This window comes from Heptranchias perlo, chromosome 29 (genome assembly GCF_035084215.1).
Source record: "Heptranchias perlo isolate sHepPer1 chromosome 29, sHepPer1.hap1, whole genome shotgun sequence".
In the NCBI taxonomy this organism is placed as follows: Eukaryota; Metazoa; Chordata; class Chondrichthyes; order Hexanchiformes; family Hexanchidae; genus Heptranchias; species Heptranchias perlo.
The window spans coordinates 16994085-17282442 of NC_090353.1; the positions used below are offsets into that span (position 1 = coordinate 16994085).

Here is a 288358-nt window from a genome sequence, read left to right on the forward strand (position 1 = left end):
TGCGCGCCAAAATTTAAAAATCGCGCTTTCGGTTGCTCCGCTGCCCGAGGGGCGTGGCCACACGATTGACGGTTAACTGCTACCACGCGGGCCAATCCGCGCCGCTGGCGGGCAACAAATTAGGCGCTGGCCCCCGCGTGAAGCACGCTGGGGGTTGTAGTCTGCCTGGTCTGGGCCTCATTGCCGCAAAATATAAACTTCAACTGCCAAAGAAATTTGAAATAACTCAATGTACCAAGGCATCGAAGCGCGTCTTGCTCCGAGGAGACCGGTTATTCATGTCCTGAGAAACGTTCAAAAAGGCGGGATTAATAGGACTACAGTTCCCGGCATGCAGTGTCTTTTTCCTCGTCGAGGTCCACATGATAGCGGCGCCATTTTCTAGTCCATTGAATAAAAGGGGATTGGCAGCGCGGCTACTAGCTGATCTGTACGGGCCTGAATTATTATTAAAAAAAAAGTTAATTATCGGCAATTTGTAGGGGAGAAAAAAAAAGTTTGTTGCCATGGCAGCTACTCCGGCTCAGAAGCAGACCCGAGCCAGTGCGGCCCAAACGCCTCTGAGTCCGACCCGGATCACCCGGCTTCAAGAGAAAGAAGATCTGAAGCACCTCAACGACCGCCTGGCCGTCTACATCGACAAGGTGCGCTCTCTGGAGTGCGAGAATAGCGTCCTGCAGCTCAAGATCTCCGAGAAGGAAGAAGTAACGACCCGTGAGCTGACCGGCATCAAGTCTATTTACGAGACGGAACTGGCGGATACTAGGAGGCTGCTGGACGAGACGGCCCGGGAAAAGGCGAAGCTGCAGATCGACCTGGGCAAGAGCAAGACGGAGCTGGACGAGCTCAGCAAAAAGTAAAGTAGTATTTGCAGTACAAACCTTACCCGGAGCTTGTCTAATTATCTGATGTAGTAATGTAAAAATTGTGTCCCTTTCCACGTGTTTCCCTTGCACCGTTTGTGAGGCTGAGTTGTCATTCTACATAAATTGTAACTGCTTTATGGGGGAGGGGTAATTGATGAGTCTTTGTACTTGTAAAAGCTATTTAATGTGTATATATAAGATACAATTGATTAGGAATTCCCTTGCTATTATCAGTTTGCAACTTATTTATTTAAAGATTTTTGAGAATCAGCTGTTAGAAAAGTATTTACCGTTAGCATTGATAGTTTGTATTTGAAATCCCTCTTTTCCTATAAACAACAACAACAACTTGGATTTATATAGCGCCTTAACGTCCCACGGCGCTTCACAGGAGTGTTATCAAACAAAATTTGACACATTCTACATTACAAGTCTATTCCTTTTCCCCCCGTCCTGATTTGTACTGTAATCACCAGTTAGCTCTGTGATTGGTTTACCAGTTACCTATGTAAATTGTTACAAACAATATTTGGCTTGAGTTTTATGAATTGCGTGAGTTGTGGGTAATACTTTGGTATTCTATCTTTTCAAAATCAAAACATAGTTGCTATTGACCAAGAATTTGCATTTGTTGAAGTGAATGACAAATGTTACTCATTGCCCTGAGCAGTGTATTTGCACTTTTGTTTTGTGTAACTTCATTGTTCTGTCAAGAATTTAATATTTAAGATGTGTTATGTCACAGCATTTTGTGAATGAGTTGAAAAACTGAACTAAGTTTCAGCTTTTAACCTGATGCAACCCTAACAGAAGTTAATTTAAATAAATAAGGTCATTAGAAATTTATTTGCATGCCAGAAATTCGAGACAATATTAGTGGTTTTTAAAATAAAGATTTACTAAAGTTGGTCTGCAGCACGACCTAAGCATTCTGGAATGGAAAATGAGTGAGTGGTGTACAGTAGCGTGTCAGGATAAATGTGCGGGAGAAATGATAGATTGCAGTGCTCTGGTGTACCAGTGGCTACAGCAGCGTGTATAAATTGTAAAAGCAAAATACTACAGATGCTGGAAATCTGAAATAAAAACATAAAATGCTGGAAACTTCTCTCCACAGATGCTGCCTGCCCTGAGTGTTTGTATAAGTTTTAGGCTTGTTCCAACACTTTAACTAGTGGGGTGGGGGGTTGTTTGGGAACAGGGTGTCTGGCCAACATTTTGTTCAGTTGTAGTTATTTCTAAGACCTCCATAGAGTGGGGAAGTAATAATCAGTGCTTGCATGCCTTTTTTTCCAACGCTGCTCATGTTTTGTTGTCAACAGTAATCTCTGTGCAAATTTGAAACCACTTGAGTGTAATCTTTGCTCAGTAAACTTTCTAGCACTTAGAATTTGGTGGCGAAGCGTACAGCATCACACGTTGTACTCAATCCCACACAATGGGAACATAGCCAGTTATTTCTGGAATGTAATAGTAATGCTGTAAAATATTTGCAGAATACTGTATTTCTCCTTTTAGGATGCAGACTAAACTATTTAAACAGATTTTTAATGCATATTACTACTAGAGGATTCAGCATTTTTGTATCTTTCCCTTCCTCACCTACTTAGAACCCTGAAGCAGATTCCTAAAGTGCTGGTCACTGCTTTTGTGGTGCAATTTTCTTCAAGCCATGATCAGTTGATTAAGAGTTAAGCAAGTTAAAGTGAGAATTCTTGAGACTTTTTTTTGCTTTATTTGAAGGTGGTAATTGGGACTACAGCGCAGGAACACTCTTCAGTCAAAAGTCCATTCTTTGCCAAACCTGGGCAATGGACATCGGCAGGTTGTGGGTGGTGGGCAAAGGTTGATACCGTAGATAGAAAGAAGACAAAATTATGATACTTTGTCAATGAAAACCACGTGAGTTGTTCTGGCTGGGGATTTTTTTCCCTTATGCAATCAGTTGCCTTTTTGATATCCAATTTCCTTTATTTGCATTTCTCATGCTAAAATATAAATATTAGGGGTTGGAAGAGAACCGATCTATCCCCATGCATCTTTTGTGTTGTGTGTACACAATTTCTCCTATTAATGTCTGAAGGTAGTTACTGATAAAGAAAATTTTGATAATTGGGGAATTTTCCTGTTAAGATTTATTCATAAACCTCATTCAATTTTAGTTCCTGCTTTAATGCGCTCTAAGTGGCACTGCAGAATTATAGCATCTAGGATTCATGTTCATTTACTTAACAGTGAGTTCCTGATTTGAAATGTGTAGATGGCAGGTCTTTCCCTACATGAGAAGGAAAAGTTTGTGCACCTACTTGTGTCTGGTTAAGCAATGAACTCTGGAAACACTTTCTCCAGCAGTGAGATTGGGTGTGAAATGGACTGTAAAGTCAATGCCCCAGCCTGATGACGAGAATGCTTCTGAGCACTTGAATCATGAATGGCATGCCCCTCACCCAGCTGATTTCCCTTTTTAAGGATGGATAGAATTGTCTGCGATTCTGTTTTTGGTCCTGCCTCCTAGGGAGGTGGTGGGCTTGAGGCCTGGTGTTTAGAATTAGAAGAACCCACTTGGGCTGCTCTTCTCTAATATTTGGATTCAGAGCAGCCCTGGCCCTCTTGGACAGTAAGATGCTGGAAGCCTACAGACAAAAATGTAAATGCATTATCAAAAATTCTACTAAAAACAGCTTAAAATAGAACATGATTGATGTGGTTTAGTGGGAATGATTATAGACTCAAAACCTAATGAATGTGCAGGTGTCGTAGGCAATGGGAGAGCTGTAAGACTGACTTGTGTGGTTCATATTTATGTTGTGTATTTTTATAGATGGTAATATTTTCAAATATTCGCTTGGTTCTGCTTCATGATTTCCACTGGCAACCTGAAGATAATGAATCACACTGAGATGGGTTTTTGGGGTGTGGGGAAAAACCAGAGAGCCATCAAACATGCAGTATTGTCTTTGCAAATTATGCAACAAAAAGGTTAAACCATAGTCAAATCTGATTCTGTATGTTCAGAGATAATCAATACCTGCTGCTGCTTATTTGTTTTTCCTTCTACATGGAGATGCCAAGGCTAATCACGTCTCTGGCCATCCTGGTTGCAATTCTGGGATCTTTTATATTTGCTTTTGTAATTTCAGTGGCAGGGGAGTGAACCAGTTCCCTGCGCCTGCATTGCTAAAGCTGTGTTTCCTTTTGTCTTAATAGCAAAGTTACAAGTTGCATGAAAATGTGCGTCTGTTGTTAGAATAAGGCAGATGGTTTTATTAATGTAAATATAGGAGCTACTGGGCAGACATGGCTCCTGTGATCTGATCTGAACTGAAAAAGCACCAAATCTAAATGCTTAAATCCTATCTGTAGTGAATGAAAGCATTCACTACAGATGGGAACCTTCCTTGCTTGGCAATGTACTGCACTGTATGGTACAGATCCTATTGAACCAGCCCAGTAGCTCTTGGCATCTTTTTAATATCCTGATGTATAGCTCCCTGCCGTGCAGAAGTAAAGTTTTGAGTAAAGATGATGCAAGCAGGCAGTGTGTGCTTGAATTGCTAGTGCAGTAGTTTCATAACTGCTGGTACATAACTACTGTACTCAAGTGAGGAGGCTTGAGGGACGTTCTGTATGGATGGTTGTAATTGGCTGCTGTTGGAAGCATAAATGTTCAATTTTGAACTGCTTAAAAACACCTTTGTTATTAGGTGGTATGAACAAGCTGCTTCATCTGGTATTCCAACTAAATCGCCCTAATCAACATCCTTGAATGGCTTATGTCATTTGGGTGCTGGGTGATTTGAAATTGTCAAGATTTTGATTTCAATTTTTGTTAAGTATGGATTTCAAGGGATATAGAGCAAAGATAGGTAACTGGAGTTGAAGTACAGATCAGCTGATTGAATGGCCCACTTCTTTCCTATGAGAGTGGAGTTGCCAACGTCCAGTAGCTGTACTTTTAATGCACTGACAATTATTGGGTTACTACCATAGTCCCTCTATTGAAGGTCCATAAACGATATAATCACTAAGATAAGTGAAATTTTATTTCGTAATATCCATTGAATAAAATTTTATAGAATCCAGGCTTGCTCATCACCCTCGCGTCCCACGGTTAAGCTTGGTGCTTTGTGTGGTATCTGCCCTCAAAATGCCGTAGTGAAAATTACATCGCCATTTTATCTGGTTCAGTTGGCGATGCACGCACGTCTGTTCTCTGTCTGAATAATACGATTCCGATTTGAACAGTATAGGAATAGCAATCCCATTTATTGAGAGATCTGGTAATATCGTTTACTTGAGCCAGGTTCAATCAAAACTACTTGATTTCTGTTGATTCTTTTGCCACAGATCTGGGCGACTACCATTTTTATATATATATATATAAAGTAAACCCATCACTTGATTTGACACGCCCCTCCCCCACTCCCAAAGGAGCAGTGCTGGCAGTGATCTTAATGTACATGTATTATCGACGCCCTAATCCTCTTTGTGCTCCAGACCTAACGCTGAATAACGAATGATGACGCCCAATGTTTCCGCGCTGGATAGAACAATAAATATGGAGAGGAATGAAACGAGAATTTCAGGGAACATATTCGAGTTCACCTACTGAACAGTCTGCAAATTGACTGAGATTGATCGAGTTAGCGAGCTAAATTCACAAGGACGTTGATGGGGCTTGAGCATAAGTGTAGATCTTTGCTAGTTTTATGTACGGATACTGCGATGTCCTTAAAAATTTCCGCTGCACTTATCGGACCCAGTTTAATATTTTTGAAACGTTGGTTACCGTGTATACAAGACTCAGATGGGTAGGGTAGACAGAAAATTAAAAGAATAAATTTGCAGTATCTTCCTGCTTAAAACATTCATTTTACAATTCGAAAATAGCCTCAAATGTGGATTAAAATCCATTCCCTTTTGAACGATGAGATTACTATAACTTTAATGTCTTCAGTCTGCTTCAATGCAACGACTTGACTGGTTTGTGTTCGTGGTTATGTTGTTGGGCAGATCACGCTATTACAGGAAACGCAGTGAAACTGAGCTCATTCTTGCGTTTCCGGCTTTTTTTTTGGATCATATTCGGGAGGGAAAGGGGTGTCTTCGTTACAGAACTTTAGCTTTTTAAATCGTTACTCTGCATGCGTATTTGCCGTGACTAGCTTTTTAAAAAAATGTCGGATCATAGCTGAGCCTAGTGCTTTTCTAGCTACTTAATTTGAATTGGAATCCGAAGCACGTTTACTTCGTTCAACAACCATGTACAAAAATTTGGAATTTTTTTTACGGGCTTTAGGGACTAGCCAATGAGGAGCTGCATTGGGTTTCCTGCCGTTATTTGCCTTTCTGGTAAGGGGGGTGGGTCCTGTTCTTAACGCATTGCTGGGACTGGACGGTTTGAATGCGAAGGGCGGCTGCAGGCTGATTCAAATCCTATCTTGTTTAGATTGGTGTCCAATTTCCTTAAGTTCCAACAACATAAATATGGTCACGATTCAGTTGCAAAATTAGTGCAGTAGAGTGGGTCTGCCCTAACGATGCTTTGGGTTTTCTGAAATCCAAGCAGACTGTTGCTTTCAAAGGGGAAAATGGAATAAAAACGGACAATACTGGAAAAACACAGCAGATCACTTCGCATCTGTTAAAAATGCAAGTCGCGATGTAGTTGTTGATAGTGGTTCTGCAGGCAAAGCAGAGGTAATTCTTTGGATGTCAGCTCAGATCTTGCACAATGCCTAGCACTAACTATCCCTGTATCTCCAAAATCACAACCCCTAAGTTTATACAATAGTTGTCCTACAACTACTTCATGGCTCTATTACTGACCCATGGCATAGCTTTCAGTCAACAGTACAACTACACCACTCATGCTGGCCATTAATAGTATACAAACGATTGGGGGTACATGGGCACTGTTGGGAAAACTTGTCGTTGGCAAAAGGTGAGTAATGTGAACTTTGGGCAGGAAGTTGGTAATTGAAACGTCTTTTCAAAGTTAACATCAGAAATAAAACCGAAAATGTTGGAAACACTCAGCAGGTCGGGCAGCATCTGTAAAGGAAGGAAAAAGGTTAGGTAAATATTTCAGGTTTATCATAACTATGCAGTTTGTCACTACTGGTGAGCTTCCTACTGCATGTAAAGGTAGGACCACCCTAACTGTTGTGGCATTGCCAGGTTCTTGTGAAGCTGACTTTCCCCTTTAGACTATTCAGTGCTAGATTGATGTAGACCAGAGCCTACCTTCTCTGCAGCCACTTCCCTTCACAGCTTGGAAGTCCTAGGCATACAATAGAAGGACTTCCTCCAGCCTATCTTGCAATCAGGTGCTGGATTTCACACACTGGCTGGAGGAGGCCTCTTCATTGCATGCCGAGGAGTTAATCATGAAGGAGAACTGTTTGGATACGTATTTTGTCTGTTACAAGTTTAACCTATGTTGGGACGCTGTTAGCAAAGAAAAATGAGAGCAAAGTGCCCATGACCCCGAATTACTACTTTGAGAGAGTGACTTTTGGTACGCAAAGGAGGGAATTAAAAAGGTGGATGGGTGTTCTATTCTTTAATGTTCAAGTCTTGCACATAACCAACACTAATTTCCCCCCTTTCCTCATTCCCGTAAAACCGATCAAAGAAACCACACACAATGCTGTGGTCCTGTTTTGTTTCCTGTTGGTTTGTTCTTTTGTTTAAAATGGATTCCTGGAAATTTGTCTCTGTTTTGGATGGGGGGGGGTGTTGGTAGGAGGTTAAAAGTATAATCTTCCTTTGTTAAATCTTTGCTTCATGTGATTTTTGTGAATTTTTATTGTACAAACAGATGTTATAAAGTGTGAAACCACTGTTAAACCAGACAAGCACTTGTCAGACATTGCTGTTACGAATCATTTGTAACCAAGGACTTGTTCAGTTTTAATAGAATCATAGAAAGGTTACAGCACAGAAGCGCGACTCTATGCAAGAGCAATCCAGGCTTCGTCGAAGGTGGTGGTTGCCTAAAAGGAGTTGAGGAGTGATCTGAGGACACTCCTGCAGTCTGTTTTCTGAGCTTGGGCAATGGGGAGAAAAATAACAATTCAACTTTCACAATGCAGTTACGGTACAATGGTGGATTCTGATGTTGAAATCCAAATTCTAGGATCCCAAATCATTTATGTGACAAAATAGATTTTTTGTGTGTGCGCGTTAAATGAGTACGGCTGCTGTTCATAGCAGATAGAACATCATAAATCACTTAAATCTGTGCACCCACTGAATTAACAAAGCTTTAAAGTGTTCATCCCAGATTGGCTGCCAGAAACCCTACATCCTTCAAGATTTGCTAAGCGATGTAAAGTTGGTTTTGTTTCAGACTCCGATCTAAGTGGGGAATTCAGTGGCTAAGCTTAAATTATTAATTGTGAATTTGGGATCCTAGCTTGGCTCAGTGATAGCACTTTCACCTCCTTGAATAAGAAGGTTGTGTATTCAAGCCCCACTACAGGGTTTAAGCACATAATCTAAGCTGATCACTGAAGTACAATGGGGGTTCTGCATTGTCTGATGTGCCATCAGATGAACGGATACCGCGCAACAATCGCCAGACAGGGGGGTTCCCTCCCAGTCGGGGAACACTTCAGCAGTCAAGGACATTCAGCCACCGGTCTTCGAGTAAGCCTTCTCCAAGGCGGCCTTCGAGACACACGACAACGCAAAATCGTCGAGCAGAAATTGATAGCCAAGTTCCGCACCCATGAGGACGGCCTCAACCAGGATCTTGGGTTCATGTCACGCTACATGTAACCCCACCAGCGAAAAAAGAGTTATCTGTTTTTAATACAACTGGTCATTCTCTCTCTTTCTCTTCCTTTCGGATGTCTCTGTGTCTCTGTCTCTGTCTTCGGACCGTTTGTATATTCAGTAGTCCTGTATGTACTGTCTCTCTGTCTGATTGCCTTGACAACGGGCAGTTGGAAAGATTATCTGTAATCACCAGGCATTGTTCTCTGACTATATATGCGGTAACCTTCAAGGAATCACACACTCACCTGACGAAGGAGAAAGCCTCCGAAAGCTTGTGATTTTCAAATAAAACTGTTGGACTATGGTGTTGTAAGATTCCTTACATTTGTCCACCCCAGTCCATCACCGGCATATCCACATCATCTTTCAGATCAGCTCGGATGTTGAACTTTTGCTAATTTGAGTGGATGTTAAAGATTCCCTGCCACTATTTGAAGAGCTGAGTCCTGGCCAACAGTTTTCTTTCACAACTTCATTGTTTTTGTGGGACCTCTACTTAACAAAAATGGTGACTACACTTTTAAAAGTATTGTGGTTGAGCAGTGCTTTGGGACATGAAACGCTGCTATATAAATGCAAATAGAATGGGTATGCTGGTGTTTCTGGTGTGATGGGGGAATGGAGTGGGTTGGTGCTTAGGGTATAGATGTCTCCCCATCCCCGGTTGGAAGACTGTTGCCGATGTGTCAACGTGCACATTTTTTCTTCCAGGCTTCTGGGTCGCTAATCCTTTGCATGTTTTTATGCTCCCCAGTCTACTTGTCTGTTCCCTTTTAGCTCATCACACTTTTTGTCTCGTATAGATCTTTATTTCTTTGATTCCTCTTATACGCAGGAGACAAAAAGGAGGCATAATATCATTTAGCCATTTTCTAACCATAGCAATTTACCAAGTCATTCTATTTCTTGTGTGTGGTTTTGTTTTTCTCCTCGTCCCCATTTCCTTTGCTGTTTTGTAGTATCTTTTGAGTTCTGAGAAAGGGTCTGTACCTGAAACTTCACCTGATCTGTGTTCTCTGGACAGAAGCCGCCGGACCTGAGTGTGTCTAGAGCTTTTTTTTGACTTTCAGCATCTCCAGTATTTTTTGTGTTCATAAATGCAATTTTTTTTTTGCTCTCTTTCGTTCATGGTGCCAATGCATGGTTGTAGCTGTACTTGAGATTGAATGTGGAGTGGCTTTTACCTGGTAACAACTGAGTACTGCTCTGTAATCTATTTTATCTAACAGCAGACGTTATTAAAACTATGTGGTAGAAGGCCAAAAAAAACTCCTTTCCCTTCCTCCCAATATTGCTAATTCCTTTTTAAATCTAATATTTTGTTGAAAGTAGGTTCACTGTGGCAATTTTTTTTTTCCATGGATAACCAGAGGACTGATCAGAAAGCAATTCTAGTCTTGGCTTGCGGTATATGCACTTTGTGGCTGTTACTGATATCTAGTGGTCCCTATAATATACACACCTAAGATCCTTTTCTGCAAGTTATAGAAACATTGCAATCTGGATATTAAAAGCCAGGCTTCAGTACCTTGCTTGTAATAAAAGCTGTCTTTGTTTTCCAAACTCTTATACGTTTTTACAAAACTGCATTTTACTGTAGCTTCTAATACTTCAGGCATGACACTTTTAATCTAATTTCTGGACAAGGGTATGTAATCAAGGAAGTGGTAATTACTTTTGTGAATGAGCTAGTATTGCAAGATCCTACTTCAGGAAATGTTGCTCGTATGATCGCTTATGGAAGAAACCAGTATAACATCAGGTTCATCCTATTTTTTAAAGTTTCAAAATTCATACTTTCCCTTCACACTTGCCATATCTGCACCAATTTGTGAATTTCTAAGGTGAATGATTTTTTTAAATTACACTGTATTCTTGTCCTTTCTATAGAGAGGATAAAATATTCCTTTAAATATGAGTAGAAGTGACTGGCGTTCTTAAATTAATGGTTAATTAAAGACTGCATGTAGTAGTTGCTGGTTGGGAATTTGTTGCAAGCCCCATTGAAGGTGAGTAAGAGGGGGCTATTATGTCTGAGAAGAAATGAATGTTCTGGCAATCTTTGGTCATGTAGTTGCTTTGCAACTTGCTAAAGTGTAGTTATTATAATTTCCTCTGAATTTGCTTAAATCATGTTTACATAAATATGGATTTGACTGTATTTGAATCTTTCTTTAAAGCTTGGATGTGAGGCTGTTTATTGCTCGTCATCAAAGCCATTGTCATCCAGATTGAGGCAATGAAACACTTGATTACTATTTAGATTATTAAAACTTGCTTGTTTTGCTTTTGCAGTTACAAGAAGAAAGATAACGACTTGATATCAGCTCAGGCTCGGTTGAAAGATTTTGAACTGACCTATCATAAAAATGAAGCTGCACTTAACACTGCTCTCAGTGAAAACCGCCTTATGGAAGCAGAGATGGCTGACCTGCGTTCACAGCTTGCTAAGGTAAAGCACTTGAGTCACCTGGGCTTATCTGGAGAGGAGAAACTGGCTGAAGAGGGATACTCTTCTGTTCGGAAGTGCTAAGTATATCATGGAGTGGGAGATAGAATCTGAATTCTGCGGACTTTTCTGTTGCACCTTTCAGCTGTTGATCAGCTGTTCTATTTTTTTGGATGTTTAACTTTAACATTCTTTGTAAATAGTATGATGCTACTAAGAAAAGATGGGAGTGATTGTCAGCTATTTAAAGTGCGGCATGAGATTATCTCTTCATTTGCTAACCCATCTGATTAATGCTTGGTATTTATCCTGTTAGATGTTTGGTAGAGGATTTTATGGACTGTTAGTGTTGTAAGGAGTCTAAGGATTGTTTCTCTAATTTTCTCTTTACCTGGTCCTCCTGAAAGTAATGACACATATGGAGTACCTCACCCAGGTGACCATTCTTCATGTGCAAGCCTATAATGTCAGTGAACTATTTAATTGTGGAGGAAAAAAATACATCTGAACCCAATCCAATTCTCATCTTGCGTCGACTTTCCAGTAAGGTTCCCTAGATAGTGTTTGAGAGGGTGCTCTGGCAGTAGAATTTAAAATTTTGTAGGCTTCTTGTTCCTAACCCAGGAACACTGAGGTCAGTTGTAGAACACTCCTTCTGCCCTATCTGAAATGGCTAACTCTACACAAAAGGATCACACTAGGGACGACTTATGTGTAGTACTTGAGAGAGCTGTGGATTTTTGAGTCTTTAACAACTGAACAAAAGTTAATTTTTGTAACTAATTTTAGGCTGAAAGTTCCCTGGCTGCCGCCAAAAAGCAGTTAGAAGAGGAGACGCTGATGCGAGTTGACCTGGAGAATCAGTGTCAAAGCTTAAAAGAGGAACTGGCGTTCAGGAAAAGTGTATTTGAAGAGGTATGATTGTTTGGAACTAACTCTTTAGATGTTGACTATTTCTTGGAATTTTCAAAGATATCCTTTTGAAATAATACATTCTGTAAATACAATTTAAGATTGGCATAGAATATTAACACTGTAGACTAATTATCCCTTTCTGGAGTAGGGGGCTATTCTCTCTACATCAGGAGGAATTTCCCCATCCTATCTCTAGATGAGAATTCTACCCATGAATTCTCCAGGACACTGGAAATTTTAATACCTCTTGTTGCAAATTTGGAAGCTTAAATCCTTCCTCACTTGTTTAATCTCCATACTAAGATTTGCTATGCCCTCAACATGCAGTTGCTTTGGTCATTGAATGCCTATCCTAGCTTGGTATGGTATGTAGAAGAAAGTTGAAAAATAATTAAAATACTGAAATGTTACAACTGGTCAATGAAGCTCACACTGTAACAGTATGCATATTGTATAATGTCCTTTAAAACAAAAATCCCAATTGAATTCTTGTATTCTGTAATAGCCCTTCATTTCAAGGTACTGTACAAATTAATACAAACCCAAATATGATAGTGGCATCCTTTTTAATGTAGGAAGTGCGTGAGACTAAGAAGAAACAAGAACGACGCATAGTCGAGGTGGACACTGGGCGAAGGGTTGACTACGAATCCAAACTGGCGCAGGCCCTGCAGGACCTGCGAAAGCAACATGAGGAGCAAGTGAAACAGTACAAGGATGACTTGGAGCTAACATTCCAAGCCAAGGTAACTGAACTTATTCACCCAAACACACTTGTGAATGTTAGTCATTTCTAACTTGGTTCTTCGATTTATTGTACATACTTTTAACTTCTTTTTGTAGTTGGAAAATGCTAAGATAGCATCCGATAGAAATGACAAAGCTATTGGCACAGCACGAGAGGAGCTGCAGGAGGCATACCTTAGGATTGAGAGTCTCAACTACCAACTTGGAACCCTACAGAAGCAGGTAAATATTTAGCCACTTGTTAGTATATATTTTTGAGGGGGTAAAAGAGAATAGAATGATGTTTGTTCTTGAATTGTGGGCAACGCTGGCACAGCCGCATTTATTGCCCTAAGCAGTTGGTGGCCTCTTCGGAGCATTGAGTCAACCAGGTAGTGTAGGATTAGAGTCCTGTGTAAGCCAGCCTGGGTAGGGTGACCGGTTCTCTTTCTTGAAGGATATTAGTGAACCAATTGTTTTTTTTAATGTTGGCTTTTGTGGGCCGCCATCAGAAAAATTACCCAATTTATTGGATTTGTGGTGGGATTTGAGCCTATGGGTTGCTAGTCCAGTATCATAACCACTACCATACCTGTATATGATTTGGGGGGGGAAAAAATCATCTGGGTTTTTTTAATAGCAAATGGGCATTATATTGATCAACCTTTAATAGATAATGTACAGGCTAGGATATAGTGATAGCAGGAGGGGAATCCGACTGTGTTTGCATTTAGTTGTTGATATTGACAGCCAGACACTTGCACAAGGACGAAGGGTTTTGATGGAAAGAGGAGCTTAATGGGCCTAAACTCCTGTTTGCCTCATCAAGCCCCATGCTTGCAACAAAGTCCAATTTTAAGTGTCACAAATTCTACCCATTTTATTTAATCTCCCTCTACTAGTGAATAATTGCAGGTAGAACGGAGACAATAAAACCTGAAATTCTGCAACATCTAGCTTTGGCAAATACAAAGCATTGAACTGAAGCCGTGGCAGTTTCAGCATTGTGGCAAATGTGATTTTGAATGTGTATAAAATATTTTAGCATGATCAATAAAATCTGATATTGCAAGAATTTAACATGAAAACTTTAAGCCTGGTTTAAAGTATGTAACCGATTGTGTCTTTATCTCCATAGTGCACTGTGTTGCCCTATGGCCAATTTTCACACACTAATTCACTTTCAAACCAAAATCAAATCCTGTTGAAATTGTTTCTATGAAGGCCAGTGACTAGTGCAGATGTAGTAGTTATTCTGTGCCAGCAACATCCCATAAACAGCTGCTGTTTTTAGGAGGCATTGGCTGATGTGTGAGTGTTGGATATTGAGAGAAGACTTTTTACATGTTTTTTTTTAAAAAAAGGTGATGTAAATTATTCTGGTGTCATCGTTTTGTTAACTTCTTAACCTTCCTTATAGGCTGCTGCTTCTGAGGCTCGAGTTAGGGAGTTGGAAGAGATGCTCGCAAATGATCGTGATAAATATCGTAAGATGCTGGAGGCAAGAGACCGGGAAATGGCCGAGCTGAGGGATCGCATGGAGATGCAGTTGCAGGAATATGAAGACCTCCTTGATGTCAAACTGGCCCTTGACATGGAAATTCAAGCCTACCGCAAACTCCTGGAAAGCGAGGAAGATAGGTACCTGTAGCTGAAAATCTTTTCGTAATGCATCTTAAAGTGCTATTGTCTAAAGGTTGCATATTATTGATCTGATTGGATTCTGGATGTCCAGAATGTTTTCTCTTCTTGCAGAGACCTTTTTAAAGTTGTACCATATTTACTCTTGGGTGTAGATTTTTTTTGTTTAAAAAGTAAAGTAAGTCATACAATTTGTCTGTCAATAACTAGACAGTTAGGACTGATGACCTGAAATGGAGTCAACCAGAGTATATGAACAAATGGTGTGAATATTTTACATGACAATAGTCTTAATTTATTTGCAGTAAAATACTGCAAACTGAATTTCATGTGCCTTGATGGGCTATTCAACTGTAACCGTATCAGCTGAGTTTGGCCTGGTCCTTATCCCAAACCTAGACAAGCAGTAGTGATTGGCTTTTGAGCAGCAGGGAGTACCTTGGAAGCATTACTTTTTGTTAAACAGCAACTACTTGCAAGATGTGACTTGGTGATGGGCTATACCACCAGTCTAGAGTTTTGGACATGCAGTGGGATGTATAGCTAGGGCTTGGTAAGGAACAAGGTGTCACCGCCCATGGCCAAATTTTTCAAAGCCAGGGTGTCAATACAGCCATCCATAATAAGATCAAGGCTTTGTGAGTGGAATGCACATTCTGGAGGGAACTGTTGAGAGGGGTATTGATCGTTGATCTGCCAAAAATCCTAGACCCAGCAATGAGTGGGTGAGGAGGTTGGTCCCCAGTGGGCAACCCCAGAAGATCGGCGAGAGAGAGAGAGGTGGAAATGAGTTAGGGTTGCTACTTGTAATGAGTGTTGAATGCCTCAATGACCTCTTTGAGAAATGCTGAGGCATAGAGGGTGGCAATTGGCTTATTCAAGGGGGATTTGAGCTTCTTTTAAAACTGCATATAATACTGCTCCTCAAAAAAATACACCCTTGATCTCTCTGTCCTTGCACACTACCATCTAATCTCCAACCTCTGTCCTCTTTTAGTCCTTGAAAATGTTGTCCGCTCCAAAATCTGCACCCACCTTTCTCCTGTTTGAACCTCTCCAATTAGGTTTCTACCCCTGCCACAATACTGAAACGGCTCTAATCAAAGCCAGAAATGACATCCTGTCTGTGATGCATTATCCTTCCCCATCAGTCACACATATGCCATGCGACTGTTAATGTGGTGCACTATCCTTCTACACCCTTCTAGACCTCTGTAGCCATTGACACGGTCGACCACACGTCCTTCTCCAATGCCTCGCTTCCAATGTCCACCTCAGTGGGACGGCCCTTGCTTGATTCCAATCTTACCTATCCTACCAGCCAGCGCATCTCCAGCAATTTGGCTTTACTTTCTTCCCCCTAGTTACCTTTTGGAGTCTCCCAAGAATCTATCTTTGGCCCCCTCCTGTTGACTCTTGGCAACATCATCCAAAGACATGGGGACAGATTCTATATGTATGCTGATGACACCCAGTTCTACCTCTCCACCACCTCTCTTCAACCCCTCCACTACCTCAGTGCTGTCAGACTGCTTGTCTGATATCAAGTCCTGGGTGGAGCCACACTTTTCCTCATTAAGCATTAGGAAAACCAAAGCCATCATCTTTGGCCCTTGTGGAATCTATCCCCCCTCCCGTTATCCTATCCCCCTGTCTTTGGTTTAACCATACTGTTTGCAACCTTGGCATCATATTTGACCTTAAGTTGAATTTTTCCAGCCCCATATCCTCTCCATCACTAAGACCGCCTACTTCTACTTCCGTAATTTCCCCTGTCTCTGCCCCTGCCCGGGCCCGTCAGCTGATTAGGCCCTGATCCATGCCTTTGTTGCCTCCAGCCCTGACTCTTCCAATTTTCCCCTGGCCGGCCTCCCATCCTCCCAAAATCAGCTCATCCAAAAGTTTGCTGCTTTTATCCTATCCTGCACCAAGTTCCACTCGCTCATCACCCTTGTGCTTGCTGACATTGGCCCCTGGTCCCCACAACGCTTCAAATTTAAAATTCTCATCCTTGGTGTTCAGATCCCTTCATGGCCTCACCCTTCCCCATCTCTAATCTTCTCCAGCCCTACAACCTTCAGGGAACAGTGTTCCTCTGACACTGGCCTCTTGTGCATCCTGAAATCCCTTTGCCCCACTATTGGCTGCCATGCATTCAGCTGTCTAGCCCCGAATGTCTGGAATGCCCTCCCTTCACCTCTGCTTCTGCATTCCCTATCCTTAAATCCACTTCTTTGACCAAGCTTTTAGTCACCCCTCCTTATATCCTCCTATGGCTAGGTGTCTGTGTTTATACAGCACTGTCAACATAAGTTGTTGCTGCTGTGGCAGGAGAGTAAGGAGGCAGAGGCGAAGTAGTGGTGGGTTGCAGTATCTATTAGAGAGGGCAAAGTGCCTGAGGTGAGAAATAAAAGGTGCTGTAGTCAACTGTTGGAAAGAAGAGCGAAAGGCCCCAAGAGGAGGAAAAAGGGAGATACAAGTAATGGGATCAGACCTGTAATATCATCCATCTGAGGAAGATAAATGCAACTAAAACATTTTTGTTTCCAGGTTGAAGTTGTCTCCAAGTCCCTCTTCTCGGGTTACAGTATCCCGTGCTACATCCAGCAGTGCTGTTCACACATCTCGTGCTAAGCGAAAGCGTGTAGAAATGGAAGAGCCCAGAGAAAGCAGCAGTCATATACAGCAAACCCACTCTAGCAGTGGATTGGTCAGCATTGAGCCAACCGATCTTGAGGGAAAATTTGTTTGCCTCCAGAACAATTCTGAGAAGGTGAGAATCTTGAAAACGTTGTGTGGATGTATATATTCAATTTGTCTTCTGGTTGTGATTCAGCATGTTAGTGTCAAAATACCAATTCGTTATGATAGACACGCAATTGAGTACGGCAGCAGTTGGACTCTCATTTTCTGGATACTGCGAAGGGCACTTTGGTTCCAAATATTTCCCTTTTTTTAAGTTAAGACTTTGTGTCAGGAGGTTTGGCATTTGTAAGGTGAATTGGGGACTTGGGAGCTGACCTTTTGTCTTGCTGTGAGCTAATGTTCTTCATTTTTAGTAGTTGTTATGTCATCTTGTGCCCCTTCAATGTTCTCTAAGACGGAGAATGCTGGTGATTAATGTCTGCATCCAGCACTCTATTGGATATACCATAGCCAGCAGAATTGGTTGACTTGCTAGTGGAAATTTAAAAAAATATAACCATGGGGCAAACTATGCTGTTGGCTCTCTTGGCAGGAGCACTCTGGCCTAACTAAATGCTGCTTTCTTCCTGCAGTCAGAAGGGATGGCTGATATTGCAAGTACCAACTGAGTGACAGTGGCACTGCTTGGAGTGGGAAGCTGTTGGGCCAGCTCGCCCCCATGTGTGAGCCGGAAGCACCATCTATTTTTATTCCTCAATCAGCTTTTTGTTCATGCTGCTCTCCTCAGTCGTTTATGGCTGTAATGAGATTGAGATCCAAAAGTGCAATAAAGGTGGAAAGTTGGGCAAAACTTTAAAAAAAAAAAAAAATGTACGTGTAATTTAATCAAATATGGCCCACAGATAGTGGCTTGCTTGCTAGTTGAACACTGATGCAGTCTGCTGCTTCAATTAGACATTCCTGCCCCACTGAGCCGATGATTTCTTCAGTATCTCATGATGTCAGAGATTACAGGCAAGCAACTAATCTCTGGGAGTTCTGTTAGGCAATGCTTGTTCTTCTAATGACTAGTTCAAAACTGAAGGCCTGGAAGCAGGTTTCCTGCTGTCTTGACTGGAAAGAGAATGGCGAACGGTAATGGGGAACTTTACGCAAAAACTAGTAATTAAACATTCTTTAGTTGCAAAGAACAGTTGGCTTTCTTTTTGTCTGTCTAGAACCTGAGACTTGATTTAACCCATTGCCCCCACCACCCAAGCTGCATGCTGTGATTCGATTCTGTTCCACAAGCGATGGTAGCCCTGTACTACTCTTTCCAGTTACTGTTCCTTTGTGCATGAACTGAGTGTTGACAGGCTATTCTATCATCATGAGGCATCATAGCCAAGCCTGACTCTGTCCTTAGCTTGCATCCATACGTGTGCTTTTTCCCAAGAGAATCAGCTGATTAGTAAGCAGAAGTTCTGTGCTGCTGCTTTCTGTTCCACCTCGCTGCACCCTAAATCATATCCTGTGGGTACACTTCACTCCCTTCTGCCCTTTTTTCCCTTTCTCCATACGATGTGTCAGATGAGAGCCAATTTGGTATAGACCAGAGATAATCTGATCTTCTTTGTGGTTCTGTGTCACTGGTGTATTTACCATCTGAGCAGGCACCCTTTTAAAAGGTCTTGGAGATCCTATCACTCTGGCTAAGTAGAATGATTGATTCACTGCACTTTTTCTTACAGGATCAGCCACTTGGAGGCTGGAGACTGAAGAGGCAAATTGGAGATGGGGAGGAAATAATCTACAAGTTCACTCCTAAATACACTCTGAAGGCTGGGCAGGAAGTCAAAGTGAGTTACGTATAATGCAATATAAATTCTACTTTCTAAGTACAGTGATGTTGACCTCCTTTGCAATTGTATTATTATTGATCTAAAATGTGTGGGTGTGGTGTGAATCACAGCTGAATTTTGTACTGTGGGCTGCTAGGAGAAAACTTTATTCCCAGCACTTTGAGAATGTAAGTGCGATCACCCTCTTTCTGTGAACTTAGATTATTTAAAAAGAGCATCTTTTGAACCTCTGAGCATTTCTTAAACCTAGCTTGACCCTCGACTGGAGTTTGTCAACATGCTGTTTAAACGAAGTGAGATAGCTTTGCCAAGGGGGTTTTGCAACACTGTTCGGAGTTAGATCAGGACTTACTCTGGAGTTGCGATGTCATTTCTGTGTTGCTCCGGAGTGGTGATAACTGCAGCAGTGCTAAAATGCACCCTTTAAATTGTTTCTACTGTGTAGTTGAATATTGGGGTTGATGAAAAGCAACCGAAGTTGAGGCTACCACACTAGAGCAGTAGAGGGGTGGAGGCATTGTCACCCAGCTGCACTTGCATACTTTCCAGCAACTGCAGCAGAGTGGAGTTTGGGAGTGACTTGCTTGCTCAACTGAAAATCTTGCTGTTTGGGGAGATAGTGGGATGAAAGTATCACCAATAACTGGCCGGTTTAACTTTTTGGGTGCTTTTCAGTACAAAAGGAAAGTTGCAACACTGTTTCTGTTGAATGCTCTAAATGAAGGCTTGGCTTGTTTCAGGAGGATGAGATTAAATCACTATCTTAAACCAGTGCAGAAGTTCTGTCCTTAAATTATTAAACTTGGTGGGGGGAAGGTTATTTTGCTCTGAATTTTTTTTGTTTTGTTTGTCTAGATCTGGAGTGCAGATGCTGGTAAAGCCCATAGTCCCCCTACTGACCTTCTGTGGAAGAATCAGAGCTGGGGCACAGGCGATGAGATTAAGACTGTCCTCGTCAACTCTGATGGAGAGGTATGGTTTATCTGCACTTTTTCTATTGGTTGTGCATTCTGAAATGGTGAAATTTCACATGGCTAAATTTTCCCCTATTGCAGGAAAGTTGTGTTCTTGAGGAATCTGCAGTATGAAGTAAATATCTAGTTTGACCCAGAACTGAGCTTTAGACCATATCCACTGCATTGCAAAGATCACTTGCTCATTCACTTCCATCTCTGCAATGCCCCCTTCCACCCTTATGCTGCTGATACCTTTATATACATGCATTTGTTCCCTATTGACTCAACTACACCAACATTTTCCTTGCTGGCCTTCCATCTACCACCCTCCGTAAATTTGTAACTGACCCAAAACTCGGCTGTGCTTATCATGTTCTACTTGTCTATCACCTCAGTTGTCGCTGACCTGACTTGCATTGACTTCCCATCCCCTTTAAAAACCACCTCATCTTGAAATCTCTCCATGGCCTCGATCTACCCAATCTGTGGCAATCTATTCTAGTCCTATATCCTTCCACACCCCCTCAAAAAAAAACTCTGACTCCTCCAGGCTCTTGTGCACCCTCCGCACCACCATTTTGCGGCAGTGTGTTCATGTGCCTGGGTCCTGCTCTCTGCAATTCCCTTAATCAACTCTCTCTGCATCTGTGTGTGTCTGTCTAAATTTTTGGTTGCCTTTCCTAATCTCACTTTAGGCACGTGGAAAATGGATGCTGAGCCAATCTGTGAAGGCATTATATAAATGGAAGCTACAACACAGGACTAATGCATGCTAAACAGCAGAAGCAACATGCTATGGAATTGCTTAGCTCTGTCTACAACCAATAGATCATATCAAAGCTTTGCAGTCCTGCCACATCCAGTCGTGAATGGTGGTGGACAATTAAACAACTAACGGGAGGAGGAGGCTCTGTAAACATCCCCATCCTCAATGATTACAGAGCCCAGCACGTGAGTGCAAAAGACAAGGCTGAAACGTTTGCAATCATCTTCAGCCAGAAGTGCCGAGTAGATGATCCATCTCTGCCTCCTCCCGATATCCCCACCATCACAGAAGCCAGTCTTCAGCCAATTCGATTCACTCCATGTGATATCAAGAAACGGCTGAGTGCACTGGATACAACAAAGGCTATGGGCCCCGATAACATCCCGGCTGTAGTGCTGAAGACTTGTGCTCCAGAACTAGCCGCGCCTCTAGCCAAACTGTTCCAGTACAGCTACAACACTGGCACATACCTGACAATGTGGAAAATTGCCCAGGTATGTCCTGTCCACAAAAAGCAGGACAAATCCAATCTGGCCAATTACCGCCCCATCAGTCTACTCTCAATCATCAGCAAAGTGATGGAAGGTGGTGTTGACACCTTCCATCACTTTGGCACTTACTCACCAATAACCTCACCGATGCTCAGTTTGGGTTCCGCCAGGACCACTGCTCCAGACCTCATTACAGTCTTGGTCCAAAAATGGACAAAAGAGCTGAATTCCAGAGGTGAGGTGAGAGTGACTGCCCTTGACATCAAGGCAGCATTTGACCGAGTGTGGCACCAAGGAGCCATAGTAAAATTGAAGTTAATGGGAATCAGGCGGAAAACTCTCCTGTGGCTGGAGTCATACCTAGCACAAAGGAAGATGGTAGTGGTTGTTGGAGGCCAGTCATCTCAGCCCCAGGACATTGCTGCATGAGTTCCTCAGGGCGGTGTCCTAGGCCCAACCATCTTCAGTTGCTTCATCAATGACCTTCCCTCCATCATAAGGACAGAAATGGGGATGTTTGCTGATGATTGCACAGTGTTCAGTTCTACTCGCAACCCCTCGGATAATGAAGCAGTCCAAGCCCGCTTGCAGTAAGCCCTGAACAACATCCAAGCTTGGGCTAATAAGTGGCAATTAACGTTCGTGCCAGGCAATGACCATCTCCAACAAGAGAGCGTCTAACCACTTCCCCATGACGTTCAATTACATTACCACTGCCAAATCCCCCACCATCAACATCCTGGGGGTCACCATTGACCAGAAACTTAACTGGACCAGCCACATAAATATTGTGGCTACAAGAGCAGGTGGCGAGTGACTCACCTCCTGACTCCCCAAAGCCTTTCCTCCATCTACAAGGCACAAGTCAGGAGTGTGATGGAATACTCTCCACTTGCCTGGATGTGTGCAGCTCCAACAACACTCAAGAAGCTCGACACCACCCAGGACAAAGCTTGATTGGTACCCCATCCACCACCCTAAACATTCACTTCCTTTACTACAGAATGCACTGCAGCAACTCGCCAAGGCTTCTTCGACAGCACCTCCTAAATCCGTGCCTTCTACCACCTAGAAGGACAAGGGCAGCAGGCACATGGGAACAACACCTGCACATTCCCTCCAAGTCACACACCATCCAGACTTGGAAATATATTGCCGGTCCTTCATTGTCACTGGGTCAAAATCCTGGAACTCCCTTCCTAACAGCACTGTGGGAGAACCTTCACCACACGGACTGCAGTGGTTCAAGACGTTGGCTCACCACCACCTTCTCGAGGGCAATTAGGGATGGGAAATATATGCTGGCCTTGCCAGCAACGCCCACATCCCATGAACAAATGTTTTTTTAAAATGGAAGTTCTAATGCTGGTGAATTTGACTGATTAGTCCTTGGCTCCATTGATCTCTTAGAATATGTGCAGCGTGTTTACACACAATTGCAAACTGTGTTGGGCAGGAATTTCATAGCACTCCAGTTTCTGTTGCCGATACAAATGGGACATTAGCAACCCTTTTGAAGCAAGCAGCTCTTTGTGTGTGGCAGTGTGCACAGTAAATCTGAACTACGTGTTATGACTAAAGACACAGAAAATGAAAACTCTTTAAGCAGACATAAAACCTTAATAGCTTAATGTAATCTATTTTCCCCTTAATGGTTTTTTTTCGGTGGGAAGCAATGATGGAGGAGGATGACTTGTGTTGTAAATTGGTTAGCTGTTACCCACCCATGTGATGACATTCATCAAGTGCCACCTTTTTATCCCTTACTGGCTTCCTTTTGAAAACTGCTAAGGGAACTATATATGTGCTCTAAAAATATTAACTTGCAATCCGACTAGTGCAAGTATAGGTTTTAAGCATATTTCATGAGTTCCTGTTTAATTTTCAAATTAATATTCTCCTTTCATATGAATACATCTGTTTGTTGAGTACCCACACTAATCCAGGAACTTATGACTATGTTCAGGGACTGTCGGTAAACTTTTGCACTAATTTGTCTTTCTTCAAGAAGGGACAGATTTGACCAGTTCCTGAGGAAGGATGGTATTGGGATGAATATAGGGTGGGGGCATTCATTTTATATTTGTTTAATGATGCTGCGTGGCTGCTCATGGAGTTTGCTTGATTGCCTTATGGACTCCAGGAGAAATTTCCCAGAGTTTTTCCTGAAATTGGTGCCATTGTTTTTTGTCTACTCCAGGAATACTGATGGCTTGGGATAGTTGTGCATCCGTTTTTTAAAAAAAATCATTCTTGGGATATGGGTGTCACTAGCAAGACCAGGATGTATTGCCCATCCCTAGTTGCCTTTGGGAAAGTGGTGGTGAGCATTCTTCTTGAACCGCTGCAGTCCGTGTGGTGTAGGTACATCCACAATGCTCTTGGGTAGGGAACAGTGACAATGAAAAACCGCTAATACATGTCCAAGTCAGGATGGTGTGTGACTTGGAGGTGATGGTGTTCCCAGGCACCTGCTGCCCTTGTCCTTCTAGGTGGTGGAGGTCAAGGGTTTGGGAGGTGCTGTTGAAGAAGCCTTAGCTAGTTGCTGCTGTGCATCCTATAGGTAGGATACTGTGCAGCCACGGTGTGCAAGTGATGGATGGGCTGCTGATCAAGCAGATTGCTTTGACCTGGATGGCGAAGCTTTGTGGAGTCAGGAAGTGAACCACTCGCCACAGAATATCTAGCCTCTGGCCTGCTCTAGAAGCCATGGCATTTATGCGACCGGTCCAGTTGAGTTTTTGATCAATGATAACTCCCAGGATGTTGGGGGATTCGGCAATGGTAATGCCTGGCACTTGTGAGGCGCGAATGTTAGTTGCCGCTTATCAGCCCAAGCCTGGATGTTGTCCGGGTCTTGCTGCGGGCATGGCCTGCTTCATTATCTGAGCAATTGTGAATGGAGCTGAATGCTGCAATCATCAGCGAACAGCCCCCCTTATGATTAAGGGAAGATCATTGAAGAAGCAGCTGAAGAGAGTTGGTCCTAGGATGCTGCCCTAAGGATCTCCTGCAGTGATGTCCTGGGGATGCACTGTCGATTGAACCATCTGGATCTGATGGGGTCCCTCCATCTGTGTTTTTTTCCCTTTTTTGTATGTTCATATGAACTGGATGATGCAGCAATGGACAGCTTGAGTTGAGTTCATTATTTCTGATCTGTTGCAGATATTTACAAATAGTTTTTAAAATATTCTTGACAATTGAAAAACAAAATATGAATGTAATGAGGCATCCCAAATGTTTGTAACACTGTAAATATGTCTGCTTTTGCCACATTATATATTTGTGTTTATCTCTCATCCCTTTCAGAATATTGGCTGTGGTCAACTACATTGTATTGCTGATTTTTGGTTCAATTCGTACACAACTACAAAACATTTTAGTTTTGTAATTCCATCTAGTCCCTCTGAGTACTGTTTGCTTTGTCAGAGTGGAGGTTACTGGGCTTGCACCCTCTCTACTGGAGAGCAGGGGCAGTGAGTCCAGTTGGACTCTGTTAATTCCCTTGTGAACTCTTGGTCAGTTTATGGGCAGCATAGATACTCATTCAGCAGCAGGTTATTTGCCCGTGGTGCAGCTGGCAGTCAATTATGGAAACAGTTTTTAATATAGATACTATTTACACAATCAACAGAATTATTCCAAAATGCACCCATGTTGGGTTATTGTATATTAGAATTAATCCAGAAGTCATTTTTAAGTTACTCTGTTTATTTTTTAGAAAAGCACTTTAGTAACCAACTTGCTTTTCTTTCCTATACAGGAAGTTGCAGTAAGAAGTCTCCGAAAAACTTACTATGAAGATGTGGAGGAAGAGGCTGAATTTGGAGAGGAAGATCTTTTCCACCAACAGGTAAAGTATAAATTGTTATATTGTATTGATATTTTGAATCTGAAAATCTTTTCTATAGCCAGAAATATTTCTGAATAGTACTTAACCCCAGGTTTGTCCCTATTCCTTGTCCTTGTCCAAATCAATAGATGCTGATTAACATGGGTTTTTTGTTTCCTGGTTCTGCATGCAGAACTTTATTCCCACAAGTATCTCAGCTGACGTTAGCTATCTCATCACAGGCCAGGGATCAAATTTTGAACCCCCTTGTCTTTATGGCAATACTACACAGTTGTATTTTACTCACTGGGCGATGGAGTGGGAGGGGGGGTTTTAAATATGAATTTAGTTTATAACTGAATAAAATGACGTGGAGCAATTTTTTTCATTGGAAACTTGTTTTATTTCAGGGTGACCCGAGGACCACTTCCCGTCAATGTGCAGTCATGTGATCATCTTCAAAAATGTCCTATTTTTGAAAAAATAGTCTGAGTTCTTTACTTTATCCAGAGCCACTGAGAAATATTTTTGTACACAATGTGTTTTTCTTTTAACATTTGAGACCATTCTGTTTTAGTATTTTTAAGACCATTGTTTTATTTTGTAAAACCTGAGTTCTGAAGGGGTATTTTTTTAAGGTCTTATTTTGACAGAACACTTCAATGTGACATTAGAAGGAGAGGTTATCAAAAAATTTTACATGGGATGGGGGGGTGGGAGGGAGGGAGAAGATGATGTTTTTATAGTCATACGGCCTCCTTGTGATGAATTTGGGTATTGATTGGGATTTGGGTTCAATACATCCAGGGTTTAGCTGTAGCACTGCATCACTGGCTGTATTAATCAGAATTTGGTTATTCTGCAGTTTTTCAAACCCAAAGGGTTGTTGTAAAAACTCCACCAAATTGGTGTAAACCTAGTAACCTTGTACCCAAACAGAATTAGCGTTGTTAGGAGTAAGAAACTCCTTCAAAACTGCAGATGGAGTATCCTGTACTCCAATGCAGAAGTCTCAGGTGTTTTACAGAAATCATGCTATAAAGATTTCTACTGTGATCCCGCCCACAAATACTGTTTATTTGGCTATTCTGTACCAAAACTGTTGTACGTGATCTGTAAGAATTTGTAATATGGAATGGAAACTGACTGCAATGCCTGAATGACCATTGATCTGGAAATGGGAGCCCAAATTTATTTTAATTGGAATGAATTATGCGATCATGTGCATTTATTAAATGGAAACATAAACATTGCATGAAAAACAGCAGAATACACCAAACTTTTAATTTTTAATCAATCATCTTGTTAAGTGCTGCATGTAATGTTCTGCTGCATTGCTCTCATTTCACAGCAAAGCCTGAACCTTATAGTTAGTGTTGTCAAAATTCCATTGTTTAAGGTGGTGCCTGACCATTTGGATCCCTAGTTTCTGATGCCGTTGGGTAATTTACTGGCTGGTGTATTAATATTTGGATGGTGGCTTATGGAAGTTTGATTTTTGTTAATTGCTGATGGCTGTTTAGTACTTAACTGACAGCGATTGTAGTAGAAGCTAGTTTCTTGTAGTGGCTTATTAGATTGACCTTCAGATAAAGACAAGGGTTGGAAAAATGTTTCACAACACTGGGACAGATGTTAAAATGTTTCATTTGACAGGATAGTTGCTTACAGTTTACCCAGCAGTTGCAGAAACCTTAATTTGCAAACTCAAATGTTTTAACAAATCCTGTAGCCAGTACATAACAAATGATCCAGGCAGAATATAATAACAATCATAAAAATTTTGGCAGTAGCTAAGGTAAGCCAACATAAGATACTGCAAAACTAAAATAAGATTCTGCATAAAATAAGTAACACAATCTTTTTCAAAGCTTTTTGATAATGTAGTCAGGATTTGTGAAGAGCATTCTATTCTTCGTAATAACTGAGGTTTTCAAAAACAGTACAGCTACTTATGAAATCTTAAGCAATAAAACTGTGGCAAAGAGGAGATCTGCAGCTAAACTGAATATTCCATCTTGCATCACTGTCCCAAGAGTTCTAAATTGGTTAAGTATTTTGGGGGTTAAAGAAATCATGTTAATTGTAATTTAAAGGCTGACAGATTTGATGTACTGTACCTGTACATTGTAGCATATAGGGGAAAAAAGTCCTGGTCACACTAATGTTGGTTTTTCCCACCCTACCTTGTGATTTATGTATACATATATATGGTTTAAATAACAAATTTTATGCTTATCGCTCATTAAAACTTTGAAATTATGTTTCTCAGATGATTTTTTTTTAGTGGGCTGAATACAAATCAGAAATGTTGAGATTAAAAGGTGGGAGTTCCTTTTGAATCCATGAATTGAATAGTTCTAGTTTAAAATATTAGTAGTTCAGCCTTTTCATAGATTTACGGTGGTCTTGGTGAATTAGAATGATAGATTGTGAAATGTGGAATTAAGTGCCCTCACGTAGAAGTTGCTGAGGTTTATGACCTGGGAAACAGAATTTTAAAAAATTTACTTATGCTTTTATATTAAACTTATTTGAACCATAATGGATGGTCTTAAAAAAAAAATCATGTGCACACTGACTGTGTTAAATGATAATGTCTAATTTACTGGTTAAAATCATGATATGCATTGCTGTGATTTTTTTTTTGTAACCTTTTTAAAAGGTTGAATGGCAAGGTTTCTGGTGTTTCCCTTGTAAAATCAAACACTTCTTTCCACTGATTAAAAAGAAACCCACAAAGCACATGTGGAATTCAGTTTCTGTCGTCTTTGAGATTTTTCATTAACTAAGATAACCAGATATAGCAGATCCGCACGCTCTCCATTCTCTCCCGTGTTCGTTCTCTCTTTCTCCCTTTTTTCTTTCTTTCCCCTCCCGTGCACTTTTCTCTCTTTCTCCTCCCCCCAGTTTTGCTCTCTATATATATATATATATATATATATATATATATAATCTCTATATCGCTCTTCCCCCTCCCTCCCACGCGTATTTTTCTCTCTCCCCGCCCTCCTGTGTGTGTCTCTTTTTCCTCCCCCCCCCCCCCCCCCCCCCAAGCTGTGTGTGTGTCTCTCTCTCTCTCGCACTCTACTATACTATACCAGTGATACTAATTTCATTTTTATTTTAAACCTGTAGTCAACCTTTTTTAAAATGCATAGTTCAACTGAATTATAAACTACAAAGTTACTAATGTGTTAATTTTTGAGCAGCGAAAGAAAATGTGAACAGAGCCATTTCTGTGTCCTTTTCACTCAAGGTAAATGCACCGTGACCAGATTGTCTAGCTGAAGATGCAGTACTTTGTTGTGGAATAGGGTTAGTTTACTTTATAGTTTCTTGACCTACTGCAGCACCGTCAGCAATATCAGGACCTGTTGCTGTTTCTGTAAATGGGCATTAATGCATAAACTGCCCCGAATGAGGTGTTGTCCCAAAGAAAGCGCTGCTGTGCCTAGTATAAAATCTACCATAAATATCAAAACAAAGTGGAACTTTAACCTGCCCTTGTAGCATAAATAATTATGCTACAAAGTACCTGGATTTGCATTAGATTCTTTTATTGATTTTTGAGCTAGAGAATGTTGACAGTCTTCACACCCCAATAAACTAGACTTTATCACTTAAAGGTGTTTTGTTAGATGGAGATTACATGCCAAAATACAAAAGTTCTGTCTGTAATTTGTAAACATACATTTTATAACTGGAAATTTTTTATGAACATTCAATAAAGGTGGTTTTACATATTATGAAAGTGATGGGTTTTTTTTAAAAGCATGGTATTTTTGTCTTGTATGAACTTCAGAAAGCAAGATGTGATGGTCTGGAACAGACCTCTTCAGGAGGCAGCATGGTTGGTTGTGGGAACATTTTGCAGAAGCTATTTTAAGTTTTTTTTTTAAAAATCGACACTTTATCCAAAATCCTTCAAAATTTTCAAATCTTGCTTTGCTGTGAACTAAAAGGACATCACTTGAAGTGTTTGTGATGGTACAGTTGTCAGCTGTGGCTCAGTGGTAGCTGTCTTGGAGTCAGAAGGTCATCTGTTCAAGCCCCACTCCAGAGACTTGAGTGCATAATTATTTCAGTGCCATACTGTCAGCAATGCTGCCTTTCTGATGAGGCGTTAAACTGAGGCCTTGTCTGCCTGCTCGGGTGTGCATAAAAGATCCTATGGTCGTCTTTTTATTTTGGGTGTTGCCGTGTGCAAATTCAAACAGGTGTTCTCCCAGCATCCTGGCCAACATTTGTTGCTCAACCAACACTATAAAACATTTTATGTGGTCATCTATTTGTGTGAATGTTGCTGTGTGCTGTGACTGCATTTAGAAGTAATCCATTGACCAGTGCTTTTGGAGTGGCCTGAGCATGTGAAAGGTGCAAAAACATGTAAAATAAACCTTGAATTGTATTTAGTAAGTTTAAAGATTTTTTTTTTGCATTGAGGGCTTCTTCCAAGCCCTCCTGAGATTTGTCTCCTCATACCACAGATGACATCAGAAGGTTCTGCATCGACCAGGTTTATTTGTTTGGACTGGAGGTTGAGAGGTGCCTCAATGAAGTTGTTGGTATGATTTTTTTTTAAAAAGTATTTTGACTTGGAAGAATCAGTGACTCAGAAATGGAATAATATACTGAGAATGTGAAACACAGAAATTCAGTTTGTCTACTTGACCCTTTTTGGGGAAGGGGATCCTGTCTTGTGTTTGACTTGCTTGGTAGCACTTTGGTGGCTTGAGTGGGATGTTTGGGTTGAAAACTCCGTTCTGGGATTTGAGCACGTAGGTTAGGCTGATAGTGCAGTACAGAGTGCTTCCATTGTTAAAGTGCCATCCTTCAGAGGGCACATTAAACAGATGCCCCTTCTGTGTATTTCAGTGGTTCAAGTAGACATTAAAGATCCCATGGTATTATTTGAGTAGGAGCCTGGTGCTCTGACCTGTTGGCCAATTTTAACCAACAAAAGTAATTTGTTATGCATGAAATGCTCTTGAGGCATTTTTTTGAAAGATCTGATCAGGTCTTTTTCACAGTTATATTTGGGTTACTGTGCTGTTGTTCAGCATCACTGGCAACTCCTGTACGCAGACCTCATGCCCCCTACAATTGAGACTTTTCCATCCCTTATTTAGCTAAATGGTGACTTGACCCAAGGATTGTAACAGAACCCGTGTTCTTAGTGAATGTATCACATGCTGCATGTGATTCCACTTTCTTTTGAAAGATGGACTGGATATACACTTAACAATTGAGACGTAGGCTTTGGGCCTGAAGTTTTCTTTTGCAGAATTATGCAGAAATTACAGCACAGAAGCAGACCTTTTAGGCACAACTAGTCCATATTGGTGTTTATCCTAATCCCTGTTCCCATATCCCTTTATTTCCCTTTGCTTCAACCTCCTATCTGTCTGCCTCTTCATAAAATAACTACTTGCTTTCCCAACAGAAGTCTACTTACTATAAACTCTTATCTAGTCTAACTCCCTGGCAAGAGGTGTTGACTTTACTGCCCATCAATTTCGTATGTTCAGAAGTCTAGCTCACACCAAAAACTCAAGTCAGGCCGAATCTTGCGGTGTGGGCCCTTCATCAGGACTGGGAAGAGTTTGTACCTGAAATGCCCCTCTGTGTTCTCCACAGATGCTGCCTGAGTGTGCAATATTTTCTGCTTTTGTTTCAGATTTCCAGCATCTGCAGTATTTTTCTTTCTTGTTCAGGTCTAGATATTGACTGATTGTAAGAGCTTCTACAAGAATATAAAAAGGAAGAGAGTAGCAAAAGTGAACGTTGGTCCCTTTGAGGCTGAGACAGGAGAAATTATAATGAAGAATAAGGAAATGGCAGAGATGTTAACCAAATATTTTATATCTGCCTTCACAGTAGAAGACATAGAGCATACCAGAAATAGTGGGGAACCAAAGGTAAAATGGGAGTGATGAACTTGAAGTAATTAATATTAGTAGAGGAAAAAAGTACTGGAGAAACTAATGGGACTAAAAGTTGATAAATCCCCTGGACCTGATGGCCTATGTCCTAGGTTTCTGAGGTGGCTGCAGAGATGGTGGATGCATTGGTTGTGATCGTCCAAAATTCCCTAGATTCCAGAACCGTCCTAGTGGATTGGAAAGTAGAAAATGCTATTCAAGAAAGGAGGGAGAGAGAAAACGAGCAACTACAGGCCAGTTTGCCTGACATCAGTCGTCTGGAAAATGCTGGAATCAATTATTAAGGATATGACAACAGGGCACTTAGAAAATCATATGATTAGGCAGAGTCAACATGCTTTATGAAAGGGAAATTGTGTTTGACAAATCTATTAAGTTTTTTGAGGATGTAAGTAGCAGGGTAGATGAAGGGCACAAAACAAATCTTTGGATTTTCAAAAAGCTTTTGATAAAGTGCTATATGAAAGGTTACACTGGATGTGGGGTTGGGGGTAACATTAGCATGGATAGAGGATTGGTTAACGGACAGAAAACAGTAGGGATAAACGGGTCATTTTCAGGTTGGCAGGCTGTAACTGGTGGAGTGCCACAAGGATCAGTGCTTGGACCTCAGCTATTTACAATCTATATTAATGGCTCAGATGAAGGGACCGCGTGTAATGTATTCAAGTTTGTTGATACAAAGCTAGGTGGAAAAGTAAGCTGTGAGGAGGACACGAGTCTGCAAAGGGATATGGACAGGTTAAGTGATTAAGAAGGTGGCAGATGGAGTATAATGTGGGGAAATATGAGGTTATTCAATTTGGTAGGAAGAATAGAAAAACAGAACATTTTTTTAAATGGTGAGATTATTATATGTTCAGAGAGATTTGGTTGTCCTTGCACAAGAAACACAAAGTTAGCATGCAGGTACAACAAGCAATTAGGAAGGCAAATGGTGTGTTGGCCTTTATTGCAAGGGGGTTGGAACATGAGAGTAAGGAGGACTTGCTGCAATTGTACAGGGAGTTGGTGAGACCTCACCTGGAGTACTGTGTACAGTTTTGGTCTCCTTATCTAAAGAAAGATATACTTGCCTTAGAGACGGTGCAACGAATGTTCACTTGATTTGATTCCTGGGATGAGAGGGTTATCCTATGAGGAGAGGTTGAGTAGAATGGGCCTATGCTGTCTGGAGTTTAGAAGAATGAGAGGTGATCTCATTGAAACATACAAGATTCTGAGGGGGCTTGACAGGATAGATGCTGAGAGCTTGTTTCCACTGGCTGGAGAGTCTCAGAGCTAGGGGGCATAGTCGCAGGATAAGGGGTCGGCCATTTAAGACTCAGATGAAGAGAAATTTCTTCACTGAGTGTTGTGAATCTGGAATTCTCTACGCCAGAGGGCCCTCGATGCTGAGTTGTTGGATAGATTTCTGGAATATGGGGATTGGGCGGGAATGTGGAGTTGAGGTTGAAGATCAGCCATGATCTTATTGAATGGCGGAGCAGACTTGAGAGGCAGAATGGCCTACTCCTGCTCCTATTTATGTTCTTATGGAGTCCTTTAGTGGGGAATGGAACCTTGTAGCCTTTTGGTGTGGGCAAATAGCCAGAATGATGCGTCAAGCAGCAGGGTGTCTCAAAGTGTCTCTGAGAAACAAACAAGGTTCGTAATCCTTGATTCCTCCATTTGATTTATCAGTGATAACTGGAACTGAATATCTAGCATCTAACCTGTATTAACGGGACAACACTTTTGTGATGCATATTAATTGATCTTTGCGGTAATGTGTATTTTCTATGCAATGCAAAGGTAGCTCACAGAAAACCACAATTAACCCATTGTAAGCTTTTTCTAGGAATAGAACTGATAAATTAGGGAGGAAAAAGGACATAAAAAGTACATTTTTCTCACTCACCTGACAGCTGCACTTTTCCTGCATGGCTCATTAAATAATGAAGAGGGTGAGTGCTGGCTGAATTTTTTTCCTCCTAACCTAGGGGCACTGAAACCAGTTGTAGTGTCCCTGTTCACTGAGATCAGCGACCTCAGCGCAGACTTGGCTTGTATGTCTCTTCGATATCATTAAGTGGAGCACTAATTTGTAGACTGCAAGGCCTACTGCCAGTTCTTTTCACAATGTAGTCCTTTGTAGCTGTCCTGTGTTTATTTTTGCTTTGGGACTGATATTAACATTTAGCATATAATTGTGGCCGAGGATGGTTAGTAGATGAAAATATTGGGAGTTGAAAATTCAGTAGGTTGGGAGAGGGTAGGGTAGTGGTGAAAACAACCTTTGGTGAGTGGAATGGCTTGTGTCCTTGTATCAAATATTTAATTGTTTCATTTGAGATAAAATGTAAAACAACTACAACTAACTGCAAATGACCAATTAAATGCATCTTGTAGCTGTGGCAGACACCACTGGGAGACCTCGTTACATGATTAAGCAATAAGTGCAGGAATCTGAGTTTACAAGGAATTCAACAGTTCCCATATGCTAAATAAACACAAAGGTCACAGCCATGCTCAGTGCTGGAGTATTTGATTTTTTGGGTAAGCTTGGGATTAGCAACCTGACTGCAATAATACATGTTAAGAGATTACAAATTAAACTTAATGTAGCTCATTTAAAATCAGGTATGAGGTATTATAGGTTGGGGACGGGGAGGGAGAAAATTAATGTTTTGTAATGCTTATAACACTTGGTGCCCAAAATAAAATTAAAAAAATAAAATTTAGCTTATTGGTCCTGGGTGAGAAGGGGATGTGACTTCTGTTTGTATCTTGCACAACTATCTTTATTTTCCCTCTTGAAGTACCGGGTGCAGTTCTATTGCAACTTCGCTGTTCTTTGAACATATGTCTCTTGCGATTTATATACAGGGCTATGTAGAAAATATGTACTCCTGCATGTCACAATCACTGCCTGCTTTTATTATCTTCCATTATCTTCTATAACTATTATTGCTGAAATAAAACATTCTTTAATCTGATCATCCAAATAAATAATAGTTTACAACTTGATTTTATTAGTTTCCTTCAATTGGACTAACTTGTTTCAGCCAGTGATGGTTCGCTTCTTAACCAACTGCTAACCTAATTACTCCAATCGGGTATTCAACATCCGTCTTAACTGAACAGGAATCACATGACATTGGAAGGGACGACAGAGCTCACTGGATAAACTCAGTTGAGTGGCTGAGCCATTCAGAACAGGAAGGTTCCTGAGTCCATCATTGGGCTGTACTGAGTTCGCTTGATCTCGGCAAGTAGGGAAATGGCAGTCATTGCGACTGAAAAAAGCAAATTTGAGGGCGAGGAGGAAAAGACTTGAAGGCAAGGTTGAATAGAACGGTTTTTAGGAGGTATTTGAAAGCTTGACTGGGGATGGTGATCAGGTGGTTTTGGGAGAGATCGGGGGCAGTGGTTGAAGGATCAGCCTTTGATGGGGTTCAGAAGGCTATGGAGAACAAATGGGAGTTTAGAAGTCAGATGAGTGGCGAAGATTGTCTAAACAAGGTGGATTGAGGATAAGCATCTTCAAGTTAATTCATGGGGCATATGGAAGTTGGAATGGATAATGGGAACTAGTATAGAAGAAGGCATAGCTGTGGGCGACCAGTGTATGGGAGAGGGCACAGGCTCTGAAGTTCTAGGTTCTAAAGTTTGTAAGGGTGGAGACTAGGGTGAGGAAGAGTTTGAAAAGTAAAAGTGATAAATGTAGTTGAGAGCAGCAAGAGAGGGGAAGACCCAGGGGAAATCTACAATACAAATAGTACCAACAGTTGTTCAAGAACAAGTGAAAGGGAAAAGCGTAGAGCAGCGGAAAGAAAGTGTACTTTAGGCACGACAGATAAAATAAAAACTAGAAGGCGTAAGGCGATTAACCCAGCATCAAAGCTGTGGCAGGGGGTTGGGAACCTGAGCAGGGAGACAGAGGAAAGCGTGTCAGGAAGGGACAGAAGGTATGGAGTAAAAGGTAAAGTGTTAAAAAAGGAAAAAGCAGGAACTAAGTGTCACAAAACATATTTGAAAGTTCTTTATCTGAATGCACGTAGCATTCGTAACAAAATGGACGAGTTAACGGCACAAATAACTACGTATGGGTATGATCTTGAGGCCATTACAGAAACATGGCTGCAGGGTGACAACGACTGGGAATTAAATATGCCAGGGTATTTAACAATCAGGAAGGACAGGCAGGAAGGAAGGGGAGGTGGGATGGCTATGTTAATAAAGGAAGGAATCACTGTAATACTGAGAAATGATATTGGGACAAAGGATCAGGATAATGAAACAGTTTGGGTAGAGATAAGGAATAATAAGGGGAAAAAACACTAGTGGGCGTAGTATATAGGCCTCCTAATAGTTGCAACTCTGCTGGAAGAAGTATTAATCAGGAAATAGTCAGGGCATGTAATAAGGGAACAGCTATAATTATGGGGGATTTTAACTATCATATTAACTGGACAAATCAAATTGGGCAGGGCATCCTTGAGGAAGAGTTTATTGAGTGTATTAGGGATGGATTTCTTGAGCAGTATGTAACTGATCCTACAAGGGGGCAAGCAACCTTGGACCTGGTCCTGTGTAATGAGCCAGGATTAATTAATAATGTCCTAGTTAAGGATCCCCTTGGAATGAGTGACCATAACATGGTTACATTCCATATCCAATTAGAGGGCGAGAAGGTTGGTTCTCAAACAAGCGTACTGAGCTTGAATAAAGGAGACGATGATGGTATGAGAGCGGAATTGATTAAAGTGGACTGGGAAAATAGATTAAAGGGTAAGACGGTACATGAGCAGTGGTGTTCATTTAAGGAGTTATTTTACAACTTTCAAAAAATATATATTCCACTGAGGAAAAAAGGGTGTAAAAGAAATGACAGCCATCCGTGGCTAAGTAAAGAAATTAAGGATAATGTCTGACTAAAAACAAGGACATATAAGGTAGCCAAACTTAGTGGGAGGATAGAAGATTGGGAAGTCTTCAAAAGACAGCAAAAAGTAACGAAAGGATTGATTAAGAAAGGGAAGATAGATTATGAAAATAAATTAGCAAAAAATACAAAAACAGATAGCAAGAGTTTCTATAGTTATATAAAAAGAAAAAGGGTGGCTAAGGCAAACGTAGGTCCCTTAGAGGATGAGACCGGGAAATTAATGGTGGGAAACATGGAGATGGCAAAAATGCTGAACAAATATTTTGTTTCAGTCTTTACGGTAGAGGACACTAAGAATATCCCAACACTAGACAAATAGGGGGCTCTAGGGGGGAGGAGCTAAACACGATTAAAATTACTAAGGAATTGGTACTCAGTAAATTAATGGGACTCAAGGCGGATAAATCCCCTGGACCTGATGGCTTCCATCCTAGGGTCTTGAGGGAAGTGGCAGTAGGGATTGTGGATGCTTTGGTAATAATTTTCCAAAATTCTCTGGACTCGGCAAAGGTCCCGGCAGATTGGAAAACTGCTAATGTAACACCCTTATTTAAAAAGGGTAGTAGGCAGAAGGCTGGAAATTGTAGGCCAGTTAGCCTAACATCTGTGGTGGGTAAAATTTTGGAGTCTATTATTAAGGAGACAGTAGCGGAACATTTAGATAAACATAATTTAATAGGACAAAGTCAGCATGGCTTTATGAAGGGGAAGTCATATCTGACAAATTTGCTTGAGTTCTTTGAGGACATAACGTACAGGGTGGATAAAGGGGAACCAGTGGACGTAGTGTATTTAGACTTCCAGAAGGCATTCGACAAGGTGCCACATAAAAGATTATTGCTCAAGATAAAGAATCACTGGATTGGGGGTAATATTCTGGCATGGGTGGAGGATTGGTTATCTAACAGGAAGCAGAGAGTTGGGCTAAATGGTTCAATCTCGGACTGGCAACCAGTAGCCAGTGGTGTTCCGCAGGGGTCGGTGCTGGGTCCCCAACTCTTTACAATCTATATTAACGATTTGGAGGAGGGGACCGAGTGTAACATATCAAAGTTTGCAGATGATACAAAGATGGGAGGGAAAGTGGAGAGTGAGGAGGACATAAAAAACCTACAAGGGGATATAGACAGGCTGGGTGAGTGGGTGGAGATTTGGCAGATGCAATACAATATTGGAAAATGTGAGGTTATGCACTTTGGCAGGAAAAATCAGAGAGCAAGTTATTATCTTAATGGCGAGAAACTGGAAAGTACTGCAGTACAAAGGGATCTGGGGGTCTTAGTGCAAGAAAATCAAAAAGTTAGTATGCAGGTGCAGCAGGTGATCAAGAAGGCCAACGGAATGTTGGCTTTTATTGCTAGGGGGATAGAATATAAAAACAGGGAGGTATTGCTGCAGTTATATAAGGTATTGGTGAGACCGCACCTGGAATACTGTATACAGTTTTGGTGTCCATACTTAAGAAAAGACATACTTGCTCTCGAGGCAGTACAAAGAAGGTTCACTCGGTTAATCCCGGGGATGAGGGGGCGGACATATGAGGAGAGGTTGAGTAGATTGGGACTCTACTCATTGGAGTTCAGAAGAATGAGAGGCGATTTTATTGAAACATATAAGATTGTGAAGAGGCTTGATCGGGTGGATGCGGTAAGGATGTTCCCAAGGATGGGTGAAACTAGAACTAGGGGGCATAATTTTAGAATAAGGGGCTGCTCTTTCAAAACTGAGATGAGGAGAAACTTCTTCACTCAGAGGGTAGTAGGTCTGTGGAATTTGCTGCCCCAGGAAGCTGTGGAAGCTACATCATTAAATAAATTTAAAACTGAAATAGACAGTTTCCTAGAAGTAAAGGGGATTAGGGGTTACGGGGAGCGGGCAGGAAATTGGACATGAATTTAGATTTGAGGTTAGGATCAGATCAGCCATGATCTTATTGAATGGCGGAGCAGGCTCGAAGGGCCGATTGGCCTACTCCTGCTCCTATTTCTTATGTTCTTATATGTATGGATAAACGTTTCAGTGATCAGGGAGAAGTAGGGACTTGGGTGAGCAATATTGCAGAGGTGGAAGAAAGCATTTTTTGTGAAAGGATTTTTGGTAGAAAGCTCAATCATTGGGCTGTGCTGAGAAGTTTAACAGAGAGAAGCTGCAGAACGTAGAGGAGTTGATAGTGGAGTCCAGGGATGAGCCAAGACGAGTGGAGGGAAAAAGGGTAGAGGGCAAGGCAGCTGTGCATATGGTCTTGATTTTGGATGTGGAGAAATAAATTAGTTTCCACCACTTAGTGTCAGAGGTGAGGATTGAGTACGCGAGAACCAGTGAAGATGGTTGTTCTTGCTCTCCAGGAGAAATGATGCTGCAAGGTTGTGTGAAGAATTTTCAATATTGGTTTTTAAATTTACCCCTCATTAGTTTGAAGCTGTGCCCCCTTGTCCTGTTATGGAACTAAAATAATTGTTAAAGTCAGTAATTGCAGAAACTAAAGAACGTAGCAGCAGATTGGTAAGGAATATCACAAGCAATTCTTTCAGCCAGCAAATACCATTGTGTAATGTCTCAAATATGCAGATCTCGGTACTGTTTACATCGAACAAGGCACTTGCCTAACGCCAGGTTTACATTGCAAGCATCTGCTTCTCCGTAAAGTTTTACAGCAGGACCAGATTCCTCTTGTAATCCTGGTCACCATTACATAACATTTCTGTCTAATATAATTTGTTACATATTAACATATGTTTCTGTTTATACTTTTCACAGCATCGATAATTTTTGTTTTCCATATGTGGGAGGGGGGAAATTGATGGCCATTTCTTATGCTGCAGAGCCAACCATTTTCAAAATAGTTCACTCTTCATTCGACTGCAAAATATTTCTGTGTTTGAACTATATAGTTACTTGAGATTTTATTTGTAGTTTTTAAGAAAAAAAACTAATCGTGCATAAACTGGAAAATTCATGGTGGTTACGGCTGCTTTTGAGCCAGCAGCCAGTTTATGCACACTTCCTGCAGACTGTGGAATAGATTTGGTTGAGCTAGTCAAACAAATATTTAAATTGTTACCAGATTTTATGAAGGCAATTGCCATGAATGTTAGGATGTTTAAACGGTGAATGCAAGTCCAGGGAGGGTTCTGTTGACCCTCTGAGATGGGTGAGACCACACTTGAAACAGATGTATTGGAATAGATTCAAACATTGTTGGCCTGAGATGTTTTAGGAACCTATTAGAGTTGTGTTTAGGTTCCTTGTGCTTTCTACCCCCCCCACCACCCCGCCAACCATCAACAAATTCCTTTATAGAGCTCCTCCCATGCAGGAGGAGCTAAGCCACGCAGCCAAGGAAGGTCTTTGACTTGTTCCCTGGTTTGTGCCAAGTTCACTGATTTCAGCCAGGACAGCAGTAGGTGTTCTACAATTATCCCCAACGCTCCCGAACAGGGGAAAGAAAATTCACAGTTTCCTTGCTGGAAAGTGCATTTGAGGTCATTGGATAAGGATAGGATAGGATTTGGTGATGATGTTGCCTTCAGTACACTAGCCTGCTCACGCTGTCAAAACACGAGTACCAGTAGGTGTCAAAATCTTTGAGGGGGGACAGGGCCGTGGCAAGATTGGCAAAACAAAAAATTCCTATACGGCTGTGGCTTTTTCTCCATCTACAAGCCCCATCCATCTGGCTTCACGTTCTTATCATTCCCCCTCCCAAAACCACACATTAGCAACTTGGCTTTTATCTTGCGATCTCAACATGGCTTATCTCCTATTCCTACAGCTCCTCCATGTTCGAACAGCTCACATTCTACTACCCCACTATCGTCTAATGCCGCATAAAGCAACTTCCTCACCAAAATGTCCTCCTCCCTTTCCGATCTCAGCATCTGAATTGAGCAACTCCTACTCAGTGAACTTAATCCCCAACTCCAATGCCTTCCTCACCCTGCTTGTCTCCCTCAACCGAATACCCCACTCACATATGTTGCGTCCTCACTGTCACATCACATGTAGCCTCGATCCCTCTAGGGTCTCTTATCACTGACTGGACTCTCTCCACCCACTTCATCTCCATTCATCTATTTCTCTGCCTACCTCACATTCCTTCAGTTTCTGGCTCCAGAAAAAAATACTCCCAACTCACTTACAAGTGCCCTCTGTAATTTCAATATCTCATTCCTCTGGCTTGTAACCTGTGATAGTATCAACACCTCGGTCAATCTCCTATAACTGTCTCACCTCTACCTTTTAATGTTGTCGTTTTCCCCAATCCCAGTGTCCCACTCCACCCTCAAAGCCATAGGCTTACAACTTGAACACCTTTGGCAATCGACAAGCCTGGTTGTCTCTTGAACTCCAGACAATTCCAAACTTTTCTTCACAAGCTGCTGCCTCATATTTCATCCTCAGATTCAAAATGCAAGGAACTCAGACTTTTTAATCCAAAAATTGAGGTGGTGTGCATTGCTGCTACAGTCTCCACCTCTCAGCACTCATTTCTTCCAATTAAGTCTTCTATTTCCCACTCATCTTGAGCACAAAGCCTACTACCTACTCATCCCAGCTTCACCTCTCCAATCCAACATTGTTGATGTGAATCCATTAAGTGGGTAATCACATCTGCAGCCCCTCTATTTCTCTCCAACTATCTTTGACCCTCTCTTTTAAAGTCCTGCACTGTATAGTTTGCCTTGTTTGAGACCCTCCAATCTGGTTTCCACCCACAGTACTCAATTGATCAAAGTAACGATATCCTGTGCGACAATGATCATAGGTCTCTTATCTCGCTTCCTTCTCCTTGACTGGTCCATCACCTCACTGTTCTTTTCTAATGACTGCTCTCTTCTTATTTTGTTGGTGCAACAACTTTTCTTCTGTTCACATGGTTGCCTCTGGTATACCGCAAGGCTCCAGCTTTGGTCCCCTCCTTACCACCATTTAAATGCTATCCATTTGCAATTTCATCCTGAAACAAAGGGTCTGCTTCCACCTGTATGGTGACAACACCCAACTCTATTTCTTTGCCTCCATTAAGCAGTTTGCTTGAGCTCTACTTGTCTGTCCAACATCAACCTGCATAAGCTTAAATTTTATTCAGTTTGTCAGCAAAACCAAAGGCTTCCTTTTTGACTCCTGCATCCCTCTCACCTTGATTCCATTAAACTCGCCAGCTGCTACCTCAAGATGAGTCAGATTAATTTGTTCATTGTTGAGCTCAGCTTTCTCTCCCAAATCCCAGTCTGTCATTGAGACTGCTTTCTTCCTGCCACAGTACCTTCCATAATCTTAGCCTGTGCCTTCAGCGCCTTGACTGCCCACTTTCCTAGCTGACTTTTACTCTCCATAAGTTACAACTCATCCTCAAAACATCACAATCTAGATCCCTGTCCTAATCAAGCCCCATAGGATCAAAACCTAGCAAGTGCCTTCAAAATATTCATCTAGTACAAATTGTTCTATGGCCTCAACTCACCCTTCCTTGGCACTCTATTTCAGCCTTGTATCCTCACACACCCTGTACTCTAACTCTTCCTTGTACCCCTACTCTTTGCTGGTGGCTTTTCCATCAGCCACTAAACTCCTAACCTTTAGAATTCCCTGCTTCATTGGGTCACCTCCCTCTGCTTTTTTAAAAAAAAAATCCCCACATTTTAAGTACACTTTTTTTTTTAAAAAGGCAATTTTTCCTTGGGCTTTGTTGTAGGTTTTCTTCCCTTTTATTTAAGGGGAACAGAAACAATGTGGAAGATTAGACAACTATAGAAAGCAGGCATCTAGAACGAATTAAAATCCCATATCCCCTGCAACAAAGTAACCTACTTGTTTTAAATAATCTCAATTTGAAGAAAGTTTCATTCACTTACAGGATTCAAACCAAAGGGCAGAATCCATGAACCTAAATGTGGCAAATGGAAAGCCAGAAATTTCAGAACAGCAGATGTTGGAACCTGATCCCTCATCAGGCTGTTTTGCTGCATCAGTTTATGTATTGTTCTATGTCACCACCTCACACTGAACAGCCTGAAAAATCAATTGTTGTGTCCATAGTGACAGCAAGTTCACAGTAGGCTATGTACAGACATGCTGCAGATTTCTACATCTACAGCACTTTGCTGTGCAAAAAGTGTCTGTCTCTTGTATTTGCATACCAAAGTCACTGCATCTCAAAGTAATTTACCATATGGAAAGTGCTTTGAGGTAGTAGCGATAAAAATGCTTTTTAAATGCAATTCTTCTGACCAGAAGTTCAAAGGTGAATTGGGGTTAAGCCTTTTGCTTGAGAGAACTTCAACACAGTTTTTAGCAGTGAGCACACAATCCCAGTAGCATCCATAACAAATGGGCTATAACAGTTGTGCCATTAAGTGTTCATTTTTTAAAATTTAGTCTGTTAAAGTGGCACATCACCAGCAACAGAAGGACTCACACAGAAAAAGAGGTTTGGCAACATGTTTATCCACCATACATAATAACCATGCACAATCAAGTGACAATACATATTTACAAAATGGATTGCACTTAATGGAATACAGGAGCCATCAGTGACAAGGAAGTAACAGACAACATGCTCCAAATTATTTTAACGGAGCCATTGTGTCAGTCACAGGCAAAACATCAATTTTTTTTTGCAGGTGGGGTGAAGAGAAGGAATTGGGATGGATATCAATACATTTCTTGATTAACAATCCAGTGATGCCTTCAAACAGCTGTTTGGAAACACCACCGACCATTTTAAACAGTAAGCAATAGGTAGTCCCTTTGTGAAACTCTCCAGTCCAGAGACAGGCAATGAGATTCCAAACCTAAGCGGTTGGCTTGGGTTTGCTGTGCTCGTTCCAGTTTTTTTTTGAAGACAGAATCTGAATAAAGCTATCTGTAAGAAAAATGCACATGATTTAAAAAATCTGCCTGAATCCAACTGGAAAACTGCCCTTTCTTCCTGACGAGGTACGTATTCTCTTTCAACCACAATGTCAACAGTTTTTTTCCCCCCCCAATGACCAGGTAAACTGAAGGTGGTATCGCTGACTCAAATTTTTAGTGTGGATATTTACATGCTTCAGGAATGTGTCAGCTTTTAATGCACTAAGCTACTAACTAGTCAATGCAAAGCAGCACTGCAGGTTCTGTATCTACATTAATATGCAGCAAATAGGCTACAATTAAATAGTTTATAATTAATAGATCTCTATCAGTAGCTGGAAGGAAAGGGAAAAATATGGTTTTCCTTTGAAAAGACTCCAAAGCGCAAGATATAAATACTTTTATATGACAGGATATAAAGGCCTCAGTAGCATTATAAAAGGGAAATGTTCCACAGTTCATGTCAGGATCTTGATCTTTTCAGACAGGAACCCTCTGACAGAAGCATAAATATGCACATAAGCTCAAACTCACTGTTGAAAGATGTAGAAGGGGTATGTGTTTCTTTGTCTTTTAAAAAAAAGTTATGTACATAAAATATTGCTTGACTCAAGTCTTGAATGTGTTCATAATTACAGGCAAAGGAGGAAGAGGAGAGACGCACATGCAACGTAGTCACATTAAAAGGGATATCCCATATGCAAAAAGGAATGTCAGCTCTACTGTTACAAGTCATTAGAAAGGATTTCATTAATCACAAGACACTGGACAGAAGCATTCACAACACACTACAATGCACAGGCAAGAGTAGGGATTAGAGTAGCAGCTGAAGCAGGTCACATATTCTGGCAACACTGCAGTTTATTCGATTTCTGCCCGTCAGTCGTTGGGGGTACACTGATGTCTACCACATTGTTGCCAGGTGATTCGTCGTGAGCTGATCGATCAGAAATCTGCTTCTGCGAAACTATGCGGTAAATTTCTGGTGGAGAGAAAGAGGTTCATTTTATAGCCCAGGATATTAAAGTTTCCACTCCATAATTATAAACAAAAATGAAGTCCATATTTTTTCAGCCACATGCTGCTCAGTACCTCAAGCTCTTTAAAACAATTTTTTTTTTTAAAAACTGGAATTGAAAGAATGCATAAATGCTGTTAATTGACCCCAAGAATCCTCATCCCAGTCAGTGGGGAGGGCAGTGTCTGGCAGCACTTCTCAACAAGACCAGTTAAGGCATCATGTGAGAACCCATGGATACAAACCCACCAACTGCACACAGTGATAGTATGTTGGAATTTCCAAATGTTGAGCCAAAAGAGATAATGTTGCAATTTTTATTCTATGGTTCAGAACTGAGAGCTGAGGCATATTGTTGGGGCAGAGCAGAGAGAGCTTCACTTTTGCATCTCGCTGTGCTGCACCTGACCTGAAATTGCTTGATACTGACACTGGGATGGAAAGAGTTCCATTCTCCACACCTTCCCTCACATTGATGAGCACAGGAAACAAGGAAGGAACTTGCATTTATATAGCAACTTTCACAATCTCAGAACGTCCCAAAGCACTTCACAGTTTTACTGAAGTGTAATCACTGTAGTACTATTGGGAAACGCAGCAGCGTCTCACAAACAGCAATGAGATAAATGACCAGATAATCTGTTTTTCATTATGTTGGTTGAGGGATAAATAATTAAAAAGATAGTTCTATAATTAAGGGGTTAATTTTATTTTGAGTGGCTCTCTAAGCATGGAGGTCGAAGAGCTTCAGTTTGGGCTAGTTCAACGTGAGCTGACAGAAATGTGTACTGAGCAAGGTCATGGAGGAGGTACATATCTAAATGGTACTGCTGAGAGCTGCAGTCCAGTTCCAGGCACTACAGTCAGTAGTATCTCCCTGTGCAAGTATATTGTATTACCTGTAAGAATATTTTTAAATGCTTCCTCTACATTCGTTGAATCCAGGGCAGATGTTTCAATAAATGAAAGATTGTTCTTTTCTGAAAGAATGAGAAAGAGAGACTTCATGTTCCACATGATAAAAGGCACAGCACAATTAAAGTGACAACGTACTGTTTCCAGCCAGCTACTTATAAGTTTCATGTGATTTTGGTGTGTATAATCACAATCCATTTCAAACACTAGGAATCAGCAAGCAGCCCCTCCCCTTCTAGCAGAAAGTTAAAGATAAAATAGTCTGAAAAGCTGATGTGCACCACCTCGGGTAGTTAACTGCAATAGGTGAATGGTATTGTTACAGTCGAGTCCCAGAGCTGATGACACTCAATTGTGACAGCAACTCACTGACTTGTTTATCCGAAATAAAACTGCTACAATAAAACAATCACTCACACATTTTCTTCCTCCTCTTCTGAAGGCATTAACTTTTGCTGGGCACAGCTCTTTATTTAACTGGCCATTCACAAGGAAAACTGAATAGCAGCAACAGCATATTATTCCTCCAAGGGGACGGATGGACGCACGCTAGTTATCAAGAGCAAGAACCCTGGATGATTTGTTCCCATTCACTGTATTACCACAGGTACACATTGGTGATGGGAAAATAAATATTCTCAAAGCATAAATTCAAATCCTGTTAAAGAATGATACAGACCACATCCAACACAATATTTTTTTAAAATAAAGAAACGGGATAGATTTGTCCATTTCTGTAGCACTTGATTTGGTTGAAATCAAAGAAGATCCAATGTCTGTAGTAACGTCTATTAATAGTACCTCAGAAGCTCTTGGGAGAACGTTAGTGCATTTATGTAACATGATACATTAACACAATGAAATATGAAGATATGATTCAGTAGCCAGTGTCAGACAGAGTGTGTGGAGTATATACTGAACAAGTATCAGAGATTTCATCAGGGATCACGAGTTGGGTGTGCATATACTGGTATTCTTCTTTATTATACTGTGCACTATATTTATGTATTGTTACACTATCAAATAAATGATAAAACATTAATGGATTAGCATTATAAATTGAACTGTATTTTTACTTTAAAAGCACACACGTTGGTTAGCTAGATAATGTGTGAGGGTTCAGTAGGGTCTTGACTGTTAAGATGCCTTTCTGCTATTCAAGAAAGGAGGGAGAGAGAGAAAACAGGGAACTATAAGCCAGTTAGCCTGACATCAATAGTAGAGAAAATGCAAGAACCTATTATTAAGGATGTAGTAACAGGGCACTTAGAAAATCATATGATTAGGTAGAGTCAACACGGTCTTATGAAAGGGAAATCATTTTTGACAAATCTATTGGAGCTTTTTGAGGGTGTAACTAGCAGGGTAGATAAGGGGGAACCTGTGGATGTAGTATATTTGAATTTTCAAAATGCATTCGATAAAGGTTCCACACAAGAGGTTGTTACACAAGATTAGGGCTCATGGGATCGGGGTAATATATTAGCACGGATTGAGGATTGGTTAATGGACAGAAAACAGAAGTGGGAATAAACAGGTCATTTTCGGGTTGGCAGGTTGTAACTAGTGGGGTGCCACAAGGATCAGTGCTTGGGCCTCAGCTGTTTACAATATATATCAATGACATAGATGAGGAGACAGAATTTAATGTATCCAAGTTTGCTGATAATACAAAGCTAGGTGGGAAAGTAAGCTGTGAGGAGGATGCAAAGAGGCGGCAAAGGATATAGACAGGTTAAGTGAGTGGGCGAGAAGGTGGCAGATGGAGTACAATGTGGGGAAATGTGAAATTATCTACTTTGGTAGGAAGAATAGAAAAGCAGAATTTTTTTTTAAAAAGGTGAGACACCAAGAAAGGTTGGTATTCAGAGGGATTTGGGTGTCCTTATACACAAATCACAAAGTTAACATGCAGATACAGTTAATGCTTAGAGGGGTAGATGCTGAGAGGCTGTTTCTCCTGGTTGGAGAGTCTAGAACCAGGGGTCATGGTCTCAAGATAAGGGGTCGGCCATTTAGGACTGAGATGAGGAGGAATTTCTTCACTCAGAGTTGTGAATCTTTGGAATTTTCTACCCAGAGGGCTGTGGATGCTCATTGAGTATATTCAAGATTGAAATCGATAGATTTTTGGACACTAAGGGAATCAAGGGATATGGGATAGGGCAAGAAAGTGGAGTTGAGGTAGAAGATCAGCCATGATCTGATTGAATGGCGAAGCAGGTTCAAGGGTCCATGTGGCCTACTCCTGCTTCTATTTCTTAAGTTCTTTCCTGAAAACAAATTCACACTGGGATACAATTCCACGGACAATAATGATCGGTACATCAACCAAGTGTCTACTCTTCATGTGAACCTGGGAAGTGGGTGAAATGACCCCAGGTGTTATCACAGCCCCGACTAGCTCTTCTCAATCACTGTCTATACACTCATTTCAGCAGGAGTCACTGGACAGCAATCAAGACTGCAGATTCTACACTTTTAACCTCTGGGTCAATCATGGCACCCTTTTCCAATGCTACCCTGCTGTAATTAGCTAACAATGATCCCATTAGATCTACCATGACTCTATTTGTATAAAGGTCACAGGTTTTTATTCAAAATAAACATTTAAAACACTATATAGCTAGCTGTCTAGATGTTAACATGGTATATTACACCTACCAGCAAAGGCCCGCGCCTCATCCGTTGGCACAGCTCTCAGATGACGGAGGTCACTCTTGTTCCCGACCAGCATGATGACGATGTTGTTGTCAGCGTGGTCACGCAGCTCCTTCAACCACCGCTCGACATTCTCGTACGTTAGATGTTTGGCAATATCGTACACAAGTAGAGCACCTACAGCCCCACGGTAGTACCTGAGAACACACACAATCCAGATTGGACCAGTCCTCATACCAGCTCACCTGCTGTAGGCTGAATCCCCACCATCCTCTTCTGTGGAAGGTGAAGATGAAACATAAGGACACTGGCTGGAGTACTAGCCAGCATCCTCTATCTTACCCAAGTAGGAGCTTGGAAAGCTGTTGCTGACGAGCTGTTCAATGGGGAGGTGGAAAGAGGAGTGAGATACTGTTGTATAGAGTTTTGGTGAACAATGTAGGAGGCCAAAACCAGTAAGGTCAATGTGGGAACGGGTGTTTAAGTGGCAAGCCAGAGGAGACACAGTCATCTTTCTCCTTACCACACCACAGCCCTCCGCTCTGAACAGTGACTAACAATTTCACACCTTGTTATCACCCCCATTTAGTTGTCCATTTCTCCTTTTCAACTTTCACTACATTCCCTTTTAAAACTGTTTAAATCTTTTTCACCACCTTTTTTCCCCTCTAGTGCCCTTCACTCCCAGACAGATGATTTTTGTGCATCAAGTACTTTTGCACTTCTTTCCAGCTTTCAAAATAACCCATTCATTGGCTATAAAACCATATAATTAACTTTTCATGATGGTCAGTATACCAGGCTTTGTTCAGTATTGTTCAGTTCTGACAAAGAGTCAATACCCAAAACTTTAATCTGTCCTTCCCCTAAAATGCCCATGTGTTATTTTCTAGTTTTATTTTTACAAATTAATTACATTTAGACACAAAATACTTACGCTGAAGTGATGGCGCGGTATCGCTCCTGTCCCGCTGTGTCCCAGATCTGTGCTTTAATTGTCTTTCCATCTACCTGGATACTCCTGGTGGCAAACTCAACTCCAATGGTGCTCTTACTCTCCAAATTAAACTCATTGCGTGTGAACCTCGACAGGAGATTGCTCTTTCCAACCCCGGAGTCCCCAATCAGCACAACTGGAAGAGACAAACCACAATTTACATATTTCTGTATTGAACATCCACAATTATAACAGTTTGAAAAAAGACCAGTTGCCTAACTGCAGAAGGACCTGCTGTTAGCAAAAAGCATCAACCAGGGTACAACTATCTAAAACACAGGGTTCATTTGTATTTCCTCCCTGCTGAGGTGTTATGTGCGAAGTCACCAAGTATAGTAAGGTTAGAGATCTATACATCTGACTTGCTGTTTGCATCTCTGCTCACTTACCATTTGCTTGGAATCCCCCTGGAGGGTTGAATCTGCCAATCACACTTCAGTAAGCTGTGGAAGGGAATCCTTTCATTGCTACAAGGACAACACAGATGCTTATGAGTTGAGCTGTTGCACTTCTCCAGTTGAGAAGGCATTAAAGGAAAGTTTGATGAAGTTTTAAATGGGGCTGACACTCATCGTACATTTTATATAAACTGTGGTTTTAGGACAGGAAGTGAACAGATTTATTACCATTCAGGTCCTAATACAGTGATAAATTGAAAGATAAAATGCTTTTAGATAGCTACTTTCAATCATTACATATACAGTATTTTAAGGCTTGTATTCCATTTTCTGAGATGAAATAGGATCTCAAAAACAAATTTTTTTTTTTTTTAAAGTGACAAAACAGCCTATTATCCAGTATAAATGACAGAGCAAATTGTATATATAACATTTGCATTTGTACTGCACCTTATTAGGTCAAATGTCTCAAAGGGCGAGAGTATTTTTTTTGAATGCACAGCAACCATTCTACACCAGCAACCTTCCATAAATGGTAATATGATGAATATCCAGTTAATCTGTGTCTTGGTGACTAACTCAACTGAAGGTGAAACTAAATAGATCTCCAAGCCCTTCACCTGTGTCACTGAGCCTATTTTCTACACAGGAAAAAAGGTTAATTTCTCCATGCAAAATGGTTAAGCACGGTTTAACAGGCAGGAATTGTATCTGCAACATTAGATGGCTGAAAGACCCAAGAGGCACAAAAAACAGATTTGAATGATAAACAAGGGGTGAAATTAAGGACGGATACCCTGAAAAGTACATGAAACTATTAGAGGCACTCAGCCTTCCCAAAGCCTTGTGCCTTTTCCTCTTTGTTCATGCATGACAATAAGCATCCACTACAAAGCAGTTGGAAGAGAAGCGATTTTGAATGAAGCTTTCTGGCCCACTCATCTGGCATATCGATGATTCAATGCTCATTTTAAAGTCATGATGTGGAGATGCCGGTGATGGACTGGGGTGGACAAATGTAAGGAATCTTACAACACCAGGTTATAGTCCAACAAATTTATTTTAAAATCACAAGCTTTCGGAGATTATCCCCTTCGTCAGGTGAATGAAATCATTCACCTGACGAAGGGGATAATCTCCAAAAGCTTGTGATTTTAAAATAAATTTGTTGGACTATAACCTGGTGTTGTAAGATTCCTTACATTTTAAAGTCAGTGGCTGAGGTGCATTTTGTTTAAAAAAATGTTTGATGACTTGAGTGAGTTATACTGCGGAGGTTGAATTATGCCATTTATTTGACCTCTGACTTGTGTAAAAGTCAATATAGGGTGGTTTCACCTCTGTTTGAAGCCCAGGTCAATTTATATAATTTGTACTTGCACAATTTCATTAGAAGATTGGAATATATTGCACACACACAAACCACTTAGACAAAACACAAGTTATTCCGAGAAGGATACTTTGGGATTAGCAGAGGTTACATGAATTGCACCCTCCGCAGTGGATCTGCAATGTTCATGAGTAGCTGAGCCATGTATGAAGGTCCCAGGTTCAGTCTCCAGTTTGTGTTAGTTGATGTCAGCCAAGGCAGGGTGGGATTACTATAACTGGCCTCAGTGCTCCTCGCTTAGGAAGTGGGAGAAAAAAATGGCCTGGATTTCAACCCTTGATCACTATCCAGAGACCCCTGCTAGAAATCAGTATGTGGGATCATCACATGAAGATGGATCAGATTCAGCCATGATCATATCCTCCCAGTACTGTAAATGTTCTAAATCATAATGCTCAAACTAATCAACTGGAAACTTAAAAAAATTAAACCTCTTCTGCAACCTTTTTCAGTAATTTCATACAAGAGTTTGCATAATAGATGACTTTTTAAGCCATGATTAGCAGACAATCTAACCTTTGAGTTTTAACACTTTTATGACTTTAGTCCATAACTGTAGTCTGGATAATCTTTAAACAAAAAAAGCTCAATTCACGGAGCAGGTTTTTAATGATTGTTCCGTCCACTGGCTGATAAGCTGTGTATAAATATGTCTGTTCAAAGTACATTTGCCGTTATTATAGCACTATTTTAATATGTAAATGTGCAAACTTCATACATTTTACTTTTATTTATTATACTAACCACTACATATCCTAAGGCAGTTTTAATGTAACACACTGTGGAGGAAACAATAGCATATGCAGGCGTGAAAGACTAGAATGGAGAGAAAATTAGTTACATTTTCCTGGTACATTTCTCAATATGGACTGCTTGGGAGGGAAAAAATTTCAAGGCCTTCACTTGGGGGATATTCTGTAAATTTAATCTAAATTAGATTTTGCCTCCAACCTGTGATACTTAAATCAGTTGTGTGTGTGGTGTGCGTGAAGAATGCAGAGCAACACTGGATGGCGGTAGCGTGGCCTTCAGTAGGTGGGGTGGGAAGAGAGCAGGGCAGGAGGAGGAAAGGGTCATGTAGTAATAATGCAGTATAAATGTTGGAAAACTCTATCCATGCTATAGTTACTAGTCTGATGAGGCCACAATTAGTTTCCTCCTTTCTCTCTGGATCTAAGAAATTTTTCTACATTTCAAAGTCAGATTAGATGTCAGTGTTCAAAGGAGTTTAAGTACAGATTAGTCAAAATTCATGGCATATTATAAACCAGATTTCTGTGAATTACTGGTTTTATCACAGCACAAGAATTGTACAATTACAAACATGCAAACTCATTTTTAAACCTAAACGTAGTTGTTTTTAAAGCTTTATTTTTATCATGTAAACAAGAAGAATTCTGCTAGTACTGACAAGTTGAAGCAGAATTGAAGGAGACAAAAGATTTTAACTCTGGTAAATAAAATTGTTAAAATTTCATCTAATCATACTGCTGTCAAGTGGTTCTGGAACTACATTAAAAATCCACTTACAGCACAGTGTACGGTGCTGAACAGAGATTCCAATGACTTCCTGATCTTAGTTACACTCAGGAGACACAGCAACTAAAGGGGATCTGCTACCCTACAGCAGATAAAGTCCTACAACCTCTTCCCCCTCCCCACATCTGTGTTGAATTCAAAGCTCTTGCACCAGCTCCTACTCTTAACTCATTCTTTCCCAGAATCTCAAACTTGTGGAACTCGTCATCTCCCTCAGCCATCCCTTCAATTTTTCATGTTGATGTTGCAAAATATAAAACTTGTAACCTCATGGAGTTAAAATTGGTCCTTATTTTATTAATACTATGGTCAGTACTCCTCCAAACCTTCCTCTCTTGTTCCTCAACTACAAATATGCTGTGCAACTTCTTACTTCACTCAATCTTCCCTTCCTCTTACAGTCTACAGACTTTAAAAACCCAAGGGATATGCCTGCAGGATGGCATTCAAAGGGGATTGCCTGTCCTCTTGGGGGTAGAGGAGCACAAGGTGCAGGAAGAGCTTTAAAACCAAAATAAAGCCAGTTAAAAATGGAGATCAATGGGAAACTTAAAATGTTTTTAAAAAATGACTTGTTCTAGGCTCTTCCTGAATTTATGATGTAAACTACTTTGTTATCCAATTACTGACAAAAGTTACACACAACAGTGGCCGACATCTAAATCACAAAAGTACTGCAAGTATTTGACTAGGACAAAGTGTTAGCTGCAGTTTGTAAAATCAAGTTGCTAGGGATGGGAAGAGTGAAAACAAAATTGGGCAAATATTTGACAGACAACTATATTACTCTTCAGTGGGAAAAAAACCTCCACCTCATTCTATCATTAGTGTCACGTCACTACTCAACCTACAAATGCCCAGCAACAGGTTAGACCTCAGCTGTGGTTGGCAGATTCCAGTGTGTGGACTTTAAACTGATAGCACAGGGTTACAAAGTCAGCATCACAATCACAAAGCTACCAAGGACCACTGCTCATTAATTGGGAACCCAAACTATCAACCACAGGCATGCTAGGAATTCCAGATTGCTTTATCTGAAGAGAATATTACAAAGTTGCACTGCTGCCAGGCACGGCTCATGTAGAAACAGAGGCCATTACTCAGTGGTCTTTAAGACACTCATATCAATGATAATGATGAGATTAATATCCTGCACTGTTCACTATTACAACAACCTTACTTCATATCTTTGACTATGGATAGCTGAAAGCCTTGAATATAATTATAACTATTTAAAAATCTTAGATCTGCAAACTTCCTGTTTAAAAAACCTTATTTCTTGTTAACTTTTCCCATTATACTTATTATAAATTCCTATGTCTTTTTATAATAGAAATTGGCCATGTAAACTTGTGACTCTGTAATCACACATTCCTTACAGTGGAGGTGCTGCAATGCCAACACAGCAGGAGGTTAGACTTAGTGTGACAAGTTTACATAGGTAATTTCCATTATAAATATGGAAATGGAAATTTGTAAATTTAAATATAAAGATTAAGGACGGAACGTATGACTTTAAAATTGGAACTGAATTACACCTGCAAACCCTGGTCCATCATCCCATCCCTTTAACCCTGCTTCACCTGAAGACTACATTTTACCTTGACTTCACATGTGCATCATAGGAGATCAATTAGTAATATTAAAAGTCTTACATCTGGTGGGAGGGTGAAATTACACCCCGACAAATTTACTTGTTCTCCAGGATACCAAGAGAATGCCCCTTCTTCGAATAGTGCCACGTTGAACAGGCAGACAGGGCCTCAGTGTAACATCTCACCTGGAAGACAGCACCTTAGACAATTCAGCATTCCCTCAGCACTTGACTGAGGTATCAGCTTAGATTACGTGCTTATGTCTGGGAATGGGGCTTGAACCAGTGACCTTCATACTTGAGTGCTACCACTGAGCCAAACTGAGTTTTGAGAACAACTCAGTGGCCAGACAGGAATGTGGAAAAAAGCTGAGAATGCAGGAAGAGAAGTTGTGCAAATTAAGATGAATAAGCAAGATGTTTCAAAAAGGTGGACAAGTTCTACACAGTACGGGACATTGGCTACTGGCATACAGTGTTTTTCAAGCAAGATGTATTCTACTTTATATCTATAAACTTTAATACTAGGCATTGTTTTAAAAAAACCTTATATCTGCTCACACTTGTCAACTTTCCCATTATAAATTCCTAGGTCCTCACTTATAACAGAAACTGCCTGTGAACTTGTCACACTGTAATTACACCCTCATGCCATTGGTAGAATAGTGCTTCAGTTTTGCATTTCCCAGCATCTTAGACTGCACTGCAGAGAAACTCCTATGTTCCAAACAACTCTGCTTCCCAAATTGCCATAAATTATGCTGTTATAAACAATATTAAATTATATAAAAATAAGGACAGACTAAATTATATTTGTGTGCCCTTGACCAGCTAGTCCTTGCCTGCTAACCCCAGTTCACCTGAAGTCTACATTTGGTCTTGATGCCTCATGGACATTGACATATGAATGGAGCAATTATGCTTTTAAACTAGAATAGATAAATGCAACCATCTTCTATATTTCCACTGGCAAATCTTGGTAATAGTCAGTTTGATTTCTAGAGCTACATAAAATGAAAGCATCTCACGCGAAACTCGCACAACCAGCACAGGAGACCAGTATAGATGCATTGCAACCCCAAAACATAGCTATGAATCGGTTACAGGTGTAGTTGCTACTCTGGTAAGCTAGCAGAAGGCCTGAATTAGCAGCTCCTAGCTTCAACTCACTGAGTCCAGTCTGGGTCTAACCAGTTAACAAGATACATAGTCAAATAGTGATAGCTAAAGCATCCCACACTCAAAATTGGTACAAATACAACAACTCACATTTATATAGCACATTTAACATAGAAAGACATCCCAAGGTGCTTCATAGAGACATATTCAGACAAAAACGAATGCCAGGCCAAATAAATAATTGAAGGGAACATCCAAGTGCAGGAAAGCTTTTTCCTACAACAGCTAAAAAGGGTGGGTGAAAAGCCTAATTGCATGTAAATTGTGACAGATTGAAAAAAACAGCATTGAACTTATTCTACATTAGATCTGAATGCTTAATTGGATGAAAATGTTGCAAAAGTTTAATTCCCCAATGAGTATTTTTCAACTTGATAAGTATCACCATTTCTTTCCCACTAAAGAGCATTAATGCTTATGCTGAAGACAGGGGACTGCAGACATATGAACACAATGAGCCTGTTTTTTTGATGATGGTGGGGGAGGGGGGGGGGGGGAGAAAGAGAGAGAGAAGCAGAATTGTGGGGAAAAGACAGCAAGAAACAGATCAGCCACAATATGGAAGACAACTGATGTCATTAGGCATATTTGGTGCATTGGTGCCAATATGCTAGCAAAAAATGTTGCCTTGGGCCAATGAGATTTAGTGTGCCAATACAATTCATATTATACTCATCACCTCAACCAGTTAATGATAGCCCTCCAACCACCAGTAGCGTTATAATGCTCCTTTCAGATACAACCCATGTCTAGAAATAAAAAATATTTGTACTGATTATTTTTCGCAGTTCACATACCCATTCTACTTTTCTAAAATTCCACTGACAACACATCACATATGCAATACTGTGGAAAAAAAGCTTAATTCAAACATTAAAAGGATAAGCAAAGCAATTAAGACAACAAAGTTCATACGCATTATGCAGGGGAAGATGCATGAAACTACTTCCAGATAAACACTAAAAAAAATGCATACTCTGCACCCACAGGATATCGCGCTTCAATTGGCAAAAAATTATATTACAAATATGTAGAAAAATAAGCCAAAGGAAGTTTTACTGTGCAATTAAATAGTATTAGCTGGATTCGACCTGCGTGTTATAAATGGGTCGGTCGCCTAGCTAATAGATGGGGGCTTATTATTATTATTACAGACTACAGCTTTTAGGTGTTTGCTCTCCAGGTTGCAGCTCACGCCACTTGTGCCTGCTTGCTCACTCACTCACTCCACGCTTTCTGGTAGCAAGTTAACAAACCGCCGGTAAGAAAAAGAGAACTTACCTGGCCCGCAGCGAGGAAGTTTTTTTTTGTACCCTCTTTGACCAGGTTGAAGACACAAAGCCTGAGGCCTACAACTACCGTAATTATTTGTGTGAAAGAGGAAAAATATATTTTAAACTCCACTACCCATGGCAATTCACTTACCTTTGAAGAGGTAATCATATTCATCATCCCTGGTTCCCATTTTATCGTCGATGTAGGCGGCTTCCACCGAAGCAAAAACCTGCAACAACCGCAAAAACACCTCTTCCTTTTTTCGGCCCAGGCACAAGCCCAACCCCTACCGGACGACCGCCCACCGTCTCTCTTACTGACTGACAGCTTGATTAACCAATAAGAGACTGGGATAGGTACAACAGACCATAGAAACTCTATCACTATGGCGACAAGACCCACCCTCCCGCACTGCGCTGCCTGACTGGGTGAAGTCATCCTGTCCGGACGCCATCCCGCCTTTCGCTGAATACTGTTTACTGATTGTTTACAAAAACTATCAATCAAAATAAACGCCCGTCGCTGATTGCGTAATTTACTTGTCATTCAAAGTTATCATCCGTACACCCCTTTTCCGGCGCGGACTTTTTTTATTATTAAGGAGGAGGCTTGTACGTCTCGAGCGGTCGTGTTGTTGGAGAGATGGGCCGAATGAAACGCTGAACCAAGCCCCGGGGATCGTCCACCCAGTCATTCCGAGAGCGATAACTCTGAGGTAAAGAAAGACGAATCGAGCGAGTTTTTTTTTTAAATTATAAAATGTACAGCGACTCCCCCTCTCCTCACACGGTTTTGTGCGTCATAATCCTGGTTATGGGAGCCTCTGTTGGTTTATTTTGTGGCTAAAATGTCTCCTCAAATGATAATTTAAACAGGCCCCGGAGTGAACTGTCACTCGGTCTGCAGCTGCGTGGAGTGTAAACATCAGCCTGACATTTCTGCAGGGACCCCGTGGCCCTGCTGTCACAGCTCGGAGGGAATTGGGCAAATCCTTCAATTCTTCGGATAACTCTCATAACCCCCCCCCCCCTCCGATTAATCTAACCAACACCTGAGTGATTTATTGCTGTTTTGGGGCAATTGTGTGTGTGTGTGCGTGTTTGTTGTGTGTGTCCCTGGAATAATATTGTTCCAGGTGAGTTGTCAAATGGTTCTGATAGCTTTGGTCCGCGATCAAGCTTGTTGGCGGTGACGACCAAATGGTATTGACGTGGTTCATTTTGGCTAAGTGAACCTAGACTAGTATCTCATGTTGGAAAGTCTTCCAATGGTGAGCTGTGATATCACTGTGACATAATCTTTGACTGTACTATTTTGCATTGAGCACAGCAGTGGTGGTTGACCACTTCTGAGTTTAGATCTTCTGTCACCTCTTGTATTATTCATATCTGAACAGTCTCCTGTTCCCATAGGATCTTAACTTGGACAGGTACAGAATAGGAAGCATATTACAGAAGGAGTTGTTTCACTTCATTGCTTGTAGCTGGTTTTTCAAGCCAGCCTTGCTGGTGGAACTATAAATTCTAATTATAAAGCTGTCTGTATCTAGTAATATATTGTTGAAGTTTAGCTGAGGCTATTGACTGCTGCATTATCATTGAGATACTTAACCCATTAAGTATGGGTTATCTGGATTATTTTCTGACCAGTAGGCAAAGGAATGATTTTAATCTGTCAGAAGTTGGAAATTGCACATACATTATAACGTAATGTTCCATGATCTGTTGTTTCTCAAAATACTGTATGCGTAAAAGTATGTCAATAAAAATGTGTCCAATTAAAGAGGCATTGTAAGTTACTGCAGTCTTTGTTTTTCTTTTCCTTTTGAGACTACCATACCCATGTTCTAGGTTCCGTACTCTCATTAGTGTCCTGTTGCACAGTCTCCTTGCTCTGGGCAGGAAGGATGGTTTGAATTGTGGACTTCTCCCGGGTCTCTGGGAATACAGCTATGTAATTGGATGATGCGTTGGCATTGGTACTGGCAGTTTTTATTTATAAGTTTTCTTTAGATAAAGAATGTGGCTATTGTGAAAGTGTTGTGGAGAACTGATGAAATTTACTGAAAGCTAATGAATACTTGAATGGCCAAAGGACTTGAACCTTGTGTCTGGCTGCTCTACATTCAGTCTTGCATCTACTGGATTGTTTCTTTAAATTCTACAGAAGAGATTTATTTTAATTTTTTTCTCTTCTCCCCTCCCCTCCCCCATCCCCCCCAAAAATCCTGCTGGCTACTAGTGGTTAATTGGATCCTTTTTGACTCACAGTAGGTAATATGAAACAATTATTCTGATCTTGGCTACATAAACATAAATGTAAATCTTTTGGAAGACTGTTGTATAATTGGCATAAATCTAGGTTCATAAAGTGCCATTTAATAGGCTTGGAGAAAACTGTAAAATATACATTGCCTTTTTTATACCAGCAAATAATTTGTATTAGTTTCTAAAAACAAAATAAGGAGAAGTAAATAAGGTGAAAGTGGTTTCACTGGCAAGAGTGTTGGTAACCAGAGGTCACAGATTTAAGATCATTGGCAAAAGAACCAGTGGAGAGATGAGAATTTTTTTTTGCACAGCGTGTTATGATCTGGAATCTGCCTGAAAAGTGTGGTGGAAGCAGATTCAGTAGTAACTTTCAAAAGGGAATTTGATATATACTTGAAAAAGGAAAATTTGTAGTGCTTTGGGGAAAGAACAGGTGAGTGGGACTAAATGGATAGCTCTTTCAAAGAATAGGCACAGGCACAATGGGCCAAATGGCCTAAGAACATAAGAAATGTAAGAAATAGGAGTAGGCCATATAGCCCCTCGAGCCTGCTCTGCCATTCTATAAGATAATAGCTGATCTTCGACCTCAACTCTACTTTCCCGCCCAATCCCCATATCCCTTGATTCCTCTAGAGTCCAAAAATCTATTGATCTCAGCCTTGAATATACTCAACGACTGAGCATCCACATTTCCTCTGGGATAGAGCATTCCAAAGATTCACAACCCTCTGATTGTAGAAATTCCTCCTTACCTCAGTCATAAATGGTCGACCCCTTATCCTGAGACTATGCCCCTAGTTCTAGACTCTCCAGCCAGGGGAAACAGCCTCTCAGCATCTACCGTGTCAAGCCTTCTCAGAATTTTATGTTTCAATGAGATCACCTCTCATTCTTCTAAACTCCAGAGAGTATAGGCCCATTCTACTTAACCTCTCCTCATAGGATAACCCTCTCATCCCAGGAATCAATCTAGCAAACCTTCATTGCACCGCCTCTGAGGCCTCTTGGGTAAGGAGACCAAAACAGTACACAGTACTCCAGGTGTGGTCTCACTAAGGCCCTATATAATTGTAGCAATAGTTCCTTACTCTTGTACTCCAACCCCCTTACAATAAAGGCCAACATACCATTTGCCTTCCTAATTGCTTACTCTACCTGCATGTTAACTTTCTGTGTTTCGTGTATGAGGACACCCAAATCTCTCTGAACATCAACATTTACTAGTTTCTCACCATTTAAAAATATTCTGTTTTTCTATTCTTCCTACCAAAATGAATAACCTCACATTTCCCCACATTATACTCCATCTGCCATCTTTTTGCCCACTCACTTAACCTGACTATATCCCTTTGCAGACTTTTTGTGTTCGCCTCACAGCTTACTTTCCCAAGGCCTCCTTGTGTGCTGTATGTTTCTATGATAAAATAAGGACATTTTTGGACTGGTAAACTTCATAACTATGCTGTTCAAAATTTACTTCATTTTCAACGAGCAAGTTTTAAAAAAAAACTGTTCTATTTATTATTTACAAACTGTGGCAAGAGAAAATGTAATGGATGACTTTTCAGACTACATTTCTGCCAGGAACTCTAGTTTATTTATAATTGAAAAATGTGATAATCAAAAACTTGAGTGTGTGTACGTACACTTATGTGTGCGTGCGTGTGTGAGAGATGCCTTTTTTTGCCAAATCTGAGATCTGTTGTGTAATTTTTTCGTCAAATTAATATTATTTTTCTAAAATTGCTAAGTTTAAGAACTGAAACAGTGTTTAATATACTTTTTATGGGACTAACTTGTAGTACAAACACATCTGTAAGATTGATGAATAGTATGTGGGAATAACTGTTCGGCTCTCATTGGAACATTTTTGGTTGCCAAGTAACTGCTGTTTTATGGAAAAATAGAATAGACAAATATGTTCACGTGTGTAGGATACTGGCCCAGTTTCCAGATGTAAAACTTCTGTGCAGAGTATGGAATTTGTTTAATGACCAGAACACATTATCTAGAGAATACGCAATGGGAACAGTGGATAATAAATTTACCTACCATGAGTGAGGAAGAGTTGTAACTCATAAATCTCAATCTCTCTCTCTCTCTCTCTCTCTCTCTCTCTCTCTTTTTGTCCAATCACATGTGCTCTATTATTCATAATTTGTATGTCTTTTTTAAAATTAACTTTTTAATCAAGATTCTTATCATTCTTTAACACTCCCTATGAAATTGTGGTAGCCTTTCCCCAGATGTGACTTGCATGAAAAAGTATTAACCTTGTAACCTGCTACCAATGGACTACTGTGTATTAAAATGGACTTTCAGCTGGATAAGTTAAATTCACACAGCCATTTTGGCTTCAGGAGCTATTTTCTGAAGTGAACCATGGCATAACTCTATGTAAATAAGTTGTGTTGCCAAATTTTGTGTTGGCTGCAGGATGGAAGGAAATGGCGAGTTTCCTGCTTTAGTTCGCTATAATGTGGTTTAAATCGATTTCTTAATGTAATAGTGTCTGAGTAGTAGTTATGATCATAATGAAATGGAATTTTTAGTTAAACGTTATCAGAATTCATTAAACCTTTTTATTTGAAGTAAGATGTGTAAAGGCAATGTACTACCTCCTCAGCAACTTGAACAGCCAAAGGAGCATATCAAATCCTAATATTTTCCTAATTACTATAAGTAAAAATTTCAGCTTCAACTAAGTTGGTTAATACCTTCCATTATTGTTTTCCTTCCCTTCTAAATCTAACTGTAAAAATGACATCTATGTGTATATGTAGGACAGAGTGCTAGAAATGCACAGCAAGACTGATCAGTACCTAAAAGAAAAGTTAAATATTTGGTTGTGTAACTTGAAAGTCCCATATTCATCTAAGAGGCCAGACATCTCAACCAAGTTTTCTTTCCATAAGATTAGAGAGTGGTTTTTTGCTTACTCACCTCCCAAAAACTTCATGGGGAGTAAATTTTATGTACTAACAGTTAGCAGGAAGCATTAGTCACCTACTCAGAACTCAAATTAATCCAAAATGTTAACTTCTTCTCTTTCATATGCTAATGGATGTACTGTGTATTTCCAGAACTTTGTTTTTAACTTCAAGTGTCGATTTTAAAACAAAATCTGAAAGATAGATTGTAATTTAAAAAAACTAATGTAACAAAATTCCAGTGTTTATGTAAAATTTCCAGCATTCTGGAAGCCATATAGATAGTTAGGGCTCCCATATCTTCCCCCGCTCCCCCCCCGCCCCCCAATCACACTCAAATGTGAAGATAACTACAATTATAGATGACTTCTAGCATTAATAAGAGATCATCCATTCTCTTCAAAGAGTACTGCAGATGCAGTGTGGTTAATGCTGTCTGCAAACTTTGGTACATGCAATCTTTTTGTCCCATTTAAGCTTTCGGGAGATGAAAAAGCAAAGAACCACTTTGTAACCTTTTTGGGGGGAGGGGAGGGAGAATTGACTGATGGAGGACCCCTTAGATGAATGAATTTGTTGTTAGCAAAAATATAGGACTTTTAAGTATTTTCCTGGAGACTAAGCTATAATTGAAAATTGCTATTGTAAGCAGAATTGGAGGGCAAGTCAACTCAAGATGCAACACCTGACTTAGAGTGACACTAAGAGAGACCCAGAAACAGGATGTCTGTATTGTTAGTGATTTAGCTGAAAAATAGTGCATAATTTCTCAAATCCAATCATGCTATCCTACATCTTCTACCTCCTCCCTGATTCCTCACTTTGTTGACTCATCACATAGTCATCTTTCTAACCCATTCTTTACCCAGCATCTTAGAACAACAAACCTCCTTGTCTCCCTCAATCTTTTTTCCTGTATTCTACTGATTTTTTAAAACCAGGTGTCAAATAGTTACTACTTCATCTTTTCTATTTTTCAACCTTGGTACAATGTACCTTGACCCTTCACCTATTTCTCAATTTTTGAAAAAGGGGGAAGCAAACAAGGGAGTAGACTGGAAAATCTAACCTGCTTGTGGGGAGGGTGTCACATTAAAAAGTAGGAAGTAAGAAATACTTGTTTAAGGGAAAGAAAAGCTCCATTGTTCAGCAGTGGTACCCATATTTTATTACATTTCTATGTCTTTTTACATATTGGTGTTAACACTGGAAAGTTAGCATTAGATGTGTGGAAATTTTTTGGGGGATGAAGTCAATAATGTCTTTCAAAACCATTTGCATTTGTATGTAGGAAATAACTTTCTCTATGTGGGTGCTGCTTTGATGAATATGAGAAAGCTCATATAAAGCTAAAAAATACTGTTGTCGATATTGGAAGACAAACACTTACTGCATTCATAAAGATTCCTCTGCTATTTTAATGGAGATGTTAGTTTATTTTAAATGGATTAACAGAGGAATGTTACAAACATTTAAAGTGTTTATCTACTAATATCACTGATACTAATTTCAAGCCGATAGTCTCTCTCTTTCACCCCCACCAACATTTTATATATATCATAATTCATTTTACCTGCTCACAATTTCTTGTGCTGGGAGAACACTTTAGCTTTGTCTCCTTTCATTTTTGCAAGGAATTTCTTCCCTTTCCACTCCGTCCAAATATTTCAGAACATTACTGTTCCCACAGCCGATGGAGATTTACTGTTTAAAATGTAATTTGCTACTGGTGGGGGGAGGCGGCTCCTGAAATATCCTATATCTAGTTTCTCAAAAATGCTGTAGACGTGCATGGTCTGAATCTACTAATGTGACTTTTGGAGTATTTGTGTGCATTCTAATCTGTAGTAATCTAAAGTCCGTTCATTTTAGTAGGAAATTTTAATGAAACTAAACCTGAACAACTGAAATATGTCACAAATGATGAACTTCAAACAATTATAACTTCACAATCGATCATCTGTTTTGGAGTGTTTCAAAGAGTATTGGTATGTGAAATAATTTGAAGAAATATTACTGAATATTTTTAAACTGTAGTTGCTCCAGCAATTGGACTTAATTGTAATTCACTTGCTGTTGGTACAGTCACAGATTTGAATTCCACTAGGCAGTGGCGTCGTTAACAGAACTATGCAATATGCATGAATTTTTCAGATGGTCACTCCTGCCAAAACCCTTATCTGTGCCCTTATTATCTTGAGACTTGACTCCTCAAATGTTCTGTTTTCTGGGCTCCACAGCATACAACTTATGCAGATGCTATGGCCCAATTCTTCACTTGCACCAAAGTCCTATATTCTCCTCATCTCCGTCCTTGCTGAGCTCCACTATCTCCCCATGTTTCAGTGAATTGATTTCAAGATCTTCATCCTAATTTAAAATAACCCTCCTAGCTTTGCCCCACCCTACCTCAACAATATTCACTAGCTGTACAAATCTATCTGCAGTTCTGTTCCTTTGACACTAGGCTATTCTTTGCCCCATCCTACCTCAGTGACCTCCTCCAACCATGCACTTCCATTTCTTCAACACCCCGTTCCTGCTCCACAGTCAATGACAGCTCTTTCAACCATTATGTCTTGCACCCTGGAATTCCCTTCCAAATCCCTCTGCCTAGCCATCTCTCTCCCTGCTTTCAAAAGCCTCTTTAAAACTTTTATTTTCAACCTATGCTTTGGATACATGCACCCATAACCTTTCTCCCTCATGCTTGGTGTCCATTTGTTTCCTCTACCCTGTAAAGCATCTCTCTCTGAGAAGAGGTCTAAAATTTAAGTTGTTCTCTAGTAGATCCCACCTGAGGGAGGGGGAAGGAAAGAATGATCCCTCACTACAGTATTATACACTGTGTATATCTGTCAGTTTGATTACACAGCATCATTGATTTTAGCATGTAGGTAAAATCAGCATTCTCCTGCATCCAGAATGAGTGTGAAGCGTTGGACATGTTGGACAGTTGACAGTTAATAACCACAATGAACTATAATAACCACAATGAACTATAATAACCATAACTGGTTGATGGACCAGCAGGTTGCCTGGTACACAAGGAAAGATGAAACATGGAACATGAACAAAGGATTCTATTCCACTACAGATGTCATTGTACCAACTGTAATGCAAGGGAGTGCTGCCTAGAGCGGACATCAACCATGAGTGATTAATGTAGAAACTATAGTCCATAGTATAGCCAGAATACAGGATGCTTTGAACATGGTGTCCTTGATAAGGTCCGGAAACAGTTAACAAGGGAGGTAGTAGAGTTGGAAATCTGAAGGTCTGTCTATCTATGAAAATGTTACAGTATGTTGCTTTTGTAGTAAACGTGTATAAAAAGGGGTACAGTTACAAGGCTAAGTCAAGTAGCTGGAAAAAGAGAAACCCTATGCTGCCCTAATACTATATAGATGGATCACCCGTGCTGTACAATAAAGTCTGTTCCTTACACTCAACTGTCTCGTGCTTACTCAAAGTGTCGCTGTGAACCACAGAAGGAGTGAGGTTGACTAACATGAAGTTATGAAGTGAAACTAAAAATAGGGTAAACTGGTAATCAAGGTGGCAGACAAAGAATGTTGTAGAATAAAAACACTTGGAAATGTACAGCAGAGCCATCAGCTTCTGGAAAGATAGGTTAAGAATTCAGGTATAGATTCTTCATTAGGACTGGGTCTATTATGAAGCTTATGCGTAATATACATATTTATTAATGTATACTGGAGTACCACTTTTTCATGCATCCCCTCTTTTCAACCCTTAACCATCCATGGGTTTCAGTCGTCTCCTCTTTGAAAACCATTCTAATGTTCTGATTATGTATTTTAAAAAAATTATGACTGCCTGTGTGTATAGGAAAATATGTACTGGATATTGTACAAGTAGAATTCTATCTGTCTCCCAGAATTTGCGATGTGAACTATTCTGATGCAATAATTTCCTGTTGTAATAGTACCAACTTTTTCCTATCATTGTAAAGACAGTGGGAATGATGCCACTACTTCTAAACAGAGGAAAAGTAAACTATTCAGATGTGGGTTTTTCTGATAAAGTGAAACGGATAAATTAGAACATCGCATTAGAGCTCAAGTAGATTTGATTCACACGTATGGTTTTGAAAAAGAAAGGAGAACTTGCATTTATATAGTGCCGTTATCACTTCTCAGACATGTCCTAAAGTGCTTCACATAGAATGTATTATTGTGCAGTTACTCTTAATATGCAGCCATTTTGCGCACAGTAAGTTCACACAAACAGCAGTGAGATGAATGACCAGTTAATCTGTTTGTGGTGGTGGTAGTTGAGGGAGGAATTTTTACTAGGAACATTCTCTGCTATGTTTTTTTTAAAACTGCCACAGTGCTGCACAGGAATGTCAGTCTTGATTGTGTGCTCAAGTCCTAAAGTAGGCTTTGAACCCGCAACTTTGACTCGGGTGATAGCGCTACCAACTGAGTCAAGCTGATACTTTGCACGTGATAAAGTTGCTGGTGGAGTGTTTAAGTGCAGTGGAAAAGATCTTCTCTGCTATGAAGGAAAATTGAAGGGGACAGCCATCCTTCTCGTGCATTTCCCAATGGCTGTAGCAAGACATTGGCACAGACCTTGGAGCAGTCTCCAGCCATCTCTTTCTGCTAGCAGCATGCGACATACTTCACAAAAGGAAGAGGAAGAACATCAAGTTACCAAAGAAGAAAATTATAAACTTGCACTAAGAAAAAATCTCCAGCTATATGAAAATTTATGAAGCATTCTATTGCTATTGAACTACCAATCTCTATAGCCACAAAGTGTATAGCAAGTGTTGCAGAGCTCTGTAGTTTGAAAGGCGGGGGGGGGAGCTGAAAAATTGCAGCAGATAAAGTGTGGTTAGCAGTGACTTGCATGTCGTTTCTAACTTGGCCATCAGTGTATTACTAATTTTTGCTACATGAATGTCACTGGTACAGTTTGATAATATGCAGGAGAATTATACCCTCAAAGAAATTGACTACATAACCCAGAAGGCCGTTTTTCTCCGTGAAGGACCTTGTAATAGGAATTAAAGCAGTAATAGTGGGTCTTCTGTGCATATTGAATATGAGAGGGAATAAGATGATGGTTAACGCAAGCTGCCTATGCACATCCTAGAAACTGATTCCAGAACAATATTGGAAGAGTGTAGAGGAGGGGTGATATTTTATTAGCCTGCATTACTCGTTACCCATATCAATATGTAAATATTTCCTACATGATAACTGTTCAAATGCCTCCCTGAATTCCCTGATTGTGTACATTATCATCTGAGAAGGTGAACTAGGAGCAGCTGACCAGTCTCTCATCTCTCCCAAAGTTGCCACAGAACTGCAAAAACAATCTCTGTTGAAGTTCATGGAGTATTTGCATTCCTCAGGATACACCACTGTACCACTGGGATTATGAGCTCAAGAATCTCTTCCTGCAAGGTTTGAAGAGAATTTAACTTCTTAAATTTCTATAGCAGCGACCCAGATTTTTAGTAGTGAAGATTTTTTGGATGTCTTGTGCATGGACATTGGGAATTGTGGTCCCATCCAGTAGTGCATTCTGTGCCACAGAAACAGACTAGAAAATCTGGGATCCTTGTTGCCTTGGTTCTGAAACGTTTCTGGCTTAAAGCTCCTTAAACATTCCGTGTAGGACATGGAAATCCGCAGGTTAATGAGACGTTGAAAGTAAGATATTCGAGAATGTAAGACAGTGCAGAAGAGTGAACATAGCCGATGAGAGAAGCACCACTGAACAAATATTTGAGTATTCCTGAAGCCAAGAGTGAGAGGAGATAATTGTCACACCCTTTAGTTCACCAATACCTCAACTATGTCAGAGAATGAAGCCTGGAGATCTGTAGGTTAACCATGTAAATGTGACAATACATGTTGGATTACAGCAGTGAGTTTGCTTACCCCAGGAAATGATGGAGATCCAAGATAATTTTTAGATAAGTTGGAGGGGAAAAAAATTACATTTTGATGATTCTCCTTTCTTGCTTTCATGAGAAGGCTGGTAAGGAAAAAACAATAAAGGGTAGGAAACATTATGTAAACTAGAGAATTAAAATTTCTGTATATGGTTAAGGGCAAGGGGGGTAAACAAGAGAAACTTATAGTCAATGTGTCCCATTAGTATACCATTAATATGTTGCTAGTGATTTTAAAATTAGAACATTAAAATGCAAGGTGCTTGAAACAAAGCAGGCAAGGTATGTACATCCTCATACTAGGAGGACCACTATTGACGCAACAAGCATTGGTTAGTTGAGATACATCTGTTTTAGCCATTTGTAGCAATTAGATTTCTTTGCTACATACCAAAGCCAAAATAATTATTTACATGCTTTTCTTGACACCCTGTGTAATGAGCCGTTTGCCTCTTTCAGACAATAGCTGCAGCAGTTGGTGCCTGCCAGGTCACATGTGCTGTGAAACTTTGCTTGCACTGTGCTACACTCCACACTACGTCAGGAATCTACCTGTACTGTTGGGATCTTTTGACTTTTTGGAATGATTGGGGCCAACTGGAATCCAATTATGGTCTGTTTATGGATTTGAAACCACTGGAAACTGGCATGAAATTTCTTAAACTCATCATGTTTATTGGAAAAGTGACATGATACTACAAAATTTTGACTTTGTTTCCACTGTAAACTATAGTGTAATAATCATGATTGTCAGTTTCATTAAAGCAAAATCTGTATAATTGACAAGAAAATTCTAAAATCTCTCCACATTTATGTTACAGGCAAATTGAATTTACAATAGTGGCTTATACCTCCACAGGCATCTCGGCTGACTAGGGAGTGCTGCATTGTCAGAGGTGCCATTTTTTGGATGAAATCTAATTTGACGACCCTTCATTTTTTTTTATATAGAGGTTCTAGTGGATGTCAAAGAACCCATGGCACTATGTGAAGAAGAGCAGGGAATGTAACCAACATTCTTCCCTTAAAATGTCACCACTAAAGAGATTAACTGGTCAACTACCCCTCCTAGCCCCTATACTAGTTGACATTGCTGACGGCTGCTTTATCTCAGGTACTGTTTCTTTTCAAAACTGCCATCATCACCCTTTCCCCACAAAAAACTACCTGATTCATTTGTTCCCTCAAACTACTGCCCCGTCTCAAATTTCCCTGTCCTCTCTATCATCGCCACCTTGCTTCATGACCATCTCTCCTAAAACTTCTTATTCAAATCCCTTCAGTCTGACCTTTGTCCTATTCACAGCACCAAAACTGCTGTGGTCAGTCATGAATGACATTGTCTGTGACTGTGGTGCATTACCCCTCCTTGTCCTCCTCAACTTCTCCACAGCATTTTATACAGTTGGTCATGGCGCCCTCCTTTATTACACCTCCTTAGTTGTCCAGCTCCTGCCTGTCTGAAAGCAGTAATGATTTCTCTTCCTGCTACCAGTCACCTCCGGAGTCCTTCAAGGATCTCTCCTTGGCCCTTTCCACTTTCTCAACTACACGTTGTTTCTTGATGACATTTGTAGATGTGCGGTTATATATTTTTTGATACCCACCTCTACCCCTCCATCACTCCCCTCAACCCCAAAACCACCTCTGTGCTGGCAAACTGACTGCTTGACATCAAATCATCAATGAGTCAAGATTTCAACTGAACATCAGAAAGACCGAAGCTATCATTTTGACCTCTGCCGTGAAGTCAGCTTCCTTGCCATTGACTCCATCCCACACTATGGCTACTTGCTTGAGCTGAACTAGGCCATACAAAATCTTGATGTACTGTCTGACCCAGAGCTAAGCTTCAGTCCACACATATTATGCATCATCAGGACCTCTTACTTCCACTTCTACAACATTGCTTTCCCTACCTCAACCTTATTGCTGTTGATTTCCTTATCCACACTTTTGACACTTCTAGACTTAATTCCTCCATTGTCTTTTTTAGCTTCACACCCTCTATATCCTTCATAAACTCCAACTTGTCCAAAACCCAGCTGCCCATATCCTGTCTGACACTAATTCCTGCTTGCCCATCACCTCATCCTCATTGACCTACATTGGCTGACTATTCCCCTAGCACATTGAACTTAAAATCCCCATCCTCTTCAAATCCCTCTTGAGTCCTCAACCCTCCGTATCTTTGAAAATTCCTCCATTCTTGTATTCCTTTGCACCCTTTTGTGCATCCTGTCCTCCCTTCACCCCACTAGTGGCACATCCTTCAGATGTCTCAGTTCTATTCTCTGGACCTCTTTCCCCGCCCACACCCCCACCCAAAATCCTTCCCCTACACCCATTCTGTATCCACCTTTTGAAAACATTGCTTTTTAGAAAGTTTTTAAATCAAAGCTTTTGGTCATCCCCTAACTCTCCCACTATGGTTCCTTTTTATCTATTTTATTTGTGTCTTGGGATAGTTTGAATTAAAGGGGCTATATTAATGCATGTTGGCGGTGGAGGTGGACCTTGCGGTTTAACTGACCATGTTTTCCTGTGTGACAACAGTGACTGTACTTCAAAAGTACTTCCTTGGTTGTGATGTCCTCAGGATATCTCAAAGACATGAATGCAAGTTCCTTGACACTTTCTCAAGCTGTTGAAGCAAGCATGTGCTCGTCCAGTGTTCAGTACATTAGCCACTACCCACATGTAGCTAATTGGGAATCCAGGTGTGGCTAATTGTATTTTTGATTACTAAATAAAATTGAGTAATAGACACCATTGGGCATGTGATCTCAATACCCATATTGTATGCATGTGTATTTTAACCTTTTTGTGTGTTTGTTGGTAAAATGGTAAGACAAAAAAACAAATGAATGAGTGAGTGTTTTCCATTGTGATGTGCACTTTACTTCTTGGTTACTGCTTATTGGTTATCTGCTAAAATGGTGTGTAACATGCATGAAAATGCCAGACTTCAGACCATGGAAACACCAGCAACATTGTATGGAGAGAGGAGCTGTGATTGTGGTCAGCTCGACTAATCGGAATAACTGCTCCAGGCTAGCAGAAAAAAGGCAGCACAACCAATAACAAGCAGCTCCAACAGGGCATGTCATGGAAAAGGACAAGCAGCATCTAACCACGTTCTGGATGGAGGGCAGAAGTGGATCTCGTTGTGCGAGTCAACATTCTCAGCATTCACTCTGAAGTCAAAGTACTGCTTGGAACTACTGGACAAAAACCTAGAAAGTACACTAAGATGTGGTATATCTGATAAATTCATGCCAAAACACCAAACTTGTTTGTTGTTGTTTTCATATGTTCACACTCTTCCTTTGGAGAATAGTGTAAAGTAGTGGAAGGATTTGCAAGCTGATTAACAGTCATTAATTAGACCGTGACGTGAACTCTCCTTCCGTTACTGTAGCTATCTTTATACCAGCCGATTGTGTGGTTAGTCCTTTTGCGGTGGGAGGGTTTTATGGGTTCCCACAACCCATATGATGAGGGGAAGAGGGCACCCACACCCACTACGTGAGTATCTGGCTGGATGTCAACCCAGAACTCAGCCGGACCTCTGGCCTCCACTCATTGGGACTGCCTGGAGCGGGGTTTGAACCTTGCACCTTCGGATTCAGGCATCAATCTTTGGTGAAGGAGAATGACAGCGACGTTTCTCACTGAATGGTGGAGATGTTTGTTAAGTAAATATACATATGAAGTATATTTGCCTGTATTGTGTGTACAGCGTTTTTCACTAAAATTAGTGCATGTGACTGAAACCGTGTTAGCGTAGCCATGCCAACAGTGGCTGGCCACCTATTTCTATTGGACAACACTGTGCTAGGCAAAATGCTTGCGGTACCTTTTAGTCCAACAATTCTTTACTGTGAGCAACAGAGTTGTAAAGCACTGTGATAACTCTGCCTGGTCTCGGGCATTTGAGTTGTGCAGTTGACACTACTCGGTTTATTCTGTGTAAAGTGTTAATCTCTAACATTTACTCTGTATATAATCTGACTTTAACTGAGGGATCAGAGGGCTCCATATACACCATGAGGGAAGTTGAAGAAATTTATCAACTGAACCATAAGATTTTGGGTTGCAGTATTTAACTTCTGGCACCAATCTTAAATAATCTATATTGTTTGTGGAATTTGTATTTTATCTTTGCTGTTTCACAGTTCTGAATTTTCTTTCAGGGGAGGGGTGATTAACTTCCAGTGTATCTATGAAGTGCTAAATGATTGGGGAGTTTGTTGCAGCTTCTGACATTTCTACAGGTTGTGCAAGAAAATAACTTGCAATAGATAACAAAAAAATACCATAAATAGTATATTAAACACTGCACAGTGAGCAGCCATGTATATAGTATTCCAGAATCTAAGGAATGCACTTCAGGCATTTCCAGTATTTTTTAAAATGGAAATTCAATGTATCCTTCAACTAAATTATTAAAATTCCAGGAAAAGATTACTTTTGTGCTTGGTTTGTTATTTGTGCTTATACCAGTTACATGTGAGTAAACATTTGATTGAATGCAAAAAATGTCTTGCTTTTGTTTTTTCAATTCAAAACAAAATGTTTTCTGAGCTCTACTGATGTGCCAAACAGATCATGTTCAATCCCTGGTTTTTGAATCAACAAATTTTAGCCAGCACAGTGGTAAGGGTGTTGCAGTTTTCCTCAGCATACCCAAGAAATTGGTGTGGGTTCCTGTTCTTGATTGCTATCCAGTGACCCCCTGCTGGAAGTGTGCATTTTTAGAGGCGAGTAAGGATATGAAGCGGCATAGCTTGGACACCCCCATGAATTAATAATCTGTCAACGCTCACTGTTGAGGCAGCAAGGAATCAATGCTTTCGGGGGGAGGAGAAAAAATTCGCAAAAATCCTACCCATACTTGACTCCCCAGTTAACCATAAATTACAAGCTGTAAGAACAGCCACAATGGTCTTGCTAGGTGCCCCTCTATGGCATCGACGATCCTCCAGTACCTTGCCCAATTGGCTATTCATATGTGAGCTTAGACGGTGAACACTGACTATTCAAATGAAGATTGATACACATGCATTTTTAAACAAGGGTCATAGTTAGAGATCAGAGTTTGAATGCAGGTGTATTTTTCTGGATAGATGTATCTGCAATCAAGTGTATGCTGCAGGGAACATGAGCAAAGGTGCAACAGGGAAAATTAGATTCTAGATGCGGTGCCTTTTGCTGGGGTCTTCTTTAGGGGCCTATTTAAAGACATTTCCAGATATGCTTTGCAATCTAAATGAATGAAAAATGGTAAATTTATTGAACTGTGACTAGATCGGAAACAATGATTTATTTTCAGTCATAAATGAAGGTGGAGAGGCCAGAGTCCGAGGAATAGAGAGTTCAAGGGGTTCAATTGGGGGTTGGAGGAAGTTCCAGGGAGCAGTGGCGCCATGAACGGATTTAAACATAGGACAAGAATTTTAAATTTAAGGCATTGTGTATCAGGACCTGGGACAATGTATGTCAGTGAGGATGGAGGTGATGATGAGTGGAACTTGGTGCAGGCTAGGATACAGGCAGCAGAATTTTGAATGAACTGAAGTTTATGGAGGGTGGAGGATGGGTGATCATCAGACTAATTTGGCTATGATCAGATAGGTGAGTAGACCTAAGCAAGGGCAGAACACCACAGAGCCGGACAATGGGGGAGAGGCATTAGAGGAGGGTGGTGCGATTAATAATATCGAAGACTGCAGAGAGGTCAAGGACATTGAAGAGAGATAATGCACAACAGTAACAGAATGTTGTTTGTGATTTTGATTAGGGCTGTAAGGTTTCCAATCCTCCCACAGCACCAAACTGGAGAGATTCAAACAGGGTGTGGCCACAGATTTGGGAGGTGACAACAGTTCAAGGACCTTGGAGAGAAAAGGAGGTTGGAGTTGGGATGGTAGTTAGTGAGGACAGAGGAGTCAAGGGTGGGGCTTTTGAGAAGGAAGGTAATGACCGTGGTTTTGAAAGGGCGGTGGTAAGTACTTTTTAGGAGAAGAAGCCATGGACTTTATCAGCAAACTTAATGGCCAGAAATGGAAGTTGCATGGTCAGGAGTTTAGTGCGAATTGGCTTGAAGGAGCAGGAGGAAGGTCTAAAGGGCAGGGGGAAAGAGATGGGAGAGGAACTAGAGAAATACAGTGGTACAAGGCCAGAGCAGGAGGGAAACTGGGAGGAGGCTTGGCTTGGTGGGCAAGGGGAAACAGCTGAAATGGCTGATAAAGAAATCCATCAGCTCTTTGCACTTTGTGTTAAGAGGTGAGGGTAGAGGGAGCTGGGGAGTGGGTTTTATGGAAGCTGTTGATAGTAGAGAAAAGGAGCTGGGGATTATCCATATCCTCCAAGATGACCCTAGAGTATTTAGGTGGTTTTGGCAGGAAAACAAGGCCTGTTAGAGCTTGATGTGGTCGAGCCGGATCTGCTGATTGATGGCTGAGCCAGGCATGCTCAAGTTTGTGCTCCTTGGACTTGAGGGAGCAAAGATGGGGCTGTATCGGGGAAGTAACGGATGGGAGACAGTGAAGATCTTGCTGGGAGCAAGAGCATTGTATGTGGACGGTAGGAAGTGGTTGAGCAAATAAACAATTCCAGATACATTGAGGGCAAAAGGCTAGCCAGCTGGGATTTTAGAGTGTGGTTGTAAGTGACTAGTGGGAGTGTTTTTTCCAGGGTGGATGCAGATCAAAGTAGGTTATGGAGATGTGGGTGGTGAATAATACAAGAATGGTCAGAGATAGGCCTGTTGGTGATCAAGGCCACAGGATGTGGCGAGGTCGAGGACGTGGACGTGAATATGGGTAGGAGAGTTTTAATGGACTTAGAGCTTTAGGGAGAACAGGAAGGCAATGAATTCAGGGGAGAGAGGAAAAGGGGAGCAGAGGTGAAGATCAAAATCACTGAGTATGAGGAGTCGCTTGGTGCAGAGGCTGAAGGAAGATAGAAGGGATGATCGTTCTGGGAGAAACTCAGGATGGGACTTCGTAGATAACAAGGATTTCAAAGGAGAGGTGAGAGAAGTGGAACAGGGTGAGGTGCTCGAAATAGGCAGAGTTGCCAGAAGAGAAGGGGGAGGGACCAATGTGCAACATGGTGATAAGGGCCATACCGTCACCACAGTGATGGTGCGAAGCTGTTAGCTATACTTAACCACTAACACTACAGACGTAGTGTAAAATGCAGCTTAAATTTGTTCGTATTATCTGATATCATAGCATTTCTTCACTTTTTTTTCTGGTTTTATTTTGTTTTAGGTTTTGAGTAAGCCAAAAGGTCAATATGCACTCAGACTCCACTGCAATGAGAGAGTTGAATTTAAGAAAAAAAATTCCTTTTATGGGTTTCTTAAACTTTTAACAGCTGCTCTTGCAACCTCCTCCAGATGTGCGAGTGGGTGAACAATTTCCTCCACAGCTTCCAACTGGGGCGTTTCCATGGTGTAACAAATAAAATCAGTTCTCTTGTGTAACACTGGCCGTCTGCCTTTGTTTTAGACTCCAACTGAATTCTGCTTCCAAATCTGCAAAGCGGACTTGGAAATTTATTGGTGTGGATTTCAGGATTGAAATCGCCACCCAACTTGGGTCTTGTTTTTTTCCTCTCCTGGGTTTACAATAATTATACTGCAGACTGGAATGCAGATTTCAGAGTTTCTCCATTATGCAGTGTAAGCAAAGTATAGGTTACTCAGCCAAGAACTCACCAGACAGAATACACTGTAGGCAAATTGGAGTATAGAAGGTGCAGAACTACAGCTCTTTTTCCATGTCCCAACTGTTGCAAATTCAAAACTATTACAATTTTTTTAAATGTCCCTTGTTAGAATGTCGGTATTCACCATTTCCTCTCAAAAAACATTAGACGTGTGGCTGGAAAAAGGAATCCTTCATCTTTTTAAAGATTATTGTTAGAATGCATATTTGTGGGCAAATCAATTTGCGGTTGCTTCCAATATAATTCTGAAGAATTTTTTTCCTTTCCTTGCTAGCAGATACTGAGGTCAATTGAGCAAATGAAATTAGTTCAGTTAACACAGACCAGGGAATTAAACCCCAGACTTCCTGGTCTGTATGGTTTAGTTTCACATCACGTGCTTTCACCCACATGTGGATTTCCACTGTGTGTATTCCAATAGATGTTCAAAGAGCTAAAGACTAATTATGCTCACAGGGCTCAACCATGGAGTATGTGATGCAGCTATCTTGAAATATCAGAATGGAGAATCCTTTTCAACCACCTCTCAACACAGTGCAGAGATTTCTGTCCTGATAGTTTCTGCCCTTCCCTGAGTCTCCAGTACTCAGTGGCTTTTTTGGAAAAACAAATACATATCTACATCTAGTGAAGTCACCTGTTCAGTGTTGTTACGCAGTACTTGTGACTGTATGTTGAACTGTTGGCTTCTTGTACTGTTGTCGCTCTTTTTTCATAGTTTGAATTTCTCTTCCAAAATTAAAACCTCTAACATTTTGCATATCTTCCACCTCTCCCTATATTTCTGTGCGGTGTCTGCCATGTGATCTGATGTACATGGCTCAGGGATGATGCCAGTTTCTGGTGCTGAAGGGGACTGTATTGTCATCCAGTTCTTAGTCAAAATCATTTGTTGTACAGTACATATTTTTTTTTAAATCAGCATGGATATTTTCACTTATCTGACACTGCTATGAAATGCTTTGGAAAGACAGTTAAAATCTTTTATCAGCAGATGTTGGGTAGCCTGCTGTTGAATGAGGAAAATTAGGAATGATGTATCAGCAGAATGCAAGATTTGTGTTCTTTTGCCACCTGGGTGTCTGTTGCATGCATGCAACAACCGTCGTGCTGAAGCATCTCCAAACCAAGTTACTGAGAAATGCACGTGAGTTTCTATGTGCACGATACAGAGTTCACACTATCTTCCAGCTTAGGCAAGTAGGTTTTTACCTACAGGGAAAGCCCAAGTGTGTGTAAGAATGCTGGTGTGGTTTAACCAGCTAAAACTGTGAGTGGTGTTGGGAAACCTTGCCTCATTCCTTTTTTGAGAGAGGGTGGGGGCAAACTTGTAAGTCTCCCATATGTTTTTGAAGTTGGAGTAATCAACGATTCAGCCAAATACTCTCAAAACTTCCAGTTTTGTCACAATGGCCACTTGAGGCACTATGTTGAAAGTCTTATGAAAATCAATGGCAGAAATGTAAGTGGGTTTCCCTAACCTTTTAACAGATAACGCCTGCCCCATGCATTCCTCGTGAGAACAAAATCCAGTCTATTCCTCTGATTACACCAAAAGGCATCTAATGCAACAGATATACATACTGCAGAGAACTGAAGAACCATTAGTACCAGTGAGATTCCTTGGTAGTTGCAAGTGTAGCTAAAATCCACCTTGTGGATAGAAACTACGGTTGCACTCTGGAACAACAAAGGTATGTATGCCTCAAATGGAGTCCTCTTCCCCAGTCTCCAGAAGGACAGCTTCAATAGATGTCAGTGATTATTGGCACTCATCTCTAAAACCATTTGTCTTTTTTTTCTTCCTGCCCTTCCCTGCCCTCTTTCCTGAAGTAGTTTTTAGACTGCAAGATAACTATAACACATGGAAACTTGAAAAAGAGGGAAACTACAAATTTTAGCAAGGTAGGTGTGAAATGAGGGGTGAAAAGTATGGAGCATCACCCACTCTAAGCTGATCAACTTTAGGGGATTATAGAAATACCTTTTCTGCTTGAAGCCAGATCCACATCTGCCTTCATTCCAAAGCATTCTACTATGGTATTTAAGCTCCTAAAAGGGAATAGATCAACTGGATCCCAAAGTGATGTTCAAATTAACACAAACTCTAGGACAAGAGGACATGGTTTCAAGATTAGACAAGAAAAGATATATAACTTCTTCATGCAGAGGGTGGGAAGTATGTGAAATAGCCTTATCTAGGGAGGCAATACAAGTGTTATAAATTTCAAGATGCTGATGGATACATTTTGGTAGACCAGGTTACTGAAGGGAACGAAAGAAGTGGGGTAGGAAATCCTGTGTCCTTTGGCAATGGACAAAATTAGTCTTTTCCAATTGTGCACAATTGCATGTTCCAGGGATGCTAGGACATATCTGGAGAGAGGGTTAAAAAGTATCTCATTCTTTTTTAAAGCCTTAATCTAGTAATGCATTTGGTGAACCGTGGTCTCCTGGAGCTTGCTTGATTGACTTATTGAGTTGTGGAGGAATTTCACAGGGTTTTACCCGAAGTTGGCCGTTATTCTTTTTGGTGGAATTACTTCTCCTAAGCATTACTAATGATCGGGAAGGATGGTTCACAAGGATTCACTGTCTAACAGAGTTCCAAGTGGTGTTTTTACACCCTTATTTTCACATGTATATGGCCTTTATTGAAGTAGTATGCACACGGTCTGTACAGTAAGTGTTAACCAGGTTTATATCCATTGGTGATGAGGAATCTAAGCTTGTACTAAACCAATTGAAAGCATCAATGTTTCTAAATTTTGTTTTTCAGGCGCAGCTTGAATGTGGGAGTCTATCCTTAGAGGCATTAACTCCCTGTTGCCATGACAACAGGCGACTGCTGTCATCTTCCGGGGTCTCTCTGTGATTGTACTGGCAGTGCCACCTTTTCTAAGACGGTAGCAGCAGCTGATGTGGGTCGGCCTCAGTATGTCACGCAAGTAACAGCAAAAAATGGACGTCTGCTGTCAACTGTCATTAAGGCTCTAAGCACTCAAAGGTAAGTGGGATGTGAGCTGCTAATGTCAGAAAATAGGAATGCATTTGTCCCTATTCCTACTGTTTCAAGGCATGACCTGACAAGAGTGCATTGTGTTTAGCAGCTTTGAAGCTATCGTACTTTTTAACTAACTCTCTGAAAATTACTGGGAGACCAAGTTTAAATGCCAAATGGTGAGCCATTGGTGACTGCAGTATACCTCTTAATTGTCTCATTTTAATCGGGATGCCACAACATTAAACAGCAGCTTGCAAAATATCAGCAACAGCAGACTACTAAGCGGCCAAGTCAGTTAATTTTCTGGTTCTACAGGAAACTATTCCCCTTTCCCCTCTTTCTCCTCCTCAGCACCAATGCAAATTCCACCTTTTTGACACATTGCTGATTGAACTGCATGTTACATGGGTTTGTTGATGATTCAGATGGTTTCAGTTGGTGGGCAAACTTTGCGTGATATGAAAAGGAGATAATGCAATATATAACTTCCTGATGTGTTAAAGAATGACACAATAGTGCAGCATGTTAATGTGTGTTATAGAGTGGGACAGAACTGGCGAGGTTCCAGTCTTGTTAGGGTGGTCTAGTGTAGAGGCATTGGGCTCCAGCAGCTGGACCTTTCTTAGAAAGTATAATTTAAGAGCTCCATTGACAATCACTTGGAGATTGGTGTGTGGAGTGGGGGAGGAATTAGGCTACAAAATCTGTGAAGAAATAATACATATTAAGAAAAATCCCTGATCTGTTTGTGTGACTGTTTCCTGTTTTAGTTGGAGTGGAGTGTGAGATGTATGGGTGGCATGTTTTGCTATGGATATCACCCCTTGGGCTTGAAATTCTGGTAGTCCTACTCTGCCAATGGAAGTGTGGTAGAGCAGAACTCCCGGATGCCCAGAGCCAGGGCGCAGACCTCATTCCAAATTCTGCGGTAAGGCCGCAGGTGCCTGCAAGGATACATCAGGAGCACACCCCAACATAGCTCCTAGAAGATCGGAGGAGCACCATGCCACTCCGAGGAGGGAAGAATGGCCCTGGAAGGGGCCAACAATGGAGGTAACTTTTTTTTTGTTCTGCTCCCAGTGGAGCTAGCAGCTGAGGTCACTAAGGACATTGATGTCTTTCAAAAAGCCTTAATGGTACTCGTGCGGCTCTCAGCTGGTGAGAGTTCAGCTAAGGCCTGCCAAGGGATACTGGGTGGTGTTCAATGGGTTGCATGAACACACGCACACGCACACACCAGCAAATCTACCCACACGCCCTAAAGGCGGACCGGAGTGCTGCCCCAGTTTTCTGGTCTCCTGACCTGAGATGTGGCCCACATGTGTCTGGATCCAATCAGAATTTCAGGACCCCTAACTTCAAACAATTTTGGCATTTAATTTTGAAATGTTGCATTTTCGAAGATGACTACATTTTTTAATGTAAGTTGATTTCTTCAGTCTGCTCGGTTTCCACTCAAACCTTGAACAGGGTTTGATTGGAAAAAAACATCTTCCCACAGGATGGTGGATGTGGAACAGATTCCCAGAGAAGGGAATTGATTTGGTGTCAGTTGGCACATTTTTAAAGGAACTGAACTGATGCCTTGAATAGGGATTAATGGTTAGAGGGATAATACTTAACACCACTGGGTGATTTTCTTCCCCACCCCCCCCCAAAAAAAACAATTAAGGAAGGAAATTTGTACCCCTTAAAGTAGAGGATCAACAATTGATGTGAGAGGGAAGTCTCTGATTAGAATAATCAGACATGAACTCTGATGGAGCTGGATTGATGGGCTGAATGGCCTTTTCTTGCTCTGGATTTTCTTATCCAGTGTTGTTTTCGTCAAACTATAATGAGGAGGAAAACAGACATTGGCAAAAGTTTGATTTTAGTCAATGAGACTAAAATTGGAATTAAAATTCTTTTGAAGACTACAACAACTACTTTTATTTATATAGCACCTTTTTAATGTAGTAAAATGTCATAAGACGCTTCAAAGGAGCGATTATTAAACAAAATTTGACACCAAGCCACATAGATATTCGGACAAGAGGTAGGTTTTAGGAGCGTCTTAAAGGAGGATAGAGAGAGGTGGAGAGGTTTAGTAGGGAATTCCAAAGCTTAGAGGTTAGGGTCTATGCAGCTGAAGACACAGCCACCAATGGTGGAGCGACGAAAATCGGGACTGCACAAGAGGCCAGAATTGAAGGAGCGCAAGACCTCAGAGGATTGTAGGGCTGGAGGAGGTTAGAGATATGGAGGGGCAAAGCCATAGAAGGATTTGAAAACCTGGATGAGAATTTTAAAATCCTCAAATTATTTGCAAATTATTTTAGAATAAGTCTGAAATTTGAGATCGAGATAAGACTGAAAGTAAAATTATTTCTGGCACTAAAAATACAATGGTCACTAGTGCGCAACTTTTGTAACAGATGTGTTGGCATTTGGAACAGGCAGATAAAGGCTCAGTTGTCATTTCAGGCCCAGTTTATTATTTCTCAACGTTTTCTGTGGTCTGTGTGTTGTGAACGCCAAAAAAACAATTGACACTACTTCCTGGCTAGACTAGAATACAACTATTGAAAGCAAAAGCTAAATTTTGTACTTAAATTTTTCCAAGACTTTAACTAAAATGAGACTAAAATTTGAGAGAGACAAGACCAAAACTAAATTTATTATAGGATTAAAAGTCTGGAAACATCTCTGCTAAGCTGGGGGGAGGGAGCAGTCAGCTGCCTGCTCCAGACTCCTGCAAGTGTTTTCTGTGACTGGCTAGTGGGAGGTGCAGAGTACTGGACAGACACAATTTGATTTTTCCCTCCATCCCCAGGGAAATGTCATGGCTTTCATTTGGCTCCTACTTGATGCAGCTCAGGTTGGGAACTGAATGCAGCAGATGGAACCTTTTCATTTTCTCTCAAATTCAGCATCTGAGGAAAACTGAATTTCTTCACAATTAATAAAAATACAACTGGTATTTTAATGCTGTGAAATTTCTGTTGGTAATTTAATTTCAGTGGACCATTTGAAGGGCCCTACATCTCAGAGATGATCATAAAAGTTTTAATTTCTTTTGACTATTTGAACATTGTGTTTTGGTGATGAAGGTCTGTCATCATTTTATGCTTGGTGTAAATATCTCAGAGATGGGAATGAAGAAGCTATAGTTTAATGGAGGGCATCAAATTTGAGCGTGAAGCTAAGGCAATTAATAAGCCTTATCAAACCCCAAAATTAGGTTATAGCCTGGAACTTGATCTCTGGTATTTCTTATTTATTGCATAATCTGCTTATTGGTTAGTCAGTAACTACGTTGACTGTCTCACTGCTGTGGAATTCACAATTAAATTATTTAATACTGCAGTATTAGCAGGTGGTAATGTGCAGTAGAATGCAGATACTTTGCATATACAGTAGGTAATGCAGCATGTCTTAGTAAAATGTATTCGTTTCACTTCCAGTGATGGACCAATTTGCCGGATATGTCATGAGGGCAGCAACCTGGAAAGCTTGCTGTCACCTTGTGATTGCACTGGAACACTCGGGACAGTTCACAAAACCTGCCTAGAGCGATGGCTTTCATCTTCCAATACCAGTTACTGCGAACTCTGCCACACTGAGTTTGTGGTGGAGCGAAGGCCTAGACCTTTGAGGGAGGTAGGTGTAGTAAAAAGATTGTAGGATGCATTACAGCATTAAATTTAAAGGTAACATTTGAAAAGTAGTTCTCTAATTTTTGTTGGTTTTGTTGCAGATTTACATTTGTTGATGTGAATTTTATTCCTTTGCAAGATTTTAACAATCTTTTTCAGACTTTAAGGGACTAAATAAAATAAACAGTATCACGTGTTAAGCAGGGCAAATGTTTTATATAGCACTTTCACCACTTCTTGATTGGATCTGTAAATGGAGAGCCTTGTAGTAATGATGTAATCGATCTTGGTAGAGTTGGGGAGGAAAGGGACAGGGAGCAAAGTACATGCTGGAGGTATACTCCTTTTGCACTAACAATACTTCTTGAGCTGGGAGGGATTTTTTTAACTCTACAACAGCAACTTTCATTTACATAGCACCTTTAATTTAGAAAAAGGTCCCACAGTGTTTTACAGAGGCGAGAGGAAAGTAGAAATTAAACCTTTTGCTTCCTCTTTATTAGGTGTCATCGGTTGTGATTGAATAATTGAACCCTCTTGAAATGCAGACTTAGTCATTGGGCCATGAATGCATTCAGTCCAATGGATGTAATGCTAATTTTAAAAGAAACTGTTGATAGAAAGCAGACTACTGACGATCACCCAACCAGTAGAGCATCGCGGGGGAAGGTTTCCTCAGCCCACTATCTTCAACAAAATCGTATACTCATCTATAAAGGAACAAGTTTATGGTTTTGTTGCAATGCATACAGAGGCAATTTCCCCCACCTAGTGCTACAAACGTGGCCATTTCCTATAGTGCTTACTGAAAGCTACATAACAAGTCTACTGTGCTGTATGTGTCTGTTTAGAATGTACACTTGATTTAGGAAGGTAATTAGACTGTCCTGTCTTTCAGTGGCTCAGAGACCCGGGTCCCAGGAATGAGAAGAGGACGTTATTTTGTGACATGATTTGCTTTCTTTTCATCACTCCATTAGCAGCAATCTCTGGCTGGCTCTGTTTGCGAGGGGCACAGGATCATCTACAATTCAACAGCCGCCTGGAGGCAGTTGGACTTATTGCACTCACTGTTGCACTTTTTACCATCTATGTCCTGTGGACACTGGTAAGCAGAAGTTAGGAATTAGATGAAGTTGAACGTCATTTTAGACATTGCATTGTAACTGTCCATTTCAAATGATTTAACCCTTAGACTCCTGGCAGGTTGAAGAACAATCTACTCCCTTTCCCATCTACCTGGGGTAACTCAGCGTCACTGTCTGGGAGTTGAAAATAAGCAATAATACAGCAATAAAGTCACTGAGACTCCAGTTATAGATTTATTATTTTAATAACCCTAAATTACCAAACTAGACGCCTAAAACTTATTTTTGTTTATGTAAAAAGTCTGTTTCCTTGTTCTCATCACCCATTTTGGAGATTACATAGAATTTACAGCACAGAAACAGGCCATTTGGCCCAACAGGTCTGTGCCGGTGTTTATGCTGTACACAAGCCTAGGATCAACTTTATAAAAATTAACATTTGGATAAACTCCAGTTCCAAAGACTTCAGCCATTCAAATGGCAAAGTCCTAAATATTGACAGGGTTGTATTACAAATCAATCTTTGAAATGGTTTTCAAGACCAAAACCAGTAGTACTGTAAACTCATGTGCTCATAAAGGTTTGAAATCAGTTGGGAAATTGTGTTGCCCCTCTTTGTCAGTTAGCAAAAGGCCCATAATGGGGTTTCACTCCATCACGGTCTCTGCAGTAACCACAGCTGTGATTTTATAGGGACTTGGTTTACACCTCAATTTAAAAGTGCTACAAACATTTGGCTGTAACTGATGTGATAGGAAAACTGAGTTATGTGCTGAAAGAAATGCAAAAATCAAGGTGGCATCAGATTTAAGAATCCGGGATCCACTGCAAAAATTAAGAGAACAGTACCAGTCAGTTAGAAATGGGTATCGAAGACAGCCAGGCAGTGTTGCTTCAAGTTTAACCAGCAATGTCTGGAAATGAATCTGTCCTACTTTTAATATGTTTCTCTTTGAAAACCTAGCCTGGCCCCGTACCTTCAAGCCTATTAGGGGAGTCCTGTTTAATATTGTTTCATTTTAGATTTTTTTTTTCTAGTTTTTATGGAGATTTGTTCATTTTACAGCTGCCGCAGCTTGGATTATTGGCATCTTGCCTTCTTCAGAGTTCCAGTAATGATAGTAGTCTTGCTTAAATGAGCTGTTTACTTCAGAGTGTGAAGTTAGTGGAGCTTATCATATCAGCCACGAATGACAGAGATCTAATGGACCCAGTTCTGTTCAGATAAACAGGGTGAATTTCCTGTGGTGGGTTGTTTTGGGATCTTGGCACAAACCCAAATTAAAAGCATGAAACAAAGCAACTGGAACATCAATCTGTTAATATCATTCGGCCTGGCTACGAGCTCATCAAAGTCCACGCACCATTTCTGAGTAAGTGTCCAGTGTGCATTATTAATACATCGCAGACAGTGGTTGGTTCTGTAAAGCATCTGCCAACATCAGATCTTTTTAAAAGATAAAATACGGATGAAACAAAAGGAAGACAAGTTTTTTTGACCTACTGAGCAGCATAGAACTGGTACAAAGGAGGCTGACTAATCCTGGAGCACTTGTGGTGTAACACTTTGTTTCATACCCTTACTTTAAATAAAAATGTTATTTTATTAAACTTTTACAGCAACATATCATTTAGATTGCTGGAAGTGTTAATATTATTTCTCCAGACCTTTTTGCAAGGCTAGCGACTAATCCTTATGATAGGAGAGGTTTTTTTTTTATTTTCCTCTTCTTCTACCCCTAGGTCGTTGATTCATTCTCTGACTCAGAGCAGGTATTTATCAACACCACTTCAAAACTGCCACCCAGGAACTGTGTGAGAGTGGCATAAAGTGAATGCTGTTTGTTTTTGTGTGGAATTGCCACTCTGGTGCAGTGTGACCACATGAATTCAATCACTGACCTTCCACTTGCACTTTTTATTTGGAGTTGTTGCCCACATTTCAGTAAACCTGCTAAATGCGAAACCAGTGTTTAGGTGGCTTCTTGTTTACCAAATTACTTGTATTGAGTATGGGATGTATATAGTCCCAGTGTCCAATAACTTGATCCCAAAACCCAATGATGACATATTTGAAGAAAAATATCTATCATGAACAGGTTCCCACTTTTGGTAAGTGAATTGGAAGCTGGAAAGTAAACTAGCTAGAAACTTATAAAGGAATAATCAGGTAATATTTAAAATTCAGACTATGTAATTATTGCAGGAAAATGCCTGTGTTGTGGCTCTATGGGTCAGTGGTCTTCGTAATGTGCTTCTGAGCCTAAAACAGCAGGAAAGTCCTTGGTTCAAACTCTGGCCAGGGCTAAGTTGGCTAATCTCCATCAGAGTTGTTTTAATGGTGCTGCAATTGGCCTCTGTGTCCCTGCGCCAGGGAGGAGGAAAAAATTGGCCAGGATTCCTGCTTAGGATTGGTATTCTTTCCTCATTGTTGGATGAGGACATGATTGGGTTTGCCTGTGATGCCCTAAGCAGTAAAATAGCTGACCAACATGCTTTCCAAGTAGATGTAGAGTCATACTCTAGAATGTCACCTCCTCCCCAGGAAAGTCAGTGCATGGGGGAGGGTGGAATTAGGAGGGAGAAATCCACTACTTGTAAAAGTAACACGTGCTGATTTTTGCCCGAAGGTTTCATTCCGCTATCACTGCCAGCTCTACTCAGAATGGCGAAGGACCAACCAAAAGGTCCGATTGATGACTGCAGACCATAAGAATGCCACTCAGCATTCTCTCCTCTCATCGAAGCTTATGAGGAAAGATTCCAGTGAAACGATTGTGTGAATTTATCGACAAAGAACTATACAGAAATGAAAATTTATACAATTCACACTTGTCCCTGAAATGTGCTATGTTACTCCAGCCAGCATCAACACAACAGCAACTTGTTTACTTTAGTGGAATACATGCAAGAAATAAACTTCATTTGCAACATTCTCAGGAGCCAGTATATATGCAGCCAGCGTCTAAATGCAATCCTAATAAACAGTGGGATTGAAAACTTGATATCTCTACTCAAATTAGACGGTGGTTGTTGTCCCATTGTAAGGTTGAAGTTTATGGAATGGAAATGCGGAGTTTGGAATTTGACAATCATTTGTGCTATCCTGTGCAAAATGACAGGGCAAAGAACACATTGATGAGAAATGTGTGTGTAATCTTAACCTACTTTATTATGGACTAGAGGCAACAACTAGCCTTGAACAAAAAGTATACCCTCTGCATTGCACAGTAACCAGTCTGGTCTGTCAGCACTAATTATGTAAAGACCTGCAGACCTGTCCTAATTTTTTTTTTGCTGAATATTATTTTTAAATGGAGAAGTGACAAAGCAGAGATCCCAGCCCAGTTGGAATTCAGAAAGTCCAAATGTGAACCCAAAGGTTTGAATTGTATCCTCTTGAATTTCTATAGAAGATGCAGTAGGAAATGTTTCAGTGATCTTTGTACAGTATCTAACACTGATCTTGTGCGTCACTGATTTGCAACACCCTGATGTCACAAACTTGCCATATAACAACACTGTAATATTAGTGATATGGCAATGATTTTGGGACAGTTTTTTCTTGGCTTTAATAAATGACACTCTTGGGCACCAAATACTTTGCATGTTTTTAAAAATCATGTTTTTGTGATGCAGTTAGCAACACTGCAGTCAGCTTCCTGTACTCATGGCCAAAGTGAGTAGTCAGAGAGCTTGTGAACGTCACTTAATGAGATGACTTCTGAGGTCAAATTTGTTGTATTCAAACAGAATAATGTCCAAGTAAGGATAAAGTAAAAATATTCAGAGTGCAGAATAAGAGCCATAGTAATCATTAATCTTTTGAAATCTATATAGATCATGAGAGAGAAGGGAAGTCTGGTCTGAGAGAGGGTTATTCAAAGCACTCCTTATTTTTCATTGCAAAAGATCTAAGAAAATTTGGTTTAAATGTCAAATCAGATACTGAAGCCTTATTTGGTTTTCAGTTTAAAACAGATTGGGGGGGGGGCGTGGAATTAATAATTGTTTCTTCCCCAAACCTGCTCTTCCTTTTTTAAAGGTTAACTACAGGAGCTCATTGGATTTTTTTTGCCTCCTTGTATGTTAGTGCAGGGGTATATTTGTGTGTCCTGCCCTCTTTCTTCCCCCCCCCCCCCTCCCCTCCCCACATAACCATCCGTAAACATTTGATGGGTAAAACTGCAATGGACTACTGTACAGTTTACGAAAAATGTTTACAGAGGGCTTATTGTATTAAAACTCACTTTTCAATGTGTTTGCCACCTTTTATTATTCAGAATGTTTAGTGTTTTTTTATTGCAGAGTACTTGATACACATATTTTAAGGATCTTGTGCAATTTCCAAAATGGTGTAAAGTTTAAATGCAAATTTGGGGAGCTTGAATTTCTAAAATTTGGTTTACTTCAATAATTCTCCTTTTGACCATTGATCTCTAAATTGAAATTGATGGTTCAGATCAGTGAACACTGATTGCGTTGGTACAATTCCTGAAAACACTAAGGCTCTCATTTACCATCCTTCGTGTTTCTCTCTCTATTTGTGAATAGCCTGTATTTATTTTATAGCAAACCACCAACTATAGTAAGAAACATTTAGCAATAGAAATGTAAACTGAAATTCAGCCTAACATGTAAACATCACCCCATCATAAAACATGGTATAAATGTTCCAGTGAACCCCCATTATACCCCCATATCCCGCTTTCCAATTATCCTTGCAAAAAGAAAGGAAAAAATGGGTGCTCTCCATCCCAGGATGGAGTTCATTGTCCAAGCAAACTGAACACTAAGCTTACGTATTCATGAATCCACCAGGTTAAAGGACTCTCATAAGGAAGAAAGAAATCATTAGATAAAAAGAAAATCCAGCAATGCTGGAAATCTGAAATAAAATACAGAAAATGTTGAAAATACACATTTTAATTTTATTAGGTTTTCAGCATTCTAGATTTTTTTTCTTTATCTTTTTAATGTAGTAATGTCAGAACTTATCTAAAATAAAAGCAAGGGTGTATTTTAAACCAACTTGGCAAGTGATGAACTGTTAATAGTGGCTATGCTTTCATTATGTTCACAACCAATTTGGAAGGGAGTAGTTGTGTGGGCTTATTATTAAAAAATCTAGTTCTTCCATTTTGAACTTTTGATTGGAAATGCTGCTTATTGATAACCGTGTACTCCCAAGCACATCTACAGGAAAATTTGATTAATAAAATGAACATTAATATTTTCACTGGTTTGATAACTAAAAGAAAATTTGCATTTATATAGCGCCTTATCACACTCAGGACATCCTAAAGCACTTCACAGCCAATGGATTACTTTTGCAGTGATTTATTATTGTTGTAAATAAACTGGCAGACAATTTGTTCTCAGCAAGGTGCTACAAACAGCAATGCGTGAATGAGCACTTGAACTGTTTTGGGGGCGGTGGGGCATGTTGGCTAGGAGACTGAGACCTGCCTGTTCCTCTTTGAATAATGCTATGGGATCTTTTTATGTCCATCTGAACAGATAGACAGGGCCTCGGTTTACCGTCTTATCCAAACAACAGCATCTCTGTCAGTGTGGCACTACATTAGTACTGCACCTGAAGTATCAGACTAGATTATGTGTTCAAGTCCTGGGGTGGGGCTTGAGCCCACCAACTTCTGACTTGGAGACAAGAGTGGTACCAACTGAGCCAAACTGATTTTTAACTATGGGAATTTTGGAAACTTTTGCTTTTGTTTTCCTAAACTGATCGTATTAAATATAACTTACGCTGGTACTTGAATAAAACCAAGAGCATTTTCACTACATTTTCAACATTGGAAAGATATAATACCCCGTTTTGGGATTTGGTGCATGAGCAGTGTTGCGATCCTCTTTTTTTAAAATCTGCTGGACATAAACTTGCGCTGTTCATTGGGAAACCGACTGTGCAATATGTGGGGATGTGCAGCAGCCTTTCCTCTGGTCAGGTACAGAAATTCCAGCAATGTAATCTGTTTATGGTTTTTGAACTGTCCCACTTCTGAAAAGCTGCTTTGTTTTATATTCCATTGCCTGACTGCTCAGAGAAGCTTGCTGACTTAGCTAACACATGTACATCATTATTGTCACTACTCAACATAGACGAGCACCTGCCTGTGGAGTTTAGATGTAAAACTGTATAAAGAATGTGAGTTTGTTTGCATTTCCTCTTTTTGCTTTGTGGTTACTGCCTGTCTTTATATCCTGCCATCACAAGCCTTAATTTGCTAACTTTAACCCCTTTTCTCCCAGTAACTGCAATGTGCTGGTTGGACAGGTTTTGTTCTATAGGTTTTTTTTTGTTTCGGTATACATGTGAGTCTGTATAAAATTCCATCTGTATGTGCTGCAGATGTGACATTTATTTTTGTTTAATGCATAAACAAAATGGTACAAAACAAAATATAAGTTGGTGTCCTTGTTAAATCATTATTTCAAAACTCAAACACACATCAAAAGGGAACTGGATAAGTACTTGAAAGGAAAAAATTTGCAAGGCTACGGGGATAGAGCAGGAGAGTGGGACTAGCTAGATCTTGCATAAAGCCAGCATGGATTTGATGGCCAAATGGCCTCTTTCTATGCTGTAACCTTTCTATGATTCTACATTTTTGTTGACTGGGTTAAAAGTGGAACTGGATAGGAATTTTGTCTGTTGGAGTTGCAGCTCTCATTTTCATTTGATCTACAACTTTTAAAAATGCAGTTAGTTCCTGCCCAAGGACAGTTTGCAAAATATATTTGTAATATGAATTAATCAGTCTTCATTTTCCCATTCTTGTCAATAGAATTGATAAAAGAATATTAATTGCTTTTGTCTAATGTTAAATGAGATGTGGATAAGCTTGTCTGATTCTTTATACCTGGTTGAAAGTGAGGTTAGCAGATACACAGGAAATGGTTTATGGTGCTAGGGAAAACAGGGCGTGGAAAGGATAAATGATTTCCCGCTCACTGATGCTGGGAAGGTAGCAGTAGTGGTGTTACAATAAGCATTTAATGATCCTGTGGCAGGGAGGGGGATTTCAGTTCAGGTTCCTACTCCTGATCACTGTCCACTGATATCTGCTGATACAAGCACGTATATGGATATCTGATGTGGACAGTATGGGTTTGGGCCCTGATGCAACCTGCAATAAAATAACCTCTTGATGGTTGCTGTCAATGTTCACCATATGAAAGATAGCCACTTGGGTGAGGTACTGGAGGGTGACCAGCGACCATGGAATCCAATCCTCAGCAAGAGTTAGCCCCTTCAGGAGAGATGCGGAGAATTTTATTTTCCCACTCTTAAGTACCAACCTTTCAAGAAACTCATCCGTTTTTTTTAAATCATGTATTTTTAAAAATGTAATATCCAGACACTAAAATACTGGTCTGATCTGGATTATTCCAATGACTAAGTTGACCTTGTGCAACAAATCATTTTTGAAAAGTGTACAGATTGCTCCTCATCACTATCCCTGCTGGACTGCGTGCTCGTGTGACTGTTGAGCAAGAACCGGGTCTGGCTTGGTTCTGATACAATCAAATAGTCTGCCCATGGTCATTATGGAGGCTCTTGGGTCAAATCAAATATCAATACTTGAAGGTACTGGAGGAGCTGTACCCCAACAAGGAATTGACATTAAGGGAAGGAAAAATTGGCAGAAAAAATTAGTGAAGAGTTTTTTTGTTAAAAAAAGATCTCTTACCCTTTATGCGCCTTTTACTCTTTTTGTGCAAATCCAATCTGTCTAGAATCTCTCATCCAGGAAGTTGTTTGTATGTTAGGTACCTACTAACCCAATCACCATGATGCACTGATTTATAACCCTAATACAAATTTCCCTCTTCTGTAAATTCTTCTCTCCTTTGCTTGGGCATGTACCAAGATGGTGCCCTTCATATTTTAGGAAGCTAAGAACATTTCTGAAATTCATGATTTGGGTGGACCTTTGTTTTAAGTTCCATTGTATGAGGAACGAGACGGTGGCAATAGGAGGATAAGAAGGCTGTAAATCCTCCCTAAACCTGAAGTGTTTGAAGTTGACACTCTAAAATGATTTGAACAGAATGCAACTCTTTTTTGTATTGATTTAAGTGTTGGTTGAATTTGAAGCTTTATCCTTGTTGAGTAAATTCCACTTAAGAATAGAAACTGTTCAGTAGTTTCTGTCTCTTCAGAGAGTGTTGGAAAACTCCAAAAAAATATATTTTAAGAATCCTCTCCCTTACGGAGTTGGGCTTTTAATGGTGGTTCTTCCATTTATTTCAAGATAGATGTTTGGTTTCAAGAGTGTTTTTGCAAAGAATGTATCATGCTCTTTGCTGAAAGGATTTTGCATGGAAATGCAGTGAGGTCTCGGAAACCTCATCAGGTGTATAACAAGTTCTTGTGGTTTTGTCCCAACTGTAGTTAATTGTTACATACATTGTTAATGTCATTACTCTTTGAATGTACAATGTTTTAACTATCTGGTTTGCAGTTGCTATAAATTGTAAATATATATCCAGTCATTGTATTCTCTATCACCATTATTATAATGCCTTTGGCTGATCGTCTTAATTCCATTTTGTAAATAAGATACATGTACACGCAATTCAATTTAGTACTTTGAATAAATCTTATCCAAAGTCAAATCTGCTTGATGGTCTTTCATGCTATATCCATCTTGTGTTTTTATACATGAAGCAGCATGCTACAGAAGTGTGAATTTTACTTCAGTTTGCATCCAGATTAAACAAAGTAGTAAAAATTTACTTGACTTCCACTTTTGCCTATTTCTACTTTTTTAAGACTGAGGATCGGAATTTCATTTTAAAATCTGCACTAAATACACATTTAAGTATGGATCTCTGTGTGCAACTGAGACTACAGAGCAGGAAGGTGCAGGTTTGATCCCAGTCAGTGGGTTGTCAGCTGGGGCAACAGTTGGAGGCCCCAGTGAGGTAAAAAAAATTGGAATTGGGCAGGGCTCCTGCTCCTCGTTGTTCTGTGACTCCAGCTAGAAAATGCACACGTGGCTGACTGGTAAGGACAGGACTGGCACTGGCTGTGATTTCCTCCAAATACTTGCTTTCCGTCTCCAGGTACATATGTAAAGATTGACCATTTGGGCAAGCTGCCAGAGAGCAGCCGGTATCTCTGGAACCATCCCCCAGAATAATACTTGTGGAGGTGGGGGTATATCCATCGAACCATACCCCAGAACAAGTCAATGCCTGCAGGGTGGGGGAAGAGAAATTGTATTGATCCTAATTTTAATGTAAATAGAGAAATTTCATTTAATAAGAATTTATAACTTCCTATTTGTTCCTCTTTCACAATTTAATCTATTGAGTAATACAGAAGAGCTTTAACTATTACATGATGTAACAAGGATACCAGGAATGAAGATGTTTTACAACATCACAATATTAGATTGAAGTGCAAAGAGCTTGTGCTGATATGTAATCAGCTTCTGAAGCAGTTACTCCTCTCTAATGCAAGAAGTGAAATATTAATATCCTAGGAATGGTCAAATATTCACTTTAAAGCCTAGTTAGAAAAGCAACATAAAAAATCTTAAAATTTTGCCAAAGCTGCAGAATCAAGATCACATTGTAAATATCCCCAAAAGAAATGTAGAATGCTAGTTAAAAGGACAGAGTCAGGATTTGTCCTTTTGGCTACAACCAACTTGTTCCTGCAGAGTGTGACTAGTGGTCCTTGTGTTTGAGGGTGTGGAGAACTTGTGACGAAGCCATAAGGGTGGAAACTAGATATTTCCCCATGTGTGGTGCTGTTTCTCTTTATTTTCTTTAGCCACACTGAACTTTGGTCTTGAGAGCTTCGGTCTCAAGTTGTTTTTGAAGAAGTCATAACTGGATAGATAAAAGGAATGCAGTAAATGCAGATTATATGGATTTTCAGAAGGTGTTGGATAAGGTCAACAAGAGGCTTGAAAAATTCAGGCCTGTGGAATAAGCATGGATAGACAGTTAGTAAGTAAGTATTGCTTAGATTAGAAGTGATGTTCCCCACTTTTGTTCTGTCTGTGTGTGTGTGTGTGCATAGATGATTTGGACTTGGGTATAGAGAACACAATCTTGAAATTTGCTGGCAACATAAAAGTAGGAGGTTTGGCAAACACCTATTTGGATTGTAAAAGATGTCAGGGAAACATAGTTTAGCATAATGGGCAGACAGGTGGCAGATGCAATTTAATGTGAAAAAGTGTGAGGTAATATATTTAGGGAGAAAAAACAAGGAATGGGAGTATATGCACAATGGAAAGACACTGAAGGGTGTGAATGAACAGAGACTTAGGGGTTCAAATATATAATTCTTGAAAGTGCATGCGGGCTGATAAAACCATTAATAAGGCAAAATAATTTTTGATTTTCTAAGTGGGGCATCTAGTACAAGAATAAAGTAATAAATTTATACAATACTTAGGTTAGGCATTGGTTAGTACTGTGCAATTTTGGGTGCCCATCTTAGAAAGGACATTAAAGCCATAGAGAGCATACAGCATAGATTCACTAGGATGATACCAGGGATGAGAACCTATAGTTATGAGGAGAAATTTGAGATCCTAGGACTATTTCCACCAGAGGAGAGGCGATGAAGAGAAGATTTAATAGAGGTTTTACATTTATAAAGTGTTTTTGAGTGAATAGAAAAAGACCATTTCCTCTGGTTGGGGAGTCAGTAATGAGGGGTCATCAATTTAAAATTGTCACCTAAAGAGAGTGAGGAGAGGGGTTAGGAGAAATTTCTTTACACAGACGACTGCTGGAGCATGGAATGCTTTGTCACAGGCATTGATTGAAGCAGAGACCATTGCATCTTTTAAGGGGAAAAATTGGATAAATATTTGAAGTAGAGGAAGATACAAGGATATGGGGAGAGAGCAGGCAATGAGATTAGTTTTGGATTGTTCTGGCAAAGGCACATTGGACTGAATGATCTCCTTCTGTGCTATAAACTTCTGTGATTTCTATGACAAAATGGGGCTGAAATTGAACTTTAGCAATAGTGCAAAACAGGCGATAACGAATCGGCCGTTTGTTTTACACCCTGCCCCAATTTTCTTTTCCATTGAAGTCAATGTAAAACCGGCTGCTGATTCGCTATTATGTGTTTTGTGCTACCACTGAAGTCGGATTTCACCCCCAGTGACTGCGCGCTGAAATGCACCATGTCACAGCTCGTGTTTATACCTGCTCTTTACAAATGCTGATGGACCAGCATTTTCTGTTTGTATTTTGAGTTCGTACTTGCTGTGTAAATGTTTTCTCTTTACCCCGCGTTGATTTTGGGCAAGATAGGACAGCCTTGGCCATCTCGCAAGCACAGGGATTGCAATTGTTCCTCACTGATCAGTCAGTCTGTCCAGAGAGGGTGTTTGAGTGGTGTTGAAAGGATTCCTGGAGGTCCTCTGTAAGACTGGTATTCACAAGGTCACTAGATAGTTACAGATGAGGAAGGCCATTCAACCCATCTTAGTGCATCCACCCAGAAAGATCTTAAAGTCCGCCACATTTCAGTATCCAATTGTTTCTTAAAAGATTCCAGGGTTTTACCTCCACTGTTCATCCTGGAAGTTTATTCCCTGTGTTGATCATTCTTTGTGGAATCTTGTATCTCAAAACAGAGCCAGACATAGCAAAGTACTTGGCAACTTCAGAATATAGACCCCTTCACTTCTACATGTTACATTGGAACCATTGTTTTTCACAAACTTATTTTAAGGAGCATTTTACGATCCACTGCAATTCTTCCACATGCTTTCCTCCAATTCTGGCCTCTTGAGCATCCGCGACTTCCTTCGCCCCACCATTGGCAGCCGTGCTTTCAGCTGTCTGGGCCCCAAGCTCTGGAATTCCCTCCCTAAACCCCTCTCCTCCTTTTGAGACACTCCTTAAAAGCTATCTCTTTGACCAAACTTTTGGTCACCTGTCCTAATATCTTCTTATGTGGCTCGGTGTCAATTTTCATTTAATGTCGCTCCTGTAATGTTGGGATGTTTTACTGTGTTAAAGGCGCTATATAAATACAACTAGTTGTTGTTATCGTCTTTCAGAAGCTAGGATAATGGGTCCCTGAGAGGGAGCTGATATTATCTGGTGGGGGGGGGCATAGCCCATGTCCTGTCCTGCATGCCCCCCCCCCCACCCCCCACCCCCCTATCTTTCAATCCACCATTGGGGCCTTGTGCAGCCACCACATCAAAACCCTTTTTGACCAAGCTTCCACCCTTCTCTCTAACCCTCTGTATCTCCTCCTACTCAGCATCCATGATTATTTTTTTCTCCTCATTGATGTAAAGAACTCCAAGACATTTTCCTTCCCCTGAGCAACTCTATAGAAATGCCAGCAATTGCAATTGTAAATCCAGCTCTAGGACTATGGATAAATCCCCTTCCTTTCCAAAAATGTTTCCGTACCAAATTAGAGAATCTTGTGGTTGATCCAATTGAGGCACATTCATCTCTAGGTTTCAAAATGCCCGGCATCGTGGCATTTGCTTATCTGTTGCTGGCATTCTATTATCTCATCCACATCTCTTGGTGATATTACTGCTTGTAACAATTTCTAGGCATTTCTGTATCCCTTCCTTTCTATCTCTTTTTTTCTCTGTGTTTGTCTCTCTCTGTGTCTGTGTCTCTTTTTTTATATATATATATATTTTTTATATAATCTTGTTCTCTCTTGATCTCTTTTTCTCTCCCTTTCTCACATTAACTCACTTTTTATGAAAGACTGTTGAAATGTTAAAGCTGAAATTGGAACTCCAGTTTTAAAATTGATTTTATTGGTAGTTAAGACATAGGGTGTGATGGGCACAGTGAATATAAGGCCGCATCAATGAACTGAGAGCATTACGTAGCTGGACCCAATTTTACTGATCGTGATCTTATTTGGTTTTAAATGGGGTAACGTTCCCTTTAATGAAGGAAAACTGGAGACTGAGGGGGTTAAATAGGATAAGGCCCCGTACTGGCCGCGGGGGTCGCGGTGCGCGGTTAACCTGCGCCCAGTGATGGCAATGCAGGCAGCACACGAGACTTGTGCTGCATCCTCAGTACCATGATTCCCACGTGCAGCCAGTGCTACCCATGCCGTTGAGTGGCTGCATGCACCAGCAGGAGGCCCGATCTGGGGTATGGCCAGCACTAGATAACGGCAGCCTACAGTTCTTAAAGGGGAGGTGCACTGTCAACGGAAGCAGTGCAGGATGGCAGGCAGAATGGCTGGAGCGGCAAGAGAGCATGCCCCAAGGTTCTCCGACAATGCACTGGAGGCTTTAGTGGAGGGAGTGCAGGAATGGGGAGCCATCCTGTACCCGCACGGTGCCAGGAGACCCTTTAGACACAGGCGGAGGCAATGGGAGCAAGTGGCTGTGGAGGTGAATGGCAGGAGTATAGCACCATGCAAGTGGATACAGTGCTGGGAAAAAGTTCAATGATTTGATATGAGTGAATGCAAGGGTCGAGTGGCACATCCTAACCATTGCACCACTGCTCCACGCACAACACGCCCCTTCACCCACCCACCAACAAACGCTGCCCATCCCTACGCAATGCTGCACTCCGGACGCTGCATCTCACCCTCACGTAATAGCACACTTGCAATCCACATACCCACCACTCACGGGTCACACATGCTGGCAGCTATTCGACCATGACAGGCACATCACCCAAACACATTGCAGGACACTCACTGACACGCTTCCCTCCGTCTTGCAGGAGAAGGTGGCACATAGCAGCCGGCAGACTGAAACACCCGAGGGAGGACAGGCACGCCTACACGTCCTCACTTCCTTGGAGGAGACAGTGCTGTGCACTATTGGGCGGAACGTCACTGCAGCCATGGCCATTGGCAGCGCTGGAGGTCCCGATGATGAAGGGGGTCTCCGCATACCTAATCCTCCTTCTCGTTTCCCACATCTCCCTCATCCCACGATCTTTTCTGACGCATGTGCTGCAGATGATGGCAGCACACACGCCTTACATGCTCCTCTCCCCGCTCCATAACTCAACCCGTCTCCCTTTGTCATTGCAGATACTCAGGAACTGGAGCCGGCACCGTCCGAGGAGGAGGAGGAGGAGGAGGAGGACACTGATAATGTAGCCGCAACGTCACTTGACCTGACACTCGCATCCACCAGCTCAGATACTGACACCACGTGTCCTTTAGAGGCTAGGTTGGAGGAGGGATCGGCACGAGGTGAGACATCGGGCACAAATGTGCAGGAGCCAGGGTGGGGGGAGCGGATACCACAGGTGCCAGCTCGCTGGAGCACAAGGTTGCACAATGGTTCTGCTGCTGAGGAGTCAGATGATGACTTCGATGGGCCAGGCTACAGAAGACGGCTGATGGGCGTACACCACCAAATGTTTGGGGCACTGGAAAGCCTGCCAGAAAGCCTGCGCACAATGAGAAGGGGCATTTAGGAGTCAGCTCCAACTTGGCACATGACTTTGCGCAGATCTTGGAGCCTATCCTTACCCACATGGAACGGGTGGTCACCTCCATCAGTACACCTGTGGAACCCACCATGTGCAGCATCTGATGACCGATGTCACAGTTTCCGTTGCAGCACAGAACCATATCAAAGGTCTGCAAGCTTCAGTTGAAGCTCAGACAGCTGCTATGGAAGCACAGACTGCTGCTCTCATGGCTCTGGGGACCACTGTGGAATGGTGTTTTCAGGATGTCACAGCATTCCAGCAATCCATTCTCCAGCTGATCACCAGGAGTGCTGAGGCGCCGCCCCGTGCAAGTGGCAGTGGTGCCACAGCAGTCCAACCTTCTGTCCTCTGCCCGGACGATAGCATTCCTGCTCCCGCCCCTGCCACTCCTCCAGTGCCCTTGTTGTTGCCTATCAGCTAGCCAGGTCAGACTGCTGCAGCCCATGCCGAGATGGTGCAGTCTGACGTCGGGCCCTCCTGGCCCAGAGCTGCTCCAGGCCGTCCTCCAAGGCCATCTGCATGCTCCTCAATTGAAGGCCAGCAGCCTTTCATCACCCATGCTCCAGCCACTGGGATGCATCTCATAGGAGCACTAGGAAAGGCAAAGGCACACGAACGACAGGCACTGAGGGAATGCACAAGGGTGAATAGTGTAATGTTTGATACTTGAGTTAATGTGTTACATTATAAATTTGGATTTGAAGTCGCAGTTGGTGGTGGTTTTTATTTATGCCATGAGCTGCAGGAGGAAGCAATGTGCAATCGTATGGAGGGCGATTTGATGGTCATGTGGGAGAGGACAGGTGGGGAGCATAGGACTGTTGTTGACTTGGGAGGTATCGCTCACGAATGAGGTGAGCACGCAGAGCCCTGGCGGACAGGGCCTGTGCACCTTGTTGCCTCCTTGCATCTTCCTCCACTTCCTCCTCAGCCTCTTCCTCCTCGTCCTCCTCTTCCTTTGCCTCTGGCTCAGGGTCTTGCCGGATAGGTGGTGGCAAGGGCCGTTCCCTCATGATGGCCGGGTTGTGCAGCATCCAGTATACCACGATGAATCTTGACACCCGCTCAGCGGAGTACTGCACAGCTCCACCAGAAAAGTTCAGGCAGCGGAAGCGTTGCTTTAGGAGGCCTACAGTGTGCGTTCCGTGTGGGTGCATGTTCTCGTGTTGTATGCCTGCTCTGCACGTGTGCGGCCTCACCTGACCGGAGTCATGAGCCACCTCATGAGGGATAGCCCTTGTCACCCAATAGCCACTTGCCGAGCCGGTGCAAAGATAGTTAGGACATTGGACTGCCGCATGATGGAGGAGTCATGACTGCTGCCAGGGTAGCGAGCACTGACCTGCATGATGCACTGTGTGTGGTCACACACCAGCTGCATATTGAGGGAGTGGATCCCCTTTCTGTTCATAAAGATGGCCGAGTTGAGATGTGGAGCACGCATGGCGATATGCGTGCAGTCAATGGCACCCTGCACCTTGGGGAAGCCTGCAATGCGAGCAAACCCTCGTGCTCGCTTGTTCTGCTTCTCTGTCAAGAGGGAATGCGATGAACCTGTTGTGCACTTTGTACAGTGCCTCTGTGACCTCCCTTATGCACTGCACACTGTGAGATGTTGCACAGCTCGCCAGCAGAGAGCTGAAAGGATACAAAGCCATAAAAGTTCACCGTCATGGTTACTTTCAAAGCCACAGGCAATGCTGTCCTTGCCCTGCTCTGAGGCTACAGTTGTGGCTGCAGCAATTGACATATCTCCATCACAATCTCTCTGGTGAACCGCAGCTGTCGGATGCACTGATCTTCGCTCATGTTGAGGTAAGCATTTTGTTCCCTGAAGGCCCTCATGGAATATGGCCTCCTGCTCAGTGCCCTGTGCCGCCTCCTCCTCCTTCTCCTTGCAGCTTGACCTGCTCTGCATGGCCTCACTGCCCAGCGAGAGCCCTAGCAGGCCACCCAGGAATCTTGTTCAGCACACTGTTGTAATTGACATCAACATTAATGTAGGACCTGCCAAACCACTTTCTATATACTATAGCAACTCTATCCAAGTATAGGAAGCTTCAACAAATATGTACAATTGTACCAGTCGCCTGAAACAATAATTCATCCACTAACCTGCAACACCTGCATGATCCCTTTAAATTGCGGTGGTGGGGGGCCCCGCCAGGCCACCTGTTCGTGGTTAAGAAAGTTCATTGGCTGGAGTATTGAGTGCCAAAACGGCTTCTATCCCTTTAAATCAGCGTTGCACACTGATCTAACGCATATTCTCCTTACTTTACATGATGCCGGTGTTCGTTATCTGCACGTGCACAAACGCCTGTACCAAAATGGCGTCCAGACCACATCACGTACGAATGCATTCCGGACGCCATTTTGGGACGTTAGGACGTTAGGAGGCCGCATAGCGCCTGAAAAATGGGCGCTACACGGCCGAGTTTCCAGCTCCTGGACTCTTGTCTTTTGGTTTTCCTTTCTTCTAAACCAAGTGAAAAAAAGACTGAGTAAAAATTAAGAAACTGAAACTATTCTGTAACAAAAGTGCAACTGGAAGTCATGCTGGTATCATTTCCTGTTGAGGGTTCAGCTCTCTTCAGTGTCCGATCGCCAATCAGACAGCTGCAGACCTGCCATCAACAGCTGCACCCTTTTCCCCACAGCCCCGAGCTGGGCACAGAGTGCCGCGATATTCAAATCATTCAAACAGGCTGCAGGTGTTTTTAATTGAAAGAAAACGCTAAATTTTTGTGAACAGGAGAGGAAACCGGGCCACATTACTGCAGCAGAAGCCTCTCGATGGGGGGGAACTGCTTTGTATCCGATCCGATCCAAACACCAGACAACGTCAAGGACACAGGCTACTGCCTGAGCGTACTCTGGCTTTCTGATGAATGTGCTGATTAACCTGGCCCGGGGGGGGATGTGTATGTAGAGGGTGGGGGAGGGTGGAGGTGAGGTCGCCACATGTTGCTGGAGGTAGAAGTCTGCCTTGGGCGTTAGTGCAGATCCAGCAGGATCACGTGTAAATGAGGGGATTGGCAGGTGGGGGAAGTCCATGAAAGAATAATCAGGTGTGGATTCTGAATGGAGCGAGTGGGTTTGAGGGCTTGTTGAGCTGACTTTTCTCACTCGACTTCTTTCTTAAATCAAACAAGCTCACTGAATGCAGTCATGTGATGTGATGGAGCTACAGAATCCACTCACACCTGCAGTAAGCAGAGTCCGGAGTTTCTTTCCACGGAGATGCATTATTCCGACAATTGCTGGCACCTTCCCAGTCCCTAAAGATAGTTTCACACCAGTTTAACTAAAACTTACACATATAGATGACACTAAATAGGAATACAATCAAGGCAATCTCAACCCAGTTGCAAGTAAGCATGGGCCCACAGGATGAAACTGTTGAGCAATCTCACTCAGAAAGGCTACAGACTGGCCAGTGTGGGACATGGAAAAAATGTCACACTGGTGCAATAGGGGGCAACTTTGAGAGGTTGGGGCAGAGTAGAGGGAGCTTCGCTGTACTCACTGGCTTCCAACATCTTCTCCAGCTGTGTATCCCCACGTGCACCCTCCGCTCCCGATACTGGTCTACTTTTCATTCCCTACTTTCCACTCGGTCAGTGACCAATTCTTCAGCTACCCTGCCCCTATCTGGTAGAACTCCTCCCTCAGCATCCCTGTCTGGTCACCTCCCTTCAATACCCTCTTCAAAGGTGCTTCTCTTCAAATGTGCTTTCACCCTCCCTTAGCCCCCATCTCCTTTCTGCTTGGTGCGCATCACCCTGTAAAGTGGTCTGCGACATCGCTCTCTGAAGACCCCTATAAAATGTACGTTGTTATATGAATAGGACACATGGATGGGCACAAGCTTTGGTCTCTGATATATCGGCTCGTTTACTAATAAATAAAAGAGCAGGCTGAAAGAAACTGCCAGAATTTCACAATACATTTATTTTTGAATTTTATTTACTATAAATCTGCAGTTGTTCTGTAATAACAAGTATTTCACCATCTTATTTATGGATAAATAACTTCTCTTTTTGAAAATTACTTCATGTTATTGCCTTGTGGTTTCTGGTGGACTGAAACTGAACTTATCCTGAATTATTGCCAGTTTGCACATTGAATCCAGACCCAGTTGGAACTTGATTGAGACAGTCTCAAACTCACCTCCCCCAAGGCCCTCAGAACCAGCAGAGAGGCAAAACTTTCATCCCATCAGCCAGGTCCCGAAACACAGAGGAAAAGCACCTCAGCTTGGCTCTGCATAGAGTTATTCTCAGTTGAGAATAAGAAATCTATCTTTGAATTAGTGACAGCATGTTACCAGGCCTCCTGTGGAGGGATCCCATGCAACCACCAGTATATTTCAGACAATGAATTGCTGCTTATTCGGTTTTGAAAGATCTGTTCTGTAGTTGCAGCAAAAAAAAAACATCCAAATGAAACGGATTAAATCATATAGGGCATTGGACAGAAGCGTTCCAAACACACTATAATGCACAGGCAGGAGTGGGGAATCAGAGGGGGAGCAGAAGCAGGTCACATATTCTGACAACATTGCAGTTTGTTGGATTTCTGCCCGTCGCTTGTTGGGGGGACATCGATCTCGACCACGTCACTGCCGGGCGTCTCGTGAGCCAATCGGTCTGAGATCTGCTTCTGAGAAACTATGCGGTAAATTTCTGGAAAACAAAAGTAATTTTAGTTACTCTGGAGTCCTACTCTTTACAAAAATTATTTTTCAGCCCCTCCCACTATGGCAATGGGCGCCGGCCACTACTTCGCTCATACGGCCATTTTTAACATTTGGTCCGAGACGATGACCGTAATCTGGCAATTCAACCTAAGAGGAGGGAGGTGAAGAAGTAGCACAGCCAAGCCCGATCCTGAATTCGACCGATGTCCACACAAACTCACTTTCCAGCAGGGGTCACTGGACAGTGAGCAGGAGCAGAAACCGGGGCACTGAGCCTAACTGTAATGTTGTTTCCGCAGCCCTAGCTGACATCAGCTAAACTCAGCAGAGACCAGGGTTTGTACAGAGACCTTCCCCGGCGCTTGTTCCACATTGCTACATGGTGGGGCAGAGAGATTTTTCTGATCTTTTTGCACATTAACCTGTCTTTTCCCTCAAGTGCTGATGGACCTGCTGTGCATTTCTGATATTTTTTGTTCCAATTTCAGATTTATAGTTTTCTCTTTATATCCCAAGATTTTTCCTGTTGTATTTCGTTCAGTCACGGTACAGATACATTTATTTGGATCTAGATAGTCTTTTTGGTTTTACCTGTCAAGATATTTTGGAAAGCCTCCTCTACGTTAGTTGAATCCAAGGCAGATGTTTCAATAAATGAAAGACAATTCTTCTCTATATAAAAAGAGAACAGAAGAAATATCAATAGTCTCGATAAACCTGGTGAGCCACTCAGAAACCCCTCTGATGTTGGCCCACGTGAAAGATCTAGAGGTCACAAAGCTCCAGGAAGAATCCATTCATGCAGGATGTGTGAGTACAGTCTGTGTTTCAAGTGGAAGGAAAGTTGGAGTGAAGGGTGCTTTTGTTCAAATACTCCTCCATTTTATACTGAAAAAATTATAAAAACTTTACATATGTGTGCAGTTCCTGTTTGTCATATTTCTATCTGAAATACTTCAGGTGTCACATGCTGTCTAATGCAGATTTGTTGCAAAGAAAAGTTAAAAAAAGAAACAAAAGCAGTCGTTTGGAACGTACGTAGGAATCCTCCAGGAACAGAACATACCCGAGCCACAATATCTGAAGCCTCTCATTCACCTGTGCATGAACCCATTTACTTATAATTAGACTTTGTAGCCTTAGAGTGACACACACCTACACTTCAGCAGTAGAATCATACATTGTTTTACACAGTGTAATGTTCCTGTCCTTATGATGGTGTATTCTCTGACTTATTGCGAGCAGCACCAGGGGAGATTCACTAGTAATATATAAAAGTTATGAGATGTGCGTCACCCTTCAGATGTCACAGTTTGCATGAAACACCAAAAAAAGTAGACACTTCTAAAGTATATTTTTTAAAAAGCTAGCAGTAATAACCTAGTTTCTGCCCAAGGAAAGGGTCCATGCAGCTGTCAATTTAGAGAAACTTCCAACAGCAATAGTAAATAGCCTCCAACTGACATCATGATATTTAGATCACCTCCACACGAAGTAACTGAGCAGTGACTTAAAGGGACAGGCCAGATAGCAGCCAGCAATCACAATGTTCCTCGGACTATCAATGAGCAATGCCACCGGAGGTCCGTAAAATCATACAAAATATTGATTCAGACTTTTTAAAAAGTCAAAATTGTCACCTTTCAGAGACTTGCCACATCGGGTCACCTCAGCACTGGGGGGGGTGGGGGATCACAGGCAGGAAGGAGTATGTGCATTATTGAAGCTCCTGGGTGGCCCAAGATCTGACCCAGAGCTGCCTGAATCCTGGGAGCCAGCCTTAGTGGCGGGGTCCTCTGCTCACAGTATAGGGAACTTGAGACCCACTGTACTCCGTACAGGAAAGGGAATTTGTGTTTTTAAGTTAACCTTAAACTTCACTAATTACCATACACAGACACCCACGCCCCCGAGATTCATTTGAACAGTTGCCCCGGGAGGGTTAGGGGTTTGCTATGTCAGACTCCTGCAAGTCACAGGTCACTGTAAGTAACATTAGATTATTTTTATTGCACGTTTTGTGCCACCAGGAATATCCAGGTAGATGGAAAGGGTTTTTAATTCCTTTAAACTCATCTGAACAAATTTCAAATGTGCAAAAGCCGGACATTACCTTTGAGAGGAGTGAGGGGTGAGGGGTGAGGCGAGGGTATTGTCTCAGTTTGTGAGGGGTGAGGCGAGGGTATTGTCTCAGTTTGTGACGGGTGAGGCGAGGGTATTGTCTCAGTTTGTGAGGGGTGAGGCGAGGGTATTGTCTCAGTTTGTGACGGGTGAGGCGAGGGTATTGTCTCAGTTTGTGACGGGTGAGGCGAGGGTATTGTCTCAGTTTGAGAGGGGTGAGGCGAGGGTATTGTCTCAGTTTGAGAGGGGTGAGGCGAGGGTACTGTCTCAGTTTGTGAGGGGTGAGGTGAGAATATTGTCTCAGTTTGTGAGGGGTGAGGTGAGGATATTGTCTCAGTTTGTGAGGGGTGAGGCGAGGGTATTGTCTCAGTTTGAGAGGGGTGAGGCGAGGATATTGTCTCAGTTTGTGAGGGGTGAGGCGAGGGTACTGTCTCAGTTTGTGAGGGGTGAGGCGAGGGTATTGTCTCAGTTTGTGAGGGGTGAGGCGAGGGTATTGTCTCAGTTTGAGGGGTGAGGCGAGGGTATTGTCTCAGTTTGTGAGGGGTGAGGCGAGGGTATTGTCTCAGTTTGAGAGGGGTGAGGCGAGGGTACTGTCTCAGTTTGAGAGGAGTGAGGCGAGGGCCTGCAATATGGTCATTGTACAACAGGGTTTGAAAGAAGGTGAGAAAGCTCAGAAGGGATGGCGTGAAGTCAATGGGAATAAGTGAAATAAAACTGAAAACTAAAAATTCAACGGGCTTTAGGACATCTGGGGAGCTCATCTCATGTCTCATTCTGACCCCAGAGGTAAACCCTGAGGTTCCCAGATCGGGGCCTTTCTATAAAAAAAGCTATCAAGGGTTTCCTCAACACAACCCAATAAATCACATCTGTGAGCATTTAGCAAGTCAACGACTCAATATTTATAAATCTGAGCCATGACATCTAAACAGCATTACCCAGGGTTACTGGCAACGGACGTAATGAGGGAGAGGAGGTAGAAGGAGAATAAAATCAGCCTCATAAAATGCACCGACTACACTCTGCACGTTATTCCTGTTCTACCAGCCTCCTGCCAGCTCTGAGCTCAGTGCCTAGAATTAAAAATCGGCCCAGGGGTTTTAGACTGTTTCTAGCTACAACGTGGCTCACGCTCACCAGCAAAGGCCCGCGCCTCATCCGTTGGCACAGCTCTCAGATGACGGAGGTCACTCTTGTTCCCGACCAGCATGATGACGATGTTGTTGTCGCCGTGGTCACGCAGCTCCTTCAACCACCGCTCGACATTCTCGTACGTTAGGTGTTTGGCAATATCGTACACAAGTAGAGCACCCACAGCCCCACGGTAGTACCTGAGAACACACACAATCCAGACTGGATCAGTCCTCACACCAGCTCACCTGCGGTGTATGTTGTATGCAGAACAGAGAGAATCAAATAAAAATACATTAAAAAACTGTCTCCTTGGACATTCCGGTGTGGTACTCAGCCGTACAGAGCAGGAAGGTTACCAGTTCAATCCCTGATCTGTGCTGAATTATCTTAGCTCAGACAGGCTGACAGTAGGGGTGCTACAATTGCCTTAGTGCTCCAGGGTTAGGGAGGGGAAAAAAAAAAAATCAAGATTCCTGCTTCTGGTCATTATCTAGTGACCCTGCTAGAAAGCATACACGTGTTTGGCTGTCGGGCTTGGGGTGGGCTGTGATGCCCCCGATGGTCAAATATCCTCTTGACATTCACTATTCAGGCTCAGACATGAAGAATGGACACTCTGAATGAAACAATGGAGGGCACCCGGGGGACCCGTACCCAAGAGAGAGCCGGCACCCGGGGGACCCGTGCCCAAGAGAGAGCCGGCACCCGGGGGACCCGTGCCCAAGAGAGAGCCGGCACCCGGGGGACCCGTGCCCAAGAGAGAGCCGGCACCCGGGGGACCCGTGCCCAAGAGAGAGCCGGCACCCGGGGGACCCGTGCCCAAGAGAGAGCCGGCACCCGGGGGACCCGTGCCCAAGAGAGAGCCGGCACCCGGGGGACCCGTGCCCAAGAGAGAGCCGGCACCCGGGGGACCCGTGCCCAAGAGAGAGCCGGCACCCGGGGGACCCGTGCCCAAGAGAGAGCCGGCACCCGGGGGACCCGTGCCCAAGAGAGAGCCGGCACCCGGGGGACCCGTGCCCAAGAGAGAGCCGGCAGCCGGGGGACCCGTGCCCAAGAGAGAGCCGGCACCCGGGGGACCCGTGCCCAAGAGAGAGCCGGCACCCGGGGGACCCGTGCCCAAGAGAGAGCCGGCACCCGGGGGACCCGTGCCCAAGAGAGAGCCGGCACCCGGGGGACCCGTGCCCAAGAGAGAGCCGGCACCCGGGGGACCCGTGCCCAAGAGAGAGCCGGCAGCCGGGGGACCCGTGCCCAAGAGAGAGTCAGCGGCTGTTGAACGCCTACCCCATTGAGAATTAACACCCGGGGAACTATACCCCAGCAAGACCCAGTGACTTAAGGCAAGGAAGGGAGAAGGAAAAGACCAAACACAAACAATTCCGATCAACCAAACTGTGACTAATGAAGGGGAGACTTAAACCCACCAGTTGCTCCCTGCAGCTACAGCTATTACTGTCGTTTCGAGGAGACATCATGTCTTCTGTGAGATTACGACATCACTCCGTGCTGCATTATTCCGCCCCATCTTTGTTACTATTTATTGACTTACTGGAAGCTCCAAGATGTGGTGTTTGTATTTCTTGCTTTTATACCCTGCACCAAGAGGAGAAATCGGAGCATGCTCGTTCCAGGCTACTCTCACATTTTCCAGAAGCTGGCTACACAGTGGCATTGGAGAAATCTGGGGAGCATCCTGATGGAGGCGGAAAAGATGTGGGCCTTGCGGATATTAGGGAAGGAGAGGTAGGGGAGAAAAATTGATCAGACAAGGGTCCTTACGCTGAAGTGATGGCGCGGTATCGCTCCTGTCCCGCTGTGTCCCAGATCTGTGCTTTAATTGTCTTTCCATCCACCTGGATACTCCTGGTGGCAAACTCAACTCCGATGGTGCTCTTACTCTCCAGATTAAACTCATTGCGTGTGAACCTCGACAGGAGATTGCTCTTTCCAACCCCGGAGTCCCCAATCAGCACAACTGGAATGGAAATGGTTTGAGGCAATTAGTGTTTTAGAGTCAAATATCACAATAAAACCATTGTTAAAGGACTGAATGCATCATTCACAGCTGTAAGATCCTCTAGTCTCCCTTCGTGAGGTCTGCCTGTGGTTCAGACCAATCCTGGTCGATTGGCAGTGGTTTGGCATCAGGCCTCCCACCCTGTGTTCTACCACCAGCTGTTGAGAAGTGCACAAGAGTCATTATGACTCGCCCTCTGATTTTTTGCTCCCACTCTGCGGGGATGTGCCTGGCATCTGTGTGCCACTCCCCGGACACACTGGCACACGGAAACTCAGCAAGCAGGGACTGTGGGCACAAACCCGCAACACTGCACTCTTGTAGGACTCTGATCCACTGTACCCTTTTATACTGGTCTTGTGGAGGCATCAGTTACACCATCAACACACGAGTCACTATTCACATAACATAAAATGAACACAGTTTGATTAAAGGCTTCACTTGAATCAGTTTAAAAATTTACCCAAAGTGAACAAGCAACAGGAAAACTTCAAACGCGATCTTCCTTCAGCTGAGGCCCATTAACGACTGACACACAGCAGCAAGGGGATTTATCTTTAGGGATAGTCGATATTTCCCTCTAGCTGACCAACGTTATCCTTGATTGTTGTGCTTTTCTTGTCATTTTTCCCACCAGCCCCTGCTTGTTGTCGCGCATGTTCTCCAGCAAGAGGGCAGGTCAAGCAGCGCATGGTGCTTGTGCAGTCCCAGGTGACTCTCCCTGTGGGGATATGCCTGCCTCACCAGTCCGATCAGTGACTCACCGTGCAAGGAATCATGGCGCAAACCTGTATCTCATCATTTCCATTCCTGAGCTCCAATGTTCAATGCCACTCTCATTCCTTTCTGTGCTTTCTTCCCCTATTTTCCATTTTTTTTCCCTCATCTCTTGAAGGTGCTGACCCTCACTGGGGTATAGATTCCCCGGGTGCTGACCCTCACTGGGGTATAGATTCCCCGGGTGCTGACCCTCACTGGGGTATAGATTCCCCGGGTGCTGACCCTCACTGGGGTATAGATTCCCCGGGTGCTGACCCTCACTGGGATATAGATTCCCCGGGTGCTGACCCTCACTGGGATATAGATTCCCCGGGTGCTGACCCTCACTGGGGTATAGATTCCCCGGGTGCTGGCCCTCACTGGGGTATAGATTCCCCGGGTGCTGGCCCTCACTGGGGTATAGATTCCCCGGGTGCTGGCCCTCACTGGGGTATAGATTCCCCGGGTGCTGGCCCTCACTGGGGTATAGATTCCCCGGGTGCTGGCCCTCACTGGGGTATAGATTCCCCGGGTGCTGGCCCTCACTGGGGTATAGATTCCCCGGGTGCTGGCCCTCACTGGGGTACAGATTCCCCGAGTGCTGGCCCTCACTGGGGTACAGATTCCCCGGGTGCTGGCCCTCACTGGGGTACAGATTCCACAGGCACCGACTCTTGCTGAGATGTGGGTTATACCAGTAACTTTCCCAAATGGTTATTCACCTTATATGAGCTTGAATAGTGAGTGTCAGCCAGCTAGTCAGTCACAAGATACATCACAGGCAAGCCTGATCCTGCTCTCATCTGTAGCCCCACGTGGACTTTCCAGTAGGAGTCACTGGATTGTGATTATTAGCTGGAACTTTGGCTGATCTTCCACTCCCTAACCCAGGGGCACTGAAATCAAAAGTAGCACCGTTACCGCTAGCCTGGCTTAGATCAGCTAACTCAGCACGGAACAGGTGAGGAGCCCTGGACCCTGATCTGAATGGCCCACGCATTTAGTTATTGAGCATCAGGAAAGACACTTTTAATTCCTGAATTCGCTCCCATGCTGCTGGGGACACCTTTTTTTCTAGGACTCCCTCATGTTTCAGTGGTGCAGTGGATTACAAATTGACTTTTCACTTCTGGGGCCCACATTTGAATCCAGCCCAGACTAATGGGATGAAATTCTCTTTGTCTGCTGGTTCTAACTTGGGTCCACCAAGGAATAAGTTTGGACAGTGCTAGTCCAGTTCCTGGTGAGCACGGGCCCACACCATAAAACTAGCTCTAAACAACTTGCATTGATGCAGCACTCTTCAAATGTGGGAAGAAGCCTCCAAGCATTAAAGAGCAAAATAAATAGTGGATGTTGTGGAGAGGAAAAGGAAAAATGGACAATGTTACAATAGGGGAATGAAGGAATGATCCAAGGTTTTGAGGTTTTTGAACACAGGAAGGGAGGCGGTAAGACAGAAGGAATTGGACATGGATTGCCAGGAAGCAGGAATGCAGTGGCTGTATGAGCGTCCACCTATGGTGGAGCAGAGGGAGAGGAGGACAAGGAGAAGCTCGGTATTAGAGGAGCAGAGGAACGCACAGGATGTAAGACAGGAGAGGATCACTGAGGTAAGATGAGGCAAGGCACAGATGGATTTGAAGGCAAGAAAATTTGGAAATCAACTTGCTGGAGGCCAAAGAGCTAAGGGAGCTTAGAGAGAGCCTGAGTGATGGGAGTAGGGGGCATTTTGTGGGTAAGGACACAGGCTGTGCCTTAAGGGATGGATAAAACTTCTTGAGGCAGGGAGGGTAGCTAAAGGAGTGTTAGAAAAGTCAAGCCTTGAACTGGGGCAGCTGGGTAGGTGGAGGTGGGCAATTTCGTGAAGAAAGAAGAAAACTGTCAATCTCAAAACAGAAAGGTCACAGGATGGCTGGTGTAGGAAATGAGAAAATGACTCAGTGGTGCAGTAAGGGACACTTTTTTTTGAAGTTTCACCTGAGGCACATGGTTGGGGGGCAGCAGAGTGGAATATTACGCTGTATCGAACCTGTGCTCTAACTGCCATGGGAGTGCTAGATGGGGCAGGAGATTAAAAATCTCAGGAGAGTCAAAATTGCAGGATCCAAAGTGCCACCACGCCCATGACAGTGGTAAAAGCTCAGCTATACCTGTATGAAGAGTGCTTGATGCAGAGATTGGATAACAAAAACTAGCAAAATATTCAATTCAATTCCCCAGCACGGACATCCTTCAGCTTGACGAGCGCAAAATTCTACCAAACCGAAAAACATTCAAGTTCCTGATCGGAAGTTCTGACAGTTTCTCAATTTTCTGAACCCTACTCCTGGCAGTTCTCTACTATATAGGACTTGTCCTGCTACCTTAGTTTTGGTCATGTATTTGCCACATGAGAAACAGCAGGGTTGTGTTTTTCTGCAGTGAGACCGAGCCCTGTGAATGGCTTGGGGTGTTTTGTAAATCTGTGCAAGGTTTCATTCTCAGCATTAATGAACATGGCTGAAAAAACAGACAAGGTCAGAAGTGTTCACAGCCGACATTTCGGGACTACCGGGAGCTTTTTAAATTCCAGTAATGAAGTGCAGCCAGCAGGTTGCAGTCTGAAGCGAGCTCGTGGGAACAGCTCATTGCCAAACCACGCTGATTAAGGTTTTAAGTTTGGGATTCTTGTTAAAAGCAGAAATCAGATTGATTAATTTGGAGGTTAGTTTTTGTCAGCATTTCTTTCTTTAATGCATTACAGATACAGAATCTTTTAGTGGTATGCAGCTGAACTTTAACCTACTGCAATCCTGCCTCGGTTGGATGACTCAATGTGTGTAAAATGTTCCCATGTAAATAGTTTCAGCTCCATCAATGGGGTGGGTGCACCACCTTGTGTGGTATTGAGCCAACTTCAAATCGTACTCTGTGCTGAGTTAGTTTAGCAACAATTGGCTTCTGTAACCCTGAATTAGGGAGGAGAACGTCAGCCAGGGTTCTTGCTCCTGATCGCTATCCAGTGACAAACTGTTGGAAAGTACTCGAGCAGACATTGTGTGAGGAGGGCAAGGTTAGGCTCGGTTGTGACGCCGCCATGATAAAATAGCCTGTCAACACTCACTGTCTAGGCTCACACGTGTAGATTGGCCACTTAAGTGAGGTACCAGAGGGAAGCCAGTACCCGTAGGACTGAGCCCCGGCAGGAGTCAGTGTGACAGAAGAGGGGAAAACTGAAAAAAAGTCACAGCAAAACTTTATGGTAATAAAATGGACACACCGATGAATTACTTTTAAAGATGTTAACACAGCAGTAGTGACACAAAAGCAAGCTGCAGTCTGACAGAGTCAGGCTGGGAATAGCTGATAACTGAGTAAAGGAAGGCTGACAATGCAGAATTCTGCCTCCATCCTGTCAGGGTCACAAGGTGTCTGCTACAGATTGCAGCTGCTGTATTTTAACATTTAAAACAGGAAATTTAACAGCTGTAGGATTAGAAAGTTACCAGACAGCAAGCTTCAGTATTTGTAAACTGTTTATTATCTCACATCACCAAAATTAATTGTGTTTATTTGTGGAACATTTGTCCCTATTTTTCCCCCCTGAATTTTGCACCCTAACTCAGGGTGCAGAGGCCAATAGTGGTGCCCCTAACCCTGCCCCAAATTAGGTCAGCTAATTTAGTACAGATCAGGCATCAAACCCAGGACCTTCTGCTTTGTGTCTTGGTGCTACATTGCTGGGCCCTTTACCCACAGGCCCTTGGGGAGTGAGCAATCTAATGTTAATCAAAGCACAGAGTATTGCGTTATACTAGGGAGTGAGCTGTACTACATTAATCATTGCACAGAATGTCAGATTGCACCGGGGAGTGAACTGTGTCCTACATTAATCACGGCACCAAATATTAAATTGTACTACCATAAATTTACAATCATGAACAGCTCCATTTCAAATGATTTTCTGGACAACCAGTAGAAACTGAGATGGAACCTTTTATAAAAATCCACAAGAAAATGTCTTGTTGATAATCAAAGATGCAGGAAATACACAGCAGGCCTGTCAGCATCTGCCAGAGAAAGACGGCTTAATATTTCAGGTGGGACCCTTTGTCAGGTTAATGTACTGAGACTGTTAAAAGTAATTTGAAAGACCATAATCCACAAATTGGGAATAATACAAGGGACATGTAACTGGGGATGTTATGGTGAACAGGGTATTCTGATCCTGCACTCAGGGCTGGAATATTGGGCCTAAACTACCATGTGTGTAAAGACTGGGAATATCAGACTCTAGGATGGTGATTGGGAATCTGGAGGCTCAATTATCAATATCTGGAAATAAAGACACTGGAAATTGTTACCGGAGGGCCACTGGCTCCAGGAGAGGTGGGGGGAAAACTGAATGGGAATAAAATGTGGATGCCCCCTTTACCGTCAGCTCTAAATTGTACCATGGCAGAATTTTCTGGATTCTTTCTGTGTAGTCTTTAAGTAAAAAGCACGAAATGCGAAGAACTCTTGTCTTACTCGGGGTCTTATTTGGCTCAGAAACAGCTGTTCAATTCCTCCTTTTCGGTTGACCTCTGCTGCTTCTGAAGATGTGAGCAAACTGTCACTAGATTAAAAACAAGGTGGAGTATCTCACACACCAGATGGCTACACACCAGTGACTAACAAACAGCACGCTCCACAGCAGTGGAAACACAGTAATACCAGAAGATGCTGGAAGGAACCATGATACTATAAATATATAAGCCTGTCTCCTAGTCCACAATCTCTTAACCAACAACCCACCCTCAGGAGATAAGTGGTGCTTTGAGGATGACAACATCACACAGTGAGACGGTCAGCTTGTGGAAACAAGATTATAGCAACAATAACGGTGATGCTGATATTCGTAACATCAGGTTCAGGCGAGAGAAGCCACTCAGCCCATCTTATGCTTCGATAGAAACCTTCACTACTTTGCTTCCACTACCCTACTGTTTGTGGGACCTTGCTGTGCGCAATTTGGCTGCCGCGTTTCCTACATTACAGCAGTGACTACACTTCAAAAATACTTCATTGGCTGTAAAGCGCTTTAAATGCAAGTTTGTTCTCTACCCAGAGACCATTAAAAGGTATCAATCGCACTTTGTATAGGAGTAGACTGGAACTTATCGTCACTGAACCCAGCTGGGATAGGTGAGGACAAGGATGAAATGAAGATAAACTGAGTACATGGAGCAGGGTGGGCTCGGATTCCAGGAAAACTGTGACTTCTGCAAAAAACCTTCAATAGATATGGATGATGGAGGTCATACAGCCCATACTAGCTCATCTTCTTGAAAAAAAAACTACAGTCCAACACCATGACAGCATTCAACTATCTATTAAACGACTCCAAAGTTTTTGCTTCCATAACCCGACCTATCTGTTCCACATGTCAATCACTTTCTGTGCAATGAAGAACATCCAATCTTATGTTGATGGTGCGCAGTTTTTAAAAATCTGTGTGTTAAAAATCTTGCAGAGCCCCCACACTAACCTTGCTTCTTCTCATTGCGCTTTTTGGTCTTGCTTTTCTGTTAACACTTAATCCATTGTAAATTGCCATATCAACATTTCCAATTTATGTTGCTATGTCAACAATAATACTTTAGTTGCAGACTCTGGCCACTAGGCAGCTGTGTGAAGGAAGTTTGTCGCCTCTCTCCTAACTCTGTTGCCATTTTGTATACCTATATTAACAATCTTACATCTGCGTGCACTTCCTGTCTACAAAATCTTACTTCCGGTTGTCATATTTTTGTCACACTTTTGTGTCAGCTATTTCTCCCATTATAAATTGCTATATCCACATCCAGTGGAAACAGCCCATACAAACTCTTCATCTGTAATTAAAGCACTTCAGTTTTGTGACTCCCAGTTCCTGGGCCTGTACTGCAGAGATACTGCTGTGTTCCAATCAACTCTACCTCTCCGCTTCCCAAATTCCTATAACTATTGCTAATTTAAATGTCTACCTATATCTATTAATGTATTAAAAAATCTTATGTTGGCTTGCATTTCCTGTCAATTTTTTACATTATAAATTCCAATGTCTGCAATTATAATGGAAACTGCCTAGGTAAACTTGTCATGCTGTAATTAAAACTTCACCACAGTTGAATTACTGCAGTGCCAACACAGCCGGTGGGGGGTAATTACAACGTGGCAAGTTTACATAGGCAGTTATCATTCTAAATGTGGACATCGGAATTTATAATGGTAATATTAAAATAAGGACTAAACGTATGACAATAAAATGGGGACTGAATTACATCTACACAGCCTGGTCCAATTATCTCCTGAACTCTAATCCCTCTTCACTTGAAGATTACACTTGGTCTTGATTCCCCATGTGCAACACCACAGGAGATCAACTAGTAAATAATATAAAATCAAATATTATATAAAAATACAGAAAGAATATATGACTTTAATGTGGGGCTTAATTACATCTGCGTGCCCTGGTCCAGGTATCCCCCCCCCCTCTAATCCCATGTCACCTGAACACTATATTTGGTCTTGAACCCCTGTGTGCAACACCACAGGAGATTGACTAGTTGTACCAAACTTATATTCGTCAGCTGACTATGAGTAATTTACCAGCATAAATTTAATAAACCTCAGGTTAAAAAATACTTGGGGGCAATTTTAACTTCTATCGCAGGGCAAAAAAACAGGCGATAGCGAATCGGCAGCCCGTTTTACACCTCGCCCGATTTCCTTTTCTTTTCCAATGTAAACTTCAAGTGAAACCAAGTTGGCAAAGTACCACAGAACGCACCAGTGTGCTCACTCCTGTTCTACTTTTGCTGAGAACTATAGACAAGCACTGGTTTCACTTGAAGTTAGACCCAGAGTCAGGGCTCTTCCTGCAGGAGTCTCAATCCATTTCGCGCTGGAGACAGGTTTCATATATAAAATACAACATTAGCATTAGTTCAAAGTGAAACCACTTCACACCACTGCTGCAGTTGTTGTGTAGTTCCAGCCTTATAGAGTATGCACCCCAAATGTTAAGCTATCTTTTTCTGCTTTCAGATGCTGACATATCTACTGTGTATTTCCAGCATTTTTCTGTTTTAATATTACATTCCCAGCATTTGCGGTTTTTTTCCCCTTTTCATTAGCACAGACAAGAAGGATCAGAAAGGAGTCCTCTGATTCAGTCAGACACGCACTCCCAGTTCCCATGTGCTACCTTAAAGGGTTACAATGTATTCAATTGCATTAGTTTGCAACAAACTGGGTTAAAGGTCACTGTCACATTTTGGGATTTTTGATCCTTTTCTGTGAAGAAAAATTATTTTGGGAATAATTTATGCTTAAGTGTTGTGTATTAAAATAAAATGAATTGCACGTGATTTTACAAAAGCCACAGGCTGGAGGTATAGAAGATGTATATTAAAGCCTCATGAGCCAGTTTGTGGGATGTTGTGGGTCACGGTCTATTACATAGAATTTACAGCACAGAAACAGGCCATTCGGCCAAACTGGTCCATGCTGGTGTTTATGCTCCACACAAGCCTCCTCCAACCCCTCTTCGTCTAACTCTATCAGCATAACCTTCTATTCCTTTCTCCCTCATGTGTTTATCTAGCTTTCCCTTAAATGCATTTATACTATTCGCCTCAACTACTCCTTGTGGTAGTGAGTTCCGCATTCTAACCACTCTCTGGGTAAAGGCATTCCTCTTAACTTCTTTATTGGATTTATTGGTGACTATCTTATATTTATGGCCCCTACTTTTGGACTCCCCCACAAATGGAAACAACTTCTTTACGTCTACCCTATCAAACCCTTTCATAATCTTAAAGACCTCTATCAGATCACCCCTCAGCTTTCTCTTTTCTAGAGAAAAAAGAGCCGCAGCCTGTTCAATCCTTCCTGATAGGTAAAACCTCTTAGTTCTGGTATCATCCTTGTAAATCTTTTTTGCACCTTCTCCAGTGCCTCTATATCCTTTTTGTATTATGAAGACCGGAACTGTGCTTTAAGTGTGGTGTAACTAAGGTTCTATATAAGTTTAACATAATTTCTCTGCTTTTCAATTCTATCCCTCTAGAAATTAACCCCAGTGCTTTGCTTGCTTGCTTTTTTTTTAAAAAAAGGCCTTATTAACCTATATCACTACTTTTAGTGATTGTTGTATCTGTACCCCCAGATTCCTTTGCTCCTCTAACCCATTTAGACTCTTTATTTTCCAAGGAGTATGTGGTCCCCTTATTCTTCCTACCAAAATGCACCACCTTACACTTATCCAAACTGAAACTCATTTGCCAATTACACACCCATTCTGCAAGTTTATTAATGTCTTCTTATAATTTGTTGTAGTCTTCTCAGACTTGATCACTATTGACTATACCTCCCAATTTGGTGTTGTCTGCAAATTTTGAAATTCTACTTCCGATTCCTGAGTCCAAAATGTTAATGTAAATGGCGAACAACAGTGGTCCGAACACTGATCCTTGTGGAACACCATTTTTTGAAACTGAAACAATGAAGGTCAATTGATTCATCCCAGGACCATAAGAACATAAGAAATAGGAGTAGGCCAATCGGCCCCTCGAGCCTGCTCCGCCATTCAATAAGATCATGGCTGATCTGATCCTAACCTCAAATCTAAATTCATGTCCAATTTCCTGCCCGCTCCCCGTAACCCCTAATTCCCTTTACTTCTAGGAAACTGTCTATTTCTGTTTTAAATTTATTTAATGATGTAGCTTCCACAGCTTCCTGGGGCAGCAAATTCCACAGACCTACTACCCTCTGAGTGAAGAAGTTTCTCCTCATCTCAGTTTTGAAAGAGCAGCCCCTTATTCTAAGATTATGCCCCCTAGTTCTAGTTTCACCCATCCTTGGGAACATCCTTACCGCATCCACCCGATCAAGCCCCTTCACAATCTTATATGTTTCAATAAGATCGCCTCTCATTCTTCTGAACTCCAATGAGTAGAGTCCCAATCTACTCAACCTCTCCTCATATGTCCACCCCCTCATCCCCGGGATTAACCGAGTGAACCTTTAACCTGGGTGGCCCCCCATTTATTTTGAAAAGAGCAGATTTTTTTTTAAATCCAAGGTTGGGGGGGGGGGGGGGTGGGGGTAGCCTGATTTTATTGACTGGCCTATTGGCAAATAACTTAATGGGGACAAAGTATCACAGTCTTCCTCCGGCTGATAGTACAGAGAAAGGGACATATAGGCAGTCAGGTCCTAAACAAGGTGTAGGCCTTGGGCCTGGAACTAGAAACTGAAATATAAGAGATCAATCTTTGCAATTAGAAGTTGTCTAGATATAAAAGTAATGCCAAAAACAAGTAAGCCAGCCCATGAAAAAGACAGGATGCACGGTTTATTATTTTCTCCTCATTTTTTCCAAAGTAAGATGGAGTGAAGTGGGATTTGCTTTGACTGTTACTTTGCATGCTCGCTTGCTGTTTAATGAAATAAAGCAGCTTGACAATTCGTATCTGATCTGACCTCACAGTGTTTCTCAGTTCACCTTTGGAAAGCGGAGAAGCACATGAAGAAGCCTGTTTGTTAGCACACAATATCGAGCTCAGATCACAAGGGATCCTTTTGTTACGCCCCAGGGTTACCTGTCTGGCAGGAGGCTTCTCAATAGAGTATGACAAATCTACATTGGCAGCATTACAAATGTGTACATGTTAGCAGATATATAAGCATATAAAAATAACCAGCAAAAAAAATAGGCATATAAAAATAGCCAACAAAAAGGAATGGAGTTATTTCAAATTTAATTCTTCTTGAGAGCCGAATCCTTTATGGAACAAAATCCCTTGCCTTAATCCAGCAGGAGCAGGAAGGAAACTGTCAGCACCAAACCCCAGCCTCCCCCCTCCTCTCTGAAAGGTATCACTGTCTGATTGATTGTGTCAATTTAAACCCAGACCCCATATTATAAAAGAACGAGCAAGTGATGGAAAATAGCATTAAAAAAAAGTCTCAAAAGATGTTTTACAAAAATAAGCATCAGAGAGGAGGCCGCTGACTGGCATCTTTCTTTAATATTCGCCCCGCTCATGAAACAGATTCGGCGGCACAGCTCGGCTCTTTACGGGTACTTTACGCCGGATTTTCTCACTGAAATAATAATCAAGTATTAAGGGGAAAGCATCCCAGGGGCGGCGTGAGCCGGAGCCACCTCTCCCCCAGTCCCGAGTCAAAGGGTTTTATTAATCAACACTGACATTAAAATCTCACCTTTGAACAAATAATCATATTCATCCTCTCTGCTCCCCATCTTCCGCCACTCTCACTGTCCGTCCCCGCACACTCGGCTCTCTACACCGGATAAAGAAATCATCAAGATCCTGGTTTCTGCCGAAGCCCAAGTTCGGAAGGAAGCCGAGACCTTCCGGGATCGAGCAGGAGGAGGCAGCGCCGCATTTAAAGCTGTACTGTGCCCGCACCCACTGACTATAGGACACAAAATGGTAAATACTGGATTCGCCCCAGTAATTCTACCCCTGCAAATTTTATGGAGACTTTTTTCAAATTATAATAATAGGCTGCATGGAACTACCCTTGCTTGGTTCCACTCTTACCCTATGGGATCACAGCCAACGTATCCCCAGCAATGGCATCTCTTCCTGTTCCGACACCAATGCCCCTGGAATTCCCCCAAAGCCCCCATCTCTTCCTCATCTACGTGCTGCCCCTTGGCGACTTCATCCGCAGACATGGGGGTCAGCTTCCACATGTACGCTGATGACAGTTCTATCCACCACCTCTCTCAACCCCTCCACTGCCTCTGTGTTGTCAGACTGCTTCGCTGACATCAGTCTTGGATGAGCCAAAATTTCCTCCAGCTACACATTGGGAAGACTGAAACCATCGTCTTCAGGCTGCGCCACAAACTCCATATCCTGACCACCGATTCCATCCTCTTCCTCGGTCACTGTCTCAGGCTGAACGAGACTGTTCGCAACCTCAGCATTCTGTAAAACCCGGAGCTGAGCTTCCAACTCCATATCCTCTGCATCACAGGGACCGCCTACTTTCATCTCCGTAACATCACCCATCTCCACCCCTGCCTCAGCCCATCTGCTGCTGAAACCCTCATCCATGCGTTTGTCACCTCCAGACTTGACTATTCCAATGCTCTCCTGGCCGGTCACCCTCCATAAACTTCAGCTCAACCAAAACTCTGCTGCCTTTACCCTATCTGGCACTACCACCCCTGTCCTTGCTGACCCACATTGGGTCCTACAGTCCCCCAAAGCCTCAAATTTAAAATGATGATCCTTGTGTTTAAATCCTTTTGTGACTTCATCTCTCTTTTGTATCCTCCTCCAGCTGCATCATCTCCTCAAACTTTCCGTTTCTCTGACTCTGGCCTCACGCATCCCTTTCCCCCTCCCTTTGTCTCACCATTTGGCCGCCATACTTTCAGCTGCCTAGGCCCTACACTCTGGAATTGCCTCCCTAAACCCTTCTGCCTGTCCACCTTCCTCTCCTCCTTTAAGAGTGTCCTTAAAACCCATCAGTTTGACCGGAATATTGATCACCCCATCTAGTATCTCCTCCTTAGGCTCAGCATCCATTTTATTCAGATTAAGCCTCTGTGAAGCACCTTGGGACGTTTTCTTTCTATATTAAAGGTGCTATATAAATGTAAGTTGTTATATTAGTAAAGGATAAATCTCTATGTTGTGATTTCTTTGTACTCCTTAACTTTAGAGATGTTACTGCTGGGAAATAAAACACTTCATTTCAGGCGCCCAAGGGGTAATTTTAACCCCCAAGAAGGAGTGGGTGAGCAGTAAAAATGTTTGATTTTTGGAGTGGGACCGCATCCTGACACCAACGTACCCACGTCCAGGTTTAACCCAGGTGCATTTGGAGGCGTGGGAGCAATTGAAACCCAGAAGTCCTGTCTCCGCTTAAAGCCGGCGGTCCGATATTTAAAGGGGCAGTATACCTCACTGTGATAGTTGAGGCACTTAATTTTTTGTGTATTAGAAATGTCAAACAAATTTAACCTTACTTGTTCAGGTTTCTCATCGCTTCTGATTCAAATCAGGTGAAAGCAGGAGGGAAGGTCTGGATCCATGAGGTGAGTGCCTTTATTGCACTGCTTGTGGGCCCGGAGGAGCAGGAGTGCTTCATCCAGGCCCAACAAGCTCAACTGGTGCGATCGGCTGACCCGACCCCCCCCCCCCCACCCTGCCACCAATGCTGTCCCCACCCTCCCCCCAACTGATACTGGACACTCCCCCACCGATGCCGGACCCACCCCAACTCCGCTGGACTTCCCCCAGTGGTGGACCGATCTTCTCCAAGGCCCACCTGATATCGTCCTTGTGCCCCCACCTCCGATTTCTTCCACGGCCCACCATCTCTCTCCCTTCCTCCCCCCTCTCCAATTCACGGCTCCTTTCCCTCCTGACAAGCAGCCAGCCTGTCAATCTTACCTTCAGTTGAGTTGTGATCACAGATTCTGACGTACTCATTTGGCCTTCCGGGTTCCCCACGCGGTTATCTACGGACGCACTGGCCCCCTCCCGCCTCCGAGCTAAAATCATGCCCCCAGTGTCAGCATTAAGCCATGGAGGTCAGGTACAGCACAAGTTAAATACAAAATAGAACTCTCTATACACTGCCCCATCAAATACCCCCAGGCCAGGCACAGCATGAATTAAATAGAGAGTAAAGCTCCCTCCACACTGCCCTTCCAAGTGCTCCCAGGTCAGGTACAGCACCGTTAGGTGCAGAGTAAAGCTTCCTCTACACTGCTCCATCAAACACTCCCATGTCAGGGACAGCATTGGTTAGATACAGAGTAAAGCTCCTCTACACTGCCCCCATCGAGTGCTCCTAGATCAAGAACAGCAGAGGTTAGATACAGAGTGAAGCTTCCTCAACACTGCTTCATCAAATACTTCCCAGTCAGGTGCTGTACAACAGTTTGAGTATAAAAAGTTTGCCAATGAGAAAACATTGCAGAACCCAGTCCAGTAAGCTGGGGGTGGGGTGGTGGGGGTGGGGGTGGGGGGGTGGGGGGGGGGGGTGGGGGGGTGGGGGGGTTCCTTTGCTCCTAAGAATACAATTTGACTGATTCCCACTCCACTGAGGATGGGAGTACAATTGGCCTTTTGTGACACCTATCAGCTTACAGAAAAGCTGGAGCTGAGCTTCACAACCTTACTGAATCAATTAGTTTGTGCTAATTGTCATTGTAACAGAGTTATTGAAATTTAATTTTACCATTTAGCTACATATCTATATCTATCTATAATATATTACAAATCTCACATCTGTGCAAACTTCCTGACTGCACCACTTGACTGTTACATTTTTGTCACAACTTCCTCCATTATAAATTTCTCTGTCCAAATTTATAATGAAAAATGCCTATGTAAACTCTTCACTCTAATTGTGTAATCTGGCCACTAGGTTACTCAATCTGGCCAATGCATTCTCACAAAATGCTTTCTGAAAATATTTTTCCATCCACCATTTTCCCTCAGTAAATGAAATTTCTAATATCCGAAATAAGGATTTAGCCATAATAAAAACAAATTTTGAAATTATATATTTCACAATAGCATGATTATTTTTCCATTTAATACCTTTCTTTGTGCTCGCTGACCTACATTGACTCCCAGTCCGGGAACTCCTCGATTTTAAAATTCTCATCCTTGTTTTTAAATCCCTCCATGGCTCGCCCCTCCCTATCGCTGTAACCTCCTCCAGACCAATAATCCTCCGAGATCTCTGCGCTCCTCCAATTCTTGCCTAAGAACATAAGAAATAGGAGCAGGAGTAGGCCATGCAGCCCCTCGAGCCTGCTCCGCCATTCAATCAGATCATGGCTGATCTTTGACCACAACTCCACTTCACTTCCCTGCCCAATCCCCATATCCCTTGATGCCCCTAGAGTCCAAAAATCTATCTATCTATCTCAGCCTTGAATATACTCAATGACTCAGCAGCCACAGCCCTCTGGGGTACAGAATTCGAAAGATTCACAACCATCTGAGTGAAGAAATTCCTCCTCATCTCAGTCTTAAATGGCCAACCCCTTATCCTGCGGCTTTGTCCCCAGTTCTAGACTCTCCAGCCAGGGGGAGCAACCTCTCAGCATCTACCCTGTCAAGGCCCCTCAGAATCTTATATGTTTCAATGTGATCACCTCCCATTCTTCTAAACTCCAGAGAGCATAGGCCCATTCTACTCAACCTCTCTCATAGGATAACCCTCTCATCCCAGGAATTAATCTAGTGAACCTTTGTTGCACCGCCTCTAAGGCAAGTATATCCTTCTTTAGGTAAGGAGACCAAAACTGTAGCAGTACTCCAGGTGAGGTCTCACCAAAGCCCTGTACAATTGTAATAAGACTTCCTCACTCTTATACTCCAACCCCCTTGCAATTAAGGCTAACAGGCCATTTGACCATAAGACCATAAGAGATAGGAGCAGGAGTAGGCCTTTCGGCCCCTCGAGCCTGCTCCGCCATTTAGTGAGATCATGGCTGATCTGATTTTTACCTCAACTCCACCTTCCCGCCCTTTCCCCATATCCTTTGACTCCCTTGCTGATCAAAAATTTGTCTAACTCAGCCTTGAATGTATTCAATGACTCAGCCTCCACAGATTTTTGGGGTAAAGAATTCCAAAGATTCCAAAGATCCTCTGGGAGAAGAAATTCCTCCTCATTTCCGTCTTAAACGGGCGAACCCTTATTCTTAGACTATGTCCCCTCATTTTAGATTCCCCCATGAGGGGTAACATCCTCTCAGCATCTACCCTATTGAGTCATCTCAGAATCTTGTATGTCTCAATAAGATCTCTTCTCATTCTTCTAAACTCCAATGAGTATAGACCCAACCTGTTCAATCTTTCCTCATAAGACAACCCTTCCATACCCGGAATCAACCTAGTGAACCTTCTCTGAACTGCCTCCAATGCAAGTATGTCCTTCCTTAAATAAGGGCACCAGAACTGTACGCAGTACTCCAGGTGTGGTCTCACCAGCACCCTGTACAGTTATAGAATCATAGAATCATAGAAGTTACAACATGGAAACAGGCCCTTTGGCCCAACATGTCCATGTCGCCCAGTTTATACCACTAAGCTAGTCCCAATTGCCTGCACTTGGCCCATATTCCTCTATACCCATCTTACCCATGTAACTGTCCAAATGCTTTTTAAAAGACAAAATTGTACCCGCCTCTACTACTGCCTCTGGCAGCTCATTCCAGACACTCACCACCCTTTGAGTGAAAAAATTGCCCCTCTGGGCCCTTTTGTATCTCTCCCCTCTCACCTTAAATCTATGTCCCCTCGTTATAGACACCCCTACCTTTGGGAAAAGATTTTGACTATCTACCTTATCTATGCCCCTCATTATTTTATAGACTTCTATAAGATCACCCCTTAACCTCCTACTCTCCAGGGAAAAAAGTCCCAGTCTATCTAACCTCTCCCTATAAGTCAAACCATCAAGTCCCGGTAGCATCCTAGTAAATCTTTTCTGCACTCTTTCTAGTTTAATAATATCCTTTCTATAATAGGGTGACCAGAACTGTACACAGTATTCCAAGTGTGGCCTTACTAATGTCTTGTACAACTTCAACAAGACATCCCAACTCCTGTATTCAATGTTCTGCCCAATGAAACCAAGCATGCCGAATGCCTTCTTCACTACCCTATCCACCTGTTACTCCACTTTCAAGGAGCTATGAACCTGTACTCCTAGATCTCTTTGTTCTATAACTCTCCCCAACGCCCTACCATTAACGGAGTAGGTCCTGGCCCGATTCGATCTACCAAAATGCATCACCTCACATTTATCTAAATTAAACTCCATCTGCCATTCATCGGCCCACTGGCCCAATTTATCAAGATCCCGTTGCAATCCTAGATAACCTTCTTCACTGTCCACAATGCCATCAATCTTGGTGTCATCTGCAAACTTACTAACCATGCCTCCTAAATTCTCATCCAAATCATTAATATAAATAACAAATAACAGCGGACCCAGCACCGATCCCTGAGGCACACCGCTGGACACAGGCCTCCAGTTTGAAAAACAACGCTCTACAAGCCAATTTTGTATCCAATTGGCTACCTCACCTTGGATCCCGTGAGATTTAACCTTATGTAACAACCTACCAAGCGGTACCTTGTCAAAGGCTTTGCTGAAGTCCATGTAGACCACGTCTACTGCACAGCCCTCATCTATCTTCTTGGTTACCCCTTAAAAAAACTCAATCAAATTCGTGAGACATGATTTTCCTCTCACAAAACCATGCTGACTGTTCCTAATCAGTTCCTGCCTCTCCAAATGCCTGTAGATCCTGTCCCTCAGAATTCCCTCTAACAACTTACGCACTACAGATGTCAGGCTCACCGGTCTGTAGTTCCCAGGCTTTTCCCTGCCGCCCTTCTTAAACAAAGGCACAACATTTGCTACCCTCCAATCTTCAGACACCTCACCTGTAGCTGTCGATGATTCAAATATCTCTGCTAGGGGACCCGCAATTTCCTCCCTAACCTCCCATAACGTCCTGGGATACATTTCATCAGGTCCCGGAGATTTATCTACCTTGATGCGCGTTAAGACTTCCAGCACCTCCTTCTCTGTAATATGTACACTCCTCAAGACATCACTATTTATTTCCCCAAGTTCCCTAACATCCATGCCTTTCTCAACCGTTGTAGCATGACTTCCCTGCTTTTATACTCCATCCCCCTAGAAATAAAGGCCAATATTCCGTTTGCCTTCCGGATTACCTATATGTTGACTTTTTGTGTTTCATGTACGAGGACACCCAGATCCCTCTGTACCGCAGCATTTTGTATTTCTCCATTCAAATAATATTTTGCTTTTTTATTTTTCCTCCCACAGTGGATGACTTCACATTTTCCCACATTATATTCTATCTGCCAAATTTTTGCCCATTTGCTTAACCTGTCAATATCCCTTTGCAGACACTTTGTGTCCTCATTGCAACTTGCTTTTCCACCTATCTTTGTATCATCAGCAAATTTGGCCACAAGACACTCTGTTCCTTCATCCAAGTCATTGATATATATTGTAAATAGTTGAGGCCCCAGCACTGAGCCCTGCAGCACCCCACTAGTTACAGATTGCCATTTTGAAAATGACCCTTTTATCCCGACTCTTTGTTTTCTGTTAGTTATCCATGCCAGTATATTACCCCCAACATCATGAGCTCTTACCTTGTGCAGTAATCTTTTATGTGGCATCTTATCGAATGCCTTTTGGAAATCCAAATATACTGCATCCATTGGTTCCCCTTTATCCACCCTGCCCGTTACTTCCTCAAAGAACTCTAATAAATTTGTCAGACATGATTTCCCCTTCATAAAACCATGTTGACTCTCCTTGATTGTATTATTTGCTTTCCTGATTGTCTGCTGCACCTGCATGTTAACTTTTTGCGTTTCTTGTACGAGACACCCAAGTCTCTCTGGACACCAACATTTACTAGTTTCTCACTATTTAAAAAATATTCTGTTTTTCTATTCTTCCTACCAAAGTGAATAACCTCACATTTCCCCACATTATACTCCATCTGCCACCTTCTTGCCCGCTCACTTAACCTGTCTATATCCCTTTGCAGACGCTTTTGTGTCCTCCTCATAGCTTACTTTCCCACCTAGCTTTGTATCTTGCGCCTCTTGTGCATCCCAAATTGCTCCACCATTGGCTGACGTGCCTTCAGCTGCCTAGGACCTAAACTCTGGAATTCCCTCCCTATACCTCTCCACCTCTCTCCTCCTTTATGACACTCCTCAAAACCTACCTCTTTCACCTGTCCTAATATCTCTTTATGTGGCTCGGTGTCAAATTTAGTTTGATAACGTTCCTATGAAGTGCCTTGAGTCGTTTTACTATGTTAAGGCGCGATATAAATGCAAGGTGTTGTTGTTGTTGTTGTTTCTTAACGTTTTTACTTGAGGTCATCAGCCTCTCCCAAAGGCCTGGTCTTGGACTTGATATTTTTGCTCAGAGCTATGATGCTGTGAGCTGAATTTGGATTGTGCAGTTTGAACTAAGGTTAAATTCATATTGGGTGTTTTTTTTAAGAAATTGAGGCTCTGCGTGTGTGTAAGAGAAAAAAGTGTGCTGATTACACACTTGTTGTAGTCTTTGTTTTGTGTTCTTTAAGCTTTAGAAAGAGAAAGACTGAGAGAGTGGGGTCGGGAAGAGAGACTGGGGTGAGAGAAAGGGGGTCAAAAGGAGAAAGAGTGTGTTGTTTTTCACATAAGGTTAGAACTGTGACTCACTTGCTCTGATTCTGATTGTCAGTTTGCGTGTTGTACCTGCTCTTCCTCTCCTGTCTAAATGGTAATAATCACAGGCTAAGTAATGAACATGCGTTTATGCCAAGGAATTAGTTTGGATATAATAGTATTTTATGCTAAAATAAGAAAATGCTGGAAATGCTCAGCAGGGAAAGGAGGAATGAGGAAAGAACAAAAGGGAAGGTCTGTGATAAGGTGAAGGGCAGGAGTGATTCAGTGACAAAAGGGATGATGGTGCAAGGCAAAAGAAAATCTTTCCCTCCTCCCCCCCCCCCCCCCCACTTTCCTTGGCTCTGTACTTGGTTTTAAAACTGTTAACTCTCAGAACTTCTTCCAGTTCTGGTGAAAGGTCATCGACCAGATGCTGCCTGACTTGCTGAGTATTTCCAGCATTTTCTGTTTTTATTTCAGATTTCCAGCATCCGCAGTATTTTCCTCCTGTTATAGTATTTTGTCAACCATTTTGCCTCCCCTCCCGATGGGTGTGCATCTGGGGTGATGGGGGTGTCACTCTTGGGATTGTGAGTGATGGATGAAGCTCTCCCTACTGCTAAATTTAAAGGGGTTCTTCTCATTTCACAAAAGGGAAACTCCAGAACTCCAGTGGGATATTCAGAGACCCAGAACCTATGGGATGTCACGGGATTGGCAAAGGAGGGTACAGTAAATTGTGTATTGAATGAACTCAAAGCCACTGAAGCAACACTGCAGCAGGGTACCTGAAGTGAAGCACTTTCAATCCGTTTCATGCAAAGGAAACATTGAATCGTACGGATGAATTAAAGTTTTTTTTTTGCTTTCACTTGTTTATTTCTGGGTATTTTGGCACGTTATCCCCTTATTTTTATCTCTTTTTTTTTGTTTGTCCACCTCCCTTGATGGTTCCAGCTGAAAAGGGCAGCAACACATCCTGCATCCAGAGGCAAATTTTGTCCATCCTGCACACTCTGCCTATCATGAAAATGGCTATAGCTACAACCTAAATCATGACATGCTTATGCCCCACTGTATGCCCACTGTAACTACTCTCATGAGTACATGAGGCCACTAGGTTTCTGTTTTCATGGAAAAACAAATCTAATTGTGCAAAGTGGTCCCAAAGAACAAACAAAAATTCTGAAAACCAATGTTAACTCACCTTGAAACAATGGCTGTGGTTACAGGCCATTATTCAGGGCTATTTTTCAGCTGCAGGCTGTTTTTCAAATTGTCATCTCTTTGGGAGCCGTGTCAGTTATTCCCAATTCGGAACATGCATACACCCTAGGGTTGCCAACTCTGTTTGGATATATTACAGGAGGTTTCATCACATGACCTCCTGCTTCCAACTACCCCGTCTCCACATTCCCACCATTGGTCATCCGACATGTCCATCCTTACAGTGCACTGCCTTTCTAGGCCAAAGTGAGTAGACTCTTCATTACCCGATTGAATGATTCTTGATTGTCAGTCAAACAGCCTTTTTTCTCATGTCTGATATTTTTAGGTTTAGAGTAGCTATGGAAAAGGACAAGGAACAATCCAACATGAAAATACGCAACTGGAGGAGGACTAATTTCAATGAATTGAAAAGGGAACTGGCCCAGGTGGATTGGAATCAAAGAATGGCAGGTAAAACAGTAAATGAGCCATGGGAGGCCTTCAAAGAGGAGAAAGTTCGGGTACAGACCAGACACATTCCCATAAGGAGGAAAGGAACGGCATCCAAATCTAGAGCTTCCTGGATGACTAAAGATATAGAGATTAAAATGAAACAGAAAAAAGATTAGCGGCCAACATAAAAAGGAACCCAAAAGTCTTTTATAAACATATAAATAATAAAAGGGTAGTCAAAGGAAGGGTGGGGCCGATTAGGGACCAAAAAGGAGATCTTCTTGTGGAGGCAGAGGGCATGGCTGAGGTACTAATTGAGTACTTTGCATCTGTCTTTACTAAAGGAGAGGATGCTGCCAATGTCATAGTAAAGGAGGAGGTAGTATCGAAATTGGATAGGATAAAAATAGATAAAGAGGAGGGACTTAAAAGGTTGGCAGTGCTCAAAGTATAAAAGTCACCCGGTCTGGATGGGATGCATCCTAGGTTGCTAAGGGAGGTGAGGGTGGAGACAGTGGAGTCTCTGGCCACAATCTTCCAATCATCCTTAGATATGGGAGTGGTGCCAGGGGACTGGAGAATTGTAAATATTACAACCTTGTTCAAAAAAGGAGAGAGGGATAAACTCGGCAACTACAGGCAAGTCAGTCTAATGTCTGTGGTGGGGAAACTTTTAGAGACAATAATCAGAGACAAAATTAATTGTCACTTGGAAAAATATGGGTTAATAAATGACAGTGAGCACGGATTTGTTAAAGGCAAATCGTGTTTGACTAACTTGATTGAGTTTTTTGATGAATTAACAGAGAGGATTGATAAAAGTAGTGCGGTTGATGTTGTGTATATGGACTTTCAAAAGGTGTTTGATAAAGTACCACATAATAGACTTGTTAGCAAAATTGAAGCCCATGGGATTAAAGGGGGCAGTGACAGCATGGATACGAAATTGACTAAGGGACAGAAAGCAGAGAGTAGAGTTGAACGGTTGTTTTTCAGACTGGAGGGAAGTATACAGTGGTGTCCCCCAGGGGTCAGTATTAGGACCACTGCTCTTTTTGATATATATTAATAACCTGGACTTGGCTGTACAGGGCATAATTTCAAAATTTGCAGATGACACGAAACTCAGAAAGGTAGTAAACAGTAAGGAGGATAATAACAGATTTCAGGAGGACATAGACAGACTGGTGAAATGGGCAGACAGATGGCAGATGAAATTTAACGCAGAGAAGTGAGAAGTGATGCATTTTGGTAAGAAGAATGAGGCAATATAAACTAAATGGTACAATTTTAAAGGGAGTGTAGGAAGAGAGAGACCTGGGGGGTGTACGTACACAAATCTTTGAAGGTGGTAGGACAAGTTGAGAAGGATGTAGGAAAAGTGTAAGGGATCCTTGGCTTTATAAAGAGTACAAAAGCAAGGAAGTTATGCTAAACTTATATAAATCACTGGTTAGGCCCCAGCTGGAGTATTGTGGCCAATTCTAGGCATCACACTTTAGGAAGGATGTCAAGGCCTCAGAGAGGTTGCAGAGGAGATTTAGTAGAATGGTACCAGGGATGAAAGACTTTAGTTATGCAGAGAGACTAGAGAAGCTCGGATTGTTTTCCTTAGAGCAGAAAAAGGTTAGAGAGATTTAATAGAGGTGTTCAAAATCATGAAGGGTTTCAATAAGGGTAAGGAGAAACTGTTCCCAGTGGCAGAAGGGTCAGTATCCAGAGGAAACAGATTTAAGGTAACTGGTGAAAGAACCAGAGGGGGGATGAGGAGAATTTTTTTCCCCAGCGAGTTGTTATGATCTGGAATGCACTGCCTAAAAGGGTGTTGGATGCAGATTCAATAACAAGTTTCAAAAAGGAACTGGATAAATACTTGAAGGGGAAAAATGTGTAGGGCTATGGAGAAAGAAAGGGCAGCGGTTTGGGAATAATTTCTATAGTTCTTTCCAAGAACCAGCACAGGACGCATGAGCCAAGCAGCCTCCTTCTGTGCCACATCATTCTATGTTACAACTAATAAACAAAATGTGTTCAGAGAACATTTAAAAATATACAATTTTGAATGCCCCAATGATTTTTCTCCCTGGTGGAGGGCAGCAGTGTCCGGGAGATTAATCTGTAATTCCTGGAGACTCCGGGACAATCCTGGAGGGGTTAGCGACCCCCCTAATGCACCTTGAGCTGTGCGAGATCCAGTCACACCCAACAGCTCTGCTCCAGACGACCTCACCGTGCGGCCGCACTGACAACTTAGCGCACGCGCCGTCTGAAGCAACCTGTCGGACGCGTGCACGTGGCCCGGTTGCCGCGGGGGATTTGGCGGCGAAATCCAGTGTGATGTCACCCGTGCGGAGGGGAAAGGGGCGGGGCTTACGGTCCGGCGGTACCCACAATTCTGCACGCGACACTGCGCAGCTGCCATTCGGACTTGAAGAAGGCGTTTTTTTTGTTGTTGCGTCGATGGCGGATTTGGAGCCCACACCCCAGGAACCTGCGATCACCAACCCTGAGTTGGAGGAGAAGCAGGACGAGAATAACCCGAGCGGCGGTGATGAAGATCAGAACCAGAGGTGCGGCTGTGCGAGGGGCCTGGGGCCCCCTTGTGTCTATGGCAACGGCTCAGGCTTCAGTTGGACTGCAGGCCGCGGCCCCGCGCGCCGAACAAAAGGGCCGCGCGGGGCCGATGATTTGGAATAAATCAGAGGCAGGGCGACCCGGTCTTGGGAAGGGGCCCAGCTCCTCACTAAAGGCGGGGATTAAATAGCTCAGGCATGCCAAGTGCGGGGATCTACCTGATTTTTATCACTTAGTTTGATTTTAAGACTATTTTAAATTTAGTTTTGCAGCGCCATTTCAAACCTGACTTCTGATGCCAAACTCCCACATTTGAACTAGCAAAAGTTGATGTAACAGTTTTTCTTTAAACAGTTTGGGATTTATATACTTTATCATTCTGTATTCTCACCTCTTCCCCCCCCCCCCCCCCACTTCCCAAAAGCAAAATACTGTGGATGCTGGAAATCTGAAATAAAAGCAGAAAATGCTGGAAATACTCAGCAAGTCAGGCAGTATCTGTGGAGAAAGTAACAGAGTTAACGTTTCAGGTCGATGACCCTTGAATTCTGATGTGGAGATGCCGGTGATGAACTGGGGTTGACGATTGTAAACAATTTTACAACACCAAGTTATAGTCCAGCAATTTTATTTTAAATTCACATGAATTGAATTCTGATCCCTTGAATTCTGATGCAGGGTCATCGACCTGAAATGTTAACTCTGTTACTTTCTCCACAGATGGTGCCTGACTTACTGAGTATTTCCAGCATTTTCTATTTTTATTTCACCTCCTCTTCCCCCCCCCTCTTTCCATTCTCACTTCATCTCTTTCCCCCCCCCCCTTTCCATTCTCACTTCATCTCTTTCCCCCCCCCCTTTCCATTCTCACTTCATCTCTTCCCCCCACCCTTTCCATTTTCACTTCATCTTCCCCCCCCCCTTTCCATTTTCACTTCATCTTCCCCCCCCTTTCCATTTTCACTTCATCTTCCCCCCCCCTTCCATTTTCACTTCATCTCCCCCCCCCTTCCATTTTCACTTCATCTTTTCCCCCCTTTCCATTTTCACTTCATCTTCCCCCCACTTTCCATTTTCACTTCATCTTCCCCCCACTTTCCATTTTCACTTCATCTTCCCCCCCTTTCCATTTTCACTTCATCTTTCCCCCCCTTTCCATTCTCACCTCATCTCTTCCCCCCCCCCTTCCATTCTCACCTCATCTCTTCCCCCCCCTTTCCATTCTCACCTCATCTCTTCCCCCCCCCCTTTCCATTCTCACCTCATCTCTTCCCCCCCCCCTTTCCATTCTCACCTCATCTCTTCCCCCCCCCCTTTCCATTCTCACCTCATCTCTTTCCCCCCCTTTCCATTCTCACCTCATCTCTTTCCCCCCTTCCATTCTCACCTCATCTCTTTCCCCCCTTCCATTCTCACCTCATCTCTTTCCCCCCCTTTCCATTCTCACCTCATCTCTTTCCCCCCCTTTCCATTCTCACCTCATCTCTTTCCCCCCCTTTCCATTCTCACCTCATCTCTTTCCCCCCTTTCCATTCTCACCTCATCTCTTCCCCCCCCCTTCCATTCTCACCTCATCTCTTCCCCCCCCCCCCCTTTCCATTCTCACCTCATCTCTTTCCCCCCTTTCCATTCTCACCTCATCTCTTCCCCCCCCCTTTCCATTCTCACCTCATCTCTTCCCCCCCCTTTCCATTCTCACCTCATCTCTTCCCCCCCCTTTCCATTCTCACCTCATCTCTTCCCCCCCCCTTTCCATTCTCACCTCATCTCTTCCCCCCCCCCTTCCATTCTCACCTCATCTCTTCCCCCCCCCCCTTTCCATTCTCACCTCATCTCTTTCCCCCCTTTCCATTCTCACCTCATCTCTTCCCCCCCCCCTTTCCATTCTCACCTCATCTCTTCCCCCCCCCTTTCCATTCTCACCTCATCTCTTCCCCCCCCTTTCCATTCTCACCTCATCTCTTCCCCCCCCCTTTCCATTCTCACCTCATCTCTTCCCCCCCCTTCCATTCTCACCTCATCTTTCCCCCCCTTTCCATTCTCACTTCATCTCCCCCCCCCCCCCCCTTTCCATTCTCACTTCATCTCCCCCCCCCTTTCCATTCTCACTTCACCTCCCCCCCCCTTTCCATTCTCACCTCATTTCTTCCCCCCCTTCCATTCTCACCTCATTTCTTTCCCCCCCTTCCATTCTCACCTCATCTCTTTCCCCCCTTTCCATTCTCACCTCATCTCTTTCCCCCCTTTCCATTCTCACCTCATCTCTTTCCCCCCTTTCCATTCTCACCTCATCTCTCCCCCCCCCCCCTTTCCATTCTCACCTCATCTCTTCCCCCCCCCTTTCCATTCTCACCTCATCTCCCCCCCCCCCCTTTCCATTCTCACCTCATCTCCCCCCCCCCCTTTCCATTCTCACCTCATCTCCCCCCCCCCCCCCTTTCCATTCTCACCTCATCTCCCCCCCCCCCTTTCCATTCTCACCTCATCTCTCCCCCCCCCCCTTTCCATTCTCACCTCATCTCCCCCCCCCCCCCCCTTTCCATTCTCACCTCATCTCCCCCCCCCCCTTCCATTCTCACCTCATCTCCCCCCCCCCCTTTCCATTCTCACCTCATCTCCCCCCCCCCCCCTTCCATTCTCACCTCATCTCCCCCCCCCCCCTTTCCATTCTCACCTCATCTCTTTTTCCCCCCCCTTTCCATTCTCACCTCATCTCTTTCCCCCCCCCCCCCTTTCCATTCTCGCCTCATTTCTCTTTCCCCCCCTTTCCATTCTCACCTCATCTCCTCTTCTCTTTTGCCCCCCCCCCCTCCTTTTCCATTCTCATCTCATCTCTTCTTCACCTCCCCCTTTTTGGAATCTAGGCCCCAATCAGCCAGTGTTTATTGGAATGCCAAAGCAACAAATTGCCCTATTAAAAGGATAATTCAACTTTTGTGTTTATGCATTATGGCCAGCATCATATTTGAATAGCCTGTTTTGAAGGGGAAGCCACTACCTGCAGATGTTCTGATCCAGCCAGAGATTTGTTGATATTGAAACCATGTTTTGTTATTCACAGTGAAACAAATGAAACTTCAAATCAGAATGATAAAAATGATAAGCTGAAGGAAAAAAGCAGCAAGCGCGGAGGAAGCCGCTTTGAGCCATATTCAACCAACCGAAATGCAAGATTCCGGGTTTTTGTGAGCAATATCCCGTTTGAAATGAAATGGCAAACACTTAAAGATTTAATGAGAGAGAAAGGTAAAGTCAGGTGTAACGTGTGTTAATTTGGTAACATTTTAAAATTAGTTTTAGAATTTTTATTGACCAAAATATTGTGTACTAACTATAAATTACTTTGTTTTCACCTTCAATTCCTGATGCCAAATATTGATCATCTGGAAGAATAAGGCCTCTTTTATACAGAAGAAACGATGTCCAGAATTTTAGTTGAAATAATCAAAGGTTTTGTAATTAAATGTCTCTTCACAGCTACTCAGAAGGATGTCCGTGATCAAAAAATAATGGCAGGAAATTTGCCCAGCAGCTCTTAATGGTTTCAATATATTGGAAGAAGGGAGGAACAGAATTCTCAGGTTGAATTGGTGTCTTGTGGGTGTTGACACTAGAAATTTAGGATTTAGAAAAAATAATTCGAGCTGGTAAAATGTATTACATTTTGGTTTGTGAGGTGGACACAGGATGGTATATCAGCACAAGTTAGAGTAGAATGTGTGTTGTTCTTGTGATTTCCAAAATGTTATTCCCAATACTGTTCTGGTAATTGGGAGAAGAAAGGGGGGTCACTTGAGTTGCTCAATGTTCTGGGAGCAGGCCAGCTTCTCAGCTAGGATAGTTTACTCTGTTAATTTTTTTTCACTGCTGATTGTTGTAATGTGGATAAAATGTTAGATTTGTATTCGACTTGTATTTGATATCTTGTTAATAGAACAATTAATGCTAGCATTTTAAACTGACTTACTATGCAAAATCTGCTACTTCTGTACTTGCCATTTTAAAAACAAATCAAGTTTTGTGGCACTGGAAAGAGATTCTGGCAGATTAAATTGTTTAGAATTGAGATTGGGGAGTAGTAATGGAAAATGGATTGTCAAAAATACCCCATTAGGTTTGAGAGGAAAGATTTTTAAGGATTGCCAGCTAAAATTGTCTGCGCCTTTTCCTGGTCTAGGTGACCTGCTCCCAGATATCTTCCAATACCTCTGTAACTGGCTGTTCGCAAGCGTGTGTATAGTTAGTCCGGGTTGAATTTTTTGTTTGAGTGCAAAGTGTCTTGCATCTTATGCATGTTGCAACTGTGGCTTGATGTCGATTGAGAGCTTACTTGGGGAACCATGGGTGTGAACCCTCATCCTACCTGCAACAATGTGCAGTACCCTGCTGAAAATATTTGATTACTTAACATGATTTCCAAAATTGTTCTTCCTCCAGTGTTTATAATGTTCACACAGTTACACAAATACAATATAAACAAAAAACCTCAGATGTTGGAAATCTGAAACAAAAACAGAAAATACTGAAAACGTCAGGTCAGTCAGTATCTGTGGAGAGAACAGACTTAAACACTTTACAGCTCATTCTATTTCTGTATTTGTGTGTTCCCTCTTCCCCCTTATTCTGTTCCTTTTTAAATGGTGTTCGTCTGTAATACTGATGAAGGTCCACACCTGAAATGTTAACTTGTCTGTTCGCTTCACATGCTGACAGACCTGAGTGTTTCCAACGTTTTCTGTTTTTGTTACACATGTACAACACCCTTGTAATGTTCAGTAGAATGCAGTTGTCTTTTTAAGTATTATGATTATTACCTGAAGAGATTATTTTGCAGTTTTAGAATCAGACTGGGACACCAGGAGGGGTCGATCATGTGTGGCTATTGTTCAGTGAAGTCAGACACAGTAAAGCTGGATACAGGACTTCCTTTAAGAATGTTGAACATAGACCTCCCCATAATATATTCTAGCACTAGAACACACTGCATTTTTATTACTTGTGTATATTGTGGCAAGATCCCAATTACCCATCTTGTGTAATGCTCGACAACTAACTTCCTTTCCTAGTTAGTTCAGACTTAAAATAAGAAAGACATTGGTATTAACATCTTGAATTCGAATGGAAATGATGAGGCAAAATAACAATGGATTCATAGTTTGATGTTATCTTGCTAGTTTGTGGGATTGGGAGAGATATTTCTGCTTTTCTTTCAAAGTTGTGTTTAGTGTTTTTTTAAAAGCCACTTTATGCATAACATTCTGTGTACTTCCACCCCCAAATAACTTAGAATGGGCAAGAGATTAAAGAAGCTGTACATTGGAATATTTTAATATCGTTACACCCTTATCCACTAGAGGTGGGAGGAGTATCAGTGCTGGACAGAAGCATTATAACTCCAGGAAGGCAGTTTATTGACATGATGGCTAACTTTTTACAAGAATTTTGTTTCCTGAAATTGAAACTTCATGAAGATTGCAGTTTTAAAATTGTTAGGAATACCTTTTTACTGGAAGGAATCGCATCGTTTCTGCTAAAATCTTTGGCAACATTGATCAGTTGGGACAGTAACATTTGTATTGCAGCGTCTGAATGTTTTGTGAATGGGGTTTTTCCCTGAACTTCAGTTGTCACAATCCCAGATAACAGCTAAACCGGATTTGGTTTCGTATAACGACAGTCGATGGACGCAGGGATCATTGATGGCTAATGTGCATTTTACTGTAACTTTATTTATTCTGTGTTTTGTTAAAATATAATCCTTAAGGATAAACGGTATGGATAAAGCAATCATAATTACAGGAGTGCTTTGCACATTTGGAGTTTTATTAACTTCAAGTACTTGTAACTTTCCTTTGAGAAGATAGCAATGTTGAAAAATGGTATTTGTCCTTTATCAATATTGAGTTGAAGATCAGTGAGAAATGCCATCATGTGTATACTGTAAGTTCACAAACTTGGCCAGTAATATATGGAAGGGGATGTAATGAATGTTTGAGACTTGGTAACCCGAATAGCCTGACAAAAGGGATATTGTCTTTAAACTGGTATGGAATTGTTTCAGCTAACACCATAACATCTGGAACTGTTTGAAGTAAAGGTGGGCAATTATCCAAACAAATGTCCTTGAGTTGGGGATATTGTGCATTGAGCACTGAAGTCAAGCATATATGGCTCATTGTGGTATGAGCTATCACTACAGCAAGAAGTCTATGATTAGATGAAACAGATGTGTTGCTGCATCCATGGACGATGCATAAAATCACATTTGTTTTTTCCCCATGCACTTTAATATCTTGGTAAATCAGCTGATTTTTTTTTTCTGACCTTCCCCACAAAAAGTAGATAGAATTTTAATACTTGCCCTCAATAGATTATTGGAATAAGCTTACTAAATTCAGCTATGTAGAAATAGCGGGCACAGGTTACATATACTTGATTTTACAGTAAGTTTTCTGCTGTTTGGAAAATGTAACTAAAATTTCCCTAACTTTATTTCCTCTATTATTTTTAGTATATTACCAAAAATCTGTTGTCCACAATAACAACTTGACTCATTTGACTCTGGAGAGCCATACTTGGTAAACCTTCGTCGAAGATTGTCATTCAATTGTGTGTTCATTGTTTGAGTGAAAAAGAATTCTTGGGTGTTTCGGAACAGAAGTTTGAACAGTCCGCCGTGGTGCATGCTGCTGCTGCATAGGACTACTTGATGTTACCAGTATTTAGTAGCCTGACAGGAAAGAAACCTTTATCAGAAGACATTGTTTTAAATGTGAAACTCACTGTTAAATGTCAGAATTCTAGATTTGTGTAGACGCACACCTTTCTTGATGTAGTGATGGCTTCAAGCGGTAAGACTCAAAAGTTGGTGGTCTAAAATTAGTGTAATATTGGGAATGTGCCCATGCAGATTTAAATGTCCTTGGTTTTGTAGATTACTGATGATGTCTATAAATAATTTAGATAGTAGAGTGATGGGATTATGGTGGTACAGGTGTGTAGGGAACCAAAATCGGTATTCAGCCTAAAACTAGTCATGGAGTGTTGCGCTAAGCCAAGTTAAGAACAGTTGAGGCCCACTGTCTAGTGCAGGAGGTGTATCCAAGTTCAGGCGGTTCTTTTTAAGAGCAAGTTTTAATTGATGTGCAGATTTTCTCACTTATTCTTGAGGGGGAAAATGTTTCAGAAGTTTTGTTCCATAATGGCATCACGGTGAAAAATGCCATGGGACAGTGGAATTTAGGTTTGATTCCCTGCTCCACTGTGTTGCCATGGAAGTGCTGAAAGCAAACAGTTTTTCCACAGGAAGGAGAAATCGACAGGATAGTCACCCCCAACCTTTGTAACTTGACAACCAATTAAGAGCAGTACTGATGGATACTAGGGAATAGGTTGTCTCTTCGACCCTCAAATATTTCCTCAAGATAAATTCAGATGAAGAAAGCCCTTTGGCCCATTGGATCCCATGCAGTGTACCAATCCTACCATCTTAACATTACACCATTCAGCTGTTTCTTGTCCTAGCCTCTGCCACTCTTCCTGGCACTGTTAGTCTTGAATATAATTGCATGATCCAGGAAGAACATAAGAAATAGGAGCAGGAGTAGGCCATACAACCCCTCGAGCCTGCTCCGCATTCACTCAGATCATGGCTGATCTTCAACCTCAACTCAACTTTCCTGCCTGATCCCCATATCCCTTGATTCCTCTAGAGTCCAAAAATCTATCTGTCTCAGCCTTGAATATACACAACGACTCAGCAGCCACAGCCCTCTGGGGTAGAGAATGCCAAAGATTCACAACCGTCTGAGTGAAGAAATTCCTCCTCATATCCGTCTTAAATGGCCAACCCCTTATCCTGCGACTATGCCCTCTAGTTCTAGACACTCCAGCCAAGGGAAACAACCTCTCTGCATCTACCCTGTCAAGGCACCTCAGAATCTTTTATGTTTCAATGAGATCACCTCTCATTCTTCTAAACTCCAGAGTATAGTCCCATTCTACTCAACCTCTCATAGGACAACCCTTTCATCTCAGGAATTAATCTAGTGAACCTTCGTTGCACCACCTCTAAGGCCAAGTATATTCTTCCTTAGATAAGGAGACCAAAACTGTATGCAGTACTCCAGGTGAGGTCTCATCAAAGCCCTGTACAATTGTAGTAAGACTTCCTTACTCTTGTACTCCAACCCTCTTGCATTGAAGGCCATCATGCTATTTGCTTTCCTAATTGCTTGCTGTACCTGCTTGCTAACTTTGTTTTTTGTATGAGAACACCCAAGTCTCTCTGGACACCAACATTTAATAGTTTCTCACTATTTAAAAAAATATTCTGTTTTTCTATTTTTCCTATCAAAGTGAATAACCTCACATTTCCCCACATTGTACTCCATCTGCCACCTTCTTGCCCACTCACTTAACCTGTCTATATCCCTTTGCAGATTCTTTGTGTCCTCACAACTTGGAGCCAAAGTAAAGGATTTCTCCGTTTTGTTTAATACAATTTCCAACTAGAGATATCATGATCAAGTTGAGTTTGATGTGATAGAAAAACAAAAGTACAGTAATCCAGCTGTATTGCACCCCATGTGATCTTCCTTTTTCCCCCCTATAAAGAGCTCTGTTAATTGCCTAACATGCAAGCTGATAGTGGATGTGTAAGAATAAGTTCAGTACCACACTGGATTGTGGTAATAGTGTCTCAGCTGCTGAATATTTACTTTATTTGGAAGCTGTATGACCTTAAAAAAATTTTATTTGTTACAATATGCAAGGTGACCTATGCAAATTGCTCACCCAAGTTTAAATTTTAATATTGAAAATCTTTGGAACTAATCATTCTCATCTTGCATAAACAGAAGAAAGCCAGACTTTAATACCTAGACTTAGATCAAGCAACTGATCGAGAAAGTGCTTGTGATTGTCACAAATGTTTGTTTCCTCTTTAGCTTGTTCATTTGTGTATCCAAGGTAAAGTTAGGCTTTCTTGGTTTTGCCAGAACGGGAATGACGAATGAAACTGAAATTGCGATTGTCTATTTTGAAATCCTGTGGAGCCGAAGAACAATTTACCATTCTGTACAAAGCTTAGTAACAGTGGGGGATACAGGAAAAACTTGACAGCAAACTTTTTGAAATTTCAGCTTGCTCTTAAAGAGGGTCTGACTGTACTAAAATTGTCTTGGCTGATGGCTTAGTGCTTTGTACATGTAAATGGATACTGGTCTTGCAGTAGGTGGGAACTCTTGAGATCAGCTCCAATTTGTTAATACAGAACTTGGTCATAAAATGGTTTGATTCTTTCACAGTTGATTTAACAGTACACGAAGGTGATCTTAACGGAAGCAGACTCGGCTGCTTATGGTGGTTGCTGGTGGGGATGTCACAATATATAATGCAATAGCTTGTATATCAATAATATAAATATCTTGCCTTGAAATCTGCAGAACGTTTATGGCTTTCATTTTTGAAGTTCTGATTACTTTGATTTGATAATTGCATTGGTTGTGGATGAGGGAGAGAGAAAGATGTGTATTTTGCATATTATAACGTGACATCCTTATTGGCTGGGCACATTTGAAAAGAGATCCAGTTTGGGAAGCATATGAGTTCACGCTGGGTAGATGTAAATGGGCCTGTTGTATGTAACTTTGTTAGTAACTGGTAACAATGATATTAAGGGTTGTGGTTTAATACGACTATTCTAGGTTGGGTTAGACTTAGGATCACTGCACACCTGTACATAGCATAGTAAGGAGATTTAGGTATATGGATTGATATTCTGGGCTTTTAGAGGGCTCAGGTTACTACATAACGTTGTCAATGTTTTTGCTGAATTCCAATTGTTTTCTTGGCTTTTCTCCTTCCGTGTATGTTTCGTCTGGGATCTGGTTTGTAGTTGGTGAGGTTACTTACGTGGAACTCTTTATGGATGCGGATGGAAAGTCGAGGGTAAGTGATAAAGAACGAGTTCTTCTGTGGTTTCATTGCAAATGTAAAATACACAGGATATGGAATACTGGAAGTGGGCTTTGGTTAGACTTTGAAATCTAAAGCTCAAAATATGTGGATGTGGCTAGGTGGGGGAAGAAAAGCATGTGAATGTAAAGCTATAGACTGTATAGCAGGCATATTTGGTGCTATTTATCAATGTTAAACTAAGATTGGTGCAATTTTATTTTTTTGGTAACCTTTGACATTATGGGGCCTCTTGTTTTTAATTTTTTTCAAAAGTACATGAAAATGCTGTTATCGAATCATAGAATGATACAGCACAGGAGGCCGCCATTCGGTCCATTGTCCTTGTGCCAGCTCTTTGGAAGAGCTATACAATTAGTTCCACTCCCCATCCCTTTCCTCCTAGCCTTGCAAATTTTTCCTCTTCAAGTATTTATCCAATTCCCTTTTGAAAGTTATTATTGAATCTGCTTCCACCGCCCTTTCAGGCAGTGCATTCCAGATCATCATAACTCGCTGCGTCAAAAAAAAAATTCTCCTTATCTCTCCTCTGGTTCTTTTGCCAGTTACCTTAAATCTATTATAGGGTGCCCAGAAAAGTAGTTTTCTACCTGTGCTTCCTGAATGCAGTGATCAGTAGGATATGATTCTGCAGGCATTGGTACCCCTCTGGTGCTATGCCAAAATGGCCATTTTTGATCCATGAGCGTATAATCTTAAAAGTCATTTAACTGGAAAGCATCACAGTGGAGTCTGACCCTCTCCTGGCCTCACATCTACACTTTTCAATAGTGTCATTGAATAGTTAAGAGCAAGCACCTTGGCTATTTTTTCCTAACTTTTTGACCACCCTGTACCTCCATTGCTGCTCCTGTTGAGATCAGCACTGATAAGTAATTGAATCTGGGGCCTTCAAGTCTGTATGGTTTAGTACCACACCATAAGATTCATTTACCCACGACAAAAAATGCGGTTTATCTGCTATAATAATCTTGCCACTCTAGGCTTGATTTCAACTTTGATATGTGTGCTTTCACAAAAGACCCCTATGCATCATCATGCAACGTGTATGGATTATTTATAGTGTTGGTGCTTGCCTTCTGAATCCTTGTAGCTTCCATTTGGCACTCAGATTTTAGAATGGGAAGATTGGAGGGTGTTCACTTTTGTCAAATAATGTCAAAAAAAAACTTTACCAAATATATCTGCTATATAACAAAAAAAACAAGCAACAGGTAAGGGATGACAGATATTTTTGTCTTTCAGAAGTCATGCTAGCCAGGGTTGTAATTGTCAAAGGGGGAAAATAGCTCTGATCCTTAAACAATGGTGTTTAAGCATAGAATAGGATGTTGAATAAGTTGTAGGTGGAAATAGTGTGAAAGTGGATTGGATTTTAGCAGCATTGTTGAAGAGTGATAGTTTGACCTAGGGTTTCTCGAGAATCATGTGACTTTATTTTGGTTATGTATATGATACAGGGCTGCCACACTAGCAGGGTTCTCCCTATATTACCCAAAGTGGGTGCAGTCTTGCTTGGGATAGATACTTTATAATCATTATAGAAAGCATTTAGTTTGACTTTAAGGCAATCTGCACTTTGTGTGCAGCACCCACTTTGAAATAATTACTGGGGGGAACCATGACTAGATATTTTGTTTCAATCAGTATTTTAATACATGTAACAGAAGTACATTTGTTCTCTGAATTTACCCACAGGTTCTAGTAAGTTGATGAAGGCTGGAAATGGTCAAAGTGCCTGGTAGTAAACCATGACTAATTTTTGGAGAGATCATTTGGTCTCTCATTTTTCTTCCCTGTTGTTTCCCTTGGCTGTGTGCAAGTATTAACATGTGACCTACTCCCAGGTCTTTTGAACCAGCTGCTGGGTGCTTTGAGTGGCCTGTGGGAGTCACCCTACCAGATTTTACGTCCGGCTCCTTCCGGTGGTGATACCCAGCTTCTGCTTGGTATGTCCCCCTCACAGCATGGCCAACATTGGGAACTCAAAGGATTGAATCTGCTTCCCGCTGTTCCATGCGCAGTGTGTTGGTGGTCCATGATCCATTTGCACTGCACTATGCAAGGACAATTTTTTTTTTTGAGGGTAATGTGTAGTACAAATTTTTAGCTATAAGTGGAGAAAAAATTGTGGCACCCCCTATTTAAATGTCAATGCAGGTACTTCAGTTTTGTTAGACTGATTTTAATTGACCTTGTGTAATTTTTTCTTTTTTCTTCTTTACATGCTAACGCCTGTGACCAAAGGGATGTGGGTAAGTTTTCCTTCCCTTTATCCCCATCTGTTTTTGATTCTCATGTTTTGAGTTGGAATTAATGTTGTCTAAACTATGCAGGACACCAGATAAAGCTCTAGTTCTGGATCCCCTGACAACTCTTGAGTTACACATTTAAATCAGGATTGATCCCTGGTCTCTGCTGAGATGGTAGATTGTAGTAGCTGGGATGGTGGTGGGAAGCAAGGAGGGAATGGTTTCAGTTGGCCTCCTCCCTGGGTGAGGGGAGAGTATCAACTATGGTTCCCATTGCTGATCACTAGTCAGTGATTCCTGCTGTAAGTGCAATGAACATTGGATGAGGACATGATCAGGCTCGGCTGTGAAGTTCCCTCTGGATGAATTACTTGCCAACATTCGCTGTCTAGGGGCACAGCTCGAGAGTGGGCACTTGAACAAGAAACTGGAAAGTGGCAGGTACCCAACAAGCTGTCAATGGCTTATGCAGTGGAAGAAGAAAGCTGATAAGGGGAAAATGGAGGAAGAATTGTGGTGTATACAATCCATAGTTAGAGCAGTGACTGGGGAGACAACAACTGCATATACAGTCTCTACTTAAAGCAGTGATAGGAAGAAAGGGTGACTGCAAATACAATCTCTAGCTAAAGCAGTGATGGGGAGAGAGGACTACCACATATACATTCACAAGCTAAAGTAGTGACTGTGGAGGGGACTACTGCATATGCAATGTACCATGTTTCTCTTTCAGTGTTGTGGAATTCAAGAGTGAAGAAAACATGAAAAAGGCTGTGGAGGTGATGGACAAGCAGAGTTTCAGTGGAAGACCTCTTAAAGTGAAAGAGGTGAGATGTTTCATTGTGCAGGAATTTTAAGTAGGGGGAGGACTTTGAACACATTTAAAATTTACTAATGTATTGTGGGAAATAAATGCTGAGTGACACAAGGGAAGACTTGAGTAGAGTGGCCCGAAGCAGACAAAGCAAGTGCTAATATTGTTGCTACTATAATGGTTCTTTTTATGCAGCATATGTTAACGTTCTTTCTGATGGTTTATGGGTTTGTTCTGCTATCGGCATTTTCTTCCTCAAAACAGTTGGGACAAGGGTGGCTTAATTTTTCATAAACCTTCCACTCAGTATTTGATGTGTTTAACAAATTTGTGAGTTGAAAAAAACATTCAATGTTAGAGAATTAAACTGTTGTGTACATGTTCTACCCAAATTGAGCCACTCATTGCAACTTTCATAACTCACTGCTTAGGAATTGATTGGGCTAGTTGCTTTATTGTAGATAAAATTGTACAAACTGGAGAGCCCGGTGGTGAAGGATAGAATACTCGAGCCTGGCCTTCAGTTGCTTCCAAGCCTTTATTCAGAGTTCCACACAACACCACCGTAGATAAGCGTTCTCTTTTAAATGGATACTAGAGCTCCCCAATTGATGCGCACCATCTGAATACAACTAACATGAATTGATATAAATCATGTGGATACCATTAACAAAAATACAGCTTGAGGCATGTATTTTTATTTATTTGGTTTGATAATCATGTTCACTCAAACATAGTGATGGATATAACCCAAGGTGATGTTACTCTGAAAAGCAACTGTGATATAAATGGACTTTATTATTGCAAAATAAAGTTGAGAATTGAACCATACTCAGAAATTAGTCTACTTTTTAAGATGCATGTAGGAAGTATTTGTCCACAATGTCATGATTTTAATTCCTTTTTTAAAATGTAGGATCTGGATGGTGAGCATGCAAGACGTATGATGCAGAAGTTTGGTGGTTTTGACAGGATGGGAATGGGTGGTGGTGGCGGAGGCGGTGGCAGAGGTGGAGGTGTAGGTGGTCCTGGAATGAATATCCCACCTGCTCTCTTGAATAATCCTAATGTCCCCAGAGATGTTCTCAACGCCCTACAGGCTGGCAGGCTTGGAAGCAGCATCTTTATTGTTAATGTGAGTTTATAAATGCTAACAAAATATATATCTATAAAAAAATAACTTTTTAGTAAAAGCATCAGTGAAATAAATGAAATTTGAGGAAATGTTTAGTCTGATTAGAAATGTGAGGTTAGTCTGATTAGAAATATAAAGTTTGAGGAAACTGCAAAACTGGCTATCCCATGATTTCTTACTAATTATCCCAAATAGAGTAAAATGGTTAGAGAAAATATATAATTACTCTGACTTCCTTCCCTTCCCCCATGTGATTTATCATCTTCGTATGTGTATGTCCCTGCCCCCTTTCTGCTTCCCTTATGATAAGGAGCCCTTGTAACTTAGTAATTTACTGTCAAATTATACACCAAAAATAATGGGGGTGTGGTGAAACATAAAGAATAGGAATGTGGGAAAAAAAAGTCAGCTATGCTGTCCTCATTTTTCTTCATTCCACCTCCAAATTTTGGCGATAGATTTAATTGCAGTATATCCTTTGTGTAAAACGGAAGGAATGAGAGAAACTAAACGAAGGCAAATGGTAACATTTTGGTGACTACAAATATTTTACACCAGGCTATTCCAAGCTTATTTCATTCCCAAAGTGCAAGTGACAGCTGTGTACTGTTATACCCCAACATTGTATTGCACGCCAGTGTTTTGATCATTATTGGTCAATTAATTGTCTTGGTGAATCACAAATCTAGATCAGTGCAGCCTATTTCACTTTTAAATCCTCTGGACAGTCAGACTAATCACCTCACTTGGCATTTGAGGAAATGGTTTCAATAAACTTATAGTCAACCAGACTGATCTTTTATATATTGTCGTACTGTAATGTTTTGGGAAGAAAACCAACCACCAATTAAGTTCTGTGCTGTGATTCTAGAAGTAATAAACCTCAATCCTATTTAGTAAAACCTTCCATGGTTTCCTGTTCCAACATTCCTGCTGGTAACATCTTCATTTCTGTTGTTTTACTGAAAAATATTATAAATTCTTGCTTTCTTTTGGCATCCTTTAAATTGTGTTCCATAGTCCTCAAATCCTGTGTGCAATAGAACTTTTCTGAATCTAATTCTCCCATACCTCTGAAAATTTTAAAGATGTCTATCAAGTTCCCCCTTATCGTCCTCTTTTCGAAATTAAAATTGCAGGATAGACCATGTTTCCTTACAACTCAGCCCTCTAGGCTCTGAGTCATTCTCCAGACTAGGCCTAATAATCGTATCCATTTTGTAATAGCAACCAAAACCGAAGACAGCACTCCAGAAATGTTCTCATCGAGGCCAGATACAAATTTAGATTTAAGTTAAACAACTAACTATATGTTCCAACATTTTATTTGCATTCTTCACCACCTGTGAACAATGAACAGTTGGTTTTAACGACATATTTTCCAAAACCCCAGTTCTATTTCCTGTTCTGTTACCTGAAGCAGATTACCATTCAATATGTCATCCCCATTCTCACTGCTTCTATCTAATCTCATGACTTTCTGGTGTTGAACTCTATTTGCCACCTGTTTGCCCACTGATGTATCCTGTTCAGATCCCTTTGGATTGTTGCTAACAAATTTTATATCTGCAATTCCTTGGGCAATATCCCATCCTCAAGTTATTTGTAAAAAAAAATAGAAACAGTGGTTGAACAGTGACTCAAGTGGATTCTTGTGATATTTTCCCATACACCAGAACTCTTTGCTGTCTACCATCTAATCCAGCTTATGCCTGCAATTTTTCTCAGGGCACATACCTTATGAACTAATCAGTTTTATGGGATCGTGTCGGATGCTTTTCTGAAATCCTGGTAGACAACATCCATTGCCTCACCTCTCTTCACCAGATATGTAACTACCTCAAAAAGTCCAGTTAATTGATTAGACATGACCCGTCTCTTATGAACTCGTGCTTGTATTCTCTAATTAGACTCTGTCCTTCCAGATAATCTCTTATGATGTGATCCTTATCAAAGTCTCTCATTCCCTGCAACTAAAGTAATGTTCAGAGGCCTGTAATTTTCATCCCTTGCCCCAGTCTCTGTCTCGTACTGCTCCCTCGCTGCAGGAATTTCTTCCCTCTTTCACTGTAAAAGCGATTTAAAATAAAGTAATGCTATAGCAAGTCCACCACTTCCCTGTCATCACTGAAGTCTAGGAAAGGTGCACTGTTATCGTGGAACTTGCTCAGGTGTATCAGTTAATTTTATAGCTTAAAATGTTTGTTTTGCAGCTTGATTTCAAAGTGGGATGGAAGAAGTTGAAGGAAATATTCTCCATGGCGGGCTCTGTGGTGCGGGCGGACATTGTGGAAGACAAAGATGGGAAGAGTCGCGGAATGGGCACTGTAACTTTTGAGCGCCCAATCGAATCTGTTCAAGCTATATGTATCCTTTGTTAAAATAAAACTGGGTTTTGATTTGGTTGACCAAATTTTTTACTTTAATTGGAGAATTACCTCACTTAAAATGGTTAATCTATAGTAATACATTCAGCTCTGCCTCCCCCACAATGTTCTTTCATTTAGAGGTAAAATTAACTTTACTGTGATCATTCACGTTGCTTTGGAGTTTTGTACCTTTAAACTAAACTAAGGAACAATTTGATGTGCTATGACTAAGTCTTTCGTTTGTTGCGAATGCTGTTTATTTTGGGAATCCTTGTAGATATTTGTAATGGGTATTGTAACCAGAGTAACCTCAATGCATACATGAAACTTTTAAAATTAAGATTCCTTAATTACTTTCTAGCAATGTTCAATGGGCAGCTTCTGTTTGACAGGCCTATGCACATCAAGATGGTAAGTTTTCACTTGGTCTGCATGTTAAATATTTGCTGATGCAAGTAGCTGATGGTCTATGATTTTGGTTTAAGAATATTCCACCTAAGAGAAAAAAATCATAGCGTTTGTGCTGTTGCTCCAATTGTTAATTTCTGCTTTTCATAGAAGTATTAATATTGGACTCGACTGATTTTTTTGGGAAGGATTGTTTTGTAAACTTGCAGAAACTGCAATTATCCTGGAAGGATGTTAAAATAAAAACTTCAGTTCTTAATGTTGGACTTTATACAGGAGTATTCAGCCTTAAATAATATATTATAAGTAATTGAAATGTTCCAGGAGTATGAGTCCACTCCTTTTTCTCCCTCCCCTTTTCTTCTCTTCTTTTCTGATGCAATGACTTGCATTGAAGTTCTTTGTGTCAGACCTTGGATGTTGAACCCTGGCAGACTGTTGAACTATGGGAAGAATTGCAGCCAAGCTTGATCCTGGCCTCACCTGATATCCATGTGTGCACTTTCTAGTAGGGGCCACTAGGCTGATTATTTTAATTAAGGAGCTTCCATGCTCCCTCTACCCCCTCCGCCACCCCACTCTCCCCCACAACCTCTCCAAAACCCTAGGTATATTGAGGCCAATAGTAAATTTGTAAAGACTCGAGAAGCTGGGCTTATTCTCAGAGCAGAGAAGGTTAAGGGGAGATTTGACAGAGGTGTTCAAAATCATGAGCGGTTTTGATAGAGTAAATAAGGCAAAACTGTTTCCAGTGGCAGAAGAGTCTGTAACCAGGGGACTCGGATTTAATATGATCGGCAAAAGAGCCAGAGGCGACATGAGGAAACACATTTTTACGCAGCGAGTTGTAATGATCTGGAATGCACTGCCTGAAAGGATGGTGGAAGCAAATTCAGTAGTAACTTTGAAGAGAGAATTGGCTAAATACTTGAAGGGAAAAAATTTACAGGGCTATGGGGAAAGAGCAGGGGATAGGACTAATTGCCAGAAGATGGGAGAATTGCAGATATTACACCCTTGTTCAAAAAAGGTTGTAAGGATAAACCCGACAATTACAGGCCAGTCAGTTTAACTTAGGTGGTGGGCAAGCTTTTACAAATGATAATCTGGGTCAAAATTAAGTCACTTGGACAAGTGTGGATTAATAAAGGAAAGCCAACACAGATGTGTTAATGGCAAATTGTGATTAACTAACTTGATTGGGTTTTTTGATGAGGTAACAGAGGGTTGATGAGGGGAATGGGGTTGAAGTTGTGTATATGGACTTTCAAAAGGCGTTTGATAAAGTGCCACATAATAGGCTTGTCAGCAAAATTGAAGCCCATGGAATAAAAGGGGCAGTGGCAGCATGGATACGAAATTGGCTAAGTGACAGGAAACAGAGAGTAGAGATGAACGGTTGTTTTTTGGACTGGAGGAAGATATACTGTGGTGTTCCCTTGGGGTTGGTATTAGGATCACTTGGGTGAACAGGGCATAATTTCACAATTTGCAGATGACACAAAACTTGGAAGTGTGGTAAACAGTGAGGAGGATAGTAATAGACTTCAAGAGGACATAGACAGGCTGGTGGAATGGGCGGACACATGGCAGATGAAATTTAACGCAGAGAAGTGTGAAGTGATACATTTTGGCAGGAAGAATGAGAGGCAATATAAACCAAATGTTACAATTCTAAAGGGGGTGCAGGAACAGCAACACCTGGGAGTATATGTGCACACATCTTTGAAGGTGGTAGGACAGGTTGAGAAAGTGGTTAAAAAAGCATATGGGATCCTAGGCTTTATAAGTAGAGGCATAGAGTACAAAAGCAAGGAAGTTATGTTGAACTTTTATAAAACACTGGTTTGGCCACAACTGGAGTATTGTGTCCAATTCTGGACACTGCACTTTAGGAAGAATGTGAAGACCTTAGGGTGCAAAAAAGATTTACTAGAATGGTTCCAGAGATGAGGGACTTCAGTTACATGGATAGACTGGAGAAGCTGGGGTTGCTCTCCGTAGAGCAGAGAAGGTTAAGAGGAGATTTGATAGAAGTGTTCAAAATCATGAAGGATTTAGATAGAGAAACTGTTCCCATTGATGGAAGGATCGAGAACCAGAGGACACGGATTTAAGGTGATTGGCAAAAGAACCGAGGATGACAGAGGAAAAGCTTTTTTACGCAGTGAGTAGTTATGATCTGGAATGTGCTGCCTGAAAGGGTGGTGGAAGCAGATTCAACTGTAGCTTTGAAAAAGGAATTGGATAAATACTTGAAGGGAAAAAATTTGCAGGGCTGCGGGGGAATGGGACTAACTGGATTGCTCTTTACAAAGAGCTGGCACGGGCTCAATGGGCCAAATGGTCTCCTTCTGTGCTGTAACCATTTTATGATTCTATGAATTGGATAGCTCTTTCAAAGATCTGGCACAGGTATGATGGGCCGAATGACCTCCCCCTACGTCCAAGACTGAGATTAGCCAGCTTAACATAGCTCAACAATTAAAGTTGGGACCTTCCTGACTATACATCAGTACTGCATGGTGTGTCAGTGCTACAACGGGTGCTACATGCAGCACCTCTGCCAGACGAGCATATTTTTCTGTTTTTTTTTAAAAAGGGGAATTATGTAAATACATCATTGCAAAGTACTCCCTCCACTTAAATTTGACTCTCGTTTTCCTACAGGATGACAAATCCATGCCCAAGAATAACTTCTATGCTGCAGACCGAGCTCCACAACTTCCCAGTATGTATTGGCAACTTTTTGAAACTCTTAAATGCACACTGTAACTTCCTGTTTGGTTTGCTTTCAACCAGGGAAATACTGAAAAGCAAAACAATTAATATTTAATAGCATATACATAGAAATTGCAACCTGAAAACAGGCCATTTGGCATAACTAGTCCCTGTCAGTGTTTATCCTACATGTAAGCAAATAGCCCTAATCACATTTACCCGTCCTGTTTCCATACTCCTTTATCTCTTTCCTTCCTCCATCTATCCAATCTAATCTTGAATATTGACATTTTTGCTCAACCTTTAATTCTGGAAGTGAATTGCACAACCAAACTACTGTGTGAAAGGTTTTGCTTCTCTTGTTCTCGTTCTAAATCTTACATTAATCTTGTGTTTATGGCCCCTCATTCTAGACCCCTCCACCACTGGAAACAGTCTGCTTTTATCTACCCTGTCCCATCTTTTCATTATTTGAAACCCAACTATCATGTTGCCCTGCAATCTGCTTGTCCTAATAAAAAAAAAGCTCTAACTGATTTTAAACCCAAATCATGAAGCTGTTTAAGAGATGTATGCATTCATTTTGGCTAATGCACAGTCAATTCTGATCCTGTTGTGGGCAAACCTCCACATGCACATTCTGCAGGGGTTACTGAATAGCAATTGAGAGTGGGGATCCTGATTTATTTTGCCATTTCTAATTCATGGGTACAGAGACCAAATGTAGTGTCCCCTTTATCACTCTGGCAAGAGATAAGTTAACTCAGCACTGGGGCCTTCCTGGCCTGTATACCTCAGCTGCACAGTTTAATGTTGTGCCATTGGCGATTGAGGCATTGTTTTTTTAAAATTGAAGTTATTGCTGAAATGCTTACCCTGCCACATCAGATTCCATTTCTTTTACTTTATAAATCCTAACTGCTTTAAAAAAAAAGTTAGTGCTGCTGCAGTACAGTAATGTGTGATGGGATAGTTTAGTCGTTTGGAGATTAGATTCCAAAATGGCATCTCTACAAATGTTAGGAAATAGAGCCAATAAAAACAAAGTTTTACTGAGTTTTAATCAGTGTAGCTGCTTTTCAAAGATGAACTCAGCAGGCTGTACTAACTGAATTGCTGAAAAGGGTAACTGGCTGTGCAGAATGTACTTGATTCAGTTAATATTACAAAATATATTCTGGCCAAAAATATAGCTTAACTTCCAGAAACAAGTATGCATTTAAAGGCAGCAACATGTGTCGGTGCTTGATCTGAGGTTCCGATAGTTCACTTAGCTGACTTCCTTGGTCATTTCAGCTTTCTGCCACTAAATGGCACTGTTGTACTTTGCAAATAGTTGATCATGAATGGGGTATTCATTTAGGGAATAATAATGAGATTATCACTAAAATAATGCAAATTGATTTTTAAAATCCTGTTTTGATGAAAATATTTAAATTCTTTGACAGTAGATTATAGTACTTCATAATATCTTAAAATGCACTGAAAATCTAATATCTGTGTTCTGGAGAGCTGCACAGCATTCAGCTTCTCAAGTAATAATCAACAAATCAGTGGAGAGTCCATAATGTTTGGCAAATGTATTTGTTATTGGGGATGTCCAAACTACAACAAAATAAGTCTGAAAGGTGCTGCAATGTTAAATATAGCTAGAAATGTACATTGCAACGAGGAATATAAATAAAATAATGCATGGATTAAACTTTTTTAAATTATGTCTCATTATATGTACCCATTTGTATGATTGTCTTGCATGTATAAATTTTGACTTTCTGGGGGGAAACGTGCCATTGACTATACGAATAAAATCAACATTTTCAGTAGATATTTTTTCCAATTGCAAACTGGCCGTACTTTAGACATTGTTTGGTAAATGTTAAATCCCAGACTTCTGATATTTGATCCTTGTGTAAATGCCAACATTGTATTTAATAGTGTTTTCTATGCTTGCTAACATTACACATAACAAAATATCCTAATGTAAAGTAGATCTGTGCTATGGCACAAGAATTATAGTTTGATATTTGCAATTTTTGGACCTGATAATTAATTACGGTTTCTGTAAGTGCAGCCACTTCCTCTGAAACACTAACTTTGTTTCTTCAAAAGCAAATTTGTAAATATCCCTTTTTTGCCAATTTATAGAGGGACTCGGTGGGGTTGGTTTGGGCCTGGGACCTGGTGGCCAGCCGCTTGATGCCAGAGAGCTGAATACAGGAATGGGAAACGCTGGACCTAGAGACATGGGTCCAGGAATGGGAGGTATGGACTGTAGTTTTGATCTTGTTGAGCATTAAAGGTGCCCCTGTCTTTTTTTCTCTAATTTAACCAGACACAAAACTATTAAGGTTTGTTGCATCTCTGTTTTACGAATGGATACTTGGGCAGCTATGATTTTTCTTCAAATTTTAGTACTTCTTGCTGTCATACAGCAGACATACTGGGACGTTATGCAGATAAAGAATTGGATGTTGCTGCTTGGTAGTTATATGGACATGCATGTAAACGTACGAAAAAGGGCAGGATAAGACCAGCGTGTCCTGTTATGGCATGATTTAGCTTCTGCATAATATCACCATGACTTTTTCTCCGTGGCCCCCCCTCCCCCCAACACATGGAACCAGAGGTGAGGAAAAGCGCAGGCTATTTTTGAAACAACAGTGCAAAAATTCCTCTCTGACCCTTGAAGGTAATCAAACAAATTTCAAGAGACCACAGTGACTGTTGACACATCCTCTGGTGACCCATCTACCTCTTTTGAATGCTTGTAGTGAATCTGCACTTGCTGCATGCGCTGGCAACTTGTTCCAGAGGTCGTTGATTCTCTGCAAAAAGAAATGCTTTCTAGTGTCAAATCTAGATCTATGTTTATGTAACATATACTTGTGTACCCTGGTCTTTCCTAACCTATCTAGTTCGAATAGCTTATCCACTTGGACCAAATGTAATCCTTCCATTATTTTGAAGATCTCCATTAAATGTCCTCGAAGTCTACACCTTTCCACAGCAAAAAGCCCCAGCTTTCTCAGTCTATTGTAGTAAAAGAAGGCCTTTAAACTGTATATCAACCCAGTGGCTGTCTTCTGAACCTTTTCCATGGAGCCTCTCACTTACCATGTGAGGGGGCCAAAACTAGATACAGTATTTTAGATGTGGCCTGACCAAGGCCTTATATAGAGAAAGAATAATATTTCCTCTTTTATAATGAATTGTGCCGGCAATACATCCCAATACTCTTTTTTGTTTTTACAAAAGCCTTGCAGGATTGTAACCCCCAAGCCCATCATCCCTCAGTAGTCTTGAGCACGCAACCCTGCACGGTGTACACTTGCTTAGAGTTGCCTCTTTCCAAATGCATTATGCTACATTTATGTGTATTAAGACACTGCCAGATATGGTCCCATTTCCCCATTGCATCTAGATCTGCTTACATTCTATTTTTCTCATCTAAGGTCCTTACAGCCACACACACCATCTTCTCATCATCTGCAAACTTGCGGACGGTTTCCCCGATGTCTTCATCCATCTCGTTGATAAAGATGGTGGAAAGCAACGGCCCCAACACTGATCCTAGTGGGACTCAACTAATGACTGATTCCCCACAATGATCCACTACCCTTAATAACTAGTTTAGGTCTACGAGAATGCTGCTGCTCCTTATCCATCCAAAATCTGCCTGCCAATCCCACAGGACTCAACCTTAGTAGTCTTTTCTGCAGTGCCTTGTAAAAGGCATTTTGAAAATCAAGATGCACAATATTCACTGGGCTTTCAACATCCATCATGAAATGAGACTTTTGATTCCTTTCCAAATTGATGCATTGGGAGCATTTGTGTACATGGTAAACAGTCCATTGATTTGTGGGGTTATGTATATCATTGTTATGTAGAGACTCCAGTTTGCAGGAGTATTACAAGATTGTTGTGAGTGGTATGGATGACTCCACATGTTAAAATTGCAGTGCTGAAGAACTGCACATCAAAACTAGTTGCCTTCCTAGCCAAACTGTTCCACTGCTATCTACCTGACAAAGTGGAACATTGCCCAGGTTTGTCCTATCCACAAAAAACAGAATAAAGCTAAGAGCCAATCAGCTTACTCCCAGTCATCAGCAAAGTAATGGTAGGAGTCATCAACAATGCCATCAAGCAGTGTCAACTCACCATTTACACGCTTACTGGCACTCAGTTTGGGTTTTGCCAGAACCACTTGGCTCTAGACTTCATCACAGCTTTGAGGTAGACATGAACATAATGCCGGAGCATAATATAGTCGAGTTAACATCAAGAAGCTCTAGCAAAATCCAAGTCCATGGGACTCGAGGGGAAAACCCTCCAGTGGCTGCAGTCATACCTGACATTCAGGAAGATGGTTGTAGTTTTTGGAGGCCAATCGTTGCAGTCCCAGGACTTTGCAGCAGTTCCTCAGGGTAGTGTCCCACGCCCAGTGATCTTCAGCTGTTTCATCAATCACCTTCTCTCCATCACAGTCAGGAGTGGGGTTGATCATTGACTATTCCATTGTTCAGCTTTATTCCCAACTCCTCTACAGCAGGACTTAAGACAGCATCCAGGCTTGGGCTCACAAATGTCGGGCAACATTTGTGCACAAGAGCCAGGTAGTGACCATTAACAAGATAAAGTCGAACCATTTCCCCTGACCTTCAAGAATAGCATCATTGCTGAATCCCCTGCCATCAACATCTTGGGTCATCATTGACCAGAAGCTTAAATGGACCAGCCATATCAAGACCATAACTATAAGAGCAGGGCAGAGCCTGGATACTCCTAACTTTTCAAAGCCCCTTCATCTATAAAGCTCAAATCAGAAGTTTGTGGAATGCTCACCACTCACCTGGATAGGAGCTGCTGCAACAATGAAGCTGTTTACTATCCAGGACAAAGCAGTTCACTTGATCAGTGCTCCTGGCACTGCACTTAATATCCACCCTTTCCACTGTTGATGCACTGTGGCTGCAGTATGTACTATATAGAATGCACTGCAGCAACTTGCAAAGATTAGTTCGACAGCTCTTCCTAGCCTCATGACCTTTAACACCGAAAAGAATGAGTGCAGCAATATCATGAACATCATTGCATCCCAAGTTCTCCTCCAAGTTACACACCATCCTGACTTGGACATATATTGATGTTCCTTCATTGTTGCTGGGTTAAAACTTTGAAATTCCCTACTTTAACATCATTGTGGAAGCATTGTCAGCATGAGTACTGCTGTGGTTCAAGAAAAAGCCACCAACACCTTGGGGCAACTCAGCATGGGCAGTAATGTGGTTTTGCCATAGTCAATAGCTTCCCATGAACAAATGAGTTCCAGGGATTGCTGCTTGTGAGTACTAGCTCAAAACTGATGGAAAATTGTGTACAAATCTACTTTATACCTCAAAATGTGATTAGTACAGCAAAGGATGTTGAAAGCAGACCACCCATTTCCACACAAGGCAGCCGCAGAAAATAGAGAAAAAATCATTTTACTGTGCTTGCAGACATTATTGGTGATGTAAGTGTGGAGAAGATGGGGCAACTAATGGCAGATAGCAGGCGATGCACTTTACTTTAAATTGCTATTGGATTTGGGCTGACTGAAAAGTTCTAATCCAAAATATGGTGGTAAGCGGGAAGACTGAGTTCAAATACAGACTTTATTTTTCCTTTCTTATCTTCACTGTCAAAATTTCCCATGAGCCACTAACCCCTGGATGAGTGGATGTCCCAGACTGTGTGCTACCAGCCTGCCAGTGTTGTGGTAACTGCGTGCTTGAATAATCAGCTTTTGTAGTTTGGTTTCTTAATCACGAAGCATTACACTGCAATTGTGTGAATGTGCCTACACATATAACTTCTGGGATATAAATTGGACATTTAGTTTGTTCTCAAGAATGGCAGAGATGTCAACAAAGCATAGTTAAGTCCTAAGCTTTAATATTAACGCCATGGCTCTGCTTACTGAACTGTAAGTTTTGGATGGCTGTATTTTATGTTTCTTGTACTTTGTATCTGGGTTGTGATGTATGTGGTTAGGACCAAATTAAATGCTTCTGGGTGTGTTTGTTTCATATGTAACCAACATGGTGAAAAAGGGATATGTTTTGAAAAATATTAATCTTTCAAAGTTGTCATTAGAATCTATCTTCCTTCTTGACAGGAATGGGAATGGATGGAATGGGATTTGGTGGCATGAACCGGATGGGAGGAGGTGGTAAGTCATGGAGAAAGTGTGCCATTGGGGCTGCCATAGCTATCTGACTTTTAACTAGCTGGCTCACTGGTAGATTTGCTTTTTACCAGATGCTGCAGTTCTGTTTTACAAATTAAACTGCTTTGTGAATCTGGAAACCTGAAGGAGTTGTCCAGAAAAGGTTTAAAGTACATGTAGGGTGAGCATGAAAACCTGTAGATATTTCAGTACCCATAAATCCAGACTTCATTGGTTTTAAACAGCCTGAGTCTGATATCTACAGCATTGGTTTGCAGCCAGCAGCACCTGGTTTATACTGGCTGAAATTGCAGCAGGGAGAAATTTACATGTGTGTAAACACATGCAGAGCTCCAGTCCCAGATGGATATGTTTTAAGATATAGTGGGAACTTCCTTTTTTGTTTGGTCATGAGGCAGATGAGTAACAGACAATCATTTACATGGTACGACAGATGCAAAACCCATTTGAAACCAGATTCAGGCATTCAAAGAGAATATTTTGTACTTAACATTGCAGATTATGAAAATATATTTAACATTGAGTTATTTGCATGAACCTGTTTAGGTACTTATGACTTTTAGGAATAACATCACAATCATTTGTTGACATCTTTTATTTTAGCTTATTTTTCAGCCCTGTGTTCTGTACAAAGTAGCGACTTCTGTTGCAAAGTGCTTGTGTTGTATTTATTCCTTTTATTGAATGTTCTCGTGTATGTGGCATAGGTTGAGGAGTCATGGTTCTGATTTTATATCCCACAAGTGGGCTGCCCTGTTAATCCCAACAGCAACAGAGTTGTTGAATGAGGTCAGTGTTGAGTGGGAAATAAATCATATCCTGCGGGGCTTCATATCCATTAGAAATAAGTTGGGTGAACTGAATTGCTTAATAAATGGTTGGTTTAATGATTCCTTGTAATCCTTTGTGCATTGGTTCAGTACAGCCCAAGGCAGTGCAGATGCTAATGAGGATATTGTATGGGAGTTTAGTTTTGCTCTGAACTTTCTCCATATTTTCTGGAATTATAATGTGACTGTCTCAGTGCAATACAGAAATTATATGTAAAATTTTGTTTCGAGGCATTTCCACAAACTTCACGTCACAATTTTTGGTCACATTTTTATGTCAACATTTTCACATTGAAAATGCCTTTGTAATCTGTTTCTAATAGGAATTTCCTATGTAAACTTGACCCAGTGACCCACTAGGTGCTATAGCTCCACTATAGCCCATGACACATTGAGCAATGCCATGGGAAGTCTAATGTTATAAAAATCATCAGGCCGTTTGCTAGGTTTGTATAATGGACTTTGAAATTGTGTATTTAAAAAAAATCACACTCAAAATTTGGCACTAAATTTCAGGCATGGATGGTCCATATGGTGGTGGTGGAGGTGGGATGGACAGGATGGATAACATGGGGAGATTTGGTCCAGGAATGAACATGGGAAGAATGGGAGGTAAGGATTTTTTTTTTGTGTAATAACTTGAATTAAGCTAAACAGATATATGCTTTGCTTCATGCAGTTGGCCAACAAAGATGATGAGATGTGTCTTGTCCTGAATACCAATGGTGAGAGATGTTAATTTGCCCTACACCTGGTAGTGCTTCAAAATGGCACAGCAGATGCCCAACAGCAGGGTCCCTGTCCATCCTGATGTGTTGGGGAGGAGAGAGTATTTTATTGCAGAATCCCTTTTGTCCCTTCAGAGTTGCAGCAGACTAAATATAGGATAGGATAACTAATCATTATAACTGAAAGGAGCCTGATGTATACTGAATTACTGCAGGTAGTTTTAATTCATTCTTCAGTTTTGGGTGGGATTTCTAGCAGTAAGTTTTCATTCCTGAGTCTGTTTTAGTTCCTAGCCTTGACTCACATCAAATAGGATTGTCTAGGTAGCTCTTGGCCAAGAAATTAGATGGAGCTCTGTAATAGTGAATGGTTCCATCTTGGGAGGGTGGTGGGAATGAGATTGCGCTGTAGAATCCTTTTGCCCATAATGTAGACTTCTGACAAAATGTAAATATTTTGAATAGTTTTGCAATACACATGTTCATGTAACTTCTCTGTCAAGGAACAGGAGGAATGGATGATTACAGAGGAGCCGGTGGCGGAGGAGGAATGGGTGGTGGTATGGGAGGTAAGTTCAGATGGACTAGAAAACTCCCTGTTGCCTGAATCTATATTTATAGATCAACTTTACACTTCTGGTCAGTTCCTTCCACATGAGCACATGGTCCTGGTGGTTTGTGTGGTACTATTGGGCTCTCTATCCTGAAGTCTGAGGGTCTTGCATACAAAGCTGTCCACATTCTTCCATTGGTAAAATGACTTATTTACTGCTGGCATGGATCTTGGAAGATTTGCTGGAGGAGCTGCCTTAAAAATGAGAAAATTCCATGTGCAAATTTTGGGCAAATGTGTGCATCAGTGTTTACAATAGAAAAGTAGCTGCCTACCCTATTTATACTACAAGTTGTATTGTATGGGAGGTGAGAGATGTAATTCAGTGTAGTAGAAACTGTTCCAAAGTAATAGTCTTTTTTTGCCATTGTCTTTCCCCAACCTTTTCCCTCCTTTCCTTATTGTCGTAGTATGCATCAATGATTGCCATTTGCCTTTTGCTACCTTGGGAAGTGGCCATATTAATGTATGAGCCTAAGAGCGTGAATATTGGCAGGCAATCTGATTGTGGGGAGGGGTGTGCATCACAACTGAGCCAAATTCTTTTCAGGTCTGACATCCACACACTTTCATTGGTCACTGGATAGTGATCAGAAGTGGAAAAATGTGCAGTTGTTCACTTCATTAGCAAAATATAAAAGTAATTTTTCTGACTGTTGCAGACATGTACCAAGGAGGAATGTACGGACCTGGCAGTGGAGGAGGAATGGGTGGCAGTGGCTTTGACCGAGACTTTGGCAGAAATGATATGGCAATGTCTCGTGGATATGGTGATTCCTTTGGTGGAGGAATGGGTAAGTTCAAATAACTGACTTTTTTTTGTGCAAAGAATGGTTCAAATATTTTAACATTGATTCCATTTTAGATTTATACAACAGATGGGCCTGCTGCATTGGGCTAGTTCTGAAAATCCAGGCTGAAGTTATTGCGCCCAAATTGATTTGTAGAATCCTTTGTAGGTCTGCGTGTGCTTTCTTCACTAGACTGAGCCCCCACGTTATTTTTTGTGTACTTAATAGCCTTCTAATTCTTAAGTCTCCTGGTGATGACTTATTTCCTGCCCAAGGAGCTGGACAAATGGTCTACTCCAGGAGTCTGAGCTGAATTTCCTGGCCCATGTGGCTCAGCTGGATAAACTCACTGGGCCATAAAGAATTAAATTAGTTAAGCAATTCTAGGGTGGAAGTGAGTCGGGTGAGGGTTGTCTTCAATCTGTAAATCTTGCAGAAATAAAACTATAAATGAGTACCAAACACCATTCAGGATTACATTACACAATTCTCTTGCAGTTTAATTTGCATGTAATCTGTTAATTTCCCTTTTTAGCTGGCGGGATGAGTGGTGGTGGTGGCAGTGGTATGGCTGCTGGTACACCAGGCATGGCATCAGGAATGGGTAAGAACATCTTAAACACTATGTTTGATCGTGAACTTGCTACAGTCAGCCTTTTAAGATCCAAATTCACAATGTAGCTGAATGATTTGACGCCCTTTGAATAGGATGTTATGTAATTGTGGGAAATAAATGTTCTGCAAATACCAAATATTCTGTGCTACATATTGAAAATTGAAAGGAGCAACTTAGCTGTAACTCTGCATTCAGGTGATTACTATGGGAGGAGAAAGGGAAAATGAGCATTTGTGACATTGTGTAAATCCAAGTGATGATTCTCCTGGCTTGGCCTCTAAGAAGCAATGGGACATGTCTCCTTTATCAGGAGTAAGTAGTACCTCCATACACACCTTCATTTTTGCAGACTGAATCTTTTAATTAAGAAGCAATTTGAGTCTCAAATCATAAGAAATAGGAGCAGGAGTAGGCCAATCGGCCCCTCGAGCCTGCTCCGCCATTCAATAAGATCATGATGTGGAGATGCCGGTGATGGACTGGGGTTGACAATTGTAAACAATTTTACAACACCAAGTTATAGTCCAGCAATTTTATTTTAAATTCACAAGCTTTTGGAGATTTTCTCCTTCCTCAGGCAAATGTTTCAGGATCCTGAAACATTTGCCTGAGGAAGGAGAAAATCTCCGAAAGCTTGTGAATTTAAAATAAAATTGCTGGACTATAACTTGGTGTTGTAAAATTGTTTACAATAAGATCATGGCTGATCTGATCCTAACCTCAAATCTAAATTCATGTCCAATTTCCTGCCCGCTCCCCGTAACCCCTAATTCCCTTTACTTCTAGGAAACTATCTATTTCTGTTTTAAATTTATTTAATGATGTAGCTTCCACAGCTTCCTGGGGCAGCAAATTCCACAGACCTACTACCCTCTGAGTGAAGAAGTTTCTCCTCATCTCAGTTTTGAAAGAGTAGCCCCTTATTCTAAGATTATGCCCCCTAGTTCTAGTTTCACCCATCCTTGGGAACATCCTTACCGCATCCACCCGATCAAGCCCCTTCACAATCGTATATGTCTCCAATAAGATCGCCTCTCATTCTTCTGAACTCCAATGAGTAGAGTCCCAATCTACTCAACCTCTCCTCATATGTCCGCCCCCTCATCCCCGGGATTAACCGAGTGAACCTTCTTTGTACTGCCTCGAGAGCAAGTCTGTCTTTTCTTAAGTATGGACACCAAAACTGTATGCAGTATTCCAGGTGTGGTCTCACCAATACCTTATATAACTGCAGCAATACCTCCCTGTTTTTATATTCTATCCCCCTAGCAATAAAAGCCAACATTCCGTTGGCCTTCTTGATCACCTGCATACTAACTTTTTGATTTTCTTGCACTAGGTCCCCCAGATCCCTTTGTACTGCAGTACTTTCCAGTTTCTCGCCATTAAGATAATAACTTGCTCTCTGATTTTTCCTGCCAAAGTGCATAACCTCACATTTTCCAATATTGTATTGCATCTGCCAAATCTCCACCCACTCACCCAGTCTGTCTATATCCCCTTGTAGGTTTTTTATGTTGTCCTCACTCTCCACTTTCCCTCCCATCTTTGTATCATCTGCAAACTTTGATATGTTACACTCGGTCCCCTCCTCCAAATCGTTAATATAGATTGTAAAGAGTTGGGGACCCAGCACCGACCCCTGCGGAACACCACTGGCTACTGGTTGCCAGTCCGAGAATGAACCATTTATCCCAACTCTCTGCTTCCTGTTAGATAACCAATCCTCCACCCATGCCAGAATATTACCCCCAATCCAGTGATTCTTTATCTTGAGCAATAATCTTTTATGTGGCACCTTGTCGAATGCCTTCTGGAAGTCTAAATACAGTACGTCCACTGGTTCCCCTTTATCCACCCTGTACGTTATGTTCTCAAAGAACTCAAGCAAATTTGTCAGACATGACTTCCCCTTCGTAAAGCCATGCTGACTTTGTCAAATCAAAGTATCTTGCAAAGTACACTTACTGTCTGTTACAGGTCAGGATGGTGATTTAAGAAGTAATGTAGGAGGCATTTATTTGAACTGTTTAGAAAAGTCATTTCAGGAATATAGGTTGTTGTGCATCTGTAGATACAATTGGAATAACATTCACACAATAATTAAATATTGCCACTATCTTTTCTGATCATGTGCAATTTCTTGTATTCATCTGCAATAGGCAGAGGCTTATTAATCTCACTTCTGTGTCTTTGTGAAGTAGAGTTTAGGCTATAAAATATGCAGTGTCTAATATCTATATTTTGCAATGTATGTGGTACACTTCTTATTTGGATATCTCCATTCTGACAGTCATGCCTGCAGCTGCACACCTCTGCCACCAGATGGAGCTTCATAAGCTCTAGAATGTGCAGGTCCCCATTCTCATACCTACAGTATCACTCGGACAATTTTCCTTTTCCTGACATTTCATGGGCAAAATCATGGGAGATCCATTAGTAATGAATAGAGAGGATTTTTCTCAAGTGGTGGAGGGTTATTTAAATGTATTGGGCCATAATTTACTGTGGCAGGGCATCGAACGGCATCTGCCATTAGTTAGACTTGCCTGTGCATGTTTAGGCTTTTAAAAAAATGTTTGCATGGCAAGCTGCTGAAAGTGCGAGGTGATAATGTCGCAGCGAGGGAAACTGAGCATCTGGGACCTGAGTGAACAGGGCATGCAACTGTGTATCTCCTTAACCAATCAGATTGAAGGATTGTGAAATTAACAGTACAAGGACTGAGCAGGAAGTGTAAGTTAGAATGGGTGAATTCAATGTCAAATCAGGTAAAGAAAGGGAAGTGGAGAGGGAAAGAAAGATTGGATTTAGAGAGAGAGGAAAAGTAAGAAAAATTTTATTTAAAATTTGACATTTTAAACATTTCCAGCAATTAAAACCTGAAGGAATGAGACTCCACATTTGTAATAGTTAATTTTCAGTGCCAAGGAGGTTGACTGGCAGTAATTAACACATCATGTCATTAAAAGGGTACTTAGACTGAAATGGACAAGACTTAACTTTCTGTGACGAGTTTAGTTCATATCCATCACGCAAATAGAGGAACTTACCACCATTCAGTATATTTTAATGGTGAGGCAGACAGCAAGATGCGATTTTGCGAAACTTAACAGCGGAGCAGCGCATCTCGGAGAGCAACTTTTGGTATAATTAACGGCGACTGCCGTTCGCCTCACTTGTTACTTTGACAGAAAATTATCGCCCATTATCTACATACTTTCCGTCCTCTCCTCCAGACCATTGGTTTGTGGGGTGCAATGGATTTTTCAAGAAGGCGTGCTCTTTTATGTTTCTAAACTGACAAAGTAGGGTAGTATACAATTAGTGTTTTTTGTGAATTTGAGATTATCCTGTAACACGGGGTCCTTTTTTAAAATCTCAATAAGGGACTTCTACTAAATGTACCCTGCTGTGATAACTGAAAGGCAAGATTCCAGGGATCAAAATGAGGCTGTCATTTCAGTTACTTCATTTTTTTTGTTTCCCATTCTTGATCTTGCTATCCTTATCCTGTAATATGTAAAGTGTGACTTCATTCAAAGAATGATGCCTGCATTATCTAAGGCAAGTGGTGAGCAGCCAAAGCATTTCCACTGTTAAAGTACTGAATGAATGTGGGTGTTGAGCCTTTTTACAAAGGATTCAACAAACAGTTGATGTCCACTGTAGAAATTGGGAAGCAATAATATTTAACACATGCCCAAGTGTTAAAACTGAGTGTAGGGACAGTCTGCATTATAAAGCAAATTTAAAAAAAAAGTTTTGTCTGGTTGAAATGCTTTTCCTTCCATAGGTATTGGAATGGGAGGAATGAATAAAATGGGTGGAGGCATTGGAATGGATAACATGGATCGCATGGGACCTGGAATGGATCGCATGGGTGGTGCTATGGATCGAACAGGTCTGGGAATGGACCGGATTGGATCCAACATGGGTTCTGGGATGACATCAAATGTTGACCGCATGGGAGCCGGAATGGACTGGATGGGCCAAAGTACCGATAGAATGGGTGGTGGTATGGATCGCATGGGTTCTGGAATGGGAGGTTTTGACAAGTCCACAGACATGGATCGTAATCGTTTCAGCGGGAACTATGGAGGATCCATGGGAACTGGTACTGGAAATCTTAATTCAAGAAGAATCTGTCAAATATTTGTTCGAAACGTGAGTACATTTTATCATTTTTTTAAAAAAAAACTGCAAATGCTGGAAATACATAGTCAGCATCTGTAAAGAGAAAAGACAGGCTAACATGTCAGGTGTGTAACTTCATCAGAACTCAACACTAAAAGATAAGCATTTTAGTACGGTAGTAATAAAGTACAGAAGGTGGGAAACAACAGACACTCCAATCAGGAAGAGGAAGTTAATGAGTTGACGGACTTGCAAACTGCTTAACCTGTGCCTATTTTTCTAATTGATTGTATCTTAATCTGCTAAACTCTTTAAACATAATCTACTGTAATGCTTTGTTTAAATTCAATCCGTCCTACTTGAGTATGAGTAGCAATGAAAATAGCTTTTGTACACTGCAAAAACGCGCTAAGTGCTTGCGTTTGTTCCTCCCTCCCTGGAGGTGGTGACTCATGCTGGTATGATTCTATTGATACGGGTAGCCAGCTAGTACCTTGTATAAGTAGCCAAGTGCTATCCTTTGTAAAGGTGGCTGACGCTAGTTGAATAAACTTGCCATGCTAACAGCGACCAAACCACACTGAGATTGTAATATAAAATATAGGAAAGAACACTGTTCGAATAATAGCAAAGGCCTGATTTGGGATGCATGCTGGGACTTGTTCCAACGTTCTGTTCATTGTGTAAGTTGTACAGTAAATGCAGGGGCTAGGCCTCAAATTCTGTTATACGGGTTGCAGTTTGATTTTTAAAATTCATTTACTTTGTTTTCTTCAGCTCCCCTATGACATCACCTGGCAAATGCTGAAAGATAAATTCAGTGAATTTGGTAAGCTCACAGATTACTAACTGAAAATATAGTTTATTAGAAGGAAGCTATAACTAGTTGTTTCAGCCCTTTTGATCCACTATCAACTCTCCAAGTACTGAATATTTTTTCAATGATAAACTTCGTGATGATTGGGGTGTTCACACAGCTAGATAAGGGGACTCGGAAAGTATTTGTATCAATCTCCTTGCTTGTTGACAGGATTTGGATACCTTCCAGGGTTTGTTTTAATACATTTTTTCAGATTCAGATAGTAATCTTTTTTGGTAATGAAGTACCAAATCCAGTTATGTTGCCACCTTGGCTCAGTTGGTTGGCCTTTGCCTCTGAGTCAGAAGGTTGTGAGCTCAAGCACCACTCCAGGATTTGAGAACATAATCTGGACTGACACTGCATTAGCAATATTGACAGAGTGCTGAATTGGTGGAGGTGCAGTTCCTTCAGTGTTAAACTGAGGCCCTGTTTGCATGTTCTGGTGAATGCTGAAAGTTCCATGCCAGTAACGAAACTAGCAAGGAGTTCTCTGGGTGCCAAGTCCAACATCCCTCCCTCAACATTCATCTAATTGCTGTTTTGGGGATCTGGCTGTGTTCACAATGACAGCTGTATTTGCCTCCATAATGAGATTTGCTGCACTTCAAAGTAATTCATTGTGTATGAAGAACCATGAAACACATGGCAGAGTGTTGTATAAATGCAAGTCTTTCTTACCTGGTTTATGTGAAAATCTGTTTCCTTGCACTGTTTGCACTAAGTATCCTATAAATTAGCCCATATTGAACACACTGGTCCTGGTAGCACAATTAAAAACAAATAGTCTAGTTTCTGGCATTTCAATGTTTGCTGATTTTTTTTAAAATATAGGATACGTACATTATGCAGACATTAAGATGGAAAATGGCAAGTCTAAGGGCTGTGGTGTGGTTCGTTTTGAGAGTCCAGATTCTGCGGAACGTGCCTGCAGGATGATGAACGGAATCCGACTTTATGGCAGAGAAATTGATGTCCGACTTGATAGAAATGTTTAAAATCAATTTTTAGTAGAATTTTTAAAACGACCAAACAGTAAAACTGTCCCTTTTTTTAAAAAGTGTTTTTGTTCCATTCATTTAAAAAAAATACTTGAATGGTCAGTTTGACAATGTGCACATTGCATTTTGTTTTTTATTTAGTGTGAAAAATACACATTTGCTTCTGTATTAATGTGATTCAATAATAAATGTGATTTGGGGAAATTTATTTGAGTTTTGTGATTACATTTTAATACAAATTAAATGTAGGAGTTCATGCCAATCAGATTGCAGTGGCTAGTGTGAGTATATTTTGAATGACATCACATTTAAATTTTGCGGCGGTGCATGGTAAGGGAACAGAACAATTGCGCAGTTGAATTTGCACAAACGTAATTTCACTGGTATCCGTGAAATCTGCAGCTGTTGGCATAAGTACATTATAGGATTTATGGATCTCTGAATAAATTCCATTTTACTACATCTCCCATGCTGTAACGGTGATGTTTGAATATTAGTCTGACTGCACTTTCTTAATATTGATACCTGTGGAATAGCCTGGTTTTCTTACTGGTATGGAGAGGAATTGTTTTGCTGCTGTTTCCTTTTTACCTGTAGGTTTAAGATATTTATTTTCCAAATGCTTTAGCATCCAAAAACAGTCCAGCTTTGATACAAGAAAGGGTATGCATTCATAATATAGCTGCATTCAGCCACAATTTACACTGCAATTAATATGATATGGCCAGTATAACAGTGCTAAAACACTTTTTTTAGATTTTAAAATAGAAGCTTTGACTTTGTTTTCTAGATTTATTACCTTATTTTGGTGGACAGCATTAAGAAGTGCATTAGGGAATTGCATGTTTAAGCGGGATCTTACCACTTTAGGGCGCCCACGAGAGATTAAATTCTTGTAGTTCTCCCATCCCAACTGAACCTCGCAGATGAAAGCCAAACACACTGTACCAACTCAAAACTCAACCACAGCCATGTCAACAAGCCCAGTGTACACTCTGAAAGCACCCTGGTATCAATGGACACTGGGCTCAAATTTTTTTTTTGAAGGTATTTGACTAGCTGGTAACTATTGGGTTATTGTGCTCCTTTTCAAAATTTGCTCATGATCTCTGCAAAAATCTTGGAATTTTAAAAGCTTTGTTTAGAGACATGTAGTTTGTGCTTTGTCAATTAGATTGTGTTTGGCTCAGTAATGCTGCTTAGTGTCAATTCTCCTAAACAAATCCTGATGCACTGATTTTCTCAAACAAAAGTTTTGGGTATGGATTCAAATTTTGCAGGAATTTATTCAGCTGATGCAATATTTTCAACAGTGATTCATTACAGGGGTGGCAGATTTATTTACTGTTACTGATTTTTTTTTACTGTACATGTGACTAGAGGGGAGATTGGATACTGGAATGCATTAGCTAACTCAATCTGCTCTCAAACACCTTAAGCTTAAAAGAGCTGCAGTCCTCAATCTGATGTCCTGTGAAGTATAAGGTCATGGGATCCAAGGTGAAAACTAATTTCAGTCAATTGACTAGATTATAGGAACATTACCAATAGAAAAGGGTTCGATGGGCTTAATGCTGGCCCATATAAGATCATACTGTTTTCTCTAACCTCCTCTCCCCTGTCCCCCAACTCTCACCTATATCAAATATATGGTGCTCAGAGAACAGTGGAACTAGTTGCTGGCTTGTGCGGTAAATGCTGATTCGCTGTGTTCCTTCAAGCGAGAGTTGAACCTGTTTCTGGCTGGGGCAGAGATCACCACTGACCAGGTATCCTGAAATGTAAAGCAGGGCCAATGTGATCTGGACTAGTTTTGATCGCCTAAGGGAATCGAGGAATTTTCAATTTTTCTTTTCCTCCAATGGGCCTGGATTTTTAAAATCTGTTTCTTTGCCTCTCATGCTTCTGGGTGGGTGGCCTTATGCATTTAAAATGATGTATAAGGCAACACAACCGTGAGCAAGGCTGAATGGGCCAGAAAGTCTCTTCCTGTCTCACTTTCATATGTTCACATGGATTCCTTTGTCTGAGCATCTGCTGCTTTTGCCCTTTCCTCTTGCCCACTAAGCCAAACCTGCACCCAATCCTGTCCTCACTCTAGCCCTGAACCTGCTCTCATTTATACTCCATTACAACTTCCTGAACACCCAAATTGCCTACCTGACCCCATTTTAGCTGATACTGTAAATGGTTCTCTCTGCTCAGGCAGTTTCAAAACTGCTGACATCGCTCCCCCTCTGTCCCATCTCCCTCTTCCATATCCTCTCCATGGTCCTTGAATGTGTTGTCATCTCCCAGGTCCATGCCTACCTGTTTTAATCCCTCCAATCAGTTTTTTGCCCCTCCCCAGCATTGAAATGGCCCTAACCAAACCAACGAACAGCATTCTCTGTTATCATGGTGTATTTTTCCTCCTTTTACCTCTGCGGTCTTTGACACAGTTGACTGAATAATCCTCCAATTCCTCTCCATTGCTGAGCTCCACTGGACGGACTGTCCTTGCTAAGTTCCAATCTTACCTATCCAACCATAGCCAAACCATCTCTAGCAATGGTGTCCCATCACTCCACTTGTCACCGCTGGAGTCCTCTAAGAAGCCATCCATGGCTCCCTCTTCCTCATCTATGTGCTGCCCCTTGGTGATATAATCTGAAGCCACGGGGTCAGCTTCCACATGTATGTTGGTGACTTCCGGTTTTACCTCTCACCCTCTCCACTGCCTCTGTCGGATTAAAAATAAAATCGTTGGACTATAACTTGGTGTTGTAAAATTGTTTACAATTGTTAACCCCAGTCCATCACCGGCATCTCCACATCTGTCTGTTCAGACTGCTTGTCCAACATAGTTTTGGACAAGTTGTAACTTCCTAAACTGGGAAGACCGAAGCCATTGTCTTCAGCTCCCACCACAAACTCCATCTCCCTACCTAGACACTTTTTGGACTGAACCAGGTTGTTTGCAGCCTTGGTATCCTGTTTGACCCTGAGTTGACTTTGATTTCCTATCCCCTTCTATCACATCACCTACTTCCACCTCTAACATCACCCGCCTCTAGTCACTACCTGAGCCTAGCTGCTGCTGAGATCATCTGTCTTTCGTGCCTCCAGACGTGATATCATGCTCTGCTGGCCAAACTCCCACCCTAAATTTCAGCTCAGTCAAAGGTCTGCTGCCTGTATTCTCTTTCCCACCAAGTTATGCTCAACCATCACACCTGTCCCTGCTAACTGAATCCTTGTCCCTCAATACCTCAAATTTAAATTTTTCATCCTTGTGTTTTAAATCCCTCCATGGTCTTGCCATTCCCTGTCTCTAAACTCCAGCCCAATAACCCCACCACCCACCAAATTCATCTGACTGTCCAGCCCCTTCTCCCTTTACTTCAGTACTGGCATGTCTTCCTCTGGTAGGTTCTACTCTCTGGAATTTCCTTCCTAAGCTCTCCCACATTCTTTAAAACCCTCCTTAAAATTAATCTCTGCTTAAACTTTTAGTTACCCTCCTAAGCTTTCCTGCCTTGAGGGTGGTGGGATATTTTCCCACTTTGAAGGTGCTATAAAAATGCAAGGAATCTTACAACACCAGGTTATAGTCCAACAGTTTTATTTGAAAATCACAAGCTTTCGGAGTTTACCTCCTTCGTCACCTGACAGTTGGACTATAACCTGGTGTTGTAAGATTCCTTATATTTGTCCATCCCAGTCCATCACCGGCATCTCCACATCATGGCTATAAAAATGCAAGTGGGGTTAGTGGAATTGTCAATCTGCTGAATATAGGGTAGTACATTTGCAAAGTTCAATACTGCATACTCTCCATATACTGTACTGCAACATCCAGATGTTGCCCTTTTTTGGCGCCAACCCTGCAGCGGCTGCAACCCCCCCCCCCCCCAACTGCAGTGCGCACGCGCTAGTTGCTTATGCGCCTGACGTCAACGTGGCGGCGTGTGTTGTCAGTTCCGCTGTGGAAGGTCATTCAGCGATAAAATGGCGGCGGCCGGGAGCCGTGGCTACCAGGTGAGAGCGGGGTCTGGGTGAGTTCTCCGCGCCCGGGATCGGGGCAAGAGCCAAACATCGTCACGGAAATTCGTGAGGGGCGCCAACGGGCACAATGTTAAAACCAGCAGAGCCTGGTAGCGCGCTTTCCCTTTAAGGAGCGTGGCCTGTGGGCGGAGCGAGTCGGCTGGGCTCTTGGAGAGGTTGTCTGGTGAAGAGAGTCTCCTGGGCTGGGGAGCGATGTGTGAGGGGAGGGGCTGAATGATGGTGTTGGCTTAGTGAGTGAGCGGTGCATACCGCCCTGCGCGGGGCTGAGCCCCACACCTGAGGAAGAGAGGCCCATGTCCACCCCAGGGCCCAGACCATGTACTGAGTGAACAGCTCTCAGCTAGGGTTACTATTGGTCTTAAGGTCCCATGGCTGAGGAGGGGATAGTCAGCCAGGCTCCCTGGCCGATGGGTGAAGACACGAACTGGCTCGTGATGCCCTTCACAATCGAACATCTTGCCAGTATTCATTAACTGGGCTCACACGTTAAGAGCGCATTGTGGTACTGAATGGCAGCTGTGAATTCATGTTAATCTCTGTCCCATTTGCTTAGGTACATTTGCCTTGTACAGTACCTTGAGCAGTGACTTTTTCTTTTGCAATTTTCTTTCTCAAATTGTGGAAACAAAGTTGCCAGTATTGCACCCAACCGGCTAGTGTAATCCTTGGCAATGAGTGTCGGCAGGCTATTTGACCACATAGGGCATCATAGTCTGTCCTTTCCATGCATACTTTCTAGTGGCAATTACTGGGCAGAGATCAGCAGCAGGAACCATGGTGCTGAGGTTAGTTGTATTGCTGCCACTTATCCCTCAGACTGATATCTGCTGGGAATTGAACTGGAGACCGTATGATCTGTCTAGTTCATTAATACATTGGGCAGAACCTGTACCATTGGGCTAGCAGTGGAGCAGTTAAATATGTGGGGATACATGTGATGTTGATTGTAGTGTTTCTGGCTCGTTCCTCTTAATGGGAAAGGAAAGTCTAGGCGTCCTTTCTATCTGAAATACTCTTGCATTGTCTATTCATACAGAAATGTGTAAAGATTTCATTAACTTTTAAAGATACTTCTTACCCAAATGGAAGCCCACATGTGGTTCCTTTTTACCTCCATGCTGCTTCAGAGACATTAGTGACAAGAGGAGGCCCATTGTCCTTGAGCGGCTCCACTAATTGCAGAGGGGCAAATGTACATCTGCACTCAGGCTGGTTCTAATTCACAGCCTCATTGAAGTCGCTCCATGGTGTGCAGGGACCCATTGTGGTGGGTCTGTGAGTAATATATTTTTAAAAAAATATATTTTGACACAAGTTATTTTGTAATATACAATGAGCAAGAAAGTTGTGAAATTTAATTCAGTAAAATCTGTTTTTTAAAAAAAAAACCATGGAAGCTGCTGGCTTTGGCCCCCATCACAAACTCTGTTCCCTAGCCACCGATTTCCATCCCCTTCCCTGGCCACTTTCTCATGTTGAACCAGACTGTTTGCAACCTTGTTATCCTAGTTGACCCTGAGCTGAGCTTTCAACCCCATATTCTTTCAATCATCTTTCATTGTCATATCGCCCGTCTCTGCCTCAGCCTATCTGCTGCTGAAATGCTTATCCGTACTTCTGTTATCTCCAGACTCGACTATTCCAATGTTCTCCTGGCCGACTTCCCGTCTTCCACCCTCCATAAACTTAAGCTTATCCACAACTCTACTGCATGTATCCTAACTCGCACCAAGTCCCATTCACCCATCACCCCTTTGCTCGCTGACTTATATCCTGGTACAGTAATGCCTTGATTATAAAATTCTCATCCTCATGTTCAAATCCCCCCCTTCCCTATCTCTGTAACTTTTTCCAACCCAGAACCATCCAAGAACTCTGCGTTCCTCCAACTCTGGCCTCTTGTGCATCCCTGCTTCCTTTGCCCCATCATTGGCTGGTGTGCCTTCAGCCATCTAGGTCCTAAGCTCTGGAATTCCCTCCTTAAACCTCTCCACCTCTCCTAAAAACGTTCCTTAAAACCCACCCCCTTTGGTAACCCATCCTAATGTCATCTCCTTTGGCTCGTACCAATTTTTGTCTGATTACATTCTTGTGAAGTGCTGTGGGAGGTTTTACTATGTTAAAGGCGCTATATAAATGCAAGTTATTGTTGTTATTGGTGGTCATAAAACCCAGCTTCCAGTTCACAGCACTGAAGGAGGCCATTTAGTGTCTGTGTTGGCTCTTTGCTAGAGCAATCCAAAATGAATTCCAATGCCCCGTTCTCTCTCCATGGCCCTGTATGTTCCCCTGTTTGAAATATTTATCCACTTTTCCTTTAAAAGATGCAATGGCCTCTGTCTCAATCACTGCTAGTGGCAAAGCATTCCATGCTCCAACAACACTTAAAAAAAATCTTCCAATTTCTCCTGACTCCCTTAATAACAATTTAAAGTTGTTGACCTTTTGTTACTGACTGCAATCAGAGAAAATAGTTTTTTCCCCATTTATCCCATCAAAAACCTTCATAATTTTAAAAACATCTATTACATTTCCTCCTTGCTTTCTCTGCTGTAATGGAAATAGTACAGTATCTCATCTCTCCTCATAACTATAGTTTCTCATCACTGGCATCACCTGAGTGAATCTACGCTGTGCGCTTTCTATGGTTTTAATGATCTTTCTATAATGGGTAACTCAAAACTGTACTTTTACAGTGGCCTAACCAATGCTTTGTACAAATTTATCATTACTTCTTTACTCTTGTACTCTGTATCCTTAATTATAAAACCCAAAATACTATTGACCTTTTGTATGGCTTTATCTACTGGCACTTGCACTTACAGGAAATTATTTTGAACTTCTAGGCCTTCTTTGTTCATCCACACCTTTTTAGCATCTTTCCTTTTAGTGTATATTCCCAGTCCTTTTTCTCCCAAAATATTCCTGAAACATCTCCCATGTTAAAATACATCTACTACCTGCCAGTCCATTCTGCTAACCTGTGTCGTTCTGAAGTCTTTTACAACGTGCCGTACTGTTTGCTGAACCCCTGACTTTTGTGCCATAAGCAAATTTCAATATCATGCTCTTCATGCCCCATATCTGTACATATTGAAAATTGAAGTGGATTCAGAATTAACCCCTTGGGGTACATCACTTCCAATACTTCTCCAGTCCAAGCAACACCCATTAACCCTAACGCTTAAATAAAAACTGCAAATGATGGAAATACAAAGCAGGGCAGTCAGCATCTATAAAGAGAAAAGACACGTTATTGTAATCTAATGAGTGGTTATACAGTCGAAATGTCAATAACCTCCCTTTTTACAGATGATGACTGAACTCCTTTGGATTTCCAGCATTTGCAGTTTTTATTTCTTTTTAAATAACCCCGATCTTTTGTTTCCTATCTATTAACAAACTTATTATCTGTGCTGCCACATTTCCTCTTTTTCCATATAGCCTGAATGGCTTCTGAAAATCCATTTACATCACATGTACTGCATTCTTTTTACCTGTTTAATTGGTCATTTTTAGAAAAAACTATTAAATTTGTTGAACACATCTTGTCTTTAGCAAATCAGTGATGGTTAGCCTTGATTAATCTATGCATTTTAAATGCTAATTAGTTTGACCTCGAATTATAGATTCTAAGAGTTTGTTCACAATTGCTGTTGGACTAACTGGTCTACAGTTACCTGGTTTATCCTTTCTAGTCATTATTGAATAGACGTGTTGCATTGGTTGCCCTCCATATTTAAGGAGGATTGAAAAACTAGGCAGAGCCTCTGCCAAATTCTCTCTTGTCTAAGGTGCACGACATCAGGGCTTAGTGACCTACCTACCTTGAGTTCTGCTAATTTTTTTTCAGTACCTCTTCTAGGTATTCTACCTTTTCACTTCCACCATTATTTGTAAAAACTGATGCAAACTATTTATTTAGTATCTCCTCCATCCTCCACAACTAGATCCAACTTCATCCAACCATTCTATAAGTATTGTTTTAATTTTTAAATGCTTATAAAATTACAAGAAGATATTAATAAACTTGCAGAATGGGTATGTAATTGGCAAATGAATTTCAGTATCAATAAATGTGAGGTAGTGCATTTTGGTAAGAAGAGTAAGGAGGCTATAGATGGCTTGGACAATAAGAGTCTACGTGAATAGAGGAGCAGAGGGATCTAGGGGTTCAGATACACAAATCACTAAAAGTAGTGACGCCGGTTAATAGGCCATTTTAAAAAAAAAAGCAAACCAAGCACTGGAGTTCATTGCTAGAGGGATGGACTTGAAAGGCAGAGAAGTTATGTTAAACTTGCATAGAACCCTTGCTTAGGCCACACTTGGAGTATTATGCACAATTCTGGTCTCCATATTATAAAAAGGATACAGAGGCACTGGAGAGAGTGCAAAAAAGATTCACAAGGACGATACCAAAACTGAGAGGATATACTTATCAGGAAAGACTGAACAGGCTGGGGCTCTTTTCTCCAGAAAAGAGAAAGCTGAGGGGTGACCTGATAGAGGTGTTTAAGATATTGAAAGAGTTTGTTAGGGTAGACGTAGAGAAAATGTTTCCACTTGTGGTGGAATCCAAAACTAGAGGTTATAAATATAGGATAGTCACTAATAAATCCAATAGGAAACTCAGGAGAAATTTCTTTACCCAAAAGTGGTAAGAATGTGGAACTCGCTACCATGTGGAGTAGTTGAGGCGAATAGCATAGATGCATTTAAGGGGAAACTAGATAAGCACATGAGGGAGAAAGGAATAGAAGGATATGCTGATAAGATTAGATGAAGAGGCGTGGGAGGAGGCTCGTGTGGAGCATAAACACTGATATGGACCAGTTGGGCCGAATGGCCTGAATCTGTGCTGAGATGCTATGTAACTCTGTCACTTTTTATATTGTCTGCCAGGCTTTTATTCATATTCTATTTAAGTCATTCTTATCTCTCTTTTCACCTCTACACTTTGTGTTTCTTATGATAGTCTGAGTTTCATCATATGTCTCCCTTTTGTGTTTCATTTTAGTTTTAATTTCATTATTTATCTATGAATTCTATGTTTTGATGCAGCTCCTTTTAACTTTATAGGAATATATCTACTTTGTACCCTTGGATACAGTACTTAAAAGTAAATTATGACACAATAAATATCAAAATATTTATAATTTTCAAAGAAATCACTAAAGGAGCCTTAAACATACTTATTTTATTGTAGAAATACCTGCTTTCCTCCACACAGGCATGGCTCTTTGGGGCCTGGGGCTGGAATTCTAGTTCATTTCTAGAGCTTGAAGTGTTTAATTCTGCTTTCCTGCCAATATTAACTATGCTCAGACCATGCAGGACTAGAGCTTGAAGTCTTTGTTTGAAGACCATAACAATTGGGCAGTTATTTTTATGCCTGATTAAAATTTTACTCTTTGCTACTGCAATAAATAAATAAAGTCGTGAATTTTTGCAGCTGTCTGACAATGCAGCAGTCACGGATTAATGCAGTGGAGTATCACTGTGTTCAAGAAAGAGAATGACAATCATTTTCCTCTGAGTAATGCCACGAGAGACCAACTATCTATATATGTAAAAGTTTTGACTGTTGTACTTGACATCCTCTTCAAGACAAAAAAAAACAGGATAGGTGGTTAATTTCATGCTGGTTTCTTCTGATTTGGAGCAGCAATTTACAAGCACCCAAATATCTGCTAACATCCTTCACCAACGGCAGTTAACCTCTAATTGACTTCAGGATGTCATGTATACACCAGTTAGATGAAATGATCTTAAAAGGCCAGGTCAAATACAGCCATGCCTGAGCACAGAACAATACATTGTGCATAACGTGGTTTGACGCTCCCGTTGTAAAACAGCATATCATTCAACTCACAGCGAGCAACACCATGGGAGAATTGCAGAGTTTGTGACTAAGTGACAAGACTATAGTCTGCTCCTCTACTGAAGATGGTGAGTGGTGCTGGAGTATGGTCCCACAGTTGCTGCCAGCCCAATTAGTAGCCACTAATAAATCCAATAGGGAATTCAGGAGAAACTTCTTTACCCAAAAAGTGATAAGAATGTGGAACGTGCTACCACATGCAGTAGTTGAGGCAAATAACATAGATGCATTTAAAGGGAAGCTAGATAAGCACACGAGGGAGAAAAGAATAGAAGGGTATGCTGATGGGGTTGAATGAAGTAGGGAGGGAGGAGGCTCGTGTGGAGTATAAACGCCGACGTAGACCAGTTGGGCCAATTGGCGGGTTTCTGTGCTGTAGACTCTATATAATTGGTCATTCTTGAGCCCAGATAATGAATATTGGCTTATTTTTCAATTCGGGAGGTACAGAGGAAGCAATACAACCGAACCTGACCTTGTCAGCACCTTGGATATCAATCGGAGCAGGAACTTGATGTCCCTTCCCCGACCCCCGATGCTAAAGCCACTCCATTGGTTATAGAGTGATTTCACTCTTACTGAGCATTATGGGTAAGCCATGTTTCCATTAGTATGAAGCTGACTCTCAACCTGTGGTGGGAGTGCCTCACCACTGTTAAAATGTTTTACACTATGGAATGTTAACTATAGCATGTCATGGCTGATGCATTTAATGAGAACAATGAGAACTGATTTGGCTCCACAGAGCAGGATGAAATCTGAATGGCTTAAAATGTTAAAATGTCTTAGATTTGAGAAAAATGGTGTCTCATCATGCTACATGCTTTGTGCTCAGTATCCTGATAAGCTTGGTGAGGCTGCAGGAGTAGATCAATTGTTGAAAATTTTAGAGCAGTGACATAGTCTTAAAGAAAGCAATTAAATGTTGAGGTTTTCTGTCAGGATTGTGGAGTCTAGACATGTGCTGTCTAGCATTCCTAACCCATTAGTGTCAACTACGTTTAGGATATTGCACTCAGTTTTGCTTACCAAATTTCCAAAGTGACATTGATGAATTGGAAACTTCGGGAGACATAAACAGGATGATTCCCAGAATTTGATTTATCTGTTACAATAACAAAGGCCGTTCTGTTTAGCAAAAGGATCGATTAGATAATGCATGGTTATATTTTTTAAAGAGTGAGAGACCAAACAATGGAAAGTCTTTGAAGTAAATTATGCTAGTAGGGTACAAGGATGTGATTTCAAAATTAAGAAATCAGAAACTGAGCATGTGGATTTAACTGAAATCAAATCAAAAAATGATGGGAATAAAAAGAAATTCAGTCAGTATCTGAAAGAAAAGATAGGTGAATGTTTCTGGAAGGGTCGCACTGGAAATGTTAACCTTTCTTGCCTTTGCTGATGGACCTTCTGTGTACTTGCAGCATTTTTTGTTTTCATTCCAGATTTTCAGCATTCACAGTTTCTCTTTATCATTCCATTTTTTTTAATAAGGCTTTAACTGTGAGTGTGCTTGGTGAGACATATGCACAGTGATATGAGAACTGATTTGGCTTCACGGAGCAAAATGAAATCTGAATGCCTTAAAATGTTAAAATGTCTTAGATTTGAGAAAAATGGTATCTCATCGTGCTACATGCTTTGTGCTCAGTATCCTGATAAGCTTGATTAGGCTGCAGGAGTAGATCAATTGTTGAATTGATTTACTCCTGAATACTGATGAGGGAGAGGGTTCCTCGGAGGAGTGCAATCAGACCCAAGTCCACAGCACCATGGGTGGCTCAGCTGTACGGGGGGGGGGGGGGGGGAGAAGAAAGGACAGGCGAGCAGTAGTCATAGGGGATTCAATAGTTAGGGGAACAGACAGGTGTTTCTGCGGCCACAGACATGATTCCGAGATGGTATGTTGCCTCCCTGGTGCCAGGGTCAAGGGTGTCACTAAGCGGCTGCAGAACATTCTGAAGGGGGAAGGTGAACAGCCAGAGGTCGTGGTCCATATCGGTACCAACGACATAGGTAGAAAGAGGGATGAGGTCCTGCAGGAAGAGTTTAGGGAGTTAGGAAAGAGATTAATAAACAGGACCTCAAAGGTAGTAATCTCCAGATTACTCCCGTTGTCACGTGCTGGTGAGTATAGAAATAAGAGGATAGGGCAGATGAATGCGTGGCAGGAGAGATGGTGCAGGAGGGAGGGCTTTAGATTCCTGGGGCATTGGGACCAGTTCTGGGGGAAGTGGGACCTATACAGGCCAGATGGGTTGCACCTCAACAGAGCTGGAACCAATGTTCTTGCAGGGAGGTTCGCTAGTTCTGTGGGGGAGGGTTTAAACTAATTTGGCAGAGGGTTGGGCACCAGGATGTAGCATTGGAAAGGAGAAACGAGGTGCACAAAGAATTGGGAGAGGTAGATAGCACTAGAGTAAGAAATAATACGGTATTAGATGGGATCAGACTAAGAGAGAATACAAGAAGGCCTAAGATAGGTTTACAGTGCGTGAAGTGTGTTAAACAAGGTTGGAGAGCTGCAGGCGCAAATAGCCACATTGGAATATGATGTTGTGGTGATAATGGAGACCTGGCTCAAAAAAGAGCAGGACTGGGTACTAAATATTCCTGGGTACAAGGTGTTCAGAAAGATAGGGAAGGAAAGAAAGGAGGCGGGGTTGACAGTATTGATTAAAGAGAATATTGCAGTGCTGGAGAGAGAGGATGTCCTTGAGGGGTCAAGGACAGAATCTATTTGGTTAGAGTTAAGAAACAGTAGAGGTGCCATTACATTATCAGGGGTAGTCTATAGGCCACCAACTAGTGGGAAGGATATAGACTAGCAAATTTGCAAGGAAATTACCGAGATGTGGAAGACCATAGAGTAGTGATAATGGGAGACTTCAGCTATCCTAATATAGACTTGGATAGTAATCATGTAAAGGGCAAAGTGGGGGAGGAATTTTTGAAATGTGTTCAGGAGAACTTTCTTGACCAGTACGTTTCCGGCCCAACGAGGAAGGAGGCATTGCTGGATCTGGTTCTGGGAAATGAGGTGGAGCAAGTGTCAGTGGGAGAACATTTAGGGAACAGGGATCATAGTATCATAAGGTTTAGGTTAGCTATGGAAAAGGACAAGGACCACTCTAAACAAAAATACTCAATAGGAGGAGGGCTAATTTCAATGAGATGAGAATGGATCTGGCCCGGGTTTATTGGAATCAAAGATTGGCAGGCAAAACTGTAATTGAACAATGGGAAGCCTCTAAAGAGGAGATTGTTCAGGTACAGGCTAGATACATTCCCCATGAGGGAGAAAGGTGGGCAACTAAAACCAGAGCTCCCTGGATGACAAAAGAGGTAGAGAGTAAAATGAAGTAGTAAAAAGGGGCGTTTGACAGATGTCAGGTTGATAATACAAGTGAGAACCAGGCTGAATATAGAAAGTTCAGAGGGGAGGCGAGAAAGGAAATAAAAGGGGCAAAGAGAAAGTATGAGAATAGACTGGCAGCCAACGTCAAAGGGAATCCAAAAGTCTTCTATAGGCATGTTAATAGTAAATGGGTAGTAAGAGGAGGGATGGGTCCAAAAAGGAGATTTACACATGGAGGCAGAGGGCATGGCTGAGGTACTAAATGAGTACTTTACCAAGGAAGAAGATGCTGCCAAAATCACAGTAAATGAAGAGGTAGTTGCGATGCTGGATGGGCTAAAAATTGATAATGACGTACTAGAAAGGCTAGCTGTACTTATAGTAGATAAGTCACCCGGTCCGGATGGGATGCATTCTAGGTTGCTGAGGGAAGTAAGGATGGAAATTGCGGAGGTACTGGCCATAATCTTCCAAACATCCTTAGATTTGGGGGTGGTGCCAGAGGACTGGAGAATTGCAAATGCTACACCCCTGTTCAAAAAAGGGTGTAAGGATAAACCCAGCAACTATAGGCCAGTCAGTTTAACCTCGGTAGTGGGGAAACTTTTAGAAACAATAATCTGGGGCAAAATTAACAGTCACTTGGAGAAGTGTGGATTAATTAAGAAAAGCCAGCATAGATTTGTTATAGGCAAATCATGTTAACCAACTTGATTGAGTTTTTTGATGAGGTAACAGAGAGGGTTGATGAAGGCAATGTGGTTGATGTGTATATGGGCCTCCAAAAGGCGTTTGATAAAGTGCCGCATAATAGGCTTGTCATCGAAGTTGAAGCCCATGGACTAAAGGGAGCAGTGGCAGCATGGATACAAAATTGGCTAAGTAATAGGAAACAGAGAGTAGTGGTGAACGTTTGTTTTTTGGACTGGAGGGACGTATACAGTGATGTTCCCTAGGGGTCGGTAATAGGACCATTGCTTTTTTTGATATATATTAATGACTTAGACTTGGGTGTACAGGGCACAATTTCAAAATTTGCAGATGACACAAAACTTGGAAGTGTAGTGAACAGTGAGGAGGATAGTGATAGACTTCAAGAGGATATAGACAGGCTGATAGAATGGGCGGACATGTGGCAGATGAAATTCAATGCAGTAAAATGTGAAGTGATACATTTCGGTAGGAAGAACGAGGAGAGGCAATATAAACTAAAGGGTACAATTCTAAAAGGGGTGCAGGAACAGAGATCTGGGGGTATATGTGCACAAATCGTTGAAGGTGGCAGGGCAGGTTAAGAAAGCATGTGGGATCTTGGCCTTTATAAATCGATGGTAGTCATGATGTGGAGATGCCGGTGATGGACTGGGGTTGACAATTGTAAACAATTTTACAACACCAAGTTATAGTCCAGCAATTTTATTTTAAATTCACAAGCTTTCGGAGGCTACCTCCTTCCTCAGGTGAACGATGTGGAAATGAAGTCCTCGAAATGAAGTCGCATTTATAATTCACAGAACAATGCTGGTGATAACAGACAGTTTTTTCAACTGCCCGTTGCCAAGGCAATCAGTGTGCAGACAGACAGGTGTTACCTGCCAGGTCTCAGAATATACAAATCACCAAAAAAAACAACAAACAAAAAAAAACAGAGATAGAGAGGTAGAAACATAGAAAAGACAGCAACTGACCCGTTATATTAAAAACAGATAACATTTGTTCGCTGGTGGGGTAACGTGTAGCGTGACATGAACCCAAGATCCCGGTTGAGGCCGTCCTCATGGGTGCGGAACTTGGCTATCAATTTCTGCTCTACGATTTTGCGTTGTCGTGTGTCTCGAAGGCCGCCTTGGAGTACGCTTACCCGAAGGTCGGTGGCTGAATGTCCTTGACTGCTGAAGTGTTCCCCGACTGGGAGGGAACCCTCCTGTTTGGCGATTGTTGCGCGGTGTCCGTTCATCCGTTGTCGCAGTGTCTGCATGGTCTCGCCAATGTACCATGCTCCGGGGCATCCTTTCCTGCAACGTATGAGGTAGACAACGTTGGCCGAGTCACAGGAGTATGAACCATGCACCTGGTGGGTGGTGTCCTCTCGTGTGATGGTGGTATCTGTGTCGATGATCTGGCATGTCTTGCAGAGGTTACCGCGGCAGGGTTGTGTGGTGTCGTGGACGCTGTTCTCTTGAAAGCTGGGTAATTTGCTGCGAACGATGGTCTGTTTGAGGTTGGGTGGCTGTTTAAAGGCGAGTAGTGGAGGTGTGGGGATGGCCATAGCGAGGTGTTCGTCGTCATTGATGACATGTTGAAGGCTGCGGAGAACATGGCGTAGTTTCTCCGCTCCGGGGAAGTACTGGACGACAAAGGGTACTCTGTTGGTTGCGTCCCGTGTCCACTCTACCGCAAGCCCACGGACAACCTCACGATGCTCCACTTTTCCAGCTTCCACCCTAACCACGTCAAAGAGGCCATCCCCTATGGACAGGCCCTGCGAATACACAGGGTCTGCTCAGACGAGGAGGAACGCGATGGACACCTACAGACGCTGAAAGACGCCCTAGTAAGAACGGGATATGACGCTCGACTCATCGATCGACAGTTCCGACGGGCCACAGCAAAAAATCGCATAGACCTCCTCAGGAGACTAACACGGGACGCAACCAACAGAGTACCCTTTGTCGTCCAGTACTTCCCCGGAGCGGAGAAACTACGCCATGTTCTCCGCAGCCTTCAACATGTCATCAATGACGACGAACACCTCGCTATGGCCATCCCCACACCTCCACTACTCGCCTTTAAACAGCCACCCAACCTCAAACAGACCATCGTTCGCAGCAAATTACCCAGCTTTCAAGAGAACAGCGTCCACGACACCACACAACCCTGCCGCGGTAACCTCTGCAAGACATGCCAGATCATCGACACAGATACCACCATCACACGAGAGGACACCACCCACCAGGTGCATGGTTCATACTCCTGTGACTCGGCCAACGTTGTCTACCTCATACGTTGCAGGAAAGGATGCCCCGGAGCATGGTACATTGGCGAGACCATGCAGACACTGCGACAACGGATGAACGGACACCGCGCAACAATCGCCAAACAGGAGGGTTCCCTCCCAGTCGGGGAACACTTCAGCAGTCAAGGACATTCAGCCACCGACCTTCGGGTAAGCGTACTCCAAGGCGGCCTTCGAGACACACGACAACGCAAAATCGTAGAGCAGAAATTGATAGCCAAGTTCCGCACCCATGAGGACGGCCTCAACCGGGATCTTGGGTTCATGTCACGCTACACGTTACCCCACCAGCGAACAAATGTTATCTGTTTTTAATATAACGGGTCAGTTGCTGTCTTTTCTATGTTTCTACCTCTCTATCTCTGTTTTTTTTTGTTTGTTGTTTTTTTTGGTGATTTGTATATTCTGAGACCTGGCAGGTAACACCTGTCTGTCTGCACACTGATTGCCTTGGCAACGGGCAGTTGAAAAAACTGTCTGTTATCACCAGCATTGTTCTGTGAATTATAAATGCGACTTCATTTCGAGGACTTCATTTCCACATCGTTCACCTGAGGAAGGAGGTAGCCTCCGAAAGCTTGTGAATTTAAAATAAAATTGCTGGACTATAACTTGGTGTTGTAAAATTGTTTACAATTTATAAATCGAGGCATAGAGTACAAAAGAAAGGAGGTTATGATGAACCTTTATAAAACACTGGTTCAGCCACAACTGGAGTATTGTGTTCAACTCTGGGCACTGCACTTTAGGAAGGATGTGAAGGCCTTAGAGAGGGTGCAGAAGAGATTTACTAGAATGATTCCAGGGATGAGGGACTTCAGTTACATGGATAGACTGGAGAAGCTGGAGTTGTTCTCCTTGGAGCAGAGAAGGTTGAGAGGAGATTTGATAGAGGTGTTCAAAATCATGAAGGGTCTGGACAGAGTAGATAGAGAGAAACTGTTCCCATTGGCAGAGGGGTCAAAAACCAGAGGACATAGATTTAAGGTAATTGGCAAAAGAACCAAAGGCTTCATGAGAAAAAACTTTTTTACACAGCGGGTGGTTGTGATCTGGAATGCATTGCCTGAGGGAGTGGTGGAGGCAGATTCAATCATGGCTTTCAAAAGAGAACTGGATAAGTACTTGAAGGGAAAAAATTTGCAGGGCTACGGGGAAAGGGCGGGGGAGTGGAACTAGCTGGATTGCTCTTGCAGAGAGCTGGCACGGACTCGATGGGTCAAACGGCCTCCTTCCGTGCTATTCTATAAAATGTGATTTGGGTGTGTTGAGTTAGTTGATCTCAGTCTGGATCTTAGATGGGGTATTAGAATTGGCCTCAGCACCCCTGGGTTGGGGGAGGAAAAAGTCAGGCAGAGTTTCTGCTGCTGATCACTATCATGCGATTCAAGCTGGACAATGCATATGTGAGGACTAGATTGATTCAGCTGTGCTGCCTTTGGCAGTCAAATCACTGCCAGCACTCACTATCCAGGTTCATGTAATGATGGAATTAAATGTATATAGAACCTTGGTTCAACCACACTTAAGAGTACTGTACACAGTTTTGGTCTCCATATTACAAAATGGATATAGTGATACTGAAGAAGGTGCAAAGAAGATTTACAAGGATGATACCAGAACTGAGGTTATAACTATCAGGAAAGACTGAACAGGCTGGGGCTCTTTTCTTTAGAAAAGAGAAGACTGAGGGGTGACCTAATAGAGGTATTTAAAATTATGCAGGGGTTTGATAGGGTAGATGTGGAGAAGGTATTTCCACTTGTGGGGAAGTCCAAAACTAGGAGTCATAAATATAAGATAGTCAATAATAAATCCAATAAGGGATTCAGGAGAAACTTCTTTCTCCAGAGTGTGGTTGGAATGTGGAACTTGCTACCACGTGAAGTAGTTGAGGCGAATACCGTAGATACATTTAAGGGGAAACTAGATAATACATGAGGGAGAAAGGAATGGAAGGATATGTTGATAGGATTAGATGAAGTAGGGAGGGAGGAGGCTCATGTGGGGCATAAACACCGGCCTGGACCGGTTGGGCCGAATGGCCTGTTTCTGTGCTATAAATTCTATGTGAACAATGTCTACCTGAGGGACTTACACCCGTGGAACTGTACCCCCACCAAAGAGTCACTAACTTCAGGAGCAGAGAAAACTGGCAAAAAAATAAGATTTTGGTATGGATTTGCCATTTCCTTTCAAAGCTTTTCTTCACTGAGAATTTCAAGATGTCTGTTTAGTTTGAAGTAATTAACCACTTGTATTAGAATTAAGGCATGAGGATCATGAGTTGCAATCTCGGGTGACTGTCCTGTGACCTTACCCTGGCCTCTTTGGCTGGATTTATTTACTGGATGTAGCATTGCATGACAATAGGGTGGAGAGTAGTATCCAACAGGATCAATCCTATTGGTTTTGATGCCAGTAATGGCAAAAGCTCCAGTCCAGACTATCTCAGCTTATTGGCTGAACCCAGAATAAAAAGACACTAGGCGCCACAATGCACAGATATTTGAAGTACTTGAATCAAATTGTCAGGAATCTTAACCAAAAAGTTGAAAGATTTTAATTTTTCTGAAGTGATAATTCTATACGTGATCTTATGGCTGTTTGTGGCCTATCTCTGGTGCAGAATGGTTGCTGTATTTGCCTCCAGAATAAGGGTCACTGCACTTGGGTAAAAGTAATTCAATTGCAAAGCACGAGACATTTTGACATCATAAGGTACTATGTAAATGTGATTGTTAACATTTGATAGGTTCTTTACAAGTTTATCTTGTGTTATTAAGGTTCATTTGCTGCTTCACCTCGTCCAGGGCATTATTCAAAGAAGAGGAGGAATTCTCCCAGTGTCCTGTACATTCTTCCTCAACTAACGAAAAAACCCAGATTAATTGGCCATTGATTTCATTGCTGTTTGTGGGATGTTGCTGTGCCAAAATGTTTGCTCACATAACATCAGTGACTAGACTCGAATAATTCATTGTACATAAAGTGCTTTTGGGTGTCCTGAGAGACATGATAAGATGCTGTATAAATGCAAGTTCTATATCTTTATCATGTTTGTTACAAATCTGTTCTCCCCAGATATGTCTAGCAAGAAGTATTCAGCTTTTGTCTATAAGATCTCAAGTTCCAACACTCAACAGAACTCATGTATACAGAATATGCAACCGTTCATCTATAGACCAGTGTCAGGTAATGTAAACAGTGTCGGGAAGAAAAGCATACGAAATAAAATTGTTTTTATATTGTCACCCATACGGAGAGATGTGACTTGAGTGCCCAGTTGCTGTGGTCCTCACTGGGCCACTGGGTTTTCAGCTGCCCTTGATAGCATCTCTTGGGACATAGGACAAACTGGCTATAGGGTTTTCCTATTCCACAGTAATGGTTTGCCTCCAACATAGTGATGCTTTGCCTGCACTAAATGCTTCCAGTATTGCGATGGTTTGCTTGTGGTGTAGTTGTGATTTGCTATCACTATAATGATGGTTTAACTCTATTATATTGATGGTTTACCTGCACAATTTTGATGGTTTGCTGCCACTGTAGTAGGAACATAGGAACAGGTGTGGGCCCATCAGCCCCTTGAGCCTGTTCCGTCGTTCAATTTGATCATGGCTGATCTGTACGTCAACTCCCATTTACCCACCTTTGATCCATATCCCTTGATACCCATACCTTTAGGAGAAGGTGGTGAGCCACCTGTGGGAAGGCTGAGTGACCAAGCATCTGATAGATTTATAAAGCCAAGATTGCTGAGCTTGCTTTAAATTTTATAATTTAATTCTTTATAGGTTCGATGTTACGCGTCAGAAGGGAGAAAGGGCTTTCTTACCGGTCTATTGGACAATATCAAACAGGAACTAGCAAAAAACAAAGAAATGAAGGATAGCATTAAGAAATTTCGAGATGAAGCAAAAAGGTTAGAAGAATCAGAGGCTCTGCAGAGAGCAAGGAAAAAATATGTAAGTTTTTAAATTTCTCATGTGTTAGTCAAGTTACAAAATTGTGTCTCTGAGATTAAATAGTTTATTTATTTTTCAGAAAACCATTGAATCTGAAACAGTAAAAACCTCAGAAGTTTTTAAGAAGAAGTTAGAAGAGTTTTCAGAAACAGTAAAAGAGGTGAGTTCAGCTCACGGGCTTACCAGGAACACCTCTCCTTAGAAAGCTGGTATTTTTCTCAATTCCTGCTTCCCAAATGAGACATTCATTGGACTGGAGTTCCTGGGCTTCATTGCATCTGGCAGTGTGGCATGAGTTCCACTTATTTTCTCTGTTCTCCCTCCCCCATGGGTACTTCACGCAGGGCCTCGCCCCCTGGCCGATGGAGTTCTCCTTAGTTGTGTTAGTCTGACGTGTTCAGCCCTTCCAGTGCAGCCAATGCTGCACTTGTTTTGGTGATGCCAATGAGTTATGTCTTTGCACACAAATGATTTGGGATAATGAGTGTCAACTAGGCTTTCATCTCATTGTTTGATCCAGTTGCCTCGGTGGAGTTATCTAATTACACCGCTCAGTATCCTGTTTGGCTCTCAGAGCATGATTTTTAGCCAGCTCGGGAGTGATTTAAAGATATGTGGATCCCAGCCTTATTTTAAATAAGTAAAATAAATATTAAAATGGTTATTTAATAAATAGTGTAAATTAAAATTGAAATCATTAAGTATGGAGGGAGAGTGGGTCAGAAGCAAAGACAAGCAGAGAAAAAAGTGAACATTTTATACCACTCCCCGTGCGGAGTTATTTGATCTCAGCTGGGTTAGCAGTGGGGGTGATACAATTGACCTCAATACCCCTGAGTTAGAATGGGGAAAATTAGTCAGGGTTGCTCCTACTGATTACTGTTGTGATTCCTGTTGCAAAGTGCAAGTATGCGGATGTCAGGTGAGGGCAGGACAGACTCGGCTGTGGCGCGATTCCTGGTCGAATAGTCTGCTGATACTCACTGCTTAGACCTTCACGTGAAGAATGAACACTTGGCTGAGGTACCAAAGGGCTCCCATCACCTGTGGAACTGTTGCTTAAAAAGAGTCGGTGTCTTTATCGGCCTGTTTCCAGAGTGTGTCTGATGTTAGAGTGCAGTTTGATGCACATTTGTTTCATGAGCTTGAGGCTTGTTGTTTATAGTAAGTATGCTTATGTTCTGTTTTCTATACCGCAGAGTCTAGATGAAGTTAGTAAATCTGATATTGGGAAAAAGATAAGGGAAGGAGTGGAAGAAGCAGCAAAATCAGCAAAGCAGTCTGCAGAAACGGTCAGCAGGAGTGGGGAGAAGATTGGCAAAACCACTGCCTTTAAAGCAATATCTCAGGTAGGTAACACCACTTAAAACAGATTACTTGGACCTGAATCTCATTTATTGTGTGTAGGACATAGCCTGCCATATTTACCTACATGACAATAGTGACTGCACTTCAGTGCAGTTCATAATGTGAAGCCATGTAGGACAGTGCTCATGAGACACGACAAGGTGCTACATAAAAGCAGGTTCTTTTTTCTATCTGGCTACCGCAGGCGTCTTCATGGGCTGCATAGTTATGTAATGTGGAGCCTCAGGGCCACATACCAAGTTTAAATCCATCTCCATATTAAGTTGCATATGTCTCAAATTGCTGGTATTAACAGAACTTGTAGTTCTGATATAAGATTTACCCACCAATGGGACAACAGTGCTAAGAACAGCCCTCTCCAAACCTCCAGGAATTCAAACATAACAAACCAGTGAATAAGAAATATAAGTGCAAAAAGGACTGAGTAGCCTGGGCTTGCATAGTGGTGTGTGGCTCCATGCCACATGCAGGTTGGTTACGTATGGTTAAAGCTAAATCTTTTTAAGCCTTGTCAAAGGGATTGCAAATTGAAACAGAAATGAAGTTATAGAATAAACTGATGTGTTTCAAGGAGATTACAGTGTGCTGTCTGGCTGTTATCTGTCCTTCATGAAGAATTGCCCAAAAAAACAAATGCTCACAGAATGACTAACACAAAAATCAAATATTTGCAGAATTACTAACACGCTGTTGTCTTTTAGAAGGTGTTGCGTACTACAGGGTGTGTTGCTTTAGGACTTGTATCTCTTTTTTTGTTAAACTTTCTGTGATGTTCCTTGTGGATGTTCCTGTTGGTGTGTTTACATGTACTGAACAGACTTCAGAAGCTGGTATGTTTTGTCTTTAGGCAAACCTTTAAACAGCAGTAGAGGTCTGTGAGCAGGCTGCTTGACTGACTCAAAAGACCCTCCCCATCCCACCTCCAACACACATTAAAAAATCACTGAGCAAAAAGGCCAGCAAAGAACAAACCATTTAAGTATTCTTTTCCGATTCCCCTTCTCTCCAGAAGGTGCTGACTCTTGTTAGAGTACAATACTTTGGTTGCTGGCTGACCTCTGATATCTCACCTGCGACCATATTTTAATGCATAGCCTAGACCAGTGAGTGTTGGCAGATGATTGGACTGTGGGGCATCACAGATGAACTGTCAACGTCTGACCTCCACACACACGCATTTTCCAACAGGGCTCACTGGTTAGTGATTAGAAGCAGGAAGGTGAGCTGATGTATTTGTTCCCTTTCCTTGGCCCCAGGTGCGGAGGCCAGTTTTAGAACCCTTACCATTGATATCAGCTAATTCAGCAGAGAGTGGGGATGGAACCTGGGAACATCCTGGTCTTTGTGGTTCCGCACGATAATGAGTGGTGCGTGTGCACTCATGCACCAGGGGGCACTAATGCTCTCTAAATGTGAGGAGCAGGTTTCATTTTGAACTGATTTGAATTGTTGAGTTAATTTTTAAAAGATGGTATTGTTGTTTGTAATTATGCCTAAACTGAGCCAGTCTTCTGTGTTCAATGCCTTTCTTTACTCTATGTCCCTTAGATATATTGGCAAAGCTTGTGTTGGTATTTTTGATGCTGCACACAGGGCGACACCAGTTTTTTTTCCCCAATAGGGGTAGATGTGTTGAAGTCTTAACTCTTTACAGATAAGACCCAGCGTTTAACAGATGTAGCTGTTTTACTGCAGTGAATATGTGCTTGCCTCAAAATCAAACATGAGATGATGACAGAAACCTGCAGTTTAGTTTGCATCATTTAAATTTTGTGCAGTCGGTGAAATTTGTTTTACAATCCTCTCCTCCTCCTCCAAAAGACACTGCCTCTCACTGGGGTGCGGGTTCTACAGATGCCAGTGCCTTTAATGTAGAAAAATGTCATCACAGAGGCGTGGTTAAAAAAAAATGGATTCAGAGCCAAAGAAGGAGCTATTAAGAGGGGTGACCAAAAGCTTGGTCAAAGAGATGGGTCTTAAAGGAGGAGAGGAAGGTGAAGAGACGTAGAGGTTTAGGAGGGAGCATGGGGCTGAAGGCACGACTGCTGATGGTGGAACGAATGGTGGCGGGATGCCAGAGTCAGAGGAATAGAGAGTGAGCTTGTGTGTTAATCCGCCCCTGGGATCAGCCTCTCATCGAGTGCTTCCTTCATTAACTGAACCGTGGGAGTAATATGTCAAGCAAATGTTATCTTCATTTCTTTGGTGAGATACATGTGACACACAGCTTTAGATATGTATCCTGGTATTGTGACATTAGTGTGCTGATACAGATCAACTCAAAGTATATGTGAGTCTCACCATACCTCCTGCACTGCTCTGCGTCACCTTTGTAAAGGTAAAGGTGGCATTCAAAAAGAGCTCCCTGATGGTCCAGTGAGTAGCTGAGCCATACATGGCAGGAAGGTACTGGGATGTGCATGGAAGTTTCGGATTGCAAGTAAGAACAAGTTGCACTGACATTGTACAAATCAGTGGTGAGGCCAATTCTGGTGTGCCGTTTTTGTCACCTATTTCAAAAAAGATATAGATGCATTTGAAAGGGTTCAGAGAAGTGTGACCGGGATGATCCCTGATCTAAGTTATAAAAAAAAGATCAAGTGATGGAAGTTATTTTCACTGAAGAAAAGAAAACTGAGGGGAGACATGATCCAGGTCTTCAAAATAATTTTATTTACATCAGACACCCAGCTGACCAAACACAGAAGCCCTTTCCATATTTAAGAGTCTCCACACCAAACTACTGAGAAATCCACACAAACAGCATTTCTGTTTGCCTGATGCAAAGTGCACGCTCCCTATCCATAACACCGCACCGCCCTTAACTCTGTTCAGAGAGCTTAGATATGGGTTGGGTAGGTAGGGGATTTAAATCTTAGCATGCACTGAGGTAGTGCTGAAGTTTAACCAACTAAACCACATGGCCTGCAAGCATAGAGCACTGATAAATTCCCACCATTTCTCCACCAAAGACCACCCAATATGTTAGGGCAGGGGTGTCATCCTGAACCTCATCAGCTGTACGCCTTCAGCATGTTGGATACACCCACATAGGACAGCTTGAGATATCCCAGCCACCTTGATGCTCTAGACTCCCTGTCAGTATTTAGTAACCACCATATGGCTAACTCCCCTCCAGGGTAGTGACCATTGTGAGGCTGATTCCCCTCCAGGATATACAGTGACAGGTGAGTGCAGGCTAGAGCTCTCCCGCCCTCCCTGCAAATGTTTCCCCTCTTTTGCCACAAATTTGCCCCACAGCTTCCACATGGACCGGAAGAAACCCCTCTATTGCATGCCTTGGAGTTCCTAAACCAAGAAGACGAACAGTTAGGACACGTCTTATATGGCGCAAGATAAACCTATATTGGGATTTTTCTGTCATTGGAGACAGGTGAGAAAGACCAAAGTCCTCTTTGCCCCTTCACTGCAGTCCCAAAGGACTGTGTTCAGTCAAAAGTTGGTCTTTACCAGAATCCGTAAGTAAAGTAGTGAAAGGTATAGATAACATTGAATGAAGTAAGCAAACTAACCTGGACAATGAGCTCAGGACTAGAACAATAAGATTAGGAGTTAGACATTTTTTTTCCACAGGATAATGGCTGTGGAACAGAATCTCAGAAAAAGCATTGATTCAGGATCCATTAAAAAGATGCTGGGTCAATATCTGTTGAGAATTGGGACTGAAGCTAAAAGAGATATTAACAGTACTGTTTGCTTGTTTATTTTAGGAGAGATGGTGAAGGATCTTAGTGTTCCCTTAAAGTGAGGGACTCAACTGAGTCCATTATAGAATAATGGCCCAGAATTTGCCGGAGCGGGGCATCTCGTGGCGTGCTTCGTTAGATTATTTTCCTCACCCTTCAGCTCGAAAAATGTTTGTGCCGCAAATTGCTGGAAATGTAAGCTGGTAACAGGGCAGCGAACTCAACAGGCACCTGGGACCTTGGTGAACAACAGGACCAATAGTCTATTTGCTTGACCAATGAGATTTAAGGATAGAGAAAGAAACAGAGGAACGATGGAGAAGAAAAAATGGTGAATTAGAGTCAAATCAGGTACAGAAAGCAAAATAAAGAGAGAGAATGAAAGATTGGATTAACAGAGAGAGAGAGAGAAAAAGAGACAGAAAGGAAAAGTAAGAAAAAAAAATTAAATTCTAAATTTTAAAAACCTCTAAGAACAATTTACTACTTGCAGTAATGAGATTGCACAGTTTCATTTGTTCCCTTTCTGGGCCGGAGAGGTCAAGTGGCTTTGCAGGAACATAAATCTCGTCATTAAAAAGGTCCTTATGTTGTTATGTACCAGCCCTAACTTTCTGCGGTGAGCATAATTAGTTTTAACATCGCAAATGTAGCAAGTTCTTGAAACTCATGGGGAGGTTGACAGCGAGATTCCCATCTTTGCGAGGCTAAAGGCAGAGTGGCACAAATCGTCCAGCAATTTGTGGCGATTCGCAACTCATTAGATATCTCTTCCCTCACCACAAATTGCTGGGCTATTTAAACAGCGTGCGCATTAAACTTGTCATTATTTTCCCAGCAAATTCTGGGCCAATCATACACTGACTCTGCAATAAGTGGGGTTGATGGGCTCTGGGTGGTCTCTTCCCTCCAGACTTACTTTATGTTCTTCTGTACGAGCCCAGACACAGGATCAGTAATTCAATCTCAGCTGGAGCAGCAGTTGAAGCTACAGGTGGCCTTCCCAACCCTCAGTTAAAAAGGGACAAATGAGCCAGGGTTCCTGCTCCTGGTCTGTGCCCAGAGAACCCTGCTAGAAATTGTCTGAGCGGACATCAGATGTGAACAGGATCAAACTCAACTGTGATATTTCTCATGGTTGAATAGCTTGCCAACACACTGTCGAAACTCACGCATAAATAGTGGTCATTTTAACAAAATGCTAACGGTTAAATGGATCTGTAGAACCAGACCCAGCACAGTCAGAGTCAAAAAAAGATGAAAGTGCCATTTAAAACACAATTTCCTGACAATTGCAACCTTCAGCAGTCAGAAAAAGCAGAACTTTCAGCTAGGTCAGGGTCAGTTCATTTGTTTTCTATATTTGCTGGATATTGGAATCAAGCTAATTTGAAGTAGAAATTCTGTGCTCAGTCAAGGATGGTGACTGATGGGGAAAGGTCTAATTTTCGAGTGGTGAATTTACACTGGAAACTTTCTGATGATTTGTTGACCGCTGGCGTTGTTTCAATGAACTTTTCAACTTTACACAAAAAAATACCATTTTTTATTTTGAAACAAAAATCATCTACAGGAGGTCATTGAGTGTGACCATAGTGTTCTCAGGGGGTGAGAAGTCTATTTAAACTGGCATGAGCTCCCAAAGGGACAGAGCCAATAACTTGCTGCCTGTGTATTTCCATTTACAGTTTCTGTAGAAAATCATGAACCGAGATGGTTCGGGCTGCCACTGTGTTTCAGGGAAATTGGCCATTGATACTTGAACAAAGGCAGTTGGTAGCTGCAGAGAAAACTATCAACTGCACAGAAAGCGTTTCTGCAAATGAGCAGATTGATTGTGGCAGTGAGGTGCTCCCGGGTGTGACCTATTCAACAGCCCATTGTGTTGATGGAAGAGGAATAGCCCTCTTGTGGTTGAGCTTTTGACGGCGTTAATGATGCTGTCTAATAACTCGCAGTGCTCACTCTGTACTAGTCTACGGTGTACTAAGGTTGATACTGCCCAAGCACAGCACAGGTACAGTGTAGAGGCACTAGTGTGCTGAATGCCAGCTGTAAGCTGCTCACCTAGATGAAACAGAAGTAGGGTACAAATATCAAGGAGCTAGCTGTTGGGTCATTCCACTGGACTGAAGCTGTGCAGGGAGACAAACCTTTGACTGGAGTTAGTACAAGTTTGGGCTCGCTAACAGTGCTACTGTTCTATGAACCCCCCCCCCGCCAAGCAGTGGGATGAGATTTGATACTAAAGTGTTATTTGCTCTGGAGCTCACTTGTATCACTGAAAGGTTAATTTAGTCGTTGGGAACAACTTCCCATGCCCGCCAGGAGCTCGCTAGTACCCACCCTAGGAGCCATTTTCACTTAGCTTGGTGAGAATTAGGCCCATCTTTGTTGGGGCATCACAGCCAAGCCTATTCCATTCCCCACTCAATATCCACACATGCGCACACTTTCCAACAGGGGTCAATGGATGGTGATCAGGAGCAGGACCCTGGCTGATTTTTCTCCTCCCTAATCCAGGGCCCTAAAGCCAAGTGGAGTATGACTACTGCCACCCTGAGTAAGATATTTGCCTGGTGTAACCTGTGCGTCCATATTCCGAGCTTGCAATTGCTCCTGGGATCGAGCATGACTCCCCCCAGCGGTCAGCAGTCGGGATCTTGTCTGGAATTGTGCAGAGTAGATGTGTCAGTGGGTCGCATGCCAGCCCCACTATCCCAAAAGCCTCAGCTGACAGATGAACATTATTTTGTTATTTGCTCTTGGGGGATTTGGGTGACACTGGCAAAGCTACATTTATTGCTCATCTCTACTTGTCCTTGAAAGGTGGCAGTGGACCGCCTTGACCCACTGCAGTCTTTGCGGCAATGGTGATTATTGTGCTGTATGATAGTTTTCTTTTAAGCAACTAAGTGGCTTGTTAGGCCATTTCACACAGTATTAAAAGTCAACCACATAGTGTGGACAAGAGTCACGTGTAACGCCAGACCGTGGCGGGGGGGGTGGAGGGGTGGCGGCAAGTTCCCATACCTAAAGGACATTAATGAACCAGTTTGGATTTTGCCACAATCTGGCAGCTTTCGTGGTTTCCTAGCGCTGCAGTTGGAAGCAATGTTCTGCAAATCCAGTGAGAGTGACAGTAATGTACACAACTCCTGTTGGTACAAAAACAAATTTGTGCTGCCACACCTTCAGAAATCACAGAAAAGATGTTGAAACAAATAACTCGGGATAAAGTTCGAAGGAAGCCACAGTGCTGGGACAGTGACAACCACTGAGAATCAGCCCCATTAGCTGAGTTGGCCGAAGGTGGAGGTCTCTGGTCACGGCACTTGTGGATAACTTATTGACAACACCGTTAGGAGGCAATGAGTGATGGTGTCACTCTCTCCTAGTTTGCCGCACCCCCCCCCCACCCCCTTTCGGGTTGGGCATTAAGTCACAGGGGCAGAAACCAGGGGGCAGGTCAGCTTTTGTCCTGGGGATGGCAAAAGAACAAAGAATAGAAATCCGGTCCGGTGATTACATTTATTTCAATAACATTTTAAAAATCCTTATGGTGGAACAGCTTTAAAACTATTTAGTAAAATATTAATGCAGAATGACAATCTGGCAGTTTTTCTCCCAGCAATGAAACAAATGCAATTTTAAAGAAGAAAAATGCCTTATGAATATGTAGATTTTATGTAAATGAGGTGAATTTTTATTCACTTGTGCACATTTCTTCAAGTCAATAAGTTTCACAGAATTAAACACTGATGCTGTCTGGTGTCTCCTGGGGAATAGTGCCAGTGAATAAAGACACCATCTGGTGAGGAAGCTAAATAACTAAAAAGAGACATCACACACTGTAAGATATTCAGGCAGAATTGTTTTTTAACACTTTGCTCCATACCCTGAAGGAACCCGAAAACAAATAGATTTCAATAATGAAACACCTTTTTGAAAAGCCATAATAGAGTTTTGAATAATTTACAAGTGAGACATAGTGAGTTGGAGCAGCTGTTAATGATCCAGTTCTAACTTATTAAAGTTCAATGAGAACAGGCAGGATGAAGTGTAATGTGTTACAGAGATCACTGACTGCCAATTTCATATAATTTATTTAAAAATCAAACAGGTGGATTTGCGAGCAAGAAATAATGCAACGTCCATCGATATTCTAACCTAAGTTCCTTGTCTGGAACAACAACAATGATTTAAAACACTCCAATAACCTACATTATATTTACACCTCAGTGCTGAAATGTCTAGTTACTAATCAGTAAATAATAGTACAGAAAACCTGTAGTAGAGCATCACATACTGCTTCATTTGTTTCCAGAGAGTGTTTAGTGCTGGTGTTCAGAAGTGGACTTCCACACTTCCCTACCGAATAAGATGCAATAGGCTAAAAGAAAGCTCTTAGTAGGCCCTTTGACTCCATAACACAGCTATTCCAGGCTTGTGTGGGTGGGCAAGGCCAAGGTGCATTGAGTGGCCTCAGTGGGCAAGGCCAATTTTCTCTCAATGCAGCTTACCCAGGAGTACCCTGTTGTTATGTCATCAAGCCTGCAAAAAAAAAGGTTATTGCTCAAGATAAAGAATCACTGGATTGGGGGTAATATTCTGGCATGGGTGGAGGATTGGTTATCTAACAGGAAGCAGAGAGTTGGGATAAATGGTTCAATCTCGGACTGGCAACCAGTAGCCGGTGGTGTTCCGCAGGGGTCGGTGCTGGGCCCCCAACTCTTTACAATCTATATTAACGATTTGGAGGAGGGGACCGAGTGTAACGTATCAAAGTTTGCAGATGATACAAAGATGGGAGGGAAAGTGGAGAGTGAGGAGGACATAAAAAACCTACAGGGGGATATAGACAGGCTGGGTGAGTGGGCGGAGATTTGGCAGATGCAATACAATATTGGAAAATGTGAGGTTATGCACTTTGGCAGGAAAAATCAGAGAGCAAGTTATTATCTTAAAGGCGAGAAACTGGAAAGTACTGCAGTACAAAGGGATCTGGGGGTCCTAGTGCAAGAAAATCAAAAAGTTAGTATGCAGGTGCAGCAGGTGATCAAGAAGGCCAACGGAATGTTGGCTTTTATTGCTAGGGGGATAGAATATAAAAACAGGGAGGTATTGCTGCAGTTATATAAGGTATTGGTGAGACCATACCTGGAATACTGCATACAGTTTTGGTGTCCATACTTAAGAAAAGACATACTTGCTCTCGAGGCAGTACAAAGAAGGTTCACTCGGTTAATCCCGGGGATGAGGGGGTGGACATATGAGGAGAGGTTGAGTAGATTGGGACTCTACTCATTGGAGTTCAGAAGAATGAGAGGCGATCTTATTGAGACATATAAGATTGTGAAGGGGCTTGATCGAGTGGATGCGGTAAGGATGTTCCCAAGGATGGGTGAAACTAGAACTAGGGGGCATAATCTTAGAATAAGGGGCTGCTCTTTCAAAACTGAGATGAGGAGAAACTTCTTCACTCAGAGGGTAGTAGGTCTGTGGAATTTGCTGCCCCAGGAAGCTGTGGAAGCTACATCATTAAATAAATTTAAAACAGAAATCAACAGTTTCCTAGAAGTAAAGGGAATTAGGGGTTACGGGGAGCGGGCAGGAAACTGGACATGAATTTAAATTTGAGGTTAGGATCAGATCAGCCATGATCTTATCGAATGGCGGAGCAGGCTCGAGGGGCCGATTGGCCTACTCCTGCTCCTATTTCTTATGTTGAATCCTGGAAGCACCCAGACCAGATAAAACTTCCATTCTCTGGTTGCTTTTTGAGTGCAAATAAAGAGCACAGTCATCTACTTCATACAGCTTTATTTTCCATAATATTCATATTTGGTACCATTAATTCAGATAAAATGTTCCAAAGCCAGATTACTTGGACACCATTCCAGCTGATGCCGTGTTCGATTATGTTGCTACTTTCACATGAGGAAGCCTCCGAAAGCTTGTGAATTTAAAATAAAATTGCTGGACTATAACTTGGTGTTGTAAAATTGTTTACAATTGTCAACCCCAGTGCATCACTGGCATCTCCACATCATGACGATAATATTGTAGGAGGGAGCGATAATAAGACTATAGGAGGGAGCGATAATAAAAGGGGCTGATACAACGTAGAAGGTAGTGACAGTAAAAGTAGAATTGTTGACTTCTATTTGTTCAGCCGTGACCCTATCACACTAATGTCAGCTTTTCTTCTTTGCTTTCTTCAGAGTGTTGAATCTGTTAAGAAGGAACTAGATGAGAGTGTTCTCGGACAGAGTGGGACCTACCGGTCACCGTCATTGCTGAGGAAAAGAAGCGACTTTTCAAAAGATAAAGCGATGGAGGAAAAAATATTTGAACCAAATGAGTATGTGATACTTGGGTATTTAGGCAGCCAGTTTTCCCCTCTTGTCTCCTGAAGGCACTGACTTTGGCTAGTGTACATATCTATGGAGGAAGTCAGAATGATCAAGTGTCAAAGGGCAGCAGAGAGGTCATGAGGATGAAGAGGAACAGTAAACAGCAGGATAAGGGGTCGGCCATCTAAGACTGAGATGAGGGGGAATTTCTTCACTCAGAGGGTTGTGAATCTTTGGAATTCTCTACCCAAGAAGGCTGTGGATGCTGAGTTGTTGAGTATATTCAAGGCTGAGATAGATAGATTTTTGGACTCCAGGGGAATCAAGGGATTTGGAAATTGGGCGGGAAAGTGGAGTTGAGGTAGAAGATCGGCCGTGATCTTATTGAATGGCAGAGCAGGCTCGAGGGGCCATATGGCCTACTCCTCCTAATTCTTATGTTCTTGTGTTCAAACGCTGATCAAAACAGTCTCTCTGCTGTAGGTGGACATCAGACAGCAGGGTCTCAAATAGGGAGTGGTGGGTAGGTAACGTAACAGTGAGGCAGCATTGTGTTTCAGAACTTTCCGGAAGAAAACATCTCTGCTAACAGAAAGTAGGTGCAGGGTAGCTGGACACACAAGTTATTGTAATCTCCTAGAGCTTGCTTGATTGGTGTCAGGGGTCAGAGTGGAATTCGATGTAGTAGCTTTGGTTGACATCTCAGTGCGCTAATCCTCAGCATAGAGTTGGGAAGGGGGGAGGCAGAGGCTAAACTTCTGGCTTCCTCTCTTGGGAGGTGGAGGTGGGGGTGGGGGGAAGAAGACACTCTGTCTCAGGTTTGAGTGTGGAAGAGTCAGAGGCAGAGGGGCCTCACTTTCTATAGTGCCAGTCAGTTTCGTGATGCTGACTTGTAAAGTGAAGTAAGCCCATATCAAAGAGTGAAGTTTACGTAATTTACTTTGATGTTATAAGGAGTGATTGCAAATAGGTAAATCTCGCTTTGAACATGATATTCTGTTCATTCATAGGGGGGTGCAAGGGAGTGATCGGGGTCTCTGAATCCAAGAGACTATCTAGTGCGGACCTGAAATTTGTATTGTATTATTATATGACGGCTGTTTTGAAGGATGTAGGGACAATGCTGGGCAATAATGGTAGATTGATGATGTCAGCAAGCAAAGGACTGAGGTGGTAAATTGGGGTGGTGTCAAAGGAGCAGGTAGTGGAAGTGGACAAGATCAGTTTGGTAAGGGCAGGGAGTAGATGGGGCAAAACTGGAATAAGAATGAGTGATGTTTCAGAAGAAGGAAGGAACAAGGGATTAAGGAGGAATCATCACCCCATGAGCCATAGCTAATGACGTGTGTCAGATTCAGTCAGGAAGGAAATAAAATGCTGGGAAAAGCGGGACTGTGTACTAAATTTGTGAAGAATTTGTTTTAAAATCAATTTTCTCCCTCATCCTCTTCTGAAGGTATTGACATGTACTGCGGTTCAGATCCACAGGTGCTTTCCTTCCTCCAAATGGCCATTTTTATATATGAGCCTAGACAGTGAGTGTTGGCAGGATTTTTCACTAGATGGGGACAGTATCACAACCAAAACGTCTCCTGTCCTCACCTGGCATTCACGTGTGCCCTTTGCAGCAGGAGTCCAGAAGAGCAGCGGAAGTATCCAATAATAGGTCTTATTGTGAAGCCCTCAGGTCATGCTCTAGTTTAACTAAATAACGAGCAGTAAAGCTGTAGCCCACATCATAGGAGATGCTTTCTGATTTTTTTTTTTACCCATCCTTCAGGCTGAGGCCACTTGTAGCTCTCCTGATGACACCCAGCTCAAATCAGCCAGTCAGCACAGACTGGGGATTGAACTGTGCATCTTCTGGGTCTGTACGGTTCAGTTCCACACTAACTTTTATTAACTAAATATTGGTTGAGCTCCTGATGAGGAATCTTAATTGCGAAGATTCGTTACTTAGAGGTTAAAATTAATTCATAACGTCAGTGATGTTAGCTTATATGTAGCAGTTAAGCGTGATATTTGAAATCCCAATTATTCTCTTACAGAGAAGCTATGGGGATGGTGCTGCATAAAGACTCAAAATGGTACCAGCAGTGGAAGGAATTCAAGGACAACAACATCGTCTTTAACAGTAAGGACTCATTCCCTTGAGGTTTTTCTATTCTCTGATGGTGTTGTATGGATTATCAGGCAGTCAGTTGCCTGTGTTTCACGGGGATGTAAATGCAATTTTCTCTCCTTTCCCTTTATAGGGTTCTTTGAAATGAAGATGAAATATGATGAAAGTGACAACACATTTATTAGGGCATCGAGAGCCGTAACGGACAAAGTGACTGATTTGCTAGGTAAGTGAAAATGTGGGAGCTCTCTGTTGTGGACGTGGGTGCTGAAGGAAATGCCTGATTAAATAAGAATTATTTAAATAAAGATTACCATCTGGGCTCAGCAAAGCAGATTGCACCAAACAAGCAGCAGCTTCCCTTAAAAATACCGGGATACAAGAGGAAATGAAATGGCTTGCAGTCTGCAGCCTTTGTTCTCTCCCTGCCCCCCAATATTAAACATCTTAATTGAATTTATAACAACAATTTGCATTTATAAAGCAGCTTTAATGTAGCATTTCATGGGAACGAAAATGGATGGGAGGTGGAGGGAGAAGAGTTATGGGATGTGACTGAAGAAATGGTCAAAAAGGTAAGTCTCAAGTAGGCTTTTGAAGGTGGTGAGAGAGGCAGAGAAGATTAGGGAGTGTGTTTTGAGTGTGGGTTCGACATCTGAAGGCTCTGGCACTGATGGTGGAGTGGGAAGAGGGGGATGCAAAGGAGGCCAGACTTAAAAGAGCAGAGGGCATGCACTGGCACACAGAACTGGAGGAGGTTGCAGAGAAGGGGAGGAGCGAGGCAGCAGAGGAAGTTGTAAACAAGGACAAGGGATTTTGAAGTTGATGTGTTACGGACATTGAGCCAACGAATATTGGGAAGACCAGTGATAAGGGAATAGGACTTAGTGAGGATAAGATGCAGGCAATGAATCTTTGGATGAGTTGTAGTTTATGCAGGATGGAATTCAGTTGGGTGGGGTGGAGACTTGGAGAAGTTGAGCCTAAAGGTGTGAAATGCATGTATGAGGGTTTGCAAGCTACTGTAACTTAACTGTTTATTTTAGAAAATAACATGTCCAAGACTATGTTATATGTTGCAGATGATGGATTTGAGACTGGGACCTATTGAGTGTGACTTGGGGCTAATTGACCAGAGTTATACTGCTGGCAATTGTGTTACACCCTATCTAGGAACAATAACGCACACAGCACAGGGCTCTTCTCAACTGAATCAAAATGCCCATAAAATTTTTTAATGTTAACAGAGCTTGTGCTAAAAAAGTGAAAAGTTTAAAAAGACAACACTTGGGAGCTATGTGCAGCTCACGTCACACCAGTTGTAGTTTATATAAATTGGTGAGAGTACTTTCTTAAGGTGGTCTTGCATTGTTTAAGTTCAATATGTCTGAATTAAACTACACCGTTGCATTGACACAGACTGTGTAGTGTGATTGGCTTGGAACAATTCTGAAGGCTGATGAAGTCTTAACCCAGAAGGATGAAGGTATGGGCGGTTCATACTGTCATTGGAACCCTGACATGGAACTCATCCCCAGCACACTTCATTGGTCTTTTTTGACACTTTCTACCATTTTGTTCATATAGTCCATTTGTTGACTTGTCTTTTTATGTATGTTGCTGATGGTTTCTGTATTACAGGAATAAGGTTATCAAGAAAATTGAATAAAAAAAGGATCTTTTTATTGAAGAGACGTGTGTTTCATCTGTCTACAGTTCCTGTCACTCATTCTGTGTTGCGGTTCATTGCTTGTCATTTGACTCTTTTTGCTCAGGTTCCCCCAGTTCGCTGTTCTCTCTCCCCCTCTGTTCCTTTAGAAAAGTGACCTCCTTCACTCATCATTCAACTCCAGCTACTCTTTTTGCTGATGATTCCACCCTTCATTAACTTCCTGCACATTGCATCCCCTCAGTGCTCACAACCGCCAATCATCTAGCGGTGCAGTGCTTGAATCGCTGCATCCTGATCTCCTCCGTGCCTTTCCATGGAATAATGGAAATTCTTCAGATCTTCAAAGATGTAGTTTCATCATGTCTTTTGCAACTCTAACCAACACCTCCCACCTCTTACCTTTGATGGCTCCACCCTTAATCCTTCATCTGTTGACGTACTTGGGCCTATGTCGTCTCTACCAAATGAAGCTCCCACATCTCCCCTGTTCTTTAGATTGCCTCCAAGAAGCTTGGTTTCTTCTTTTGTGCCAAACGGCTTTTAATTCTCTGTGCAGCCCAATTTGATTACTGCATCCAGCAACTCTTAAACCTTCTGGTCTGTACAGCTCAGCTACTCACTGACTCAACTCACTGCCAACCTGGTGAAGCTACAACACAGGACTACATGCATGCTAAACAGCGGAAGCAACATGCTATAGACAGCTAAGCGATTCCACAACCAACGGATCAGATCAAAGCTCTGCAGTCCTGCCGCATCCAGTCGTGAATTAAACAAATAACGGGAGGAGGAGGCTCTGTATACATCCCCAACCTCAATGATGGCAGAGTCCAGCACGTGAGTGCAAAAGACAAGGCTGAAGAGTTTGCAACCATCTTCAGGCAGAAGTGCCGTGTAGATGATCCATCTCGGCCTCCTCCCGATATCCCCACCATCACAGAAGCCAGTCTTCAGCCAATTCGATTCACTCCTCATGATACAACAAAGACTATGGGCCCCGACAACATCCTGGCTGTAGTGTTGAAGACTTGTGCTCCAGAACTAGCCGCGCCTCCAGCCAAACTGTTGCAGTACAGCTACAACACTGGCATCTACCCGACAATGTGGAAAATTGCCCAGGTATGTCCTGTCCACAAAAAGCAGGACAAATCCAATCTGGCCAATTATCGCCCCATCAGTCTACTCTCAATCATCAGCAAAGTGATGGAAGGTGTCATCGACAGTGTTATCAAGCGGCACTTACTCATCACTAACCTGCTCACCGATGCTTGGTTTGGGTTCCGCCAGGACCGCTCGGCTCCAGACCTCATTACAGCCTTGGTCCAAACATGGACAAAAAAGCTGAATTCCAGAGGTGAGAGTAACCGCCCTCGACATCAAGGCAGCATTTGACCGAGTGTGGCACCAAGGAGCCCCAGTAAAATTGAAGTCAATGGGAATCGGGGGAAAACTCTTCCAGTGGCTGGAATCATACCTAGCACAAAGGAAGATAGTAGTGGTTGTTGGAGGTCAATCATCTCAGCCCCAGGACATTGCTGCAGGAGTTCCTCAGGGCAGTGTCCTAGGCCCAACCATCTTCAGCTGCTTCATCAATGACTTCCCTCCATCATAAGGTCAGAAATGGGGATGTTCGCTGATGATTGCACAGTGTTCAGTTCCATTCGCAACCCCTAAGATAATGAAGCAGTCCGCGCCCACATGCAGGAAGACCTGGACAACATCCAGGCTTGGGCTGATAAGTGGCAAGTAACATTTGCTCCAGACAAGTGCCAGGCAATGACCATCTCCAACAAGAGAGAGTCTAACCACCTCCCCTTGACATTCAACAGCATTACCATCGCCGCATCCCCCATCATCAACATCCTGGGGGTCACCATTGACCAGAAACTTAACTGGACCAGCCATATTAATACTGTGGCTACGAAAGCAGGTCAGAGGCTGGGTATTCTGTGGCAAGTGACTCACCTCCTGACTCTCCAAAGCCTTTCCACCATCTACAAGGCACAAGTCAGGAGTGTGATGGAATACTCTCCACTTGCCTGGATGAGTGCAGCTTCAACAACACTCAAGAAGCTCGGCACCATCCAGGACAAAGCAGCCCGCTTGATTGGCACCCCATCCACCACCCTAAACATTCACTCCCTCCACCACCGGCGCACAGTGGCTGCAGTGTGTACCATCCATAGGATGCACTGCAGCAACTCACCAAGGCTTCTTCGACAGTACCTCCCAACCTGCGACCTCTACCACCTAGAAGGACAAGGGCAGCAGGCACGTGGGAACAACACCACCAGCACGTTCCCCTCCAAGTCATACACCATCCCAACTTGGAAATATATCGCTTTCCTTCATCGTCGCTGGGTCAAAATCCTGGAACTCCCTTCCTAACAGCACTGTGGGAGAACCTTCACCACACGGACAGCAGCGGTTCAAGAAAGTGGCTCACCACCACCTTCTCAAGGGCAATTAGTGATGGGCAATACATGCTGGCCTTGCCTGCGACGCCCACATCCAATGAATGAATCAAAAAAAATCATCAGGAAAGCCTACATTTTCATTTTTAGTTGCTTGTAGCTTGTAAACAGTTCCTAAAATGATCATCTATGGCTACCAGATTGTTCTTTTGTTCCATCTTCTTCACCTTTAATCTCTTTTTACAAAATCACGTTTAATGTTTTAGCACCTTGTATAACATTCTCTGTTGAATTCCACTTGCCAGTGAATTACTTCTTTCATAATCCCTTTGGATAATTTCCAGCTCCCTTTTGCAATTAACCAACCTACATAATTTTGTATTATCAGCAAATCTGCCTCTGATCTTTTAATCAGAGTTGTTAATAAAGAATGGGAAAGTAAGCAGTGAGAAATGATTCCCCAAGGAACTCAATGAGCCAGCGCTGCCCAGTGCAAGCTACATAAAATCAAAGGGAGAGAGAAGTGTACTGACAGGATGTTTAAATTCATTTTGCCATTCAGATGCTGAAGAGAGCTATATTCAGTGTAGTATGTAATAATGAGCTTTTAAAAATATTCTGTGCAGTGAAAGCCACAAGTTGCTCCGATCGGTTGTGGAAAACAGGGTCGAGAGCACAGGTTCACACAGGACGGGGAGCAAAATCACTCTGAGCAGTTGGGGCCCCTTTTACTCAGCTCCCTGGGTCCATCAAAGCCGTGGAAGCATGTTGCCTGCCCAGCTGCCCCCATCAACATGGTGCATGGAGACTTAAATTGGAAGAATTGCATTTTAATTAAAACAAAGTTGAATATTTTTTCCCTATTAAAAATGAAGGATATTGAATGCAGTTTGCTATAGCGAACTTTCAGTGTGCTGTGTGATAGGGTGTCAGAAATACAAAATTTGTGCTTTATTCCTTCAAATAAAATAACACTTTAAACAATAAAATCTAAACTATTTTTGCACAACATTCTAGACTGTTTTTGATTAAAACTGATTTCTGATTAGGGGCTCTTCAGTGTCTCTGAGTTTATTTAGAGTTGCTGAGGTAAACAGACCAGGAGGTTTCCCGGGTTTGATCCGCGGTGCATTAGCTGATCTCGATCATAGTGGCTGCCTGGATGCTACAGTTGGCCTCAACATCCGCAAGATAGGGAAGAAAACATCAGCCAAGGTTCACACTTCTGATCACTGTCCAGCGACCTCTCCTGGAAAGTGTGTGCGGGCGTCAGGACTCAACTGAGCTCCCCCTCCCACAGCTGAGTGGCCTGCAGTTCACACGTGAAGAATGGCTACTTGGGTGAGCTGCCAGTGGACTGCTTGCTGTCTGTCAAACTGTACCCCAGCGATAGTGTCTTCAGGAGAGAAGTTTGGGGGTGGGGGAACGGAGGGATAATTTGACTCGATATGTTAAATAATCAAACCAATCAAAAATTTTTAAAAGTCTCACTGGTTTACCTTCACAGCAGCACACTCACTGTCTTCAGCTGGAGAATCCCTTTTTCGGTTGTACTTCTGCTTCATAAGGAGGCAGCCTACAAATTTATTCATAACTTTCAGTCAAATATTTTACCTGCACCTGCATTTCCAAGATTTTCCTTTTCTCTTCTCCGTGCCCCTTTTGCAGACTTTATAAGACCTGTCCCTGGTGTGCCATCCTATTTGTGTGTTTTTTTACCCACTAGCTTTAAAGTGATGTTGTCTCAACCTGCCCACTTTCCATTGAAACCCACTAGTGTTTATTATAGTGATTAATCTGCTGGCAGGCTTGGTTCAGTAATTAATGCTGCTTCATTTAATCCTGTAGTGACTTCCAAAAGAGAATTTCTTTTTTTAAAAAAACAGAGGAGGTGACAAAAACAGAAACTCCCAAGAAGACTAAGCTGAATGAAGAAACAAAGGCTTTAATTTTAAGTGGAAGGTACTCTAGTACTCTGGGGGCAGGGGGTCCTGAATCTGTGATACATCCCCAACTCCATGGCATTGTTCATTAGTTCTCTGTCACTGAGAGTCACCAAAACGGCTTTAATTTTTGTGCACAACATATCCTTCCAGACTGACTTCTAGATATATCCCCAGTAGGGGAAGGCTGTTTCCAAATAAAAGGCTGGGAGTTGCAATGGGATTATTTTTCTAACCGTTTTGAATCGCAGTCTTGAACTGAAACCAAAGCTTTTTAACATTTTGCTTTTTGCTCTGAACCACGTTGAGCTCTTGAAAGGCTGCGGCCTGGCTGTTTCTGTTCATTTGCTGGAAGTATTTAGAAATCATTGTCTTGTTTTTGATCAAATAAACCCTGAGCTGATTTTGTGTTTGTACTTTTGTTTCCCAGGAGGGCTGTTTTCTAAGACTGAAATGTCAGAGGTGCTGACGGAGATTCTGAAGGTCGACCCCGGCTTTGATAAAGACACATTTTTAAAGCAGTGTGAGAGAGACATCATTCCCAATGTTCTAGAGGTACCTGGAGACACTTCAATTTTTGGGGGGCGGGGGGAGGAATCTAGAGAAAATGTAATTTGTTATAAAAGATCAGTAAATTGAATTGTAAAAGTATATTTAACATCCCTCACAAATTTATTGGTTTAAAAGTGTATTTTACCAAATATTTTTCATTCATTTTTTGTTTTTGATTCTTTAACTTTCCTTTAAATTGTTATAGCACCAGAGGTTAAGGGTATATCACTCCTCCGGTGGCTCTGTAGGTAAGTACAACACCGGGTGAGCCATATGGACTAAGGAGGTCCTAGGTTCGATTCCATTTCTGTGCTGAGTTAGCTGATCTCAGCCAGGGATTTGGTTTCAGCTCCCCTAGATTAGAGGGGAAAAAAATCAGCCAGTTTCCTGCTCCTGACCTGTATTCAATAACTGCTGCTGGAAAGTACATGTATTTGAAGACAGGGTCAGGCTCAGCAACGATGGCCCATACTCCAGTGTCCAGGCTCACACATGAAGAATGGTCACTTGAAACTGTATCTAACCATGACTTAAGGGAGGAAGGAAATATTTTTATATTGTGTGTGTAGATGATTTGGGAGGTATGGGCAGTGCACTCAGAGTTTTTGTCTAGCTTCAACTGGCATTCCCACTCAAACTTTCCTTGGAGTGGTGTAAATTTGCCAGTCTTGTCCGGGATGCCCCAGAGTGCATCCTGCTGGTTCAGTCAAGGAATAGTATTGATGCTGAGGGAGATGGCAAGAGGACTTGTTGGGAAGTGTTGGGGAAGCATGGTAAGAATCAGGAGCAGATGTTGAAGGTAAAGAATTAAATTGATGAAATAGTTTTCAGCATCCTCTGTACCATTCTACAAAATAAATCAAAAGTGAACATCTCTTGTTTGTAAGTAATATTCAACAATAGGAGCAGCAAGTGCAGTTCGTTCAATACAAGGCAGAGGACTGGAGATTTTATCTTAATTTTATGTTCATGGGTAACCTGTCTGGTAGTTTCTACCTTTAGGCTGAATGGCTGATATTTTTTGGTGGTGCTCTTTTTGATCCTGTACGGGGTCATGTGATCTCAAGACTATATGGTCTTCTCCAAGTCGGAGCATTGCAGAGGGCACTCATCCTGTATTACTATGACAATGCATATACAGAATAATGGTCGGTCACTAACATTGCAGATGTTATGTCCTCCACTGCATGGAATGTTCCAGCACAGAAATAGGCGAATTAGCCTACGAAACCTGTGCTAATGTTTTTCTTCTCATGAGGCACCTAGTCTCCTATTTGTTCCCCATGTTATCTAATTCCCTTTTAAAAGAATTTATGGACTCTGCTTTAACAACAGTTTGTGGCACAGAATTCCACATTCCAACCACCATCTAAACTCTGCTTCAATTCTTTTTGTGATTATCTCAAATTTGTGCCCTCTCATTGCCACCTCGTTGATTCGTGCAACCAGTCTATTTTTATTATCATAACCCTTCGTAATTTTGAAGACCTCTATCAGGTCGCCCCTTAACCTTCTCTGCCTTAGTGCAAAAAACCATAACGTCTTAAGTCTCTTCATAATTGTAAACCCACCCTTGATAAGGTGCTGATGAATCTACACTGTACCTTTTCTACTGCTTTTATACCCTTCCTATAATGGGGTGCCCAAAACTATACATCATACTCCAACTGCAGCTTAATTGAGGGTCTTATACAAGTTCAACATTACCTTGTTGCTTTTGTATTTTATGCCTCTGGATTCAAAACCAAAGTGTCTAGTTGCCCTTTCATGATCTTACCCACTTGCGCTACCACCTTTTATGACCTGTGTATCTGTACACCGAGGTGCCTCTGTTCTTCTACACCAATTAAAATTCTACCATTTGAGGTGTATTTCTTCTCCCTGTTTCAAAATTCTCTGCATTGAACTGCATCTGCCGCACATCTGCCCATCCTGCTAGACTATCTGTGTCCTCTTGCAATCTTTCACAATGGTAATCATAATCTGCCATAGTCCGTCAATTTGGTGTCAGCAGCAAGTTTCAATATTTTCCCTTTAATTCCTAGATCCAGATGATTTATTTATGTAGTAAATAAGAGCAGGTCCCATGGAACACTCACCTCATTCTTCCAGTCCAGGAAATTTCCTTTTACCTCTACCCTTTGTTTTCTGTTCTCTAACCATCTCTCTATCCATGTAGCCACATTCTACTTAATTCCATGTGATATTCTCTTTGCCAATAATCTCTTACATGGTACAGTATGAAATGTTTTTTGAAAATCCATATAAAGCACGTCCACTATATTTCCTTTATCCTCTGTTACTTCTTCAAAAATGTTTATAGGGTTGGTCAGACATGACCTACCCTTTTGAAATCTGTGCTGCACTTTTGTGCAGCGGAAACATAACCTTCAAAAATCTTAAATTACCTGACCGCTCCCCAAAGACAACCCTTGTGATTTGTGCCCAGCGAGCAGACCCAACACTGTAACATTCGTGAGCTTGTCACTCGTGTGTTACTGAGTTTCAATACCATAAATTAAATGTACCTGTTCAGCTGTACCCTAGCGTGTATTCTCTGTTTCCATGTTTATTGTTGAATGTTAAGTTAATGCTGAAGGTCACATTTATTTATAGGCTGTGCCTCATCCTCTCTCATACAATGAGATTCATTCCAATTAAGGTTCGCACAGAATTTTTTGTTAAATTACAGAAGTGAGGGAGGGTAGTGCACAAATATTTTCAAAACAAAGGCCACTCTAATATGAAAATGGAGACTGAAACGAGCTGAACTACTTATACACCCTCATAATGTGAATCATGGGGTGAGCTGTTTAGAGAATAGCGGGTATTTTGGAATGATCAGCAAGCAGTGATCTCGAAGAATTCAGGTAGTTCAGTAAACAGCGAGAGTGAACCTGGAGTGATTTTTAATTGCCACCAGTAGGCCTGGAAATCATTTGCATGCATTTATTATTCTATTATAATTTATACTGTTGAGTTAATTGGGCAAAGTTTATTTGTTACTGGCTAGTGTTATGGGTAACCCTAGCAACTAGGTTGCTTGGTGCAGTGGATGCATAGTGCTACCCTTACTGGTGATTAACCATTATGGCGTCATTGGTTGATGTCTTTTTGATGGGGAATCTGCAATTACAGATGAGAATGTTTAAATTAATCATGTATTTGAACAGCTCCATTAAGAAACTGATTCCCTTACAATTCAAATGTTGGTGGGATTGGCTTGTGTTTAATTTTGCTCATTGAGCAATCCTTGGAGCAATTTGAGATAGACTTTGACTGGAAATCTGTTTTGTCTTGCAGGCTATGATGAGAGGCGAACTAGAAGTTCTGAAGGATTGGTGTTACGAAGCAGTATGTATTTTAGTTAACCAAATCTCTTTTGTTACAAAAATTTTTTTTAATGTAAAAGAGCTCTCCTCGTGAGTAGTTGGGCCATACAGACCAGGTTTTGTGATTCAATCCCTGGTCTGGGTTGATGTAGCTAATCTCAGCCGAGATAGCAGAAGGGGTGTTCCAATTGACTTCAGTGAGTGGGAAAAATCAGCCAGGGTTCACCCCCGCCCCCCCCGCCCCCCATCCCCATGATCACTGTCCAGTGACTCCTGCTGGAAATGGAGCACGCGGGGATGTTGTGTGAGGACAGGATTAGGCTTGACTGTGATGTCCCCCATGTCTGAATGTACTTGGGCAAGGTAGCAGAGGCACCTGTAGACCCGTACCACAGCAAGAGTCAACACCTTCAGGAGGGGTGGGGAGGAAAGAGGAATTCAAAAAATGTGAGCCTCCTGCTGTTTATCCCATGGTTGGAATGTTTGCAGAGATTTATTCTTAATACAGATGGTGGTTGGGTTGATAGCTGGTGCACATCACTGACTGGATGCAGTTTGTGTGAAAGTAATATCTGAAATACAGTTGTTCGCATAATGAGCTTGTCAATTGTAAATCATCTTTGCTAATAAGGTGCATGTTTCTGTTCCCTGCAGAGGGAGGAATTGTTCTGTGTTTGCAAGAATCAGTCTGATATAAGAGAGTTTGTGATTACCTCTTGATAGCATGTCAGTCTCTGGGGAATGTTGACATTTAAGATCACACATCACAGTGCATGGGACTGCAGGATGGGATTTGGTAACGAGTACAACAGGAGGAGATGTTTAGAAGTAATTTATTTTCTCCATTTGCTGTTACTCAGCACTGAAACTCTGGGGTGAATGCACACGCAGCCTGGTAATTAATTGTCCTGGGTTGTAGCAGTTGTCTCTGATGGTCCATTGTGATTGTTTGGATTATTCAGGGAACCTGAGCAAATGGAGTCTAGGAATATCTGGCGAGCAGACTAACTTTATGCAAATAAAAGAAAAGAAAGAACTTGCATTTATATTGCACCTTTCACATTCTTAGGACACCCCAAAGTTCTTCACAGCCAATTAATTACTTTTGAGGTGTAGTCACTGTTACTATGTGGGCAAAGGAGCAACCAGTTTGCGTACTGCAAGGTCCCACAAACAGCAAATGAATAAATAACCAGGTAATCTCTTTTGGTGTTGTTTGAGAGAGGAATGTTGGCTGGACTCAGGGAGAACCACCCTGTGCCATGGGATCTTTTACGTCCACCTGAACAGGTGCATGGAGCCTCGGTTTGGCATCTCACCCGAAAGGCAGACAATAAAATCTGGATTGACTGCAGCAGTAGTGGTCAGGTAGAATCACGAGAACTTTTAGAAACAGGCAATGTTACCAGGCCCAACTAGGATCTCCCTTTTTCGTAGACCAGCCCCATCTTCCCAGCTTTTCACCATATCCCCCAACCCCACCTACTCACTATATCCCTCAGCTTTACCAACCCTGCCTTCTCACCATGTTCCTAGACCCCTCCTCCCCATTTTCTCTCTCTTTTTGAATCCTTTCCAGAAACACGTCCTGAGAAAATGGATGGATTTGTGGAATATCGTTGGTCACTTGGAATTTCAATTTGGTGTTGGAAGGTCAAGAAATTTTCTCTAACTGCCACTACCTCCTACCCTATTCCTTATGTTTCGGCTAATCCCACTCCCTTCCTCCATCCTATCTGCTGCTGAACCTCCATCCATCCCCTGAATTGCCGATCCCTTCCCACCCAGCTCCGACCCATTGGTTCTTTCCATCAGCCGACTCCTTCTCTCTGACTCTGCCAATCTGGCACTCCTTCACGTCTGGCTCCTTGGTTTCTACAAGAGATGACCTCAGTCTGCACCTGGTCAAGAGATGGTCCAAGGTGAAGCTGTGTTCAGAGCAGCTACACTAATGTTCACCTTTAAATTTGCCAAAAATAAGGGGCTTTATCAAGTCACTGTCTGTGTATCAGTGTTATAAGTGGAATCTGATGGTTAGACCAAATCATTGTATCACAGAATGCTGCTGCACCATTTGAGTGGAATGCTATCTATTCTGAAAGTGTTTTGTCATTTTCCCTACCGAATGGGGTGTGGAATAATTTATTTTTTGTTCAACAGCAACAATAAATCAACATTCCTTTGAATAACACAACTAACCATTGATAATGCTTGGGGTGGGCTGAATCCATTTACCCTAACATTTATGGGCTCAGCTTTCCTCTTGACAGAGTAAGAAAATAAACAAAGATCTCATGCTGCACAGTGTTAGGTAATGAGGGACATTGAGGATGGATTGAGGATGGATACAGGCAATGGTCTGAAGAATACGGTTGGGTGAAGCAATTAACATAAAAACATAAGAAATAGGTGCAGGAATAGGCCTTACGGCCCCTCGAGCCTGCTGCACCATTCAATAAAATCGTGGCTGATCTTTGCTCTCAACTCCACTTTCCTACCCTATCCCCATATCCCTTGATTCCCTTAGAGTCCAAAAATCATATCAATCTCAGCCGTGAATATACTCAACAACTGAGCAACCACAGCCCTCTGAGATAGAGAATTCCAAAGATTCAAAACCGCGTGAAGAAATTTCTCCTTATCTCAGTCCTAAATGGCCGACCCCTTATCCTGAGACTATGTCCCCTAGTTCTAGACTCTCCAGCAAAGGGAAACAGTCTCTCAGCCTCTACCCTGTCAAGCTCTCAGAATCTTATATGTTTCAATGAGATTACCTCTCATTCTTCTAAACTCCAGAGAATATAGTCCCATTCTACTCAATCTCTCCTCATAGGACAGCCCCCTCATCCCAGGAATCAATCTAGTGAACCTTCGTTGCACCACCTCTAAGGCAAGTATATCCTACCCTAGGTTAAGGAGGCCAAAACTGTACACGGTACTCCAGGTGTGGTCTCACCAAAGCTCTGTACAATTGCAGCAAGACTTCTTTACTCTTGTACAGTTCTGCGCATCTTTTGAACATCAGTTATCAGTGTCATCTTGATGCTAGATGTGAAGAATCAAGAGAAGTAAAGGAGCGGATACTTTTGAGACTGGAGCTGAGACATATTGATGGGACTCTTTAGAGGGATCTTTACATCTTATTTCACCTGCATTATACCTGAACTGTGAATGCTTGATGGAGTAGTGTAGAGGGAGCTTTACTCTGCATCTAACCTGTGCTGCACCTGACCTGGGAGTATTTGATGCTGACACTGGATACCTGAAATGGTACACTAACATCCCTCACTTAGATGAGCACAAAATAAAAAGAATATACCTAACCAAACTTATTGCCAGCGGAGCACGCTGGTGTGTGAACCTTGAGTAGAGTTCAAAAACTATGTCCATATAGGTCGAAGGCATTGGCCTACATGGTATTTCAGCCTACTTGGCCTCTTCAGACAGTTAAAGGGGTTAGTATTTTAACACTAAACTTTTGTGTGTCTTTATCTCGCAAACAGACTTACAGCCAGCTTGCACAACCCATCCAACAGGCCAAAGCCATGAACCTTCAGTTCCGATCCAAGATACTCGACATTGACAATATTGATGTAAGTAACTGGCTTCATTAGCAGTGTTAACCCTCACACTGCAGCAGCAGGTCCACTGAGTATAGGGAACGTTACTTTGTACCTAACCCATGCTGTACCTTATCTGGGAGTGTTTAATGTTGACACTGGGTGCCTGAAATGAAAAGTGCTCCATTCAAGCACTAGCATCCCTCACCTTGATAATCAGACTGCAACAAAAAGAGAGAATTCAGGAAATACACAGCAGGTGAGTCAACTTCTGAAAGAGAAACAAAGGAAATTTTTGCGTGGGACCTTCATTACAGGTCAGTGAAGGGGCATGTCCAAAAGGTCAATAAATCTGTATATATTTACCTACCTACCTACCTACCATCACTGTTTTAATGTTTACTTCTACAATTTCTAAAGTTTATTCCAAAAATCCTGTTTATGTCCTTGAGATTGGATCACGGGCATTTGACATTTTCATAAGAACACAAACAGCGCACGGGGAGCGGGTCACAATTTATGTGCAATGGCTGTTATAATATTTCTGTCACCGTGCTGTTGATATTTATTACTTCAGGACATTTTGACTCAACATCATCACCAGCTGAGACAAGAAATCAAAATGATCTCCAGGAGCCAACCTTCAGCAGCACTGAAACTACTGTGCATAATAATTGAAAGTCGGACACTCCTTAACCGAGTACGCGGACACTCCTTAACCGAGTACGCGGACACTCCTTAACCGAGTACGCGGACACTCCTTAACGGACAATGAAGTCAATCCTTAATTGATGAATGTTCTGGTGTTCTGTAATTGCCTCCACAGTGGCTCAGGGGCTTCGAGCAGCGAGTAGCTTAGTTGTACAGGCCACGAATGTCCTGGGTTCGATCCCCATTCTGTGATGAATTAGCTAATCTGAGCCAGGCCACAGTAGGGTTGCAACAATTGGTCTCCATGTCCCCAAGTTTGGGTGGGGCAAATGAGCTCCAGAACACTATCAAATGTGGTGTCAAGAGAGGATAGGTTGGACCAATTAGTGATATCCTCACAATTAAATAGCCTGCCAACACTCACCTAGGCTTGCATGTAAATAATGGTCACCATAGAGTTTCTGATCCCTACACAACTGGGCTCTTGATAAATGAAAGAAACAGTAAAGTAATAATGAGTAAAGTTGGGATGTCCAAGCTGCCGCCTATGGGTCACATACGGTTGGTGTGCTTTCACAATCCAGTCTATGTAGCTCAGTTAATTTGTGCTTATATTACTTGGTTTTGTTTTTAATTTGTGGGCCTGGAGGTTTGTTAAGGGCTGTTTTTAGCACTGTTGCTTCGTTGCTGGATAAATCCTAAATCGGAACACCAAGATCTGTTAATATCAGCAATTTGAGATAAATGCAGATTAATAGTAACGCTGCTTTAAACTTTAGAAGAAAGCTTTATGGAAGCACCAACAAAGTCAGAAAGCTTGGGTAACGCAGAGAGAGAGAGAGAAAATTATACATTTTAATAATCTTGGTAGCTGCCTTGTAAATATATGACCAGCCAGAGACTCGGACATTTATTTGTTCCAATGTTAAAATAAGAAGTTAAACACAAAAGCAAAGCTCAATAATTCTAATACAGGCGTTGGCTGAGCAAGCCAGGTGCTTTCACTGCACAGCGCACTTTGTTTTGGAAGGGCAGGTGCTGGGGTGTTGGGTGTCTGGTGCCCTCTCTAACCCCCCCCCCTAACCTTTTGTCTCACGAGGAAGTAACCTTGAAGCAGCCAGGTTAGACTTTGCAAACAGGACTCTAGAATAAGGAGAAGCATAAGGGAAGACTTGATAAAACATTTTAAGATTATGAAGCATTCAAAGCAGATGTTATATACAGAATTCGAGAACCAGAGGACAGATTTGAGATAAGGAAACTAAATTAAATAGGGAATTCGGGGAAAATCTATTTAACAAAACAGTAATCAAGGCATGAAACAAACTGCAGCAATCGTTAAGGGTTTTGTTCAAAATAAACAAAGGCAATCAGCTCAAGGAGACTGGAGTTTCCTTGGATCTAGAATCATAGAAATTTCAGCAAAGGATGCCATTCAGCCCATCATGCCTGTGCCTGTGCCAGTGGTAGCTCCGCAACTGGAGCTGTCGACTAACAGCATTTCCTGCTTGTTCCCTGTATTCTGATTTCAGATAAAACAGATTTTGCATTAACTGCACCCTGCATTTACTGAAATGTCTAATTGGATAGGTATGCTGTTCCACCGTTTCACTTTATATGTCTTCTGCTTTTTCAAGGGCAGGGCTCCTTATTTTTAAGGCATCCTTTGTGCTTTCCTTTCCTGGAAGCTCCCAGCAATGCATCTTCCTCAAGGGTGAGGGGAGAATCTGCTCCCAGCCTCCCAGCGTTGCTGCTCTCAAGTTGCCTGCTAGTTGTGTGGAGGTGTCCCAGGGTGATCTTCCTGCAACCCCTGCTCCTCCACTGTTTCCCTTTCTCTGTCTTCCTTTGGGGCACTGCCAGACTTCAGCTATGGGGAGTAGTTTAATTTGTAAAATGTATTACAGGAAATCTCAAAAGGTTTGTATATATTTTAATCTTATTCTAATCGCTATCTCCCGATGAAATGAACAGGTCGATTATTTTGCTGGAGTATGGGGGATTTAATGGGATAAGAGTAAAATAAAAATTTTCCTGATTTACTTTCTGAGAAGGACTTTTAGTCTCTTTAGCGGTCACATTTCTCTTTTAATCTTCTTAATGGACAATTTCTCAGGTACTTAGAGTTAAATGCTTTGCTTTAAAAGTGCTCTGGGAGGACGTCATGACTGAATTTATCCATCCAAATTCAACCTTGAATGTACTGCCAGGAACTTATGGCGATCGGAAAATCGAGGCTGCGTTTCTGCAACACACCATTTACTGCAATGCAACTCCCATTATCTCCCATATTGATGAATAATGGAAGCTGACCCCTAAAATTTAGTCTTGTGTTCATGGTACACTCATGCAATAGCCTCGGTACTGGAATGAAGACAAGTACAGGACAAATAACAGCACCTGAATTTAAAAACAGAAAAGGCTGGAAATACTCAGCAGGTCAGACAGCATCTGTGGAGAAACAGAAGTCAGTCAGTCCATGATTCAGATCTAAGGCCCTTCCTCAACATCGGAACACCAGCCTTTTCTGTTTTTGTTTTCAGATTTCCAGCATCTACAGTGTTTTGCTTTTTGTTTAGAAACTGAATTTAAGTATTCTTGGGCTGTGAGATTGATGTCAGACACGAGGAGATTGTTACCAGTGAACTGAACAATGAGGCGACATCTTGTGGAAGTTACCTGGAAGATTATGGAGTTCCCATTATAACTAACAATTTTAATTTTAGTTTAGTTTTAATTTTCAATAACAGTGTTTGAAACATCCACGGTTGGAGATTAAATAGGGAAATCCGGAGTTTGCAAAAAGCATCACTTGGGACAGTTGAATCCTTGGTTGAAACTGATTCTCTTCCAAATCCATGGAGTTGTGGTCAGGGGTGAGACAGTTTGAGCAAACTGCTCTGAACCACCTGCAGCAATGTCATAAAACAAAAACTGAATTAATTATTTGCATTGTGTTGGGAGATAAATGCAGATTCCCCCAGTTCCTTTTCTTTTTAAGGTCCCGGCTTTATTGAGCATGATTCAGATCAAACACTGCACCTTACTTGCCTGAAAATTTGCCATTATTTTGTGTGTTTTCATGTCAAAGTTTCCATCTCGTTCTCCACAAAAATCACTCATCTTTATCTCACCTGATGAAGGGGATAATCTCCGAAAGCTTGTGATTTTAAAATAAAATTGTTGGACTATAACCTGGTGTTGTAAGATTCCTTACATTTATCTGTATGATGCAATGGACAAGTTTTAAAAATAGCCATGCTTCTGGTGAGGTGGCCTGCACAACTGCTACACCAGAATGGGGCACATGCCTTGTGCCTGTGCTCTGCCATTGCTGAGTTTCCAATCACAGTTGCATCGGTTACAGGAGTCTAAGACTATTTTAAGAACAGGAATAGGCTATCAGACCCACAAACCCCTCCCCTTTTGATCTCAATCATATTCTCACCGTATCTTTCAACTCTTTTTCTGTCCAGAAACTCATCTATTTGTCTCTTGACCCTATTTATATTATCCACTTCAATGTTCTTCCCTGATAACTAATTCAAACAACTCAATTATCCCTGGCTGAAAAATATTCGTTTCTTCCTCTGATCTTTCTCATTTATAACCTGTGTCACCTGGGATTTAAACCCATTGCCATAAATGGACAATTTGCCTGGCTAACGTCTATAATCCCCTTCAGGATCTTGGAAAACTTGAATTATTTAACCTGATATTCTTCTCTACCAAATTAAACAAACCCAAATTACTCAATCTTTTGTCAGAATATAAATTTCTGATAGTCCAAGCCACCTTTGTTGCCTTCTCTCAGGGGCAGTAATATCTTACTGTGATTAGGTGCACAGAGCTGGACACAAAACATTAGATGGGGTCTGATCAAGACCTTGTATACAGCAACATTACACCCCTCTAACCTACTCCAGCCCTACAAACCTCTGAGAAATCTGCGTTTCTCCAACTCTAGCCTCTTGTGCATTCCCCACTTCCTTCGCCCCACCGTTGGTGGCCGTGCCTTCAGTCATTTAAGCCCTAAGCTCTGGAATTCCCTCTCTAACCTTCTCTTCCTCTCTACCTCTCTTTCCTCCTTTAAGACTCCTTAAAACCTATCTCTTTGACCAAGCTTTTTGATCACCTGTCCTAATTTCTCCTGCTTTGGCTCGGTCAATTTTTGTCTGATTCCACTCCTGTGAAGCGCCTTGGGACGTTTTACCACTTCAAAGTACTATATAAATGCAAGTTGTTGTTGTTGTACTCTGAAGCACTACGGGTCAGGTCAGAGTAGGCTGCAGCCCTCCTTTCCCTGTTTGCCACAAATCCATTTTGATCCTGGATCCTGCACATGGGCAAAAGGAAGCCTTTGCATTGCATGGCTAGAACCAGCCAGAACTGTTTGGACATAGACACAAGCTTAACCTGCATTTGGACTTGGCATTGGAAAGAAATGAGAGAGCACTGGGCCCTTCATATCTCCTTAGCATAGCCCACTGCTGCTTATTATATTGAGCAGAAGGAATGAATTTGCAAACATCCAGCTGTGATTAAGGAGTTTCCACCCTTGGCTGTTGTTTATTTGACAGCCATGTTCCAAACACATTTTGCATCCAAGTCACTGAATAACACCAATAATAAAAAGGAATGATCACAACATTCATCGTTGATAACGAGCTTACCAATGACACCTCCTGAGAAACAGACAGTCCCAAGCAATGTTCTAAAGTGTTTTGCAGCCAAATTTCTATAACTCTTAATTTAATTATTTAGTGAGTTATTGATAGTTTTGTGCATACACTCTCAAGCTTGTGGATGTTTGAAATGACAATAGTGAACACTCAGTGAGGTTTTTCTATTTATCAGTGCAGTTAATATTAATGAGACTATATTGACAAAACAGCACGGACTTTGGGCTGAACCCGCACTAGTGGGAATCACTAGTCAGGAGGCCTGAGACCTGTGAATGCAGAAACTGATGTTAGCTAGAAAGAAAAACTGAAAATCTGAAATGGACAGAAAATTCTGGAAAGACATTGGTCTGTCAGCATCTGATTGTTCTGACTGAGGGCCCCCAGAATTTCCAACTTTTTCTGTTTTCACTTTGGTTGAATGTTAGTGCTCTGTCTTGTCCTAGCTGCCTTCTCAGATAGGAAATGGTTTGTGGCAGTGTGTGTGGGTGGAGGGAGAGGGGGTGTGGAGAGGAACCCCCCAGAGGAGTAAAATAAATTGGGTTGCAAAAAATTGCTTTTTAACTAAATAAAACATTGGACTTCTTTGATCGGTCACATGCCAAAGGAAGCTATATTCACATAATTCAGCACTGTGATAATGTGTATTATCCCTCAGTCGTGTAAAAATTTAAAATGAGCGCTAGTTTTATTGTGCATGACTGGCACACAAGGTGCTGTAAATCCTGGGTGGTATGCATTAGAAGATCAAATACACAGCATAGTGTGAACATAAAGGCCTGTGACATGAATCCATTCAAAAACAGGGCCTTGGGAACAAAGTGAAAAGCAGTAATACCTTTTGTATTAATAACTCCATGATCTGTGCCAAACTATATATAAGATAAACTACTCGCTTTTCTGTCTTTGATGCCTCTGAGTCAGAAGATTGTGGGTTCAAGCCCCACTCCAGGATTTGAGAACTTAATCTAGGTTGGCATCAAGTACAGTACTGAGGCAGCATTGCATTAACAGATGTTAAAACCTGCCTGTTCAGGTAGAATTTAAAGATGGCATGGCACAGCCCAAAGAAGAGCAGGGAGTTCTCCTGATGTTCTGGCCAACATTCCTCCCTCAGTCACCACCACCAAAAACTGATTAACTGATCATTACTCTTTGTGGAATTTTGTTGTGCCACATTTTCTTGTATGACAACAATCATTGCACGTAAAATTATTTAATTGTATGTGAAGTGCTTTGAGACATTTCTAGGACATGGGATAAAACACTAGACATTTCTTAAAATTCAAATCCTCTGGTCATTTTTGTGGCTGTTAACTGGGGATATATTGGGGTTCAGCTGTGATACTGCTATAAGTAAAGCACTTACCAGGCTACGGTTCCATTGTAAGCAGTTATTTCACTATAAGGAAGGGTACGAGCCCACGTTACTCTGAACCTTTGATTTGATTCTGTTCGCCACGGTCTGAATTTCCCAATGTTGTAGCGCACTGCTGTCAGCCTCAGTCCAACACTTGGCTGGTTTAAATAATGATGGTATTTTTAATTGATGTTTTGTGTTACAAAATTGAACAGTAACATTAAACTTCATCCACCATACAATACTGGGATGACATTAGTGCAAAAACCTCATGTTTCATTGAGTGTTGAAATCTTGTTTTTTGGGTGAAATCCAAATGCTGAGTATGATGCAACATTAAATTCTTTTAGCCTGATGCTTTTAATATCCTGGTGCTCAGGACTCTGGATTAAAAGTTCTGCAAATTTTAAAACTTCAAAGCAGCAAGAAAATGTCTGTAATTTAACCCATGCTGTTTGTGTTTAGATTGTACTTCCTCCGGCAATTTAAAAAAACCCCATTCTATTCCATATTCTCGGCGGGGCAGCAAAGAGTCACAATGTCTAAATTTTTATCTGTGTATAGTGAAGCAGTCAGTTTGTACTTAGAGACCATCCATAGCAGCCTAGCTAAGATTGTAAACTTGCTTTTGTTGAGAATTATCTCCATGATTCTCACTCCAGTGGTTTTTGCAGCGAGTTAAATTTTGCAGTCTGAAACCTCTGATTTTTAGATATCTATTATTTTGCCCACGATTTTCTCCTCTCCTGAAGGCACTGACTCTTACTGGGGGTACAGTTCCATGGACACCAGTCGCCCTCCAGCATTTTGCTCACGTGACCACTTTTCAAATGTGCGCCTTAGACAATGAACGTCAGCAGGCTGTGTCTGCCTTTATAAGCCTAATCCTGTCCATATCTGATGGAACGCACTACACTTTCCAGCAGGGACCATTGAATAGTGATTAGCAGAAACTCTGGCTGATTTTTTCCCCCCCTTCTAACCCAGTGGCACTGAAGCCAATTGTAGCACCCCTACAGCTAACTTGATACAGACTTGGAATTGAATCTGGGACTTCTGGTCCGTATGACTCAGCTACTCATTGCCTTAACCAGCTGAGACATCGAAGAGTCAGAAGACCAAAACAGGAATCATATTATAAAAAGTGCATTATCATCTCAGCTGAGTGCAGCTCACAGTGTAATGCTTTGTAATAGCAAAGAAAAATCTAATTTCTTTCACTGATTGATTTATCCCATTCTGGTATCACTGCAGTGAAAATGCATTTCATGCTGCACAACCAGGTGAGCTCACTCCAATCGGCTTCTATAAACTGATCATTGAATTGAACTGTCAGTTGAAGCTTCTTTGTAAAAGGGAATGTGTCGATAGTTTGCGGACTGTTGGAGGGAGGAGTGTCTCCTACTGACTGACCCTCTCTCTCTTTGATTGCAGCTGGCTATGGGGAAAATGATGGAACAGGGGCCTGTTCTAATTATCACCTTCCAGGCTCAGCTTGTCATGGTCATCAAGAACCACAAAGGAGAGGTGGTGGAAGGCAACCCGGTACGTAAACTTGAAGTCCCTGAAACACCAAAAATGTTGAGCATAACACGAATGATGTCTTAATACGGGATCTGTTAGGGACCCATGCACACCGTTGTAAAATAATGTCCCTATAACCAGCGTATTAGAGTGAATTTCCTTAGCTGAAGGGAGGCAGTTCACAGTTCAGTTTGTAAAAATTGACTAGTTTCTATAAAGTGTCGATGGTTGTTTATTATGATGAAGTTGAAGTACCAGGGACACAAGTTTAAAAACTAGGACGTTGTTGGGAATTAAAGGGAAATCAGATGGTACTTTTTCACCAAAACAGTAATGAGTTGTGGAATAAGTTGTCAGGGAAGGGCATTGAAGTTGAGACCAGGAGACAATTTGCTGTGTTTCCGGAGAGAGGATGGATTGAGGGATATAGTGAGAGGCCAGGAGAGGTGAGGTTGATTCCTTGGGTCTTTGGGCCTCTTTGTCCTTTAAAATTCTTGTGTTCACTGTACTGAGGTGGTTTAGGTTATACACTGTGCAGTGGTAGTGAGAATAGTATCAGGCTTGGTTTTGATCCCCTCCACTTCTCTTGGCCAAATTGATGCTGACATTCACAGTGTAGACTCGAACACAAAGAATTGCTATGTGAGCGAGACTCAGGGTAGGTGGGGGGACCATACCCTAGTCTTGAGGGAAGAGGAGAAACACAAGAGAAATTTATATTTGGAAGGCTGCTCAGAGTCTGAAGGATATTCATTCAATTCACAAAGAGGTTAAGGAAATGCAGTCCAGTGACATCAGTAATGGAGGAGTCCCCGCAGAGAGCAGCTGCTTAGGTCTGAGTTTCAAAACAGATGAACCGTGGGGATCCTGGGAGCCACACTCTTTACTATGTAATATGCTTGTAAACAATTTTACAACACCAAGTTATAGTCCAGCAATTTTATTTTAAATTCACAAGCTTTCGGAGGCTTCCTCCTACCTCAGGTGAACGATGTGGAAATGAAATCCTCGAAATGAAATCGCATTTATAATTCACAGAACAATGCTTGGTGATTACAGTTTTTTCAACTGCCCGCTGCCAAGGCAATCAGTGTGCAGACAGACAGGTGTTACCTGCAAGGTCTCAGAATATACAAATCACCAAAAAAAAACAACAAACAAAAAAAAAACAGAGATAGAGAGGTAACCATCTCATACACCATCTCATACACCAACTCTACAGCAGACGCCACAACCTCGAAACCAAGATAGAGTCCATACTCTCAACCTGTACTCAGGACACAGCAGACCAGCTACGATATACTGCCAAACAGACGAGGCAACGGAACTACGCTGCCTACATGAAAACCAAGAGCAGGAAGCATGAGAAACTCGGCATCACCACCAGCATCGACCAAGCTTCCCCTGGTACCACGGTTGCAACCACAGGGAAGTCTATCGTCAATTTGTCCGACCACACCCTTCAACCAGATGAAATCGAAGTTCTCAGCCGAGGGCTCAATTTCTGCCCCACTACCAAAATGGACCCCACTAGTCTCGCGGCGGACACAGAGGAATTCATCAGGAGAATGAGGCTCCGGGAATTCTACCACAAACCCCAAGATTTCAGCAGCGAACCCAATGAGACAATCGACGATCCGGAACAGCAGACAGAGGGATCCGCGGTACAGCAACCGAAGAGGAAAGAGTCAAACTGGACTCCTCCGGAGGGTCGCTGCCCTCAGCTGGACATGTATGCTCAAGCTGTCAGGAAATGCGTCAATGCCAGATTCATCAGCCGCACTCAGAAGACAGTCCAGAATGTCACCCGAGCACAACGCAACGCCATCAACGCTCTCAAGACCAACCGCAACATCGTCATCAAACCAGCGGACAAAGGAGGAGCCATCGTCATACAGAACAGAACGGACTATTGCAAAGAAGCATACCGACAACTGGACAACCAGGAACACTACAGACGGTTACCCACAGATCCGACCAAAGAACACACCCATCAGCTCAACAAACTGATCAAGACCTTCGATCCAGACCTTCAAAGCATCCTACGCACTCTCATCCCACGTACTCCCCGCGTGGGAGACTTCTACTGCCTCCCAAAGATACACAAAGCCAACACACCCGGACGTCCTATCGTATCAGGCAACGGAACCCTGTGTGAGAACCTCTCTGGATACATCGAGGGCATCCTGAAACCCATCGTACAGGGAACCCCCAGCTTCTGTCGCGACACTACAGACTTCCTACAAAAACTCAGTACCCACGGACCAGTTGAACCAGGAACACTTCTCACCACGATGGACGTCTCGGCACTATACACCAGTATCCCCCACGATGACGGCATCGCTGCGACAGCATCAATACTCAACACCAACAACAGCCAATCTCCGGACGCCATCCTACAACTCATCCGCTTCATCCTGGATCACAATGTCTTCACCTTCAACAACCAGTTCTTTACCCAAACACACGGAACAGCCATGGGGACCAAATTCGCACCCCAATACGCCAACATTTTCATGCACAACTTCGAGCAGGACTTCTTCACTGCACAAGACCTCCAACCAACACTATACACCAGATACATCGACGACATTTTCTTTCTATGGACCCACGGCAAGGAATCACTAAAGAGACTACACGATAACATCAACAAGTTCCATCCCACCATCAAGCTCACCATGGACTACTCCTCAGAATCAGTTTCTTTCTTGGACACATGAATCTCCATCAAAGACGGGCACCTCAGCACCTCACTCTACCGCAAGCCCACAGACAACCTCACGATGCTCCACTTTTCCAGCTTCCACCCTAACCACGTCAAAGAGGCCATCCCCTATGGACAGGCCCTGCGAATACACAGGGTCTGCTCAGACGAGGAGGAACGCGATGGACACCTACAGACGCTGAAAGACGCCCTAGTAAGAACGGGATATGACGCTCGACTCATCGATCGACAGTTCCGACGGGCCACAGCAAAAAATCGCATAGACCTCCTCAGGAGACTAACACGGGACGCAACCAACAGAGTACCCTTTGTCGTCCAGTACTTCCCCGGAGCGGAGAAACTACGCCATGTTCTCCGCAGCCTTCAACATGTCATCAATGACGACGAACACCTCGCTATGGCCATCCCCACACCTCCACTACTCGCCTTTAAACAGCCACCCAACCTCAAACAGACCATCGTTCGCAGCAAATTACCTAGCTTTCAAGAGAACAGAGTCCACGACACCACACAACCCTGCCACGGTGACCTCTGCAAGACATGCCAGATCATCGACACAGATACCACCATCACACGAGAGGACACCACCCACCAAGTGCATGGTTCATACTCCTGTGACTCGGCCAACGTTGTCTACCTCATACGTTGCAGGAAAGGATGCCCCAGAGCATGGTACATTGGCGAGACCATGCAGACACTGCGACAACGGATGAACGGACACCGCGCAACAATCGCCAGACAGGAGGGTTCCCTCCCAGTCGGGGAACACTTCAGCAGTCATGGACATTCATCCACCGACCTTCGGGTAAGCGTACTCCAAGGCGGCCTTCGAGACACACGACAACGCAAAATCGTCGAGCAGAAATTGATAGCCAAGTTCCGCACCCATGAGGATGGCCTCAACCGGGATCTTGGGTTCATGTCACGCTACACGTTACCCCACCAGCGAACAAATGTTATCTGTTTTTAATATAACGGGTCAGTTGCTGTCTTTTCTATGTTTCTACCTCTCTATCTCTTTTTTTTTGTTTGTTGTTTTTTTTTGGTGATTTGTATATTCTGAGACCTTGCAGGTAACACCTGTCTGTCTGCACACTGATTGCCTTGGCAATGGGCAGTTGAAAAAACTGTCTGTAATCACCAAGCATTGTTCTGTGAATTATAAATGCGATTTCATTTCGAGGATTTCATTTCGACATCGTTCACCTGAGGAAGGAGGAAGCCTCCGAAAGCTTGTGAATTTAAAATAAAATTGCTGGACTATAACTTGGTGTTGTAAAATTGTTTACAATTGTCAACCCCAGTCCATCACCGGCATCTCCACATCATGTAATATGCTGATCAGGATTAGACTGCTCGAAGGCATATCGCTGCTCACATGACACCCTGAATCAACTGTAAATACAAACATTTGGTGTCCTCAAAATTGGAGGGGGGATGGGGGATCGCTGGATAGTGATCAGGAGCAGGAACCCTGGTTGATTTTCTCGTGTTCCTGTGCCCTTTAGTCCGTTTTGCAGGCTGCCCAAGGGCAGGGACAGATGTGTGCACTCACTATTGTCACCCACTCCAACTGATCTTCCAGCAGGGAGAAGATTTGTGCTGAAATCTGCCGGCAGAACTTTAGAATGACTTTATTTGTTAAACTGCCTCATGGAGGATCCATCTCAGAAATCGAAGAGCCATGCAGGGTGCTTTTAAATTCCAATTTCCAGTCACTGGTTGCTTTAGTGTAAAGTAGGAAATATACCTGAAAATTCAGTCCCCACCACCTAAAACGTCCACGTTTAAAGGTGCAGTCGCTTATATCGGCCAAAACGTGATAATCATTTGCATTAACGTCAATTTCAAAGTTGCCGGTTTTAGCATCTTAAGTGCTCCATTTATTTCAAGCAGAAACAACTGTGCTTACTCCCTAGTTCGCACCTCGTTAAGGTGCACTGAATGCAAGAACAAACATAAGTAAATAACACCTTGTTCATGTTCAGTTACCTTTTGTGTACTTAGGCCCTTCTAATCTCCGTAAGTGGTGTGGGGGTTACAGTTTTTACTAAGCACTAACTGCAGTTTAAATAAAGTTTCTGCAGGTCAGACTGCAGCTGGAAACAACTGGGCAAAAGGTCACTACACAGAAGGAACATCTTATATAGTAGAGTGCTGTAATAGCGCGACCACGTTATACTAGCCATCGCATATAGCTGGCAAATCGCGTTCTCACGAACGCACCCGCTATAAGCAGTGGGGACTGTATATATTTTATGGAACTAAAGAACTGGGATTTAAACATGCTGAAAATATGTTAGTGTGTAAAAGACCCAGGTCTCTGGTCATGTGACATGCTGCGTTACCTCTTTCAATCTGCTATTGTCTTTCTTGGCTCACTGGTGCTATAATTTTAATCTGTAGTCTGTGTAAAGTGTTGATGCGTCCACAGTCTGAGCATGGAGAAGTTACCATGATATATATCATTATCAGCAGGTATGGTATCCAGCAGGTGTCACACTCAACACAGGCTCTGCTTTGCTGACCATCATGAAAGGGAGCTTAGGTGGTCACAGAGAGTCAGACCTCTGGCATGTCACGCAGGCTGCTAATTAAATTTAAAGTCATAAGTGAGCCTGAAAAACACCAACAGATTGAAAGTACTAACACAGTGTACCCAAAGTTTTACATCTGTGGATTTGCCTGAGGAAGGAGAAAATCTCCGAAAGCTTGTGAATTTAAAATAAAATTGCTGGACTATAACTTGGTGTTGTAAAATTGTTTACGATTAAAGAAATGGCAGACTTAATACTATGTAAATATATCTATAATATGTTAAAAAAAATATTGCGTCCACGTGCTTTTCCTGCCACCTTTTTTCTATTATAAATTCCTGTGCTCACATTTATATTGGGATCTGCCTGTGTAAACTTGTTATGCTGTAATTCCACTCTTGAAGTGGAGGCACTGGCGGGGAGGGTGTATTGCAGCATGACTAGTTTACATAAGGAGTTTCCATTACGAACGTGGACATAGGAATTTATAATAGAAATATAAAAATGAAGACAGAGTATATTACTTTAAAATAGGGACTGAATTGTATCTGCGCACCCTGGCCCAATGAACCCTGTCCTCTAATCCTACCTTGCTAGAAGACTTCCCATGTGCAACAGCATGGGAGATCGGCTAGTAATGTACATTTCTTTACTGCAAAATTATCCTGTTTTACATTATTTTAATGAAATCAAATTTTCTATCAATTATTTCCCAACTTCTGTGTCTCTGGAAAGAGGTTATTAAAGAATTTATTGACATTAAACTCAGTTGAATAAAAATGAAAATGTGCAAATTTATTTAATATTGGCACTTGGTTTCACAATGGCAGCAACTAGCTTCATATTTTAAATGTCAACACAGAGGAAAGAATATCAGTTAAACATCTTTTATTATTGCATTTTGTGTCCTTTACATGCAGAGATAAAGTTTTTAATCTACTAGTGGATCTCCCACTGCGCTAGTCATGGCAATTCAGAAGATGTGCTGTTCTGTCAGGACGGGAACATTATAGGATGCAACAAACAGTGCATTTTTCTACATTATTAAGGTGAAGCTGTGTGTAATTTGACCTGTCACTTTAAGGCTTCAAGATTTAGTTGCTGTAAATAAACACATCCTGAGGTCAATTAGAGAGTGACTGGCATTGTAAGGAAATGACTAGCTTTTTGTTCTTATGCTTTTCAAAATTAAGATTGTTTTGTTTCTGTAACAAACTGCAACTTTGAAGAATGGCAGGTTTAAAACTTTTTAACTTAGTTATGTATCTGTTTATAGTATAAAAACAGTAAGTTTACATGCACTTCCTGTCATGTGAGCAATCACACTTCCGGTGTCTCATTTGACATAGGCTAATTATATATATTCTAGCAGATGTCTTGCAGCCATTTGGAATGGTCGGAAAAGGAAAATACTGGAGTCTTCAAGCCCTTAACTGAACTTTCCCGATGTTTATGTAATGTCAGTTAATCTTTATAGCTTTAAAGGGACACAGCTTCACCTTAGCAGCAGAATAATGCATGTGCATTATTTGGTATAACACTCCTATCTTATAAAAAGTGTATATCTGACTTATCATGACCAATGGGGGATGAAACACACCCATGCAGAGGGCCACTGATTGCTGCTTTCACAGGAAAAGGGACAGAATTGCAGAATGTCATTGCAAAAATTCTGGAATCCCATGTAATGAACACAGAATTTGACTTATATGGTCATGGGAACTTGTGTCCTTGATGCTGATGTCTGCCTAACCAAAAGGTTTTGACATTCTTGCATCTTTTGAGTTGAGTTTGAATAAGTTAATTTTAAAAAAAATCATTTTCAACACTTCATACTCTGAAAAATGTGGATTGGCCCACAATGGTGACTGCTGGTGTTGTGATATATCATACATATTGAAACTTATTTTCTTGAATTTTTTTAAAAACATAAGTCAAATAAATCCAGCACCTAAACCACAATAACAGTTAACAGCAGGTGTAATTAGTTATAATTAGTTAGACTCCAGGGAGTACAGTCCTGTCATAATTCAAATGTGTTTGTTAAAATTTATAGATGTATTTAATAATTATGGGTAGTTTCAAAGCATTTTTCTGGAAGCCAGCGATATTTCAGTAATTGGAGAGATGGGTAGGTTGATTTAATTTACATTTCAGCACATGAACTGTCTGCGCTAGGCCTGCTGTGTCAACTCTTCATGTTAAATTAGCCGTCTCTTAAAAAGGGCCATATTGATGGAGTCATTTTAAGACCTTATACGAGGTTCCATTTATGTTCGTATTTCATTCGGACAGCAGTAAATCAGTAAGTTGCATAAGGGCTTTAATGATAAGTGCTGGAGGGTGTTTTTGCAGTGAGCTCCTTCTCATTTCTTTCTTTCCCCTCCCGTCTCCTCCCATCCCTTTTTCATGTCTCTCCCAGGATAAAGTATTGAAGATGCTTTACGTGTGGGCTCTTTGCAGAGATCAAGATGAGCTTAACCCATATGCCGCTTGGAGGCTCCTGGATATTTCTGCGTCAAGCTCAGAACAGATCCTATAAAAGAAGGGTCTGCCATCAGGATTCCTGCACTGTTCCATTATGAACTGCCTCTGGGTCTCTGCCAAAATACGGCCACACTCTGTCAGTACCACGTGGTATTTCACCCAGCAGAGCCTTAAGACTCAAAGGTGCTAATGTGTGAAAAGAGGACTGAGGAGCTTTTGGTGCCATCATAGACCATCTATGAAAACAGTGTGCCCATGTCCATGGGTAGCAGTGGCAGTAAAGCATGGCTGCTGTCTTGTTGTAAATAATTTGTATTAAATAAAAAGTAGAACTGGTATTTTCTACCAGTATGATCTTTGGTTCAGAGTGTGCCTCTTTTTACCAGTTTCCTTTGTTATTCCACCCTCCTTGTATTTACAATATTTCATGTAAAATTCCTAACTGATCTCAGATCGCAGGAGAATAGTAGTGTAAGTATCAGTCTGTTGCTATGGAAATTGACCAGACACACAATGGTGGACTGTCCAGCTGATCTTCAGTTCTGGGAACGAGCTATCATTCATCTGCTGAAACAAACTGTGGTTACACATGATTTTAAAAAGTTCATTTTATTTGGTGCTACAGGAACAAGCTCCCAAATTCTCAATGATTGCATTCAAATTATGAATGTAAACAGTATGAATGTTGCTGCTTTTAACACTCTGCCCCTCCCCATTGGTTACGTAGCCTATTGATATTTGTTGGTTAATTTTACACGTGAAGCATAGCCACTTTTGTGAGGTATTGAAGGGCATCCCGCACCTGTGGAACTTGTATCCCATCGAGGGGAGGGGGAAGAACAATCGGAGCTGCTTCATCAATTACCTTCCCTCTATCATGTCAGGACTGAGCTTGTTCACTGATGATTTTACAGTGTTCAGCTCCATTTACAAACTCTTATAATGAAGCAGCCCATTCCAGCCTACAATAAGAACTGGGCAAGATCCAGGTTTGGACTTATAAGCAGCAGATAATCACCATCTTCAACAAGAACAGGACTAGCCTCCTTCCCTGACCTTCAATGGCACCACCATTGCCAAGCCCCCCACCATTAACATCATGGGGGGGACCAACCATATCAATTCAGTGGCTACACAAGAGCAAGGTAGAAGCTGGGTACTCAGATGAGTGGCTCACCAACTGAACCTCTCCACCATCTACATCACGAGTGTGATGGAATACTCACCACTAACCTGGATATGTGCAGCTGCAATAACAGTCAGGCTTGCCATCATCCAGGACAGAGCTGTTTGCTTGATTGGCACCCTGCTACTAGATTCAATATTCACCTCCAACCCCACCAGTGCACTGTGGCTGCAGTATATACCAGTAACAGGATGAACTACAAGCAACTCATCAAGTTTACCTCAACAGTACTTCCCAGTCCTGTGACCTCTATCACCAAGAAGGACAAAAGCAATAATATGGATTCAAGCTCCCCTCCAAGTCACACATCATCCTGACTTGGACATTTACTATTGTTCCTCTATAATCGCTAGATCAAAATCCTGGAATTCCCTACCCAACACCACTGTGGGAGCAACATCAGTATAAGAACTGCAATGGTTCAAGGAGAAGGCCCACCACCACCTTTGCAGGGCAGCCAGAACTGCGCAATAAAAATGTGTCTGTTCTAGTGACCCACACATTCCAAGAACAAATGAAGAAAAAAAGAACTTCACATTATCTCCCTCAAAGTAGCAGTTAGTTGATAAGCCAGAACCTTGCAGTTAATTCTTGCCCATTTATTTAAATCTGAAAACGCAGACTAGAGTACACCTTTAAATTGGCAATGGACTTGTGCTTTATCTGTGTACTAGTGACATTTATAACCAACTCCTGCTGCTGTCGTAGTGACTTAATTTTGAGCTCTGCAGCACTTTGTACATATCTCATTCTCTATTCATTTTTACCCCATGACCTATGGTCAAGTTACCTATGTAACTTGAGGCAGGGGGCAGAACAGCTGGATCTGTAAGAGATGACGTCTAATATTGGTGGTGTGGAAACTTTTAGAGGCAATGATCTGGGACAAAATTAAGTGGCATTTGGAAAAATATAGGCTAATAAATGAAAGTCAGCATGAATTTGTTAATGGAAAATCTTGTTTGACTAACTTGATTGAGTTCTTTGATGAAGTAACGGAGAAGGTTGATGAGGGTAGTGCATTTCATGTGTATACGGACTTTCAAAAGGCATTTGATAAAGTACCACATAATATACTTGTTAATAAAATTAAAGTCCATGGGATTAAAGGGACAGTGGCAACATGGTACAAAATTGGCTAAGGGACAGAAAGCAGAGAGTAGTGGTGAATGGTTTTTCAGACTGGAGAAGCTGGGGTTGTTCTCCTTAGAACAGAGAAGGTTAAAGGGAGCTTTGATAGAGGTGTTCAAGATCATGAAGGGTTTTGATAGAGTAAATAAGGAGAAACTTTCTAGTGGCAGAAGGGTCAGAAGTCATAGGACACAGATTTAAGGCGATCAGCAAATGAGCCAGAGGTGACATAAGGAAACATTTCTTTACACATTGAGATGTAATGATCTGGAATGTACTGCCTGAAAGGGTGGTGGAAGCAGATTCAATAGTAACTTTCAAAAGGGAATTAGATACATACTTGAAGGGAAAAAAAATTACTGGGCTATGGGGAAAGAGCAGGGGAACAGGACTAATTGGATAGCTCTTTCAAAGAGCCAGCACAGGCATGATGGGCTAAATGGCCTTCTCCTGTGCTGTACCTACTATGATACTATGATTTGAGGCAATACTGTGTGATATTTCCCACACTGTGAAAGGAGCACCTTCGTGGAGCTCATCCTTGGTTCTCTTTCTCCTGCTGTCACGGTGAGTCACGTTGTGTCTGTTCCACTATTAAAGAAGTACACTTGGCTCTGCTCCATTTCTCATTTTCCTCAATGACCTGCTGGATATATCAAAAGTAATGTTCTCTTTGCTGATGATACTGCCCTCTACGAGTGACTTACTGAAAGGTGTACAGCAACTGAATCACAGCAGAACACAGATAAAATACAGGATTTCAACATCTGGTGAACACATGATGAAATATCTTCAACATTGAGAAGATCAACTCATTAACTGACAAGCTTGTCATGGCACACCAACCTCTATAAGGATATCATTATGTCATCAGTTGCAAGCTCATTGACATGTTAATCACATGAAAGCTACATTTGGACACCATGGTAAAGATTGGCTGGATCAGTGGAACAGCTGTAATTCTCCCAAAGAAACCCTGGCCCTAATTGGGACTGTCCACAATTTTACTATTCAATGAAGCTTGTATTTGTCCCATGATGTAATACTGTAGTCCTGTTTGGCAAGTTATAGATAAACCAAATCTCTTGCTTCTGTGTTTAGTACAGTCCAAAGCCATGCACACCAATGGACTGGATGAGGATAGGCCGCTGCATCCCAGAATCTCCCTCTACCATTGGAGAGATGTGCTTTCATCCAGAAATGCTGTTATCTATCACTTCCCTGGGGTTGCTGGAACGTATATTAAGTAATGGGAAATCTGAGACTTGCCCATTGTTGCCAAGTGCATTTTCCCCAAGTTTGTTTGTGCTTCCAGGGATCAGCAAAAATTTGTAAGACAGTTGCCTTCAGCTTCATCTGATTGTGCCGCCTAATGTATCAAATAAGGAAAAACGTGATCTTAGCTCAAAATTTTTCAATTTCAATTTTGATTTTAACGGTGATTTCTCTCAAATTTAAAGTTCTCTGTTATGGAAAAGAGTGGCGTCAACTGAAGCTTCATGCGCAATTTCTGTTCAAAATTCCAAAAAAGGAGGTGAAAAATACCTTGACATTAGATTCTTTTTCATTGTAGTGAAGATTAAAACATTAATGAATCACTGGGAACCAGAAGAGCTGTTTGAGGGCCCAACCTTCACTCACACTCAAACCTATCTTGGGGCCACAAGTAGATCTCAGGGAAACCAGACCATTGCAGCACTTCAGAGGATTCCTTTTCAGACGCAGCAACTTTCTTTCATATAGCTCCCCGAATGTCGTAAAATGGAATCAAGGGCTATGGGGATAGGGTGGGAAAGTGGAGTTGAGGTAGCAGATCAGCCAGGATCTTATTGAATGGCACAGCAGGCTCAAGGGGCCGTATGGTCTACTGTTGCTCCTAGTTCTTATATTCTTATGTCCCAAGGAGTTTTCACTAAAATCTTACTGCCCATATTAATCGGGAACAACTTTAAGTTCCAATAATAATCTGGGAAAGCATCAATCCTTAATAATTTTCCTGTCAGTATTTTGACTGCTGTGCTAGTTTTACAAATATGACTGAGGATTTCAGTGTCCCTACATGGTAGCTGATGATGAATGGTTTAATGGTTCCTGGAAAATACTTTATTCATTTAACTTTCTGCTGAGAAGAGTTGAGATTTGTATAATTTTCCACAATATGTAGATTTCTTACTTCTTAAGTATCAATTGTTTTCCTGAATTTTCTGCTATCGATGTTTCAATTTTCCTATTTTACTGAAATAAGGGGCTGGATTTTGCTGTGAGTGGTGAACGAATGGCGCCCGTCATTCATTAGACTTGCATTTACCCATAGACTCTCTATGAGCTTTTGCCCGGCAAGTTACTGTTGGCGATCCATTCATCCCCCTACAGGGCATCTGGAACCTGTGTGAACAGGGCAAGTAACTGTGTATCCTCTTAACTATCAGATTGAAGAATTGTTAATGAGCAGTTCAAGGACTGAACCAGGAAGTGTAAGTTAGAATAGTGAATTCAATGTCAAATCAGGTATACAAAGCAAAGTAAAGAGAGGGAAAAAAAAGATTGGATTAAGAGACGGAGATAAAAGAGATGGAAAGAAAAAGTAAAAACATTTATTTTTATTTAATGTATTTTAATGTCCAACAATAATTAAAAGCTGAAGGGATAAGACTCCACACTTGTTAAAGTTAATTTTCAGTGCCAGAGAGGTTGGCAGTAATTAAAACTTACCACGCCGTTAAAAGGATCCTTAGACTAGAATGGACCAACCCTAACTTTTTTTGGTGAGTTTAGTCCGTATCTATGATGTAAGTACAGGAACTTCACCCCATTCAATACATTTCAACGGTGAGTCAGCTGGCGAGATGCCATTTTTGCTCAGCTTTTGGAGGATACAGCAACTTCCGGATTTCTGCATTTAACTGCCCATGTACGGTCATCGGAAGTTACTGTCCAACTTGCACATAAATAACAGTGATCACTCCTCACCGTTACTTTTACAGCAAAATCCAGTTTCAGTATCTTTTATTCTTTATACCTGTTTAATTCTGAGAAGGGAAAACTCATTCCACCCCCTCCCCAATATTGGATTGAGCTTCATTTTAGTTCTCACTAAATCCATTTAAATCTTGCATTACTTCAGCTGTCCCTAATCATCTTAATTTATTTTCTAGGTCATTTCTTCTGGTTATTTATCTCTATTATATTGCATGTGATTTTGGCAGACATCCCCCACAATATAAATATCCTTTCCCAGTCCCTTGGCTCGGTAGATAAGTGCGCTGCCTGGTCTGGTACTGAGTTACACAAAGCAGGAAGGTCCCAGATTCTATACCCAGTCTTTTTTTATTCGTTCATGGGATGTGGGCGTCACTGGCGAGGCCGACATTTATTGCCCATCCCTAATTGCCCTTGAGAAGGTGGTGGTGAGCCGCCTTCTTGAACCGCTGCAGTCCGTGTGGTGACGGTTCTCCCACAGTGCTGTTAGGAAGGGAGTTCCAGGATTTTGACCCAGCGACGATGAAGGAACGGCGATATATTTCCAAGTCGGGATGGTGTGTGACTTGGAGGGGAATTTGCAGGTGGTGCTGTTCCCATGTGCCTGCTGCTCTTGTCCTTCTAGGTGGTAGAGGTCGCGGGTTTGGGAGGTGCTGTCGAAGAAGCCTTGGCGAGTTGCTGCAGTGCATCCTGTGGATGATACACACTGCAGCCACAGTGCGCCGGTGGTGAAGGGAGTGAATGTTTAGGGTGGTGGATGGGGTGCCAATCAAGTGGGCTGCTTTATCTTGGATGGTGTCGAGCTTCTTGAGTGTTGCTGGAGCTGCACCCATCCAAGCAAGTGGAGAGTATTCCATCACACTCCTGACTTGTGCCTTGTAGATGGTGGAAAGGCTTTGGGGAGTCAGGAGGTGAGTCACTCGCTGCAGAATATCCAGCCTCTGACCTGCTTTCGTAGCCACAGTATTTATATGGCTGGTCCAGTTAAGTTTCTGGTCAATGGTGACCCCCAGGATGTTGATGGTGGGGGTTTCGGCGATGGTAATGCCGTTGAATGTCAAGGGGAGGTGGTTAGACTCTCTCTTGTTGGAGATGGTCATTGCCTGGCACTTGTCTGGTGCGAATGTTACTTGCCACTTATGAGCCCAAGCCTGGATATTGTCCAGGTCTTGCTGCATGCGGGCACGGACTGCTTCATTATTTGAGGGGTTGCGAATGGAACTGAACACTGTGCAATCATCAGCGAGCATCCCCATTTCTGACCTTATGATGGAGGGAAGGTCATTGATGAAGCAGCTGAAGATGGTTGGGCCTAGGACACTGCCTTGAGGAACTCCTGCAGCAATGTCCTGGGGCTGAGTGATTGGCCTCCAACAACCACTACCATCTTCCTTTGTGCTAGGTATGACTCCAGCCACTGGAGAGTTTTCCCCCTGATTCCCATTGACTTCAATTTTACTCGGGCTCCTTGGTGCCACACTCGGTCAAATGCTGCCTTGATGTCAAGGGCAGTCACTCTCACCTCACCTCTGGAATTCAGCTCTTTTGTCCATGTTTGGACCAAGGCTGTAATGAGGTCTGGAGCCGAGCAGTCCTGGCGGAACCCAAAGTGAACATCGGTGAGCATGTTATTGGTGAGTAAGTGCCGCTTGATAGCACTGTCGACGACACCTTCCATCACTTTGCTGATGATTGAGAGTAGACTGATGGGGCGGTAATTGGCCGGATTGGATTTGTCCTTTTTGTGGACAGGACAAACCTGGGCAATTTTTCACATTGTCGGGTAGATGCCAGTGTTGTAGCTGTACTTGAACAGCTTGGCTAGAGGCGCAGCTAGTTCTGGAGCACAAGTCTTCAGCACTACAGCTGGGATGTTGTCGGGGCCCATAGCCTTTGCTATATCCAGTGTACTCAGCCGTTTCTTGATATCACGTGGAGTGAATCGAATTGGCTGAAGACTGGCTTCTGTGATGGTGGGGATATCGGGAGGAGGCCGAGATGGATCATCCACTCGGCACTTCTGGCTGAAGATGGAAGTCTATACTGAGTTAGCTGATCTCAGAGGGGGCAATAATAGGGGCACTGTAATTGGCCTCAGTACCTGTAGACATGGATGGGTTGGGATAGGGTGGGGGAGGGAATCAGAAAGGGGTCCTTCTCCACGTCGAAAGTGTACACACGTGAGTCTTAGAGCACCTACAAGATTGGGTTCGGTTGTGAGGAAAATGATCTTTCCATCTCTATAAATGTAGGTTCTTCTCCTCTGTTATCAGAGTATTTATCTAAGTTACTCCAATTGAGGTTACAACAAATTGAAATTAGACATTGAAACATATTGGGCAGGATCTTGCTGTGAGCGGTGAATGAACAGTGCCAACTGTTCGTTATACTTGCACTTGCCCATAGACTTTCTATGATCTTTTGCACGGTAGCTTCCTGTAAATTACAGAGCCAAAAAGCACAACGCCCCCTACAGGGCATCTGGGATCTGTATGAATAGGGCAAGCAACTGTGTATCCCCTTAACCAATCAGATTAAAGCATCGTTAATAACAGCGCAGAGACTGAACCAGGAAGTGTAAGTTGAATAATGAATTCAACATCAAATCAGGCACAGAAAGTGAAATAAAGAGAAGGTAAGAAAGATTGAATTAAGAGACACAGATAAAAGAGACAGAAAGAAAAAGTAAAAAATTAAAAATTTATTTACATTTTTTTAAAAAATGTCCAACAACAGTTAAAATATGAAGGAATGAGACTGCACACTTGTAAAAGTTAATTTTCAGTGCCAGAGAGGTTGTTTGGCAGTCATTAAGACTTACCTCACCGTTAAAAGGGTACTTACATTGGATGGACAGGCCCTAACTTTTTCTGGCGAGATTAGTTTATATCTAGACGTCAGTACAGGAACCTCACCCTGTTCCAGTCATCTGAATGGGGAACCAGCCAGCGAGATGCCATTTTCGTGGAGCTTACAGAGGAGGTTCGCATCTGGTACATCAACGTCTGGATTTCTGCGATTAACTGTGTATGTGCAGCCGCCGGAAGTTGCTCTCCGATTTTCAGAGAAATAACGGTGAGTGCTGTTAGCCTCACCGATATTTTTACAGCAAAACCCGATCCAATATTACCAAGTCTTACAACTGCTCTCGTCTGCATGAACCATTATGCAATCAGTCAGGGAGCATACAACCTAGGATGGGCTGGTAAAGTACAATCTCCTTATGTAGATGAGACCAGCTCCTAACAAACCCTTCCAGTGCTTTTGAAGTTTTACCCTCAGATGGTCCAACTTTGGACCCGTTTCAATCATAAAATCCATCCGCTCCCCTCCTCTCTCCTCACCTGAGATCAACGGGTCATTTGTAAACTGAGGCAATACATAATTGTAGCACTGAGAGCAATGTCAGCTGAGATCAGCTCAGACTGGGGCATCAAATATAGGGTCTCCCCAGTTTGTATGACTCAGTGCCACACCAGGCAATGCATTTACTCACTGATCCATTGGGGATTGGAAGAATATTCTATGTAAATAATGCCTCTCCGCAGATATTTACCATTATATGACCTTTTTTTGTGATTTCCAATACATTGACTTCCTCTCCAAAATGTTTGAACTTTTCCTGCGTGCGGAGTTGTAAATGTACACCACTCTCTACCCACATGTCTTCATTGCATGTTTCTGCTCATTTGAGTTAAGTAATTTGACATCAGAGTTTTATTTAAAGAGTTAGTATACTGTACTGACTAGGTCTAAATCCTTCTATGTTATAGGCAGCGCTATCTGGACACTCACTGCAGCTGACGATTGGCTTCCATTTACCAGACCGAGCTGCTGTTTAGAGGCAGACGCTGTGCAGGAATCCCTCTAATGTGGCTCTCCCATCCTGGGCAGCACTCCCGCTCTAGAGAAGGAATGCTGCCCACTGCAAGAAGTGCTGCCCAGAGTGGCAGGTGCTGTCCCAAGTGGGAGGTGCTGCCCAAAGAACCCAACTAGGGGTCTGCCCAGAACCCTCAGCCAGATATCCAGCCCACATCCCAGTCTAAAGTGAAGAGTACTGCCCACAAACCCCAGTCAGGAATGCTGCCCACTGTTGGGAATGCTGCCACAGTCGAGAATGCTACCCACAGTCGGGAATGCTGCCCACAGTTGGCAGTGCTGTCCACAGTTAGGAATGCTGCCCACAGTTGGGAATGCTGCCCACAGTCGGGAATGCTGCTCACAGTTGAGAATGCTGCCCACAGTCAGGAATGCTGCCTGCAGTCGGGAATGCTGCCCACAGTCAAGAATGCTTTCCACAGCCTACTGATCCTGTTTCGGGCAGAAAGTCTCTGCGCACAGGCTGCCTGTTACCAGCAGGTGTGGAGTATAAAACACTGCATCAAATGGTGATTAAGGGACAGTAATAAATGCATCCAATCTCCTGTTGTACGGTTCAGGAATTGGGATAATTCAGGAGAAATTCTTTCTTCTAATGTGCTATTTTTTAGTGGATGCTTCATCCCATAATATTGAGTTAAATGTCTTATTCTAAATCAGTTTTACCACTTCTGTCTTTCAGATGTACACTTTAGTTAATATTTATCGACTCGCTGGAACTGTGTACCAGTCCGACACAGGGTCTGTTGAAGCACATTCCGTGTGCAGTGGTCTTAAAACAGTTCTCAGAGACTTGTAAAATCAAATGATTTATAGCCTTCATAACAACCATTATATGGAATCGATAATGAGATCCCATTCTCGCTTTCCCAGGAGGAGTGTCCAATTGCTGATTTAGGTTGATAGGGGCAGTAATGGTACATTCGGTGGCTTTTAGATGAGGTCCTATAATTAAATAATAATAAATCCCCTTTTTTTAAATGAGCCATTTTTTTCTCTTTTCTCTTGATGGTGCTAATTCTTCCTTTGGGTTCCAGTCACCCTCCGCTCTCTACCCAAGTAATCAGTCTTCATGTGAGTGAATATAAACAGTGAATGTCAGCAAGGTATTCTACTGGGGGAGGGGGCTTTGGCGGCCAAGCCTATTCTGACCTCATCTGATGTCCACACTCATGCACCTTCTAGCAGGAGTCATTGGATAGCAATCAGAAGCAGGAAACCTGGCTAATGTTTTCACCTCCCTGGCTCAGGGGTACTGAGGTCAATTGTCACCCCTGCCAGAGATCAGCTAACTCACCATAGACCATGCATCAAACCCAGGACCTTCCTGATGTGTTTGGCTCAGCTAACGACTGGATAAACTCACCAAGCCATGAGTGGGGAGCAGCTCCTAGGTATATAGGAACAGGAGTAGGTCATTCAGCCCCTCGAGCATGTTCTGCCATTGAATGAGATCATGGCTGATCTGTATCCTAACTCCATCTACCCGCCTTGCCTCCACATCCCTTAATACCCTTGGCTAGCAAAAATCTATCGATCTCAGATTTCAAATTATTAATTTAGCCAGCATCTACTGCATTTTGTGCCTGAATGGTGTAGCCTGGGGAGACCGGGGGTTGGGAGTGGCAGAGATTGGTGTGTGGAGGTGGGGCGGGGTGGTGGTGATTGGGGGGGTCAGGTGCGGCAGAGATCTGGGGGGGGGGGGGGTCAGGAGCGGCGATGATTGGGGGGGGCGGCAGTGATTGGGGGGGGGGGGAAGTCAGCAGCGTCGGTGATCAGGGGGTCGGGTGCGGCAGAGATGGGGGGAGCAGTGCTGATGGTAGGGGGGGGGGTTGGTCGGGAGCGGCGGTGATCCGGAGAGCGGCAGTGATCGGGGTGGGGGGGTCGGGAGCGGTGCTGACCAGCATGCGGGGAGCGGTGGTGATCGGGGTGGGGGGGGTGGCAGTGATTGGGGAGCTGGGGGGGGAGCGGTGAGCTTTCTCTAAATATGGGGTCAGGAGGAGCATGCTTACTCTCTGGGCTCAAGTACGTAAATTTGGAAAACTTACCTTGTATGTAGCCGACGTTCCCAAGGTCTGGTTTTACTGAGTGCTGGCTGCCTCAGGTCTTGAAGTGGGGGCCTCAAACAATCATTAGGCCCCTTATTTGCTAATGCAAAGGGCCTAATTCCTGTTTCAAGTGTGGGCCCTGGACGCCCAATTCTTATGCTTCACCAAATGTTGGGGGGTGGACTTCTGGACGGAAATACATGTGTGCGCTTCCTGGGTACTTTGCATCGGTCTTTACCAAGGAAGAAGATGCTGCCAGAGTCTCAGTAAAGGAAGATATAGTTAAGATACTGGATGGGCTAAAAATTGAGAAAGAAGAGGTACTAGAAAGGCTAGCTGAACTTAAAATAGATAAGTCACCTAGTCCAGATGGGATGCACCCTAGGATGCTGAGGGGAGTAAGGGGGGAAATTGCGGAGGTACTGGCCTTAATCTTTCAGACATCATTAGTTACGGGGGTGATGCCAGAGGACCGGAGAATTGCAAATATTACACCCTTGTTCAAAAAAGGGTGTAAAGATAAACCCAGCAACTATAGGCCAGTCAGTTTAACCTCGGTGGTGGGGAAACTTTTGGAAACGATAATCCGGGACAGAATTAACAGTCACTTGGATGAGTGTGGATTGATTAGGGAAAGCCAGCACGGATTTATTAAAGGCAAATCGTGTTTAACCAACTTGATAGAGTTTTTTGATGAGGTAACAGAGAGGGTAGATGAGGGCAATGTGGTTGATGTGGTGTATGTGGATTTTCAAAAAGCATTTGATAAAGTGCCACATGGGAGGCTTGCTATTAAGATTGCGGCCCATGGAATAAAGGGGACAATAGCAACATGGATACAGAATTGGCTAAATGACAGGAAGCAGAGAGTAGTGGTGAGTGGCTGTTTTTCGGACTGGAGGGAGATGTACAGTGGTGTTCCCCAGGGGTCGGTGCTGGGACCACTGCTTTTCTTGATATATACTAATGACTTGGACTTGGGAGTACAGGGCACAATTTCAAAATTTGTGGATGACACAAAACTTGTAAGGGTAGTGAACAGTGAGGATAGACTTCAAGGGGATATAGACACTCTGGTGGCATGGGCGGACACGTGACAGATGAAGTTTAATGCGGAAAAATGCGAGTTGATGCATTTCGGTAGGAAAAATGAGGAGAGGCAATATAAACTAGGCTTTATAAATAGAGGCATAGAGTACAAAAGCAAGGAAGTCATGATGAACCTTCATAAAACAATGGTTTGGCCACAACTGGAGTATTGTGCCAGTTCTGGGCACCGCACTTTAGGAAGGATGTGAAGGCCTCTGAGAGGGTGCAGAGGAGATTTACTAGATTAATTCCATTGATGAGGGACTTAAATTACGTGGATAGACTGGAGAGGCTGAGATTGTTCTCCTTGGAACAGAGAAGGCTGAGAGGAGATTTGATAGAGGTGTTCAAAATCATGAAGGGTCCAGACAGAGTGGATAGAGAGAAACTGTTCCCATTGGCGGAAGGGTCAAGAACAAGAGGGCATAGTTTTAAGGTGATTGGCAAAAGAACCAAAGGTGATGAGGAGAAACTTTTTTACACAGCGAGTGTTTAGGATCTGGAATGTACTGCCCGAGGGAATGGTGGAGGCAAATTCAATCATGGCCTACAAAAGGGAGCTGGATAAGTACTTGAAACGAAAAAATGTGCAGGGCTACGGGGATAGGGCGGGGTAGTGGGACTAGCTGGATTGCTCATGCATAGAGCCGGCATGGACTCGATGGGCCGAATGGCCTCCTTCCGTGCTGTAACCTTCTATGATTCTATGATTCACCATTTTGAGGGCTTAGCAGACCAGTTAGCGTCCGAAAAATGGGCGCTGCGTGGCCGAATTTATAGGCCGTCATTTTACCTACTGGGGTGATACTCAACAGCCAGATAAAATGTTGTTGTTCCTGCAGAATTTTGGTGTTTGAAGTCTGAACACACCCTCAGAGTTGGAACTGAGCATCTTGATCTCAGAGTGTCCACTTGTGTAATTGAGAAGTTGTGCCGACGTTTACAATTTCTCTATTAAAGTTTAAGTTTAATGAGATTTTTTGCTAAATTTAATATTGAATGTTGAAGGCAGCTGGAGTAAGTTAAAGGTTGGCTTTATATAATTGATGATGTTAAAACTCCAAACATCCCAATTTGCTCCAGGGGCAATTTCACCAAAACTTAAGTTGGAAAATTATTCATACTGCGTTTATTAAAGAAATATAATTTGTAGACTGACATAAAAAGCACTAATGTAAGGAATCTTACAACACCAGGTTATAGTCCAACAAATTTATTTTAAAATCACAAGCTTTCGGAGATTATCCCCTTCGTCAGATGAATGAGTGAAAAGGTTCTCAAATCGCATATCTTATACTAGGCTGGGACAGCATCACACCAATCAAAAGGTGTTGTTGTTATTCAAACAGGCCAGTCACGGAGAACAGCACGTCCCAGTACACTGGATATACATTGTGTCAATTACACAGACAGGCAGAAAGAAACCCAAAATGACAGAGAGAGAGAGAGAGAATATTAAAAAACATAATTTTTTCCCCCCTTTTTGCTGGTGGGGTTACGTGTAGCGTGACATGAACCCAAGATCCCGGTTGAGGCCGTCCTCATGGGTGCGGAATTTGGCTATCAACTTCTGCTCGACGATTTTGCGTTGTCGTGTGTCTCGAAGGCCGCCTTGGAGAACGCTTACCCGAAGATCGGTGGCTGAATGTCCTTGACTGCTAAAGTGTTACAGACGCTGAAAGACGCCCTCGTAAGAACGGGATATGACGCTCGACTTGTCGATCGACAGTTCCGACGGGCCACAGCGAAGAATCGCATAGACCTCCTCAGAAGACAAACACGGGACACAACCAACAGAGTACCCTTCGTCGTCCAGTACTTCCCCGGAGCGGAGAAACTACACCATGTTCTCCGCAGCCTTCAACATGTCATCGATGACGATGAACACCTCGCTAAGGCCATCCCCACGCCTCCACTACTCGCCTTTAAACAGCCACCCAACCTCAAACAGACCATCGTTCGCAGCAAGTTACCCAGTTTTCAGGAGAACAGCGTCCACGACACCACACAACCATGCCACGGCAACCTCTGCAAGACATGCCAGATCATCGACACGGATACCACCATCACACGAGAGGACACCACCCACCAGGTACATGGTTCATACTCCTGTGACTCGGCCAACGTTGTCTACCTCATACGTTGCAGGAAAGGATGCCCCGGAGCATGGTACATTGGCGAGACCATGCAGACACTGTGACAACGGATGAACGGACACCGCGCAACAATCGCCAGACAGGAGGGTTCCCTCCCAGTCGGGGAACACTTTAGCAGTCAAGGACATTCAGCCACCGATCTTCGGGTAAGCGTTCTCCAAGGCGGCCTTCGAGACACACGACAACGCAAAATCGTCGAGCAGAAGTTGATAGCCAAATTCCGCACCCATGAGGATGGCCTCAACCGGGATCTTGGGTTCATGTCACGCTACACGTAACCCCACCAGCAAAAAGGGGGAAAAAAATTATGTTTTTTAATATTCTCTCTCTCTCTCTCTGTCATTTTGGGTTTCTTTCTGCCTGTCTGTGTAATTGACACAATGTATATCCAGTGTACTGGGACGTGCTGTTCTCCGTGACTGGCCTGTTTGAATAACAACGACACCTTTTGATTGGTGTGATGCTGTCCCAGCCTAGTATAAGATATGCGATTTGAGAACCTTTTCACTCATTCACCTGACGAAGGGGATAATCTCCGAAAGCTTGTGATTTTAAAATAAATTTGTTGGACTATAACCTGGTGTTGTAAGATTCCTTACATTTGTCCACCCCAGTCCATCACCGGCATCTCCACATCATAAAAAGCACTGAGAGGCTTTGCATCTTATCTGGGCGAGTACCCTATTCATTTTGTACAGTTGGAGCCGCATGACAAATGACTTCCAGTGATTTCAATCTCAATGAGTTGGCTGAGATTTCCCATCGTCCCTCTGCCTACTTTCCAGTCAACTGGAGAGGGAGGGGCTCTGTCGCGGCTTTGCACATTTTTATATCCCTCGGATTTCCTCCTGGAAGTGACAGGTGAAATTCTGTATATCATCCATATATGGGTGAGCGTATTGAAATGATATTCGAATGGCAGAAATGTATCATCAGATGTACTTGCTGTCATTGCACCGGGGAAGCCTGATGTCTGGTGTTGCTATGGGCAGAGGAAGGGCCATTTAAAATTAAAATTAAAAAAGAGCCTTGGGCTCTTATCTCACTCAAAAAAAATCTGGGACCTCTCCATCACCACAGTGGCTGCTGGCAAAACAATGCTGTCCTAGGCCTGCGAGGCCTGCCACAGCAATCCTCTGCAACCTTCCAGGTGGAGTCTCTGGCAGAAGATGGGGAGCCTGCCATAATTATGCTCAACGGCCTTGAGGCCAGAAAATCGCCAGGGTCAGGGGTGTATCTTTGTGGCCAATGGAAGTCTCACCGTTCTGAAGATGCACCCCCATTCTGCAAAAGTGGAATATCTGGGTGTTCGACGCTGCAATTGTCACTAAATTGATGGTCTTATTTTGGAAATGGGAAAATTCAAACAGATGCAATTGGAGCACTCCTCGCGATATCATGAAGGCTTGTGCTTTGCGGAGAGAGTTGTTGCTCCTTTAGCTGGTCCTGCTCCTGATCTGGGAGTGCCTGATGCTGGCACTGGGTGGAAAAATCCGTTCGCCAAAGCTGCTGGTTTCTCACTTGCAAAAATATATTCTCCACCTCATTCCCCAATTTTTAAGAAATCATTTTACAATAAAACTACTGTATTGCATCAAAATCACTAAGTTGTAGGACATGCAAATATTAGTGTGGTGAGTTTTTTTGTTAAATGTTTTGTTTTGAACCAACTGCATCTTTTTCTGGCAGTTTCCAATGGTTAATGCGGGGTACCTGTGCGCTCCTGTGATTATGTTTACACTGTTAAGGTGACGTTTGGTTTGGTGGTACTTTTATCCTATTTTCCAGTTCCCCTCAGGATTTGTTACTTTGCAAAATGGGAATGTGTTTGAAGAGATGCTGCAACTGAAATTAGCCATTGGGAATAAGAGAAGACTGGAATTATAACTATTGTGATCAAGGCCTTAGGAAGAGGCACGAACCTGGGAATTGTAGGTCATTTAGCCGAGCATCAATGATGGGTAAGACACTGGAGACTATTAAAGAAGCTAGTCATTGTGAGCCATGAGAATTGCATGTAATAAGTGTGGGTCTGCGTGGGCTTATTCAAAAGAGCTCATTCTGAACGCTTTTGATAGAATTTCTTTTGAGGCTGTTACTAATTGAAGGAGTGAAGAAAGTTGTCTGTTCAATCTGACTGTCCAAAAATATTTGACAAGATCTCTCAGTGCAATTTATCATACAGTAAAAGGCGGAGACGTGTGGAATTAGAAGGTGAACCTGCAAATTAGGTGGAAAACTGGATCGGCTACTGGAAAAAGTGGGACAGGGACAGAAAATACTGGAAATACACAACAGGTCCACCAGACCTGAAAGAGAAAGGAGAGGTTAATGTTTCGGGTGAAAACTTTTCATTAGAATTGTTTTTCTTACCTGCTGTTTCAGATGCTTACAGACCTGCTGTGTATTTCCAGCATTTCCTGTTTTTAATTTCCGATTTTGTGAATTCCCAGTTATTCTTTTTATCTTTAAATAGGATTATTTTGAGCTGGGTACTGGTGACTTGTTGAAGTTCCATTGGGACCAGTACTGACTTTCTGCATTTCAAACTGTCTATAGGCAACACTGACAAGGAGATTGTGAACAAATGGTTGCTCCTGATATAGAATCGTGAAGAGGAGCAACTGCTGAGGTGAGGGAGAGAATTCAAAGAACCCATAGAGACAGCACAACGCTCAGTATCGATAAATGTAAAGAAGCACAAGGAATAATAAATATTCTTATTGAGTGAGATTCCGACACAGCAGCTGCCAGCAGGCAAAGAGGATTTGAGTGTGGTCATTTACCAAACATTGGAAACATCGCCACGATGTGAGCGCCTGATTACTGAGGAAATTAGAGTGTTTGACCAACATATAGCGAGGAGCTGCACTTGCAGGAATTGCAGATCAGAGAACCGGGGCTACTTACCTGTCAGCTTGGCTCAGTTAGTAGCACTTTTGCCTTTGAGTCAAAAGATTGTGGTTTTTACCATCTTGTGGATTTAAGCACATGATCAAGCTGACACTTCAGTGCAGTTCTGAGTGAGTGTTGGAGGTGCTGTCTTTTGGATAAGAAATTAAACCGAGGCACCATGCAGCTATTCTGGTTGGATGTAAAATATCCCCTTGCAGAAGAGGAGGGAGATCCCCTGGTGTCCTGGCCAACATTCATCCTCCAACCAACACCACCAAAACAGATTAACTGGTCATTTATCTCACTGCTGTTTGTAGGACCATGCTCTGCTCAAATTAGCTGCAATTTTGCCCACAAAACAACAGTAGTAATTCATTGGCTGTGAAATGCCTTGGGATGTCCTGATAATGTGAAAGGTGCTACATTATTGCAAGTTCTTTCTTTCTATAGTGTTTGGTTGCAGAAGCTTTTATGCTGGTTATATATCAAAAATTATTAGAAATTAATGTTCTCAACTCCTGTGTAAGGTTCAAATTTATGAAATGGTCTTGGTATCGGCAGTTGATGTGTTTATTAAATCTTACATTAGAACTGGCTGATTGACAGGAACTGTCGGTTTAACCTCAATTTAAAGCTGATGTTCGTGTGATATTTGAGGTAATCTAATCTTTTTCTCCAATTTCCTCCCCTCCTCTCCTGATGAGGCACTTGTTAGGATATGATTCATAATGCACATGTAGTGCTTCAGCAGCCATTTCATACGTGTGAGCCTTGACAGTGAGTGCCTGTAGGCTATTGAACCACACAGGAAATCACAGCTAACCCCAACCCTTTCTCACCTGATGCCGACACGAGCAATTTGCAGTAGGTGTCACTCGATAGCAATCAGGATTAGGAACCTGGGCTGATTTTCGTCCTCTCTTAACCCAGGGCACTGAGGGCACTTACTGCACCTCAATTACCGTCCGCCCCCCAGCTGAGATCACTTGACTCAGGCCCAAGGGACCTGGATGGCTCAGTACCAGACCACACAGTGTTTTAAACAACTGACCCCAGAGAGGGATTATTTCAGCTCCCAGCTCTGTGAGGACATGTTGATAAGCAGGTTACAACCCTCTCTCTTATTGGACTCAAATACACCAAGCTCATAAATTTGCTGCTTATTGACGAGCCATTAAAGGTCACTCAGATTAATTTCGAATGTTCCCATACAAGTAGAGACAAATGATAATGAATATGCATAGGACCAAATGGAGAAGGGCATTGGACGGTGAGCGCAATCATTTTTATAAACTGTCATTATTCACAATACAGAACGTGAAAACAAAAAGAAATCTGTTAATGAATGAAACCTGGCAGACAATGGTGTGCAGTGCTGGGCAATGGTGAACAACTGTGTAAAGTGCTGGACAATGGTGGACAATGGTGTGCAGTGCTCGACAATGCTCGACAATGCTGGGCAATGCTGGACAATGGCGTGCAGTACTGGACAATGGTGGATAATGGTGTGCAGTGCTCGACAATGGTGGATAATGGTGTGCAGTGCTCGACAATGCTAGGCAATGGTGTGCAGTGCTGGACAATGCTGGACAATGGTGTGCAGTGCTGGACAATGGTGGATAATGGTGTGCAGTGCTGGACAATGGTGGACAATGGTGTGCAGTGCTGGACAATGCTGGACAATGGTGTGCAGTGCTCGACAATGGTGGACAATGGTGTGCAGTGTTGGACAATGGTGGACAATGGTGTGCAGTGCTGGACAATGCTGGACAATGGTGTGCAGTGCTCGACAATGCTGGGCAATGGTGTGCAATGCTGGACAATTCTGGACAATGTTGTGCAGTGCTGGACAATGGTAGACAATGGTGTGCAGTGCTGGACAATGGTGGACAATGGTGTGCAGTGCTGGACAATGGTGGACAATGGTGTGCAGTGCTGGACAATGGTGGACAATGGTGTGTAGTGCTGGACACTGGTGGACAGTGGTAGACAATGTTGAACAATGTCAGACAGTGTGGGTCAGTACTGGACAATGGTGTACAGTGCTGGACAATAGTGTACAGTGCTGGACAATGGTGAACAGTGTTGGACAATGTCAGACAGTGCGGGTCAGTGCTGGACAATGGTGTGCAGTGCTGGACAATGGTGAACAGTGTTGGATAATGCCAAATACGGATTATGCTGAAAGTATGTGAGGAAAAATTAATTTGAGATGTAAATAGAGAAGCGTTTTCATCTAAATATGTTGTAGCATTACGCACAATGTTGTGACAAAACCATACAGCTGCTCCAGTTCTGGTCCTTGATGACCCCTTCCAATCAGGAGTTCCAATTAGCCAAATTCCTCTCAATTCTGCCCATCCTCTCCTTAGAGCACTAACTCTCCCTGGGGTACAGGTTCCAATGGAGCTGCCTGCCTTCCGACACCTCACACAAGTGGCCATTCTTCATGTGCTAGCCTAGACAGTCATTGTCAGCAGGTTATTCAACCGTAGGAGGCATCATAGCTGTTCTCATCTGACATCTGTGATTGCTTAATACGGAGCGTGGGGGAGGTCAGGAGAGGGGGAGGTGGGGACAGTGTTAATTCTCCAACACAGACTTTGTCACCTGACAAGCGCAAAAAAAGTCACCCAAAAAGTACAAATAATTACAATTCTACAATTTGATCCTAACATTAATGTGAGGATGTGTGTGGATCAGACCGTGCACTGAGTGTAAGGAGCTGTCAATGGGCTAATGTGGCAATAATCAAGATACACAGCTAGATTTTGGGTTCTGTGTACAGTAGGAAAAATAGGTTGCAGTACAACAATGGTGATAAATGAATATGTTTTATTGGCAAAAATGTAACTGAGCCCTGCTGTCCTGAGTAGGAGCTGCTGCTGCCTCAGCCAACAAATTGTAAACAATTTTACAACACCAAGTTATAGTCCAGCAATTTTATTTTAAATTCACAAGCTTTCGGAGATTTTCTCCTTCCTCAGGTAAATGTTTCAAGATCTCCTTGAAGCCTACGCATTTATACATATTGAATAATACATGGTGTTTACAGACTGCCCCTGCAACTGCCCGTTGCCAAGGCAATCACCGTGTTCAGACAGAGAGGTGTCATCTGCAGAACCCCCGAATACACATTCAACAAAAAAACAAACAGGGAAAAAAAAACAGAGAAAAAAAAACACAGAGAGAGGCAGAAACATCCGGAAGGCAGAGAGAGCCAGCAAATGACCCATTATATTAAAAACAGATAACATTTGTTCGCTGGTGGGGTAACGTGTAGCGTGACATGAACCCAAGATCCCGGTTGAGGCCGTCCTCATGGGTGCGGAACTTGGCTATCAATTTCTGCTCGACGATTTTGCGTTGTCGTGTGTCTCGAAGGCCGCCTTGGAGTACGCTTACCCGAAGGTCGGTGGATGAATGTCCATGACTGCTGAAGTGTTCCCCGACTGGGAGGGAACCCTCCTGTTTGGCGATTGTTGCGCGGTGTCCGTTCATCCGTTGTCGCAGCATCTGCATGGTCTCGCCAATGTACCATGCTCTGGGGCATCCTTTCATCACCCGAGCACAACGCAACGCCATCAACGCTCTCAAGACCAACCGCAACATCGTCATCAAACCAGCGGACAAAGGAGGAGCCATAGTCATACAGAACAGAACAGACTATTGCAAAGAAGCATACCGACAACTGGACAACCAGGAACACTACAGACGGTTACCCGCAGATCCGACCAAAGAACACACCCACCAGCTCAACAAACTGATCAAGACCTTCGATCCAGACCTTCAAAGCATCCTACGCATTCTCATCCCACGTAATCCCCGCGTGGGAGACTTCTACTGCCTCCCAAAGATACACAAAGCCAACACACCCGGACGTCCCATCGTATCAGGCAACGGAACCCTGTGTGAGAACCTCTCTGGATACATCGAGGGCATCCTGAAACCCATCGTACAGGGAACCCCCAGCTTCTGTCGCGACACTACAGACTTCCTACAAAAACTCAGTACCCACGGACCAGTTGAACCAGGAACACTTCTCACCACGATGGACGTCTCGGCACTATACACCAGTATCCCCCACGATGACGGCATCGCTGCGACAGCATCAATACTCAACACCAACAACAGCCAATCTCCGGAAGCCATCCTACAACTCATCCGCTTCATCCTGGATCACAATGTCTTCACCTTCGATAACCAGTTCTTTACCCAAACACACGGAACAGCCATGGGGACCAAATTCGCACCCCAATACGCCAACATTTTCATGCACAAGTTCGAGCAGGACTTCTTCACTGCACAAGACCTCCAACCAACACTATACACCAGATACATCGACGACATTTTCTTTCTATGGACCCACGGCAAGGAATCACTAAAGAGACTACACGATAACATCAACAAGTTCCATCCCACCATCAAGCTCACCATGGACTACTCCTCAGAATCAGTTTCTTTCTTGGACACACGAATCTCCATCAAAGACGGGCACCTCAGCACCTCACTCTACCGCAAGCCCACGGACAACCTCACGATGCTCCACTTTTCCAGCTTCCACCCTAACCACGTCAAAGAGGCCATCCCCTATGGACAGGCCCTGCGAATACACAGGGTCTGCTCAGACGAGGAGGAACGCGATGGACACCTACAGACGCTGAAAGACGCCCTAGTAAGAACGGGATATGACGCTCGACTCATCGATCGACAGTTCCGACGGGCCACAGCAAAAAATCGCATAGACCTCCTCAGGAGACTAACACGGGACGCAACCAACAGAGTACCCTTTGTCGTCCAGTACTTCCCCGGAGCGGAGAAACTACGCCATGTTCTCCGCAGCCTTCAACATGTCATCAATGAGGACAAACACCTCGCTATGGCCATCCCCACACCTCCACTACTCGCCTTTAAACAGCCACCCAACCTCAAACAGACCATCGTTCGCAGCAAACTACCCAGCTTTCAAGAGAACAGCGTCCACGACGCCACACAACCCTGCCACGGTAACCTCTGCAAGACATGCCAGATCATCGACACAGATACCACCATCACACGAGATGACACCACCCACCAGGTGCATGGTTCATACTCCTGTGACTCGGCCAACGTTGTCTACCTCATACGTTGCAGGAAAGGATGCCCCAGAGCATGGTACATTGGCGAGACCATGCAGACGCTGCGACAACGGATGAACGGACACCGCGCAACAATCGCCAAACAGGAGGGTTCCCTCCCAGTCGGGGAACACTTCAGCAGTCATGGACATTCATCCACCGACCTTCGGGTAAGCGTACTCCAAGGCGGCCTTCGAGACACACGACAACGCAAAATCGTCGAGCAGAAATTGATAGCCAAGTTCCGCACCCATGAGGACGGCCTCAACCGGGATCTTGGGTTCATGTCACGCTACACGTTACCCCACCAGCGAACAAATGTTATCTGTTTTTAATATAATGGGTCATTTGCTGGCTCTCTCTGCCTTCCGGATGTTTCTGCCTCTCTCTGTGTTTTTTTTTCTCTGTTTTTTTTCCCTGTTTGTTTTCTTGTTGAATGTGTATTCGGGGGTTCTGCAGATGACACCTCTCTGTCTGAACACGGTGATTGCCTTGGCAACGGGCAGTTGCAGGGGCAGTCTGTAAACACCATGTATTATTCAATATGTATAAATGCGTAGGCTTCAAGGAGATCTTGAAACATTTACCTGAGGAAGGAGAAAATCTCCGAAAGCTTGTGAATTTAAAATAAAATTGCTGGACTATAACTTGGTGTTGTAAAATTGTTTACAATTGTCAACCCCAGTCCATCACCGGCATCTCCACATCATGTCAGCCAACAAAGGGTACGTTATCTGTTTTGGGTGGTGAGAGTGAGTGAATCTCACTCTCTCTCCGGGAGGTACATTAGCTGTTCATCCTCCCTAAGCCCCTCCGTCTCTCCACCTCCCTCTCCTCCTTTAAGACCCTCCTTAAAGCCCACTGAAACTTTTGGTCACCCCTCCTAATATCTCCAGCTTTGGCTCAGCATCCTTTTGTTTTGTTCACACCTCTGTGAAGCACCTTGGGATATTGTTCTCCGTTACAATGTCCTATACAAATGAAAGCTGTTGTTGTTTTAGTGGAGTGGGAGCGAGGGAGCCTCGCTCTCCCTCCAGGAGGATGCTGCAATCTCCGTAAGTTACAATGACTGCCAAAACTCACCTCTGGAGCGGGCTCTGGCTGTGAGCCACATGAAGCACCGTTCAGAATCCTTATACCTCTACTTTTAACCTAATTAGATTATTTAATCTGTCACCATAAATTGTGGTATTGTTGTAGGAATGGTCTAGTTTCTCTTTGATTGTCTTATTCAGCAGATGGACCAGCAACATACTCCGGATGGAGAGAAGGGGACTTGAAAGATTGGTTAAGTGACGTATTGGAGGATTTTGTGCTGAAGGAGCTTAATGGAGAATAAGTCTAACAGCAGATTGTCACTGCTCAAGGACTGCCTTGGGTTTGCTAGCTGGCTCTGCAAACCATCGTTGAGTTATTGTAAAGGAAAGTAACAGATGTTGGTTAATTCTTCTCTTTGTTACCGTAGTAACCGAGAAATACAAAGAAAATCCCCGTCATAAACAGGCAATCACTCTGGACAACATGACATGACAATTCCAAACCTGACATTGGGCTGATGGGACAGCATCTTATTGTGAAAATTCATCCGAATGAGACTCTATCACCATTGATGTAGAGACAGGACTCCTGATGATAGAGTGCTATTTAACAAATAAGTCCTTGTTCCTGTTCTAGCTAATTTATGTGCAAGGTGTGTTTGGAGATGCTGCTGTTTAAATCACGTTGCTGCAGATTCTGCTATAATTTGCATGGTAAAGTTTAATAATCTTACCGAATCACAAGAGCATAAATACTGCGTGGGCTCGTCACTGTAGAGGGAATGTAACACCTCAGCACAGGCTCCAGTTGTTCCCTCACAGTACTGAGATCTACCCTTGGGAATACATTGTCTCTTTCATGGCCCTGTCTATTTGTAAGTTAATTAAATGACAATGTCTAACTGTGATGGACACAGTCTGTATGTAAGCGACGAATCACAGATGAACACCAGAGTTACTAACATCACCCAATGCGCTCAGTGGTTTCCTGTTTGCGATGCATTGATTCCCCCTTAGACTGGGCATAAGCCACAGGGCTACTCTCATAACATCGGTCAAATGACCTGCAGAGCGCAGGCTAGGGACAAAGTCTAACGAATGAAGAGAAAGCTTACAACAAGGACATTCCTTCATCCTTTTAAGGAAGGTGAACCAACCTGTGCATTGCCCTCCCCCCCCCCACCCCCGTCCCCTCCATGCATGATCAATGAACTGTTCCAAGGAGGTCACACCCACCAGCTCTTATCTGCAGTGGGCAGTTGAGTGTCTGACACATGCAGAAACCCATCACTATGTTTAAGAGTCTCCAAACCAAGCTACCGAGAAATCCACACCTACCTGTAGACTTCCTATTTGCCCAATATAGAATGCACGCTCTCTCTCTCTCTGTCGGGGCACATCCCACTTACTCAAGTCCAGAGAGATTAGGTGCAAGGTTAGGGGATTCCCCAAGTGTATGCAGGGATATTGCTGGAGTTTAACCAGCTAAAACCATGCAGCGTACCTGCACTGAGCACTGATCAGCGGCCTGCTGGTAGGGCTTTGGCCTGCAGGGTTATCAGGACATGTGGGAAGAATCCCAACATCACGGTGAGCCAGATTGGCTGGCCAATCACCAGCAGTGCCCTGGAGCAGCGCGGACCTGCTTCGTTCAGGTATCAGATTACTGAGCCTGTCATAGAGGGTCGACTTTGTTCCGAATTTCTATCTTGGCGTTGCCTTGACCACAAAGACAACCCCCTACCTCGAACCCCCCCCCCCTTGAAGGAGTGGTACGATTGAGCTATGCGATGGACTGCAGCTACAGAAAATATTTTTCTAACACTCTCAAAGTCCTCTCATTAACAGATTACTGGCAGGATCACAAATCAATCAATAATGTCATTACAATCAGGCCTTAAACCAAAAGCCTTCACCCAGAGAGAGATGTGCCCCTGCGTCACTCTCACAGGATATTTGCCCTGCTTCACTCTCACAGGATATTTGCCCTGCTTCACTCTCACAGGATATACGCCCTGCTTCACTCTCACAGGATATTTGCCCTGCTTCACTCTCACAGGATATTTGCCCTGCTTCACTCTCACAGGATATACGCCCTGCTTCACTCTCACAGGATATTTGCCCTGCTTCACTCTCACAGGATATTTGCCCTGCTTCACTCTCACAGGATATTTGCCCTGCTTCACTCTCACAGGATATACGCCCTGCTTCACTCTCACAGGAGATGTGCCCCTGCGTCACTCTCACAGCAGATGTGCCCCTGCGTCACTCTCACAGCAGATGTGCCCCTGCGTCACTCTCACAGCAGATGTGCCCCTGCGTCACTCTCACAGCAGATGTGCCCCTGCGTCACTCTCACAGCAGATGTGCCCCTGCGTCACTCTCACAGGAGATACATTCTCATCATCGCTCCCTCCAAAAACTTTCAGCAGTGGTTTGACCCAGCACTCCTATTTGGAGTTGCATTATCTCGATGTAGTGAAAGATACAGTTGTGTACTGTTAGCCCCCAATTTTCTTCTCTTTTCTGAAGATGCTGACCCTGGCTGGGGTACAGTTCCTCTGGTGCCTACTCTCGCTGTGGTATATTTCCAGAAGCTGTCTCTCACTGCAGTACAGTTCTCTGGGCGCTGGCTCTAACTGGGATACACTTCACTTGATGCTCTCACTGTGGTACACAGCTCCTTCGGTGCTGACATCTCCAGAGGTTTGGTTCCACAGGTGTTCGTTTTCCACAGGTACTGATCCAAAAGTGGCCATATTTCATATAAGGGGCTGGACACTGAGGCCTATGCTTATCTTGTGGTCACTTCAGGGACTGTTGGAATGAGTGTGCCTCTCGACTACCACAAACTCTTCTAAAAGTAATGACTAACTAATTACAATTGTGAAGCATCTGGTCTATCAGTGACCGAATTTCATCCCCCCACCCTGGCTTTTTATATCACTGCCTTAAATCTACAAATGTAAGGAATCTTACAACACCAGGTTATAGTCCAACTGTGTTATTTGAAAATCACAAGCTTTCGGAGGCTTTCTCCTTCGTCAGGTGAGCGTGGGATACGGATTCCATGGAAGGTTGCCGCATTTATAGTCAGAGAATAATACCTGGTGATTACAGATAATCTTTCCAACTGCCCGTTGTCAAGGCAATCAAAGTGTTCAGACAGAGAGATGTTACCTACAGGACCACCGAATACACAAACGGCCAGAACAAAAGACAGAGAGAGAGAGAGAGAGAGAGAAACATCCGAAAGGAAGAGAAAGACAGAGAATGACCGGTTGTATTAAAAACAGATAACTTTTTTTCGCTGGTGGGGTTACGTGTAGCGTGACATGAACCCAAGATCCTGGTTGAGGCCGTCCTCATGGGTGCGGAACTTGGCTATCAATTTCTGCTCGACAATTTTGCGTTGTCGTGTGTCTCGAAGGCCACCTTGGAGAACGCTTACCCGAAGATCGGTGGCTGAATGTCCTTGACTGCTGAAGTGTTCCCTGACTGGGAGGGAACCCTCCTGTCTGGCGATTGTTGCGCGGTGTCCGTTCATCCGTTGTCGCAGTGTCTGCATGGTCTTGCCAATGCACCATGCTCCGGGGCATCCTTTCCTGCAACGTATGAGGTAGACAACGTTGGCCAAGTCACAGGAGTATGAACCATGTACCTGGTGGGTGGTGTCCTCTCGTGTGATGGTGGTATCTGTGTCGATGATCTGGCATGTCTTGCAGAGGTTGCCGTGGCAGGGTTGTGTGGTGTCGTGGACGCTGTTCTCCTGAAAGCTGGGTAATTTGCTGCGAACGATGGTCTGTTTGAGGTTGGGTGGCTGTTTGTAGGCGAGTAGTGGAGGTGTGGGGATGGCCTTAGCGAGGTGTTCGTCGTCATCGATGACATGTTGAAGGCTGAGGAGAACATGGCGTAGTTTCTCCGCTCCGGGGAAGTACTGGACGACGAAGGGTACTCTGTTGGTTGCGTCCCGTGTTAGTCTTCTGAGGAGGTCTATGCGATTTTTCGATGTGGCCCGTCGGAACTGTCAATCGACGAGTTGAGCGTCATATCCCGTTCTTACAAGGGCGTCTTTCAGCGTCTGTAGGTGTCCATCGCGTTCCTCCTCGTCTGAGCAGATCCTGTGTATTTGGAGGGCCTGTCCATAGGGGATGGCCTCTTTGACGTGGTTAGGGTGGGAGCTGGAAAAGTGGAGCATCGTGAGGTTGTCCATGGGCTTGCGGTAGAGTGAGGTGCTGAGGTGCCTGTCTTTGATAGAGATTCATGTGTCCAAGAAAGAAACCGATTCTGAGGAGTAGTCCATGGTGAGTTTGATGGTGGGATGGAACTTGTTGATGTTATCGTGTAGTCTCTTCAGTGATTCTTCGCCATGGGTCCATAGGAAGAAAATGTCGTCGATGTATCTGGTGTATAGTGTTGGTTGGAGGTCCTGTGCAGTGAAGAAGTCGTGCTCAAACTTGTCCATGAAAATGTTGGCGTATTGGGGTGTGAATTTGGTCCCCATGGCTGTTCCGTGTGTTTGGGTAAAGAACTGGTTGTCGAAGGTGAAGACATTATGATCCAGGATGAAGCGGATGAGTTGTAGGATGGCGTCTGGAGATTTGCTGTTGTTGATGTTGAGTACCGATGCTGTTGCAGCGATGCCGTCATCGTGGGGGATACTGGTGTAGAGTGCCGAGACGTCCATCGTGGTGAGAAGTGTTCCTGGTTCAACTGGTCCGTGGGTGCTGAGTTTTTGTAGGAAGTCTGTAGTGTCGCGACAGAAGCTGGGGGTTCCCTGTACGATGGGTTTCAGGATGCCCTCGACGTATCCATAGAGGTTCTCACACAGGGTTCCGTTGCCTGATACGATAGGACGTCCAGGTGTGTTGGCTTTGTGTATCTTAGGGAGGCAGTAGAAGTCTCCCACGCGGGGAGTACGTGGGATGAGAGCACGTAGGATGCCTTGAAGGTCTGGATCGAAGGTCTTGATCAGTTTGTTGAGCTGGTGGGTGTGTTCCTTGGTCGGATCTGCGGGAAACCGTCTGTAGTGTTCCTGGTTGTCCAGTTGTCGGTATGTTTCTTTGCAATAGTCCGTTCTGTTCTGTATGACGATGGCTCCTCCTTTGTCCGCTGGTTTGATGACAATGTTGCGGTTGATCTTGAGAGCGTTGATGGCGTTGCGTTGTGCTCGGGTGACATTTTGGACTGTCTTGTGAGTGCGGCTGATGAATCTGGCATTGACGCATCTCCTGACAGCTTGAGCATACATGTCAAGCTTAGGGCAGCGACCCTCCGGAGGAGTCCAGTTTGACTCTTTCTTCTTCGGTTGCTGTACCGCGGATCCCTCTGTCTGCTGTTCCGGATCGTTGATTGTCTCATTGGGTTCGCTGCTGAAATCTTGGGATTTGTGGAAGAATTCCCGGAGCCTCATTCTCCTGATGAATTCCTCTGTGTCCGCCTCGAGACCAATGGGGTCCATTTTGGTGGTGGGGCAGAAATTGAGCCCTCGGCTGAGAACTTCGATTTCGTCTGGTTGAAGGGTGTGGTCGGTTAAATTGACGATAGACTTCCCTGTGGTTGCAACCGTGGTACCGGGGGAGGCTTGGTTGATGCTGGTGGTGATGCCGAGTTTCTCAAGCTTCCTGCTCTTGGTTTTCATGTAGGCAGCGTAGTTCCATTGCCTTGTCTGTTTGGCGGTGTCTCGTAGCTGGACTATAACCTGGTGTTGTAAGATTCCTTACATTTGTCAACCCCAGTCCATCACCGGCATCTCCACATCATGGCTACTATCGACACCACAAACTGTCGGCTCACAGTGGAGAGGCTATCCAAGAAGATCGCGCATATAGACACAGACATGAAGTTTTTACAGAGCTGAAAGAAAGCAGACAAGATCCTGAAAGGACTACAGATCACGAACCCACTCAAGTCGACATACAACTCCGATTACACTGAGAGACTCTGCCGCCGTACCTCTTGCACACTCCGCAACCATCTCATACACCAACTCTACAGCAGACGCCGCAACCTCGAAACCAAGATAGAGTCCATACTCTCAACCTGTACTCAGGACACAGCAGACCAGCTACGAGACACCGCCAAACAGACGAGGCAACGGAACTACGCCGCCTACAAGAAAACCAAGAGCAGGAAGCTTGAGAAACTCGGCATCACCACCAGCATCAACCAAGCCTCCCCCGGTACCACGGTTACAACCACAGGGAAGTCTATCGTCAATTTATCTGACCACACCCTTCAACCAGACAAAATCGAAGTTCTCAGCCAAGGGCTCAATTTCTGCCCCACCACCAAAATGGACCCTATTGGTCTCGAGGCGGACACAGAGGAATTCATCAGGAGAATGAGGCTCCGGGAATTCTTCCACAAATCCCAAGATTTCAGCAGCGAACCCAATGAGACAATCAACGATCCGGAACAGCAGACAGAGGGATCCGCGGTACAGCAACCGAAGAAGAAAGAGTCAAACTGGACTCCTCCGGAGGGTCGCTGCCCTAAGCTTGACATGTATGCTCAAGCTGTCAGGAAATGCGTCAATGCCAGATTCATCAGCCGCACTCAGAAGACAGTCCAAAATGTCACCCAAGCACAACGCAACGCCATCAACGCTCTCAAGACCAACCGCAACATTGTCATCAAACCAGCGGACAAAGGAGGAGCCATCGTCATACAGAACAGAACGGACTATTGCAAAGAAGCATACCGACAACTGGACAACCAGGAACACTACAGACGGTTTCCCGCAGATCCGACCAAGGAACACACCCACCAGCTCAACAAACTGATCAAGACCTTCGATCCAGACCTTCAAAGCATCCTACGTGCTCTCATCCCACGTACTCCCCGCGTGGGAGACTTCTACTGCCTCCCTAAGATACACAAAGCCAACACACCTGGACGTCCTATCGTATCAGGCAACGGAACCCTGTGTGAGAACCTCTCTGGATACGTCGAGGGCATCCTGAAACCCATCGTACAGGGAACCCCCAGCTTCTGTCGCGACACTACAGACTTCCTACAAAAACTCAGCACCCACGGACCAGTTGAACCAGGAACACTTCTCACCACGATGGACGTCTCGGCACTCTACACCAGTATCCCCCACGATGACGGCATCGCTGCAACAACATCAGTACTCAACACCAACAACAGCCAATCTCCAGACGCCATCCTACAACTCATCCGCTTCATCCTGGATCACAATGTCTTCACCTTCGACAACCAGTTCTTTACCCAAACACACGGAACAGCCATGGGGACCAAATTCGCACCCCAATACGCCAACATTTTCATGCACAAGTTCGAGCACGACTTCTTCACTGCACAAGACCTCCAACCAACGCTATACACCAGATACATCGATGACATTTTCTTCCTATGGACCCATGGCGAAGAATCACTGAAGAGACTACACGATAACATCAACAAGTTCCATCCCACCATCAAGCTCACCATGGACTACTCCTCAGAATCGTTTTCTTTCTTGGACACACGAATCTCCATCAAAGACGGGCACCTCAGCACCTCACTCTACCGCAAGCCCATGGACAACCTCACGATGCTCCACTTTTCCAGCTCCCACCCTAACCACGTCAAAGAGGCCATCCCCTATGGACAGGCCCTCCAAATACACAGGATCTGCTCAGACGAGGAGGAACGCGATGGACACCGACAGACGCTGAAAGACGCCCTCGTAAGAACGGGATATGACGCTCGACTCGTCGATCGACAGTTCCGACGGGCCACAGCGAAAAATCACATAGACCTCCTCAGAAGACTAACACGGGACGCAACCAACAGAGTACCCTTCGTCGTCCAGTACTTCCCCGGAGCGGAGAATCTACGCCATGTTCTCCGCAGCCTTCAACATGTCATCGATGACGACGAACACCTCGCTAAGGCCATCCCCACACCTCCACTACTTGCCTTCAAACAGCCACCCAACCTCAAACAGACCATCGTTCGCAGCAAATTACCCAGCTTTCAGGAGAACAGCGTCCACGACACCACACAACCCTGCCACGGCAACCTCTGCAAGACATGCCAGATCATCGACACAGATACCACCATCACACGAGAGGACACCACCCACCAGGTACATGGTTCATACTCCTGTGACTTGGCCAACGTTGTCTACCTCATACGTTGCAGGAAAGGATGCCCCGGAGCATGGTACATTGGCGAGACCATGCAGACACTGCGACAACGGATGAACGGACGCCGTGCAACAATCGCCAGACAGGAGGGTTCCCTCCCAGTCGGGGAACACTTCAGCAGTCAAGGACATTCAGCCACCGATCTTCGGGTAAGCGTTCTCCAAGGCGGCCTTCGAGACACACGACAACACAAAATTGTCGAGCAGAAATTGATCGCCAAGTTCCGCACCCATGAGGACAGCCTCAACCGGGATCTTGGGTTCATGTCACGCTACACGTAACCCCACCAGCGAAAAAAAGTTATCTGTTTTTAATACAATGTGTCATTCTCTGTCTTTCTCTTCCTTTCGGATGTCTCTCTCTCTCTCTCTCTCTCTCTCTCTGTCTTTTGTTCTGGCCGTTTGTGTATTCGGTGGTCCTGTAGGTAACATCTCTCTGTCTGAACACTTTGATTGCCTTGACAACGGGCAGTTGGAAAGATTATCTGTAATCACCAGGTATTGTTCTCTGACTATAAATGCGGCAACCTTCCATGGAATCCGAATCCCACACTCACCTGACGAAGGAGAAAGTCTCCGAATGTTTGTGATTTTCAAATAACACAGTTGGACTATAACCTGGTGTTGTAAGATTCCTTACATTTGTCAACCCCAGTCCATCACCGGCATCTCCACATTAAATCTACAAGACCTTGAAAACCCATCTTCTATAATCCGTCATCAAACTCTATGACCCTGTACTAAGGGACTCATGCTTAAAGGCCCCAATCATTATCCCCTACTAATGCATGTTCTTCACTTCTTTACAATTGACCAACTAATAGAGGGAAGCATGAACTAATTTTGTTTGAATTGGTTATTTTTGATTCACCAAATCTATCAGTCCTCTATTCGCTCGTCAATTTAGTAATCTCCTTGGTAACTTCCTAACTAAAAGATAAAAACTGGTAGAGAGCTGAAAGTAAACTCTCTGCACTTTCTCGTCATACTTTCCCCGTGCTTGTTAAGGCACATTTGGGAACCCAGTCGGTGTTACTCAATCGCCTGAAAACCTTAGACCATGGATCTGGTACTACCGGCTACTCTTCAGGGTCTGGTCCTGCTGACCAATCTTCAGGGTCTGGTACACCTGACAACTCTGGGAGTCTGGTCCTGCTGGTCACTCCGGGGGTCTGGTCCTGCTGGTCACTCCGGGGGTCTGGTCCTGCTGGTCACTCCGGAGTTCTGGTACTGCTGGTCACTCCGGGGGTCTGGTCCTGCTAGTCACTCTAGGAGTCTGGTCCTGCTGGTCACTCTGGGATCTGGTACTGCTGGTCACTCCGGGAGTCTGGTCCTGCTAGTCACTCCAGGAGTCTGGTCCTGCTGGTCACTCTGGGATCTGGTACTGCTGGTCACTCCGGGGGTCTGGCACTGCTGGTCACTCTGGGGGTCTGGCACTGCTGGTCACTCCGGGGGTCTGGCACTACTGGTCACTCCAGGGGTCTGGTACTGCTGGTCACTCCGGGGGTCTGGTACTGCTGGTCACTCCGGGGGTCTGGTACTGCTGGTCACTCTGGGAGTCTGGTACTGCTGGTCACTCTGGGGGTCTGGTACTGCTGGTCACTCCGGGGGTCTGGTACTGCTGGTCACTCTGGGGGTCTGGTACTGCTGGTCACTCTGGGGGTCTGGTCCTGCTAGTCACTCCAGGAGTCTGGTCCTGCTGGTCACTCTGGGATCTGGTACTGCTGGTCACTCCGGGAGTCTGGTCCTGCTGGTCACTCTGGGGGTCTGGCACTGCTGGTCACTCCGGGGGTCTGGCACTGCTGGTCACTCCGGGGGTCTGGTACTGCTGGTCACTCTGGGGGTCTGGTACTGCTGGTCACTCTGGGGGTCTGGTACTGCTGGTCACTCTGGGGGCCTGGTACTGCTGGTCACTCTGGGGGTCTGGTACTGCTGGTCACTCTGGGGGTCTGGTACTGCTGGTCACTCCGGGGGTCTGGTACTGCTGGTCACTCTGGGGGTCTGGTACTGCTGGTCACTCTGGGGGTCTGGTACTGCTGGTCACTCTGGGGGTCTCGTACTGCTGGTCACTCTGGGGGTCTGGTCCTGCTGGTCTCTCCGGGGGTCTGGTACTGCTGGTCACTCTGGGGGTCTGGTACTGCTGGTCACTCCGGGGGTCTGGTACTGCTGGTCACTCCGGGGGTCTGGTACTGCTGGTCACTCTGGGAGTCTGGTCCTGCTGGTCACTCCGGGAGATCTGGTCCTGCTGGTCACTCCGGGGGTCTGGTCCTGCTGGTCACTCCGGGGGTCTGGTACTGCTGGTCACTCCGGGGGTCTGGTCCTGCTAGTCACTCCAGGAGTCTGGTCCTGCTGGTCACTCTGGGATCTGGTACTGCTGGTCACTCCAGGAGTCTGGTCCTGCTGGTCACTCCAGGGATCTGGTACTGCTGGTCACTCCGGGAGTCTGGTCCTGCTGGTCACTCCGGGAGTCTGGTCCTGCTGGTCACTCTGGGGGTCTGGTCCTGCTGGTCTCTCTGGGTGTCTGGCACTGCTGGTCACTCCGGGGGTCTGGCACTGCTGGTCACTCCGGGGGTCTGGTACTGCTGGTCACTCCGGGGGTCTGGTACTGCTGGTCACTCCGGGGGTCTGGTACTGCTGGTCACTCTGGGGGTCTGGTACTGCTGGTCACTCTGGGGGTCTGGTAGTGCTGGTCACTCTGGGGGTCTGGTACTGCTGGTCACTCCGGGGGTCTGGTACTGCTGGTCACTCCGGGGGTCTGGTACTGCTGGTCACTCCGGGGGTCTGGTACTGCTGGTCACTCTGGGGGTCTGGTACTGCTGGTCACTCTGGGGGTCTGGCACTGCTGGTCACTCTGGGGTCTGGTACTGCTGGTCACTCTGGGGGTCTGGTACTGCTGGTCACTCTGGGGGTCTGGCACTGCTGGTCACTCCGGGCGTCTGGCACTGCTGGTCACTCTGGGGGTCTGGCACTGCTGGTCACTCCGGGGGTCTGGCACTGCTGGTCACTCGGGGGTCAGCTCTGAGCTTTACCATGAATTTCTGCACATTGTCTACTGGGATTGTCTCAGAATTGTACCTCAGGTTTGTGCATCCTGGAAAACTCAGAATATGCCTCAGTCAGCGAAACAAAACTCATTTTCATTCAAAAGGTTTTTTTGAGGCATTTGTAAGTAAGTTCTCTGCACTCCCAGCAGAAAGCGATCTCAGGGGGAGGACACGATCAATGAATTTGAACATCAATGTTAGCAAACTCTCTGCAGTTCTTTTAGAAGATTGATATGACTGACAAGGGGCTGCTCTTTATGTGAAGGAGATTTACTCTTTCTACTTCATCATTCCCAGGGCGATCTAGAAACCGTTGGATTTAGTTTGGAATGCACGCAGTTGGGCATTTTTCCTCTGTGCTCTCGGGAGTGGCAGTGATCTTCAGCATTGCTTGAATTTCACAACGCTTCTGATCTAATTGTAGGCGCACTCCAATCTCCTGGAGAGGACACCTCTTTCCACCCCCTCCCACCCCAGCAATCTCGCCCACACTCTACAGGTACTCAGACCTGTCAGTTTTTCAGAGATTTATTGTGAAACACGCAGCATCCTGCTAATTCCTGCTGCTACTGCTGGGACTGAAAGCTTCTGATCATTGTCTAGCTTTGCAAGAAAGTCCACTCAAATTTTTTTTTATGATTTACTTTTCCCTTTCCCCTTGGTGACCCCTTGTTTTTGCCTGGAGACATTTGGGATAATTCATGAGATGGTACGTTGAGTAACTCACTGAAAAAAATTCCTTATAAAGCGAATTGAACAGGTGACTCCATCCCATAAACAATGTTGCTGATTCTTGCTTACTATCACACTGCAATATGGGATAAGATATGTGCAAATGGCACAGCCAGGCAAGAAACGAAGGGAAAGAGAAAAATAGGGAAAGAGGACGAGAAAGAGCGTAGAAAAAGAATATGTTAAATGCCACTTGTCCCATGTGACAAACATCTTCTACTATTTCAAACCATGCTGATGTTCCTGTGCCATCAGACGGACCCTTCAGTATTTGGCTCGCAACTGAAAATTTTGCACTGAAGGTTTCTCGAATGTTTGTCAAGTATCAGTGGAATTTTTAGCTTAGACTTTTAATTTATGATAGTTCTCAGTGTTTTCACCCAGTATTTTGTTGTAAGTAATCCTGTGGCTGATTCAGTGGCCCTGTGCACTGTGACAGCAGGGGTGCAACTGGTGCAGGAGGGAGGGGAGGTGCAGAATGGGGAAGGGGAATACTGGGGTGGGGGGTGGGGTGGAGAGAGAGAGGGTTGGTGTAGAGCAGGGGGAGTGTAGACCGGAGGGGTAGAGGGATAGCAGGGAGCACAGAATGGGGAGAGTGAGGGGCAGAATGGGGAGAGTGGGAGGGGAGAGGGGGGAGAGAGAGAGTGGGGTGTAGAGCAGGGGGGAGTGTAGAGTGGGAGGGATAGAGGGATAGCAGGGAGCACAGAATGGGGAGAGGGGGGGCAGAATGGGGAGAGCGGGAGGGGAGAGGGTGGAGAGAGAGAGTGAGGTGTAGAGCAGGGGGGAGTGTAGAGTGGGAGGGGTAGAGGGTTAGCAGGGAGCACAGAATGGGGAGAGTGAGGAGGGGCAGAATGGGGAGAGCGGGAGGGGAAGGAGGAGAGAGAGGGTGGGGTGTAGAGCAGGGGGGAGTGTAGAGTGGGAGGGGGAGATGGATAACACGGAGGACAGAGTGGGGAGAGTGACGGGGGGCAGAATGGGGAGAGTAGGAGGGGAGGGGGGAGAGAGAGAGAGCGGGATGTAGAGCAGGGGGAGTGTAGAGTGGGAGGGGTAGAGGGATAGCAGGGAGCACAGAATGGGGAGAGTGACGGGGGGCAGAATGGGGAGAGCGGGAGGGGTGGGGGGGAGAGAGAGAGTGGGTGTAGAGCAGGGGGGACTGTAGAGTGGGAGGGGGAGATGGATAGCAGGGAGCACAGAATGGGGAGAGCAGGAGAGAGAGTGGGGGAGAGAGAGTGGGGTGTAGAGCAGGGGGGAGTGTAGAGTGGGAGGGGTAGAGGGATAGCAGGGAGCACAGAATGGGGAGAGTGACGGGGGGCAGAATGGGGAGAGCGGGAGGGGTGGGGGGGAGAGAGAGAGTGGGTGTAGAGCAAGGGGGAGTGTAGAGTGGGAGAGGGAGAGTGGCAGCACAGAATGGGGAGAGCAGGGAGAGGCAGAATGGGGAGACCGGGGCGGGGGGAGCGGGGGAGAGAGAGAGTGAGGTGTAGAGCAGGGAGAAGTATAGAGTGGGAGGGGGAGAGCGGGGGAGAGAGAGTGGGGGGAGTGAGAGAGCAGGGAGCACAGAATGGGGAGAGTGGGGGAGGGGCAGAATGGGGATAGTGGGAGGGGAGGGGGGGAGAGAGAGAGTGGGGTGTAGAGCAGGGGGGAGTGTAGAATGAACGGGGGAGAGCGGGGCAGGGGGGGTGAGCACAGAATGGGGAGGGCTGCCTTGCTCCAAATTCCTACAAAGCTGCAATTCAGTGTCTCCTGCATTCCGTGAGCTGAATTGCTTATGTCCATTTGAAGCCTCAGCTTCATTAAGGCTCCAGATTTGTTGCAAAAATATATAAATAAACAGCCAGCGCAATACGGCAGGTTTGCAGTGTTTACTCTTTTTCCTTTGTTCGCCCATTTGGAATAGATCCTCCTGGGTGGAGGAGCTCATAAATTGCACTGACTTTATATTTTTTTTGTTGCAAGGTTCACAATATATTTTGGGACTGTGTTGTTTTGTATTAGAAACTTCTGAAATTTTTCTTAAGATTTATTTTTGAGTAAGACTTTTGGGGTACAATGGTTTTTTAACTCCTTAAGGTAGGTTTGTTTTTAAAGTGCCTCAATTACAGTACTTCACGGTTAAGGTGATACAAGATGCAAGAAGACTTGCCGGGGAGATCAAGAGGCACCAGGCCCATATCTGCATACCTTGGCTCACCTACCTTCTAATCACTGAGGACAACAGCCCCAGCTTGCTCCGAGCTCAACAGGGGAACCAATTGCGGAGCTTTGCCATCTGCAGTAAGGACACCTGCAGCCAACTTGTAACATAAAGTTGGCAAGGCCCCCAGAGTTCCCAGCCTGTGACACATTCCAGCCTAGTACTGCCATCTCAGCTAATGTGCTTCCCACACATTAAAAAGAAAGAAAAAAATTGCATTTCTATAACCCGTTTCCTGACCTCAGGACATCCCAAAGCGCTTTACAGCTAATGAAGTACTTTTTGAAGTGTAGACACAGTTGTAATGTAGGAAACATGGCAGCCAATTTTGTGCACAGCAAGGTCCCACAAACAGCAATGTGATAATGACCAGATAATCTGTTTTAGTGATGTTGGTTGAGGAATAAATATTGGATCAAACAGGTACCTTGCTCACTGCAGCTCGTTAGTGGTGCAAAAACGGTGCAGGAAATCTCTTCAGGCAGGATAATTAGGCAGAAGCCCGATTTCCACCATTAAAAGGCTTCACCCCCACCCCCGGAGTTCCCTCACAGTGTTTGAACGTCCCGTGATCTGCTGTCGAGTCCCGACTGCACTCATTTGCATCTGTCAAAATGGGCGCCTGTGACCCACAGGGTTTCCTGGTTTTACACCCCTAATGTGCTCTGGGTAACCCAGACTGCGATTGGTGAGGTGCAGCAGTTGCCAGGATCAGCTGATACAGGCGGAAGTGAGGAATTCCAGACACAGAAGAGATTGAGACCCCTCCCCTCCCTTTAAACAGAGTGCATTGTGAAGGGTTAGTTGTACAAGTGTTGATTTAAGAGGGCGAAGAGTGAGCTGGTGCCCAGAGTGGGCCAGGAAAAGTTTCCAGTGTGTTACCTTGCCTGTCCTAGTGGTGAGGTCGTTGAACTTTTCCTGGTGCTGCTCTGCAGTCCTGGGCAGTGAGGGAGTTGGCACTTGGTGCTGGTGCCACCTGTCTCCATGTTGCACGTGGGATATTTCTGGCAGGCTTTCTGGCACGGACATCCAGGAGTCTGTGCCTTCTGCCTTCAATCTCCTCCAGGAGGACTCGGGGGTCTGAATTAGTGAAGTTCTGTGATTTCCTCCTCCTTCTTGGTGCCATGCCATGCAGAATAAATCTGGCTGCTTGGTGCAGGTATTCCTGCTTTAGGCATGTACATGAAAAGATTGATGAGACATGCAGTGGAGTATCTGAAAGTTAAGTATGTGAGCCGAGCACTGCTCTTCCTTACCCTGTTATCCCCCCAGATTGCTGCTGACGTGAGCAAGCATAAACTGTCTTTTTAAAGATTGCACTGCAGCTAATTACACCTGTTTTACAGAGTACAGTCCCCACCACTTATAGCAGACGTGTTGGTGATAATGCGATTTGCCCGCGATACTCGGTGGACGGTAAAATCAAAAAGGTAAGTAACCAACATTTTTTTTAAAAGTAGGAAATCTCACTGAGCAACTGCCTCTCCTAATTGTGAGCAGTTGCATCCGGAATCTCATCACTGAGGAAATCGCACTTTAACAAGGTGCGAACAGATGATTGAAACTGCTTGCAGACCTGACTTTGCCTGAAAGTGTTTATTCCATTATAAGCGGCGTCTTTGTAATTGACTCCTATGGTAATGGTAAATGATTAGCGCCATTTGCCTGATATAGGCGGCTGCCCATTTTAAGCTTGGCTGGCGTAAGTGGTGGGAGCTGTATTACACCAATCACTACTCCAATGGGTATGTACAGGAGCTGACCCAAGAAACCTCTCTTTCTCTGTCAGCATTTGTCTCTGACAGTCTGTCTCTTTGTCTGCCTGTCTCTATCTCTCTCTCTCCATCTTTCTCCGTGTCTCTCTTTTGCCCTCTGTCTCTTTGCCTGCCTGTCTCTATCTCTCTCTCTGTCTTTCTCCGTGTCTCTCTTTTGCCCTCTGTCTCTTTGCCTGCCTGTCTCTATCTCTCTCTCTGTCTTTCTCCGTGTCTCTCTTTTGCCCTCTGTCTCTTTGCCTGCCTGTCTCTATCTCTCTCTCTGTCTTTCTCCGTGTCTCTCTTTTGCCCTCTGTCTCTTTGCCCGCCTGTCTCTATCTCTCTCTCTGTCTTTCTCCTTGTCTCTCTCTTGCCTTCTGTCTCTTTGCCTGTCTCTGTGCCTCTTTTTTTCATTTTTCTTTTTGCAAAGGAAAAGATTTCTCATCTGGAATCTCAGATAAAATTTCAATGAAAATCTGAAAGCCTGATTTTTTTTTTAACGTTAAATTAAAAACCAGTTCAGAAGTACATAGTCTGGTTTTCTCTTTAATCTGTAGGGCGTGGTTTTATTTGAATCCTGGCTTCCCCCCATTTTCCAAATGTCGCCATCTATAGAGCAACTTTCTTCCTCTGCTCCCCCAGTTTTCTCCCCTACTCCCCTCAAGATGCAAACTCCTGCTGCAGTAGATTTCCCCGAGTGCTGACTCTCCCTGGGGTTCAGCTCCCTAAGTATTGGCTCCCACTGGCGTACAATTCTCTGAATATTGGCTCTTGCTGGGATACAGCGCCCTGAGTATTGACTCTTGCTGAGGTACAGTTCCCCAAGTATTGACTCTTGTTGAGGTACAGTTCCCTGAGTTTTGACTCTTGCTGAGGTACAGTTCCCTGAGTTTTGACTCTTGCTGAGGTACAGTTCCCTGAGTTTTGACTCTTGTTGAGGTACAGTTCCCCGAGTATTGACTCTTGCTGGGATACAGTTCCTCGAGTATTGACTCTTGCTGGGATACAGTTCCCTGACAATCGACTCCTGCTGGGATACAGTTCCCCGAGTACTGACTTTTGCTGGGATACAGTTCCCTGAGAATTGACTCTTGCTGGGATACAGTTCCCCGAGTATTGACTCTTGCCGGGATACAGTTCCCTGAGTATTGACTCTTGCTGGGGTACAGTTCCCCGAGTATTGACTCTTGCTGGGGTACAGTTCCCCGAGTATTGACTCTTTGCTGGGATACAGTTCCCCGAGTATTGACTCTTGCTGGGGTACAGTTCCCCAAGTATTGACTCTTGCTGGGATACAGTTCCCTGAGTATTGACTCTTGCCGGGATACAGTTCCCCGAGTATTGACTCTTGCCGGGATACAGTTCCCCGAGTATTGACTCTTGCTGGGATACAGTTCCCTGAGAATTGACTCTTGCTGGGATACAGTTCCCCGAGTATTGACTGTTGCTGGGATACAGTTCCCCAAGTATTGACTCTTGCTGGGATACAGTTCCCTGAGAATTGACTCTTGCTGGGATACAGTTCCCCGAGTATTGACTCTTGCTGGGATACAGTTCCCCGAGTATTGACTCTTGCTGGGGTACAGTTCCCCGAGTATTGACTCTTGCTGGGATACAGTTCCCCGAGTATTGACTCTTGCTGGGATACAGTTCCCCGAGTATTGACTCTTGCTGGGATACAGTTCCTCGAGTATTGACTCTTGCTGGGATACAGTTCCCTGACAATCGACTCCTGCTGGGATACAGTTCCCCGAGTACTGACTTTTGCTGGGATACAGTTCCCTGAGAATTGACTCTTGCTGGGATACAGTTCCCCGAGTATTGACTCTTGCCGGGATACAGTTCCCTGAGTATTGACTCTTGCTGGGGTACAGTTCCCCGAGTATTGACTCTTGCTGGGGTACAGTTCCCCGAGTATTGACTCTTTGCTGGGATACAGTTCCCCGAGTATTGACTCTTGCTGGGGTACAGTTCCCCAAGTATTGACTCTTGCTGGGATACAGTTCCCTGAGTATTGACTCTTGCCGGGATACAGTTCCCCGAGTATTGACTCTTGCCGGGATACAGTTCCCCGAGTATTGACTCTTGCTGGGATACAGTTCCCTGAGAATTGACTCTTGCTGGGATACAGTTCCCCGAGTATTGACTGTTGCTGGGATACAGTTCCCCAAGTATTGACTCTTGCTGGGATACAGTTCCCTGAGAATTGACTCTTGCTGGGATACAGTTCCCCGAGTATTGACTCTTGCTGGGATACAGTTCCCCGAGTATTGACTCTTGCTGGGGTACAGTTCCCCGAGTATTGACTCTTGCTGGGATACAGTTCCCCGAGTATTGACTCTTGCTGGGATACAGTTCCCCGAGTATTGACTCTTGCTGGGATACTGTTCCCCGAGTATTGACTCCTGCTGGGATACAGTTCCCCGAGTATTGACTGTTGCTGGGATACAGTTCCCCGAGTATTGACTCTTGCTGGGATACAGTTCCCCGAGTATTGACTCTTGCTGGGATACAGTTCCCCGAGTATTGACTCTTGCTGGGATACAGTTCCCCGAGTATTGACTCTTGCTGGGATACAGTTCCCCGAGTATTGACTCTTGCTGGGGTACAGTTCCCCGAGTATTGACTCTTGCTGGGATACAGTTCCCCGAGTATTGACTCTTGCTGGGGTACAGTTCCCCGAGTATTGACTGTTGCTGGGATACAGTTCCCTGAGTATTGACTCTTGCTGGGGTACAGTTCCCCGAGTATTGACTGTTGCTGGGATACAGTTCCCCGAGTATTGACTCTTGCTGGGATACAGTTCCCCGAGTATTGACTCTTGCTGGGGTACAGTCCCGGGCTGCTGACTTGTATATTTCCCTGGGAGCCTCTTGAGGAGTTTGGCTGCCATTTTATCCCTTTTGTGAAAACAGTCCTAGGTACTCAGCGATGTGATTGAAGTGCGGCCAGCTGACCTCCGCATAAATAACATTTTTATTGCTTTGCTCCAGTGACAATGTTCTAATTTATTGCTCTCCATCAATATAGAGGTTTATGAATAAATATTAATTAAGTCCATTTTGAAAGGAGTTGATGATGTGACCAAGGGAGAACATTATAATTTGTAAGCAGGGACCCAGATAAACTCCAGTGTTTTAGCTGAATTTCTGTGAGGGATGTTAATGCTGGGAATAGAACATTTCCCAATCACCCAGTATCAGCTCTCCCAGGACACCACACAGTGTGGGTTAGATACAGAGTAAAGCTCCCTCTACATTCCCCTTCAGCAATTCCAGGTCAGGTACAGCATGATTTAGGGTAAAGCTCCCTCTATAGTGTCCCACAAAAAGCACGTGGCCTCAACCTACGAGAAGCGCTCCTTATTGCACCCATGTGATTTTTTTCTCCCATTTCCCTTTTCTCACTGAATGACAGTGCCAATCTGTGCTGAACTTTGACCCCTTTTGTGCTGTGGGACTTGTACCCACTAGGAAGTGACTCAAGATTGCCTTATCTCAGTGTCAGCGTTAAACACTCTTGGTCACCTATAGCATGTGCAGATAAAGAGCAAAGCTTCCTCTCTTCCAGCCTAACACCGTACCTTAATTCAACTGCAAAAAGAGTGGCCCCAACTCACCTGTAGGAATTTTCCAATTCCCCACCCATCTTCACAGCCTCTCTGAGATGGAGGATGGTGGGTTGTGGTCAGTTTTGTGCCAACACTGCCGATACCAAGCAGGGATTTAAATCCAGGCCTTGGAGGAGAAAGGGCTGAATCAAATGCACCACTCTACCCGATCCCATGTAGATCCTCCATTTCTAATCCAGGTTCTGAACCCTCCCCATCTGGGAGCTGAAGCACTCTAATCATCATTCTTCATGTTTCATGTGACAGGTTTCTGCAGGGCTGGAGATGAAGAGATCCTTTAACTACGAGGTGAAAGGTTGAGTTGAAACTTCTTCACTTGCTTCTTCCAGTTGCTCAGCAGGTTTGTCTGTTGGGTAACTGAGTGATATAAACAGGAAGGTTCTTTTCCCGTTCTATGCTGAATTAGCAGAGATATGGCGGGGTTATGGTGGGAGCAGAGTGGCGGACGTAAGATTCACCCTGTCACACATAACGGTGGCACAACAGCATCAGAATTTCTACCCTGTAGTCCGATGAGTCTGGATTTTGATATAGATGATGCAGGGAGGAGATCGGTGCTAAACTGTGCTGCCAGCGAAATATAAAATGCATCAAATGTTCCTTTAGTTCTATGCACTGCGTCTCCAGTTTGGTGCAGTGGGATTGAGTATCGCTCAGATTTGACTCAAAGGTAAAAGACTTTGATGTAGATCTTCCCTACATTACAACAGTGTCTACACTTCAAAAAGTACTTCATTAGCTGTAAAGCGCTTTGGGATGCCCTGAGGTCCCAAAGGCGCTTTATAAATGCAAGCTTTTTTTTCTCTTTGACCCTGTTCCCTGTTTTTAAGTTGGTGGAATGGTAACATGACACTGCATCGGGTTTAGAAACTATTGAATGAAAGATGAAAGTAAATATCTGGGAGGAATCGTTTCTTTTCGGGGCGAGTGCTGTCTAAAATATTCCCTCACTTTAAAGAAAGCCGCAGAGGCCCAGGCATGTTCTGAAGCTTTTAGTCTTCATATCTACGTGACTTAACGGAGACCGTAACTAAGGGTGGCGGGTGCTTTAGAAAGAAAGATTCTCATTTGTACAGCACTTTAAACCTCCCACAGAAATCTCTCAAGGGGTGATTTTAACCCTCTCTGTCTGGTGTAACTCGAGCGAGTGGGCAGTTAAAATTGACTGAGAGACTTTGCTGCTGTTCCCGCTGTCTTGTATTTTCTCTGAGCAGGTGGCAAGGCCACTCCTCTGAAGCCGGTGGAGTCCTTCTTTAAATATGCAGATTGGGGTCCGATGACATCATTGGGCCCCGACTGCTATTTTAACCATATGCCTGAGTGGGGAAGCCATTGTGGTTTTCCTGAGGTGAAGCTGGCGTGAAGAAGATTCGGGCCAGAAGAGGCCCAAACAGGTAACTTTATTTTTACTTTCTTGACTTTCAGGTCAGGAGTTCCTTTTACTCTCAGGGAGGTCCTGTCCGGAGAGCCCGCACTCCCAGCTCCACCCTCCCTTCTACTCTGCTGGCCTTGTTTGAGGTGGGCGATGGCTCTGCCCTTACAAGGCCCTGTGGAAAGTTCTGGGGAAAGCCGGGACCTGGTGTATGCGGATCTTAGCTATGGTCGCCAACCCTCCTGGATTGGCCTGGAGTCTCCAGGAATTAAAGATTAATCTCCAGGACACTGTTTCGAGCAACCCCGAGGAAAATCATAGGGGGCATTAAAAAATGGTGTGTATTTTTCAGTTTATTAGTTATAAAAATATTGGAGAAGGATAAAAAAGGCTGTTTGACCGAGTGGGGCGGTCGGAGACAGGTGGTCTTGTGATCAAACCTCCAGGAATATGTCCAACCACAGTTGGCAACCCTAGTCTCAGCCTTACATGGTGCCAAACTCCCCTGCCTTGGCGCCGACATTCTGCCAATGGTCTGGACCAGGCACCGCTGAAACCTTACTGGCACAATGAAACCGCTCCAAGTACGTGGATGACCCCTGACCCCGTAGTTTGGGCCTTCTCGCTTGGGTGGACTTAGGGTCCGTTCCAACGCTCTTCTGCTGGCAGGGCAGCAGTGCAGGGATTTTGGGCCCCAATCTGTTTTCTTTACACTTTCTGTTCTCTACACATTGGGAGGAACCGTCAGAGGCCCTGAACCGCACACCGGGCCTTGCACACAGCAGAGGGATAATCCGTGACTCACAGGTGCTTTACCCACAATTTTCGGTCTATTAATGGACAGAAAACCGTGAGCAATACAGCAGTGATTTTCCAATAAGTTACCGGCTGTGGGCAAGAGGCCCCTTGGGTCCTCGGAAAGCTCCTCCCAACGTTTGTCCAGCATTGTGGTCTCTGTTGAGATGTCCTTCATAGGGTAATTGATGCTTTGTATAGATCTGATCCTGGGCTACACGGCTATTGGGATCATACCAACCGGCAGTGCCTTGCTGTGACTATTAATTTAATTAATTATTATTTTAGTCATGTTACCTGGATTAGTTAATTATTCGAAAGAAAGAAAGGCAGACTTGCATTTATATTGAGCCTTTCATGACCTCAGGACGCCCCAAAATGCTTTACAGCCAATTAGGTATTTTTGAAGTGTAATCAGTGTTGTAATGTACGAAAAGCAGCAACCAATTTGCACACAGCAAGGTCCCACAAACAGCGATGTGATAATGACCAGATAATCTGTTGTGTGATGTTGGTTGAGGGATAATATTGGCCAGGACACCAGCAAGAACTCCCCTGCTCTTCTTCAAATAGCATCATGGGATCTTTTACATCCACCTGGAAGGGCAGACGGGGCCTTGGTTTAACCTCTTGTCCAAAAGACAACACCTCTGACAGTGCAGCAGTTCCTCAGTACTTCACTGTCAGTCTAGATGTGCTGAAGTCTCTGGAGTGGGACTTGAACCCACAATCTTCTTGACTCAGAGGCGAGACTGGTAGCAACTGAGCCACAGCTGATACCTAGCCATGTTACTTCATTTAGTTAATTATTCTAGCCATGTTACCTGCTTTTATCCCACTATCTGTAATTGTACCCTGTAGACTCTGTCCTCATCGGCTTCCTGGGCTGCATCCTGCACAAATTCTAATTCCCCTAGAACCTTCCTGCCCGCCTTCTATCCCATTCTAACCCCTCCACTCACATCCTCTAATCTCCCCACCCATCCCCTATCCGGCACTATCTCTTCCTCCCGTACAGTCCTTGTACTCGTTGACCTATATTGGCTCCTTGGTCTCCAGTACATTGATTTGTCCTTATTTACGAATCCCCCTGCAGTCTTGCCCCACCCAACCTCTGCGACCTATATCCTAGCTCTTGTCCATTACTTTTCCAAGTCTGGTCACCGTACATCATCTCCTCCACCGTCCCCTCCGGTTCCACCACTAGTGACTGAGCCTTTAGCCATAGGAACATAGGAATTGCTAGACAAAAGAGACCAAGGTCCATCTAGTTCGCCTTCTACCACCCTGGAGTTCGCATGATACAATGATAATGGAATTGTTGACTAATCATAGCAATCAATCTCTATCAATTAGTCTGCAACAGACCCAGACATGATGCAAGGAAAATCCCCAGTGTTGGAGAGCTTTGGGAACCATAGGTCCAAAGTCACCTGTTCCTCCCAAGCATGCTGCACTTACCACATGTCATGTCTCAAATTACTCATATACTGTATCCCAAAATGTTATTTTCTGAAAGAAATCTATCTAATTTGCATTGGAATGAATCATATCCCTGCACTCTTGGAATTCTCTTCCTACTCCCTCCTCCTTGCTACATCTCACCACCTTCAAAAACTCCATCCAAATTTGCCCATTAGTCCTCGTCTTTGATCTCTCCCCCATCATTCCCGCAATTCCTCCTCAATGTCTGATTCCCTCTCCTCTTCGAAAGCACCCTTGATGCTTTTACTACACTCTATGGGGTAAGCTGTTACAGTGGATTTTATTGCTGTTAATACTGTCAGTGAATTTACCCACTGAGCCCTTGTGTGCTGAATTTTCAAGTTGTTGGGACACTATCAGTGCCAACCTGCAGTGTAACAGCCCCAGTTCCTACTGTCTGTATGGACTTGGTACCCTGTCACCTGCACCATTCTCAGCTGTACAAGTTTATTATATAAATTCAGAGTCAATCCTATCCAGTGCAGGAACTGAATGGGCAGATCTTTAATACAGACAATGTTGGCATCATGATTAGATGGTTGGACGACAATTTAATTTTCAGTCGATTATATTTTTAATTAATTTGTTATGTAGCAGGATTCAATTCTGTCCTATTTATCTTTGCGATATTACACGGTGCATTTCTGCTTACTCAAGTGTTTTACTGCAGGACTGTCCAACAGCTATTAGAAGTTGATTAGTTTTTATTGCAGCTGATGTTCTGTATTCTTATGATGAAGGGACTCCTGATCAACTGCTGTGATTTACACCAGAACATTGTCGTCTTATCAGAATACTAAAATCCTAAAGTCCGCACCCGACAGAGGTGGAGGGTGCTGTCAGTGCTGAGGAAAGTTTATCTGCCCAGGGGTTAGGCAGCAGGAGTGCTGTTGGTCTTTCACCTCTGGGAGTGGGATTCATTATGGATTAAGCAGATTTATGTTGTTGGTTGAACGCAGATTTTCAAACTGAGGTCCCTGGATCCTAAGGGGTCGCCAAGGCCATGAGATTTCTGTATTTTCTGTACTCGTGGACCTACCAACACATTCCTCTGTTGCGGTATACTAACGCAAAGTTTTCTGCAGTGATAGCACTGTGTTCCTTTGGGACCTGACACTCTCTTTTGGGAGTTAGGACAGGGGATCACTGAGAGTTTTTTTTATTATTCATTCTCAGGACTTGGGCGTCACTTCACGGTCACTTTTACTGACACCAGCTCTTTGTTTCCAGATTTTTAAAAAACTGAATTCAAATTCTCAAACTGTCATGGTGGGAGTGTGTCAGTGTTTGTAGAGAGTCCGCGGGAGTATACCAGTGTTTGCTGGGGACCCTGGGAATGTATCAGTATTTACAGAGAGTCCTCCCGGATATCTCAGTATTTGCAGGGGGTTCCCGAGTGTGTGTGAGTATTTACAGGGGGTTCCCGAGAGTGTGTGAATATTTACAGGGGGTTCCCGAGAGTGTGTGAATATTTACAGGGGGTTCCCGACTGTGTGAGAGTATTTACAGGGGGTTCCTGAGTGTGTGTGAGTATTTACAGGGGTTCCTGAGTGTGTGAGAGTATTTACAGGGGGTTCCTGAGTGTGTATGAGTATTTACAGGGGGTTCCCGAGTGTGTGTGAATATTTACAGGGGGTTCCTGAGTGTGTGTGAGTATTTACAGGGGGTTCCCGAGTGTGTGTGAATATTTACAGGGGGTTCCCGAGTGTGTGTGAATATTTACAGGGGGTTCCTGAGTGTGTGTGAGTATTTACAGGGGGTTCCCGAGTGTGTGTGAGTATTTACAGGGGGTTCCCGAGTGTGTGTGAGTATTTACAGGGGGTTCCCGAGTGTGTGTGAGTATTTACAGGGGTTCCTGCGTGTGTGTGAGTATTTACAGGGGGTTCCCGAGTGTGTGTGAGTATTTACAGGGGTTCCCGAGTGTGTGTGAATATTTACAGGGGGTTCCAGAGTGTGTGTGAATATTTACAGGGGGTTCCCGAGTGTGTGTGAGTATTTACAGGGGGTTCCCGAGTGTGTGTGAGTATTTACAGGGGGTTCCCGAGTGTGTGAGAGTCTTTACAGGGGGTTCCTGAGTGTGTGAGAGTATTTACAGGGGGTTTCCGAGTGTGTGTGAGTATTTACAGGGGGTTCCAGAGTGTGTGTGAGTATTTACAGGGGGTTCCCGAGTGTGTGTGAGTATTTACAGGGGTTTCCCGAGTGTGTGTGCATATTTACAGGGGGTTCCCGAGTCTGTGTGAGTATTTGAAGGGGGTTCCTGAGTCTCTGTCAGTATTTACAGGGGGTTCCTGAGTCTCTGTCAGTATTTACAGGGGGTTCCCGAGTGTGTGTGAGTATTTGAAGGGGGTTCCCGAGTGATTGATTATTTGCTGAGGTGGGGGTTGGGATGGGGGGCGCAGTATTTACAGTACGGCATTGGGAGAAGAGTCGTTAAGTAGAGACCCATGACCTCTGATTGACTTTCTCCTCGTTTTCTTTTCCCAGTGTTCTGCCCCTCTCTACCATCACCACTCCTGGGCCAGTGCGATGGAGGCGGTTCTGCATTACGTCTGGTGGCAGCTCTCGGGACTGAAACAAACATGGTTCTCTGGACTACGCTGGGGGCAGAGAGCTGCCTCCTTTGTACTGCTGTGCGCTGAAGGTGATGCCCACAGAATATTCGCTCTACTGACAAAGTATAATCTCAATAGGCACAGAGAGAAGTTTCCATAAATCTAGCGGTTTAATTTCAGGGGGACGCAATGAGCAGATGCATGGTGTCAAATGGACAACCTCCACCCACCTCATCGTCTGTGAATATTTCCATTTTCCTCACAGCCTCTCTGCTAATTTAGAGTCAATTGGTGTCCTTCCAGCTTGGTCTGGTAGAACAACACTAGACGATTGTAAAGTGAACACGGCACAGGAATTGTACAATGGTAATCAATGCCTGCTAGGCATTTACCTTCAATATTATCGAGTGATGTTGGCAGATGTCTGTCATTTGACCTTTTAAAGTTTGGAGAGACTAAGTGAGGTTATCGTGAGCAGAGTAAGATTGTTACTTTTCATGGCTGCTATCAGAACATTAGCTCTGGGTTGCTCCATCCCTGTGCCTGTAGAGCTGAAAGCAGCCCACTTTGTTCCTTGATGTATATATAATTCTCATCTGTTGACTCATCCTGTGTCTGCTTCTTGATGCACATTTCCTGCATCAGTGGAGTTTGACTTAAGGTGTTTTTATGAGATTTAAATGGGCTTCGCTTAGTCACTTGGAGCTAATCACAGCCAACTGTAATGGTGGGGTCCAGCAGAGTCCGAGGCTGTGAAACAAAACTAGCGTCAGTATCCAGTGACCCCTGGGCTTGGGATAAGAAAGATCAGCCAGAGCTCCTGATCGATATCCAGTGACCCCTGGGCTGGGGATAAGAAAGATCAGCCAGAGCTCCTGATCGCTATCCAGTGACCCTTGGGCTTGGGATAAGAAAGATCAGCCAGAGCTCCTGATCGCTATCCAGTGACCCCTGGACTGGGGATGAGAAAGATCAGCCAGAGCTCCTGATCGCTATCCAGTGACCCCTGGACTGGGGATGAGAAAGATCAGCCAGAGCTCCTGATCGCTATCCAGTGACCCCTGGGCTGGGGATGAGAAAGATCAGCCAGAGCTCCTGATCACTATCCGGTGACCCCTGGGCTGGGGATGAGAAAGATCAGCCAGAGCTCCTGATCGCTATCCAGTGACCCCTGGGCTGGGGATAAGAAAGATCAGCCAGAGCTCCTGATCGCTATCCAGTGACCCCTGGGCTTGGGATAAGAAAGACCAGCCAGAGCTCCTGATCGCTATCCAGTGACCCTTGGGCTTGGGATAAGAAAGATCAGCCAGAGCTCCTGATCGCTATCCAGTGACCCCTGGGCTGGGGATGAGAAAGATCAGCCAGAGCTCCTGATCGCTATCCAGTGACCCCTGGGCTGGGGATGAGAAAGATCAGCCAGAGCTCCTGATCGCTATCCGGTGACCCCTGCTGGAAATGTGAGTACCTGGAAATCAAATGAGGACAAGATTGGGCTTGGCTGTGATGCTCCCTGTGGTTGAATATCCTGCCAATGCTGACTCTCTAGCTTCACACATGCAGAATGGCCACTTTGAAGGGGTACTGGAGGGCAGCAAGTGGTTATGGAACAGCAAGAGACAATGCCTTCAGGAGGGGAATGAAGAAAATTGGAGGACATAAGACTTGGATTACTGGTAGGAGAGGGATCCTGCGACACTGAGCTCGACTTTGGAGGAGGCCTCGTGTCAGTGAGCAGGATCTGGGCCTCCTTACTATGGATGTTAAGATAAGCAATACCAAGTACCTTGGAGTGAATGTGTACAAAAGAGAAGCAGAGGTTAATATTTAGCCATCAGCAGTTGCTCCTTTATAGATATGATGTGGAGATGCCGGTGATGGACTGGGGTGGACAAATGTAAGGAATCTTACAACACCAGGTTATAGTCCAACAAATTTATTTTAAAATCACAAGCTTTCGGAGATTATCTCCTTCGTCAGATGATTGAATGAAAAGGTTCTCAAATCGCATATCTTATACGATGTTGGGACAGCATCACACCAATCAAAAGGTGTCGTTGTTATTCAAACAGGCCAGTCACGGAGAACAGCACGTCCCAGTACACTCGATATACATTGTGTCTTTTACACAGGCAGGCAGAAAGAAACTTAAAATGGCAGAGAGAGAGAGAGAGAGAATTTTTAAAAAATTTATAGATAGAGGGAGGAGGGACTGAGCCAGTTCCAGATAAGCTGCCTTCATAAATAGTTTATCCAAAAGAGTTGAACTGATCAAACGCTAATGAGAAATACTACAGGACTATGCAGCTCTGCACTGTAATCCTGCCATAGCCCATCAATCAGCATGGATAACAAGGATTGTTTATAACCAACGATTCATAAAATGGGAATGACAGCCCATGCACTGGCCAAAACCAGGAACACACTGGAGCTGTGTAAAGATTTGTTTCTATCAGATCAGCCTGCATGGAGCTGCCGGTGATGGACTGGGGTTGACAAATGTAAAGAATCTTACAACACCAGGTTATAGTCCAACAATTTTATTTGACAATCACAAGCTTTCGGAGGCTTTCTCCTTCGTCAGGTGAATGTGGGAATCCTTGAGCGTTTCGCGAAAAGCTTGTGATTGTCAAATAAAATTGTTGGACTATAACCTGGTGTTGTAAGATTCTTTACATCTATCAGATCAGCCTGCATGGAGCTGCCGATGCACACGGTGCTACTTTTGAGTTCTTTGGTATATTTTACAATCGCTGGAAACCCAAGTTATTCATCTAATTAGCATATTGCATAACAACCATCCTTCCCTCATAGCTCATTTGCATATTGCTGAACCTCAATCTTGCTCTAAATCCTGGAATAATTCAGCTCACTAGAATATTATGGGGTGGCTGCTCCTTAGGGAGAGGTTTTTGGAGGATGGTCAGAAAATAAGGAAAATGTCTTGGAGCTGCTGATAGCAGGTGAAGGGCTTTGGGTACAGCTCATTAGAGAGGAGCCATCATGCATAAAACATTGTGTTGTTGTGGCAGATGCTGCTTCTGTTGATAAGTGCAGTCTTGCCTGTGTTTGAAGTCTGTGCCTGTTCGATGCTGGTATTTAGCATTTCCTCACTCCCTCCCAATCCATATTTATACCCACAGCTGTGTTTGTAGTGTAAAGTAGCAGGAGAGATGATGTAGCTTTGAAACCTCAGTTGATGAGCCAGCAAAGGCCCCTGGTTACATTGCTCCTGTGCTCCTCGTAACAGCCCAGGCTATGGCCACACTTATCAGAAGTAAATGAGGAGGCGCTGTTACGTCTGGAGACTCGGAGACCCACTTCAGGAGACAGGATTTCCTCTGTACCTCTGGAGGTAAATGGTGCTGCTGCCACATGCCAATTTTCTGGCCACAGTAGGCCAGGTGATCAGCCCACCCACACAGGCCGAGTCAGCCCCCCCGCTCAGGCCGAGTCAGCCCCCCCCCACCCCGCTCAGGCCGAGTCAGCCCCCCCCCCCCAGGCCGGATGATCAGTCTGCCTGTACTGACTGGATGATCAGCCCAACCATATAGATAGAGCCATACAGTCTAAGTGATTAATCCAAGGCTATGGGGAGAGAGCAGGGCAGTGGAATTAATTCTGGATTGCTCTATCAAAGGACCAGCACAGAAACTATGGTCTGAATAGCTTCCAATGTGTTGTAAACTCCTGTGATTCTATGGTTTCTATCCTACAGGCCAGCATTGGTGTTCTTTGCTCACTGAGCTGTTTCGTCCCTCCTCAACATTTGGGGAATCTCCAGCAGCCAGGAACATAGAAACAGGAGTTGGCCATTCAGCCCCTCGAGCCTGTTCTGTCATTCAATTAGATCATGGCTAATCTGTATCTTAACTCCATCTACCCGTCTTGGTTATGTAACTCTTAGCACCCTTGCCTAACAAAAATTTATCAATCTCAGTTTTGAAATTTTCAGTTGACCCCCAGCCTCAGCAACTTTTTGGGGGAGAGTTCCAGATTTCCACTACCCTTTGTGTGAAGAAATGTTTTCTGACATCACCCCTGAATGGCCTAACTCTAATTTTAAGGTGATGCCTCCTTGTTCTGGACTCCACCACCAGAGGAAATACTTTCTATCTACCCTATCAAATCCTTTAATCATCTTAAACACCTCAATTAGATCACCCCTTAATCTTCTATACTTGAGGAAATACAAACCTAGTCTATGCAACCTGTCCTCATAATTTAACCCTTTTAGCCCTGGTATCATTCTGGTGAATCTGCGCTGCACCCCCTCCAAGGCCAATATATCCTTCCTGAGGTGCGGTGCCCAGAACTGAACACAGTACTCCAGATGGGGTCTAACCAGAGCTTTATATAACTGTAGCATAACTTTCCCCCATTTGTATTCCAGCCCTCTAGAGATAAAGACCAACATTCCATTAGCCTTTTAAATTATTTTTTGTACCTGCCCATTAGCTTTTAGTGATTCCTGTACTTGGATCCCTAAATCTCTCAGCTCATCCACAGTTCCTAGCTTCTCACCATTTAGAAAATACTCTGATCTATCTTTCTTGGGTCTAAAGTGGATTACCTCACAATTCCCCATATTGAACTCCTTCTGCTACAGTTTTGCCCACTCACTTAATCTATCAATGTTCCTTTGCAACTTTCTGCTCCCATCTACACTACTTACTGTGCCACTTAACTTAGTGTCATCAGCATACTGAGATATACAGCTCTCCATTCCTTCATCTAAGTCATTGATAAATATAGTGAAAAGCTGAGGTCCCAGTATAGATCCCTGGGGGATACCATTAGTCACATCCTGCCAATTGGAATACACACCTGTTATCCTTACTCTCTGTCTCCTACCTTCTAACCAATTCCCTACCCATGTCAAAAGGTTGCCTCCGATTCCATGTGCTTCTATTTTTCCTAATGGGCTCTTGTGTGGAACCTTATTGAATGCCTTCTGGAAGACCAGATAAATAACATCCATACACACTCCCTTACCTACCACGTTAGTGACCGCCTCAAAAAATTTGATTAGGTTAGTTAGACATGACTTATCTTTTACAAAACAGCAACTCACCCAGCCTAGAAACCTAACAGCAAATTGAAACTTTCAAACTGTGCATGCTCTGGTCATTCTGTGAACTACTTTCCCATATTTAGCCACTATCCTTCAGCAATTCCAAAACTGCCAACTCCAAACCAAAACAGCAAACTCTGGTGATGAGTTGAGAGAGCACAGAATGTTTCCAGTAGTACAGGTTTGAGGAATTCAAAGGAGCTTTTGTATATATTGGTGACACTGTTAATATCAGTGATAATGGTGATACTGATGATAACGGTGATGCTGAAGATAACGGTGATGCCGGTGATGCCGGTGATGCCGGTGCTGCTGGCAATGCTGGTGATGAAGGTGATGAAGGTGATGCCGGTGAAGCCGGTGATAATGGTGGTACATAGAATTACATAGAATGTACACCACAGAAACAGGTCCATGCTGGTGTTTATGCTCCACATGAACCTCCTCCCTCCCTTTTTCACCTAACCCTATCACCATATCTTTCTGTTCCCTTCTCCCTCTAGTGTTTATCTAGCTTCCCCTTAAATGTATCTATGCTAGTTGCTTCAACTACTCCTTGTAGTAGCGGGCTCCACATTCCAACCATTCTCTGTGAAAAGAAGTTTCTCCTGAATTCCCTATTGGTTTTATTATTGACTATCTTATATTTATGGCCCCTAGTTCTGGTCTCCCCCACAAGTGGAAATAGCTCCACGTCTACCCTATCAAACCCTTTCATAATCTTAAAGACCTCTATCAGGTCATCTCTCAGTGTTCTCTTTTCTAGAGAAAAGAGCCCCAGCCTGCTCAATCTTTCCTGATAGATATAACCTCTCAGTTCTGGCATCATCCTAGTAAATCTTTTTTGCACCTTCTCCAGTGCCCCTATATCCTTTTTATAATATGGAGACCAGAACTGTTCACAGTACTCCAAGTGTGGTCGAACTAAGGTTCTATACAAGTTTAACATAACTTCTCTGCTTTTCAATTCTATCCCTCGGAAAATGAACCCCAGTGCTTGGTTTGCTTTTTTTAATGGCCTTATTAACCTGCGTCGCTACTTTTAGTGATTTGTGTATCTGTACCCCCAGATCCCTCCGCTCCTCTACCCCATTTAGACTTATTATCCAAGCAGTATGTGGCCCCCTTATTCTTCCTACCAAACTTATCCATATTGAAATTAATTTGCCAATTACATGCCCATTCTGCAAGTTTATTAATGTCCTCCTGTATTTGGGCACAGTATTAACCATATCCCCAATTTGGTGTCATCTGCAAATTTTCAAATTGTACTTCCGATTCCCGAGTCCAAATCGTTTATATGAATGGTGAACAACAGTGGTCCCAGCACCGATCCTCGTGGAACACCACTTCCCACCTTTTGCCAGTCTGACCTTTAACTCCTACTCTATGTTTTCTGTTTTGTAGCCAGATGCTATCCATTCTACTACTTGTCCTCTGACCTTAGTCATGAGTCTATTATGCGGTACCTTATCGAAGGCCTTTTGTAAATCCAAATATATTACATCTACTACATTACCCTTGTCTACCCTTTCTGTTACTTCTTCAAAAAATTCAATAAGGTTGGTCAAGCATTACCTTCCCTTTTGAAATCTGTGCTGACTATTCTTTATTATATTTTTGGTTTCTAGATGTCTTTCTATTATGTCTTTGAGTAAGGATTCCATTATCTTTCCTACCACTGAAAATAAGCTAATTGGTCTATAGTTCCCTGGATTGGTTTTATCTCCCTTTTTAAATACAGGAATCACATTAGCTGTCCTCTGGCACTATTCCCTTTTATAATGAATTTTTATATATATGTAATATTGCCTCTGCTATCTCTTCCCTAACTTCTTTTAATATGTGTGGATGCAATCCATCCGGACCAGGGGTTTTATTCTCTGTAAGTTTGATTAGTTTATTAATTATCTCCCCCCTTTCTATCTTAAATGTCTTTATATCTTTTTTGATCTCTTCTTCTAATGTCATGCCCATCATCTTAGTCTCCCTGGTAAGTACTGAAGCAAAGTAATTATTTAATATTTCTACCATTTCGCTGTCATTACCTGTGAGTTTATCGTGTGTATCCCTTAGTGGCCCTATCCCCATCCTGATTTTTCTTTTGTTACTTATGTGTGTAGAATACTTTACTATTTTTTGTTATATTCCTTGATAATTTAATTTCATAGTTTCTTGTTGACTTCCTAATTGTTTTTTAAACTTCTTTCCCAACCTTTTCGGATTCTCTTTTGTCATCCTCTCCTTTGTTGTCTATGTGCTTAGTGTATGCTTTTTTTCTTTAGTTTCAATTTTGCCCTTATTTCTTTATTCAACCATGATGTATCATTACTGACTGGTTCCCTCTGCTTTTTAGTGGGATTATATTTCTCCTGGACTCTATAGATCACCATTTTAAATGTTTCCCTCTGCTGTTCTATTTCTTTATTGATCAGTAAACGTTTCTAGTTTATTTTCCCTAGTTCCATTCACATCCCCTTAAAATCAGCTTTTTCCCAATTTATTACTTTGATTTTCGTCTTACTTATGTCCTTCTCAACCTTTATCTTAAACCTTATTATGTTGTGATCACTATTGCCTAGATGTTCCCCAATGCTTACTTCTCTTACCTGTTCTGGTTCATTTCCCATTACTGGATCCAACAGTGCTCCCTTTACATACTGGGTAAGAAAAGAGTCCTGCACACATTGTAAAAACTCTATTCCCTGTACCCCTTTACCTACCTCTTCTTGCCAGTTTATTTGGGAATAGTTAAAATATCCCATGATTATAATTCTATGTCCTTTATTCATTTCACATATTTGCTTACATATTTCTTCCTCGACTTCCTTTCCACTATTAGGTGGTCTGTAGTATACTGCTATTAGCGTGATCGATCCCTTCTTATCTTTTATTTCAATCCATATGGATTCTGTTTCAATCCTCTTAGTTATGCCCCTTTCTTCTACTGCCATAATGTTAACTTTTTTTTATTCGTTCATGGGATGTGGGCATCGCTGGCAAGGCCAGCATTTATTGCCCATCCCTAATTGCCCTTGAGAAGGTGGTGGTGAGCCGCCTTCTTGAACTGCTGCAGTCCATGTGGTGAAGGTTCTCCCACAGTGCTGTTAGGAAGGGAGTTCCAGGATTTTGACCCAGCGATGATGAAGGAACGGCGATATATTTCCAAGTCGGGATGGTGTGTGACTTGGAGGGGAACGTGCAGGTGCTGTTGTTCCCATGTGCCTGCTGCGCTTGTCCTTCTAGGTGGTAGAGGTCACGGGTTTGGGAGGAGCCTTGGCGAGTTGCTGCAGTGCATCCTGTGGATGGTACACACTGCAGCCACAGTGCGCCGGTGGTGAAGGGAGTGAATGTTTAGGGTGGTGGATGGGGTGCCAATCAAGTGGGCTGCTTTGTCCTGGATGGTGTCGAGCTTCTTGAGTGTTGTTGGAATTGCACTCATCCAGGCAAGTGGAGAGTATTCCATCGCACTCCTGACTTGTGCCTTGTAGATGGTGGAAAGGCTTTGTGGAGTCAGGAGGTGAGTCACTCGCTGCAGAATACCCAGCCTCTGACCTGCCCTTGTAGCCACAGTATTTATTTGACTGGTCCAGTTAAGTTTCTGGTCAATGGTGACCCCCAGGATGTTGATGGTGGGGTATTCGGCGATGGTAATGCCGTTTATGTCAAGGGGAGGTGGTTAGACTCTCTCTTGTTGGAGATGGTCATTGCCTGGCACTTATCTGGCACAAATGTTACTTGCCCCTTATCAGCCCAAGCACGGACTGCTTCCTTATCTGAGCGGTTGCGAATGGAACTGAACACTGTGCAATCATCAGCGAACATCCCCATTGCTGACCTTATGATGGAGGGAAGGTCATTGATGAAGCAGCTGAAGATGGTTGGGCCTAGGACCCTGCCCTGAGGAACTCCTGCAACAATGCCCTGGGGCTGAGATGATTGGCCTCCAACAACCACTATCATCTTCCTTTGTGCTAGGTATGACTCCAGCCACTGGAGAGTTTTCCCCCTGATTCCCAATGACTTCAATTTTACTTGGGCTCCTTGGTGCCACACTTGGTCAAATGCTGCCTTGATGTCAAGGGCAGTCACTCTCACCTCACCTCTGGAATTCAGCTCTTTTGTCCATGTTTGGACCAAGGCTGTAACGAGGTCTGGAGTCACCCGGTTCTGGCGGAACCCAAACTGAGCATCGGTGAGCATGTTATTGGTGAGTAAGTGCCGCTTGATAGCACTGTCGACGACACCTTCCATCACTTTGCTGATGATTGAGAGTAGATTGATGGGGCGGTAATTGGCTGGATTGGATTTGTCCTGCTTTTTGTGGACAGGACATATCTGGGCAATTTTCCACATTGTCGGATAAATGCCAGTGTTGTAGCTGTACTGGAACATTACGTTATCTCTAATTAGTACAGCTACTCCACCTCTCTTCTTCCTTCCCTATCCTTTCTGATTATGTTATAACCTGCAGTATTTAGTTGCCAGTTCTTTATGTAGCCATGTTTCAGTTATTCCTACTACATCTGGTTCCTCGCTATGGATTATTGCCTCTAGATCCTCCGTTTTATTTTGGACACTGTGTACATTGCTATACAGGCAGTTTAATTCATCTTTAATTTGTTTCTTTTACTTTATTTTTAACGGTCATTTTGTACTCATGTTCCATAACTGTATTTGTTCCTTGACCAATTATGTTATCTTTATTCCTTACCCCGGCCTGACCTTTACACTCATCTCCTGTTTCTTTTACCTTTAAGCTTTTGCTATTGCTACCAGATTCCTCCCCCCATCTTGCTAGTTTAAAGTCTTATACATCGCCTTATTTATCCTTTCCATTGGACTCTGGTCCCATTCCGGTTCAGGTGGAGCCCATCTCAGCTCCTTCCTGTCCCAGTACTGCTGCCAGTGTCCCATGAAATGGAACCCCTCCTTCCCACACCAGTCTTCCAGCCATGCAGTCACCTTCCTGATCTGCCTATCCCTATGACAATTAGCACGTGGCTCAGGTGATAATGCTGAGATTAAAGCCTGTGAGGTCCTGCTTTTTAATTTAGTTCCGAGCTTCTGATAGTCCCTAAGTAGGATCTCCTCCTTGTCCTTCCTTATGTCATTGGTGCTGACATGGACCACGACAACTGGATCCTCCCCCTCCCTTTCCAAGTTCTACTCCAATTATTCCGAGGTGTCTTTACCCTTGCACCAGGTAGGCAACACCCCTCCTGGACTCTTGGTCGTGACTGCAGAGGACACTATCTATCCCCCCGATTATAGAATCCCCTATGACTACAATGGTGATGCCAGTTGGCTGGTGATACTGGTGATAACTGTGATAACTGGTGATACTGATGATAACTGTGATAACTGGTGATAACTGGTGATACTGGCGAGGGCTGAAGACAATTGTTTCAGTTT

The 288358-nt window shown here is 43.1% G+C and overlaps 6 protein-coding genes across 7 annotated transcripts; 4 read left to right on the top strand and 2 right to left on the bottom strand.

Annotated features, from left to right (window-relative positions):
* The first annotated feature begins 346 nt into the window (after positions 1-346).
* Positions 347-28671, top strand: lmnb2 (lamin B2). The gene is made up of 11 exons (XM_067968175.1): positions 347-856; positions 10947-11103; positions 11890-12015; positions 12591-12761; positions 12859-12984; positions 14162-14382; positions 16933-17155; positions 18759-18866; positions 19725-19841; positions 24849-24938; positions 25328-28671. Exons 1-11 carry the CDS (start codon positions 507-509, stop codon positions 25367-25369), a joined length of 1731 nt encoding a protein of 576 aa, XP_067824276.1. The 5' UTR covers positions 347-506; the 3' UTR covers positions 25370-28671.
* A 13548-nt stretch (positions 28672-42219) lies between these two features.
* On the bottom strand, positions 42220-55923 carry LOC137299440 (ras-related protein Rab-11B). The gene is made up of 5 exons (XM_067968176.1): positions 55764-55923; positions 48179-48374; positions 47245-47438; positions 44565-44645; positions 42220-43629 (listed from the first exon to the last, which is right to left on the bottom strand). The coding sequence occupies exons 1-5, from the start codon at positions 55801-55803 to the stop codon at positions 43484-43486; spliced, it is 657 nt and encodes a 218-aa protein (XP_067824277.1). The 5' UTR covers positions 55804-55923; the 3' UTR covers positions 42220-43483.
* Positions 55924-56223: 300 nt separating this feature from the next.
* marchf2 (membrane-associated ring finger (C3HC4) 2) lies at positions 56224-90831 on the top strand. Of its 2 annotated transcripts, XR_010957903.1 has the most exons (6): positions 56224-56328; positions 77271-77498; positions 80942-81137; positions 82032-82241; positions 83288-83594; positions 84852-84937. XR_010957903.1 is itself a non-coding variant. In XM_067968177.1 (5 exons), the coding sequence occupies exons 2-5, from the start codon at positions 77323-77325 to the stop codon at positions 85002-85004; spliced, it is 735 nt and encodes a 244-aa protein (XP_067824278.1). In that variant the 5' UTR covers positions 56224-56328; positions 77271-77322; the 3' UTR covers positions 85005-90831. The 2 variants fall into 2 exon arrangements, 1 of the variants encoding a protein (XP_067824278.1); XM_067968177.1 differs by lacking the exon at positions 83288-83594 and having other exon boundaries at positions 84852-90831.
* Positions 90832-100620: 9789 nt separating this feature from the next.
* Positions 100621-117811, bottom strand: LOC137299442 (ras-related protein Rab-11B-like). The gene is made up of 5 exons (XM_067968178.1): positions 117654-117811; positions 106418-106613; positions 104645-104838; positions 101978-102058; positions 100621-101372 (listed from the first exon to the last, which is right to left on the bottom strand). Exons 1-5 carry the CDS (start codon positions 117691-117693, stop codon positions 101230-101232), a joined length of 654 nt encoding a protein of 217 aa, XP_067824279.1. The 5' UTR covers positions 117694-117811; the 3' UTR covers positions 100621-101229.
* An 11899-nt stretch (positions 117812-129710) lies between these two features.
* On the top strand, positions 129711-165590 carry LOC137299443 (myelin expression factor 2-like). Its single transcript, XM_067968179.1, has 18 exons — positions 129711-129891; positions 132957-133141; positions 139794-139846; positions 142121-142128; positions 142859-142952; positions 143856-144074; positions 146288-146441; positions 146805-146854; positions 149522-149582; positions 151718-151834; positions 155736-155789; positions 157154-157249; positions 157869-157934; positions 158641-158772; positions 159305-159373; positions 163182-163552; positions 164300-164351; positions 165216-165590. The coding sequence occupies exons 1-18, from the start codon at positions 129782-129784 to the stop codon at positions 165377-165379; spliced, it is 2055 nt and encodes a 684-aa protein (XP_067824280.1). The 5' UTR covers positions 129711-129781; the 3' UTR covers positions 165380-165590.
* Positions 165591-169322: 3732 nt separating this feature from the next.
* Positions 169323-229001, top strand: timm44 (translocase of inner mitochondrial membrane 44 homolog (yeast)). The gene is made up of 13 exons (XM_067968684.1): positions 169323-169402; positions 184775-184885; positions 185488-185658; positions 185738-185818; positions 186858-187007; positions 196958-197097; positions 199138-199223; positions 199345-199437; positions 205671-205795; positions 209096-209146; positions 212628-212717; positions 220809-220919; positions 228583-229001. Exons 1-13 carry the CDS (start codon positions 169373-169375, stop codon positions 228700-228702), a joined length of 1359 nt encoding a protein of 452 aa, XP_067824785.1. The 5' UTR covers positions 169323-169372; the 3' UTR covers positions 228703-229001.
* The last annotated feature ends 59357 nt before the right edge of the window (positions 229002-288358 follow it).

Bases quoted from the DNA above. Each gene is read 5' to 3' on its own strand.
- LOC137299443 (XM_067968179.1), top strand. From the start codon at position 129,782: ATGGCGGATTTGGAGCCCACACCCCAGGAACCTGCGATCACCAACCCT. The intron at 142,953-143,855 runs GTGAGATGTTTC...TTTAAAATGTAG, and splicing joins GACCTCTTAAAGTGAAAGAG to GATCTGGATGGTGAGCATGC. The intron at 144,075-146,287 runs GTGAGTTTATAA...TTTGTTTTGCAG, and splicing joins GCAGCATCTTTATTGTTAAT to CTTGATTTCAAAGTGGGATG.
- marchf2 (XM_067968177.1), top strand. From the start codon at position 77,323: ATGACAACAGGCGACTGCTGTCATCTTCCGGGGTCTCTCTGTGATTGT. The intron at 81,138-82,031 runs GTAGGTGTAGTA...CCTGTCTTTCAG, and splicing joins GGCCTAGACCTTTGAGGGAG to TGGCTCAGAGACCCGGGTCC. The intron at 82,242-84,851 runs GTAAGCAGAAGT...TTTTGCCCGAAG, and splicing joins TCTATGTCCTGTGGACACTG to GTTTCATTCCGCTATCACTG.
- timm44 (XM_067968684.1), top strand. From the start codon at position 169,373: ATGGCGGCGGCCGGGAGCCGTGGCTACCAG. The intron at 205,796-209,095 runs GTACCTGGAGAC...TTTGTCTTGCAG, and splicing joins TCATTCCCAATGTTCTAGAG to GCTATGATGAGAGGCGAACT. The intron at 220,920-228,582 runs GTACGTAAACTT...TGTCTCTCCCAG, and splicing joins AGGTGGTGGAAGGCAACCCG to GATAAAGTATTGAAGATGCT.
- LOC137299442 (XM_067968178.1), bottom strand. From the start codon at position 117,693: ATGGGGAGCAGAGAGGATGAATATGATTATTTGTTCAAAG. The intron at 104,839-106,417 runs GTAAGGACCCTT...GTGTGTTCTCAG, and splicing joins TACCGCGCCATCACTTCAGC to GTACTACCGTGGGGCTGTGG. The intron at 102,059-104,644 runs GTGAGCGTGAGC...CTTTTTATATAG, and splicing joins TGAGGCGCGGGCCTTTGCTG to AGAAGAATTGTCTTTCATTT.
- lmnb2 (XM_067968175.1), top strand. From the start codon at position 507: ATGGCAGCTACTCCGGCTCAGAAGCAGACCCGAGCCAGTGCGGCCCAA. The intron at 19,842-24,848 runs GTATGGTTTATC...TTTCCTATACAG, and splicing joins TCGTCAACTCTGATGGAGAG to GAAGTTGCAGTAAGAAGTCT. The intron at 24,939-25,327 runs GTAAAGTATAAA...GTTTTATTTCAG, and splicing joins AAGATCTTTTCCACCAACAG to GGTGACCCGAGGACCACTTC.
- LOC137299440 (XM_067968176.1), bottom strand. From the start codon at position 55,803: ATGGGAACCAGGGATGATGAATATGATTACCTCTTCAAAG. The intron at 48,375-55,763 runs GTAAGTGAATTG...TGTCTCTTCCAG, and splicing joins ATATGATTACCTCTTCAAAG to TTGTGCTGATTGGGGACTCC. The intron at 44,646-47,244 runs GTAGGTGTAATA...TCATTCTTTCAG, and splicing joins TGAGGCGCGGGCCTTTGCTG to AAAAGAACAATCTTTCATTT.